The following is a 286,738-nucleotide window of genomic DNA, read 5'->3' on the forward strand; positions in this document are numbered from 1 at the left end:
TTCATCTAAAAAAAAGCTAAAGTTCCGGGGTGTAGAATTAGACTAACAGCAACCAATACCATATTATATTGCAAGGACAATCCGATTTTTCTAGAGCAGGAGAGGAAGTGAAGCGTTGATCAGCGGACAGCCAATGGAACGCAAGTGCGATCTATATGAAAGTGAAAGTATTTGTATTTATTTTTAGGACTATTATGGGTGTGTCGTGTGTTTGTTCATGCTCACATCCAATGTAGTCAACCACGATTACCTTCTTACGGTTTGAAGTCATCCGAGGTCAAGGAAATGATTAAAATGCGGAGATGTTGCTGATGAGGAGGATGATGATTATTATTATGAATACCGGTGTGATAACTCGATCTGGCAGAATACGAGATACGAGCGCTTATTAAGCTACGCCCCAGTGGGCAGAGCTAGGCATGTTGGACCGGGACATGTTTTAATACAGTAAAAAGCCTCTCATTTCACTGTGGGTCCGCCATGGTTCTGTGTAGCCTAGTTATACTAATATGTTTGAGATCAGTGTATTGCAGTTCATTTCGTCTTTGACTTAATAAGCAAAATATCTTTGAGAAGTAAACAGGGAAACAACAACGATCAAGTCCCAGACATTTCGCCATAGAACATACAGTCATTTACTACCTTAATTATTGGGGTCATCTGGTTACCTGGTTATATGATGAGCTCGTTGACAAAACAGACCATGGGAGATTTATTTTGAGAAAGGTTCCCGGTGGGGTTGTGTAAACTATGCGGTTATATTGGAGAAAGGTTTATAGCAGTGAATGTCATCTATTTATGTACAGATATGGTATTTCTAAGTAGCAGCCATATCAGCCAGGGAAACTAATTGTACTCACTTTATGATAGAACATGTAGATTTTTCTGCCTGTGGCGTTCTTGGCCTGAATTATTAGGATTTCCTTGTGATCACAACAACTACTTATTTTGCTCAAATAGATATAGAATGAAATGGTGTTTTCTTTGAAGAGATGGGTCTGGCCAGAACATTCCGTTCTCTGCCTTCTAGGCATTCACTCTGCATTGCTTTATTTGAGTGGTTTTAGGAAAGGTACAGTATCTTGAAGATATTTTGTGACAACTGCTGATGTAAAAAGTATTTTTAAAACATACATTTGAATAGAAAGGATTGACTTAGCGATTTGGCCTCCATATCCACCAGAGACATTTCCACCTGTACATTAAATGCTGTGTGTTTTTATCACCCTGTTAAAAAGCCAATGTTGTTTTAATAAGGAAAGAGCAATAGCAGTTGTCATGGCCAGCAGGCTCTGACAAGATCCAGAAAGTATTAACACTTCAAGACCCTATGGTCAGGTGGCTTTTCATAAACACATCATGGTAAATAATGGTACCCAATCATCTGGTATCTGGGTTTGTGGGGAGGGGTTAGTAACTTGAGGAGAAGACAAAATCAGTTCAGGCAGGTAGCAGTTAGAGGGGGCCAGGGTGTCCGCAGTCACGGTCCTAGAGCCTCAGGCCCTCCGGAAGGGAAGACAAAGCAAAAAGATGAGGGTTAGTGAGAGCATGGCTAAAACCATAGTACACCACATGCACTGGGGGTAGAGAATACTCAGTAGTGTTGCTGTGGACACTGGATACTCTGACTAACACACACACCTGTTTGACCTTGCTGTGATACCGTAGGCCTACTTATGTTACTTTTCTGAGTCAATTCAGGTAGCATTCAATATCTTGCCTGCATTTTTGTTAAACCATGGCAACCAGCATTGCACATAAAGAGATGTGCAGAAATATAATCATCTGTTTCTGTAGATCCTTTCCCCTTAATGTATTTGTCATGTCAGCCAGGCCAAACTTTTCAAAGTAACAATATCTAGTTGAGTAAAATAAGGAGTCTATGGCTTCATTCCTTGTTTCGTTTTTACTTGTTGTTACCTGGTAAATAACCAACAACCATCTTGAGAAAACCGTCCATGTAAGGTGAGGAAACAGTCCATGTCAGCCGAGCGCATCTTTTTAAAGAAAAACCATTTATTTCAATGAGTAAAAAAGAAGAAAATTGCAGTAAACAGCGCCACACTCAGGCAGAAAACTAAACATTCTATAATGGCCAGTCCCATCTTTCCAAAGAAAACACAATTTCATTCTATATCTATTTGAGCAAAATAAATAGTTTTGTTGTGATCAGCAGGGAATTGTAATAATTCAGCTAGAGAGCGCCACAGTGAGACAGATACATCTGAATGTTCTATCAAAGTGAGTAGTATAGTTTCCCTAGTTGTTATATGGCTGCTACTTAGAAATACTATAACAATAAATCATTTGATGACATTCACTGCTATAAACCTTTCTCCAATATAACCTCATAGTTTACACAAACCCACCTCTGGCCTTTGACAAATACATCTCCATGTAAAAAGGGCTCCCATGGTCTGTTTTGCCAACGAGCTCATCATATAACCAGGTAACCAGATGACCCCAATAATTAAGGTAGTAAATGATTGTATGTTCTATTGCGAACTGTCTGGGACTTGATCGTTGTTTCCCTGTTTACTACTCAAAAATGTTTTAAAAATGCCTTCCTCACCATCTTAAATAAGCATGCCCCTTTCAAGAAATTTAGAACCAGGAACAGATATAGCCCTTGGTTCTCCCCAGACCTGACTGCCCTTAACCAACACAAAAATATCCTGTGGCGTTCTGCATTAGCATCGAACTGCCCCCGCGATATGCAACTTTTCAGGGAAGTTAGAAACCAATACACACAGGCAGTTAGAAACGCCAAGGCAAGCTTTTTCAAACAGAAATTTGCTTCCTGCAACTCAAACTCTAAAAAGTTCTGGGACATTGTAAAGTCCATGGAGAATAAGAACACCTCCTCCCAACTGCCCACTGCACTGAGGATAGGAAACTCTGTCACCACCGATAAGCCCACTATAATTGAGAATTTCAATAAGCATTTTTCTACCACCTAACTACCCCTACTGCATTCAACAGCACTGCACCCCCCACAGCTACTCGCCCAAGCCTCCCCCATTTTTCCTTCTCCCAAATCCATTCAGCTGATGTTCTGAAAGAGCTGCAAAATCTGGACCCCTACAAATCAGCTGGGCTTGACAATCTGGACCCTTTCTTTCTAAAATTATCTGCCGAAATTATTGCAAGCCCTATTACTAGCCTGTTCAACCTCTCTTTCGTGTCGTCTGAGATTCCCATAGATTGGAAAGCAGCTGCTGTCATCCCCCTCTTCAAAGGAGGTGACACTCTTGACCCAAATTGCTACAGACCTATATGCATCCTACCCTGCCTTTCTAAGGTCTTCGAAAGCCAAGTCAACAAACAGATTACCGACCATTTCGAATCCCACCGCACCCTCTCCGCTATGCAATCTGGTTTCAGAGCTGGTCATGGGTGCACCTCAGCCACGCTCAAGGTCCTAAACGACATCGTAACCGCCATCGATAAGAAACAATACTGTGCTGCCGTATTCATTGACCTGGCCAAAGCTTTTGACTCTGTTAATCACCACATCCTCATCGGCAGACTCAGTAGCCTTGGTTTCTCAAACGATTGTGTCGCTTGGTTCACCAACTACTTCTCTGATAGAGTTCAGTGTGTCAAATCGGAGGGCCTGCTGTCCGGACCTCTGGCAGTCTCTATGGGGGTACCACAGGGTTCAATTCTTGGGCCGACTCTTTTCTCTGTATACATCAATGATGTCGCTCTTGCTGCTGGTGAATCTCTGATCCACCTCTACGCAGACGACACAATTCTGTATACTTCTGGCCCTTCTTTGGACACTGTGTTAATAACCCTCCAGACGAGCTTCAATGCCATACAACTCTCCTTCCGTGGTCTCCAACTGCTCCTAAATACAAGTAAAACTAAATGCATGCTCTTCAACCGATCGCTGCCTGCACCTGCCCGCCTGTCCAGCATCACTTCTCTGGACGGTTCTGACTTAGAATTTGTGGACAACTACAAATACCTAGGTGTCTGGTTAGACTGTAAACTCTCCTTCCAGACTCACATCAATCATCTCCAATCCAAAGTTAAATCTAGAATTGGCTTCCTATTTTGCAACAAAGCATCCTTCACTCATGCTGCCAAACATACCCTCGTAAAACTGACCATCCTACCAATCCTCGACTTCGGCGATGTCATTTACAAAATAGCCTCAACAAGCTGGATGCAGTCTATCACAGTGCCATCCGTTTTGTCACAAAAGCCCCATATACTACCCACCACTGCGACCTGTACACTCTCGTTGGCTGGCCTTCGCTTCATAATCGTCGCCAAACACATTGGCTCCAGGTCATCTACAAGACCCTGCTAGGTAAAGTCCCCCCTTATCTCTGCTCACTGGTCACCATAGCAGCACCCACCTGTAGCACGCGCTCCAGCAGGTATATCTCTCTGGTCACCCCTAAAGCCAACTCCTCATTTGGTCGTCTCTCCTTCCAGTTCTCTGCTGCCAATGACTGGAACGAACTACAAAAATCTCTGAAACTGGAAACACTTATCTCCCTCACTAGCTTTGAGCACCAGCTATCAGAGCAGCTCCCAGATCACTGCACCTGTACATAGCCCATCTATAATTTAGCCCAAACTACTACCTCTTCCCCTACTGTATTTATTTATTTTATTTATTTTGCTCCTTTGCACCATATTATTTATATTTTAACTTTGAACTTTCTTCAAATAACAAATCTACCATTCCAGTGTTTTACTTGCTATACTTTATTTACTTTGCCACCATGGCCTTTTTTGCCTTTACCTCCCTTATCTCACATCATTTGCTCACATTGTATAAAGTCTTATTTTTTTCTACTGTATCATTGATTGTATGTTGTTTTACTCCATGTGTAACTCTGTGTTTTTGTATGTTGTCGAACTGCTTTGCTTTATCTTGGCCAGGTCGCAATTGTAAATGAGAACTTGTTCTCAACTTGCCTACCTGGTTAACAATGTGGTTAGATTAAGGAGATGTTTATCTTTTAAATGGTGTAAAATAGTTGATTGTTTGAGAAATTGAAATTATTAGATTTTTGATGTTTTGAATTTCCAGCCTTGCTAGCAATCCCGTCTCAGGGTTCATTGCTAACCCGTGGCTTCAACAGGTTAAATAAAGGTGAAATAAATAAATAAAGTACAATTTTTACTTAAGTCAAGAACGAAATGAACTGCAATATACTGGTCTCAAATATATTAGCTACACAGAACCATGTAAAATGAGAGGCTTTTTAAAAATGAAAATGTTTCCAGTCCAACATGCCTGACTCTGCCCACTGGGGGCGTGGTTTACGAGCGCTCGCTGAAATATGCGCTCGTATTGTATAACACCGTCACACCAGCAAGGTGTATACTGTATACTGACTGTTTCAAGTTGACAAAAGGCTATTTGAATTTCAAAAGTGCAGGTGATGCAAGTAACACTAGATGTCAGCATAGCTCTACAATGCATGAAAACTGTAGTTCACTGGCTTGGCCTATTCCAATTCAAGCCCAGTCACCTACACCTGGGTACTTCTGGTAGACAGAGGAAAGGAAAGTTATCAACACATTCTGCCATATTGCTTTCCTTTGTCTAATCCTTTCAGATGTGCTCTCCAGTAGTTATATAGGGCTCAGTTTGGAATTGGTAAGTGATTACAGTGTATGAGCTTGCCACTCCTAAGTACAGACCCAGGGTCAGTTTTGAACGATGACCTAGGGTTAGGTTGAGATAGGAAAAGCTGATCTGAAACCAGCATCATAAGTCAACGTTTTATGACTAATGTAAATAAAAAAAGAAGAAGGAAAGGAAGTACATTTGTTGACATCGTCATCATTTATGAGAATGTCCTAATATGGAGTTTTGTGGCATTAAATGCCACACAATGAATGTAGCCTAGATGTCTTTTTTGGCATGAATTTAAAAATACGTTTTGTTAAAAAAGGTTGTGTTTAGGACGTGCCTGAGAAAATGCCTGAGTTGATACTGATGAGAAGATGAAGAGTTTGTTTGAAGCTTATTTTAAGATATGACATTTCTGCACTGCTGAGGGAGTAGATACATACAGGGCCTTCTGGTTGGATCATTTCCTCTTCTGACACACACACACACTCACACACACACACACACACACACACACACACACACACACACACACACACACACACACACACACACACACACACACACACACACACACAGAGAGAGACCCAGGAAAGGGTCTGACTACTAAACTGAAACCTGTACATTTTTCTCACAGTACATGTAGTAACAACACAATGGCCTGTACATTGTCACTGGCATTCCTTGTCCTTCATGGATTTATCTCTCTTTCAGCAGCAGCAGGTAAGACACTCTCCCTCTAACACCCCCCCCCCCGGATTGTTTTTTGAAGATGTTTTGTTTAGTCCAGGCTTTTTTTATACAGTAAAAAAGATGATTAGTTGTTGGATCAGTTATTTGAGAAGAGGATGTCTATTGATTTGAAATGTTTTTCATTTTAATGATCATCAAATAGGGTCAATCTGGTAAATAAGAAACTCTTACCTATTGATGGTCACATTCATGGATTGCTATTGAACCTTCACATTTGATCACAATTGATTTGAGCAACATTAGGGAGAAAATGAACAACGACGTGGGCATGAAAAATGACATCGAAAATGTCTCTTCTGTGGTGCCTCTATTACGTGTTATCTTGTAAATGTAACAATGTCATTTATTTTATTTTACCTTTATAGGCAAGTCAGTTAAGAACAAATTCTTATTTACAATGACGGCCTAGGAACAGTGGGTTAACTGCCTTGTTCAGGGGCAGAACAACAGATTTTTACCTTGTCAGCTCGGGGATTCGATCTTTGATATCGCAATTTTATCTCATTATTAGAATGATTTGTATGGATGTTGTAAATGCTATTTAAATATTTTAAGATCATTATGGGGTACAATACTTATTTCTTTACTTAAGTGTTTTTTTTCTATGCCAATGTAATTTATTTTATGTCAATTACCATTGATATATAAATGTATAAAATATCGGTCTTTTGACCAAGATTAACATCCTATTTACTCAAGGAGAAGGTTTAATCTGACCATCTGTGTCTATGATATTGTCCCCAGATAGGCCATTTGATTTGAAGAGGTCCTGTTGTTTTAGTATCTGTGGCCTTTCAGAAAGTTGTTTTAGACATGTTCTGTTTCAAACACCCAGTACACAAGAACAGGAAGATGTAAAATAATTATCTGGGTTACTGTGGCTAACCCAACCAGTTGAACACATCTTTTCATGATCCAAGTTAGAAACACTTGGTTTAAGTTGTGACACTTTATTTTACAGGCCTGTTTTAGAGCATATACTCCTGGTAGCCTAACTGACAAATCATTTTACATTTCAGTCATTTAGCAGACACTCTTATGCAGAGCGACTTACAGTAGTGAATGCATACATTTCATGCATTTTCTTTTTTGTACTGGCCCCCCATGGGAATCAAACCCACAACCCTGGCGTTGCACACACCATGCTGGCGTTGCAAACACCATGCTCTACCAACTGAGCCACAGGGAAGACTGAGAACAGAGAATAATGAGGAACTAACAATGGACTTACGTTACTTTGAAATGTAGAATACATAATTGGTCATTTATACTGTAGATAAATGCTTGACCAAACATGACAATAATAAGAACTGAATTAGATCACATTTTCAAATTCTTTATTGACCCCAAAATGTAATAAAAGTATGCTACCGTCAGCAACAACAGAGAATTATTCTGATCTCTTCTCTTCTATCACAGATTCATGCCAGTATTATATCCCACGTGGAGATCCCTTCTCCATCCCTCTGAAATACCCTGACTTGAGTTCGAAAGAATTAACCTGGAAACACAATGAAAAACTTATATTTAAAAGAAAGAATGGAAAGTTCAAACCAGGCAAGTCTGAGGACATCTCCAATGATGGGTCTCTTCAGCTCAAAGACCTGAAGTTGGCAGATGAAGGTACTTATAAAGCAGTGGTGTTCAACAACGATGGGATAATTAGCACTGAGAAGTCCTTCATACTGTGTGTGATGGGTAGGTCTCTTTCTCTCTTTCTTTCCAGCCATACAAGAACTATCCTCTCCTTTAGAGACACTGACAGTGGCCATTTTGTTTCTCTCCAGAAAAGGTCTCCAAGCCCTCAGTGAATATAACCTGTTCTGATAAGGACATCATCTTTACCTGTACCTTGACCAACATTGAGGGAGTGACTTTCCAGTGGAACCAGAACGGAAATCCCATAGATAAGAAAACAGAGCCACATTTGACCATCCCTCTGAAACCACAGAAAAAGACAGACACCTTCACCTGCTCTGCAGTCAACAAGGTCAGCACGGAGACAAGTGACACCATCAAGCCAATATGCAACGGTACAGTATGTTTTAAAGGGCTCAATCGCAATTCTCTTTGTGAATCTCTCTTTCTCTTTCCTCTGTTTTTTTCTGTCTCTCTGTTTTTCTTCTTCTGTTTCTAAAGAAAAAAGGAACTAATATCTAAGATTGGCGGCGCACCCCATAAAAAGAAAGACAAAAATAAAGACAAATTCTCTCCTCTGCTCCACCCCTAATCCCCCACCCTCCTCTCAGCTGTCTCAGACTCGGGAGGTCATGGTTTACTGTTTGGTTTTGATTTCTTGCCCATGGTGTGCATCCTGGCCGGGGGAGGGGGCTTGGTACTCCTCCTCATCATCATCACCTTGGTGTGCTGCTTCCGCAGCCGACGCAAGAGCCAGATGCGCTTTGAAGGTAATCGCTTCAGACCAAAGGTCAAACGTCTACGGCTATAGTGTTGGTGTTGTGTGAACAGAAACATTTACGGTATCTACAGTATCTGTCTTTCTTTTGTTCCCTCCCTCATTTAATCTGTTCATTCTCCTTCACAGAGGAAAGAGAGTTGAGACTAGACCCCCTGACCAAGCCCCAGCATCCTTACCACCAAGCAGGCCAGACAAAGCATCCTTCAGACCCAGAGGACCAGAAGCAAAGGCAGAGACCCCCCGGTGGGGCCCCACCTGGTTCCACGGGCCCCAGGCCCAATGCCAGAGCCTCCAGCCAGGCCGCACCTCAACCCAGAGCCCAGGCTCGAGGGAGGCCTCCACAGACACCAATGGATGACGATGAGGAGCAGCCCCCACCGCTACCCCAGCCCAGGAAGAAAGGCCCTCACCCCCCCAGGCAATGAGCCTGGAAACAGGTTTAGCCTATATACGTTTTGATCCAAGGAAAGAAGTTCCAGCAGTCTACATGTTGAAAATTATGTTATCTAAAGGATAGAAAAGGAAGGAAAAAATACCCAGTGTTCTATTTTACAAATGAATGTAGATTATTTTTACACTCGTTTTTATATAAATTATGTTTCTTTGCTTTTATGTGTTGAGTGTTTAGCGAAATCATCCATAGTGTTTAGCGAAATCATCCATCATCCATGGCTTCCCTGTGGCTCAGTTGGTAGAGCATGGTGTGTGCAATGCCAGGGTTGTGGGTTTGATTCCCACGGGGGGCCAGTACAAAAAAATTATACTGCTCAAAAAAATAAAGGGAACACATAAACAACACAATGTAACTCCAAGTCAATCACACTTCTGTGAAATCAAACTGTCCACTTAGGAAGCAACACTGATTGACAATAAATTTCACATGCTGTTGTGCAAATGGAATAGACAACAGGTGGAAATTATAGGCAATAAGCAAGACAACCCCAATAAAGGAGTGGTTCAGCAGGTGGTGACCACTTCTCAGTTCCTATGCTTCCTGGCTGATGTTTTGGTCACTTTTGAATGCTGGCGGTGCTTTCACTCTAGTGGTAGCATGAGACGGAGTCTACAACCCACACAAGTGGCTCAGGTAGTGCAGCTCATCCAGGATGGCACATCAATGCGAGCTGTGGCAAGAAGGTTTGCTGTGTCTGTCAGCGTAGTGTCCAGAGCATGGAGGCGCTACCAGGAGACAGGCCAGTACATCAGGAGACGTGGAGGAGGCCGTAGGAGGGCAACAACCCAGCAGCAGGAGGGCAACAACCCGCCTTTGTGCAAGGAGGAGCAGGAGAAGCACTGCCAGAGCCCTGCAAAATGACCTCCAGCAGGCCACAAATGTGCATGTGTCTGCTCAAACGGTCAGAAACAGACTCCACGAGGGTGGTATGAGGGCCCAACGTCCACAGGTGGGGGTTGTGCTTACAGCCCAACACCGTGCAGGACGTTTGGCATTTGCCAGAGAACACCAAGATTGGCAAATTCGCCACTGGCGCCCTGTGCTCTTCACAGATGAAAGCAGGTTCACACTGAGCACGTGACAGAGGTGACAGTCTGGAGATGCCGTGGAGAACGTTCTGCTGCCTGCAACATCTTCCAGCATGACCGGTTTGGCGGTGGGTCAGTCATGGTGTAGGGTGGCATTTCTTTGGGGGGCCGCACAGCCCTCCATGTGCTCGCCAGAGGTAGCCTGACTGCCATTAGGTACCGAGATGAGATCCTCAGACCCCTTGTGAGACCATATGCTGGGTGCGGTTGGCCCTAGGTTCCTCCTAATGCAAGACAATGCTAGACCTCATGTGGCTGGAGTGTGTCAGCAGTTCCTGCAAGAGGAAGGCATTGATGCTATGGACTGGCCCGCCCGTTCCCCAGACCTGAATCCAATTGAGCACATCTGGGACATCATGTCTCGCTCCATCCACCAACGCCACATTGCACCACAGACTGTCCAGGAGATGGCGGATGCTTTAGTCCAGGTCTGGGAGGAGATCCCTCAGGAGACCATCCGCCACCTCATCAGGAGCATGCCCAGGCGTTGTAGGGAGGTCATACAGGCACGTGGAGGCCACACACACTACTGAGCCTCATTTTGACTTGTTTTAAGGACATTACATCAAAGTTGGATCAGCCTGTAGTGTGGTTTTCCACTTTCATTTTGAGTGTGACTCCAAATCCAGACCTCCATGGGTTGATAAATTGGATTTCCATTGATTATTTTTGTGTGATTTTGTTGTCAGCACATTCAACTATGTAAAGAAAGAAGTATTTAATAAGATTATTTCTTTCATTCAGATCTAGGATGTGTTGTTTAAGTGTTCCCTTTATTTTTTTGAGCAGTGTATATTAAAAAAAATCATGAAATGTATGTATTTACTACTGTAAGTTGCTCTGGATAAGAATGTCTGCTAAATGACTAAAATGTAGTTTGTAGCATACCTATCTATCCACCTCCTATTGAAGTAGTGACCTTAACTTGATGTCTGTGTGGTTGTTAATAAAAATGAAAGAATTACAGGCACATAGTCATTGACTGAATTATGTGATCGCTGACCACAAAGTTAATGATGAAGCTGTGCTTTGAGGCAATGTATGGCATCTTTTGATTATTAATAGCTGACAGACCTGGGTCCACTTCAAATACTATTTTGAGTATTTCAATTACTTTCAAAAACATTGAAGTTAGTATATGGATATTTTTCTTTGAAAGTACAAGTACACGAAACAAAAATAGAAACGCAACATGTAAAGTGTTGGTCCCGTGTTTCATGAGCTGAAAAAAATATCCCAGAAATCCCACCTGACAGATGTAGCTTATCAATAAGATGATTAAACAGCATGATCTTTACAAAGGTGCACCTTGTGCTGGGGACAATAAAAGGCCACTCTAAAATGTGGTTTGTCACACAACACAAAGCCACAGCTGTCTCAAGTTTTGAGGGAGCGTGCAATTGGCATGCTGACTGCAGGAATGTCCACCAGAGCTGTTGCCAGAGAATTGAATGTTAAATTCTCTACCATAAGTCGCCTCCAACGTAGTTTTAAAGAATTTGGCAGTATGTAAAACTGTCCTCACAACAGCAGACCACGAGTATGGTGTTGTGTGGGCTAGCAGTTTGTTGATGTCAATGTTGTGAACAGAGTACCCCATGGTGGCGGAAGGGGTTATGGTATGGGCATGCATAAGCTACAGATAATGAACACAACTGCATTTTATCGATGGCAATTTGAATGCACAGAGATACCGAGATGAGATCCTGAGGCCCATTGTCATGCCTTTCATCCCCTTGTATCACCTCATGTTTCAGCATGATAATGCACAGAGATACCGAGATGAGATCCTGAGGCCCATTGTCGTGCCTTTCATCCCCTTCCATCACCTCATCTTTCAGCATGATAATGCACAGAGATACCGAGATGAGATCCTGAGGCCCATTGTCGTGCCATTCATCCCCTTGTATCACCTCATCTTTCAGCATGATAATGCACAGCCCCATGTTGTAAAAATTTGTACACAATTCCTGGAAGCTGAAAATGTCCCAGTTCTTCCATGACCTGCATACTCACCAGACACGTCACCCATGGAACATGTTTGGGATGCTCTGGATTGACATGTACGACAGCGTGTATTTGAAAATAGTTTCAAATAGTATTACATTTATAGAAATACTTTCAAATAATAAAGTATTTGATTCGGGCAACATTATTTGAAAATACTCATACACAGGAAATACATATTTAAAATACAAATAATTAAAATGCACATGTATTTGAACCCAGGTCTGATAGCTAACAATTGCAAGATGATAACAATAGTTCTGAAAATGTTTCCATTCACATCATTGTGTATTTGAGTCATTCTCTGTATTCACACCTCTGAGTAAAGCTCTCATGTAATCTCTTGTTTTCCTGTTACATCGCTGAGGCCTCTTGGCTGTGGTTTTGGCACAGCACCAACCCATAGCATGCAGGGAGCAAAGATGCTGAAAGAAACACTTATCTGAAGCCCTCGCTTCCACACATCTTACCTCCATTTCTGTGTGTGTGGGAGGGATGTGACGCTGTGTGTGTGTGTATGTGTGTGTGTGTGTGTGTGTGTGTGTGTGTGTGTGTGTGTGCGCGCGCAGTTTTGTTTGCAGAACTGCACATGACTGTTAACACAGGTTTTTGCACCCATTTTTTTTACAAGCATTTCGCTACACTCGCATTAACATCTGCAACCATGTGTATGTGACCAATAACATTTTATTTGAAAAAACCTCTCCATCACACGCCTGTTCACAATATTAACTCTAGATGGCGCTTTGCTTCCATGTTCATTTAATCTGCTTGCATGACTATTCAACAGTAATAGTGGAAGTGGGTGGGCCAGGGACCTACTTGTGGGCTATTAACGTTTTCCTTTGGGTCACATTTAAACTAGTTAGTTGACAGAAATCTGAATATGTTCCTGAAAGACTTTGGCTGGGTCACGGACAGCAAGTAAACGTTTGGGAACCAGTTTGATGACAGACCGGCAGGAGTCACAATAAAGTTAACCGAACGTAGCAGGCGTAAGAGAAACGCATGAACGGAGTTCCCACATCCAGATTTTCAGCAGAAAAGGAAGCTAGGTTGAAAATAGCTGTATCCCTGATACACGCTGAGGCTACAGTAAACTCAGGTTTATCACTCAGAGCCATGTTCGACAGTCTGAACTCTGACCCCTAAACTAATCACTTCCCGTCTCTGGGTTAAATCATTGTGCCCTTAGGCACAGATCTAAGATCAACCTACTGCCTAAAACAAAGTGAGAAGGCTGTGGTTTGACCTTCAGTTTCCTGTCTGGGTTGTTAATATTGTACAGTCAGTCACTTTCAGTTAATCACACTGAGGTACTAAGGCTTCAGCCTTCAGACAGAGACGTTATTCACATGCATTCCATGTTAAAGATAGGTAAGGAGAAAATGGGTCAGAAAGACAAGATCCGTGTGTGTGTGTGTGTGTGTGTGTGTGTGTGTGTGGTCAGTCCCTCTGTTGTGTGGCCCAGTATAAATAGAGGTCTGGGTGACTGTGTGTGTGATGTGACCGTGAGCCGATACATCCACCGTTTGGCTTTGGGCACCTGCCAGCCGTGCGCCTGTCCCCAACACACACACACCTGTTGCATACACTTAGACCCACAAACACACACACACCAACGCTCAAATCAAATGTTCTCATCACATGCTTCGTAAACAACAGGTGTAGACTAACATTGAAATGCTTTGTTACACACACATGCACATATAGACACACACAGTCTTGTACAGCTAACCAAAAATGCAGTCCCATTCAAAATCCTATTTTCCCCAACCCTAAGCCTAACCCGTACTCTTACCAGTAATTGTAACCTTAACCCTAAACCCCCTAGAAATAGCATTTGACCTTGTGGGGACCAACAAAATGTGCCCAGTTGGTCAAATTTTTGTTTGTTTACTATTTTTGTGATCTTATTTCACATGTTTTTGGTATACCTTATGTTATTTGTAATACTAAATTGATATTGATTACTGCATTTTGTGGTTTAGAGCTTGCAAGAAAGGCATTTCACTGTACTTGTGCATATGACATTAAAGGGAAATTTCAGTCAAAAATTATCTTTTGGTATTTTTTTCATTAGTCCACTGTTGATACAGTCCCAAAATGTATTGCATGTCAGCAGTCAACTTTTCAAGATATTGATTTAAGAAGAAAAGTGTCTCCAGCCACATCATCATCCAACTTCTGATACATGTTTTGGGGCGGCAGGTAGCCTAGTGGTTAGAGCGTTAAGCCAGTACCGAAAAGGTTGCTGGATCAAATCCCCTAGCTGACAAGGTAAAAATCTGTTGTTCTACCCCTGAACAAGGCAGTTAAACCACTGTTCCCCGGTAGGCCGTCATTGTAAATAAGAATTTGTTCTTAACTTGTTATGGATAGGGGGCAGTATTTTCACGGCCGGATAAAACACGTACCCGATTTAATCTGGTTATTACTCCTGCCCAGAAACTAGAATATGCATATAATTAGTGGCTTTGGATAGAAAACACTCCAAAGTTTCTAAAACTGTTTGAATGGTGTCTGTGAGTATAACAGAACTCAAATGGCAGGCCAAAACCTGAGAAGATTCTGTACAGGAAGTACCGTCTGAACATTTCTTGGCCTTCTTTGTCATCTCTATCCAAAACAAAGGATCTCTGCTGTAACGTGACATTTTCTAAGGCTCCCATAGGCTCTCAGAAGGCGCCAGAACGTTGAATGATGACTTTGCAGCCCATGGCTGAAAAACAGTAGCGCATTTGGTAAGTGGTCGATCTGAGAACAATGAGACGGGTGTGCACATGCAAGTGAAGAGTCCATTTTAGATTATCAGTCTTTGAACGAAAACAACGACTCCCGGTCGGAATATTATCGCTATTATACGAGAAAAATCGCATTAAAATTGATTTTAAACAGCGTTTGACATGCTTCGAAGTACGGTAATGGAATATTTTGAATTTTTTTGTCAAGAAACGAGCCGGCGCGTCACCCTTCGTTACCCTTCGGATAGTGTCTTGAACGCACGAACAAAACGCCGCTATTTGGATATAACTATGGATTATTTGGAACCAAACCAACATTTGTTGTTGAAGTAGAAGTCCTGGGAGTGCATTCTGACGAAGAACAGTAAAGGTAATCCAATTTTTCTTATAGTAAATCTGAGTTTGGTGAGTACCAAACTTGGTGGGTGTCAAAATAGCTAGCCCGTGATGGCGAGCTATCTACTCAGAATATTGCAAAATGTGCTTTCACCGAAAAGCTATTTTAAAATCGGACACCGCGATTGCATAAAGGAGTTCTGTATCTATAATTCTTAAAATAATTGTTATGTTTTTTGTGAACGTTTATCGTGAGTAATTTAGTAAATTCACCGGAAGTGTTTGGTGGGAATGCTAGTCACATGCTAGTCACATGCTAATGTAAAAAGCTGTTTTTTGATATAAATATGAACTTGATTGAACAAAACATGCATGTATTGTATAACATAATGTCCTAGGAGTGTCATCTGATGAAGATCATCAAAGGTTAGTGCTGCATTTAGCTGTGGTTTTGTTTTTTGTGACATTATATGCTAGCTTGAAAAATGGGTGTCTGATTATTTCTGGCTGGGTACTCTCCTGACATAATCTAATGTTTTGCTTTCGTTGTAAAGCCTTTTTGAAATCGGACAGTGTGGTTAGATAAAGGAGAGTCTTGTCTTTAAAATGTTGTAAAATAGTCATATGTTTGAAAAATTTAAGTTTTCGGATTTTCGAGGAGTTTGTATTTCGCGCCACGCCCAATCATTGGATATTGGAGCGGTGTTCCGCTAGCGGAACGTCTAGATGTAAGACAAATAAAGCTAAAAACAAAAAATCATGAGGCATGCCAATATATCTTCCAAACTCCAGCTTCGAGGGCATTATCACTTTTATACAACGGATTAACAAAATATTCAAATAATAATTTACATATTTTAATTTTAAAAAAATATTTAGATTAATTTATTCATACTATTTCATCCTTCCGTCCACAAGATATAGTCCCGACATAAATTCGGGGTTGCTACTCAAGCCGGCTGGTCGTTCGTTTTATTGGTTTGGTTTCCAGAGACGTGACCCAGTAGTTAAGTCTTTCTGTTGTGTATCTATGGATGTGACATATCTAGATGCTTTTTATAGTGGAGGTCATGTTTATAAATTGCCTGGCTGGGCGGATGAGACAGTGGATTGCGCAGTCTGATGGAACAGAGTAAATAGGCACTATAACATCATAGATGTAGCTTGTGGTAACTTGTGGAATAGACACCGGCTGGAATGTGGTTTTACCCAATCAGCATTTAGGATTAGACCCACCCTTGTATAATATCTTGACAACTTGACTGCTGACATTTTAGGACTGTATCAACAGTGGACTAATGAAAATATCGCTTTTCAGTTAAATTCCCCTTTAAAACTTGAAACTACACACTTCTTATTGGCCCCTTGTAGATGTGAAAAGATCTGACAGCAACATTTCAATAGGCTAACGTTACACATGCTTTATCGATGATGATGATATTCTGTAGGCCTATTATTCAGCTCTAAATAGCCACCAGTGAGACCACATGAGATGAGACTTGGGACAGAGCTACCTGTGACAATCCCGCCGCTACTCCCTTCTTGCAAAATGACTTCCGGACACGGCAACGTTGTTCCCGCCCTCTCCAGTTCCAAACACTGATTAACGACACTCAGTATGAATTATGCGAGCGTACACGGTCGCTACCAGTGGACTTTCACTGTACGCACGTCCATTTAACGGACATCCGAACGTCTGCTCGCCAGTGTCGGTTCTCGTGGACAGAGCATTTTGGGGATTTCTGAGAGGTCGCCGGTGGTTGGGATTTTGAACTGAAGGTCCGAGAGGACTCCTTTCACCCGGTGGCGGATTTGAATGACAAAGGAACGAACTGGGAGTTAAAAAGACGCGATTTTGCAGGATGGAATATCTATCTCTTCTACTCATGTTTTTATCGATGGGTAAGTTATATTTGAAAAAGGGTTGTCAAACGGTCTGATAATGTCGTCATAACGCGTGTGCTGTCGTTTAGTGGGAAATATTAGATTGACATGCACACGCGGGCACGTTTTCACTTAAAACCTGATTATCTCCATTGACAAAGCAATTGGTCAAATTCATTTAAAGGCAACGCTATCAACGTATTTTTACTGATCGTGCTGTTTCTCCTAAATGAATTACACATGACAGTGAGTTTTTCCCAAAACGAGCCTTTTTAATGTGAATAGGTTTTCCCACGCCCAACTTCGTTACATATAGGCTACCGTGGTTGGTCACAGGTGAGGGTGTGTGGCAATTTTCCATTTCAGCTCTGAGAGCCTCAAATCCCAGTCGAAACTTTAAATCGTTCAATCAAAGGAGAACGAGGGAGATAGTTGATGTCATTGACTTGACAATGGTCCAGTTACATGGAGGCACCATAGCACGCGATGGGTAGCCGTCCAATTCGCATAGATCCCCTTGGTCAGTTGACAATTTAACTGATGGACTTCTCTGTTATTAGTCATTGGTTATCATATCTCAGTGATCAAGGCAGGAATATCCTTTTCGTTTAGTTGACCGGACCCATTTTATTTCACAACGGTGTCAGATTGTGTAGGATGGAGAGTGTGTGTGTCTGTCAACGTATACTCTGCGTCGCAGAGGGCTTCCCTGCGCCAGTGTGTTTGTGTGAGCGTCTGAGTTTAAATTAGTGTGGTACTTTGAGATGATCAAATGTCTCCAGTTTACATGTCTCCAGCCGTCCTGGAGCAGGGGTGTGTGCCCGTCCGCCCTTCGCTATGGCTTTAAATGCGTCCGCATGGTTCCCGGCCCAAACCGTTCGGGAAGAGTTCGTGCCTATATTATAACGATTATTATTCTTTTTTTTTTCGTTTGTTTTTTTTTCGGTTGTTCGGGCACACATTATTTTCTTGAGGCAAGCCGGAGTCTACGCCATTTCGTCGGTGACTGGTCAACAGTATGGATTCTGCAGGAAAGTCTGTCATTCAAAGTGTATTCATGCACTTTATTTTAACTGAAATACTGCACCAAACAGCTTAGTTAGATGTCTCGTTTACATTTTTGTTCAGTGTACATGTAAAGTGTTGGACCCATGTTTCATGAGCAAAAATAAAAGATCCCAGAAATGTTCCATTTGCACAAAAAGCCTATTTCTCTCAAATTTGGTGCACAAATTTGTTTACATCCCTGTTAGGGATAGTTTTTCCTTTGCCGATAATCTATCCACCTGACTGATGTGGTATATTAAGACGCTGATTAAACGGCATGATCATTACACAGGTGCACCTTGTGCAGGTAACAATAAAATGCCACTTTAAAATGTGCCGTTTTGTCACACAACACAGGGCCACATATGTTTTGAGGGAGAGTGCAATTGGCATGCTGACTGCAGGAATGTCCACCAGAGCTGTTGACAGAGATCTGAATGTTAATGTCTCTACCATAAGAGCCAATTTCTGCTGTGATGCAATTACGTAGGCACACAGAGGCCAAATTGAGCTCGTACCGGCTTGCCGTGCGCCACTGCGCTGTTCGGCGAACCGCAAGAAGTATGAATGCCCTGACTTCTGTAGGCCATATCACTGTAAATACTGCACAGCCAATGCAGATGGCAGATTGTCCATGCATCGCCATTAAGCCCCTCCATTGTCCTCCATCCGGCCTCACCGCAGACCACGCGTATGGCATCGTGTGGGTGAGTGGTTTGCTGATGTCAATGTTGTGAAGAATGCCTCGTGGTGGTGAGTTATGGTATGGGCAGGCATAAGCTACGAACAACGAACACAATTGCATTTTATCGATGGCAATTTGAATGCACAGAGATACCGTGATGAGATCCTGAGGCCCATTATTGTGCCATTCATCTGCTGCCATCACCTCATGTTTCAGCATTATAATGCACAACCTCATGCCACAAGGATCTGTACACAATTCCTGGAAGCTGAAAATGTCCAAATTCTTCCATGTCCTGCATACTCACCAGACATGTCACCCATTGAGCATGTTTGGGATGTTCTGGATCGACGTGCACGATAGCGTGCTCCAGTTCCCGCCAATATCCAGCAACTTTGCACAGCCATTTGAGGAGTGGGACAACATTCCACAGGCCACAATCAACAGCCTGATCAACTCTATGTGAAGGAGATGTTGCACTGTGTGGTAAATGGTGGTCGCACCAGATACTGACTGGTTTGCTGATCCCTGACAACCGATGCATATCTGTATTCCCAGTCATGTGAAATCCATAGATTAGGGTCTAAGTCATTTATTTAAATTGACTGATTTTCCTTATGAACTGTAACTCAGTAAATCAATTTAAATGTTTGCATTCATATTTTTCTTTTAGTATAAAATTTCGCGACTAAGATCTCCATGGCAAAAACGTCAATTAATGACAGTTTTTCAAGTGAAGGTCTTTTTAAGGGAGTATAGGAGCACACACATTTGATTTTCCTAACAGTTTGGCTAGGCGCCAGTCGATATGAAGCATGCTGATGATTTTTAGATCTAGAGCCTGAACCAGGGGTGTCAAATATACTGCACATGGGTGGTTTGAGTACATTTATTAATATACAAACTTAAAATACTTTTTTTATTACTAAAACCAAATCGAAACTGTAGAAATGATAATGGGCCTACATTAATTTATTGGCTGTCCAGCTCGCAGAAAATCACAAATGATTTTCAGAGCAACAAATTCCAAAAAACAATGGATACAGGAATATTTTTTGCAAATTTTGACCGCGAGGAAATATAACCCCTTTTCAGTGCGGCCCACCGGACCTTGTTGAAGACCAAATGCGGCCCCGGGGCAAAATGAGTTTTGACAACCCTGGCCTAAACAATAAATGCATACACACTTCCCCAAAAATGGTTGATGACGTACAACTGCCCTAGCGCTCCAAAACCCTTCTCTGTATGTATGGCTTTCAGCAGTTACATTTGCCCATTGTTGCCTCCATGTGAACTACAATTCCAACGCTGTGTTTTAACAATTTTTGCAACATATGCTCCTTATCTTTCATATTGGCAAGAAAGAATCTTCCAAATTAAAAAAAGATGCACTTCATGTAGCTGTTTTGCACAGATCAACAAGCTGTGTGTGCCTCCAGTTGACGAACGACACTTCCTCAGATTACAAACAGGTGTTCGGGGACGCTAGACTGCTAATTAGCACAGGTGGCCACTTCTTCCGTGTGTGAGCTAGCTTCCGATAGCCTGCATTATTCGGGTTTGTAGAATGAACACAGCAGGAAGACTGATTGTTCCGGTGCTGTATGATTCAGTTGGCTGTTCTGATGCGGTAAATCCATGATCTACTAGACTACTCATAGACCACCTGACCAGTTATGTCTCTCCACTTTCCTCTCCTAAACTGGGCTGTCTCATATTGCCTGTTTACTCTGTGGCCCTACGACTCCGACTGTTTGTTTGGATAAGAGTTGCATGGTAATATTAGTCACACTCCTAAGTGGTGTCCGACCAGTATAATATCCCTTCTCTGATGACGTGGGGTAAATCAAAGCGTTGACATCCCCAGAACCAGACTGTTCCAGCAATGTTTTATGGACCACCTTCCCTCAAACGTCTATTTCTCCAGTTCCTTGAGTGTCCCAAAATGCCAGGACAGGAAAAAGGGTTAAGAATACTGTATGTCAACAAGGCGTTTTGAAGTGAAATGTTTATCACTAAGGAGCCAAACAAACGTCCAACTAAGGCAGTGGTGTAGAATCATGTTGGAATGCTGCCAACGTTACCATTAGAAGTAGAGCGTTATGGAAATGTTACCAGAAGGCTTTGCTCTTTGGTTGTTCCAGTTGGGATTTAACAGGGACTATTTCTGTGCTGGGGGGTTGTTCTTTTGGAAACTGCTGGTGCATCGTCACTTTGTTCTTGCCAAATGAGCTGACCTCTATTTAATTTTTCCTGACACTGTTCTTTGGTTTGTGGTGGGTGGGGGAGCATGTGTTGCGCCATGCTGGCCATGGCATGTGCACGCTCTTCCCCTCGGCCTGTTCAGACAAGCCTGGTGTGTGTGCATGTTTGTTGCTCTTTCCCCTATGCCCATCCAAACAAGCCTGTACTTTATATAGGTGTTCTCTCTCTAGCTAGAGTAAGTGGTCTAGGCTGTTCCTTTCTCTAGCAAGACTCTCTCTGTATGGGTGCATCTAAATAGTCTGTAGTGGCTTCCTTTCCTCAACTCCTTTCCTTCTTCTACTCCAGTCTAAAAAGGTTACCATAGGGTTTGCTTTCACCTGTTACTATATGTCAGTGTGAATAAAGGAAAGGAGACAAGGAGAGGAACCACTTCAGATGATTGATTCACCCGTTGAGTGCAGCGACGCTAGGGTTCAGGTGTCAATATGTGGGCGTTTTTATAGAACACACACCTACCCACACACACTGTGGGTTTGGAATCACAGAGGAATCAAACCAAAGGTAGTATCTAAGTGTATATTTAGCCTGCCCTGTGCTAAATATATCCATGTATCTCTCAACTGTAGGTATATTGTTAAGCAGAGAGGCTTTCAAGAGGTTAGCTAAGGAAGTCTGATGTGGTAGGAACGCTGTCATTGTGTGGTGGATTCTGCAGATTTTATGTATCTGTCAATGACGTGTGTGTGTGTGTTCTCTCTAGGTGTATCCCATGCCAGGGTGGTGTCTGTGTCCCCTGGCCCTCTGCTCCGTGTGGAGGGCCAACCTGTCTCACTGCGCTGTGATGTCACTGACTACGAGGGGCCCAGGGAGCAGGATTTTGATTGGACCATGCAGCAGGGGGGGGCGGGGCCTATCCAAGTCATCTCCACCTTCGACCCAAAGTACTCGGACGTGTCGCTAAGCGACCGGGTGGCCAGTGGTGACCTGAGCGTGGTGCGGCTGGGGGACAGCGTGGTGGAGCTGAGGATACAGGAAGTAAGGTCTTCAGACAGCGCCACGTACCTCTGCAGTACACCCAGTACGGACTCTTTGTTCAGCGGGAACTACAAAGCAGGGGTGACGCTCAAAGGTGGGTCAGACACGAGTATGAGAGAGACTTAGAGAGTGTGCACTCACCATATATCCGTTTTGGAGAACTGTTTTAACTTCAAACTAGATTAGTCAGACCTCCATTATGATTTCTCGTTTACATACTGAGGTGGGCTGGGTTGGAAGACCCATACAGCGCATGTGTGTTCATGTTCTCTTGTGGTTCGTGTGGTCTATTGAACACGACTCATATCTCTTGCTTACACATGACTCGCTCTCTTAAGCTGGTATGTTTGTCAGACCACACGCACACACTTGTGTGCTTATATACTGTATACACTACAGTACACTTACATGGACACAGCTGCACTTTCCTTAGATGGACTGGTTCAGGATCAGCTATGTAACTTTTAACCCCAATTATGCTAATCTGCTTTTGGGAGGGAAAACCGGTTCCTAGATCTGCTGCTTTGGGGAAACACTAGTGAGAGGTGATCAAGTGGTGATTTCACTCATGTTCAGTCTTCTAACACACACACACTTGGAGAGCAGATGCCAGATGGGTGTATTTATCTCATGTCAAATGGGGGTTGTTATTTCTGTTGAGCTGACTGTTGCCCTGTTCTGAACAGTCTGTCTGAATGAGCTGAGGGAGAGAAAACGAGAGGCTTATTGGGGACTTGAGCTGATGAGAGCTAGAACAGGTAGAGGGGTGAGATTATGTTGTGAAATCTAAGTGCTCTTGAACTAGGTGATTTTTAGTGCTGCTTTTAGCCGTGCTGTAAAACATTTCATGGTGGTGTAGTTGAACTAGTAGAGGGTTTGTATACACGGTACAGTGAGATCCATTGATGTAACACCGTGTAGTGTAAATTAGTTTACTCTGGTATGAAGAGTCACCAGTGTAGGTGAGGCCAGTCTACTGACCTCTCCTATGGGTGTGTCGACGCAAACAACATTATTCACCAACACTTTCAGTTTTGTGTTTGTTTGGCTCACTTGTCTAATACATTTTTTTTCTTCTGACTAAAGTATCCATGACACGTATACGGCGCATTCGAAAAGTTATCAGAACCCTTGACTTCTTCCACATTTTGTTACGTTACAGCCTTATTCTAAAATTGCTTAAATATATTTTCCTCAATTTACACACTACCCCATAATGACAAAGCAAAAACAGGGTTTTCACATTTTTACGTGTGTGTGTACAGTTGATGTCGGAAGTTTACATACACCTTAGCCAAATACATTTAAACTCAGTTTTTCACAATTCCTGACATTTAATCCTAGTAAAGATTCCCTGTCTTAGGTTAGTTAGGATCACCACTTTATTTTAAGAATGTGAAATGTCAGAATAATAGTAGAATGATTTATTTCAGCTTTTATTTCTTTCATCACATTCCCAGTGGGTCAGAAGTTTACATACTAATTGAGTGTATTTGGTAACATTGCCTTTAAATTGTTTAACTTGGGTCAAATGTTTCAGGTAGCCTTCCACAAGCTTCCCACAATAAGTTGGGTGAATTTTGGCCCATTCCTCCTGACAAAGCTGGTGTAACTGAGTCAGGTTTGTAGGCCTCCTTGCTCACACACGCTTTTTCAGTTCTGCCCACAAATTTTCTATAGGGTTGAGGTCAGGGCTTTGTGATGGCCACTCCAATACCTTGACTTTGTTGGCCTTAAGCCATTTTGCCACAACTTTGGAACTATGCTTGGGGTCATTGTCCATTTGGAAGACCCATTTGCAACCAAGCTTTAACTTCCTGACTGATGTCTTGAGATGTTGCTTCAATATATCCACATAATTATCCTACCTCCATGATGCCATCTATTTTGTGAAGTGCACCAGTCCCTCCTGCAGCAAAGCACCCCCACAACATGATGCTGCCACCCCCGTGCTTCACGGTTGGGATGGTGTTTTTCGGCTTGCAAGCCTCCCCCTTTTCCCCCCAAACATAACGATGGTCATTATGACCAAACAGTTCTATTTTTGTTTCATCAGACCAGAGACATTTCTCCAAAAAGTATGATCTTTGTCCCCATGTGCAGTTGCAAACCTTATTCTGGCTTTTTTTATGGCGGTTTTGGAGCAGTGGCTTCTTCCTTGCTGAGCGGCCTTTCAGGTTATGTCAATATAGGACTCGTTTTACTGTGGATATAGATACTTTGGTACCTGTTTCCTCCAGCATCTTCACAAGGTCCTTTGCTGCTGTTCTGGGATTGATTTGCACATTTCGCACCAAAGTGCATTCATCTCTAGGAGACAGAACACATCTCCTTCCTGAGGGGTATGATGGCTGCATGGTCCCATGGTGTTTATACCTACGTACTATTGTTTGTACAGATGAACGTGGTACTTTCAGGCGTTTGGAAATTGCTCCCAAGTATTAACCAGACTTGTGGAGGTCTACAATTCTTTTCTGAGGTCTTGGCTGATTTCTTTTGATTTTCCCATGATGTCACGCAAATAGGCACTGAGTTTGAAGGTAGTCCTTGAAATACATCCACAGGTACACCTTCAATTGACTCAAATTGTCAATTAGCCTATCAGAAGCTTCTAAAGCCATGACGTGATTTTCTGGAATTGTCCAAGCTGTTTAAAGGCACAGTCAACTTGGTGTATGTAAACTTCTGACCCACTGGAATTGTGATACAGTAAAATAATCTCTGTAAACAATTCTTGGAAAAATTACTTGTCATGCACAAAGTAGATGTCCTAACCGACTAGCCAAAACTATAGTTTGTTTGTGGAGTGGTTGAAATACGAATTTTAATGACTCCAACCTAAGTGTTTGTAAACTTCCGACTTCAACTGTGTGTGTGTGTGTGTGGATGTATATCTCTATTTCTCACTCTGAAATACCTTATTTACATAAGTAGTTACACCCTTTGTTATGAGACTTGAAATTGAGCTCAGGTGCATCCTGTTTCCATTGATCATCCTTGATGTTTCTACAACTTGATTGGATTCCACCTGTGGTAAATTAAATTGATTGGACATGTCTGTATAAGGTCCTACAGTTGACGTGCATGTCAGGGCAAAACCAAGCCATAAGTTCGATGGAATTGTCTGTAGAGCTCCGAGACCGGATTGTGTCGGCACAGATCTGGGGAAGGGTACCAATACATTTCTGCAGCACTGAAGGTCCCCAAGGACACATGGAAGAATTTCTTTTTGTTATTTAATTTTTTTAAAGTTAAAACATTTTTGGAACCACCAAGACTCTTCCTAGAGCTGGCCGCCCGGCCAATCGGGGAGAAGGGCCTTGGTCAGGGAGGTGAACAAGAACCTGATGGTCACTCTGACAGAACTCCAGATTTCCTCTGTGGAGATGGAGTGCTACAGAGAAGGTTCTTCCAACAATCAGGTCTTTATGGTAGTGGCCAGACGGAAGCCACTCCTCAGTAAAAGGCACATGACCGCCTGCATGCAGTTTGCCAAAAGGCACCTAAAGACACTCAGATCATGAGAAACAAGTTTCTCTGGTCTGATGAAACCAAGATTGAACTCATTGGCCTGAATGCCAAGCGTCACATCTGGAGGACACTTGGCACCATCCCTACGGTGAACCGTGGTGGCAGCAGCATGCTGTGGGGCTGTTTATCAGCTGCAGGGACTGGGAGACTAGTCAGGATTGAGGGAGAGATGAACGGAGCATAGTACAGAGATCCTTGACAACTAGCTCCAGAGCGCTCAGGACCTCAGACTGGGGGCGAAGGTTCACCTTCCATCAGGACAATGACCCTAAGCACACAGCCAAGATGACACAGGAGTGGTTTCGGGACAAGTCTCAATGTCCCTGAGTGGCTCAGCAAGAGCCCGGATTGAACCCGATCGAACATCTCTGGAGAGACGTGAAATAGCTGTGCAGCAATGCTCCCCATCCAACCTGACAGAGCTTGAGAGGATCTGCATGGGAGAATGGGACAAACTCCCCAAATACAGGTGTCCGAGCTTGTAGCGTCATAGCCTCAAGTCTTCTAGGGTATGTCATTATGTGGTGTTGTGTGTAGATTGAGGGGAAACAAACAATTTAATACATTTTAGAATAAGACTCTAACGTAACAATGTGGAAAACTAAAGTGTTCTGAATACTTCCGAATGCACTGTACGTACACACACCTCTGACATTTTTTTGCTCCCGCCCTGAACAGACTGAATGCTGCTTCTGCTATGACAACTATTCATGATCCACTGAATGGCTTTCAGCACGTTCAAGATTAATAATGGCTTTCTGTTGTGCGATGTTCACTTTCTCCATACCCGAACACATAGACAGGAATATGTTTAGCTAGTTGGGGGAAAGGGAGATTTTTAACTGATGAGTGTGACAGTGATTTGGCAGCTCCAGGACACTAAGTCTAAATTCAAAGACTTGGTAGAATGGCAGCTTACTGAGCTTAGAGTAAGAAGGTTCATCAGAATATGAACACTTCAAAGCACAGTGTATCGTTCTTGTTTAGAGGCTGAGGGTGAGAGGGAGTGGGGGAGAGAGATGAACAGACACTGAGAGAGTGACAGACATGCATTGCCTCTCTCGCTCTCTTTCTCGCTCTCCCCCCTCTTATTTCTCTTCTGTTTTTTCAGCTGTGACGGTCAGAGTAAACAGGGCTTCTCTCTCTGATTATCAAATCTAAACCCCCCCCTTACACATACTGTTGACAACAGCACCCCCCATTACACCCCTCACTGACAGCCTAAACCTTATGTTTTTTTTGTGTGTGTGTTTGGGGGGGTAGGAAAGGGGCAGATAAGGAAGATGCGCATATGTAAGCTTGACATCGGTATTAAGAGTTTTCATGGATTATAAAAGCAGTATTGACTCTTGGCGATGAAGAAGAACGAACACGATGACATTTTGAGATGTTGTGTTGGCTTACGGCAACATCTGTTAGCGTTCTCTATCATTATGACATTTAACATGCAGTAAAGAACCACATCGCTCTAGTGAAGCAGCAAATGAACGACGCTAGCCGTGTGTAACTGTCTGTCCTTTCCCTACAGTCATTGCTAACACCCTGAAGGTGGCCCCGGAGGCCCCAGAGCCCGTGGTCCCCGAGGGTGGCGACATCACCCTCTCCTGCAACGTCACCCGCCACTTCACTGATCCCACCTACCTGTCCGTTACCTGGTCGCTACGGAGACCAGGTATCCCATTGGTGGACATCCTGACCGTTGGCCCAGATGGGGATGTGGTCACAGGGAGTGGCTCCGCCCAGCGCTATGCTGACGGAGGGCTCCGATTGGCTAATCGCAGAGATGGGGCGTTTGGATTGGTTGTTGCCGGGGTGACGCAGGCTGATGCAGGGATGTACGTGTGCACGGGGAGGGAATGGATTCACGAGGAAGGGGGTCAGTGGAAGAACATCATGGAGAAGACTGTGGAGATGGGAGCTGTGGCAGTCACACCTACAGGTAAAGGGGATGGGGTGTGTCTTGTATGTACTTTAGTGTGTGAAACATTCAGCTGATCCTAAATCACTCCCCTTTGACCCTAACCTCCATATTTGCAGATCTGTACGGTCTGGATTGGTATAAGCAGTGCGATGGAGCTTCCACAATATGGCTTCCACCTTATAAATATGGAAGGGTTAGGACCAGCTGAGAGAGAGGGATCTAGGGGATGGTAGAGTCGTTTCTATGGCCCCTACTTTATTTTAGCCTAGCAGCATTTCTTTGTGTTGGAGAGGCTCTTGACCTAGAGATCTATCTCAGCCCCTCCCCCTGTCAGGCCTTTATCCCTGGGTGTGTGAGGAACCCCTGACACACACACACACACACACAGTGGTTGCCTGGGACACCATATCCCCCGAACCCTCTCCTGCATGGTGAGCGATTTTTAAATGGGGTGAGAGACAGAGGGACTAGCTCAGCAGGAAGACAACATGGAGGGAACGGGCCTTCCTTTACATGCTGTATCTAAGTACAGACTAGTGTAGCCAAGCAGCCACTATTGACTGTCTACTGAGATGCTAAAGTAAAGAGGATTGGAGAAGTCTAACGGCACTTTGTCCGGGCACTCTTGTCTAAACATGCATAGTGAAGTCATCTCACCTACCAGATATCCCAGTCTCCTATAGTAGCAGTATCCAGGATTTAATTTGAGAAATATAAACTCCCTCAAAAGGGTTTAGCTTTACTTCAGTCTCTGGAGTCATGAGTCGTATCATGTTTTAATGTGATTTTCCTTGACTTTTCTTTCCATAGCTTTGAAACTCTTAACATTTAGCCTAAATCGTTTTTGGCGTATATTCACTTTTAATTGTTACCCATTTATACTTGACATTTTGTGGGTTCTAGAGCTTTTGAAATTGGTTTTTTAATAAATAGTAATCCTTGATCTTCTATATGTGGGTCTTTCAGATTCTCACTGTTGGTTCTTTTGATCTGGATGGTTTTAATCAAGTTTTACATTTTGAATCCCTTCTACTCCGTCTTCTCTTGATGTGTAGAGTACTTGTATCTCCATATTCAACTGTGCTAGAATGTTCTATATTTCCACCATTTTTGCTTCTACTTATCCAACCGGTCCAGTTGTCCAGGTGTCTAGCAGTTAGGACCTAGGGGTTGTTTCCTTGTTTATTGGTTCTAACGGCAGCCATTTTGTCTTCTCCCTCCGCCTTCCAGCTCGTTCCCTGTCTGTCGTGGCCAAGTCCAACACCACGCTCAACATAGACGACACCCTGACCCTCACCTGCCTGGTCTCCGCCGGAAACTTGGCCTCGCTGGCCCTGGAGGTGACCTGGCTTGTGGACGGACGCACAGCGGTCAGCTTGGGCCGTGACGGGGTGGTCTCAAACGGGTCCCCCTCGGTGGGGCTGGAGCGGTTGGGGCCAGGGGAGTTTAGGCTGGTGGTGTGGGGGGTAAGGGGGTCTGACAAAGGGATGTACTCCTGTAGGGTCCGGGCCTGGGTCGGAGGAGGAGGAAGATGGTACCAGGCTGCAGAGAAGACCTCCAACCCAGTACAAGTTCTAGTCACACAGATCAGTGAGTGAAAGTGCTGTTAAAATCTACTGTATGTTTTTCAGGTCTTGAAATGCAGTCCAACCAAGATTACCATATCTAACATACTATTAATAGCGTTGGCCTCTTACTAGGCTTACTTTGAACACACATGCTTCACCATGGCAGTACATCAGTGATGCCTTGTACCACACAGGAACGAACACACAGGAACGAACACACACATCACACACAGGCACCCGCAGAGTGAGCCTATCCATTAGTCAAGCCTTTTTTCTGACATACTTGCCCCCACAGTGAAACATATTGGTTATTCATGCCTGTTAAGGCCTAGCTAACTCCTTTCTCTGGTTTTACATCCTGTTTCGCTCGCTCTCTCCCTCCCTCTATTTAACCAGGCAAGTCAGTTAAGTACAAATTCTTATTTACAATGACAGCATGGTCGCTCTGGGACCTAAGCGGTGGTGTAGGGTGTAACTGTATATGACCTGACAGGTTCAAGGTGCCGTGGTGTCGCTCATGCCATCCTTCAGAGTGTGTGGGTGGTCGTGTAGGGATTCATTAGTGACCACCGTAGCAAAACATTTTGCAATGGATAAGTTCGTCGTCCCTCCCAGTTTGGTATAGATTTTCATGACCTTTTAGGCCAGTGGTTCTCAGCTGGTTTTTCCTCGGGACCCAAATTGAACCAGGTTGTCTCAGTCCCGACCCAATATTGTCATCGCGAAAAGAATCGACACAATACAATCTGGATTTTTTTTAAATGTTATATAGATAGTAAATGTAGCAATTATATGACAAGGGAACAACATTCCAACCTCCTTTCATTGTCATTAATTAAATCGTGCCCATATTCTTGATGAAGAATGTTAATGATAGGTTTGGATTTCTGAACTTTAAATGTTATTAATCATTAGTTGTAATAGAGACCTGAGGGGTGTCATAGCTGAGGGGCTACACCAGAAGTTGGTGGTTAACCTTGGAATGTACTGAGTGTAGGGGAAATTATCACGTGGGGGAAATTATCACGTGGCAGGCATTGATAAGGGGAGAGAGCCATGGATTAGTCAAAGGGGTCCAGGTCACGTTAAGGGAGAAAGAAAAGTTTATGGCTCGCATCACTTAGTTTCCTGCCTAGCAAGAAAGATGTTTGTTCAGATGTATAGGGGAGAGGGTTAAATATCAGTGCTTGTGTGAAATGTCTTTGTCTAATGCAGCTGTATTGACCCTCTGGGAAGAATAAACTTGGTTTGAGCTTTCATAGGTTCTAATTTTCAGTCCAAAAACTCACACTAACAGTAATAAACTCACTGGTTTGAGATTCCAAAATAGCATTGCTAATAGTGTTTTATATTGAAAACGCTCTGAAGAAACCTCCTGTGATGCAAATTTGCGTCGCGATCTAGCAGTTGAGAATCGCTGCTTTAGGCTACGTTGTATTTCTGTGTGAGGAAGTGCCATGAAGTCCATTGGGTTAGCATTAGCATGATAATAAGCAACCCCACCGCTCCTAGTGTATGAAACCATCTTAGAATTCAGATCTTGAATGCTCCACAAAGTAGCCATTTGTGCTGCAGTAGCTGTGGGGTTAAATCTGCTCTGGAACTAGGTCTGCCTGGTGCTGGTTCTCTAGAGTCCCAAACATGACGCTCCTCTGACACACACACACACACAACCAAACGCTGTGCAGTGAAAACGGTCATGGAGGAAAGGAATGCATAGCCAGAGTGAAAGAGTTCCCCTCTAGTACCATAGAGCCCTACACCAACACACTCAAAAAAACTATCAATCTTAACATTATCACTAGTTAACTACACATGGTTGATGATATTACTAGTTTATCTAATGTGTCCTGCGTTGCATATAATCGATGCGGGGCCTGTTAATTTCTCATCGAATCACAGCCTACTTCACCAAACGGGGGATGATTTAACAAGCGCATTTGCGAAAAAAGCAGTGTCGTTGCACCAATGTACCTAACCATAAACATCAATGTCTTTCTTTAAAATCAATACACAAGTATATATATTTAAACCTGCATATTTAGTTAATATTGCCTGCTAACATGAATTTCTTATAACTAGGGAAGTTGTCACTTCTCTTGTGTTCCGTGCAAGCTGTCAGGGTATGTGCAGCAGTTTGGGCTGCCTGGCTCACTGCAAACTGTGTGAAGTCCATTTATTCCTAACAAAGGCTGTAATTAATTTGCCAGAATTGTACGTAATTATGACATAACATTGAAGGTTGTGCAATGTAACAGGAATATTTAAACTTAGGGATGCCACCCGTTAGATAAAATACGGAACGGTTCTGTATTTCACTGAAATAATAAACGTTTCGTTTTCGAAATGATAGTTTCTGGATTCAACCATATTAATGACCTAATGCTCGTATTTCTGTGTATTATGTTATAATTAAGTCTATGATTTGATAGAACAGTCTGACTGAGCGGTGGTAGGCAGCAGCAGGCTCTTAAGCATTCATTCAAACAGCACCTTCGTGCGTTTGCCAGCAGCTCTTCGCAATTCTTCAAGCATTGAGCTGTTTATGACTTCAAGCCTATCAACTCCCGAGATTATGCTGGTGTAACTGATGTGAAATGGCTAGCTAGTTAGCGGGTGCACGCTAATAGCGTTTCAAACGTCACTCGCTCTGAGACTTGGGAGTGGTTGTTCCCCTTGCTCTACATGGGTAACGCTGCTTCGAGGGTGGCTGTTGTCAATGTGTTCCTGGTTCGAGCCGAGGTACGAGCGAGGAGAGGGATGGAAGCTATACTGTTACACTGGCAATACTAAAGTGCCTATAAGAACATCCAATAGTCAAAGGTATATGAAATACAAATGGTATAGAGAGAAATAGTCCTATAATAACTACAACCCAAAACTTCTTACCTGGGAATATTGAAGACTCATGTTAAAAGGAACCACCAGCTTTCATATGTTCTCATGTTCTGAGCAAGGAACTTAAACGTTATCTTTTTTACATGGCACATATTGCACTTTTACTTCTCCAACACTTTGTTTTTACATTATTTAAATCAAATTGAACATGTTTCTTTATTTGAGGCTAAATTGATAGTATTTATGTATTATATTAAGTTAAAATAAGTGTTCATTCAGTATTGTTGTAATTGTCATTATTATAAATAAAAAAATTGGCTGATTTAATCGGTACCGGCTTTTTTTGGCCTCCAATAATCGGTATCGGCGTTGAAAAATCATCGGTCAACCCCCTAGTTACTAGATGTCTGTTTTCTGTCTGCCATTGTGCATGTTGAGAGAAGTGCCCTGGGTTAACCCTAGTGGGAGAGGGTCGTAGGCAAGGCCAGACATCAATGGAAGAGGAACTGTGCCTATGTCTGGAAGACACACACACACACACACACATTCACACTCGCACCCAAATCCCATGAAATTCAGACCTACTACGCTGAGGAAATGGTAGTATACAGTGCCTTCAGAAAGTATTCAGACCCCTTGACCTTTTCCACATTTTGTTACGCAACAGCCTTATTCTAAAATTGAGTCAATAAAAAGAAATCCTCAGCAATCTTCACACAATACCCATGACAAAACGAAAACATGTTTTTAGAAATGTTTGCACATGTAAATAATGTATTTTTAATGTTTAATAAATAACTATTCAGACCTTTTGCTGTGAGACAAATTGAGCTCAGTTGCATCTTGTTTCCATTGATCATCCTTGAGATGTTTCTACAACTTGATTGACCAAGAACCCAATGGTCACTCTGACAGAGTTCCTTTGTGGAGATGGGAGAACCTTCCAGAAGGACAACTATCTCTGCAGCACTCCACCATTCAGGCCTTTATGGTTGAGTGGCCAGACAGAAGCCACTCCTCAGCAAAAGGAACCTGACAGCCCGCTTGGAGTTTGCCAAAAGGCACCTAAAGACACTCAGACCATGAGAAAAAAGATTCTCTGTTCTGTTGAAACCAAGATTGGTCTGAATGCCAAGCGTCATGTCTGGAGGAAACCTGGCACATTCCTACAGTGAAGCATGGTGGTGGCAGAATCATGCTGTGGGGCTGTTTTTCAGCGGCAGGGACTGGGAGACTAGTCAGGATCGAGGCAAAGATGAATGGAGCAAAGTTCAGAGAGATCCTTGATGAAAACCTGCTCCAGAGCTCTCATTACCTCTAGACCTAGGTTGAAGGTTCACCTTCCATCTGGACAATGACCCTAAGCACACAGCCAAGACAACACAGGACAAACCAGGAGTGGCTTAAGTCTCAATGTCCTTGAGTGGCCCAGCCAGAGCCCAGACTTAAACCTGATCGAATATCAATGGAGAGACCTGAAAATAGCTGTGCATCAACGCTCCCCATCCAACCTGACAGAGCTTGAAAGGATCTTCAGAGAAGAATGGGAGAAACTCCCAAATTACAGGTGTGCCAAGCTTGTAGCGTCATACCCAAGAAGACTCAAGGCTGTAATCGCTGCCAAAGGTGCTTCAACAAAGTACTGAGTAAAGGGTCTGAATACTTATGTAAATGTGATATTTGTTTTTTGCTAATTTATACAAATAAATCTAAATAGCAAAATGCCCCATAATGCTTTGTCGTTATGTGGTATTGTCTAGATGGAGGGGGGGACTATTTAATACATTTTAGAGTAAGGCTGTAACCCAACAAAATGTGGGAAAAGTCAAGGGGTCTGAATGCACTGTATGGAGTAACGTGTGTGTGTGTGTGTACACACTATCCAGGATACCTCCAACCACCATAAACCTCTCTGTCCAACAGTAGAGGTGTAGTATAAAGAGTTGGAAGTCACTGTGTCCTAATCCCCTATGGAGCTACAGATTGGGCTACCCTGGTGAGTCTTTCCTTGACTGATTGGTACTATTCTTTGACTCTACATCTGCAGTCCATCACAACAATAGGTACTGTATGTCGCAATGATGACGGAAGCATGACAACACACACACACCACAGGTGGCACCTTAGTTGTGGAGGATGGCTCATAGTAATCATTGGAATGGAATCAATGGAATGGTAACATAAACATGGTTTCCAAGTGCTTATCATTCCGTTTACTCCATTCCAGCCATTATTATGAGCCATCCTCCCCTCAGCAGCCTCCTGTGGTTACACACACACACACACACACACACACACACACACACACTTAATGAGCCATGCAGAAATCCTGTTTGCTAATATTCTAATAGTTCGCCTAATTTCAGTTTGTGACAAAACAAGCAGTCATTCTGTAAATAATCACACGGTACCATCTAAACTGCTGTGAAATACCTTTCAACGAGGATGACAGATCTATAACTCACATTTCTATGTGAATTTGGACGGGTTGCCCAAAAAGTGACATGTTACAACTAAGTTGCTATTATTCTTCCTCCATCCTACAAACCCCACTGTGGTGTTAGTGCTGTGTCACCTCTCCCATACAATCACCCAGAGTCACCATAGAGTTCAATGGGTTCTCCAGTGGAGGCTCCACAGGAGGGGGAGGACCATCCTCAGTGAATTTCATAAAAATAAACCATTAAACATGAATGTTAAACTTTTAGGATAAAACAATACAAAATGTATTCACCAAATCATTATCATTGATTTAAACATCGTTTTGCAATGGTCTACAGTAGCCTCGGCAGCACTCTGTAGGGTAGCACCATGATGTACTAATGATTACACCCTAGATCAGCTAGATGCAGGCAAGGGTGTGGAAGGTGGTATTGAATGTGTCACTGTCTGTCACCTTGATTACAAAAAATGACCTCGACCTGTGCACCCATGTTGATAACATTCAGTCATAGGCTAGGTTGTAACAACCTCATGATGGGTATAGGGACAATTAGCGTATCATGTAGTAGCCTAAACCTAACGATGTTACACTGAGCTGGGTGAATCCAATATGCTATAACAGGAAATAAGGCGCTATGATCATAAAATAAATGATAATTCTCCCTCATCATAAACGGCACCGACCACCACTGGTTCTCTCTCCATATCACCTTCATGTCTGAGTCAGGCTTCAGGATGCTCAGTGGCTGCTTTCAGCTGAGGGAATTGATGGAGGGTGTTGACAGGGTGGAGACTGGGTGGAGGAATGCACTCTGGGTCATATCTGGTTCAACACAGACACACACCACATGCTCAAACACCCCTGTGAAACCAGAGACCCTCCGATGAAGGCCGGAGCTTCTTGGCAGTGGAGAGGGTCCTCTGAGAACATTCCTTAGTCTCCTTTTCTTTCTCGCTCTCCTTTTCTCTCGCCTTGCTCATCCATCTGTCTCTGTCTTCACTCCAGATAGAACACCTGCTTGCTCTGTCCTAATAATTAAATCCCATGGCGTTTTAGTTTGTTGCACAGCGTATGTGTGAGACACACTAACTATATTAGTGTGTTTATTATTTATCGGCACCACTGTTTAACTATTTTCATGAAATATACAGAATTTCATTTGCTACGTCTGGTTTGTGTGGTAGTCAGTATGAACAGGTGAACTCTAGTGCGTTAGTAAACGTCTCTGGAGTTGGTCCGATAGTTCCTGTCTGTTTATAAATGGATGTTATCTCTATGGTAACACACCAAAACATTTAAAAACGGAGCAGAACTCCACACTCAAACGCCACACACTGTGTCGCACTCTTAGCTCCCAGGGAAACATGGTGGCTGAAGTATATTGTTCCCTTACTGCACGAGGTCAAAGTACAACACATTTTATGTTCTTACCTGAACTTCGTTCTGACGTAAGATTGGATGACCTATTTCAAACACAGGCCAGGCTGTGTTTACTGTTGAAACTCCAGACCTGTATTAACAGTGAGTCACACACACACACACACATCCCCCCCAGAGATATCTGGCAGTTAAGTGGGTCAGCTTGCCCCTGCTGACACAACCCTAAGACAGGTCTGATCCAAATCAATTGAAACACAAACTGGTTTTCAGAGCTTTTAATCAACTGAAATGTCCTCCGAAGTGTCTTGTCTGTTTAGCGTGTGTGTGTGTGTGTGCTTGTAGTTTTTTATAGGTCACACACTCTTAAGGCAAGCAAGCACATAATCCTGAATGTGGTTAGTTTGTAGATCAGTGGTTGTCAACCCCTATGCTGTGCTAGGCTATACCCAAACCATGTTTCAATACAACCTTTCAAGTAAACAGAACTGTGGTTCTAGCTAGTGCATAGCACCCCAGTCTTTAGCCACAATCACAACCCAGCAGTAGGTCCATATAATTACATGCATATATGTATGAAGAGCATCTCTGTGGTCCATACCAACCAGTTGGGAACCACAGCCAGGCATATGGAAACCTAGTTGTTCTGTTTCAAAATGTGCATTAGTCTTTGTTTTTGTTGAGGGCCATTACCTTCTTTATCAGAGCTGAGTAGTGTTCTTCACTGCCTGCTATCAGCTCTCTACTATCAGCTCTCTACTGGGTGGACTAGATATCAGCTTTCTGTTCTCTTAACAAATGGCCCTGGAACAGCTCTTGTCCTGTGTATAATGCCTCAGTTTATCCGGTCTTGGGTAAGTAGGGGTGGGTGGGTGATTGTGCACCTGTGTACTTGTGTGGGCACGTGAGTTTGTTATATTGTATGTTTCGTTCCATTTGTAGGCCATTAGCAGGAAATGTGTTTGAGTCGTTCTGCAGTGTGAGTCTTCCTTTGGTCTATTAATGGATCTACTGTGTGTGTGTGTGTGTGTGTGTGTGTGTGTGTGTGTGTGTGTGAGAAGGAGGGATGAGAGCGGAGGAATGGGCACATGGGTAATTGGCGGGGATTCTCTCCTCACAAAGGAAGGAGGATTTTCGCAGATGAGCTTGTGATGATCCTCACAGCAGTGTAGCAGATGGTGACAGTGCATGATTCAGCCCCTGTGACGTCCAAATGACACAACGCGGAAAACCCACGACCACACACACACACACACACACACACACACACACACACACACACACACACACACACACACACACACACACACACACACACACACACACACTAATCGAGAGCAAGGAATATGTGTGTTCCCTGTTCATTGGAGCATAAAGGGACAATCTGTGGACTAGAGGTCTGACTGAGATACCAGCCCCATCACCTACTGAGACCCCACACACACTCTGACACTTAACATTGATACACTGTGTGTGTGTGTGTGTGTGTAAGCCTCGGTTGTTTCACACTGATACACTGTGTGTGAGTGTTTGAGAAGCCTGACTGCCCCATTTGCGCCCGCACACACAATAGGAATGGGGTTTAGAAATAATTTCACTATTCGAATAGTATCATAAATTTTTGTCAGATATCCAGATATTCGTAATACAAAAAGTATGTTATTTATTTATTGCTTAAGTTTTTAACCTGAGCACTGCTGTGGGAAGGAGAGAGGCTGTTGCTCTGCTGAGGGGCCAGTGAGATGGGAGCTAGCGAGACAAGTAACCAAGGCAACGTGACTACAGCCAAGACAAGCTAACTTGTAGAAGCAATTTATCATCCCATATATCAATACCTTTCTTGATTGCAGGAGCCTAGACGCTAGCTAGCCAGCTATAGCTAGCTAGGCTAATTGAGGCCATATGCTGTGCTTTCTCCCCAACCCCATTCAGATAAAACAGCCTACCTGTTGGTTATTTTTGTTCTATCTTGCACTGCATTAGTGAACTCTCCTTCCACTTGCTACACATTGAGCCTCTTTGCCGCTTTGATTGGCCAACATAAACAACAAGCTACACACGTGAAGGCTACCGGTTGGCTACCAGTCTTTTATGGGGTGCATGTCATGAATTACATTATTTGTTTTTATTAAATTCATAATTTGAAAGGTCATGGAATAACAACGTCACATGGATATTTTACCTTGGAAAAATACTTTAAAAACACTATTTTTCTCTCTCAAAAAAATTAGTACTCACAATTATTTGAATACTAACGCCCGTTCAGATATTCAAATAACCGTATACACACACACACACACACCACCCATTGGATTCATGGCTCCAGACAGGGAAGAGCTCTGCTCACCACTACCTTAGTGGATGTGAAGTGGCTTCCAGATGATTCATTTATAACTAAGTGATCTGGTTCTGTATACAGCAGGAGTCAACATGTTACACTACCCTGAATGCCCTTAGGTGGATGTTATTTCACCATGTCCCTTTACTGACATTTAGAGTCTGTTTTATTCATGTTTCTCGCTCTCTTCTCCCCCCCATCTTTCTGTCCCTCCCTCCAGAGCCTAATTTTGCAGTGACCCTTACCCCCTCGTCGACCCCGCAGGTCACAGGTGACCCCACAGAGCTGGCATGTCATGTGACCAACATCACACACTTCCTTGCAGGGGGCCGACTGGGCGTGGCCTGGGAGTACACACCACTTCCTGGTCCACCCGGCGACCGCCTGACAACCACGCAGACCACCCTCCCTATTGGTTCCCTGGATGCCCACGGCAACCTGAAGTCTGGGACGCTGTACCGTGATAGGTTGGAGTCTGGTGCCATCCTTCTGACCCGAGTAGAGCCAGATACATTCAAGCTCCGCTTCCTACGCACACAGGTAGGGGTGTGTGTGTGTGTGTGTGTGTGTGTGTGTGTGTACCTCAAGCACAATCATTTGTTAGACACACAAGTTTGTATTAAAGCAAGAGCCGCTAACAAGGTGTGTGTGTGTGTGTGTGTGTGTGTGTGTGTACCATCAGGAGGTGGACATGGGGGCGTATGCATGCAGTGTGACAGCGTGGACTCCCTCTAGGCAGGGTGGAATGGAGAAGGTAGCAGAGTTCCTCACCCCCCCTCTGACCGTCCAATGGGAAGCCAAACGTAAGTAGTGATGACGCTCTCATATCTTCTCGCTCCTCCCTCCATCCTTTTTTATTTCTCTTTTGATGAAACCACCTGAATATAACAATGTTGCTATTTAATACATTAGTCATTCTGCTATGTTCATTTGTTTTCTATGTGATGTGTTTGAGGTAATAAGGGACGTATGTTCTGTATGGCAGTCCAAGCTAGAGGATGTGGAACATTACCATGTAACCTTGGCTTGTTTCATGTTGGCTGCTCAACAAACATGGCAGAGGATGTAGAGGCGCCAATGTGTGTCTGACAACAGGAAAGCCTGTACCATGGCACACCACAAGCCTAAGACACACACACACACACACACACATGGACAGATGCATCAGTCTCTAACATACCAGAGATGGTGTCAGTCAGTTTGGCGTGGGAGTATTTGTATTTATTATGGATCCCCATTAGTTCCTGCCAAGGCAGCAGCCCCTCTTCCTGGGGTCTGTCAAAATGAAGGCAGCTATACAATTTTAAAAACATTACAATACATTCACAGATTTCACAACACACTGTGTGCCCTCAGGCCCCTACTCCACCACTACCACATCTACATTACAAAATCCGTGTGTGTGTGTGTGTGTGTGTGTGTGTGTGTGTATGCGTGTGTCTCTGCCTATGTTTGTGTTGCTTCACAGTCCCCCCTGTTCCATAAGGTGAATTTTTGTTTTTTTAAATCTAATTTTACTGCTTGCATGGGTTTGGTATTTTATTAGGCTCCCCATTAGCTGTTGCAAAAGCAGCAGATACTCATCCTGGGGTCCACACAAAACATGAAACATGACATAAAACAGGACAAGAATGGCTCAAGGACAGAACTATATACAATAGGGAGGGTGGTCTACTTGATGTGGAATAGAGTTCCATGTAGTCATGGCTCTATGTAGTACTGTGAGCCTCCCGTTGTCTGTTCTGGACTAGGGGACTGTGAAGAGACCTCTGGTGGCATGTCTTGTGGGGTATGCATGGGTGTCTGAGCTGTGTGCTAGTAGTTTTAACAGACAGCTCAGTGCATTCAGCTCAGTGCATTCACAAAAACAAGTAGTAATGAAGTCAATCTCTCCTCCACTTTCAGCTGGGAGAGATTGACTTACATATTATTAATGTTAGCTCTCTGTGTACATCCAAAGGCCAGCTGTGCTTCCCTGTTCTGAGCCAATTGCAGAAGTCCCTTTTGGTGGCACCTGACCACACTACTGAACAGTAGTCTAGTTGCGACAAAACTAGGGCCTGTAGGACTTGCCTTGTTGATAGTGTTGTTAAGAAGGCAGAGCAGTGCTTTGTTATGGACAGACTTCTCCCCATCGTAGCTACTGTTGTATCAATATGTTTTGACCATGACAGTTTACAACCCAGGGTTACTCCAAGCAGTTTAGTCACCTCAACTTGCTCAATTTCCACATTATTTCTTACAAGATTTAGTTGAGGTTTTAGGGTTTAGTGAATGATTTGTCCCAAAATACAATGCTTTTAGTTTTAGAAATATTTAGGACTAACTTATTCCTTGCCACCCACTCTGAAACTAACTGCAGCTTTTTGTTGAGCGTTGCAGTCATTTCAGTCGCTGTAGTAGCTGCTGACGTGTGTTGAGTCATTTAGTCAAAGCGGGCGGCATGACATTAGTAAAGATTGAATACAGTAAAGGACCTAGACAGCTGCCCTGAGTGACAGCTATGAGTCCTAGTTTCCACGGTTGATTTGAGTCTAAATAGTTCTCAACAGTTGCCCTTCGGCTTCCACATTCTCTCACACACACACACACACACACACACACACACACACACACACAAACTGAACTCTGTGAACCCCGTGAGGCTGGTTAGATGATGGCGATCTAGTGTAATAGCTACTGAATAGCGATGAGATGTGATGAGGATATTCAGTAGGGAGTTTTTATTTCTCCTTCTAGTTCTGACTGTCTTCCTCTGTTTCCTCCCAGCAACTCTGGGATTCCCCTTCTCACTCTGTCTGTTAATCCCTCCCTCTTTGTCTCACTCTCTCTGTCCATCTCGCTCTGCAGAGCTCTGCAGAGCTCAGTCAGTGTCTTTGTCCATTCATGAAGTCCGGACTTTCCTACTGATGGTCTGTCCACTCAGTCCCTGTGGTTACTACTGACAGCTGGTTGTTAGGTTAGAGTAGCAGTGGTTGCAGAGCGTCTGACTGTTTACTGTCTGTCTGTAGTCCTGGTTACTCCCTACCACTCTACTAGCCTCAGGCTCTAGCTTGATTGATTGCACTGCTTCCCTTGCCGTTACCTCGGTACCCGGCCCACACTATCGCACACATCCCAGTTGCTCTCATGGTCCTTGATTTAGGTTGCGCTCCAGGCAGCTTTCTAAGTCATAAGGATGAACATTTTGGTGATTGATTGACTCACTGATTGATGTATTAATTGATTGATTGATTGATTGATCTGTCTCCCTCCAGGTCCGTCTCTAACCGCCGTGGCGCAGCGTGTGCGCGAGGCGGTGGCGGGCGGAGCCACCTTTGAGATGAGCTGTACCATATCCCATGTGCACTTGCAGGACCCGGGCTACTCTGTGCTGGTGCAGACTCAGGAGAGCTTGGACTCTGCCACCAGAACCGTCCTCTCTCTCAGTCCTGACTCTGTACTACAACATGGAGGGGCTACTGACCCTAACCGCAGGTAAACACACACAGTACTGAGCAGTATGTATCATAAGATGAATGAAGTTGTGGTGTTATTACTAGTGAGCTATGTTGAAACTAAACTGGGTTCTGGCTCCCAGGGACAGCCTGGTTCTGACTAAGACGGGTCCGGCTGAGTTCCGCTTCCGTCTGGCCGGAGTGCAGCAGGCTGACAGGGGCTTCTACTGGTGTGACATCACCGCCTGGACCAAACAACCTGGCCAGGCCTGGACCAAAGCTGTCAGCGCCAAGTCCAACAAGGTCCAGATCAACTTCCAGGAGACTGGTACGAGGATGGAACACACACCCTGACCACCACTGAGTTACATAGTAATATCTACTTTGTCCTACTGAGTCTATACCCACTAGACTTTTACTGAAGCTCACACATGAACCCTAAATATACTCTCACACATGAACCCTAAATATACTCTCACACATGAACTCTAAATATACTCTCACACATGAACCCTAAATATACTCTCACACATGAACTCTAAATATACTCTCACACATGAACCCTAAATATACTCTCACACATGAACTCTAAATATACTCTCTCACATGAACCCTAAATATACTCTCTCACATGAACCCTAAATATACTCTCACACATGAACTCTAAATATACTCTCTCACATGAACTCTAAATATACTCTCTCACATGAACTCTAAATATACTCTCTCACATGAACTCTAAATATACTCTCTCACATGAACCCTAAATATACTCTCACACATGAACTCTAAATATACTCTCTCACATGAACTCTAAATATACTCTCTCACATGAACTCTAAATATACTCTCTCACATGAACTCTAAATATACTCTCACACATGAACTCTAAATATACTCTCACACATGAACTCTAAATATACTCTCACACATGAACTCTAAATATACTCTCACACATGAACTCTAAATATACTCTCACACATGAACTCTAAATATACTCTCACACATGAACTCTAAATATACTCTCTCACATGAACTCTAAATATACTCTCTCACATGAACTCTAAATATACTCTCTCACATGAACTCTAAATATACTCTCACACATGAACTCTAAATATACTCTCACACATGAACTCTAAATATACTCTCTCACATGAACCCTAAATATACTCTCACACATGAACTCTAAATACACTCTCTCAACCATGAACTGTAAATACACTCTCACACATGAACTCTAAATACACTCTCTCAACCATGAACTGTAAATACACTCTCAACCATGAACTGTAAATACACTCTCACACATGAACTCTAAATATACTCTCACACATGAACTCTAAATATACTCTCTCACATGAACCCTAAATATACTCTCTCACATGAACTCTAAATATACTCTCACACATGAACTCTAAATACACTCTCACACATTCCCCGCGTCGGCCTAGTTTGCTGTGTTTGATGTTCGTGGGAGAGAGGTGTAACTAGTTACTGTAACCTCTACTACTGTCTCTGGGGAGGTAGACCCCTTGAGCGCTCTCTCTACATCTCTCTCACTGTGGAAAGACACACGCTCTCTCTACATCTCTCTCACTGTGGAAAGACACACGCTCTCTTAAATTTGAGTCATTTAGCAGACGCTCTAATACAGAGCGTCTTAGAGGAGCAAATATAGTGAAGTGCCTTGCTCAAGGGCACATCAGCAGATGTTTCACCTAGTCGGCTCGGGGATTCGAACCAGCAACCATTCGGTTACAGGTCCAACGCTCCTAACCGCTAGGCTACCTGCAGCCCTTCTTCCTCTCTGTGGGGTGGAAGCTTCAAAGCGGCACCCCCATAACCAACCTCTCCTGGACAAATCAGTTAGAAGCCGCAATGATCCGTATCACTGGCTCTCTTTCTCATGTAGGTTGAACATGTGTTAGAGGAGACACCATACTGAGTCCCTCTGTAGGTGCTTACACACACACACACACACACACACACACACACACACACACACACACACTCTGACTGGCTCAGTGAGCTGAGAGGAGCTGTTTGGATGAGCACCTTTGAAAGACCTGGCGAAGGACCAGTGTTAGGGGTGTAAACACAGTGAATGTAACCCCTGACCTCTAACCTCTGTGTGTTCCTTCCTGTAGGCCCCACGTTCGCCGTGGCCATCCGCTCTGACACCACCACTCTGTATCCCTGGGAGACCGCCAAGATGGTGTGTGCCCTCAGTGTCTCTGGAGCATCCCCCAAGTCAGGTAGGAGACGACACACACACACACACACACACACACACACACACACACACACACACACACACACTCACTCTCATCAGGTGATAGCTGTATCCATAAGACACAACCTTCCAGTGTTGAGACAGACTGAGTTAATTAGTTTCTTATCAGCTCTCCTGTTCACATCTCTCCATCCTCCCTTCCTCCTGTCCTCCTCCTGCCTCTCTTATCACTGTTCTCCCAGCTCCGGGAGGAGGGCAGTGTGATCTCTTATTGGAAGTAATTCTGTCTCATTCTCTCCTATCAACTCTCTCTGTCTTCCTGTCCCTCCCTCAGCCATTAGATTACATAACTCTGTCTCTGTGTCTGTCTGTCGGTCTCTGTCTCCTTTCTCCTCCTCCTCTCTGTCTCTTTCATATTGTTATCTTTCTATATTCTTCAGTCCAGTCTAACACGAGACCGGTCAGATCAGAACAGAGAGTTCTGCTGATAGCAGCTGTGTGTTTGTCTGAATGTGATTGTGTAATTATGCAAGGGGGGGTGTCATTTTTCCGAACCCCAGCTGTCGGTGTCTGTGTGTATTCGCATGCATACACACACATAAGCCTTCCTGTTATTCACATGCATATCAGAGAACGTAATGGAATGTCATGGTAATCTTATGGGCAGTTGCAGCTTCTTTTCCTGATGGTGGAGCATAGCAGTTAGTTACCTACAGGGAGACAGCTGGAAGGCTGCAGGGGAATGGTATGACTGAACTACACTGTTAGAATCTGTTAGTTAGTTAGTTACCTACAGGGAGACAGCTGGAAGGCTGCAGGGGAATGGTATGACTGAACTACACTGTTAGAATCTGTTAGTTAGTTAGTTAGTTAGTTACCTACAGGGAGACAGCTGGAAGGCTACAGGGGAATGGTATGACTGAACTACACTGTTAGAATCTGTTAGTTAGTTACCTACAGGGAGACAGCTGGAAGGCTGCAGGGGAATGGTATGACTGAACTACACTGTTAGAATCTGTTAGTTAGTTAGTTACCTACAGGGAGACAGCTGGAAGGCTGCAGGGGAATGGTATGACTGAACTACACTGTTAGAATCTGTTAGTTAGTTAGTTAGTTAGTTAGTTACCTACAGGGAGACAGCTGGAAGGCTACAGGGGAATGGTATGACTGAACTACACTGTTAGAATCTGTTAGTTAGTTAGTTAGTTAGTTACCTACAGGGAGACAGCTGGAAGGCTACAGGGGAATGGTATGACTGAACTACACTGTTAGAATCTGTTAGTTAGTTACCTACAGGGAGACAGCTGGAAGGCTACAGGGGAATGGTATGACTGAACTACACTTAGAATCTGTTAGTTATTTAGTTACCTACAGGGAGACAGCTGGAAGGCTACAGGGGAATGGTATGACTGAACTACACTGTTAGAATCTGTTAGTTAGTTAGTTAGTTAGTTAGTTAGTTACCTACCTACAGGGAGACAGCTGGAAGGCTACAGGGGAATGGTATGACTGAACTACACTGTTAGAATCTGTTAGTTAGTTAGTTAGTTAGTTACCTACAGGGAGACAGCTGGAAGGCTACAGGGGAATGGTATGACTGAACTACACTGTTAGAATCTGTTAGTTAGTTAGTTAGTTACCTACAGGGAGACAGCTGGAAAGCTGCAGGGGAATGGTATGACTGAACTACACTGTTAGAATCTGTAAGTTAGTTACCTACAGGGAGACAGCTGGAAGGCTACAGGGGAATGGTATGACTGAACTACACTTAGAATCTGTTAGTTAGTTAGTTAGTTACCTACAGGGAGACAGCTGGAAGGCTACAGGGGAATGGTATGACTGAACTACACTGTTAGAATATGTTAGTTAGTTACCTACAGGGAGACAGCTGGAAGGCTACAGGGGAATGGTATGACTGAACTACACTGTTAGTTAGTTACCTACAGGGAGACAGCTGGAAGGCTGCAGGGGAATGGTATGACTGAACTACACTGTTAGAATCTGTTAGTTAGTTAGTTAGTTACCTACAGGGAGACAGCTGGAAGGCTGCAGGGGAATGGTATGACTGAACTACACTGTTAGAATCTGTTAGTTAGTTAGTTACCTACAGGGAGACAGCTGGAAGGCTGCAGGGGAATGGTATGACTGAACTACACTGTTAGAATCTGTTAGTTAGTTAGTTACCTACAGGGAGACAGCTGGAAGGCTGCAGGGGAATGGTATGACTGAACTACACTGTTAGAATCAGTTAGTTAGTTAGTTAGTTAGTTAGTTAGTTAGTTAGTTAGTTACCTACAGGGAAACAGCTGGAAGGCTACAGGGGAATGGTATGACTGAACTACACTGTTAGAATCTGTTAGTTAGTTACCTACAGGGAGACAGCTGGAAGGCTACAGGGGAATGGTATGACTGAACTACACTGTTAGAATCTGTTAGTTAGTTAGTTAGTTAGTTACCTACAGGGAGACAGCTGGAAAGCTGCAGGGGAATGGTATGACTGAACTACACTGTTAGAATCTGTTAGTTAGTTACCTACAGGGAGACAGCTGGAAGGCTACAGGGGAATGGTATGACTGAACTACACTTAGAATCTGTTAGTTAGTTAGTTAGTTAGTTAGTTAGTTAGTTACCTACAGGGAGACAGCTGGAAGGCTACAGGGGAATGGTATGACTGAACTACACTGTTAGAATCTGTTAGTTAGTTACCTACAGGGAGACAGCTGGAAGGCTGCAGGGGAATGGTATGACTGAACTACACTGTTAGTTAGTTACCTACAGGGAGACAGCTGGAAGGCTACAGGGGAATGGTATTACTGAACTACACTGTTAGAATCTGTTAGTTAGTTAGTTAGTTAGTTACCTACAGGGAGACAGCTGGAAATCTGCAGGGGAATGGTATGACTGAACTACACTGTTAGAATCTGTTAGTTAGTTACCTACAGGGAGACAGCTGGAAGGCTGCAGGGGAATGGTATGACTGAACTACACTGTTAGAATCTAGTTAGTTACCTACAGGGAGACAGCTGGAAGGCTGCAGGGGAATGGTATGACTGAACTACACTGTTAGAATCTGTTAGTTAGTTACCTACAGGGAGACAGCTGGAAGGCTACAGGGGAATGGTATGACTGAACTACACTGTTAGAATCTGTTAGTTAGTTAGTTAGTTAGTTAGTTACCTACAGGGAGACAGCTGGAAGGCTACAGGGGAATGGTATGACTGAACTACACTGTTAGAATCTGTTAGTTAGTTAGTTAGTTAGTTACCTACAGGGAGACAGCTGGAAGGCTGCAGGGGAATGGTATGACTGAACTACACTGTTAGAATCTGTTAGTTAGTTAGTTAGTTAGTTAGTTAGTTACCTACAGGGAGACAGCTGGAAGGCTACAGGGGAATGGTATGACTGAACTACACTGTTAGAATCTGTTAGTTAGTTAGTTAGTTACCTACAGGGAGACAGCTGGAAGGCTACAGGGGAATGGTATGACTGAACTACACTGTTAGAATCTGTTAGTTAGTTAGTTAGTTAGTTACCTACAGGGAGACAGCTGGAAAGCTGCAGGGGAATGGTATGACTGAACTACACTGATAGAATCTGTTAGTTAGTTACCTACAGGGAGACAGCTGGAAGGCTACAGGGGAATGGTATGACTGAACTACACTGTTAGAATCTGTTAGTTAGTTACCTACAGGGAGACAGCTGGAAGGCTACAGGGGAATGGTATGACTGAACTACACTTAGAATCTGTTAGTTAGTTAGTTAGTTAGTTAGTTAGTTAGTTAGTTACCTACAGGGAGACAGCTGGAAGGCTACAGGGGAATGGTATGACTGAACTACACTGTTAGAATCTGTTAGTTAGTTACCTACAGGGAGACAGCTGGAAGGCTGCAGGGGAATGGTATGACTGAACTACACTGTTAGAATCTGTTAGTTAGTTAGTTACCTACAGGGAGACAGCTGGAAGGCTACAGGGGAATGGTATTACTGAACTACACTGTTAGAATCTGTTAGTTAGTTAGTTAGTTACCTACAGGGAGACAGCTGGAAATCTGCAGGGGAATGGTATGACTGAACTACACTGTTAGAATCTGTTAGTTAGTTACCTACAGGGAGACAGCTGGAAGGCTGCAGGGGAATGGTATGACTGAACTACACTGTTAGAATCTGTTAGTTAGTTAGTTACCTACAGGGAGACAGCTGGAAGGCTACAGGGGAATGGTATGACTGAACTACACTGTTAGAATCTGTTAGTTAGTTACCTACAGGGAGACAGCTGGAAGGCTGCAGGGGAATGGTATGACTGAACTACACTGTTAGAATCTGTTAGTTAGTTACCTACAGGGAGACAGCTGGAAGGATGCAGGGGAATGGTATGACTGAACTACACTGTTAGTTAGTTACCTACAGGGAGACAGCTGGAAGGCTGCAGGGGAATGGTATGACTGAACTACACTGTTAGAATCTGTTAGTTAGTTAGTTAGTTACCTACAGGGAGACAGCTGGAAATCTGCAGGGGAATGGTATGACTGAACTACACTGTTAGTTAGTTACCTACAGGGAGACAGCTGGAAGGCTACAGGGGAATGGTATGACTGAACTACACTGTTAGTTAGTTACCTACAGGGAGACAGCTGGAAGGCTACAGGGGAATGGTATGACTGAACTACACTGTTAGTCTGTTCATTAGCTCATGGCTTTTTTGGGTTAGAATGGCATTTTGTCTTCTCAATCGACGGCAGAATTTTCTCCAACAGTGGTGAGAGCTTTTGGGTGTAGCCTAGGCTTTTGTTCCATCCCAGCACTGACATACCCAATTCAACCAATCAGCTGATTATCAAGACCTTTTATTTAGTTGAATCGGGTGTTAATTAATTAGAGCTAGGCTGGAGTAAAAGCCTGCAGACCCTGTAGCTTTAAGAATGCCATGTCTCATCTGTGAGCCAGACTTACCTTCTTATTGTCTTGGTCGTGATGCCTCACAATAGGTTTTGTGACGCACTATTCAAGACAAATTGTTCCAACAAATCCTACTGATACTAAAACAGAGACATCTCGTTTCCTTCAGGTGTGGCAGTGGTTTGTTTCGTTTAGTCATGTGCCGACTGATACGGTATTGCCCAAACGTGCCGTCTGCGGTGTCCTAAACTCACGTGGGTAGGTGTGTGTGTGCTGTCATTTAGTCATGCACCGGATGGTGTTACCCAACCTTTGTTGTCTTAGTGCGCGCACACACACTATTTATTCCTTCTTCTATTACAGAGGTGGGGCATATCTAATCCCCATATTAATCCTGTTGATGTAGGATGTGTGAGGTGCTGTAAAACTGTCAACAATACCACATGAAGCCAAATGGCAGAGAGACTTGGTAACAGATGTCTAGGAGAGGACCTGGATAGTGTCTGACGTGACTGATGGTTTGGTGTAAATGTTCAGTAATCCACAGTGATACTCTATATAGAAAGGAGAGGAACTGGATAGTAGCTGATGTGACTGATGGTTTGGTGTAAATGTTCAGTAATCCACAGTGATACTCTATATAGAAAGGAGAGGAACTGGATAGTAGCTGACGTGACTGATGGTTTGGTGTAAATGTTCAGTAATCCACAGTGATCCTCTATATAGAAAGGAGAGGAACTTGATAGTGTCTGACGTGACTGATGGTTTGGTGTTAATGTTCAGTAATCCACAGTGATACTCTATATAGAAAGGAGAGGAACTGGATAGTAGCTGATGTGACTGATGGTTTGGTGTAAATGTTCAGTAATCCACAGTGATACTCTATATAGAAAGGAGAGGAACTGGATAGTAGCTGATGTGACTGATGGTTTGGTGTAAATGTTCAGTAATCCACAGTGATACTCTATATAGAAAGGAGAGGAACTGGATAGTAGCTGATGTGACTGATGGTTTGGTGTAAATGTTCAGTAATCCACAGTGATACTCTATATAGAAAGGAGAGGAACTGGATAGTAGCTGACGTGACTGATGGTTTGGTGTAAATGTTCAGTAATCCACAGTGATCCTCTATATAGAAAGGAGAGGAACTTGATAGTGTCTGACGTGACTGATGGTTTGGTGTTAATGTTCAGTAATCCACAGTGATACTCTATATAGAAAGGAGAGGAACTGGATAGTAGCTGATGTGACTGATGGTTTGGTGTAAATGTTGAGTAATCCACAGTGATCCTCTATATAGAAAGGAGAGGAACTGGATAGTAGCTGACGTGACTGATGGTTTGGTGTAAATGTTCAGTAATCCACAGTGATCCTCTAGATAGAAAGGAGAGGAACTGGACAGTAGCTGACGTGACTGATGGTTTGGTGTAAATGTTGAGTAATCCACAGTGATACTCTATATAGAAAGGAGAGGACCTGGATAGTAGCTGACGTGACTGATGGTTTGGTGTAAATGTTGAGTAATCCACAGTGAAACTCTATATAGAAAGGAGAGGAACTGGATAGTAGCTGACGTGACTGATGGTTTGGTGTAAATGTTGAGTAATCCACAGTGATACTCTATATAGAAAGGAGAGGAACTGGATAGTAGCTGACGTGACTGATGGTTTGGTGTAAATGTTGAGTAATCCACAGTGATCCTCTATATAGAAAGGAGAGGAAATGGATAGTAGCTGACGTGACTGATGGTTTGGTGTAAATGTTGAGTAATCCACAGTGATCCTCTATATAGAAAGGAGAGGACCTGGATAGTGTCTGACGTGACTGATGGTTTGGTGTAAATGTTGAGTAATCCACAGTGATCCTCTATATAGAAAGGAGAGGAACTGGATAGTAGCTGACGTGACTGATGGTTTGGTGTAAATGTTGAGTAATCCACAGTGATACTCTATATAGAAAGGAGAGGAACTGGATAGTAGCTGATGTGACTGATGGTTTGGTGTAAATGTTGAGTAATCCACAGTGATCCTCTATATAGAAAGGAGAGGACCTGGATAGTAGCTGACGTGACTGATGGTTTGGTGTAAATGTTGAGTTATCCACAGTGATCCTCTATATAGAAAGGAGAGGAACTGGATAGTAGCTGACGTGACTGATGGTTTGGTGTAAATGTTGAGTAATCCACAGTGATCCTCTATATAGAAAGGAGAGGAACTGGATAGTAGTTGACGTGCCTGATGGTTTGGTGTAAATGTTGAGTAATCCACAGTGATCCTCTATATAGAAAGGAGAGGAACTGGATAGTAGCCGACGTGACTGATGGTTTGGTGTAAATGTTGAGTAATCCACAGTGATCCTCTATATAGAAAGGAGAGGAACTGGATAGTAGCCGACGTGACTGATGGTTTGGTGTAAATGTTGAGTAATCCACAGTGATCCTCTATATAGAAAGGAGAGGAACTGGATAGTAGCTGACGTGACTGATGGTTTGGTGTAAATGTTGAGTAATCCACAGTGATCCTCTATATAGAAAGGAGAGGAACTGGATAGTAGCTGACGTGACTGATGGTTTGGTGTAAATGTTCAGTGATACTCTATATAGAAAGGAGAGGAACTGGATAGTAGCTGACGTGACTGATGGTTTGGTGTAAATGTTCAGTAATCCACAGTGATACTCTATATAGAAAGGAGAGGAACTGGATAGTAGCTGACGTGACTGATGGTTTGGTGTAAATGTTCAGTGATACTCTATATAGAAAGGAGAGGAACTGGATAGTAGCTGACGTGACTGATGGTTTGGTGTAAATGTTCAGTGATACTCTATATAGAAAGGAGAGGAACTGGATAGTAGCTGACGTGACTGATGGTTTGGTGTAAATGTTGAGTAATCCACAGTGATCCTCTATATAGAAAGGAGAGGAACTGGATAGTAGCTGACGTGACTGATGGTTTGGTGTAAATGTTCAGTAATCCACAGTGATCCTCTATATAGAAAGGAGAGGAACTGGATAGTAGTTGACGTGCCTGATGGTTTGGTGTAAATGTTGAGTAATCCACAGTGATCCTCTATATAGAAAGGAGAGGAACTGGATAGTAGCCGACGTGACTGATGGTTTGGTGTAAATGTTGAGTAATCCACAGTGATCCTCTATATAGAAAGGAGAGGAACTGGATAGTAGCCGACGTGACTGATGGTTTGGTGTAAATGTTGAGTAATCCACAGTGATCCTCTATATAGAAAGGAGAGGAACTGGATAGTAGCTGACGTGACTGATGGTTTGGTGTAAATGTTCAGTAATCCACAGTGATCCTCTATATAGAAAGGAGAGGAACTGGATAGTAGCTGACGTGACTGATGGTTTGGTGTAAATGTTCAGTAATCCACAGTGATCCTCTATATAGAAAGGAGAGGAACTGGATAGTAGCTGACGTGACTGATGGTTTGGTGTAAATGTTCAGTAATCCACAGTGATCCTCTATATAGAAAGGAGAGGAACTGGATAGTGTCTGACGTGACTGATGGTTTGGTGTTAATGTTCAGTAATCCACAGTGATACTCTATATAGAAAGGAGAGGAACTGGATAGTAGCTGATGTGACTGATGGTTTGGTGTAAATGTTGAGTAATCCACAGTGATCCTCTATATAGAAAGGAGAGGAACTGGATAGTAGCTGACGTGACTGATGGTTTGGTGTAAATGTTCAGTAATCCACAGTGATCCTCTATATAGAAAGGAGAGGAACTGGATAGTAGCTGACGTGACTGATGGTTTGGTGTAAATGTTGAGTAATCCACAGTGATACTCTATATAGAAAGGAGAGGACCTGGATAGTAGCTGACGTGACTGATGGTTTGGTGTAAATGTTGAGTAATCCACAGTGATACTCTATATAGAAAGGAGAGGAACTGGATAGTAGCTGACGTGACTGATGGTTTTGTGTAAATGTTGAGTAATCCACAGTGATCCTCTATATAGAAAGGAGAGGAACTGGATAGTAGCTGACGTGACTGATGGTTTGGTGTAAATGTTGAGTAATCCACAGTGATCCTCTATATAGAAAGGAGAGGAACTGGATAGTAGCTGACGTGACTGATGGTTTGGTGTAAATGTTGAGTAATCCACAGTGATCCTCTATATAGAAAGGAGAGGAACTGGATAGTAGCCGACGTGACTGATGGTTTGGTGTAAATGTTGAGTAATCCACAGTGATCCTCTATATAGAAAGGAGAGGAACTGGATAGTAGCTGACGTGACTGATGGTTTGGTGTAAATGTTCAGTAATCCACAGTGATCCTCTATATAGAAAGGAGAGGAACTGGATAGTAGCTGACGTGACTGATGGTTTGGTGTAAATGTTCAGTAATCCACAGTGATCCTCTATATAGAAAGGAGAGGAACTGGATAGTAGCTGATGTGACTGATGGTTTGGTGTAAATGTTCAGTAATCCACAGTGATCCTCTATATAGAAAGGAGAGGAACTGGATAGTAGCTGACGTGACTGATGGTTTGGTGTAAATGTTCAGTAATCCACAGTGATCCTCTATATAGAAAGGAGAGGAACTGGACAGTAGCTGACGTGACTGATGGTTTGGTGTAAATGTTGAGTAATCCACAGTGATACTCTATAGAAAGGAGAGGACCTGGATAGTAGCTGACGTGACTGATGGTTTGGTGTAAATGTTGAGTAATCCACAGTGATCCTCTATATAGAAAGGAGAGGAACTGGATAGTGTCTGACGTGACTGATGGTTTGGTGTAAATGTTGAGTAATCCACAGTGATCCTCTATATAGAAAGGAGAGGAACTGGATAGTAGCTGACGTGACTGATGGTTTGGTGTAAATGTTGAGTAATCCACATTGATCCTCTATATAGAAAGGAGAGGAACTGGATAGTAGCTGACGTGACTGATGGTTTGGTGTAAATGTTGAGTAATCCACAGTGATCCTCTATATAGAAAGGAGAGGAACTGGATAGTAGCTGACGTGACTGATGGTTTGGTGTAAATGTTGAGTAATCCACAGTGATACTCTATATAGAAAGGAGAGGAACTGGATAGTAGCTGACGTGACTGATGGTTTGGTGTAAATGTTGAGTAATCCACAGTGATCCTCTATATAGAAAGGAGAGGAACTGGATAGTAGCTGACGTGACTGATGGTTTGGTGTAAATGTTGAGTAATCCACAGTGATCCTCTATATAGAAAGGAGAGGAACTGGATAGTAGCTGACGTGACTGATGGTTTGGTGTAAATGTTGAGTAATCCACAGTGATCCTCTATATAGAAAGGAGAGGAACTGGATAGTAGCTGACGTGACTGATGGTTTGGTGTAAATGTTCAGTAATCCACAGTGATCCTCTATATAGAAAGGAGAAGAACTGGATAGTAGCTGACGTGACTGATGGTTTGGTGTAAATGTTCAGTAATCCACAGTGATCCTCTATATAGAAAGGAGAGGAACTGGATAGTGTCTGACGTGACTGATGGTTTGGTGTTAATGTTCAGTAATCCACAGTGATACTCTATATAGAAAGGAGAGGAACTGGATAGTAGCTGATGTGACTGATGGTTTGGTGTAAATGTTGAGTAATCCACAGTGATACTCTATATAGAAAGGAGAGGAACTGGATAGTAGCTGACGTGACTGATGGTTTGGTGTAAATGTTGAGTAATCCACAGTGTTCCTCTATATAGAAAGGAGAGGAACTGGATAGTAGCTGACGTGACTGATGGTTTGGTGTAAATGTTGAGTAATCCACAGTGATCCTCTATATAGAAAGGAGAGGAACTGGATAGTAGCTGACGTGACTGATGGTTTGGTGTAAATGTTGAGTAATCCACAGTGATCCTCTATATAGAAAAGAGAGGAACTGGATAGTAGCCGACGTGACTGATGGTTTGGTGTAAATGTTGAGTAATCCACAGTGATCCTCTATATAGAAAGGAGAGGAACTGGATAGTAGCTGACGTGACTGATGGTTTGGTGTAAATGTTCAGTAATCCACAGTGATCCTCTATATAGAAAGGAGAGGAACTGGATAGTAGCTGACGTGACTGATGGTTTGGTGTAAATGTTGAGTAATCCACAGTGATCCTCTATATAGAAAGGAGAGGAACTGGATAGTAGCTGATGTGACTGATGGTTTGGTGTAAATGTTGAGTAATCCACAGTGATCCTCTATATAGAAAGGAGAGGAACTGGATAGTAGCCGACGTGACTGATGGTTTGGTGTAAATGTTCAGTGATACTCTATATAGAAAGGAGAGGAACTGGATAGTAGCTGACGTGACTGATGGTTTGGTGTAAATGTTGAGTAATCCACAGTGATCCTCTATATAGAAAGGAGAGGACCTGGATAGTGTCTGACGTGACTGATGGTTTGGTGTAAATGTTGAGTAATCCACAGTGATCCTCTATATAGAAAGGAGAGGAACTGGATAGTAGCTGACGTGACTGATGGTTTGGTGTAAATGTTGAGTAATCCACAGTGATCCTCTATATAGAAAGGAGAGGAACTGGATAGTAGCTGACGTGACTGATGGTTTGGTGTAAATGTTCAGTAATCCACAGTGATCCTCTATATAGAAAGGAGAGGAACTGGATAGTAGCTGACGTGACTGATGGTTTGGTGTAAATGTTGAGTAATCCACAGTGATCCTCTATATAGAAAGGAGAGGAACTGGATAGTGTCTGACGTGACTGATGGTTTGGTGTTAATGTTCAGTAATCCACAGTGATACTCTATATAGAAAGGAGAGGAACTGGATAGTAGCTGATGTGACTGATGGTTTGGTGTAAATGTTGAGTAATCCACAGTGATCCTCTATATAGAAAGGAGAGGAACTGGATAGTAGCCGACGTGACTGATGGTTTGGTGTAAATGTTCAGTGATACTCTATATAGAAAGGAGAGGAACTGGATAGTAGCTGACGTGACTGATGGTTTGGTGTAAATGTTCAGTAATCCACAGTGATCCTCTATATAGAAAGGAGAGGAACTGGATAGTAGTTGACGTGCCTGATGGTTTGGTGTAAATGTTGAGTAATCCACAGTGATCCTCTATATAGAAAGGAGAGGAACTGGATAGTAGCCGACGTGACTGATGGTTTGGTGTAAATGTTGAGTAATCCACAGTGATCCTCTATATAGAAAGGAGAGGAACTGGATAGTAGCCGACGTGACTGATGGTTTGGTGTAAATGTTGAGTAATCCACAGTGATCCTCTATATAGAAAGGAGAGGAACTGGATAGTAGCTGACGTGACTGATGGTTTGGTGTAAATGTTCAGTAATCCACAGTGATCCTCTATATAGAAAGGAGAGGAACTGGATAGTAGCTGACGTGACTGATGGTTTGGTGTAAATGTTGAGTAATCCACAGTGATCCTCTATATAGAAAGGAGAGGAACTGGATAGTAGCTGACGTGACTGATGGTTTGGTGTAAATGTTCAGTAATCCACAGTGATCCTCTATATAGAAAGGAGAGGAACTGGATAGTGTCTGACGTGACTGATGGTTTGGTGTTAATGTTCAGTAATCCACAGTGATCCTCTATATAGAAAGGAGAGGAACTGGATAGTAGCTGATGTGACTGATGGTTTGGTGTAAATGTTGAGTAATCCACAGTGATCCTCTATATAGAAAGGAGAGGAACTGGATAGTAGCTGACGTGACTGATGGTTTGGTGTAAATGTTCAGTAATCCACAGTGATCCTCTATATAGAAAGGAGAGGAACTGGATAGTAGCTGACGTGACTGATGGTTTGGTGTAAATGTTGAGTAATCCACAGTGATACTCTATATAGAAAGGAGAGGACCTGGATAGTAGCTGACGTGACTGATGGTTTGGTGTAAATGTTGAGTAATCCACAGTGATACTCTATATAGAAAGGAGAGGAACTGGATAGTAGCTGATGTGACTGATGGTTTGGTGTAAATGTTGAGTAATCCACAGTGATCCTCTATATAGAAAGGAGAGGAACTGGATAGTAGCCGACGTGACTGATGGTTTGGTGTAAATGTTCAGTAATCCACAGTGATCCTCTATATAGAAAGGAGAGGAACTGGATAGTGTCTGACGTGACTGATGGTTTGGTGTTAATGTTCAGTAATCCACAGTGATACTCTATATAGAAAGGAGAGGAACTGGATAGTAGCTGATGTGACTGATGGTTTGGTGTAAATGTTGAGTAATCCACAGTGATCCTCTATATAGAAAGGAGAGGAACTGGATAGTAGCTGACGTGACTGATGGTTTGGTGTAAATGTTCAGTAATCCACAGTGATCCTCTATATAGAAAGGAGAGGAACTGGATAGTAGCTGACGTGACTGATGGTTTGGTGTAAATGTTGAGTAATCCACAGTGATACTCTATATAGAAAGGAGAGGACCTGGATAGTAGCTGACGTGACTGATGGTTTGGTGTAAATGTTGAGTAATCCACAGTGATACTCTATATAGAAAGGAGAGGAACTGGATAGTAGCTGACGTGACTGATGGTTTTGTGTAAATGTTGAGTAATCCACAGTGATCCTCTATATAGAAAGGAGAGGAACTGGATAGTAGCTGACGTGACTGATGGTTTGGTGTAAATGTTGAGTAATCCACAGTGATCCTCTATATAGAAAGGAGAGGAACTGGATAGTAGCTGACGTGACTGATGGTTTGGTGTAAATGTTGAGTAATCCACAGTGATCCTCTATATAGAAAGGAGAGGAACTGGATAGTAGCCGACGTGACTGATGGTTTGGTGTAAATGTTGAGTAATCCACAGTGATCCTCTATATAGAAAGGAGAGGAACTGGATAGTAGCCGACGTGACTGATGGTTTGGTGTAAATGTTGAGTAATCCACAGTGATCCTCTATATAGAAAGGAGAGGAACTGGATAGTAGCTGACGTGACTGATGGTTTGGTGTAAATGTTCAGTAATCCACAGTGATCCTCTATATAGAAAGGAGAGGAACTGGATAGTAGCTGACGTGACTGATGGTTTGGTGTAAATGTTCAGTAATCCACAGTGATCCTCTATATAGAAAGGAGAGGAACTGGATAGTAGCTGATGTGACTGATGGTTTGGTGTAAATGTTCAGTAATCCACAGTGATCCTCTATATAGAAAGGAGAGGAACTGGATAGTAGCTGACGTGACTGATGGTTTGGTGTAAATGTTCAGTAATCCACAGTGATCCTCTATATAGAAAGGAGAGGAACTGGACAGTAGCTGACGTGACTGATGGTTTGGTGTAAATGTTGAGTAATCCACAGTGATACTCTATATAGAAAGGAGAGGACCTGGATAGTAGCTGACGTGACTGATGGTTTGGTGTAAATGTTGAGTAATCCACAGTGATCCTCTATATAGAAAGGAGAGGAACTGGATAGTGTCTGACGTGACTGATGGTTTGGTGTAAATGTTGAGTAATCCACAGTGATCCTCTATATAGAAAGGAGAGGAACTGGATAGTAGCTGACGTGACTGATGGTTTGGTGTAAATGTTGAGTAATCCACATTGATCCTCTATATAGAAAGGAGAGGAACTGGATAGTAGCTGACGTGACTGATGGTTTGGTGTAAATGTTGAGTAATCCACAGTGATCCTCTATATAGAAAGGAGAGGAACTGGATAGTAGCTGACGTGACTGATGGTTTGGTGTAAATGTTGAGTAATCCACAGTGATACTCTATATAGAAAGGAGAGGAACTGGATAGTAGCTGACGTGACTGATGGTTTGGTGTAAATGTTGAGTAATCCACAGTGATCCTCTATATAGAAAGGAGAGGAACTGGATAGTAGCTGACGTGACTGATGGTTTGGTGTAAATGTTGAGTAATCCACAGTGATCCTCTATATAGAAAGGAGAGGAACTGGATAGTAGCCGACGTGACTGATGGTTTTGTGTAAATGTTCAGTGATACTCTATATAGAAAGGAGAGGAACTGGATAGTAGCTGACGTGACTGATGGTTTGGTGTAAATGTTCAGTAATCCACAGTGATCCTCTATATAGAAAGGAGAGGAACTGGATAGTAGTTGACGTGCCTGATGGTTTGGTGTAAATGTTGAGTAATCCACAGTGATCCTCTATATAGAAAGGAGAGGAACTGGATAGTAGCCGACGTGACTGATGGTTTGGTGTAAATGTTGAGTAATCCACAGTGATCCTCTATATAGAAAGGAGAGGAACTGGATAGTAGCCGACGTGACTGATGGTTTGGTGTAAATGTTGAGTAATCCACAGTGATCCTCTATATAGAAAGGAGAGGAACTGGATAGTAGCTGACGTGACTGATGGTTTGGTGTAAATGTTCAGTAATCCACAGTGATCCTCTATATAGAAAGGAGAGGAACTGGATAGTAGCTGACGTGACTGATGGTTTGGTGTAAATGTTCAGTAATCCACAGTGATCCTCTATATAGAAAGGAGAGGAACTGGATAGTAGCTGACGTGACTGATGGTTTGGTGTAAATGTTCAGTAATCCACAGTGATCCTCTATATAGAAAGGAGAGGAACTGGATAGTGTCTGACGTGACTGATGGTTTGGTGTTAATGTTCAGTAATCCACAGTGATACTCTATATAGAAAGGAGAGGAACTGGATAGTAGCTGATGTGACTGATGGTTTGGTGTAAATGTTGAGTAATCCACAGTGATACTCTATATAGAAAGGAGAGGAACTGGATAGTAGCTGACGTGACTGATGGTTTGGTGTAAATGTTGAGTAATCCACAGTGTTCCTCTATATAGAAAGGAGAGGAACTGGATAGTAGCTGACGTGACTGATGGTTTGGTGTAAATGTTGAGTAATCCACAGTGATCCTCTATATAGAAAGGAGAGGAACTGGATAGTAGCTGACGTGACTGATGGTTTGGTGTAAATGTTGAGTAATCCACAGTGATCCTCTATATAGAAAGGAGAGGAACTGGATAGTAGCCGACGTGACTGATGGTTTGGTGTAAATGTTGAGTAATCCACAGTGATCCTCTATATAGAAAGGAGAGGAACTGGATAGTAGCTGACGTGACTGATGGTTTGGTGTAAATGTTGCAGTAATCCACAGTGATCCTCTATATAGAAAGGAGAGGAACTGGATAGTAGCTGACGTGACTGATGGTTTGGTGTAAATGTTGAGTAATCCACAGTGATCCTCTATATAGAAAGGAGAGGAACTGGATAGTAGCTGATGTGACTGATGGTTTGGTGTAAATGTTCAGTAATCCACAGTGATACTCTATATAGAAAGGAGAGGAACTGGATAGTAGCTGACGTGACTGATGGTTTGGTGTAAATGTTGAGTAATCCACAGTGATCCTCTATATAGAAAGGAGAGGAACTGGATAGTGTCTGACGTGACTGATGGTTTGGTGTTAATGTTCAGTAATCCACAGTGATACTCTATATAGAAAGGAGAGGAACTGGATAGTAGCTGATGTGACTGATGGTTTGGTGTAAATGTTGAGTAATCCACAGTGATCCTCTATATAGAAAGGAGAGGAACTGGATAGTAGCTGACGTGACTGATGGTTTGGTGTAAATGTTCAGTAATCCACAGTGATCCTCTATATAGAAAGGAGAGGAACTGGACAGTAGCTGACGTGACTGATGGTTTGGTGTAAATGTTGAGTAATCCACAGTGATACTCTATATAGAAAGGAGAGGACCTGGATAGTAGGTGACTGATGGTTTGGTGTAAATGTTGAGTAATCCACAGTGATCCTCTATATAGAAAGGAGAGGAACTGGATAGTGTCTGACGTGACTGATGGTTTGGTGTAAATGTTGAGTAATCCACAGTGATCCTCTATATAGAAAGGAGAGGAACTGGATAGTAGCTGACGTGACTGATGGTTTGGTGTAAATGTTGAGTAATCCACATTGATCCTCTATATAGAAAGGAGAGGAACTGGATAGTAGCTGACGTGACTGATGGTTTGGTGTAAATGTTGAGTAATCCACAGTGATCCTCTATATAGAAAGGAGAGGAACTGGATAGTAGCTGACGTGACTGATGGTTTGGTGTAAATGTTGAGTAATCCACAGTGATACTCTATATAGAAAGGAGAGGAACTGGATAGTAGCTGACGTGACTGATGGTTTGGTGTAAATGTTCAGTAATCCACAGTGATCCTCTATATAGAAAGGAGAGGAACTGGATAGTAGCTGACGTGACTGATGGTTTGGTGTAAATGTTGAGTAATCCACAGTGATCCTCTATATAGAAAGGAGAGGAACTGGATAGTAGCTGACGTGACTGATGGTTTGGTGTAAATGTTGAGTAATCCACAGTGATACTCTATATAGAAAGGAGAGGAACTGGATAGTAGCTGACGTGACTGATGGTTTGGTGTAAATGTTGAGTAATCCACAGTGATACCTCTATATAGAAAGGAGAGGAACTGGATAGTAGCTGACGTGACTGATGGTTTGGTGTAAATGTTGAGTAATCCACAGTGATCCTCTATATAGAAAGGAGAGGAACTGGATAGTAGCTGACGTGACTGATGGTTTGGTGTAAATGTTGAGTAATCCACAGTGATCCTATATAGAAGGAGAGGAACTGGATAGTAGCTGACGTGACTGATGGTTTGGTGTAAATGTGAGTAATCCACAGTGATCCTCTATATAGAAAGGAGAGGAACTGGATAGTAGCCGACGTGACTGATGGTTTGGTGTAAATGTTGAGTAATCCACAGTGATCCTCTATATAGAAAGGAGAGGAACTGGATAGTAGCCGACGTGACTGATGGTTTGGTGTAAATGTTCAGTAATCCACAGTGATCCTCTATATAGAAAGGAGAGGAACTGGATAGTAGCTGACGTGACTGATGGTTTGGTGTAAATGTTCAGTAATCCACAGTGATCCTCTATATAGAAAGGAGAGGAACTGGATAGTAGCTGATGTGACTGATGGTTTGGTGTAAATGTTCAGTAATCCACAGTGATACTCTATATAGAAAGGAGAGGAACTGGATAGTAGCTGACGTGACTGATGGTTTGGTGTAAATGTTCAGTAATCCACAGTGATCCTCTATATAGAAAGGAGAGGAACTGGATTGTGTCTGACGTGACTGATGGTTTGGTGTTAATGTTCAGTAATCCACAGTGATGCTCTATATAGAAAGGAGAGGAACTGGATAGTAGCTGATGTGACTGATGGTTTGGTGTAAATGTTGAGTAATCCACAGTGATCCTCTATATAGAAAGGAGAGGAACTGGATAGTAGCTGACGTGACTGATGGTTTGATGTAAATGTTCAGTAATCCACAGTGATCCTCTATATAGAAAGGAGAGGAACTGGACAGTAGCTGACGTGACTGATGGTTTGGTGTAAATGTTGAGTAATCCACAGTGATACTCTATATAGAAAGGAGAGGACCTGGATAGTAGCTGACGTGACTGATGGTTTGGTGTAAATGTTGAGTAATCCACAGTGAAACTCTATATAGAAAGGAGAGGAACTGGATAGTAGCTGACGTGACTGATGGTTTGGTGTAAATGTTGAGTAATCCACAGTGATACTCTATATAGAAAGGAGAGGAACTGGATAGTAGCTGACGTGACTGATGGTTTGGTGTAAATGTTGAGTAATCCACAGTGATCCTCTATATAGAAAGGAGAGGAACTGGATAGTAGCTGACGTGACTGATGGTTTGGTGTAAATGTTGAGTAATCCACAGTGATCCTCTATATAGAAAGGAGAGGACCTGGATAGTGTCTGACGTGACTGATGGTTTGGTGTAAATGTTGAGTAATCCACAGTGATCCTCTATATAGAAAGGAGAGGAACTGGATAGTAGCTGACGTGACTGATGGTTTGGTGTAAATGTTGAGTAATCCACAGTGATACTCTATATAGAAAGGAGAGGAACTGGATAGTAGCTGATGTGACTGATGGTTTGGTGTAAATGTTGAGTAATCCACAGTGATCCTCTATATAGAAAGGAGAGGAACTGGATAGTAGCTGATGTGACTGATGGTTTGGTGTAAATGTTGAGTAATCCACAGTGATCCTCTATATAGAAAGGAGAGGAACTGGATAGTAGCCGACGTGACTGATGGTTTGGTGTAAATGTTCAGTGATACTCTATATAGAAAGGAGAGGAACTGGATAGTAGCTGACGTGACTGATGGTTTGGTGTAAATGTTGAGTAATCCACAGTGATCCTCTATATAGAAAGGAGAGGAACTGGATAGTAGTTGACGTGCCTGATGGTTTGGTGTAAATGTTGAGTAATCCACAGTGATCCTCTATATAGAAAGGAGAGGAACTGGATAGTAGCCGACGTGACTGATGGTTTGGTGTAAATGTTGAGTAATCCACAGTGATCCTCTATATAGAAAGGAGAGGAACTGGATAGTAGCCGACGTGACTGATGGTTTGGTGTAAATGTTGAGTAATCCACAGTGATCCTCTATATAGAAAGGAGAGGAACTGGATAGTAGCTGACGTGACTGATGGTTTGGTGTAAATGTTCAGTAATCCACAGTGATCCTCTATATAGAAAGGAGAGGAACTGGATAGTAGCTGACGTGACTGATGGTTTGGTGTAAATGTTCAGTAATCCACAGTGATCCTCTATATAGAAAGGAGAGGAACTGGATAGTAGCTGATGTGACTGATGGTTTGGTGTAAATGTTCAGTAATCCACAGTGATACTCTATATAGAAAGGAGAGGAACTGGATAGTAGCTGACGTGACTGATGGTTTGGTGTAAATGTTCAGTAATCCACAGTGATCCTCTATATAGAAAGGAGAGGAACTGGATAGTGTCTGACGTGACTGATGGTTTGGTGTTAATGTTCAGTAATCCACAGTGATACTCTATATAGAAAGGAGAGGAACTGGGTAGTAGCTGATGTGACTGATGGTTTGGTGTAAATGTTGAGTAATCCACAGTGATCCTCTATATAGAAAGGAGAGGAACTGGATAGTAGCTGACGTGACTGATGGTTTGGTGTAAATGTTCAGTAATCCACAGTGATCCTCTATATAGAAAGGAGAGGAACTGGACAGTAGCTGACGTGACTGATGGTTTGGTGTAAATGTTGAGTAATCCACAGTGATACTCTATATAGAAAGGAGAGGACCTGGATAGTAGCTGACGTGACTGATGGTTTGGTGTAAATGTTGAGTAATCCACAGTGATACTCTATATAGAAAGGAGAGGAACTGGATAGTAGCTGACGTGACTGATGGTTTGGTGTAAATGTTGAGTAATCCACAGTGATACTCTATATAGAAAGGAGAGGACCTGGATAGTAGCTGACGTGACTGATGGTTTGGTGTAAATGTTGAGTAATCCACAGTGAAACTCTATATAGAAAGGAGAGGAACTGGATAGTAGCTGACGTGACTGATGGTTTGGTGTAAATGTTGAGTAATCCACAGTGATACTCTATATAGAAAGGAGAGGAACTGGATAGTAGCTGACGTGACTGATGGTTTGGTGTAAATGTTGAGTAATCCACAGTGATCCTCTATATAGAAAGGAGAGGAACTGGATAGTAGCTGACGTGACTGATGGTTTGGTGTAAATGTTGAGTAATCCACAGTGATCCTCTATATAGAAAGGAGAGGACCTGGATAGTGTCTGACGTGACTGATGGTTTGGTGTAAATGTTGAGTAATCCACAGTGATCCTCTATATAGAAAGGAGAGGAACTGGATAGTAGCTGACGTGACTGATGGTTTGGTGTAAATGTTGAGTAATCCACAGTGATACTCTATATAGAAAGGAGAGGAACTGGATAGTAGCTGATGTGACTGATGGTTTGGTGTAAATGTTGAGTAATCCACAGTGATCCTCTATATAGAAAGGAGAGGACCTGGATAGTGTCTGACGTGACTGATGGTTTGGTGTAAATGTTGAGTAATCCACAGTGATCCTCTATATAGAAAGGAGAGGAACTGGATAGTAGCTGACGTGACTGATGGTTTGGTGTAAATGTTGAGTTATCCACAGTGATCCTCTATATAGAAAGGAGAGGAACTGGATAGTAGCTGACGTGACTGATGGTTTGGTGTAAATGTTGAGTAATCCACAGTGATCCTCTATATAGAAAGGAGAGGAACTGGATAGTAGCTGACGTGACTGATGGTTTGGTGTAAATGTTGAGTAATCCACAGTGATCCTCTATATAGAAAGGAGAGGAACTGGATAGTAGCTGACGTGACTGATGGTTTGGTGTAAATGTTGAGTAATCCACAGTGATACTCTATATAGAAAGGAGAGGAACTGGATAGTAGCTGATGTGACTGATGGTTTGGTGTAAATGTTGAGTAATCCACAGTGATCCTCTATATAGAAAGGAGAGGACCTGGATAGTGTCTGACGTGACTGATGGTTTGGTGTAAATGTTGAGTAATCCACAGTGATCCTCTATATAGAAAGGAGAGGAACTGGATAGTAGCTGACGTGACTGATGGTTTGGTGTAAATGTTGAGTTATCCACAGTGATCCTCTATATAGAAAGGAGAGGAACTGGATAGTAGCTGACGTGACTGATGGTTTGGTGTAAATGTTGAGTAATCCACAGTGATCCTCTATATAGAAAGGAGAGGAACTGGATAGTAGCTGACGTGACTGATGGTTTGGTGTAAATGTTGAGTAATCCACAGTGATCCTCTATATAGAAAGGAGAGGAACTGGATAGTAGCTGATGTGACTGATGGTTTGGTGTAAATGTTGAGTAATCCACAGTGATCCTCTATATAGAAAGGAGAGGAACTGGATAGTAGCCGACGTGACTGATGGTTTGGTGTAAATGTTCAGTGATACTCTATATAGAAAGGAGAGGAACTGGATAGTAGCTGACGTGACTGATGGTTTGGTGTAAATGTTGAGTAATCCACAGTGATCCTCTATATAGAAAGGAGAGGAACTGGATAGTAGTTGACGTGCCTGATGGTTTGGTGTAAATGTTGAGTAATCCACAGTGATCCTCTATATAGAAAGGAGAGGAACTGGATAGTAGCCGACGTGACTGATGGTTTGGTGTAAATGTTGAGTAATCCACAGTGATCCTCTATATAGAAAGGAGAGGAACTGGATAGTAGCCGACGTGACTGATGGTTTGGTGTAAATGTTGAGTAATCCACAGTGATCCTCTATATAGAAAGGAGAGGAACTGGATAGTAGCTGACGTGACTGATGGTTTGGTGTAAATGTTCAGTAATCCACAGTGATCCTCTATATAGAAAGGAGAGGAACTGGATAGTAGCTGACGTGACTGATGGTTTGGTGTAAATGTTCAGTAATCCACAGTGATCCTCTATATAGAAAGGAGAGGAACTGGATAGTAGCTGACGTGACTGATGGTTTGGTGTAAATGTTCAGTAATCCACAGTGATCCTCTATATAGAAAGGAGAGGAACTGGATAGTAGCTGACGTGACTGATGGTTTGGTGTAAATGTTCAGTAATCCACAGTGATACTCTATATAGAAAGGAGAGGAACTGGATAGTAGCTGACGTGACTGATGGTTTGGTGTAAATGTTCAGTAATCCACAGTGATCCTCTATATAGAAAGGAGAGGAACTGGATAGTGTCTGACGTGACTGATGGTTTGGTGTTAATGTTCAGTAATCCACAGTGATACTCTATATAGAAAGGAGAGGAACTGGGTAGTAGCTGATGTGACTGATGGTTTGGTGTAAATGTTGAGTAATCCACAGTGATCCTCTATATAGAAAGGAGAGGAACTGGATAGTAGCTGACGTGACTGATGGTTTGGTGTAAATGTTCAGTAATCCACAGTGATCCTCTATATAGAAAGGAGAGGAACTGGACAGTAGCTGACGTGACTGATGGTTTGGTGTAAATGTTGAGTAATCCACAGTGATACTCTATATAGAAAGGAGAGGACCTGGATAGTAGCTGACGTGACTGATGGTTTGGTGTAAATGTTGAGTAATCCACAGTGATACTCTATATAGAAAGGAGAGGAACTGGATAGTAGCTGACGTGACTGATGGTTTGGTGTAAATGTTGAGTAATCCACAGTGATACTCTATATAGAAAGGAGAGGACCTGGATAGTAGCTGACGTGACTGATGGTTTGGTGTAAATGTTGAGTAATCCACAGTGATACTCTATATAGAAAGGAGAGGAACTGGATAGTAGCTGACGTGACTGATGGTTTGGTGTAAATGTTGAGTAATCCACAGTGATACTCTATATAGAAAGGAGAGGAACTGGATAGTAGCTGACGTGACTGATGGTTTGGTGTAAATGTTGAGTAATCCACAGTGATCCTCTATATAGAAAGGAGAGGAACTGGATAGTAGCTGACGTGACTGATGGTTTGGTGTAAATGTTGAGTAATCCACAGTGATCCTCTATATAGAAAGGAGAGGACCTGGATAGTGTCTGACGTGACTGATGGTTTGGTGTAAATGTTGAGTAATCCACAGTGATCCTCTATATAGAAAGGAGAGGAACTGGATAGTAGCTGACGTGACTGATGGTTTGGTGTAAATGTTGAGTAATCCACAGTGATACTCTATATAGAAAGGAGAGGAACTGGATAGTAGCTGATGTGACTGATGGTTTGGTGTAAATGTTGAGTAATCCACAGTGATCCTCTATATAGAAAGGAGAGGACCTGGATAGTGTCTGACGTGACTGATGGTTTGGTGTAAATGTTGAGTAATCCACAGTGATCCTCTATATAGAAAGGAGAGGAACTGGATAGTAGCTGACGTGACTGATGGTTTGGTGTAAATGTTGAGTTATCCACAGTGATCCTCTATATAGAAAGGAGAGGAACTGGATAGTGTCTGACGTGACTGATGGTTTGGTGTAAATGTTCAGTGATACTCTATATAGAAAGGAGAGGAACTGGATAGTAGCTGACGTGACTGATGGTTTGGTGTAAATGTTCAGTAATCCACAGTGATCCTCTATATAGAAAGGAGAGGAACTGGATAGTGTCTGACGTGACTGATGGTTTGGTGTTAATGTTCAGTAATCCACAGTGATACTCTATATAGAAAGGAGAGGAACTGGGTAGTAGCTGATGTGACTGATGGTTTGGTGTAAATGTTGAGTAATCCACAGTGATCCTCTATATAGAAAGGAGAGGAACTGGATAGTAGCTGACGTGACTGATGGTTTGGTGTAAATGTTCAGTAATCCACAGTGATCCTCTATATAGAAAGGAGAGGAACTGGACAGTAGCTGACGTGACTGATGGTTTGGTGTAAATGTTGAGTAATCCACAGTGATACTCTATATAGAAAGGAGAGGACCTGGATAGTAGCTGACGTGACTGATGGTTTGGTGTAAATGTTGAGTAATCCACAGTGAAACTCTATATAGAAAGGAGAGGCACTGGATAGTAGCTGACGTGACTGATGGTTTGGTGTAAATGTTGAGTAATCCACAGTGATACTCTATATAGAAAGGAGAGGAACTGGATAGTAGCTGACGTGACTGATGGTTTGGTGTAAATGTTGAGTAATCCACAGTGATCCTCTATATAGAAAGGAGAGGACCTGGATAGTGTCTGACGTGACTGATGGTTTGGTGTAAATGTTCAGTGATACTCTATATAGAAAGGAGAGGAACTGGATAGTAGCTGACGTGACTGATGGTTTGGTGTAAATGTTCAGTAATCCACAGTGATCCTCTATATAGAAAGGAGAGGAACTGGATAGTAGCTGACGTGACTGATGGTTTGGTGTAAATGTTGAGTAATCCACAGTGTTCCTCTATATAGAAAGGAGAGGAACTGGATAGTAGCTGATGTGACTGATGGTTTGGTGTAAATGTTCAGTAATCCACAGTGATACTCTATATAGAAAGGAGAGGAACTGGATAGTAGCTGACGTGACTGATGGTTTGGTGTAAATGTTGAGTAATCCACAGTGATCCTCTATATAGAAAGGAGAGGAACTGGATAGTGTCTGACGTGACTGATGGTTTGGTGTTAATGTTCAGTAATCCACAGTGATACTCTATATAGAAAGGAGAGGAACTGGATAGTAGCTGATGTGACTGATGGTTTGGTGTAAATGTTGAGTAATCCACAGTGATCCTCTATATAGAAAGGAGAGGAACTGGATAGTAGCTGACGTGACTGATGGTTTGGTGTAAATGTTCAGTAATCCACAGTGATCCTCTATATAGAAAGGAGAGGAACTGGACAGTAGCTGACGTGACTGATGGTTTGGTGTAAATGTTGAGTAATGCACAGTGATCCTCTATATAGAAAGGAGAGGAACTGGATAGTAGCTGACGTGACTGATGGTTTGGTGTAAATGTTGAGTAATCCACAGTGATCCTCTATATAGAAAGGAGAGGAACTGGATAGTAGCTGACGTGACTGATGGTTTGGTGTAAATGTTGAGTAATCCACAGTGATCCTCTATATAGAAAGGAGAGGAACTGGATAGTAGCTGATGTGACTGATGGTTTGGTGTAAATGTTGAGTAATCCACAGTGATCCTCTATATAGAAAGGAGAGGAACTGGATAGTAGCTGATGTGACTGATGGTTTGGTGTAAATGTTGAGTAATCCACAGTGATCCTCTATATAGAAAGGAGAGGAACTGGATAGTAGCCGACGTGACTGATGGTTTGGTGTAAATGTTCAGTGATACTCTATATAGAAAGGAGAGGAACTGGATAGTAGCTGACGTGACTGATGGTTTGGTGTAAATGTTGAGTAATCCACAGTGATCCTCTATATAGAAAGGAGAGGAACTGGATAGTAGTTGACGTGCCTGATGGTTTGGTGTAAATGTTGAGTAATCCACAGTGATCCTCTATATAGAAAGGAGAGGAACTGGATAGTAGCCGACGTGACTGATGGTTTGGTGTAAATGTTGAGTAATCCACAGTGATCCTCTATATAGAAAGGAGAGGAACTGGATAGTAGCCGACGTGACTGATGGTTTGGTGTAAATGTTGAGTAATCCACAGTGATCCTCTATATAGAAAGGAGAGGAACTGGATAGTAGCTGACGTGACTGATGGTTTGGTGTAAATGTTCAGTAATCCACAGTGATCCTCTATATAGAAAGGAGAGGAACTGGATAGTAGCTGACGTGACTGATGGTTTGGTGTAAATGTTCAGTAATCCACAGTGATCCTCTATATAGAAAGGAGAGGAACTGGATAGTAGCTGATGTGACTGATGGTTTGGTGTAAATGTTCAGTAATCCACAGTGATACTCTATATAGAAAGGAGAGGAACTGGATAGTAGCTGACGTGACTGATGGTTTGGTGTAAATGTTGAGTAATCCACAGTGATCCTCTATATAGAAAGGAGAGGAACTGGATAGTGTCTGACGTGACTGATGGTTTGGTGTTAATGTTCAGTAATCCACAGTGATACTCTATATAGAAAGGAGAGGAACTGGGTAGTAGCTGATGTGACTGATGGTTTGGTGTAAATGTTGAGTAATCCACAGTGATCCTCTATATAGAAAGGAGAGGAACTGGATAGTAGCTGACGTGACTGATGGTTTGGTGTAAATGTTCAGTAATCCACAGTGATCCTCTATATAGAAAGGAGAGGAACTGGACAGTAGCTGACGTGACTGATGGTTTGGTGTAAATGTTGAGTAATCCACAGTGATACTCTATATAGAAAGGAGAGGACCTGGATAGTAGCTGACGTGACTGATGGTTTGGTGTAAATGTTGAGTAATCCACAGTGAAACTCTATATAGAAAGGAGAGGAACTGGATAGTAGCTGACGTGACTGATGGTTTGGTGTAAATGTTGAGTAATCCACAGTGATACTCTATATAGAAAGGAGAGGAACTGGATAGTAGCTGACGTGACTGATGGTTTGGTGTAAATGTTGAGTAATCCACAGTGATCCTCTATATAGAAAGGAGAGGACCTGGATAGTGTCTGACGTGACTGATGGTTTGGTGTAAATGTTCAGTGATACTCTATATAGAAAGGAGAGGAACTGGATAGTAGCTGACGTGACTGATGGTTTGGTGTAAATGTTCAGTAATCCACAGTGATCCTCTATATAGAAAGGAGAGGAACTGGATAGTAGCTGACGTGACTGATGGTTTGGTGTAAATGTTGAGTAATCCACAGTGTTCCTCTATATAGAAAGGAGAGGAACTGGATAGTAGCTGATGTGACTGATGGTTTGGTGTAAATGTTCAGTAATCCACAGTGATACTCTATATAGAAAGGAGAGGAACTGGATAGTAGCTGACGTGACTGATGGTTTGGTGTAAATGTTGAGTAATCCACAGTGATCCTCTATATAGAAAGGAGAGGAACTGGATAGTAGCTGACGTGACTGATGGTTTGGTGTAAATGTTGAGTAATGCACAGTGATCCTCTATATAGAAAGGAGAGGAACTGGATAGTAGCTGACGTGACTGATGGTTTGGTGTAAATGTTGAGTAATCCACAGTGATCCTCTATATAGAAAGGAGAGGAACTGGATAGTAGCTGACGTGACTGATGGTTTGGTGTAAATGTTGAGTAATCCACAGTGATCCTCTATATAGAAAGGAGAGGAACTGGATAGTGTCTGACGTGACTGATGGTTTGGTGTAAATGTTGAGTAATCCACAGTGATCCTCTATATAGAAAGGAGAGGAACTGGATAGTAGCTGACGTGACTGATGGTTTGGTGTAAATGTTGAGTAATCCACAGTGATCCTCTATATAGAAAGGAGAGGAACTGGATAGTAGCTGACGTGACTGATGGTTTGGTGTAAATGTTGAGTAATCCACAGTGATCCTCTATATAGAAAGGAGAGGAACTGGATAGTAGCTGACGTGACTGATGGTTTGGTGTAAATGTTGAGTAATCCACATTGATCCTCTATATAGAAAGGAGAGGAACTGGATAGTAGCTGACGTGACTGATGGTTTGGTGTAAATGTTGAGTAATCCACAGTGATCCTCTATATAGAAAGGAGAGGAACTGGATAGTGTCTGACGTGACTGATGGTTTGGTGTAAATGTTCAGTAATCCACAGTGATACTCTATATAGCAGGTATTCCCAAACATAATTCCCACATGTCGTCGGGGTATGTATGATAAAAACGTGATTAACATTTAAAACAAATATATACACTACCGTTCAAAAGTTTGGGGTCACTTAGAAATGTCCTTGTTTTTGAAAGAAAAAAAAATAAATAATAATATATAATAACATCAAATTGATTAGAATGTCCAGCTACAATAGTCATTTACAACATTAACAATGTCTACACTGTATTTCTAATCAATTTGATGTTTTTATATATTTACTTATTACCGGTCAAAAGTTTCAGAACCTCTATTTGTTCTAGAATTTTTCTTTATTTTTACTATTTTCTACATTGTAGAATAATAGTGAAGACATCAACTATGAAATAATACATATCGAATCATGTAGTAACCAAAAAAGGTTTAAACAAATCAAAATATATATAGATTCTTCAAATAGCCACCCTTTGTTTTGATGACAGCTTTGCACACTCTTGGCATTGTCTCAACCAGCTTCACCTGGAATGTTTTTCCAACAGTCTTGAAGGAGTTCCCACATATGCTGAGCACTTGTTGGCTGCTTTTCCTTCACTCTTTGGTCTGACTCATCCCAAACCATCTCAATTAGGTTGAAGTCTAGGGATTGTGGAGGCCAGGTCATCTGATGCAGCACTCCATCACTCTCCTCCTTGGTAAAATAGCCCTTACACAGCTTGGATGTGTGTTGGGTCATTGTCCTGTTGAAAAACAAATGATAGTCTCACTAAGCCCAAACCAGATGGGATGGCGTATTGCTGCAGAATGCTGTGGTAACTGTGCTAGTTAAGTGCGCCTTGAATTCTAAATAAATCACAGACATTGTCACCAGCAAAGCACCCCACACCATCACACCTCCTCCATAGATTATGGTGGGAAATACACATGCAGAGATCATCGGTTCACCCACACAGTGTCTCACAAAGACACGGCGGTTGGAGCCAAAAATCTCCAATTTGGACTCCAGACCAAATGACAAATTTCCACTGGTCTAATGTCCATTGCTCATGTTTCTTTGCCCAACCAAGTCTCTCCTTATTGGTGTCCTTTAGTAGTGTTTTCTTTGCAGCAATTCAACCAAGAAGGCCTTATTCTCTAAACAGTTGATGTTGAGATGTGTCTGTTACTTGAACTCTGAAACATATATTTGGGCTGCAATGTCTGAGGCTGTTAACTCTAATGAACTTCTCCTCTGCAGCAGAGGTAACTCTGGGTCTTCCTTTCCTGTGGCGGTCCTCATGAGAGACAGTTTCATCATAGCGCTTGATGGTTTTTCTGACTGCACTTGAAGAAACTTTCAAAGTTCTTGAAATGTTTTGCATTGACTGACCTTCATGTCTTAAAGTAATGATGGACTGTAATTTTTATTTGCTTATTTGAGCTCTCAGGTCTTTCCATCATTGTATCATATTTTTTTTTGGTGTACAAATGAACTCAAGCTTATGGACAATGTCAAATGTGATATAGCGAAGCACCTGAGTGAGTTTGGTGCGCAATTACGCAGGTACTTTCCCAAAACGGATTAAACAAACTGGATTCGTTATCCCTTTCGTGCCCTGCCTCCAGTCTACTTACCAATATCTGAGCAAGAGAGCCTCATCGAAATTGCAACAAGTGGTTCTGTGAAAATGTAATTTAATCATAAGTCACTGCCAGATTTCTGGATTGGGCTGCACTCAGAGTATCCTGCCTTGGCAAATCGCGCTGTTAAGACAATGATGCCCTTTGCAACCACGTACCTATGTGGGAGTGGATTCTCGGCCCTCACAAGCATGAAAACTAAATACAGGCACAGACTGTGTGGAAAATGATTTAAGACTGAGACTCTCTCCAATACAACCCAACAGTTATGTGCATCCTTTCAAGCACACCCTTCGCATTAAATCTGTGGTGAGTTATTCACAATTTTCTATGACAAATAAGGTTTTATATGTAAGATGGTTAAATAAAGAGCAAAATTGTTGATTATTATTATTTGTGCCATGGTCCTATATGAGCTCTTTGTCACTTCCCACGAGCCGGGTTTTGACAAACTCACACATTCTTATGTTTAATAAATGTATTGTGTGTGTGTGTGTGTGTGTGTGTGTGTGTGTGTGTGTGTGTGTGTGTGTGTGTGTGTGGCAGGCTTCCAATGATGGCAAAAAACAGTGCGCTGACCCTGGTGCTAGAGGGGGTACGCAGCTGGAGGTTGAATGTTTGAAGGGGTGCGGGACTATAAAAAGTTTGGAACCACTGCTATATAGAAAGGAGAGGGACTGGGTAGTACCTGACAGGACTGATGGTTTGGTGTAAGTGTTGAGTAATCGACATTGATCCTCTATATACAACATTTACAGTGCAGGAACAAGCCTGAGCAGGAGAATTACATTCCTATGCAGCACTGGAATGAGCCTACCCACAAGACCTAGCGTCACAGAGAGACTGCAAGATGACACAAACAGCCACCTTTCCTTATTTCATTTCCTAGCTGATATAACTGGACAGATGGATAAAAAATATATATATTGGTCTATCATCATGTCCTGTCAGATTAGTAGACGTCAAGGAAATACATGTATATTAGACCATTAGGACGCAGCCAGTGTGGCGATTGTGTGAGACCGACAGACTGCACGTGTGTTGGTGGGAATGTTGCACTTGTGAACTGATGCTGTTGAGAAAGCTAGCTAGCTGTTGGCCTGGCGTGTTGATGCCTGCGGACCAAGACTAACGGGAGACGTCAGATGTTCACAACGTAAGGAATGCACAGCAAAGGTATAGAGTGTGTGAGTGGTTGGGACACGAGGATGCTGTCATCAAAGAGCAGAGTTGTGTTTGTTTGTTTGGCAGCAGTTGGAGCTGACAAGCAACAGCTATTCTTCTCAGATGCTGTCGTGTCTCTGTATCCTGTCTCTGTACTCTGTACCCAGACTATGGAGTCTGTTTCCTTAGGGGAGAAACTGAAGACTTTGTCCCTGCTTGTGCCAGTTGCTGCCATGAAAGGACATAACATAAAAAGGACAACAGGAGGTTAAATTAAGATCAAGAAAAAGATGGAACATTAAATAGTTTATTGGTTTTAATTTTCTTTGAATGGAGTGGAATGTGGACTCGGCCCAGTAGCGCATCACATCCGGCCGTGATTGGTAGTCCCATAGAGCGGCTCACAATTGCCCCAGCGTCGTCCAGGTTTGGCCGGGGTAGGCCGTCATTGTAAATAAGAATTTGTTCTTAACTGACTTGCCAAGTAAAATATAAAAAATGTAAACCCACTAAAGAAGCATGTAAACGTCTGACTAGGATTCAACCATCCTTTACGACTAGAGTAGTTCACTGAGTCTGTCTAGTCTCCTCTCCTAGTCTGCCCCACAGAATCAAACTAGCCTGCTAACCCTGTTCTCTCCTAGTCTGCCCCACATAATCAAACTAGCCTGCTAACCCTGTTCTCTCCTAGCCTGCTAACCCTGTTCTCTCCTAGCCTGCTAACCCTGTTCTCTCCTAGTCTGCCCCACATAATCAAACTAGCCTGCTAACCCTGTTCTCTCCTAGCCTGCTAACCCTGTTCTCTCCTAGTCTGCCCCACATAATCAAACTAGCCTGCTAACCCTGTTCTCTCCTAGCCTGCTAACCCTGTTCTCTCCTAGCCTGCCCCACAGAATCAAACTAGCCTGCTAACCCTGTTCTCTCCTAGCCTGCTAACCCTGTTCTCTCCTAGCCTGCCCCACAGAATAAAACTAGCCTGCTAACCCTGTTCTCTCCTAGCCTGCCCCACAGAATCAAACTAGCCTGCTAACCCTGTTCTTTCCTAGCCTGCTAACCCTGTTCTCTCCTAGCCTGCTAACCCTGTTCTCTCCTAGTCTGCCCCACATAATCAAACTAGCCTGCTAACCCTGTTCTCTCCTAGCCTGCTAACCCTGTTCTCTCCTAGTCTGCCCCACATAATCAAACTAGCCTGCTAACCCTGTTCTCTCCTAGCCTGCTAACCCTGTTCTCTCCTAGCCTGCCCCACAGAATCAAACTAGCCTGCTAACCCTGTTCTCTCCTAGCCTGCTAACCCTGTTCTCTCCTAGCCTGCCCCACAGAATAAAACTAGCCTGCTAACCCTGTTCTCTCCTAGCCTGCCCCACAGAATCAAACTAGCCTGCTAACCCTGTTCTCTCCTAGCCTGCTAACCCTGTTCTCTCCTAGCCTGCCCCACAGAATAAAACTAGCCTGCTAACCCTGTTCTCTCCTAGTCTGCCCCACAGAATCAAACTAGCCTGCTAACCCTGTTCTCTCCTAGTCTGCCCCACAGAATCAAACTAGCCTGCTAACCCTGTTCTCTCCTAGCCTGCTAACCCTGTTCTCTCCTAGCCTGCCCCACAGAATCAAACTAGCCTGCTAACCCTGTTCTCTCATAGCCTGCCCCACAGAATCAAACTAGCCTGCTAACCCTGTTCTCTCCTAGCCTGCTAACCCTGTTCTCTCCTAGCCTGCTAACCCTGTTCTCTCCTAGCCTGCTAACCCTGTTCTCTTCTCCTCTCCTCTCCTCTACAGCCAGTAATTAATAGTTATATTCCATGGTCCATTACCCCCACAGGCAGAAGAGGAGACTGGAGAGATCTCCTAAAAGGAGTGGTAAAGAGAGAACAGTCTAACTCACTGCTGTGGGGAAAGAGAGACTCACTCAGGCCATTAAGTCCTTCTGGTAATAAAGGGCAGGATGGCTTGAGCATAGAAATAGAAGGCGTAACACAACAGAACAGACATGCGTGTGTGTCAAATGGCACCCTACTGCACAATGTCTCTTTAGATCAGCTCGTAACTCTAAGAAATACAACATTTTTCACATTCCACCCAAATATTGGCGTCACAATAGAATTTGCGCGACGTCGTGACTTGTTAGCGTCAATTCCAAATGAGACAGCCAAAATGGCCGCTGCCCGTCGGTCATGGCCCGTTGCTCGTAATTGGAATGGCCGTTCTGCTCATTGTGATTCTACGAGGTCCATGCAGTGTTTAGTATTCCTGTGTGCTGTGTTGTAGCAGCGCTTTATGGCCCACATGTAATAGACTTTGTTCTATCAGACATCAGTGGCAGTATCCCTGTTGAGTTCGGTGTTCTGGATGCCTGTAGTGTCTCTACCACTATTGGTCTTTACCTTCTGCTGTTGCTGGTAAAACTAACTCCCCCTCTGGGGATCAATACATGGAATGAACCAATCAAATGTATTTTATTCAGTTCATTTCGATGTGAAGACAATCTAGTTTTATTTCTCCTTAGCGGATCCTGGTGTTGATGAGATGGAGGATAGAGGTGGAGGGGAGGATAGAGGTGGAGGGGAGGATAGAGGAGGGGGAGGATAGAAGGTCCAGTGGGAGGAATCTTACAGCATACTGTTGTGTTGTGGTGGGGATCAAGCTTGTTAATGGGAACACTGGTGATGATAATGTATTTGTTTTGCCGTCTTGGTTATTGTTGCTACGCGTGTGGTTCAAAGAGCAGTATATTCAAGGAATTACAGTCCACTGAAACAGCTGGGACCAATCTGAGGCAACGTGACGATGTGTGTGTGCTCGCAGGCATGTGTGCATGTGCGTGAGAGAATGTTATCTGCAGTGCCTGGTACAGGGGGTCTTGGCAGGTACCTCTTCTTTTTGTTTCTCTAAGGTGTGGTGGTTCACCTTAATTCCTCTTTAGATATCTTCTATTTGGATAGTGTAATGGGTGTTCATACAACTCCAGGGATGTGTTGTTATTTCGTTATCTTCATGTTCTCTCTTCCTGTCCTTTTGTGTTATAATTGTATTCACTGTCAAAGGAGGCAAACGGTGGCTTTATGAAGCTTTATAACTTAGGAGATCCTTTCAGATAGGAACTGAGTGGCTTCATAGAAACACTCTGCTTACTATTCAATATAAATGGCCCAGCTACCAAACTATTAACCCTTTACACTCACAGCCCCTGTCATCCCATATACTGGTTGAAAATGGCAGATTTGGTCATTAATGAGCACCTCAATTGGAATGCAGGGGCTGTACAGTAACATGTTGTATATGACGTCAGAGCTCAAGCTGTCTGCTTTACAGAGCTGTATGAGTTTCAACTGGCAGACGTTCTAAGCGTGTTTATACAGCGGGGGGTTTAGAGTTCCCATTGTTAGAGCCTCTCCTGCCCGTGATATGAGACAACATACACATGGTCCCGTTCATATAAAGTGGCATTGTTTACATTGTTACCTAGCAACGTACTACCACTACTACTTTTACAACTACTAGTCTCAGCACCTGTAACTCGTCGCGGATGATTTTGGCTACTTCAGTAATCTGAGTGAGGGGAATGCTGTAAATCTAGAAGAGTCCATGTGTTCTGAAAGATGAGACGATGAGGATTATAATACCGGTGTGATGTCATGTGTACTTCACATTTCCATATTTTAAAATGTATTTATTTACAGTATCAACGTTTATATTAGCTATTTTTGGTGTAAAATTACAAGATTACATGTCATACCCTGGATTGTTCTGAACAGAATGAGCCTATATTTCTTGTATTGTGAAGAAAATTTGCAGCAGAACACGCACTGAAGTGCCTTGTGGAAACCTACGACTGTAAGATGGTATTTAATAACTAGTAATTTTGGCAATAGAACAGGCTTTCAAACGATGCACACCTGAACCACGTTGAGATTTATAATGGGCCGTTTTTGGATTGACATGCATGTTACTGACACTTTCCCTCGACTGAGATGTCAAGAAGGCAGAGCAACGCCTTATCATGGACCTCTTCCCATTTAAGCAACCATTTTCTATGTTACTGAATGTATCCAGAGTATTTTTAGATTTTCGTTATGAGAAATGTTGCAAAAAGTACTGTAAATGTAAAATGCACATAAAATGATGTGTACAGTCGTGGCCAAAGGTTTTGAGAATGACACAAATATTAATTTTCACAAAGTCTGCTGCCTCAGTTTGTATGATGCCAGTTTGCATATACTCCAGAATGTTATGAAGTGATCAGATGAATTGCAATTAATTGCAAAGTCCCTCTTTGCCATGCAAATGAACTGAATCCCCCCCAAAAAAACATTTCCACTGCATTTCAGCCCTGCCACAAAAGGACCAGCTGACATGTCAGTGATTCTCTCGTTAACAAAGGTGTGAGTGTTGACGAGGACAAGGCTGGAGATCACTCTGTCATGCTGATTGAGTTTGAATAACAGACTGGAAGCTTCAAAAGGAGGGTGGTGCTTGGAATCATTGTTCTTCCTCTGTCAAACACGTGCCGTCATCATTGCTTTGCACAAAAAGGGCTTCACAGGCAAGGATATTGCTGCCAGTAAGATTGCACCTAAATCAACCATTTATCGGATCATCAAGAACTTCAAGGAGAGCGGTTCAATTGTTGTGAAGAAGGCTTCAGGGTGCACAAAGTCCAGCAAGCGCCAGGACCGTCTCCTAAAGTATTCAGCTGCGGGATCGGGGCACCACCAGTAGAGAGCTTGCTCAGGAATGGCAGCAGGCAGGTGTGAGTGAGTGCATCTGCACGCACAGTGAGGCAAAGACGTTTGGAGGATGGCCTGGTGTCAAGAAGGGCAGCAAAGAAGCCACTTCTCTCCAGGAAAAACATCAGGGACAGACTGATATTCTGCAAAAGGTACAGGGATTGGACTGCTGAGGACTGGGGTAAAGTCATTTTCTCTGATGAATCCCCTTTCCGATTGTTTGGGGCATCTGGGGAAAAAGCTTGTCCGGAGAAGACAAGGTGAGCGCTACCATCAGTCCTGTGTCATGCCAACAGTAAAGCATCCTGAGACCATTCATGTGTGGGGTTGCTTCTCAGCCAAGGGAGTGGGCTCACTCACAATTTTGCCTAAGAACACAGCCATGAATAAAGAATGGTACCAACACATCCTCCGAGAGCAACTTCTCCCAACCACCCAGGAACAGTTTGGTGATGAACAATGCCTTTTCCAGCATGATGGAGCACCTTGCCATAAGGCAAAAGTGATAACTAAGTGGCTCGGGGAACAAAACATTGATATTTTGGGTCCATGGCCAGGAAACTCCGCAGACCTTAATCCCATTGAGAACTTGTGGTCAATCCTCAAGAAGCGGGTGGACAAACAAAAACCCACAAATTCTGACAAACTCCAAGCATTGATTATGCAAGAATGGGCTGCCATCAGTCAGGATGTGGCCCAGAAGTTAATTGACAGCATGCCAGGGAGGATTACAGAGCTCTTGAAAAAGAAGGGTCAACACTGCAGATATTGACTCTTTGCATCAACTTCATGTAATTGTCAATAAAAGCCTTTGACGCTTATGAAATGCTTGTAATTATACTTCAGTATTCCATAGTAACATCTGATAAAAATATCTAAAGACACTACACTGAAGCAGCAAACTTTGTGGAAATTAATATTTGTCATTCTCAAAACTTTTGGCCACGACTGTATAATGTTTGGATTCAGTCTTGTCAGGTGAACTGTTGTGTTCTAACCTTTGGTCAGATAATTTCCCCTTAATCTCCAAACTGTTCCCTTATCATTGGTTATGCATATTATTTTTCATATTTCTTCTGTTAAAAACATTTCAATTTGGCCCTATCCATACAGTCCAAATTCTAGGAGTGAAACGGGTTAAGACTGACAACAGCCCAGCTACCAAACGATCCCTGTAAGACTAACGTCCACTGACCAGTCCTCAATAAGGTCTGGAGGAATCGGCCTGATTGGTCCGTTAGTCCAGCGGTCCACTACGTTTAGTCTCGTGTCACATCCAGTCACCTCTTGAATCCGGACACCGAGGTTGTGGAAATGAGTGGTCGCTGTGCCCTCCGTTCCATCTCTATAAATATAGATGTGTCCCTTCCTGCCTTTCCCCATCTTATTCATCATCATTACCATCAGCATCTTCATATTCTTCACTAAGTAGGCCTTGTATTAGCGTTCTTAATGGACACATCTTCAGTTAGTCACACATTGATGTCAATGGGATACGAAGTGAAAATGTTACTTAAAGTTAGGATTCACCCCATAGTACCTATTTATTTATTTATTTATTTATTTATTTATTTATTTTTACTTCCATCTCTCCAGTGGAGAGAACTCTGTATTGGTGGTTAAGATGTCCAGTAATTAGAGGCTGCTGGACAGGATATCAAATCTGACTGAAGTAGTCATACCACATTCTGGGTCACTGGCACTGCCCTCGCTCTCATTTCTTGCTCTCTCGTTGCTCTCACGCTCTCGTTGCGCTTGTTGCCCTCTCTCCCTCGCTGCCGTCTCTCGCTCCCTCGCTGCCGTCTCTCGCTCCCTCGCTGCCGTCTCTCGCTCCCTCGCTGCCGTCTCTCGCTCCCTCGCTGCCGTCTCTCGCTCCCTCGCTGCCGTCTCTCGCTCCCTCGCTGCCGTCTCTCGCTCCCTCGCTGCCGTCTCTCGCTCCCTCGCTGCCGTCTCTCGCTCCCTCGCTGCCGTCTCTCGCTCCCTCGCTGCCGTCTCTCGCTCCCTCGCTGCCGTCTCTCGCTCCCTCGCTGCCCTCTCTCGCTCCCTCGCTGCCCTCTCTCGCTCCCTCGCTGCCCTCTCTCGCTCCCTCGCTGCCCTCTCTCGCTCCCTCGCTGCCCTCTCTCGCTCCCTCGCTGCCCTCTCTCGCTCCCTCGCTGCCGTCTCTCGCTGCCCTCTCTCGCTCCCTCGCTGCCGTCTCTCGCTCCCTCGCTGCCGTCTCTCGCTCCCTCGCTGCCGTCTCTCGCTCTCTCTCTCGCTCCCTCGCTGCCGTTGCTCGCTCGCTGCTCCCTCTCTCTCTCTCGCTCGCTGCTCCCTCTCTCTCTCTCGCTCGCTGCTCCCTCTCTCTCTCTCGCTCGCTGCTCCCTCTCTCTCTCTCGCTCGCTGCTCCCTCTCTCTCTCTCGCTCGCTCCTCCCTCTCTCTCTCTCGCTCCTCCCTCTCTCTCTCTCGCTGCTCCCTCTCTCTCTCTCGCTCGCTGCTCCCTCTCTCTCTCTCGCTCGCTGCTCCCTCTCTCTCTCTCGCTCGCTGCTCCCTCTCTCTCTCTCGCTCGCTGCTCCCTCTCTCTCTCTCGCTCGCTGCTCCCTCTCTCTCTCTCGCTCGCTGCTCTCTCTCTCTCTCTCGCTCGCTGCTCCCTCTCTCTCTCTCGCTCGCTGCTCCCTCTCTCTCTCTCGCTCGCTGCTCCCTCTCTCTCTCTCGCTCGCTGCTCCCTCTCTCTCTCTCGCTCGCTGCTCCCTCTCTCTCTCTCGCTCGCTGCTCCCTCTCTCTCTCTCGCTCGCTCCCTCTCTCTCTCTCGCTCGCTGCTCCCTCTCTCTCTCTCGCTCGCTGCTCCCTCTCTCTCTCTCGCTCGCTGCTCCCTCTCTCTCTCTCGCTCGCTGCTCCCTCTCTCGCTCGCTGCTCGCTTCTCTCTCTCTCGCTCGCTGCTCGCTTCTCTCTCTCTCGCTCGCTGCTCCCTCTCTCTCTCGCTCGCTGCTCCCTCTCTCTCTCGCTCGCTGCTCCCCCTCTCTCTCTCTCTCTGCTCCCTCTCTCTCTCTCTCTCTCGCTGCTCTCTCTCGCTCGCTGCTCTCTCTCTCTCTCTCTCGCTGCTCCCTCTCTCTCTCTCTCGCTGCTCCCTCTCTCTCAATTCAATTCGCTTTATTGGCATGACGTAACAATGTACATATTGCCAAATCTGCTCCCTCTCTCTCTCTCTCTCGTTGCTCCCTCTCTTTTTTTCTTCATCTTCTCTAGAACATCTTATTCCTTCCCTCTGTCTCTTTCTGTGAGATGTTATCTAAGGGTGGCTGTAGACACACACATAGTATTGAAGTGTAATCTGTGTGTGGGTGGGACAGTAATGATAGTCCCGTTTAGACACATTAATGACCAGTTAAAGCTGCTCCTCTCTCTGCTAAGAGCCCCTAGCACACAAACACCGATATATGAATACATGGATAGAGAAATAGATGTATCCATATGGAAGATGTATACTGTGTTTTATGTTCTCTCAGTGATAGCATGTCTATTCATATGAAGAGTTTTCTTCAGATCCATGAATTCCCATCACAGATCAACATTGAGACGGTGGCAACACCAGACACTAACTGTAGGTTCAGTGATAGACTGATAAAACCTTTGGCCTCAACCACATGGAAAGGATTTCTATAAAATACTTTACATTTTCTCCACCCCCTTCCACTTCTGTGTTTCTATCCAGTCCCCTCCCCCTCTCTTCTGTCTCTCCGTCCCATTCCCTTCCCCCTCTTCTCTCTATCCAGTCTCCCCTCCATGTCTCTTCCTGTTGCTCTATCCAGTCTCCCCTCCATGTCTCTTCCTGTTGCTCTATCCAGTCTCCCCTCCATGTCTCTTCCTGTTGCTCTATCCAGTCTCCCCTCCATGTCTCTTCCTGTTGCTCTATCCAGTCTCCCCTCCATGTCTCTCCCTGTCGCTCTATCCAGTCTCCCCTCCATGTCTCTTCCTGTTGCTCCCCTCCATGTCTCTCCCTGTCGCTCTATCCAGTCTCCCCTCCATGTCTCTCCCTGTTGCTCTATCCAGTCTCCCCTCCATGTCTCTCCCTGTTGCTCTATCCAGTCTCCCCTCCATGTCTCTCCCTGTTGCTCTATCCAGTCTCCCCTCCATGTCTCTCCCTGTTGCTCTATCCAGTCTCCCCTCCATGTCTCTCCCTGTTGCTCTATCCAGTCTCCCCTCCATGTCTCTTCCTGTCGCTCTATCCAGTCTCCCCTCCATGTCTCTCCCTGTTGCTCTATCCAGTCTCCCCTCCATGTCTCTCCCTGTTGCTCTATCCAGTCTCCCCTCCATGTCTCTCCCTGTCGCTCTATCCAGTCTCCCCTCCATGTCTCTCCATGTCGCTCTATCCAGTCTCCCCTCCATGTCTCTTCCTGTTGCTCTAGCCAGTCTCCCCTCCATGTCGCTCTAGCCAGTCTCCCCTCCATGTCTCTCCCTGTCGCTCTATCCAGTCTCCCCTCCATGTCTCTTCCTGTTGCTCCCCTCCATGTCTCTCCCTGTTGCTCTATCCAGTCTCCCCTCCATGTCTCTTCCTGTTGCTCTATCCAGTCTCCCCTCCATGTCTCTTCCTGTCGCTCTATCCAGTCTCCCCTCCATGTCTCTTCCTGTTGCTCTATCCAGTCTCCCCTCCATGTCTCTCCCTGTCGCTCTATCCAGTCTCCCCTCCATGTCTCTCCCTGTCGCTCTATCCAGTCTCCCCTCCATGTCTCTCCCTGTCGCTCTATCCAGTCTCCCCTCCATGTCTCTCCCTGTCGCTCTATCCAGTCTCCCCTCCATGTCTCTTCTCTCTCTATCCAGTCTCCCCTCCATGTCTCTCCCTGTCGCACTATCCAGTCTCCCCTCCATGTCTCTCCCTGTCGCTCTATCCAGTCTCCCCTCCATGTCTCTTCCTGTCGCTCTATCCAGTCTCCCCTCCATGTCTCTCCCTGTCGCTCTATCCAGTCTCCCCTCCATGTCTCTTCCTGTTGCTCTAGCCAGTCTCCCCTCCATGTCGCTCTAGCCAGTCTCCCCTCCATGTCTCTCCCTGTTGCTCTAGTCAGTCTCCCCTCCATGTCTCTTCCTGTCGCTCTATCCAGTCTCCCCTCCATGTCTCTCCCTGTTGCTCTATCCAGTCTCCCCTCCATGTCTCTTCTCTCTATCCAGTCTCCCCTCCATGTCTCTCCCTGTTGCTCTATCCAGTCTCCCCTCCATGTCTCTCCCTGTTGCTCTAGCCAGTCTCCCCTCCATGTCTCTTCCTGTTGCTCTATCCAGTCTCCCCTCCATGTCTCTCCCTGTCGCTCTATCCAGTCTCCCCTCCATGTCTCTCCCTGTTGCTCTATCCAGTCTCCCCTCCATGTCTCTCCCTGTCGCTCTGTCTCCCCTCTTCCTGTCCCTACATCCAGTTTCAATCTGCTAATGTTAGCTCTATTACATAAATCCAATGAAGTGGTTTTAATAGAATTCTCTCCTCTTCCTCTCTCTGCTCAGATGACCTGGCCTACGAGGTGCGTTGGTACCTCACGCGGCTGAGAGGGGGGAACAAAGGCACCCTACTGGCCAGCGTGGACCGCTTCGGTCTGGTCAAGAAGGAGGCGCGCAACGCCAGCAGTGACGTGTCCCTGGAGCGCACAGACACACACACCTACGCCCTGAACATCCACGCCACCCAGGACAGCGACAGCGGGGAGTACCACTGCCAGGCCACGCCCTGGTACCTGTCTGCCTCCACAGGGGCCTGGACACACGGGGCAGAACTCACCTCTACCAAGGTGTTCCTCACTGTACGATTCCCCAGTGAGTAAGGATGGGGGGGGTACTGTGTGTGTGTGTGTGTGTGTGTGTGTACAGTAACTAACACTTTCTCTCTCTCTCGGTCTGTCTGTCTCCCTCCAGTGTGGGACTCTCTGAAGCTGCCTCTGCTGTACGGTTCTGTAGCCTCTGTGTCCGTGGGGCTCTTCTCTCTCCTCCTGGGTTTCATCTGTGCCCACTGCTGCTGCCGCAACACCACACACACCCCTCGCTCACGCAACAAACTCATGGACCTGGAGATGGATTGACTAGCACAGGCCCGCTGGAGCGACCACCGCTTCTCCAGCTGATGAACTACGAGCACGCGCACGTTACCGCGCCGGCACATTACCATGGCAACGGCAGACAATTGACCAATCACAGCCCTTCGGGTGCACTCCGTGGAGCTTTTAAGCGCACCAATGGGAGAGGAGGAGGAGAGACAATAGGACATTTACTGTGGATCTGTAGAGGGGGAAAAAACACTGAATAAACTGCTAAAGGAGAGCAGGATATCTAGTCTGCCTATGTGAACATATTGATGTTAGGTATTGCACAAAACAGCCCTGGAGTATTCCTACCTTAGTGGACTTTGTCTACGTTTGTCCTCAACATTAGTTTTTGAAATGAGACTGCTTTTAAATGGAGGTGTGTGTGTGTGTGTGTGTGTGTGTGTGTGTGTGTGTGTGTGTGTGTACTATGTTTGTGTGGTTTGCCACACCGGAGGCTGGGAAAGAGAGCCGCTTTGCCCGTTTTGCCCTGCCCTGTTCCTGGTGTGATGTCATATCCTGGTGTGATGTCATTTCAGTGACTCAACAGCAACTAGCCAGGTTCCCTGGGGCACGTTGATGACCTCAGAGGCTCTCCTCTAGAGCGAGTGAAAGACACTATGGACCCAGACTTCACCTGCTGTAACCCCCTACACTGACCCTGGTGCTACCCCCACTGTGAATGACATTGATGTAATGTTGGGCCTAGGGTTTATATGGGGCAGGTTGAAGAGCAAGGTGGCCACTAAGGGAGAATGGACTAATGGTTGTGACTGAGAGGAGTGGTATGATATGGACTGACACAGAGGGAGAGATCGTTTATATAGGTAGCATACTGGATTAATGTGTGGAACCAGCTGGAACCTGCAGTCCTCCACACACTATCCCAGCCAATGCCTGGCTCTAGCTGAAGGAGTCCCAAAGTGGCTTCCTCGTCTCCTCTCCTTCATCTGCACTGATCAATAAACACAGGATGGATCTAAGCAATATAATGGTTGAAGCCTACCCGTTTCATTCACATCAGTGCAGATGAAGCGAAGAAGACGGGACGAGGAAGCCAGAGCATGGAGATACACCCCTGGAATGCAATGGAGAAGGATTAGAGAGAACTGTTAACAAACCCATTCCTGAAAGGAACCTCCATGTCACCTCCCAGTTTAGTAGGGCCCAGTCCCTTAGGGAGTCTTCTTCCCCTGTCTCTGGTGCAGTACAATAGCTGTGTGTCCAGAGAGAGGAAGTGTGTTGTGTTTGTATGTATGGCTCTCAGGGCTGTTGTGTGTTCCTGGGGTTAGTGATTGGCCCAGCAGTATTCTCCCCAGCGACAAAGATTATAATTACCCCAACCTAGACCCAGAAGGCCTTTTTAGAATGGTCCTGTACCTGATGTCAACTACCACCCCTGAAATGCTACCCTGTCTATACACACACACACACACACACACACACACACTCCATATGCTGTCAACACTCAACATACTGGCATGCACAACAACAGTTAAACACACACTCCTCTTACCCAATGCCATGTACCCCAACTTCTACAAATAAAATCACACTCCGTGTGCACACACACATACAACCGTACACACACACTGTCCTGTATACACACTGCCAATGCAACCCTGTGTGAATGCACATCTTGTGAGAGGCACCAGCTGTATCTAGGTTCTGGCCAGGTACCAACTGGGGCTTTGGCTCTGGGATCTGACCTGGTTTAACTCACTAGCGCCACCGACGGGAGAAGAGCTGCTGTGTGCCAATCAATAAACCAGGGCCCTGTTAAAATACTTAGAAATTGCATCCTTCCTAATCTGACATGACTGGAATGGTGAAAGATGTGTAGTGGAACTCTGGTTTACAGCTGCCATACATCTGTATGAGGTCAGACATGTACTTGAAGGAAAGAGATGCATTTTATAGTATTGGTATCAGGCCTCGAGCTGTCCCACTGTGTGGGTGAAAGGTGTCCCCAAGCACTGACCCAAGGTCTGTTCTGTGTGCAACCTCGTAATTATTTAGTTCAGGTTTGGACTTGGGGAAGCTGATCTGAGATCTATTCGAAGAACCTCCCTAAAGTCTAGAACCACAGACGGATAGGACAACCGCCAACACAAAACACTGCAAGTTATTTTTAAAGATCCTTACTGTCATTTTATTTTTTGTAATTTGAAATAGATTCCTAAGTCTTTTTGTAAATGATTGTAAAGCCCAATATGGATTTTTATCTGACATGAATATCTTATTCTGTGCCGATGTTTCTCTGGGTAACGATCAATCAGGGTTTTTTATGATTCGCCTCTGCTTCCAGGCCTCTGAAAAACTTCAAATAATTCTGCCAGAATAAATGTTTTATAACAGTACCAAGACTGAAGCTGGTTTGTTGTATCCCTCCTTCCTCCCTTCCATCTCTTGTCGTTCTTCAGGGAATAGCTTCTGTGTCCTCTCTCTCACTCTCACTCACTCTCACAAATGCAGATGAGTGTTTTGTTTAGAACTGTCAGCCTCCAGTGAGTTATTTTTCCCACCTTCTCTATCACGTTCTCTCTCTTCTTCCCCTCTATCTTGTTCACACCTGTTTTTCTTAATCCCTCGCTCTCCTTTGCTCTCTTCTCCCCTCTTTCTCTCCCTCCATCTTCCTCTCGCTTTCAAAAAATTGACCCAGATTTTGGTGCTGGATCCTCCATTCCCCTTCTGGTGATGAGTGTGTGTGTTTCATCTGGACACAGATTGTTTAAGGCCTTGTTTGATCCTCAGTGGTGGTTCCTGTATTAGACATATCATCTCTGGGATCTGTTGGTTGGGCCTGATGGCTCAGAACAACAGTTTATAACAACTCTAGACCTGGGTGGCCTTTTCACATCTGTCCTCCAAATGGACTCCTAGCCACTCGGCTAACTCAGTACCACTCCTGTAGGTCTGTATGCAATTGGCTAGAATGAAGCAATGTGGTCAATTTTGTGATATGCTTAAGCCTAATCAAATCCTGCTTCTTAAACCATGTACATCCCTTGTCAAACTCATTCCAATGAGGGGCTGAGTGTCTGCGGGTTTTTGCTCCTCCCATGTACTTGATTGATGAAAATAAGGTCACTAATTAGTAAGGAACTCCCCTCACCTTGTCTGGCTTAATTAAAAGGAACAAAATTAAACCTGCAGACACTAGGCCCTCTATGGAATGAGTTTGATACCCGTGACGTACAGGTTAATGATTCCGGTATGTTGGTTGTTCTAGCGCCGCAGCAGGAGGTTACTGTAGGGAGGGGACTGCATGAGTACACACAACAGTACACACAACAGTACACACAACAGTACACCGCATAGAGTCAATGTTAAACTTGAGAGGAGGAGAGTGTCCGGGGGGGAGAGCCATGCCCCGGAATGTGGCGATGACTCGTCAACGCCTCGCCATGGCAACTGTCTACAGACGGAGGGTGTGTGGTTGGGGGGGAGATGGAGGAGAGAGATGAAAGAACAAGTTGGGGGTGTGATATCTGCCTCCACCACCTCCAAACGCTCTTTCTCACACACACACACATACACACGTAACCTACATCTATGTTTAGTTTCCCCCTATCCACAGATATATTCTGTCAATACTATACACACAGAATACTTGCGCACACACAACTCCAGTACTGTCATACTCTGGGAGTTGGTTGGAGCATGCCTTGTCCTTGTAAGGCTGTGTGTGTTCTCCATGGCGACCGTCCCACTGTGCCAACTTCCTCTGTGTCCTCACCCATCACTGTCACAGCACTCAGGAGGCCCTGGCTCAGAGAAATTACATCAGTAAAACAAACACCACCCATGGATGTGAAATTTTATTGGATTTCAGTCACATAGCCATTTGGTTCAATATCTCCCTCCCATAATCCATATACTTCTTCACTGATTAATGTTATCTTGCAGTTATTTAACCTCTGCCACCACGGCTGCTGGTGTGCTTCTAAGGCTGTTTATAGATCCGTTCATATGGCTGTCATAACCTGTTATGTATGCTCTATGAATGCTCACAGCCTGCGGGAAGCTACATTGAAGCCCTTTAGTTATTCTGTCTGTTGTATCATTCTAGAGGGGACTGAAACCTGACCCTTTCTAACCACCAATATGCTTCTAATCACTAAGTAGCCCTGACCCCTGACCTTTAATAAAAAACACATATCCCATCAGCTCTGACTGCATCACCATGTTTGTCCATCCATGCTGGCACGGCCATCTTTCTGAGTGACTAACATTGTAATGCCTATTAGCTTTGCTCATGTTGATTTAGCACAGCCATACAGACACTATAATAAACACAGGACAGAGCCGCAGAGACTTCTGCCAACGCGGAGCAGGCTTTATTAGCCTTCAATCAGCCTACATTAAGATACATATCAGTGTGGATGACGGATCACCATCTCAAGCTGAACCTCAGCAAGACGGAGCTGCTCTTCCTCCCGGGGAAGGACTGCCCGTTCCGTGATCTCGCCATCACGGTTGACAACTCCATTGTGTCCTCCTCCCAGAGTGCTAAGAACCTTGGTGTGATCCTGGACAACACCCTGTCGTTCTCCACTAACATCAAGGCGGTGATCCGATCCTGTAGGTTCATGCTCTACAACATTCGCAGAGTACGACCCTGCCTCACACAGGAAGCGACGCAGGTCCTAATCCAGGCACTTGTCATCTCCCGTCTGGATTACTGCAACTCGCTGTTGGCTGGGCTCCCTGCCTGTGCCATTAAACCCCTACAACTCATCCAGAACGCCGCAGCCCGTCTGGTGTTCAACCTTCCCAAGTTCTCTCACGTCACCCCGCTCCTCCGCTCTCTCCACTGGCTTCCAGTTGAAGCTCGCATCCGCTACAAGACCATGGTGCTTGCCTACGGAGCTGTGAGGGGAACGGCACCTCCATACCTTCAGGCTCTGATCAGGCCCTACACCCAAACAAGGGCACTGCGTTCATCCACCTCTGGCCTGCTGGCCCCCCTACCTCTGAGGAAGCACGGTTCCCGCTCAGCCCAGTCCAAACTGTTCGCTGCTCTGGCACCCCAATGGTGGAACAAGCTCCCTCACGACGCCAGGACAGCGGAGTCAATCCCCACCTTCCGGAGACACCTGAAACCCCACCTCTTTAAGGAATACCTGGGATAGGATAAAGTAATCCTTCTAACGCCCCCCCCCTTAAAAGATTTAGATGCACTATTGTAAAGTGGTTGTTCCACTGGATATCATAAGGTGAATGCACCAATGTGTAAGTCGCTCTGGATAAGAGCGTCTGCTAAATGACTTAAATGTAAATGTAAATTAAGGCCCTGCCTGCGGTCATCTAATCTAGGGATTCCAAAACTCGGTCCTGGGGCCTCCCAGCTTGATGAGTTGGTTGTTTGAATCAGCTGTGTAGTGCTACGTCAAAAAACTAAACGTGTACCGAGGGGGGGCCCCAGAACCGAGTTTGGGTAACCCTGATCTAGTCCATTGTTATGCATGCTAGCCCCATGGGGCTATTTAGGTCAGGTCCCCTCGCATTGCCATACAGCTGCTGGCATTGTGGTGTTGCATCTCCTAGATGCTCAGGATGGCTCAGTGAAGAAAGGCCGAATATTGAATTAACCCCATACACACGCAGCAGGGCCTCTGTGGTCGAATTCCATTCCACTGTCATAGATACCTCTGCTTTTCTCCTTTCCTCAACAACCACTGATCTGACAGGGTGTGACAGACGAGAGCCTAAAGGCTGCATCTCAATAGCCTAAAGTGGCTTCCTCTCGTCTCCTCTGCTCTCCTTCGTGTTCTGGTCTGAAAACACAGGGTGATTGAAAGCAATATGGTGGATGGATGCCTAACAGGAATTTGCTTTCAATAATTCAGTGCTGCAATCTAATGGCTGTTTTTGTTTGTTGACTTAAAGGGTAAAGAACTTCTGTCGGGATATATATATAACTCATGTAATCTCTTTCTCCCTCCCTCTTTGTCCCATTCTCTCTCTTTCTCTCTCTCTCTCTCCATCCCTTGATCTCTCTCTGGTTACAGCAGTCTCTCTCTCTGTTGAAACAGCTGAGTCTAAGCTTTATGTTCCTTAGGTCAGTGAACAGATCAGATGTCTCCAGACAATAAGACGCCCTCAGTCCTGCCTCTGTTACACACACACACAGCTACTCTGCCTGACTCAATCCCCCAACCATTTTTAGAACTTCTCTGCCTGGCTTAAGGGACAGAATGAGGGAGGACATAGTTCTTTCCAACCTCATCAGTCTCCTGTTTCACCACATGCATGCATTAGGAATGCTTATCCTGGAGAATCTTAGCGCTGCCATTGTGAAGAGGGATTTAGGATGTTAGTATTGAGTAGGGGTTTCAGGCTCCTTATTTAAATAAACGTATGTTAAGTCCCTCTGGATAACACAAGTCAAGTGAATGGCTAAAATGCCCAGCTAATTGTACATTTTAGAACTTTGTCCTTAAGAATACAGTACTGTACTGTATGCGCTGTAGGCTATGTGTCTTTTAAAAATCAATCAGTTATCAGAATCAACTATTCTGTCACACAAACGAGGCTAAAGAAGGTTCCTAACGGTGTAGGAAATTACTTCTGGGCTGGCTTCATTCAGGTCAAAAGCCTTTGTCTCTTCCTCTATCATCCCTTTCTCATACACCACTCTCCCAGACTGAGAATCAATATAGCCCATGTTGAATCAACTTTCTGTTCTTCCTTTCCTTCTTCTCTTCCTTCACTTTTCCCATAGGCCTCCTCGTACCTCTTCCTGTCATTGACGGCAAAGGTCGGGGTAGAATGTAAATATTCTTATCTCCGTGGTTACAATTGGGCACTTTAGAGCTCTGTGACCTTTTGGTTGATATTTTTCTTTGCCTGTCAGAGTTTGGAAAACATATGTAGCAATTAGAATCATTCTATTCTAGCTATAATTGTCTACCATTCTAGAAGATCATAGGTATTCTATTTCTATTGTCTGCAGTGGAGACGTGACCTGTTACCTTGACAATAGCCTTGAAATGAACAGCTCTGATCTGGAATCAGTCGTTAGGGCTGGAGAGGTACTGGAGCATAGGGATCCTATTCAATTACTAGAGGGGCTATGTCACAAAAGTTTCAGAATGTGGTTAAAATTGCAGCCATATTGGTCAGGGAGAAAAACAAACCAGTCTAATTGGAATGAATGGCAACCTAAATTATTGTTATATAATTAGAAATACATTTTATAGGAGTTTTATACACATTTTCTGTATAAATAGCCTCTAAAATATTTCTAAACAGGTGTGTTTTTTTGGAAAGCTGTGAGTTCTATTATATGATGCAATATCAGTGCTTGTTGCATTAACAAGTCCAATCATCAAATGATTTCAGACAGCGTTTGGCTGTGGATTGACTGCATTGTTTGAATGGAATGTTGGCATATTGGCAGTTCATTTTAAGAATTTATGGAATCATTCCTCTAAAATTGGCTGGCTAGCTAGCTAATAAACCTACAGTGCAGATAAATTATTCAAATTCATTATTTTACACAAACTCCCTGACCAACATGGCTGACCTTTGGACCATCATAAGAAGGTTGATATACATTCTAGTATTCTAACATTCTAGTATTCTAATTCTATGGACTGGAGCACCTTTAACACCTGGCTCCTATTCTCCACCTTAGAGACAGATCTCTATCGATTCTACAGACATTTAGCTTCCTTAACCGAATAACCATGTTAAGTTAAAAATAGTATCTTCCTGTTTGTGCTTCCTGTCTGCCCCATTCAAAGTGTTCTCATTTCATAGTGACTTACCAGTATATGCATACAGTGACATTCAAGATTTGACATCGGTATTTTATACTGTTAGAAATGCAACATTGCCACCTAGTGTCTAAACACTACATCAGACCTTCATTACATAGCAACCCTAACCCTGGTTATGAGTTAATCTATCTGCAATTTAGAATAGAATGTTGCAAAATCCCCATCTGACAGATCACAACTGACAAAAATCACCATCAAGACTGATGAGAAAACTGTAAGATAAAGCAAATACAATGCTTGACGGACAGAAAACTCAAAGAAAGAAGATTTCCTAAGAGATCATCAGGGTTTTATTTGTCAATGCATTTGCAGATTATAATGCCCTTGGGTGCAATTATAATGTCTTTACACAGTACAACTGTAGCAATTGAGAGCGAAGAGCCAGAGTGGGATTTGATTGAACCAGCGACCCTGCAGGTAGCCCACAGGACTCTGCCTCCAGTGCAATAAAGGTCCAGACCACTTGACAGAGGATACACAACAAAATTGGCTCGTACTTTGTCGCTGCTATTAATATCGAAGCAAAAGTGCATTATTTTGATGAGGTACACACATCAATTCCGTGAATGAGTGAATGAGTTTGATCAAATTCAGTTTATTGCATGGATCTCTGCAATGCACACACACAGCTCCATGGGAAAATGGCTGTCTTGGTCAAAGCCAGCAATGGGGTCCGTGCTATCGGGATCCATGGAACGGCCCTACCCAATTGAAGTTAACATTTTAAATGGTTAAGGGTTATGGTAAGGGTAGGGGTTAAGGTTAGGGTTTAGCATCTCAAGGATCCCAGATAGCAGAGAGGAAAAGTACCAAATTGTCATACTTGAGTAAAAGTAAAGATACCTTAATAGAAAATGACTCAAGTGAAAGTCACCCAGTATCTGGTTATAAGTATCTGTCAGGTAGGGGTAGCCTAGTGGTTAAGAGTGTTGGACCAGTAACTGAAAGGTTACTGGTTCGAATCCCTGAGATGACTAGGTGACAAATCTGTTGATGTGCCCTTGAGCAAGGCACTTAACTGTAATTGCTCTGAATAAGAGCTTCTGCTATAACGTAAAATAAATGTAGCCTACTTAAGTGCAGTGGTGGAAAAAGTAGTCAATTGTCAAACTTGAGTGAAAGCAAATGCTATACTTCAAAGTATGTTTTAATTAAGTAGCCTTCTTTATACCACTAGCAGTGATTTAAGGGATGAAAAATGCACATTCATGGTGTCTTTGCAGAAAACGACTGCCATATCCCTGGTCCACATCAGGGTAATGGGCAGCCTAATAAGATATTTACATGCCTGTCACTCAGGGAGTGAGTGCTTCTGGGGGTTTCATAGGTGACAGTCCACGTGTGTGTTATGTGTCCACGCCATTATGACAGTGTCCAGTCCTCAGTGTGTTATTCAGACAATTTGAGCTGCATGTAGCCTAATGGATAAGAGCGTTGGGCCAGCAACTGAAAGGTCACGGTTCAAAATCCTGAGCCAACTAGGTGAAGAATCTGTTGATGTGCCCTTGAGCAAGGCACTTAACCCTAATTGGTCCTATAAGTCGTTCTGGATAAGAGCGTCTGCTAAAAGACTAAAAGGTAATTAAAAGGATGTTTGGTTTAGTGATTAAACCCTTCTTTGAGGGAATGAGGGTGTTCCACGGGAACGTTTAACTAATAGAGGAACATGGGCTGGTTTGTCATCGCTGGCTGCAGGTAGGGCTATTATGAAACATCAAGTAGGATGTAATGTGCAGGACTAACTGAAGAATGATGTAGCCTACCCCTGAAAGTGTTTTCATTTCATGCATCTTTGGAACTATTGTGGGGTTATTTTTCGGTTTTATGCTTCTGCAGATATTGAATGTGCAACTATAATTATGGTTATAATATATCAGAACTTAAACAGGACAGCATAATGGGTAGACAAAGAGAACATTGTGTAACAAGGTGTAGGCAGCTGACTTAGTGATAGGAGGTTGTGAAACCAATCAAGGGGAGCATGTGAGGAACAGATAGAATGGAGAAACAACTGAATAGGTCAATCACTGGAAATTGAGTGGTTGCTGACTCTTGAGTATACACTAAGAAGATAAGATCCAACGCCTGGCAACATGTGATGAGCCAGGAGGCTGGGACCAGCCTGCACGCCAACGATAGGCTGGAGTAAGTTTAAACCACACCCAGCCTCTACTCTGACAGGCCCAGCAAGGAGCGGGAACTATCTCTGTCAGAGTATTAAATAAGAAATTTATGGTTGAATAGTTAGTTCTCTGTCTGCCCTGCGTGGTGTTTCAGTGAGCAAACATCATATTTACCATTCAAGAGTTTGCATTAATTAAAGTACAAAGAAATGAGTAGTTACTCTGTACTGACTATTTTATTCCAATACCAGATTCGAATTGACGCAACCCTAACACTATCGATTGCCAAAGGTGTTGCACCCCTGGAGTGTGCACATGACCTCCAGAGCACAAACACACTTCCAAGTCATAGACATATAAGAAAGTGTTTCCGACTTTTTCATCATATCAACGTTAAATCAAGTTGACGGTTTAGAATATGTTATAGCGGGTGCAGCGAAATGCTTACGTTAACTCCTAACGAGTACACAGATATATACCTGAAAAGGAATCAAGAAAAATCGGATTGAGATAATGGCTAGCTCGCAAGTCCCAATACCAGTGGGCACATTCGCTACATAATGCAAAATTTCTAGTTTCAAAACCATCAGTAGAGTTGAAAATGCAATGGAAACCTACTTCACTTTTTTTTATTCCGGAAATGGGAATTTAACTGCGAAAGTTATTTGCGTGCACGTCACGCACAGACTTTACAGAAACAAGTACATTTGGTGGAAACATCTGACGGGGAAATGCCAATTGGATGGAAACCGACTAATAATTCCGTCACCAATTATGCAAAAAATTTGAGGCTAGATCGTGCATCTCCGCCATAGGCAAAGATGGGGGGCGGGTTCATAGAAATGGTACTATGCTGTCAAACCAAAATAGGAATGCAACCTGTGAAAAAAGTTTCACCTAATCTACCTGCCTAGGAAGGAGCGTGACTGATGCCGCGAGTCCGGTGTTGGAGAGATTAGTCAGAGAAGGGCTGCTGGAAATGGTAAGTACAAGCGCTACAAACAATGTCATAATTAAATGTATGGAGTCAGGCTGTAGAAAAATCCTAAACCGTGGTGCGTTTGTCACGTGGGAAGTGACAGGTTCTAGGTCTTAGTTGAGCAGGCAGCGTGAAGCAAGAGGCAGACAAAAGTGACTTACAATTATTTTGTGACTAACAATTATCAGTTTCAGCAAATTCTCAGTTCCGGCGTATTCTCAATTTGGTTTCACTATAGAACCCCACAGTGGAGGTGTCATAATACCTATAAAACCTAGCGGTCAAACAGGAAAATGGTTCCAATTGTTTTTCCACCATTCATTTTTCTCATTAGGACGTTTTTAGGAACACTTAAAATAAAGGCTGTGTTTCGTTGGAAAAATGAATGGAACCACTTCCTTGTTTGACCGCTAGGTTTTATGGGTATTATGACTCACTGTGGTACTCTATTCAGTTAAATTGTAAATGTAAAATGTAATATGGAAATGAACATTCTTTCTCGTTAACTTTTCTTTAAAAACCATGCTACTTAAAATCAGACACACCCAAGCCAAACAAAAAGGGGCACAGGAAGCGACGCAGCCCAGCAGACAGGTGTCCATCTTCAGCGCTAAGACAGGTCAAGTTTGTGCTGTAATTGACTAAGGGTGCGTTCCTCTGTCCAGGCTTTGCTGATGCATACCAGATCTTACAACGCCTGGACAGGGATTTTATGTATCAGCTAACCACATATGTTATAGCAATCTTTCAGTCGATCATGTGACACGCAACCATTGGTTGGTGGATGCACCGTCTGAGCAGGGGAACACAACCATGTGGTTAGCTGATACTTTAAAAAAATCTATCCAAGCATTACAAGATCTGGCATGCGTCAGCAACGCCTGGGCAGAGGAACGCGCCCTTAGTCAATTACAGCACAAACTCTGTTTACCACCTCCAATCGTATCAGCCTGCCATAATAAGCTTTCAGCAAACAGTGATCCAACATGCCTCTGGACTGGATCACTTCCTGTGGGTGGCTGCACACAGGGCTTGTTAAACATTGCAGGCGACTGCCGGCTGACTGATCGATAAAAATAACTACTCATAAATAGCTACTTCATATTATTTGTAGATCAGTCAGTCCCAATTTATCCATGATACAGTGGCTTGCGAAAGTATTCACCCCCTTGGCATTTTTCCTATTTTGTTGCCTTACAACCTGGAATTAAAATGTATAATTTTTTAGGGTTTGTATCATTTGATTTACATAACATGCATACCACTTTGAAGATGCAAAATATTTTTTTGTGGTGAAATAAAACAAAACAAACGGAGAACTTGAGTGTGCATAGCTATTCACGCCCCCAAAGTCAATACTTTGTAGAGCTACCTTTTGCAGCAATTATAGCTGCAAGTCTCTTGGGGTATGTCTCTATAAGCTTGGCACATCAAGCCACTGGGATTTTTGCCCATTCTTCAAGGCAAAACTGCTCCAGCTCCATCAAGTTGGATGGGTTCCGCTGGTGGTCAGCAATCTTTAAGTCATACCACAGATTCTCAATTCGATTGAGGTCTGGGCTTTGACTAGGCCATTCCAAGACATTTAAATGTTTACCCTTAAACCACTCGAGTGTTGCTTTAGCAGTATGCTTAGGGTCATTGTCCTGCTGGAAGGTGATCCTCCGTCCCAGTCTCAAATCTCTGGAAGACTGAAACAGGTTTCCCCTCAAGAATTTCCTTGTATTTAGTGCCTTCCTTCAATTCTGACCAGTTTCCCAGTCCCTGCCAATGAAAAACATCCCCACAGCATGATGGGGGACTTTATTTAACTAATTATGTGACTTCTGAAGGTAATTGATTGCACCAGATCTTATGTAGGGGCTTCATAGCAAAGGGGGTGAATACATATGCACGCACCACTTTTCCGTTTTGTATTTTTTAGAATTCTTTAAAACATGTTATTTTTTTTCATTTCACTTCACCAATTTGGACTAATTTGTGTATGTCCGTTAGAGGTCGACCGATTTATGATTTTTCAACGCCAATACCGATTATCGAAGGACCAATAAAGCCAATACCGATTAATCGGCCTAATTTATTATTTTTCTTTTTGTAATAATGACAATTACAACAATACTGAATGAACACTTATTTTAACTTAATATAATACATAAATACTGTCAATTTAGCCTCAAATAAATAATGAAACATGTTCAATTTGGTTTAAATAATGCAAAAACAAAGTGTTGGAGAAGAAAGTAAAAGTGCAATATGTGCCATGTAAAAAAGCTAACGTTTAAGTTCCTTGCTCAGAACATGAGAACATATGAAAGCTGGTGGTTCCTTTTAACATGAGTCTTCAATATTCCCAGGTAACAAGTTTTAGGTTGTAGTTATTATAGGACTATTTCTCTCTATACGATTTGTATTTCATATACCTTTTGACTATTGGATGTTCTTATAGGCACTTTAGTATTGCCAGTGTAACAGTATAGCTTCCGTCCCTCTCCTCGCTCCTACCTGGGCTCGAACCAGGAACACATTGACAACAGCCACCCTCGAAGCAGCGTTACCCATGTAGAGCAAGGGGAACAACCACTCCCAAGTCTCAGAGCGAGTGACGTTTGAAACGCTATTAGCGCGCACCCGCTAACTAGCTAGCCATTTCACATCGGTTACACCAGCCTAATCTCGGGGGTTGATAGGATTGAAGTCATAAACAGCGCAATGCTTGAAGAATTGCAAAGAGCTGCTGGTAAACGCACGAAGGTGCTGTTTGAATGAATGCTTAAGAGCCTGCTGCTGCCTACCACCGCTCAGTCAGACTGCTCTATCAAATATCAAATCATAGACTTAATTATAACATAATAACACACAGAAATCCGAGCCTTTGGTCATTAATGTGGTCGAATCTGGAAACTATCATTTCGAAAACGAAACGTTTATTATTTCAGTGAAATACAGAACCGTTCCTTATTTTATCTAACGGGTGGCATCCATAAGTCTAAATATTCCTGTTACATTGCACAACCTTCAATGTTATGTCATAATTATGTACAATTCTGGTAAATTAATTACGGCCTTTGTTAGGAATAAATGGACTTCACACAGTTCGCAACGAGCCAGGTGGCCCATACTGCTGTATATACCCTGACTGCTTGCACGGAACGCAAGAGAAGTGACACAAATTCATGTTACCAGGCAATATTAACTAAATATGCAGGTTTAAAAATATATAATTGTGTATTGATTTTAAAGAAGGGCATTGATGTTTATGGTTAGGTACATTGGTGCAACGACAGTGCTTTTTTCGCAAATGCGCTTGTTAAATCATCACCCGTTTGTCAAAGTAGGCTGTGATTCGATGAGAAATTAACAGGCACCGCATCGATTATATGCAACGCAGGACACGTTAGATAACTACACATGGTTGATGATATTACTAGTTGAACTGGTGATTATGTTTAAGATTGATCGTTTTTTATAAGTTTAATGCTAGCTAGCAACTTACCTTGGCTTCTTGCTGCCCTCGCGTAACAGGTAGTCAGCCTGCCACGCAGGCTCCTCGTGGAGTGCAATGTAAGGCAGGAGTGCAATGTATCTGGCAGGCGTCAACAACGTCTGGGCAGAGGAACGCGTCCATAAACAACGGGGTTTAAATATTTCACACAAAATTGCACTCAAAAAGATAAACTCCCAGAAACTCTAAATATACAACAAAGTCCCCTTGAAAATAAAGGCCTCCGATACCTGCTAGCATCTCTCCCACACAGTGTCCTGAAGCAGCCACTGAGTTCCAGTGTCTAGGGGACTTGGCGCACTTCTAATCAAAAGTGTTGGGGAAGCTTCTCTGACAATATAGTTTACCAAGCTAACAGTTACTTCACACTCAAAGAAGTTATGCTATACTAGAGACCCTTAAGAAAAATAGTTTTCTTAACTAAAGTTGCTTTGAAAAAGTAGTTCACTACATCCAAACGACTTTGAAAAATTCTCATATCTAAATCTGAAACGTCATAGACTACAAATTGCAAGAACAGATCATTCTGGAGTCCGATGTTTACAGAATGTGTAATTTAGCCTATTGTTAGGTTCTAAATGAACCTAGTAAAACTCACGGACGATTAGTAAAGCTTAAACCAAGTTTATTCACCCACTGGGTCTTACAGCTGCGTAAGACAAAGACATGGTTCCACCAGTGGTAGTATATATATATACCCCAATTTGGGTGACGTCCTCCTTCTCTCTAAACATTACATCTTTATTGCTAGGCAGGAAATTAAGTGATGCCGCCATAAACTGTTCCTTCTCCCTTAATGTGACCTGACATAACCTCAGCCTTCTTCCCCACTAATCCACATCGCACCACCCTTATCAGTGCCTGCCACATGTGATTGCCCTTCCCTGCACTCAGTACATTGAAAGCTTAATTGCCTCCACCATATACATTCCTCCTACAGATACTGTAACCACTAACTTGTGGTGTTGACCCTAGACTATAGCACTCAATATTCCAATAGGATACCTGATAATTAACACTATTCCAAGTTTAGGAGTCAGAACCCAGAATCGATTACATAAACTATGTTTCAAGTGAGAATTAGGCAGTTCTGATGCAGAAAAAGGAAATTCTTGCCTACTTCACTCATTAAAAAGTAGTGTAGTTTCAGTAGTTAGCTACACCGTTACATGGCACAAAAGTAATTAACTACTGAAAACCCTACCAACATTTGAATTAAGTTCAACTACCACTACCCTCCTGCAAAATGTAGTTAACTACATTTACTATGTAGTAATTTAAATGACTATATAGTGAATGTAGTTAAATTACTAGTGGAACTACGTGTTGTTCACTACTCCTCAACACTGCTAATCAATCATATATTCTGTCTATCATAATTCTGGAATCCCCAGATAAAGCCAGAGAGAAAGATGAACCTTAATGACACTTTTGTAAAGTTTGGAGTCTTTCGCTTATCTTCCAATTTCATGTGGTGTGGTAGCCCTGCGAGGCTTTGCCTGGACACATTTGAATGAATATAAGTAACAGACACATCCCTATGTCCATTCCACTGTAAGGCTTTGACTGTCCCACAAACACACCAGAGCTATTGATTCTAGAAGGAGCACACATTTGGGTATACAATAACTCAGACACATCCTTCCCTTTGTGACATGTATCTCTTCAAAATAACCCAGATGAACAAATGATACCCTATGGAACTATTTGACATAAATCTGAGTCAAACCTGAAGACCACAAGTATGTACACCCATCTGGCACAAGAAGATCCAGCTACTGCATGTTAAAATTGGATGAATGTTTACACAGCTATAAGGGGCGTAGTCGTCAGTTAAACTGAGAAATGAAGCTTGAGGGTGGGACTCGTAGGGGTTAGTATACATGCACCCATTGAACTGTGCAAAAGTCATACAAGACTAGTACTACAATACTGTTAGCTATGTGTTATAGATCAGTGGTTCCCAAATGCCTTTTTCACTGTGACCCTTTTATAGCTTTTGAGGTTTTTTAGTGGCCAACCAAGTCAGCGAAACCAATGTTCCTGGCCAGGACCCAGCCACGACTTAATTAAAAGACTTTTGCCACAACTCAAAACCAGTTTATCTTGACCCGCTGTTTCTTTGGGGAAACACAGTTTTAGATGTACTGTAGATCTTCTTATTTATTCAACCTCCATTTATTTAAAAAAGGTTTTTCCATCCCTGGTCTGTTGTGTTTTTTTATGCTCTATTGTAGGAGTGTCGATACAGATGAGCGGCTACCTCCAACTTACAGTATTCCCCGTCAACCCTTAGGCTGCCTTTCTGTGGGAATACCTCACCAAGACCTGAACTGGACCCGACTCGCTTGCAGCATCCAAGCATTCAGTGTCTTAGAATCTCTCATAATCAACTGAAAGACTGGTACTTAAATTGAAAGGGTACTGATCACTAAAGCAACCATATCACGTAACTCCTCAATAACTGTCTTTAGAAGTATTATCCAAGATGGCTCCCACCACCATGGAGGCGGCGGACATTGTTGTTGTGGTGCTGTACTTCATCCTGGTCCTTGCCATTGGCTTCTTCGCCATGATGAAAGCCAATCGGAGCACTGTGAGCGGTTACTTCCTGGCCGGCCGATCAATGAACTGGGCTATGATTGGTGCCTCTCTGTTCGTCAGCAACATTGGCAGTGAGCATTTCATTGGCCTTGCAGGGTCCGGGGCGGCCAGCGGGTTTGGAGTCGCCGCATGGGAGTTCAATGCCCTCCTGCTCCTCCAGCTCCTGGGCTGGGTGTTCATCCCTGTTTACATCCACTCTGGGGTCTACACAATGCCTGAGTACCTGGCCAAGCGCTTCGGCGGCCGACGGCTCAAGGTCTACTTCGCTGCTCTGTCTCTGCTGCTCTACATCTTCACCAAGCTCTCTGTGGACCTCTACTCCGGAGCGCTCTTCATCCAGGAGTCACTGGGCTGGAACCTCTATCTGTCCATCATCCTCCTCATCACCGTGACCGCGCTGCTGACCGTCACAGGGGGCCTGGTTGCAGTCATCTACACCGACACCCTCCAGGCATTCCTGATGATTGGCGGCGCGCTATGCCTAACCGCCATTAGCCTGGTGAAAGTGGGTGGCCTGGAAGGGGTGCGGACCAAGTACATGGAAGCCAGACCAAACATCACAGCGATATTAGCATCCTCCAACTTCACCTACATCCCCTCCTGCCACGTGGAGCCCAAGCCCGACTCCCTGCGCATCCTAAGGGGCCCGCTGGACAAGGACCTCCCCTGGCCGGGCTTCCTCCTGGGCCAGACCCCGGCCTCCATCTGGTACTGGTGTGCCGACCAGGTCATCGTCCAGCGGGTGCTAGCCGCACGGAGCATCTCCCACGCTAAAGGCTCCACACTGATGGCCGGCTTCCTCAAGATCCTGCCCATGTTCATCATCGTCATTCCCGGGATGATCTCCCGCATCCTGTTTGCAGATGAGCTGGCGTGTATCAGCCCAGAACACTGCATGGAGGTGTGTGGATCCAGGGCTGGGTGTTCTAACATAGCCTACCCCCGCCTGGTGATGTCCATCATGCCGGTGGGTCTGCGTGGCCTGATGATGGCGGTGATGATCGCAGCGCTCATGAGCGACCTGGACTCCATCTTCAACTCCGCCAGCACCATCTTCACCTTGGACATTTACAAAATGGCGCGGGAGCGGGCGTCGTCGAGGGAGCTGATGGTGGTTGGGCGTGTGTTCGTGGTATTCATGGTGGTTATCAGCATCGCCTGGGTTCCTGTCATCATCGAGATGCAGGAAGGCCAGATGTTCTACTACATCCAGGAAGTGTCTGACTACCTGACCCCGCCCATCGCTGCCCTATTCCTGCTGGGCGTCCTATGGCGGCGCTGCAACGAGATTGGTGCATTCTGGGGTGGCATAGTGGGGTTCGCGTTGGGCGCCACGAGACTGGTGCTTGCGTTCGTCTACAGAGAGCCCCACTGCGACGAACCGGACGAGCGGCCATCTTTTGTCAAGGACGTTCATTTCATGTACGTGGCAGCCGGGCTGTTCTGGATCTCAGGACTGGTGGCTGTGGTGGTTAGCCTCTGCACCCCTCCACCGAGCATAGAGCAGGTCCGCACCACTACCTTCTGGGGGCTACGCCAAAGAAACGCAACTCCAAACATGGAGGGAGACGAGGAGATGAGCAAGCTAAACCCCCAAACTAAGACCCATGTCAATGGGAACGGCTGCATGGACAAGGAGACGCCCAAAGACCTCCATAATGGTGTCAATGGGGTGGAGGCTTTATCCTATATGGAGGCTCCATCTGATCTCCAAAATGGCGGCCACCCGACCTTTTCAAGCACCGGAATGGCGGTAGACCAAGAAAAGCCTTGGGTGGTCTGCTGTGGAGTAGGAGGGGAGAAGGGGAGGTGTGTGAGGGTTCTAGAGTGGTTCTGTGGGTTTAAGGAGGAGCCGGCTAAGACCCGGCCCAGATCAGCCGAGGAGGAAGAGAGGCTTTTGCAGGAGATGCTCCAGGAGACCCCCAGAACCAGGCTAATCCTCAACATGGGCCTGGTGCTGGTCTGCTCTGTGGGGGTGTTCCTCTTCATCTACTTCTCTCTGTAGGAGGGGATCTCAACCTGTGACATACACAATATAGTTTATATGTAATATATCTACATGTGACATCTAAAGAAGTGTTTCTTAACTTGTGTTTCCTACGCCACCCCAGAAGTTCAAGCCCAGTGAATCAGGTGTGCTTGAGCTGGGCTAGAACAAAAATGTCCAACCTTGGTGGTACTCCAACATGGACTCAGGGGTAGACGTAACATAGGAAATGTAAATCTAGTATGATATGTTACATTTCGTATGGTACAGTGCCTTAAAGTATTCACACCGCTTGACTTTTTCAAAATGTTGTTGTTACAAAGTGGGATTAAAATAGATGTAATTGTCATTTTTTTTGTCAACAATTTACACTAAATACTCATGTCAAAGTGGAAAAAAATTCCCAACAAATTAAATGGAAAATAAAACCCTAATGTATCTTCATTAGATAAGTACTCAACCCCCTGAGTCAATACATGTTAGAATCACCTTTGGAAGCAATTACAGCTTTCTGGGTAAGTCTCGAAGAGCTTTGCAAACCTGGATTGTATAATATTTGCCCACTATTCTTTAAATAATTATTCAAGCTCTGTCAAGTTGATTGTTAATCATTGCTAAACAGCCATTTTCAAGTCGATTTTAAGTCAAAACTGTAACTAGGCCACTCAAACATTCAATATCGTCTTGGTAAGTAACTCCAGTGTATATTTGGCCTTGTGTTTTAGGTTATTGTCCTGCTGAAAGGTGGATTTGTCTCTGTGTCTGTTGGAAAGCAGACTGAACCAGGTTTTCCTCTAGGACTATGCCTGTGCTTAGCTCTATTCCCTTTCTTTTAATCCCAAATAAAACTCCCAAGTCCTTGCCGACAAACACATTCATTAATTCATTTAGCAGACAATTTTCTCACACCATAGTGCTGACTTCTGATACCAATGCAGGGTGAAAGAGGGGCACAAAATGTGAACCGCTATCAAAAATGGTATAGAAAAGTATTTTGTATTTTGACAATCCAAATTACAGTATTTTGAAAATACAAAATACATTGGATTGTAGTTCAGCCCAGTGTAAGTCAAATTACAAAATACTCTGAATTCAAATACGTCTAACAGAAACTGTCCATCTTTGGCTGTGGTTTCAGGCTGCCAGCTACGCTACTCTACCTGACCTAGATATAGAATACATAGAAACCCCCTGATCTAAAGGAACACTATTAAAAGAAGTCCCCCCAGTAATGGAATAGTACTGCCTGAATTGGTACTGCTTTCTGTGGTAGAGTCAAAAAAGGTGCAAATGAATGTTACAGTATTAGCCCAAGCACGTTCCTGTTGTCAGACTATTTGCATAATACAAGAAAGGGAGTTAATGGTGGTATTGCAGGAAAATAAGTCCTGTGTGTATTCATCCCCCTCAGCCCACAGTGTCCTGGTGTGCCTGAGGTCAGAAATAGCCCAGTAGGTAACCAGTGTCCTGAAAAGACCCAAGATGGACGCCATGGTCTGGTCTGTAGGGAGCCACTGATGTGTGTAAACCAGCACAAGAGCACCTGGTTAAACAGCAGTATGGCACTGGTGTGGGACTGAGCACTACTTTGCTGCTGGCCTAGTCCTCATTGTCACTAATCACCCACCATTCTCAAATAGTTTTAATTCATCTAAGGTTCAAATTCATCTAAGGTTCAGTGCCATATAGGCTGCGTTTACACAGGCAGCCCAATTCTGATATTTTTTCCCCCCATTAATTGGTCTTTTGACCAATCACATCCGATCTTTTCACATCAGATCTTTTTCAGAGCAGATCTGATTGGTCAAAAGATAGATTAGTGGAAAAAATAGAATTGGGCTGCCTGTGTAAACACAGCCATCATAGTTCATGGTATGTTCTTGATCTTTTGAAGGTAAAATGATTGAAAGAAGAGCATCCAGAAAACAAGGATTATAACCAGCTAACTGACAGTGACTCTGAAACCACCAAACAAGAAAACAGGCCAACAGGCAGGTAGTGGAGAAACATCAGTAACACGACTCTTCCCCTTTTGACTGTTTAGGAGTCTGGGGTTAGTTTAACCACATTCCACGACATGTTTCCACATCTTTGACTGTTGTGTAGGCTACGAGTTATATTGGCCTATTTAGTGTCACATACTGGAATTCATAGCAGACGGACTGAAACCAATGACCAACCAAAGATGATTATCTATCTGCAAGCCACTACCCAAATAAAGTGAGACTAACTCGGCTTAGCTCTGATGTTAGTGTTTGATATTAGATCCGTTTGAGGAAGTGGAGAGCGGAAAACTGTTTGTGTACTCAAGGTGGAGCGTCGTGGTGGCATTTCATGGTTTGTCCTTCCAGAATTATCATGTGTTTGATTGTTGAATGAGAATGCAGGCAGTTTGAGCAAAGACACTGGTAACACTGGTAGCTACTGTAACAGATCAAGAGAACTGCTGCCCCCTGCAGACATTTTCTTGTATTGCATCAGCATCTGATAAAGACTTATTTTACAAAAGTATACAGTAATGAATTTAAACAGCCTTAATAGGAACATTACACAGTCACTGCTCTGTTGACCATCCCCCCCACCCCCCCCCCCCCAATATCTCCGCATAACTTAACTATCAGACTGGTTATGTATGTAAATGTGAAACCCATCTTTTCATAGACAAACACAGGTACCTTCTCTACTAGCAAAGTGATTGTCTTCTCAGGCACTTGTGACGATTGAGAAAGAAAATAAAGCTGCATTTAAACATTACACATGTCTAGCTCCAATGTCAGACAAAACAATACCAAGCGTTCATATTCAAGTATGATTCAATAATTACACAAACAATAATAGTAATACGATTCTCACACATGCAACTAGCTGCAGTGTTGGAGTGCTGGGGATGATGCAAAGATTCCATGTGATTTCTGTAATAGCTTCAGCACACCCTAAACCTGAACCTCGCAGAAGGAACGATCAATTGACGACAATAGAATGAAACAGCAGTAAAACAGTGTGAAGCAACTCTGTTAAAAAAAACGACCCAACTTTCTATTTCTGACAGAGTTAAGATCCGACTATATTATTGGTTTGAGATTTACCACACTAAACATGGATCCATATCTCTATGGATCAACGGTAAACAAATGTATTTCAGTCCGCGCCTGGATATCTTTATCGGCAATGAATAAGACTTAACAGGGAATTTGACAATCAGTAACCTTTCATTGTAATCTATTATAAACCTACTAAACATTTTGGGAGTCTTATACTCTGTCTGAAAATGAAAAAGAGACATCAAATCCAGCCCAAGTTTGACATTCAAAATAAAACAGTAAACCACAATTTCACACATACATACTACAATTGAAAATAAGACTAACATACAGGTAACTGCCAAAATAAAGGAAACACCAACATAAAGTGTCTTAATAGGGCGTTGTGCCACGAGCCAGAACAGCTTCAATGCACCTTGGCATAGATTCTGGAACTCTATTGGAGGGATGCGACGTCATTCTTCCATGAGAAATTCCATAATTTGATGTTTTGTTGATGGTGGAAAACACCGTCCCCAGTTGAGATCTGGTGACAGAGACGGCCATATGGTTTACATCATTTTCATGCTCATCAAACCATTCAGTGACCCTTGCCCTGTGGATGGGGGCATAATCATCCTGTAGGGCCACAGCCATGGCAGACAGAATTTTTATACATGACCCTAAGCATGATGGGATGTGAATTGCTTAACCCAGGAACCACACCTGTGTGGAAGCACCTGCTTTTAAGTGTTTCCATTATTTTGGCAGTTACCCGTGTCCACATCTGTTGTATACTAACAAATGAGTCTCATTTACATACATACTTTATGTGCGCTTAAACCCAGGTCTCACTCATCCTGTTTGGAAGGGTATTAAATAGGTGTGCTATCCAGCTACATGAGCAGGCCATCATTCCTCTTCTATATTTGTGGGTGAACTTTGTACTTCTTCTCTTCATCCCACCCTCCTCTCTTTCCTCACCCGTCTGCGAGTGGAAGTATTGTCCCTTTAACTGCAGGTGTGAAAGTGTTCCCCCTGCGCGAGGGGTCAGTAGCGTCCCCGGCCCCCTCTGGACATGGTGAGGGGTAGTGAGACAGAGGAGAGAGAAGATACTTCCCAGTATAAGCTACGGGACAGGAAAAGCTGGTAGAGGATCACCACCGAGATCGCCTGGCATAGAATCACACCGATTGTCACAACCTAGAAACACAGACACACACAAACATCAACACCAAAAATCTTCTGAATGAGTCAGTACAATATAAACTGCTCAAAAAAATAAAGGGAACACTAAAATAACACATCCTAGATCTGAATGAATGAAATAATTCTTATTAAATACTTTTTTCTTTACATAGTTGAATGAGCTGACAACAAAATCACACAAAAATAATCAATGGAAATCCAATTTATCAACCCATGGAGGTCTGGATTTGGAGTCACACTCAAAATTGAAGTGAAAAACCACACTACAGGCTGATCCAACTTTGATGTAATGTTCTTAAAACAAGTCAAAATGAGGCTCAGTAGTGTGTGTGTGGCCTCCACGTGCCTGTATGACCTCCCTACAACGCCTGGGCATGCTCCTGATGAGGTGGTGGATGGTCTCCTGAGGGATCTCCTCCCAGACCTGGACTAAAGCATCCGCCAACTCCTGGACAGTCTGTGGTGCAATGTGGTGTTGGTGGATGGAGCGAGACATGATGTCCCACATGTGCTCAATTGCATTCAGGTCTGGGGAACGGGCGGGCCAGTCCATAGCATCAATGCCTTCCTCTTGCAGGAACTGCTGACACACTCCATCCACATGAGGTCTAGCATTGTCTTGCATTAGGAGGAACCCAGGGCCAACCGCACCAGCATATGGTCTCACAAGGGGTCTGAGGATCTCATCTCGGTACCTAATGGCAGTCTGGCGAGCACATGGAGGGCTGTGCGGCCCCCCAAAGAAATGCCACCCCACACCATGACTGACCCACCGCCAAACCGGTCATGCTGGAGGATGTTGCAGGCAGCAGAACGTTCTCCACGGCGTCTCCAGACTCTGTCACGTCTGTCACGTGCTCAGTGTGAACCTGCTCTCATCTGTGAAGAGCACAGGGCGCCAGTGGCGGATTTTCCAATCTTGGTGTTCTCTGGCAAATGCCAAACGTCCTGCACGGTGTTGGGCTGTAAGCACAACCCCCACCTGTGGACGTCGGGCCCTCATACCACCCTCATGAAGTCTGTTTCTGACCGTTTGAGCAGACACATGCACATTTGTGGCCTGCTGGAGGTCATTTTGCAGGGCTCTGGCAGTGCTCCTCCTGCTCCTCCTTGCACAAAGGCGGAGGTAGCGGTCCTGCTGCTGGGTTGTTGCCCTCCTACGGCCTCCTCCACGTCTCCTGATGTACTGGCCTGTCTCCTGGTAGCGCCTCCATGCTCTGGACACTACGCTGACAGACACAGCAAACCTTCTTGCCACAGCTCGCATTGATGTGCCATCCTGGATGAGCTGCACTACCTGAGCCACTTGTGTGGGTTGTAGACTCCGTCTCATGCTACCACTAGAGTGAAAGCACCACCAGCATTCAAAAGTGACCAAAACATCAGCCAGGAAGCATAGGAACTGAGAAGTGGTCTGTGGTCACCACCTGCAGAACCACTCCTTTATTGGGAGTGTCTTGCTAATTGCCTATAATTTCCATCTGTTGTCTATTCCATTTGCACAACAGCATGTGAAATTTATTGTCAATCAGTGTTGCTTCCTAAGTGGACAGTTTGATTTCACAGAAGTGTGATTGACTTGGAGTTACATTGTGTTGTTTAAGTGTTCCCTTTATTTTTTTGAGCAGTATATCTATCTATCTATCTATAGAGTGTCATCCTCTCACCTTTTCTCTCTGATGCTCGTTGAAGACCACAGAGAGTAGGACCAGCACAGGGTGGCACAGGAACCAGATAAAACAACCCTGAGAAACAAACTAGTGAGACTGGAATAACCAATCTTATAATGCACTGTAGATGGCACTATAAACGCATGGAAAGGGTTACCAGCTATTCTGTGTTGTATTTCTACGCCTACCTTGGCGAAGCTGAGGTAGAAGTCTCTCTTGAGGGCGCTCCTCTCTGTGCTGATGATGGTGTAGAGCACAGAGGCCAGCAACAAGGCCAGGATGATACGTAGAGATATGAGTAACAGACCCGCTATGCTGCGCTGGGCGTGGTAGCTGTGGTGCTCCGTCTCCTCATACTGCTCCCACAGCAGTAGCGCCCCCTAGTGGCCCGGCAGCGACACAGACAGAGTCAGTGGAAAGGTATTTAGGTCATTTGTATTGAATGTGTTTTTATTGACTGATCCCAAAGGGGAAATTGAGAGTTAATAGGGGGTTACAGTATTGGTCAGGATAGGGCATGGTGTTTAGCAAAGTAGAGGTTAGTGCGAGTAGTAGGGACTACTGTATCCAGTGAGATGGACGTTAGTTTGAGGGTCAGGGCTTAGTAATTTGGGGTAAGGGATTAAAGGCCATGGATAGGCTGATGAGGCTCTGACCTGTGTGGCGACCCCTCCCATAGCGAGGGCTTTGGAGGCGGGGGAGGAGTCCCACTGGAGAGGTCTGCTCTGGGGCTTCCTGTTCTTGCTCAGGGTCCAGCCCACACACAGACTCAGCAGCATGTACAGCATGGACACCTGGGATACCATGTCACAGACTGCAGCATGGGAGAACAACAACAGGCAACAGTCAGCACAGTCACAAAGGAAGAACGAAAGACAATACGAAGAAAGAAGCAAGAGCGACAGAGTGAGAATAAAACACTCACATTCTGCCAAGCTGCCCATGATAGGAATGCCCACTCCGTCCCTGGCATACCTGTGGAACGAGAGCGACAGGTGTGTGTTTTTATACAACAAGACTGATATTCACTCATCCAAATATCCTGAAATACAGGACAATCCTGTAATACAGTAACTGATGTAAACCTGAACAGGGCTACTGAAAGGTGACTGTAACAATGACTGGGACGGAGTCTCACTCACCTGGCCAGGTGGATGTAGTTGAAGAGGGCAGAGATCCCCTGTAGGGCCAAGGCTGTGGAGAGCACCTTCAGCACCGTGTGCATAGGCCCACCCTTTCTCAGGGCCATCCACAGAGGCTGAATGTAGATACAGGACGCCACAAAGTAGGCCAGGATCAGCAGGCAGTAGAAACTATGCAGGCCTGGTAGGAGGGTGGGTCGGGGGGTAAGGAGGAGGGTGGGTCGGGGGGTAGGGAGGAGGGTGGGTGGGTAGGGAGGAGGGTGGGTGGGTGGGTAGGGAGGAGGGTGGGTGGGTAGGGAGGACGGTGGGTCGGGGGGGGTAGGGAGGAGGGTGGGTCGGTAGGGAGGAGGGTGGGTCGGGGGTAAAGGGGGGCAGTGGTAGGGAGGAGGGTGGGTCGGGGGTAAAGGGGGGCAGTGGTAGGGAGGAGGGTGGGTCAGGGGGGAAAGGAGGGTGGGTCAAGGGGACAGGGGGGGAAAGGAGGGTGGGTCAAGGGGACAGGGGTAGGAAGGAGGGAGAGGGGGGCAGGGGTAGGAAGAAAGGAGGGTGGGGTAGGCAGGGGGGTAGGCAGGGGGCAGGGGTAGGAAGAAAGGAGGGTGGGGTAGGGTGCCAGGGGTGAGGAGGACACAATCTGTCAAGCATTCAGCGCAGTCCTGTCTGGAGCCCTAGTCATATCTTAAATTCAGAAGTATAAAATTGTGTGTTATGACTAGCAGACACTTTCATCCAAAGCGATTTACAGTGCACCAAATGCATATATTAAAGTATGTGCATGTACTGACCTGCCTCCTCAGCGCTGAAGTGTTCCAGGGGGTTGCCTGCTGAGTCAGGGTTGAACAGCAGGATGGTGAAGGTCAGGTCCCCGTGGGCAGGGATGATGCCCCCCTCCCCACAGGTGTAGCGGTCTGCATACAGCGCCATCCAGGCCGTGGGAGAGTGAAGGTGGGGGATGCTCTGGTTGTGCTCCTCCTCTCTCAGACGGACTGAGCAGAGAAAGGGAAACAACGTTAGGAGGGAGACAAGCCCTAGGCTTTCGCTCCGAGGGCTAATGTGGCCTTAAGTCATGCAGACGACCAAGGTTTGATAACCAGTCGGTTACATATGCAGATGCAACATACTGCAAGTACATTCAGAATATGTCCTGTAAATGATGGTACTTATGCCACTTTCCCAAATGCCTCTTGTTTATGAATGTATTTTTACTACAAGCCAGCAGGACATGAATGCAAACAACAATACACGTGACAGTCACAGAGACACACTCACTGGAGAGCTGTGCCTTGGAGAGGCGGTCGTGGCAGCTGAGGTTGTCGATGTCAAAGCCGTCCTCCGTCTCCGGGAAGAGCAGCAGTCTGGACTCCTTCTCCATGGCCAGGGTAGCATTCTCCAGCCTGCACACCACCAGACCACGACCCACTGGGGAAGAGAGAGACAGAGGGAGGGACAGACAAAAGAGGGTGTGAGAGAGAAAGAGGGAAGAGATCTGACAGGACACTAAATCCACCTTTCAGAGGATTTGGTTTCATTTGAACCTACAGAATATGCAGACCGTCTGTGATAAAGGAAGGAGCTCTATTGATTCTAATGTACTGCCTGGCTATCACATTTGGCAACATGTTGTACCCGGGAACAGAATGACATTGCCGATGCTCATGGGTCTGGACTAATTTAAGACTGAACCAACCTATTATTAAGACACTGCATAGACCTATGTGATTTGATCTTTGAACCCAATAACACCATGCAAGAGATTAGCACTTTCCAGACTAAGAACACATGTTCTGTTGCTTCCTTATGTACATTAGCATTGCAACTATAGCCTATATAAAACATCCAATAATAAAACGCATCACGTCATCTTGGTGCATGTGTATCCATCCACACAAGCCTCCCTCCAGAATTTGTCGCTAGCTTCAGACTGCTACACCTACCGTTGTACATGAATTTTGTGATGTACTGTCCATTCTGCTCTCTGGCTGCATCGCTCTTGAAAACTCCCGACACAGTTTTTCCAAATGTAGCTGGAATGCATAGTAAGAAGGCTGTAAGTGTGAACATTAACGGATTCATTGTCTCCTAAAAGAGACGTGTATATATAAAGAAGATGATTGTACGACAACAATGAATGGTCTAGTCAAAAAGGGTGAGTTCCATCTGCACTGAACGTTTGATTGATTTAGGTTTTACCTAATCATAATAGGACCTCTACCTACGTCAAAGCTGTAAGCCAATCAGAGAGCGATAAAAGGGTGGGCACCAAAATGGACCAACTCAACGCACGCCTCTGATACGTGTCAACATTGCCATAAAGTGACAAAAGACTGTCGCAAAAGTTGCACATTACATTTTGCTGATGTGGTTTGTACAGTATCAGCTGCTTCTGACATGAACTGGTGACAACGCAAACATCTGAGTAACGTTATCTAACTGTTCGTTAACGTGTTGTCGATGTGCTTCGCTTTAGAATGGCCTCAATCACTTAAAATCAGTTCCCGCATATAGTTTATGCGATGATCTCTTGCTTACTCAATAAGACACTCTCCAGCACAGGTAAGCTAGTTAGCTAGCTAAGGTAGGCATAACTTATGTCGCTAGGAGAGTGCCTTTGGGCTTCAATGAAAACTGAAGATCCAGGAGAAGAGTTGTGAGGAGACATCAACAGGTTGTGCGGGGATGGACTTTGTCAAAACGGTCCTGGTGACTGGAGGGGCAGGTTTCATGTAAGTTAGCAAATCATCATCATAATGACAATCAGTAGTGTTCTGATAAAGACTTAAACTACAGAAAACAAGCAAGTTGAATCTACAATGTATGTCAAATATGAGATTTCATTGCATACTATACGTTTCATCTGTAACTCTTTCCCAATACAGTGGGTCCCATTTTGTCTGCTCCCTAGTCAACAGGCATCCAGATTGGCGTATCATCAACTTTGACAATGTAAGTAGGAGCTAAGTGTGCTTTCCTGTAACGACAGATTCAAGCCTTGTTCAAGCTGGGCCCTCTCATTCCCTTTGCAGCCAAGGTACAACATAGACATTTGACACTGGTCACTTTAATAATGTTTATATACTGTTTTACCCATTTCATATGTATATACAGTATTCTAGTCAAGGTCTATCCTATTCTACTATTGCTGTACCAAAACTATTCTATCCTACGTATTCTTCAGATATACTACATATTGTATCCTTAAACTGTCCATAATTACAGTAGTCCAGATGTCCATATATATTTATACTCCGGACTCCGACATTGCTCGTCCTAATATTTCTATATTTCTTAAAACCATTCTTTTACTTTTTTAGACTTGTGTGTATTGTTAGATATTACTGCACTGTTGGAGCTAGGAACACACGCATTTTGCTACACCTGCAATAACATCTTCTAAATATGTGTATGTGACCAATAAAATTTGATTTGATTTGACAACCCGTTTCACTGCACATATCCGGTGTATGTGACAACAAAATAAAAAATGTAAATAAAAAAACGAAGTGAAGCTTATTTCCTGTACACCCTAACTACTACATTATGTGACTGCAGAATGCCAAGTTGTCATAATTTCCTGGGAGTGACTGTGTAACCTTTCCTGGTCCCATACAGCTGGACTACTGTTCCAATCTCAGGAACCTGGAGTCTGTAGAGGAGAATGAGAACTACACCTTTATCAGGGTGAGAGAACTGCCAAGTCCTGGTGTTATGTAACATCACTGTATATGGAGTGCCAGTGGTACGAGACAGGGATGTCCTCTCTCCCCTCCTGTTTGCACTGGCAATTGAACCTCTTGCAGAAATAATTAGACAGGACTCAAATGTAACAGGTATCCGTATTAATAAACATGAATAGGAACTAATTTGCCGACAATCTTCTGATATACCTGACTAATATTTTAAACTCAATGTCCCCCTTGTTCAAAATATTTTCGGAATACTCAAAAATCTAAGGATATGAAATTAACATTGAAAAAAACTGAAATAATGACAATTAGAAAAATAATAACTCATGAACTACAGCAATCCTTTGTGGACCACAAAAAATATGAAATACTTAGGATGCTTAATAAGTGACAACAAACATAAAGTTAACTTTATTCCATTACTCAACAACATGAAAGCAGATCTAATTAAATGGAACAATCTCCCCATAAATCTTACAGGTAGAATAAACCTCTTTAGAATGGCATGGCTCCCAACGTTTTTATATTTTACTCTACAAAAATATGAACGCAACATGCAACAATTTCAGAGATTTTGCTGAGTTAGAGTTCATATAAGGAAATCAGTCAATTGAAATGAATTCATTAGACCCGAATCTATGGATTTCACATGACTGGGAGTACAGATATGCATCTGTTGGTCACAGATGCCTTAAGAAAAGGTAGGGGCATTGATCAGAAACCAGTCAGTATCTGGTGTGACCACCATTTGCCTCATGCAGCATGACACATCGTCTTCACATAGAGTTGATCAGACTGTTGATTGTGACCTGTGGAATGTTGTCCCACTCCTCTTCAATGGCTGTGCAAAGTTGCTGGATATTGGCGAGAACTGGAACATGCTGCCGTACACGTCGATCCAGAGTACCCAAACATGCTCAATGGGTGACACGTCTGGTGAGTGTGCAGGCCATGGAAGAACTTGGAAATGTTTTGCTTCTGGGAATTTTGTACAGATGCTTGCGACATGGGGCTGTGCATTGGACTCCAGAGTGGCGCAGTGGTCTAAGGCACTGCATCTCAGTGCAAGAGACGTCACTACAGTCCCTGGTTCGAATCCAGGCTTTATCACATCTTGCCGTGATTGGGAGTCCCATAGGACGGAGCACAATTGGCCCAGCGTTGCCCGGGTTTGGCCGTGGTGGCCGTTATTGTAAATAAGAATTTGATCTTAACTGACTTGCCTAGTTAAATAAAGGTACAAATAAAATCAAAATGATCATACTGAAATATGAGGTGATGGCGGCGGATGAATGGCACGACAATGGGCCTCAAGATCTTGTCATGGTATCGCTGTGCATTCAAATTGCCATTAATAAAATGCTATTGTGTTCGTTGTTCGTAGCTTATGCCTGCCCATACCATAACCCATACCACCGCCACCCATGGGGCACTCTGTTCACAATGTTGACATCATCAAACCACTCACCCACACAACTCCATACACGTGGTCTGCAGTTGAGGCCAGTTGGACGTACTGACAAATTCTCTAAAACAACACAACTTACGGTAGAGAAATGAACATTCAATTATCTGGCAACAGCTCTGGTGGACAGTCCTGCAGTCTGCCTGCCAATTGCACGCTCCCTCAACATCTGTGGCATTGTGTTGTGTGACAAAACTGCACAATTTAGAGTGGCCTTTAATTGTCTCCAGCACAAGGTGCACCTGTGTAATGACCATGCTGTTTAATCAGCTTCTTTAAATGTCACACATGTCAGGTGGATTATCTTGGCAAAGGAGAAATGCTCTCTAATAGGGAGGTAAACAAATGTGTGCACAACATTTGAGAGAAAAAGCTTTTTGTGGGTATGGAAAATTTCTCTGATCTTTTATTTCAGCTCATGAAACATGGGACCAACATTTTACATACATATATTTTAGTTCTGTGTATTTTCAGTTATATACCAATTACCCCACTGAAGACATTATTTACAAATGTATACTCGGCCCGTAACAGATTTCATGTGAGAAAATACCACTGAATTGAAAGGATAGTTTAACATCTTCCTAAGTCTGAGGGTGTTTTTTAACTTTCCAGATTTGGAATTGTATCAACTCGCAACCCAAGGCTTTTACTTGCAACATGTTGTTAAATACACTAAAGAGGAACAATGGGTACATATTGAAGATGCGCATGCTCATCCCAATAATCTTTTTATGTGTCTGTTTTCAAAGGATGGAGCTAAGAACATGAACAAATTCATAGTTAACAACACTGTAACAACATGGAAGAAAATGAAACGGATTCTACAATAACTAATTTCACTCCCTCTGGAACAATCTTTGGATAGCTTTTCAGAATTCACTGATAAATTGGCCCACATGGAAAACTGAAGGCATAGAAACCATAAATTACATGGTAATAGGAAATACAATTATTTCCATGACAGAATTAAAAATACATTTAGGACTGACCAATGTAGACAACTTTAAATAAATGCAACTTAAAAGTTTTATATTTGAACTTCTACTTCTAAAAACCCACCTTTCTAGAAACAAGTCTCTCACCGTTGCCGCCTGCTATAGACCACCCTCTGCCCCCAGCTGTGCCCTGGACACCATATGTGAACTGATTGCCCCCCATCTATCTTCAGAGCTCGTGCTGCTAGGTGACCTAAACTGGGACATGCTTAACACCCCGAACCATCCTACAATCTAAGCTTGATGCCCTCAATCTCACACAAATTATCAATGAACCTACCAGGTACAACCCCAAAGCCGTAAACACGGGCACCCTCATAGATATCATCCTAACCAACTTGCCCTCTAAATACACCTCTGCTGTTTTCAACCAAGATCTCAGCGATCACTGCCTCATTGCCTGCATCCGTAATGGGTCTGCGGTCAAACGACCTCCCCTCATCACTGTCAAACGCTCCCTGAAACACTTCAGCGAGCAGGCCTTTCTAATCGACCTGGCCTGGGTATCCTGGAAGGATATTGACCTCATCCCGTCAGTAGAGGATGCCTGGTTGTTATTTAAAAGTGCCTTCCTCACCATCTTAAATAAGCATGCCCCATTCAAGAAATTTAGAACCAGGAACAGATATAGCTCATGGTTCTCTCCAGACCTGACTGCCCTTGACCAGCACAAAAACATCCCGTGGCGTTCTGCATTAGCATTGAACAGTCCCCGTGATATGCAACTTTTCAGGGAAGTTAGGAACCAATATACACAGGCAGTAAGGAAAGCCAAGGCTAGCTTTTTCAAGCAGAAATTTGCTTCCTGCACACAAACTCAAAACATTTCTGGGACACTGTAAAGTCCATGGAGAATAAGAGCACCTCCTCCCAGCTGCCCACTGCACTGAGGATAGGAAACTCTGTCACCACCGATAAATCCACTATAATTGAGAGCATTTTTCTACGGCTGGCCATGCTTTCCACCTGGCTACCCCTACCCCGGTCAACAGCCCTGTACCCCCCACAGCAACTTGCCCAAGCCTCCCCCATTTCTCCTTCTCCCAAATCCAGTTAGCTGATGTTCTGAAAGAGCTGCAAAATCTGGACCCCTACAAATCAGCCGGGCTAGACAATCTGGACCCTTTCTTTTTAAAATGATCTGCCGAAATTGTTGCAACCCCTATTACTAGCCTGTTCAACCTCTCTTTCGTGTCGTCTGAGATTCCCCAAGATAGGTAAAGCAGCTGTGGCGACCCAAACTGCTACAGACCTATATCTATCCTACCCTGCCTTTCTAAGGTCTTCCAAAGCCAAGTTAACAAACAGATTACCAACCATTTTGAATCCCACCGTACCTTCTCCGCTATGCAATCTGGTTTCAGAGCTGGTCATAGGTGCACCTCAGCCACGCTCAAGGTCCTAAATGATATCATAACCGCCATCGATAAGAAACAATACTGTGCAGCCGTTTTCATCGACCTGGCTAAGGCTTTCGACTCTGTCAATCACCACATCCTTATCGGCAGACTCAACAGCCTTGGTTTCTCAAATGATTGCCTCGCCTGGTTCACCAACTACTTCTCCGATAGAGTTTAGTGTGTCAAATCGGAGGGCCTGTTGTCCGGGCCTCTGGCAGTCTCTATGGGGGTGCCACAGGGTTCAATTCTTGGGCCGACTCTCTTCTCTGTATACATCAATGATGTCGCTCTTGCTGCTGGTGAGTCTCTGATCCACCTCTACGCAGACGACACCATTCTGTATACTTCTGGCCCTTCTTTGGACACTGTGTTAACTACCCTCCAGACGAGCTTCAATGCCATACAACTCTCCTTCCGTGGCCTCCAACTGCTCTTAAATACAAGTTAAACTAAATGCATGCCCCTCAACCGATCGCTGCCCGCACCTACCCGCCCATCCAGCATCACTACTCTGGACGGTTCTGACTTAGAATATGTGGACAACTACAAATACCTTGGTGTCTGGTTAGACTGTAAACTCTCCTTCCAGACTCACATCAAACATCTCCAATCCAAAATTAAATCTAGAATTGGCTTCCTATTTCGCAACAAAGCATCCTTCACTCATGCTGCCAAACATACCCTCGGAAAACTGACCATCCTACCGATCCTCGACTTCGGCGATGTCATTTACAAAATACTCTCCAACACTCTACTCAACAAATTGGATGCAGTCTTTCACAGCGCCATCCGTTTTGTCACCAAAGCCCCATATACTACCCACCACTGCGTCCTGTACGCTCGTGTTGGCTGGCCCTCGCTTCATACTCGTCGCCAAACCCACTGGCTCCAGGTCATCTACAAGACCCTGCTAGGTAAAGCCCCACCTTATCTCAGTTCGCTGATCACCATAGCAGCACCCACCCGTAGCACACGCTCCAGCAGTTATATCTCACTGGTCACCCCCAAAGCCAATTCTTCCTTTGGCCGCCTCTCCTTCCAGTTCTCTGCTGCCAATGACTGGAACGAATTACAAAAATCACTGAAACTGGAGACACTTATCTCCCTCACTAGCTTTAAGCATCAGCTGTCAGAGCAGCTCACAGATCACTGCACCTATACACATAGCCCATCTGTAAATAACCCAAACAACTACCTCATCCCCTACTGTATTTATTTATTTATCTTGCTCCTTTGCACCCCAGTATTTCTAATTTGCACATTCATCTACTGCACATCTACCATTCCAGTGTTTAATTGCTATATTGTATTTACTTTGCCACCATGGCCTATTTATTGCCTTAGCTCCCTTATCTCACCTCATTTGCACACATTGTATACAGACTTGTTTATTGTTTATTGTTTATTATTGACTGTATGTTTGTTTACTCCATGTGTAACTCTGTGTTGTTGTATGTGTCGAACTGCTTTGCTTTATCTTGGCCAGGTCGCAGTTGTAAATAATATCTCAAAATTTTGACCTGAAAGCTTTTGGACATCAGAGCAATATTGAGGGAATCCTATTTGAGTCAAGAAAAGATACTCATATGAAAGGTAATATATACAAAACCTTGCACAAAAAAAAGCCTATTGAACTAACAATCTCTTAGAAAAAAAGGTATAAACTATTGTAACCAAGACTTAAAAATAACTGATATTGACACAAGATGGAGGGAGTGTTGGAACATAACGAACAAAATTAGTTATTGACAATATACGCTTAATCCAGTATAAACTAATGTATACAATGTGTTATACAAGAGACAAAATTCACAAATTCTACAGAGTAATGTCTTAAGTGTAAAACTAACAATGACTCAATAATTCATGCCTTCTGGGAGTGCTATGGTCCAACAGTTAGAAAGCTAGTTGTCAGAAGTTGTACAATGGAAGTTTATTTTTAATCCGTCTTTCTGCATATTTCAAGACATGGCATATAGGGGTGCGGTGAGATACCGAATGGGTTGGACAATTATATTGAATAAACTATTACTTAAATACTGGCAGTCAAATGATACTCCAACTTTAAGAGAATGGAAGAATCAAATGCTTTATTATTTAAATATTGTAAAAAATCTGTAGGACAGAAACAAAATAACACAATGTGAAGTCATATGGGGCAGAGTCTTAAAGTGTTACAAACAACATATGGTGTGGTTACAGTGGGAAAATTTGGGTCTGAGTAAGTATGATGTGATTAATGTTCGGAAATGTATGAATGTTAAGTTGTTTATTGTTTTTGTCTATGTATGTTTTTGTTTATTGTAAAAAAAATCTAAAAAACAATCATAAAGACTGTTAGCTTGAATATGTGTCATGGTTTGTCCCTTTTCTTTAACAGGGGGATGTATGCAATCCATGCTTGTTAAAACACGTTTGCCACAGAAAACATCGACATCGTCTTTCACTTTGCGGCTCAAACACGTTGGTAAGAAATGACGTTTTACTGTTTAGATTGTGTTGTTACCATGCCAAAACAATCAAAGGCATCGTTGACAACACTCAGTGACCCATAGTGCAAGACATTCATCCATATGTTTCTGTGCCCCCTTTTCAGAGACGTCCTTCGTATGGCCGTCCAGATACCACATGGTGAACGTGGAGGGGACAAGGGTGCTACTGAAAGCAGCTTTTGAGGCCAAGGTGGAGAAGTTTATTTACATTAGTACAGATGAGGTGTATGGAGAGAGTCTGTATAAGGTCAGTCCACTTTCACTGATATCCTGACATAATTGTCATAACTTTTTGTAAGGTGTATGCCACATTTACATTTGAACTCCAAGTTTTTGAGTGCCACTTCTCAACTTTTTAAGGTTCTTTGTCTGCAGTACTGTCAGTCCCCGGTGTTAAAAGCGGTCTATTTTACCCCCATGTAGGAATTAGATGAAACCAGCCCAAGAAGACCCAGCAACCCATACTCTGTGTCTAAAGCAGCTACTGAGTGTCTTGTATTGTCCTACAGGGAGAGACACAAGGTAGTAAATACTGTCAACAGACATACCACAATTAGAACCAAGTTTTTCTGTGAGGCATGTATACATTTTTGTATTATTTTGTATTAATATTTGGCTTTTTCTTTCAGGTTCCTGTTATAATAACAAGGAGCAATAATGTATATGGACCCAGACAGTACTTGGAGAAGGTCAATATAGTATCTATATTCTATATCAGTGGTTCCCAACCTTTTTCGTTTACTGTACCACCAACTGAATTTTGCTCTGCCCGGAGTACCTCTGAAGTACCCCCTAATGTGCATTTTACCAGTAACCCTTTGGTTTCATGAGTCTTCAAGTACCCCTGGTTGTGAACCACAGGTCTATATATTTCTGTTGTGTCTGATCTTTTAAGCTGCCTCAACAAATGTTTTTTTTTTTTACCCCCAGGTCATTCCAAAATTTGTGTCCTTCCTTCAGCTAAACAAAAAATGGTAAATACTTTAAGAGAGCACTGACATCATCCCAGACTATGTGGACATGTTTTACTTCATATGTTATTGTTTGAAATAAAGCCTACGTATCCCATGCTCCTCTCTGCCACAGTACCATCCAAGGGACCAGCCCCCAATCTCACCACTTCCTGTACATGGATGATGCCATTGAAGCATTCCACACCATCCTGGAGAGGGGGATGGTGGGAGAAACCTACAACATCAGGACCGACTTCAAGATATCCATCATTCAACTAGCCAGAGAACTTATCAAGATGGTAGGATATGCATCATTCAACTAGCCAGAGAACTTATCAAGATGGTAGGTGAAGTGTGTGTCTGGTCACTCTGTAGTCGTCTATACAGAGCCACTGAAAGACATCTGCTAATAGTGTGTGTTACAGGTCAGGCATGTACCTGATGCAGAACTGGCTGGAGTTTGTGCCTGACCGGGGAGTGAAGTATAAAGGGATCACACTAAACACTTTTCAGAGCCTTTACTTCCTTTGAGCATGTCTTTGCCATGGAAACCAGTGTGAGAAAGGCAGGCTGTGTGATTGGCTCCTAAGACACTGACATTGTTGAACCTCTCACCCACCCAAGGCCAGTGGTTAACCTGAGGTACCCTGTGAACTGAGAAGCTGTGGAGGCTGGGCTGGAAGCCTGCAGTGTCATGGGCAGAGGGCATCAGAAGGACAGGTACAGTACATGAACACATTACTCTATGGATTCCTTAGATTTACTTTCATATATATTTTAGCACAAGGGGTGAATCTCTAAAGTGTCCTCTCCATTTGTTTTTCACAGTCAACTGGTACCAAGAGAATCCAGACTTCTGGCCAGATGTCAAACCACAAGACCAACCAAATACCTTTGAGCCTGATACCAGAGACCAATAAGCACATAGATCCTCTTCCTGTATTCATGGTCACCAACCCTGTTCCTGGAGAGCTACAGGGTGTGCTGGCTTTTGTTCCAGCCCTGTATTAACACAACTGGTTCAATTAATCACTCAGTCTTAATTAGGGTTGTTGACTTCCACTAGTCAAACCCTCTCAATCACTGTGGGTGTGCAAGGGAACACTTATTTTTGTAAATGTTTTACTAATGAAGGTGGAATGTAAAAGACAAAATACAATAGTTGGTTAAGTATTTGCAAGTCAAAACTTTTAATTTTGGTAAAATCATACAATAAATGCACAGGTTCTCGTGCAGTGCACAGCCTCTAAACTAGTACATAAAGCAAATACAAACTAGTGGGCGACTCGGTGGCGTTCAGGGGAGTGTCTGGCCAGCCGAAAGCTCTCCAACCTCTCCTCTCTGCAGCTTCACATTCATACGTTTCATCCAAACCTTTACAGACTCAGTCAGCTAATGTTACTGTAAGACTCATTGATCCGGCTAAGACTCACACTCCACAGAAAACACACGGAGGCCCAAATATGCAAATACAACAGAGCAGAACCACATGTTTTTTTTCCTTAAGATTGCCATGTGCCAGACATTCGCTGGGGGAGGAAACAAACCCTCAAAAACAAGGAAAAGCTAATTTAATTGGAGAGAATCTGGACACTTCTTGCACTGGAACAATATTTTTTAGAAAATGTTATCACTTTTATCCAAACCTTGGCATTGGTTGTTTGTTTCGAATTTTGTTCGCCAATTAAACGGTGTGGCCATGTGGCCAGTACTACTAGAAGTAACAGGTGTGGATTTTGATTTGAGTCCAATATGACTGACATTAAAAAGCTCACACTACCCCGAAAAATATAAATTTCCACGCATACCGGTGACATTCAACATTCAAGTGCCAGTGTTTTTGTACTGTCTTTTGGTCAAGTTTCTTAAACTATCACTTTAGGCTTATAAAAATAAATATTTCTCAAAAATGCTTAATAAATTACACAAACTAGCAGCAAAAGTAGAATCTAGTAATCTGTGTGCAAATAGCTCAATTCTCAGACTGCTACTGAACTAACCCCTGGTCCCAAATAAATCCTGGTTTAAATAGTGATAACCCTTCCCCTTTCGTAAACAAGCTGCGTTTTTCACAATCTCCTCACACACAAAATTCGGAAGCTTCAAGGACACACACTCAAGACATTTATATAAAACTCTAGATGTGCAATAAAATGTTTGTTTTTTTGAAAACTTGATGGCCGTTAAGTAACATCACAAAGGGGCCTAGACCTTAGGTAGCACCATTCAATCTTAAGTTAACACAATACTGTCAGTGCATCTGCTTCATAACCACCACCTCACTGTTATTGATTCAAAATGTCAAGGCACGACAGACACACTGAGAATATATACCTATTGCACTTAAAATGCCATTGTCTTGCCAACGTTGGGCCTCCCTCCTATATAAGGAGGAAGCCTGGATGCCAGCTGTAGTAGTAAACTGGCCAGTGGTTTTACATAATACATCATGGCGGCCCAACCCTACAAAGGGAAGAATAGCTGCATTGTTTCTGTCAGAAATGAAGGATAGATAAAGCACCCCCGTCTTTGGCCGGGTCGCATGGGCTAGATTCACCAGCCAGCATACAGGAAAACCTCATTGCCTCTTAAAATGTTGCACTGGTAAATAAACTGCACTTCCCATCACCCTTTGCTACGTGTAAAGCTCAGTTTGCTCGCCTGTACATTGATGACCCTTAACTTCTGACCTTCCTACGCTCTCCGAGGAAGAAGAGCTTGTGTCTTTAAACAGTTAACCCGAGAATGTCCTTCGGATTCGAACGCAGCTTGAAAAAGAGAACTAAATTAAAGGTGTAAGAGAACGACATTTTGTAATGAAATAAAAGCCTGCTGCAGAATTTCCTTTTGCATTTTTTTTTTTAAACTCCTTGACCAAAAAACAACAACACTTGCATGCGTATTTCATCCCAGGATGGCCTTGACAAAAAGCAAAGCCACCCAGGTTACTGTGTGGTCCTATGGCAACCATTCGAACTTCACTTTCTATATGGCAAGCGCTGTTTTAGAATTGACAATTTTAAGAAACATTCTCTCAGAAGGATGGATATTTGTCAATTGCCATCCTCCAAAATGTTTAAGTAAAAAAGCTCAATCAAAAACTAAATTCACCCACCAGGCAGCTAGAAGAAGTTGCTTCACTAGGTGCCACAATGCCAAGTCAATTTGTAAGTGGGGAACTGAACTTTTGAGCATCGACTTGCTCAAATAGCTTGTATGTATGGACATACCATTTAAATATTACATTTTAAAATTGTACAACTGGAATGGCTCGTTTAGTGAAGACTACCATATTCCTCTCCAGGATAGAGTGAGCGAAAAATATTTTGAACTCTTTTTTTCCCTTGAAGTGCACTTTTGTCACACAAGGGTTTGAAAACCTATAGTGGAATTCTCATAGGATGGCTGCAACATGCGGTTGGAGATAGTTTGAGCCATCAGATTACCCTGTGACAAATTTGAAGCTCAAATGGACAAATGACTCACTCAAAAGTCATGTCATCTCAGTATTTGCCAAGGTTTGATATTTAGTTCAAGCTTATTTTGTTTTCCTTCCGAATAAAATAACAAAACCACGTTTAAACCCCAAAACAAAAAATATATAATTTAGTTCTTGTTGGCCAGGTTTTAGCCAGTTATGACGATTAAAAGAAAATGACAATTAAAAGAAAATACAGATAAAACAATCTAATTGTTAAAGGCACAGTACATTTACAAACAAATGATCCTCAGTTTGTTTTGTTACAAAGAAAGAAAAAGCAGTTGTAGTGAAAAAAAGAAAAAAAAGAACTGCAAGTCCCAAGATCCTAAATACGCTATAGTCACTACGGGCGACCACACGATGATTCCAGAGCCTGGCGATGCCATATTTCTTTAGGAATCACTCAGTGGCTCCAGCTTTCCTCTTGGTCAGCTGTCCTCTCGGTCCCCCGTCTCTCAGCTCCATTTTTTGGAAAAGCGGTCAGAGAATCACAGCTGGTAATGTACTGCAGTCTGTTTGGAAGCTACACGGGTGTTTATATAGTCTGGCTTAGGTTACACATGTGGTTTCCTTATCAGTGAGTTTGGCGTGGCACGACCCACTGCAATGGTGGGGGGAGGAGGAAGGAGGTGTAGGTAGAGGGGGATAGGGTTGGAGGGATGTTTAGTTGCCCCACCAGTCCACTCCCCCCTGATGAGAGTAGTTTCCTCCATAGCCATCACTGCTGTAGAAGTTGCCTCCAAAGCCACCTGTGATTGGGGGGGAATCAGGACAGCGTTAGAAGGAGAGTAAGGACTGTGTTGGAGCATAGTTGGAATTAAACACTAACTCTTGGACATGTGTCCTAAGAATTGTGGGATAGACCAACAGTAATATTTACACCCAAATGTTGCTCCATTGTGAGGTTTTAATGGATATTTACCGCCACCACCAAATCCACGGTTTCCTCCATGTCCACCGGGCTGGCGTCCACCACGACCCCCGAACCCTCCAGTGCTGCCGCCGCCACTGGTCTGACGGTAGTCCCTGGCTCCGAAGCCACCAGAGGTGAACCTAAACAGAGAGGATGAGTCAGTGATTAAGAGAGTGAAACGTCTCTAAACCCTTGTTACTTCTGCTCCTTTATGTAGGAGTGTGTGTACCTCTTGGAGCGTCCGCGGGTGTTGCTTTTGTGCTGGTGTTCATAGGCCAGGCTCTCAAGCCAGGAGGGTACTTCCTGTTTGGCCTCCACTAGGATGTCCAGAAGGTCCTTGGTGATGTTGCCGTTCTTATCGTTGAAGAACGACGTGGCCAGACCTGGGAGAGGGTTCACCATGTTACAGTCAAATAGTTATCTAAATAAAAAAAATTGCATTACGTGTCACTGAGTGGTGAGTTGAGTTCTTGAATATTGTAGAGGCTTACCCAGGTTGCCCACACGTCCAGTACGGCCAATACGGTGGACGTACTCCTCTATATCGCTGGGCAGGTCAAAGTTGATGACGTGCTTGACATTGGAGATGTCCAGGCCACGGGCAGCCACCTGGTACAAGAGACCGAATACAACTATTGGCCTTCTTGTTTGAACAGAAGCATGTTAGCTCCCTTTTTAAATGTCCCCAACATGCAACCATATTGCAAAACAAACACCAGGCCTTGAACAGTATGAGGCCAAAGACCTAGTGTGTTTGGCTTTATTGTTTGTCAACCAATATATTTTACCTGTCACAGAGCTGTAGAATTCAAACTAAAATGTCAGCTTGCAGACTCACCGCCGTGGCGACCAGGATGGGGCAGCGTCCCGAGCGGAACTGGTGCAGAGCCTCCTCTCGGTCCCTCTGGGAGCGGTCGCCATGGATACTGGTGCAAGCGTAACCCTCGCGGTACAGGAAGTCCTCCAGGGCATCCGCTCCCTTCTTGGTTTCCACAAACACCAGCGTCAGAGAGTTCTTACCTGGGGAGGAGAAGGAAGACCGGTGAGTCACTGCTTAAAAATGTTCAGATAGATTCTGTATAACAGACATGGCCTCGGTTTCTGACATGGGAGGGTTAGCGTCAGGTCTATTCGTAGCATTTCTATCTGCAACGTTCAGCGCTTGCTCAGTACCTTCCTAAACGAGCCCCAGGGGAGACATTACAGGTATGGAAACAGCATCAACCCACTACCCCCTGTGGTTGTGGATCTGAGAGGGAAGGAGGGGGCTGAATCACCAGGGGTGTTTAGAGAGGAGAAACAGCCATAGTTGCTAAGAGATGGAGGCTCTGGCAAAGAAAAGCTGCATATCTAAAGCTGTGTTGGGCTACTCTACAGTGAGTCGTGATGCATGATGACCAGAGGGCTTCTTCAAAAGGTTTAAAATGTTACAGCACATTCAGATGGAGAGATGTTTGAACATGTTTCTCCATCTGGTAGAATAGTGGATCATGTTATTGATTTTTCTACCTGCAGTGAACGTTTTGCAAGCTGCCATGGCCATCATAACAAAAGCAAAAGTGTAGGAAATGGCATACGGTTGCAGTAGCAAGCAGGGTGTGGGCTAAACAAATCAACAGTCACAGATTCCCAAATCAACCCCCCCCCCCCCCCACAAAGGAGACAACACCCTTCAAAACAGTGAATGACCTCACAATGACAACCACACTAGATGGCTGATCAGAACCAACGGGACCTTCTCGTCTGGACACAAATGGATGACTAATATGGGTAACCAATACAGGCCAAGCAATAAATCAATAAACTGAAATATGAAATGAGATGCAAGCTTCTACATCCACTTTAGTAATAATAAATTCCTACTTACCAGGTTTCTCTATGTTTTCACCTGCATTGTCCTGAACTTCGCTCGGAATGACTTTGGATAAAACCAAACCCGATGATAAACTCATTGCAGTTTCAACAGTTCATAAGTGACATTAAAAAGGGGGAGGCTAGCCAACAGAGTTCAGAAAACCCAATGGCCGCCATTAATGGTACCAACGAGTTCCAATACGACCTCAATATTAGAATGTTATTGTTGTGGAACATTTGGTGCCAACATGGAGGACGGTTTCCTGAACTCTGTGTGTACATGGCTCTGCATAGGAGTAACGGGTTTGGGGATACTAGGCAGGGTCAGTTTATGATAGCCAACATACCTAAGCTAGAGTACAAGTCTTCACCTCACATCTGACCCTATGACACTACCAACACTGGGTCACGTTCAACACACAAAAACTGCCTACTGAACACAACCCAGGCTTATGACCATCTGAAACAACAGAATACCTCATGCAATCAAAACTAGACCATCACAGCTGAATGGTTACCCATCTTCTAAGATCTATAGCTTACATCTGACAAGCTTTAAAATCAGGAACTAGCCTAGTGTTAGGAGCAGGTGGAATCTGCTGGGAAGTTTGAATATTCAATCAATGAGTAGCTTCAAGATGTAGTTAGATTTGAATAAAGACAGCTGATGTTGGGAAATCCTGCCGTTGCAGATTCCACCTAACCCAACTGATCAAGTCAACATATTCATAAGACACCGAGGGGCTATTCAAACACACAGGGTTTCTCAACTCCAGTCCTCAAACACCCACTGTCCATGCAGGTTTTCATTTCAACCAATCAAAGCTTCCTTCAGATAACTGAATGCCCTTACCAACCACATATCAATGTATATAACATCCATAACACAGTGAGCGAGTCCCCAGGATGAGCTTTGAGAAACCCTGCACTACCAGTAAAAGTTCCAGTAAGTAACACACTAACAGACAGGGACAGGAGAGGGGGTTGAGCCAGTGACAGGTATAGTCCAGGTAGTTAGTTACCTGTAGCATTGAGCAGGTCCAGGAGGAAGGACCTCTTGTCACCGTCCTCGACCCACACCACCTTCTGGGTGATGTTCTCGGAGGTGGAGCCCACACGTCCCACCGCCAGGAAGATGTACTCCTCCAGGAAGTCACGCGCCAGGATCTGACCGGGGGGGTTTGTGTTATTGTTGTGGAGCCAACATGGAGGATAGTTTATTAAATGTGTGTGGAAAGGTGGGAGAGGACAAATAACACCGTCCTTCTTTCCTCATTAACCACAATACTTTTGACAAATACATAAGCCATTGTGGGGACTGGAGAGTAACAAATATTGTCCATGTACCATGATCTCTTTAGGAAAGGGAGTTGAACACCATGTGGGCGTGTACCTGGATCTCCTTGGGGAAGGTAGCGCTGAACATCATGGTCTGACGGATGCCTTTAGGGGGCATGGTGTCCTGCTCCACGATGCGTCTGATCTGGGGCTCAAAACCCATGTCCAACATCCTGTCAGCCTCATCCAGCACCAGGTAACTAACAGAGAGACAGGGTCAGGGATTGGCTGTAGACCTGTTTTCCCATCATAGAGACTCATGGGTATGTAGGATTCCTTTCCTGTCCAGCAGGCCAATTCAACTAATCAATAGTCTGTTAAAACCTGTTATGGATAGGGGGCAGTATTTTCACAGCCGGATAAAAAACGTACCCGATTTAATCTGATTATTACTCCTGCCCAGAAACTAGAATATGCATATAATTATTAGCTTTGGATAGAAAACACTCCAACGTTTCTAAAACTGTTTGAATGGTGTCTGTGTATAACAGAACTCATTTGGCAGGCCAAAACCTGAGAAGATTCCAAACAGGAAGCGCCCTCTCTGACCATTTGCCCTCCTTGATCATCTCTATCCAATACAGGGGATCTCTGCTGTTACGTGACACTTCCTACAGCTCCCATGGGCTCTCAGAAGACGGCAAAAAGCTGAATGACGTAATTCCAAGCCCTGGCTGAAAAGCTTTAGCACATTTGCTAAGTGGTCTATCAGCGGAAAATGGGACTCATGCTCGTGCACGAGACGACCCCATGTTTTTATTCTATCGTCTTTGAACGGATACAACGACTCCCGGTCGGAATATTATCGCTTTTTTACGAGAAGATTAGCATAAAAATTGATTTTAAACAGCGGTTGACATGCTTCGAAGTACGGTAATGGAATATTTAGAATTTTTTTGTCACGAAATGCGTCGTGCTCGTAACCCTTCTTTACCATTCGGATAGTGTCTTGAACGCACAAACAAAACGCTGCTGTTTGGATATAACAATGGATTATTTGGGACCAAACCAACATTTGTTATTGAAGTAGAAGTCCTGGGAGTGCATTCTGACGAAGAACACCAAAGGTAATCAAACTTTTCTAATAGTAAATCGGAGTTTGGTGAAGGCTAAAAACTTGCTGGGTGTCTAAATAGCCCAGCCATCACGGCTAGCTATCTACTGAGAATATTGCAAAATGTGCTTTCACCGAAAAGCTATTTTAAAATTGGACAGAGTGCATAGAGGAGTTCTGTATCTATAATTCTTAAAATAATTATGTTTTTTGTGAACGTTTATCGTGAGTAATTTAGTAAATTCACCGGAAGTTTGCGGGGGGTATGCTAGTTCTGAACGTCACATGCTAATGTAAAAAAGCTGTTTTTTGATATAAATATGAACTTGATTGAACAAAACATGCATGCATTGTATAACATAATGTCCTAGGGTTGTCATCTGATGAAGATCAAAGGTTAGTGCTGCATTTAGCTGTGGTTTTGTTTTTTGTGACATTATGTGCTAGCTTGAAAAATGGGTGTCTGATTATTTCTGGCTGGGTACTCTGCTGACATAATCTAATGTTTTGCTTTCGCTGTAAAGCCTTTTTGAAATCGGACAGTGTGGTTAGATAAAGGAGAGTCTTCTCTTTAAAATGGTGTAAAATAGTCATATTGTTGAAAAATTGAAGTTTTCGGATTTTAGAGGAGTTTTTGGCGCCGCGCCCATCATTGGATATTGGAGCAGGTGTTCCGCTAGCGGAACGTCTAGATGTAAGAGGATAAGCTGCATCAGGAGAGTTTGAGCTGGGCTACGCAATATGGTCTCAGCTCTTGCTTGCACTCTAATGGACTAGGTGGAATGAACCATATTGTACGCAATTAATCTAGAGCACTATTTGCACAGCACTAGTATTACTAGAGAACGTTGGTTATGTAATTATTACCCCAGAATGTCTTATTCCAGAGGACAATTCAGATGGGTTACGTATATTTCCCCAAACTGCCCCGTAGTTAATTATTTTCCTACTCAATAAATTGACAATGACGGAAGCCTGGAGGTTTTTAATTCTAGGTGTGAAGATATATTTCAACATGTCCAGGTGACAACAGGCTACACTGATATCTAGAGCTTAGCTCCCAAGTTTCTAAACCATACCAAGCCATCTTTGGATTGAGGAAGTACAATCATAAGGATATTTTAGCGGTCTGCAGTAGAAAACTTCCTAAAAAGGCACCCGGGTCTACAGATGCGAGCTAAATAGCAGACTTGCGATGCATTTTTCGGCTATGGATGAGAAAGGGAAGTTGTCATTTCCAAAAGTTTAGCTACTTTGCGATCTATTAACAGCAAGGGTTGGATTAACCTCTCTTGGGTAGGGGGCAGTATTTTCACGGCCGGACGAAAAACGTACCCAAATTAAAACGGCCTACTACTCGGGCCCAGGAACAAGAATATGCATATGAAGTTTTTAAACTGTTTGAATGATGTCTGAGTATAACAGAACTGATATGGCAGGCAAAAACCTGAGAAAAATCTAACCAGGAAGTGGGAAATCTGGTGCTTCTAGTCCTTTCAAGTCATTGCCTATCGAACACAGTGACTTAGGGTTCATTTTGCACTTCCTAAGGCTTCCACTAGATGTCAACAGTCTTTAGAAAGTTGTTTGAGGCGTGTATGGTGAACAGAGAGCCAACAAAGGAAGTTGGAAGTTGTTGACTCAGGAAAGCACATGAGTTCATTGGCACGCATTCACGTGAGGGGTAGCTGTGTTCCAAAACGTTTTTCAAGACATTGCAATCGTCCGGTTGGAATATTATTGAAGTTCTAAGTTAAAAGGCACTAAAGATTGATGCTATACAACATTTGGCATGTTTGAACGAACGTAAATCTAACTTTTTTTTTAGACTTTTCGTTGTGACATTTTGGCCGCGCTTCCTATACTTGGAGTAGCTTACTGAACGCGCAAACAACAAGGAGCTATATGGACATAAATTATGGACTTTATCGAACAAAACAACATTTGTGGACCTGGGATTCCTGGAAGTGCCTTCTGATGAAGATCAAAAGGTAAGTGAATTTCTAATGCTATTTATGATTTTAGATGACTCCAAAATGGCGGGTATCTGTATTGCTTGATGTCTTTTTCTGAGCGCAGTACTCAGATTATTGCAAAGTGTGCTTTCCCCGTGAAGCTTTTTTGAAATCTGTCACAGCGGTTGCATAAAGGAGATGTTCATCTATAATTCTTTGAATAACAGTTTAATATTTTATCAACGTTTATGATGAGTATTTTTGTAAATTGTAGTGCTGATTCACCGGGAGTATTGGAGGCAAAATATTTTCTGAACATCACGCGCCAATGTAAAAGGCTGTTTTTGGATATAAATATCAACTTGATCGAATAAAAAATGCATGTACTGTGTAACATGATGTCCTAGGAGTGTCATCTGATGAAGATCGTCAAAGGTTAGTGCATAATTTTAGCTGGTTTTCTGGTTTTTGTGACGCCTGTCCTTGCTAGGAAAATGGCTGTGTGGTTTTTCTTGTGTTTGAACTGTCCTAACATAATCTAACTTTATGCTTTCGCCGTAAAGCCTTTTTGAAATCGGACAATGTGGTTACATTAAGGAGACGTGCATCTTTAAAATGGTGTAAAATAGTCGTATGTTTGAGAACTTTGAATTATGACATTTTGTGGTTTTGAATTTGGCGCTCTGATTTTTCATTGGCTGTTGAATAGTGTGAACCGTGGCTAGCGTCCCACCTCCCCAAGAGAGGTTAAATAGGCACAAAAAAAAACAATATTCAATTAATTGCCACAAAACCTATAAACAAAAGCATTCACTGAAAGTTGGTACATGATAGATAGATAGATTTGTGTTTAACCTCTATGGGACCCCTTCCCGTTCTCATCCCGTTAACGGGATTGAATTTGACAACAGCCAGCAGAAAATCAAAGCGCCAAATTTAAAACAGCTAAAATCTCATTATTCCATTTTCTCAAACAATCAACTATTTTACACCATTTTAAGGATAAACTTCTCGTTAATCTAACCACATTGTCCGATTTCAAAAAGGCTTTTCGGCAAAAGCATAAAATTAGATTATGTTAGGACACAAACTTCACAAGAAACACCACAGCCATTTTCCAAGCAACTAGATGCATCACAAAAACCCAAAACACAGCTAAATGAAGCACTAACCTTTGACGATCATCATCAGATGACACTCCTAGGACATTATATTACACAATACATGTTTTGCTCGATAATGTTCATATTTATATCCAAAAACAGCATTTTACATTGGCGCGTAATATTGAGAAATGTTTTCCCTCCAAACTTGACGGTGAATCAGCACAATGAGCACACACAGTACGTAAATTCTCATCGTAAACATTGATCAATATAGAAGTGTTATGCACTGAATTATAGATACACTTCTAAATGCAATCGCTTTGTCAGATTTCAAAAAAGGTTCACGGCGAAAGCACAATTTGTAATCTGAGTACAGCCCAGATGACACTAACAACTAGCAAACAGAAACCCGCCATCTTGGAGTCAATAAAACTAAGAAATTACATTATAAATATTCACTTACCTTTGATTATCTTCATCAGAAGGCACTCCCAGGAATCCCAGTTCCACAATAAATGTTCGATAAAGTTCCGATTTATTTAAAAATAATCAATTTTGTTCGCGCGTTAGGTTCACTATCCAAATCCAATACGCGCGTGCTTACTTAGTCCAGACGAAAAGTCAAAAAAGTTATACTACAGTTTGTAGAAACATGTCAAACGATGTATAGAATCAATCTTTAGGTTGTTTTTATCATATACCTTGAATAAAATTCCAACCGGACCTATCCGTTCTCTTTAGGAGTGAATATGAACTCAGCTCGCTCCCAAGTCATTGCGCATGACTTGAACCCATGCCTTATAATGGGACACCAGTTTACCACATCTGGTATTCCCTTCAAATTCACCATAGAATCTTCAAACACCGTTCTAAAGACTGCTGACATCTAGTGAAAGCTTTAGACTGTATACAGTCAAGGCAATCACTTGAAAGGACTACAAGCACCAGACTTCCCACTTCCTGCTTGGATTGTCTCAGGTTTTTACCTGCCATATGAGTTCTGTTATACTCACAGACACCATTCAAACAGTTTTAGAAACTTCAGAGTGTTTTCTATCCAAATCTACTACTAATATGCATATTCTAGTTTCTGGGACAGAGTAGTAACCTGTTTAAATTTGGTACGTTTTTCATCCGGCCGTGAAAATACTACCCCCTAGCCCTAAGAGGTTAACCTGTTAGGGTATAGGGGGCAGTATTTTCACGGCTGGATAAAAAAATGTACCCGATTTAATCTGGTTACTAATCCTACCCAGTAACTACAATATGCATATACTTATTATATATGGATAGAAAACACCCTAAAGTTTCTAAAACTGTTTGAATGGTGTCTGTGAGTATAACAGAACTCATTTGGCAGGCAAAACCCTGAGACAGATTCTGACAGGAAGTGGATACCTGATGTGTTGAATTGACTTTAAGCCTATACCATTGAAAAACAAAGGGGCTGAGGAATGTTTTGGCACTTCCTATTGCTTCCACAAGATGTCCCCAGCCTTTACAAAGTGTTTTGAGTCTTCTACAGTGAGATCTGACCGAAGAAGAGCCTTGGAACGGTGATGGCCCATTAGACACCTGGCGCGCGAGTTCATGTTGGGTACTCTCATTCCGAAACGTTTTAAAAGAGAACCCAATGGTCCGCCTTGAATTTTATGTTCTGGTTAAAAAAGGCCCTAATGATTTATGCGATACAACGTTTGACATGTTTGAACGAACGTAAATATATTTTTTCCGTTCGTGAAGTGAAGTCCGGCTGGCTTAGATCATGTGCTAACAACACGGAGGTTTTTGGACATAAATGATGAGCTTTTTTGAACAAAACTACATTCGTTATGGACCTGGGATTCTTTGGAAGTGACATCTGATGAAGAGAATCAAAGGTAATGGATTATTTACATAGTATTTTCGATTTTAGATCTCTCCAACATGGCGGTTAGTCTATCGCAATGCGTATTTTTCTGGGCGCAGTGCTCAGATTATTGCAAAGTGTGATTTCCCAGTAAGGTTAATATTAAATCTGGCAAGTCGATTGCGTTCAAGAGATGTAAATCTATAATTCTTTGAATGACAATATAATATTTTACCAATGTTTTCTAATATTAATTCATTATTTTGTTGTCATGACTTGACTGCCGGTATTGGAGGGAAACGATTTCCTGAACATCAACGCCATAGTAAAACGCTGTTTTTAGATATAAATATGAACTTGATAGAACTAAAAATGCATGCATTGTCTAACAATGTCCTAGGAGTGTCATCTGATGGAGATTGTAAAAGGTTAGTGCATAATTTTAGCTGATTTTATGGTTTTGGTGACGCCTGTCTTTGAATCGACAATACATTACACACAGCTATTGTCAATGTACTCTCCTAACATAACCTAACTTTATGCTTTCCCCGTAAAACCTTTTTGAAATCGGACAACGTGGTTAGATTAAGGAGATGTTTATCTTTCAAAGGGTGTAAGTTAGTTGTATGTTTGAGAAATTTGAATTTTGACATTTATTTGGTTTCAAATTTGCCGCTCTTGAAATGCACCTGCTGTTGATAGGGTGCGCCACGGGTGGCACGCTAACGTCCCACATAGCCCCAAGAAGTTAAAACCCATCTAATCAGTTATTGTTTCTTGCTCAAACCACGAGCAATGCCTGTCAAACTCTGACAAGACAGGGATCGAGTCGCACAGGACTAATATTATCAGAGGACTTTGGAGATAGTCGAAAAATGCTAGGTTTTTCCACCTGGATTTATTACTCTCCTGCTATTTAAAAATGACTGACATGGAAGATTTGAACAGGACTTAAATTACAGATGTGGTGATTTGTTCACATAACTCCCATCTCTCCCAGTAAAACTAATCCCATCTCTCCCAGTAAAACTAATCCAATGCGAATAGGGCTTAGGTTATTCATCTAGGTAAAGTGCCTAGTGACTGGGCCTTTGTAACTTGTCTGCACCTTTCAAAAACAATGAAGTCAAAAACCAGACGCTATGTCTGGGACAGCTCAGTCTGCCAGCAGTCCAGACTGTTGGAAGTCTACTCACTTGCAGTAGTCGAGGCCAATCTTGCCCCTCTCCATCATGTCCACCAGGCGTCCAGGTGTAGCCACCAGCAAGTGACAGCCTCGCTCCAGGTCTCTGATCTGCTGGCCAATGTCAGCCCCTCCGTACACCACACAAGGACGCACACGGGACCGGTATGCAAACTACAGCAGGAGAGAGGGGTGGAAGAGGGTGAATACAGGGTACAGAGAGCGAGAAGGGTAAATACGGGGTACAGAGAGCGAGAGAGAAGGGAGAGGGGGAATACGGGGTACAGAGAGAGAAAGGAGAACACAAACAATGATTGTGTGTTACACTGCAGTTCCCTAATACCAACCTTGGCTGGTTGGCCGTCAACACAAAAACAGAGACAAAGAGATAGAGGCCCACTGGCAGACCGCTACCGACCTAGCTGGTATTGGTGCTGATGGGATGTCTGTCCTCTCTGTGTGTGTGGTCACATTGCGTGGGTGTGTCAAGCATTTTGCTACACCCGCAATAACATCCCAGGTGAGAGGGGGGCAGTTGCTTACCTTTCTGGCCTCTTCGTAGATCTGCAGGGCCAGTTCTCTGGTGGGGGCCAGGACCAGAGCGAGGGGGTACTGCTTACGGCGACCATACTTTCCATTGTCCTGTCCTCCAGACTTCTGAGCAGCGAGGGCTTCTCCTGGGCCTTCAGTGTAAATCTGACTCAGTACAGGCAACAGGAAAGCGGCAGTCTTACCGGAACCTGAGAGACCAGTTTATATTAGTCATATACCTATACTTAAATCAACTACAGTACAATACAGTTGTTGTAAGTCATATCTGCATATAGCTCTCCAGACCAATCCAATTTGGAGTGGTTCTAGTTCACTCTGGTTCTAACCTGTCTGGGCGCAGGCCATCAGGTCCCTCTTGTTCTTGATGATTGGAATGGCGTACTTCTGGACCGGAGTGGGCCGAGTGTAGCGGGTCAGGGCGATGTTACTCATAATGATCTCTCCCATCTCTACGTCTTGGAACTGAAATACAAAGACAAACAAGTCACTCAAATGAACACCAAACAGCTTTAACCAGTCACTCAAATGAACATCAAACAGCTTTCACACAACTCTGTTTCAGGGGGAAGGGGGGGGGGGGGGGGGGGATATGTGCAGGGAGATCAACAGCACCACACAAGCTGCTCAGTAGATCCTATGGGAAACACTTCTGGTTTTGAAAAATACTAACAAAATGCTGACTAATAGGACATGAGGGCTACTGGATCTAAGACAGGGTTATTTGGCTAGAATACTTGGGGACTCACGCTGTCAATGTGATGGGGGCAGTTTTGGCCAGTGGCCTCAACGGGAATGTCGTCGTAATTGTCAAAGTTAATCCCTGTGTTGCCACCAGCGAACAGCTCCCTGGGGAGAAGCAGAAACACAGAAGGTCAGGAAAGTGACAGAGAAAGGTCTACTTGACCATTTTAACAAGAGGGATATTGATGAAGGACAGGGATAGCGGATAGTGATGTATTGTAAAATGACAATGGTAAGTCCTCATTATTGAAATATCATTAGTATGCAGAAAGCGGGGGGGGGGGGGTTAGGTTACTACTCACTGTTCCAGGCGCTCATTGGCCTGAGTGGGTTTGGACCAGTCCTCGTCATCCCTGGACTCCTCCACCCAGCGGCTGTTTCCACTGCCTCCAAACCCTCCACGCGGGTAACTGTCAAGCAGAACATAACCACAGGGGTCAGGAAAGCTAGCTTGCTAACGAGTTGCCTCATGGTACAGCACTGAACTCTGAGGAACCTGAGAGCTGTTGGCTGAGGGCTTGGGGGTGAAATCTCTAGTCTTCTCACCTTCCTCGGGGCGCACTCCCGCCGTTGTTGAAAAAAGCAGACTTCCCCCTGTCGGGACGCGCGCCGAAGCTGGTGTAGGCATCTTTAGTTGTGTTCCACCCGCCGCCATCTTTGTTGTCGTAGACGCCAAACATGCCAGCGTTCTGCATAGGCTGTACTGGGTTGTAGGACCCGCCCCTGCGGAAACCTCCACCCCCCCTGCCCCTCTCCATGCGAGGCGGGCCACTGTTGTACCGGTTACCCCCATTCATGCGGTTGTCGTGGTAACCATTCTGCACGAAGCCGTTGTTGCGTCCACCGTCCCAACCGCCAGGCGTATCTTGGGTAAAAACAGAAAGGAAATAGAGGGGAGACATGGTGACTCCCATAGTACAAGAGGGTTTCCTCCTCATACGCTGTCAATACAATACTTTGTCTATTGGTCCATTTGCACAGATATTCTTTAGTTGTTGCTGTCACAGTACCCAATCTGACAGACACCACAGGCTGGGAGCAACACGGGGCAGCGGGCAGAGCAGCACTCCTAGAGCACCTAGAGGTAAAGTGCCTTGCTCAAGGGCACAACGGCGGTAGGCAGTAACGGACCCTGTAGGAAGAGAGATTTGGACCAAGTAGGCCTAGTTCCATTTCAGCCTCTAGCTACTTCCCCTTAGCCTTTCTATGTTCACAGATTAGAACAAACTGGATGGCTGTAAGAAATGTGTTGAGGTCCTTTAGAGCTAGTAGGGGTTAGGGGCACAATGGAACCACGCCCTTCTTGGTTCATTTGACTTTCACATCCCAGACACCCACCACTTGTTACGTATGGATGCCTCTGAAAAGGGAAATATTTCATTTAAAAATGACCCGGCTTATTTTCCCAGTAAACAATACACAATCCATACAATAAAACAGTCTACACAAGTCAATAATTTGGCCCATTAACTAGGGTCCCGATTAAGGAACATTTGTTATGCAAGCAGCATTAATTTGCTAATACCTACCACTTTCAATTCCACACACAAATAAATGGAAGCCTTGCAATTAAGCAGTATGTTGGAATGACATAACTAATGGAGGCTGATTGTTGTTTGAACAAAATGTAAGCATGTGAGCAGATGCCAACACCCTTAATGCAGGAAAAAGCCAGTCATGTCTTCGTTTCACCCATGAGAATGTGGTTTTAAAGATGTAATTTGAGAGCCTCCAGTCCCCTTGTCGAAATGCACGTGTCCTTGTTTTCTAATTGAGTGAGACCACTGTTCTGGTAGGCAATTTAATTAAAACATGCAGAATAAAATAAAGATAACGTTTAAAATTAAAAAACGCCAGAGCTTCCCTCAGCCAAAGAGCGGACTGTGAAGGGACTTACAGCTTCCTGGTGCCATTGACAAAGCGCTCGGTCTAGAGAAAGCATCTGCTGCAAAAAAAAACAAAAAAAAACAACGTCATGGGGGGAGGGGCTTCATGATGAAAACATGCTGCCGATGTACTGCGAATGTTGGCCAGTAAGAGCACGGAAATGGAGTGGTTGATGGTTTGTCAAAGCAGTTCGCAGATGCTGTCACAAAATGGACTCCAGGACATTGGATATGCACGGTTGTGTGTCTGTCTTCCTGTAGTGTCTTTTGGGATGAGATAAAAACAAGCGGCTGGCTATATAAGATGGGGATTCTAACGCAACCTTTACGCCACTGTTTCAAACAAGTGGAGAAAATCAATACACCCGGGTCACCCTCTAGCTGACCTTGTCCCAGCCCAGCAAGAATTTATTGTCAAGATAAAACTAAAGCTAATTGTCTGCTTTTTAGTTGAGGGAATTTCACAGCATTGTTGCTAGCTCAATCAATTTAGTAAATGTTTATTATGGGCCACTACAATGCATTATGGCATTCTTGACCACTAGGGGGCCAGGGCATTTTTACGGTGTCCAACTGGCATACCTCAGAGGTGGTAGTGTTGATGGGGGGGACGACACTTACCAATTTTGGAAGCCTCTTGGTTCCGTAAATGAGGTGGAATGTAACAGGTCCCTAGAGAGACAGACTTGTGAACACAAGGGCAGTACTGTATACAAAACGGACAAACAGGTCTAATGGGTTCCTAGTCTTATTCTAGGGATGTCTCAATCCCTTTAATTTAATAGGGATTAAGTAGCCTATCTGGCCTGTTTGATTAAACAAAAAACTACTGAAAACTGTCTTGTACCCCAAATGAGGAAAATTAACTTAAATGGCGTTTACGCAATCTCATAAATGATAAGAGCATGAATTGGCTAAAAATAAATAAGTGAAATTAAAATGACTTGATGGCATCTTATACCTAAATGAACCTAGTAATACAGTGATGGAAATGTGAGTCACTCCCAATAGTTTAAAGCTCCCTACTCTAGTCTCTCTCCCACAAAGGCCAATGATGTCAGGACTGGGATGTTCCGTGGGCCTGTGATTGGACAGTAACAATAATTTATCTGCAGATTCCTGCAGAACACCAACTCAGCTCGACTTCAGACCACTTCTAAGGTCTTAAAACATCTGACAAGTTTTTGACTTTTGGGTATGAACTATCCATTAAAAAGGCCACCTGGGGGGGGGTTAGATTCAGTCCTTGAACCACCCAATGGCCCTGAAGGAAAGGATAAGAGTGAAGGCTGCTTCAGACCAAGTGATCATAAAAGAAAAGGATCACCATAACACAACCTAGATGTCCTTTGGCTCAAAGAGTAGAGATCACTTACTGCCAGTGCCTCCGCCCTGCCCGTCAGCATTGTTCAAGCCTAGGACAGCAAGCTGAAATAGAAAATGAAACGTACAGTTAGGTACTACAGTAAACACTGTTACGGATAAATGTAATTCGAAACATGCATATAGGACAGTAAGCTGCAAGACAAAGGGTGACAAACTGGGTAACACTCCATCTATAGATGCTCTACAGTAACATTTCAACTAACAATCTACTAACCCTAACCCTTTCCCTAACCTACACCAGCAGTTGCTTATCAACAGATGGTCACACTATCCAAATAAAGTGTCAAACTGTTGATCTCCAGAAAGACATGAATATCCCTTATACTACAGTGCTTCCCCATTACACATATGTGAAGCAGGGAACTCCCCTGTCTAGTTGTTGCCCCCCACCACCACAATCCAATTACAGTAAGTTTCAATTGTACATTTTGCAGAGCAGTCTACCGTGGGTGTACCTTTGCAAGCAACCAAATATAGTTTCTTACAAGGCAGACACTCAAAACTGCCAATAGGCTAGAACAGGGCTGCACAACCGTCTTCCTGGAGATCTACCGTCCAACCCTAATTTAACACCCGTTTCTACCATTTAGCTGCTCAACAAGACCTTAACTAGCTGAATCAGATATGCTAAATTTGGGTTGGACTGAAAACCTACAGGACAGTAGATGTCCAGGAAGAAAGTTGGGCAGCCCTGGGCTACAGGAATACAGACCCAAAACTAGGGTGTTTGGTGAGGGAGAAATAATGGACCAAGGAAAATAGTTTTAAAAAAACACAGTAATCAAATCTGTTTTCACTAAAAGAAAAACATAGCATTTTTAAACAAAGTATCAGCGGTTACCCAATGTCCAAAAATCCCAATACTGTATTTTATGAAACACTAACACAAAAGTATGTGGACACCCCTTCAAATTAGTGGATTTCAGCCACACCCGTTGCTGACAGGTGTATAAAATTGAAAACACCGCCATGCAATCTCCATAGACAAACACTGACAGTAGAATGGCCTCACTGAAGAGACCAATGACTTTCAACGTGGCACTGCCATAAGAGGCCACCTTTCCAGCAAGTCAGTTCGTTACATTTCTGGCCTGCAAGAGTTGCCCCAGTCAACTTTAAGTGCTGTTATTGTGAAGTGGAAACGTCAAGAAGCAAGTGGTAGGCCACACAAGCTCACAGAACGGGACTGCTGAAGCAAGTACAAATCTGTCCTCGGTTGCAACACTCACTACCGAGTTCCAAACTGCCTCTGGAAGCATCAGCACAAGAACTGGCCTGCTGGCCCCCCTACCTCTGAGGAAGCACAGTTCCCGCTCAGCCCAGTCAAAACTGTTTGCTGCTCTGGCACCCCTATGGTGGAACAAGCTCCCTCACGACGCCAGGACAGCGGAGTCAATCACCACCTTCCGGAGACACCTGAAACCCCACCTCTTTAAGGAATACCTGGGATAGGATAAAGTAATCCTTCTAACCCCCCCCCCCTAAAAATATTTAAATGCACTATTGTAAAGTGGTTGTTCCACTGGATATCATAAGGTGAATGCACCAATTTGTAAGTCGCTCTGGATAAGAGCGTCTGCTAAATGACTTAAATGTAAATGTAACCGTTAGTCAGGAGCTTCATGAAAAGGGTTTCCATGGGCCTAAGATCCCCACGCGCAACGCATCGGCTGGAGTGGTGTAGAGCTTGCCTCCTTTGGACTCTGGAGCAGTGGAAACACGTGATTTGGTTTGATGAATCATGTTTCACCATCTGGCAGTCCGATGGACAAATCTGGGTTTGGTAGATTATTGGAGGACCAAAAAAAGCCGATAACGATTAATCGGCAGATTTTTTTTAACATTTATTTGTAATAATGACAATTACAACAATACTGAATGAACGCTTATTTGAACTTAATATAATACATAAATACTATCAATTTAGCCTCAAATAAATAATGAAACATGTTCAATTTGGTTTAAATAATGCAAAAACAAAGTGTTGGAGAAGAAAGTAAAAGTGCAATATGTGCCATGTAAAAAAGCTAATGTTTAAGTTCCTTGCTCAGAACATGAGAACATATGAAAGCTGGTGGTTCCTTTTAACATGAGTCTTCAATATTCCCAGGTAAGAAGCTTTAGGTTGTAGTTATTATAGGAATTATAGGACTATTTCTCTCTATACCATTTGTATTTCATATACCTTTGACTATTGGATGTTCTTATAGACACTTTAGTATTGCCAGTGTAACAAGCACAGCTTACGTCCCTCTCCTCGCCCCTACCTGGGCTCGAACCAGGAACACATCGAAAACAGCCACCCTCGAAACATCGTTACCCATCGCACCACAAAACCTGCGGCCCTTGCAGAGCAAGGAGAATAACTACTCCAAGTCTCAGAGCAAGTGACGTTTTAAACGCTATTAGCGCGCACCCCGCTAACTAGCTAGCCATTTCACATCGGTTACACCAGCCTAATCTCGGGAGTTGATAGGCTTGAAGTCATAAACAGCTCAATGCTTGAAGCACAGCGAAAAGCTGCTGGCAAACGCACAAAAGCGCTGTTTGAAAACTTACGAGCATGCTGCTGCCTACCATCGCTCAGTCAGACTGCTCTATAAAATATCTAATTATAACATAACACAGAAATACGAGCCTTTGGTCATTAATATGGTCGAATCCGGAAACTATAATTTCGAAAACAAAACGTTTATTCTTTCAGTGAAATACGGAACCATTCCGTATTTTATCTAACGGATGGCATCCCCAAGTCTAAATATTGCTGTTACATTGTACAACCTTATGTCATAATTATGTACAATTCTGGCAAATTAATTACGGTCTTTGTTAGGAATAAATGGTCTTCACACAGTTCGCAACGAGCCAGGCGGCCCAACTGCTGCACATACCCTGACTGCTTGCACAGATTTCCCTAGTTATAAGAAATTCATGTTAGCAGGCAATATTAACTAAATATGCAGGTTTAAAAATATATACTTGTGTATTGATTTTAAAGAAAGGCATTGATGTTTATGGTTAGGTACACATTGGTGCAACGACAGTGTTTTTTCGCGAATGCGCTTGTTAAACATCACCCGTTTGTCGAAGTACCGTAATTTCCGGACTATTAAGTGCACCTGAATATAAGCCACACCCACTGAATTTAAAAATATATATTATTTTGAACATAAATAAGCCGCAGGTGCCTACTGGTACATTGAAACAAATGAACTTTACACAGGCTTTAACGAAACACAGCTTGTAACAAAAAATAAAAAATTAGCAGTGAGCTTTAGTTGTCTTTTTGCACCGAGTCAATTCCTCACGCTGCTGTTTCCAACGTCTTATCATCGGCTCATTAAGACCAAGCTCCCGTGCAGCAGCTCTATTTCCTTTTCCAACAGCCAGATCAATCGCCTTCAACTTGAAAGCTGCATCATATGCATTTCTCCGTGTCTTTGCCATGACGAGGGTGACAAAATGACTACCGTAATCAGAATGATGGGAAGTTTGAGAGCGCTCGATTTAATCTAAACAGTAAACAAAAAAGTTGTTTGACCTTAGACCAATGATATTGCCGAACGGGTTAACGAAAGCTTCATGCCGCCAAAAAACGGAGCACGTCACAGAATGTGTTTAAAAAAATAATAATAATAATTGAAAGCGGGAAAAATCCATATATTAGCCGCGTCATTGTTTAAGCCGCGAGGTTCAAAGCCTGGGAAATAAGTTGCGGCTTATAGTCCGGAATTTACGGTAGGCTGTGATTCGATGAGAAATTAACAGGCACCGCATCGATTATATGCAACGCAGGACACGCTAGATGAACTAGTAATATCACCAACCATGTGTAGTTAACTAGTGATTATGTTAAGATTGATAGTTTTTTATAAGATAAGTTTAATGCTAGCTAGCAACTTACCTTGGCTTCTTGCTGCCCTCGCGTAACAGGTAGTCAGCCTGCCACGCAGGCTCCTCATGGAGTGCAATGTAAGGCAGGTGGTTAGAGCGTTGGACTAGTAACCGGAAGGTTGCAAAAACGAATCCCCGAGCTGACAAGGTAAAAATCTGTCATTCTGCCCCTGAACAAGGCGGTTAACCCACCGTTCCTAGGCCGTCATTGAAAATAAGAATGTGTTCTTAACTGACTAGCCTAGTTAAATAAAGGTGTAAAAAACAATAAAATCGGCCACAATCGGTGTCCAAAAATACCGATTACCAATTGTTATGAATACTTGAAATCGGACCTAATTAAATCGGTCAACCTCTAGCCCTGACCTCAACTCCATCGAACACCTTTGGGATGAATTGGAACGCCGACTGCGATCCAGGCCTAATCACACAACATCATTGCCCGACCTCACTAATGCTTGTGGCTGAATGTAAGCAAGTCCCTGCAGCTATGTTTAACATCTAGTGGAAAGCCTTCCCAGAAGAGTGGAGGCTGTTGTAGCAGCAAAGGAGGGACCAACTCCATATTAATGCCTATGATTTTGAAATGAGATGTTCGACGAGCAGGTGTCCACATACTTTTGGCCATGTAGTGTACGTTATTAGACTAGTAGCTTTCCATGTTACAGTTCAGACTTAGTGAGAAGTGTGTGTGTTGGGTAAGTGTGTGGGGATGCTGAGAAGTGTGTCTTAAGCCTTCCGCATGCGTCGGCAAGTCAAACGAGTGTGCTCGTATACTCCCTTAAAAAAGACCTTCGCTTGAAAAACTAGAAAAGAGATGCAATAGTACTTTTTGTCCATCTTGAGACACCGTAGCCAGTATACACTTGGTCAAAATAGACAACAAGAAATCTGTAAATCGTCGAGGTTGTTGTTTTATTTATTTTTTTTACATCTAACAAAGAGTTTTGGTGCATTATTTCTAAAGTGAAAAATATTACTCTCATTGGAATGTCACACTTCATTGAAGAATCCATACTGCTGACCATTCACAGACAAAGGGGCGTGAACAGCTGGGGGGAAAAAATAGCCGAAAACCAAAATGAACAAAATCGTAACACTGTTGTTAAAATAAATGCACGAACTGTTCCAAATGATTGCAGATGGGAAGCATGCAGACGCCATTAGGCTGTGTGTGAGTGAGTGTAGGAGTGTATTAAGTATGTAATTTGCATAAAGTCGTGTAAAAAGTCACAAGCTAATTTCATAAATTGTTTCAAATTTTTGCAAACTCAGTTTGGTATAAAGCATTTAGATCTGTTAATATGACCACCCTACTTTCAATTGGGCTAAAATTACAGTAATGATGTATTCTGTACTGCCTGGTTTGCATATTAAGTGCCTAATTTGCATAACATAGCATTTTCAGTTAATAATTTATTATTTTTATTTGAATAATCTCTGTTCTACATCAGCCCTGAAAATGTCCTAACAGTATGAAATACTGGACAATGTGTTTAATTTAAGAAATCAGAAAATGTATTTGATGCCATTATTGACAATGACCTGTCTCAACCTTTTTAGATCACTTGAACGTTTGATATCAGCAATGGTAAATCCTATCATCAGAAAATAAAGTATTGTGTGTTCATGAGAAGCTTCTCTATAACATGCAATACAATGTGTAACACCAGAACCATAGCGTGATTTCGTTCCCTAACACCCTACCAAAACACTCCAATTACAGAGTTGGACTGGATTCTTCTCTGCTCAAATGTATATACTGCTACCGAAGTTCTTCCCCTCGAGTCCTTTGCTTTAACAGACAAATACAGGTTATCATGGAGCGTGACCAACATGGCTCAATGGGGGGTCTTATTTCCTGTGTCAAAATAAGTTGGCCCCCACCAACCCAACATCCTTTCACACTGCCAAGCACATGTCAAATATGCATCTGCTGACTATCAGACAATGTCATGACAGCTTACGAATTATGTTAGGTTTCATTTTCCATGTTTGACCATATTTAACATTGACAAATGCATTTACAGCAAGACTCATTTTTATAATGCTTCCATACCAAATTAATGGGTGTTTTCCTGGATACTGTAGGCTGGACTAACGTTACAGGTGACAAAAACAACTGGATGACTTAACAATGACAGGTTCTTTAACATGGCAACAAAAACCAAACAATGCAGTCGTTGCTAGCCAGCAACTGTGCAAAGCATAAACACGTTTTGTTCTTTCGGGATTAAAACAATGTGACAGTGACGCAGAAGAAAATGTAGCCAGCTAGCTTTCATGTTAGCGTACGTACCTAACGCTAACTAGAGGCCAAACTAGCAAGCAGGCTAACAATCATCAACTCAAGTGAATAAATGAAAGATACAAAAACATTTGAATGTCGCCAACATTGAACATAAGGTTTAGATTGCATGTTTTAGAGGTATAGTGAAGGAACAACCCAATCGTGAGAAATACTGCATTGTTGAACGTTCACCGCCATCGTCACCAACCATATTCACCCACCGGCCTCCATTTTACCCAGAGATTAGACAACACACGCAGTTACAGCTAACGTAGCTAGCGAGCAAAGCTAACCAGCTAGCTTGGTATCCACGACTGCATTTTCAGACTCGTTCTACTCATTTTTACGTGTTATAGATATCAACACAAATTTTTAAAACTCACCTGCTGTTCTAGACCGTGTAAATTTTCGACGGCCACATGACTCATAACTAAAGAATATTGAGGAAAAATGTTGTCGTCGAGAAGGGATCTCTTTGTTTGCCGGTTTGTCGACGTCCCTTAGGTTCGCTCGTCTTTTCTTCTTTTGTCAATTTCCGAATGAATGAAGCTTAAAGACACAGTTGCTATATTATATTACTGTAAATTATTTTTTGCTTATTTTCATGACACTATAGTTCGGTGGTCTAAAGCCTTTATACCGACACCGCTTACTAACTGGTGAAGGTGCGTGTCGTGGTGTAATGGAAGCTAGAAGCAGGAACCCAAAGCGAGATTTTATTGGTTGAGACAACCACAAAGAGCAGAGGACATTGCGCATATCGCGACATTTTATCACCCTTTCCAAAAAGTTTTTAAAAGTCTGGCTACATTTGTATAATTTGCTTGACTATTTCATATTCAATTGTGATGTTGTAAAAATCGACAGCGTCATAGTTGAATTAAAGATATTCAGTAGTATATGACAGTCAATACCTCATTCACTATCAGTCAAAAGTTTGGACATACCTAACATACTCATTCATTCAAGTCCTTTATTTTTTTCCTATTTTGTCCATTGAGAAAAATACTGGAATCATGTAGAAAAGTGTTAAACAACTCAAAATATATTTTAGATTTTTCAAAGTAGATTTTTTTTTTTTTAAAACATGAGCTGGCGCACACCCAGAATAATAGTTTGTGTGGAGGTGCTGACTAACTGCGAATAAACGATAAACTATCAAAATAAAGAGTCGCACACTCCATGTATAATCTCCCAGCAATTTAACGGGTATTTACCAACGTTTCGGCATCACTGCCTTCCTCAAGGTAATGTCATGAATTATTGAACCAGGTTATGTAGACACACTGCAATTAGTGTAACCAATGACAGTAGTGAGATTTTTCAAAGTAGCCACCCTTTGCCTTGATAACAGCTTTGCACACGCTTGGCATTGTCTCAACCAGCTTCACCTGGAATGCTTTCCCAGTCTTGAAGGAGTTCCCACATATGCTGAGCACTTGTTGGCCGCTTTTCCTTCACTCTGCGGTCCAACTCATCCTAAACCATCTCAATTGGGTTAAGGTCAGGTGATTGTGGAGGCCAGGTCATCTGATGCAGCACTCCATCACTCTCCTTCTTGGTCAAATAGCTCTTACACAGCCTAGAGGTGTGTTGGGTCATTGTCCTGTTGAAAAACAAATGATAGTCCCACGAAGCGCAAACCAGATGGGATGTCGTATCGCTGCAGAATGCTGTGGTAGCCATGCTGGTTAAGTGTGCCTTGAATTCTAAATCACTGACAGTGTCACCAGCAAAGCACCCCCACACCTCCTCCTTCATGCTTCACGGTGGGAACTACACATGCGGACCAAAGGACAGATTTCCACCGGTCTAATGTCCTTTGCTCATGTTTCTTGGCCCAAGCAAGTCTCTTCTTCTTATTGGTGTCCTTTAGTAGTAGTTTCTTGGCAGCAATTAGACCATGAAGGCCTGATTCACGCAGTCTCCTCTGAACAGTTGATGTTGAGATGTGTCTGTTACTTGAACTCTGTGAAGCATTTATTTGGACTGCAATTTCTGAGGCTGGTAACTCTATTGAACTTATCCTCTGCAGCAGAGGTAACTCTGGGTCTTCCTTTCCTGTGGCGTTCCTCATGAGAGACAGTTTCATCATAGTGCTTGAAGCATCATAGTGCTTCATCATAGTGCACTTGAAGAAACTTTAAAAGTTCTTGAAATGTTCCGTATTGACTGACTTTCATGTCTTAAAGTAATGATGGACTGTCATTTCTCTTCGCTAATTTGAGCTGTTCTTGCCATAATATGGACTTGGTCATTTACCAAATAGGGCTATCTTCTGTATACCCCCCTACCTTGTCACAACACAACTGATTGGCTCAAACGGATTAAGAAGGAAAGAAATTCCACAAATGAATTTAAAAGTTTATGTTCAGGCTGTATCACATCCGGCCGTGATTGGGAGTCCCATAGGGCGGCACACAATTGGTCCAGCGTCGTCCGGGTTTGGTCGTCATTGTAACTAAGAATTTGTTCATAATCGACTTGCCTAGTTAAATAAAGGTTAAATATATTTTTAAACACTAGTTAATTTAAATGCATTCCAGGTGACTACCTCGTGAAGCTGGTTGAGAGAAAGAGCGTGCAAAGCTGTCATCAAGGCAAAGGGTGGCTATTTGAAGAATCTCAAATATAAAATGTATTCTGATTTGTTTAACACTTTTACTACATGATTCCATGTGTTATTTCATAGTTTTGATGTCTTCATTATTATTCTAAAATGTAGAAAATAGTCAAAATAAAAACCCTGAAAGGAGTAGGTGTGTTATATTTGTTAATCCATTTTTAAAGTAAGCCTTTTAATCAATCACCAACCTACTCTTTTTGTAGTATTCCCCTGTTGTTAATCCAGGTGTTTCACATTGTGACATAACAGGTAGCTGAAGGCTACTGTACTGACACTCCTTGTTATGTGAATGCATGGTCCCAAAATCTAGGTGTCCTGAAGTCTCTGCCAGGAGTTCTGGACTTCTATGGCACAGGAGGTAGTGTGCATGGTGGATGCATCGAAAACATTAAGGTCACTGGCTCGAGGTTTTCCTGGCTGCATTGGTTTTAGTCAGATAGGCCTGAACACTGGTGCTGATAATTCTATAGTCACGACTTTGACTGGGCAAGGAACAAACTGTGTCATATTAGGTAGAGATCAAGGAATGGACGACAGCTGTAAAGTCTCATTATGTCAACACCACATCCCTTTTGCCTTTCTAACAGTCCTTGGGAGAATCTCAATTGCAACTCCTCGCCTCCTCAAAAACCATTGGAGGAGAAGGACATCTGGCTTTCTCGTCCAATGACTTTAGAGGAGGCGGTGAGGAGAAAGGAAGCGAGGTGTACGCAATTGAGAATCTCCCCTTGACATTCCTCCTGCGGGTGAGAATGAGCTAGAATAAACAGTGCCTGCTGAGAGAATAGATGCCAGATATTGTTGCTTCAAAAGCAGATCTCGTGTCAGTTTTCACCTACTGAAGGAGGATAGGGCTGGGGTAAAGTTGGCTGACTGTGGATCAGTGGCTGGAAGCCTACTGTGGCAGACCGGATCTTCCCTTCAGAGCGTCTGCTCAAAGTGGGGTTTATAAGCTGTGTTGTAAAGCTTGTCTGTTCGGTTTGTTAGATTAACTTTGTACTTGTCAAAGGGGGCAAAAGAAAGGTTACTCAATAATATATAGTAATTTCCTCTCCCTTGACTCCTCCCCTTTATCCATGCCAATCTAAAAAAAACAAAAAAAGACAGGTGAAAGAAGAAAAAAATTGTAGGTTCCTCCTTACATACAGGGCATAATAATTCAAAAGACCATTTATTTGTCCTTTTCTTAAAGTATAATTTTACAGTGTGTTGTGTTTGTAGAGTGCTCCAAGGCAGATGGGGGGGTAACAACCATCCATGCATGTTTCACAAAAAAAATAAAAACTTTGAATAATTCTAAACAAAATAAGAAGGCAGATCTGATCCTGAAATAACACTTTACACAAATAAAATGCCAAAAGAAACCAAAAAAACTATCTGTAAGACCTTGCAGTCTAAAAAGATAATGGAAGAAGTGAGAGGAGAGATGACCTGTAGTGCTTTAGGGCAGGGCCTGGAAGGATGACATCAGTCCATACAGCATTCTAACCACACCCCCTCATTAGGTTCTAATCTAGAACCATCCACAGTCTTGTCTCAGGAGGTTCCTGGGTTGCTCCTTTTTCTCCCCAGTATGCTTTTTGTTTGGGGGAGGGGGGGACCGGTTCCCTCCTCACTTTGCTCTTCCACAGCTTGTCTGTATAGGCCACAGTTTTAGCAGACATTTTGTTTCTAATCCATTGCAGTTTCAACCCAGTCCTTTGGGGCAATACAATTTACTGTTGGCAAATACACTCAACGAGATATTGTTTCGTCACTGTCACGTTGTATGTCTTGATGATTTTTTGTTGTTGTTGTTGTTGCGTGCATTAGGTATTTACAATGTACCATAGATGAAACATGAAGCCGCTACAATGTAAAGATTGCATTTTCCACGTATTCTTGGTAGTGGGCACACTGCTGTACAAACAAAAACAACAACTTCGAAGTGTGAACTGGAGCTCCGGAATTCAAAATCACACCATGGCCAAAACTACTGTTAGCAAAAACAGTTCGGTGCAGTTAATAAAGTACTTAAAAAAATAAAAATAAAAAAAAAGAATTGGACCAAAAAGTTCCTCTTCAATTACTTTCTACTTCCTTTCAAATCAGCAAAAACATCAAGGAAATTCTAATAAAATAGCCTACGATTCTTCATATCAAGGACTTCTTTTTTTGCAGGGATTTTGCTCATTTCAGACAATTCTCCCAGTAAAACAAAAAAGAATTTACAACAAACCACACATTCATGTTACCAACTGAAACACAGCCATCTACTTTCGTTGCAGATAGAATCCTAAAAGAACAATCAGAAACGCTGGGCGAGTCAGTTAGCTTGTTTACCAGCAGTTACTGTAGATCATGACCCTGCTTTAGAATGCTTCATCTGTCATTCTCAACAGGCAGACATTTGTAAGACTGTAGCTGTGTTCAAGTAGGACGAAAAGTGGAAGGGAAAAAAGTAAGAAAACCAAGAAGCAGAGTTCTTTTCACTTCAAGTGAGCAGAGATTTAACAAGCCTTCACCCACCCTGCCATTGTCAACTGGTGCACACAGGGTGATACTGGTTTTAATTCTTTATTCAACATGTCCTCACTGCGAGAGATACGTTTGAAACCTACTATAGTATAGTGGTGGAACAGATGACCGCATCAACCAAGACCCGGTCAGCCAATGAAAGGCCAAACCTCACCTCCATGCATTGACTACAAAGCAGAGAAAATGAGAGAAACGCTCATTCTTTTCCCCATTTGATTTGACATTGGTCTTCCTTTTCAGTTTTGAAGTCACATACTAGCGGCCAATCCAGGACAGCCTTGCTGCATCATTGCTGTAGGTTGGGAGGGAGGTCGAGGGAAGGAAGGTTTAAACGATTCCAAAACATTAACATACTATGTACCCCTTCCCGTCACCATTTTGTTTCACTTCCTGTACACACATCATTGTCTTTCATCTCAAAGTCTCTCAAAAACACTGTACACACAACCCTGCAGACGGGTGTTTTTTTCCTCTGTCAGCAGTGACGTGTCTCTATGGGGCAGAGAGAAAGAGAAGGTCGAGACTCTTCCCGCTCAAAGTTCTAGAAATCATAGAAATCCAATTCTACGATAGAAACAGAGACACTTGAAAAGCTTAATTGGCCCGATCCAGAGGGCAGGAGTCAAGGATCAGAGGTGACAAAGAGGACACTGTTACTCCTGGAGAAAAGAGAGCGCTCCGGCCTGGGTCTAGTCTTAAATCGACTGTTTGATCAACCAATCAATGAACTGGATGTCTTGAAGGTATTGAGTGATATTAGTGTGCAAAGAGATTTGGTGAGGTGAGTTGCAGGTTAAGGGGGTTGGTTGCCCTCGTGTCATGTTGTTACTCTTTTGCCGTCTGGACAGCGGGCGGGGGTGCCACGGGCCCCACCTCCTCTGTGGTGCTCTCCCAGCTCTCCTGTGCTCTCTGTGGGGGCCGCTGGGGCGTGTTCATGTGTTGGGCAGCCGGACCCGTATAGGGCTGGGCATGGGGGTGGTTGTTCTGCTGCAGAGAGACATGGAAACAGGGAGAAAAACGTGTCAGCATTCAATATGAGCATTGTGTAAATTCTGGAGCAGTGCCATACAGTGTGTGTTACCTGCTGAAACTGTGTGGCAGGAGCAGGGTTATGGGGGTACAGCGCTGTGTCCTCGGGAGGGGAGGAGTCATGATCTTCTGTTGCCTCCTGATCATCTGGCTCCTGAAAGAAATACAGACAATGGAATCAGCCAAGGAGAGCTCTGTTACATTACCACACACACACACCGAAAAAACATGCAAACACCCTTCCCACGTGCACACACCTTCCGTACCTCCTCGGGGCAAAGTTCGCAGGCCTTGGCCAGGGTCATGCGTGCGGAATGCGAGCGCTCCAGGAAGTACCCGTTGGAGGTCTCGTTGCTCTGGACGGGTGGAGACCAGTTGTTGTAGGTGTACTGGGGGTTCCCTGTGTAGGGCCTCCTCTCCAGCTCGTCCCCCAGCCACTCCACCGCCCACGTCCACTTACGCTTCAGGTCCCCGTTACTCTGGGAGCACAACAGAGAGAGAGACAGTTCTAATGTTAACACAGTTCTATTCCTGATACACACCATTCAAGATATCCAGACACAAACATACTGTACATATCTGAAACACCATTGTAAAATGACTGATCTGGTAGGCAGAGAGAGGTGACTACCATATCGTATCTAGTCTACTACTGTCATGTTTACCTGTAGTATCTGGTAGGCCACAGTACAGTTGCTGAACAGGGCCACCATGCACTTGATACACTGGTAGGCCCGTTTCTGGTAGTGGTTCTTAGAGCGCTGAATGGTGTCAAACAGGCCGTCCCTGTCGTCTGGTATACCCTTCAGCACGTTGTGGATCCTGTGGGTCTGCCAGGAGTCCTCTATCAGCAGTATCTGCAGCAGCAGGTCCAGGTAAGGCCTCAGCTCGTATGTGTAAGAGTACGCTACCTAGGGGTCGAGACAGGTAGACGGGTGAGGGAAACGAAAACGCTGTGCGAGAGTGAGAGTCATCAGTGTTAACCCCTTACCTGCCAGAGCAGCTCAGACAGCACGGTAGAGGAGAACTGGGGGTTTTCCCAGCAGCTGAAGCGCAGCAGCTTGACCGTCTCCTCAGAGTTGCTGCAGTCCTCGATGATCTTCTTCACGTAGCTGGTCCTAACGAAGAGGATCTCTGACACCAGCTGTTGCAGGGGCATGATGGGGGTGGTCAGGTTGGCGTCTCCGTACGGGTTGGCCAGGGCCGGGTTACCTAGAGGACAGTGAGATACATTTATATCTATTCGCTTTATTCTAAGAATGCAAATAAGAGTAAAGAAACAGGAGAGAGAGAGAGAGAATGACAGACACTGAACCCAAGAGAGAGAATGGAACCATTAGAGAACGAATGAAACAGAGAGAGAAGGAGAGAGAAAGAAAGGAGAGCAGAAGAGACAGCAACCACAAGGCGGTGACAGAGAGTGAAACATACCATTGATGGAGGACTGCATGCGTGTGGAGACGTCACAGCAGCGCAGTAGCTGGGAGACCACAGCGTAGAGCTTGGTCAGTTCTGCATACTGGTACTTTATGGGAGGGCCAGGCCCCTCGTCTAGAGCCACCAGCATGAAGGTAGCAGGGACACTCAGCTTCAACAACTGGGTCTTCTCTGCCAGACCTGGGGAGAGAGGGAGGGAGGAAGAGCAACCATGTTTTATTCCAGCAAGAAAGAAACCAACAGCGTTTCTCCTGCACACGCACGTCGTCTTACCCAGGTTGGCGTACATGACGAAGAGGTTGAAGTACTGCTGCAGGTGTCGGCCGTGCTCTGACACCTCTCTCCTGAGCAGGTTCAACACAGCCCTCAACAGGTGATCACTCAGACTCAGGTTATCACAGCCCTGATGCAGGAGGTCAAAGGTTACAGGTCTTTTTTTATTTTTATTTACCCATGCACCTCCCCGTCAGACAAATATATTTAAAACATTTTTGCAGCTTTTCTGCTACATATATGTACATACATTTAGCATCCATGGGACTTTTATATAAAGCAGTCACATAACAATACATTACCAACCATAAACTCTTTAATCCCGCCCCTCAGCCACTCTCAGCCCACCCCACCTATCACCATAGACCATCCTCATTTGGTTTTAATATGCCATATATTTTTGAATTGTGCTGTGATGTTTTACATAATTTTTTAACCTTTCTAAAACGTATAGTATCCACAGATTGTGAGCTAAAGATGAAAACCTTTCCTACGAGTATTATATTATTTAGTGACTACGGCTTTCCAAATCGCCCAACACTGCTATTTGTAAGGTTCATTCTAATTGCACGTTATGATTTTTTAACCATTCCTTGAACCTGTGACCAGAAACAAGCTACATTGGGGCAATACCAGAATAAATTATCTATTGACTCTGTCTCTTCGCAGCAAAATCTACAGAGCTGAGATTGTTGTATGCCCCATATATATAGCATTCTGTTGGTGGCAAGAATTTTATATAATTTAAATTGAAAAACCGTAAGTGTTGAATCAAGTGTCGTTTTTTGTACCATGGAATCGGTACATCAAAAATCTCTTTCCATTTATTTACATCCTGTATGGCGCAGCTGTCAACATTTTTGTCCTCAAATGAAACTGGTATATTTTTCTATTTATGCCAGTTCCTTTCAGTCAATTTGTATCTTTAATATATGGCATGCAAACAAGTTCCCTACCTTCTCCCTTTTCCACTCGCCTCCTCCATTTTTGTGGTAGTGCTGCAATCAGTTGGTTGTAAATTTGGATTGAGCAGATATTCTCATATATTTTCGATAGCCGCATATGTGACATAACTCTTCCAATTCGAATCATAATATCATTAATAAATATAATACAATTTTGAAACATTTTTTCCATAAATAATGTTTTTAAATAATCAGTATATTTGAGTTTAACCATAACATTTGTTCTATCTTTTCTCCAGGATAAAGCTGAAATTGTAACCAGCTTTGTATGCCTTGTTTAACAAAGGGCAATACTTTAAACAAAATTTCATTTTCAATTCATAAAAAAAAAAAGAGAATTTGTAATCTGAATAAAGGCAAAAAGTCAATTTTTTAACAAAGGATGAGCCTTAATCAACTGGAGAACCATTTTGGGTTTAAGTATAACTTATACATAAGTGAAGCTTTTACTGAGAGGTTTAAAGCGTTAATATTTAATCATTTTAGCCCCCAAAAGTGATATTCATTATATAAATAGGTACGTTTCATTTTGTCTGGCTTAGCATTCCAAATAAAATTAAATATTTTTTTGCTCATATGATTTTTAAAAACGAGTCATCTGGAGTAGGCAGTGCCATTAGTAAGTAAGTAAACCGTGATAGGACCAAAGAGTTAATCAATGTGATTTTTCCATAAATAGACAAGTATTTACCTCTACGTGGTTGCAGAATCTTATCTATTTTTGCTAACTTTCTATTGAAATTGATTGTGGTAAGTCCATTTATATTTTTTCAGATGTGAATACCAAGTATGGTCATTAGTATTACATCACACCACACACCTTCTCTACTCTTTCCCTCCATCTCTCACTCCCCCTTTATCTCCCTCCCTCCCCCCTTTTCTCCCTCCGTACCTGTGTGGACCCCTCAGGGGAGCTGGCGGGGGCGGGGCATGGCCCGTCCGCCAGGGAGAAGTGGGCGATGAAGACGATGAGTTTGGCGAAGGCCCCCCGGACCTCGGCACTGGGACACTCCAGCAGGTACTCAGAGAAGCGCGTGGGGTACGCAAACAGAACATTGTGGGCAAACCAGCAGCGGACGTTCTTACTGTGGCGTAGCAGGATGCACAGGGCGTCATACCTGAGAGAGAGGGAGAGAAGGTGGGGGAGGAGAGTAGACCGAAAGAGGGAAAAAGAGAGAGACGAGGGAAAGAGAGTTACAAGGCTGTCATGCAATATAAAGAAGCACATATTTTCTCCCTCTCACAGACAACCCACTCACCAGTCACCAGCGGGCCCCCGGACTACTTTCTTGGTGTGGAACCCGGTGCTGAAGAGGAACCTAGCTGCTAGCTGGATGCTGATCATGGCTATCTCCTCTGCCTCTGGCAGCAGGTGGTCCTGACCTGGGGGAGGGTTGAGGTAGACGCTGTTGCAGGTCAGCAGCTTCTTGACGAACTGGAAGTACTCCAAGCTGTACTGCATGCGGCTGTGCATGAACTGGACGTTCTGCTTCCTCACACTGCATTCAATGGCCCCCGGCATCGTCACCTGGGAGAGGAGGGGGAATTCATTAGTACGGTTATGAGCATTACATCATTATACACAGACTCATTCACACCCACAGGTTCTCGCCTCTGCACTTTATCACACACAGAGTCCTGATCCCCACCTGTCGTGGTGTAGTGGGAGACACAGTCAGCTCTGAGATGCACCTGGCCAACTCTCCGTCTGCCTCCACTGCGGCCCCTCCCCCTGCCGCATCCATCCTCTCATAGAACAGGATGTAGGCATTCCACCATCTCTTCTGCCTCCTGTAGGACATCTTCTTCATCATGTGGTCAAACACCTCTCCCATGTACTCCCCCCCGAAGCACTGGCTCTTCATCTCCTCGTCGTCGTCCATCTTGCACTCCGTCACGTCACCGTCGTCAAACTTGTACCAGCGCTCCTTCTGCCCGCTGTTGGCGCTACCGCCGGCACCGCCGTCTCGCTGGCTGATATAGGAGTAGTAGTGGCCGCCGCTGGCCTGGCCCGAATGCACCAGCACCCCCACCAGGCGGTACTTAGAACTGCAGCCTGGTGGGTCGGGTTCCGATGGTTCATTCTGCATGATCATCTGAGAGGGAAAGGAGGAGGGAGTAGAGACAATGTTTGGACTAATGATGAATCGACTAATGATGAGTTTCCTTGCCAATGCTGCTTCTGTTTACTCTTTCGGGCTTCAGGCCATGGTTTCTGTTTAGAACTTTGTGAAACATTTATAGAGCTCTAATACACAAATCAAATTTGATATAGAAGTCATCTACCTGGCTCTCCGGGTTTCCGTCGTCTCCCTCCAGCTTGGCCACCCCGGCCACAGTGTAGGGCTCCATGTCCAGCTCCCTGGGGAACTCAAAGTAGTCGTTGAACTTGATGGCACACTCCCTCTCCCAGTCGTAGTCAAACCTCTTCAGCTGGATGGCCAGCACTGGAGGAAGCTTCTTTATCAGCAGACGCTTCACCGTGTCCACCTGTAGTGGATAAAACAAACAGTAAGAAATGTCATCCTAAAGTATCTATCCATACCGACACTGCTATTTTGCAATGGAATGAAAACAAAGGACTGAGTAGTCAACAGGAATGATGAAGGACAGGAGAAGAGACCTTCTTGTTGCACTTCTCACAGTGGTATGCGTTGGCTCCCTCCAGCAGGTCTCCTTTGACATACTGCTCCATAGAGTCCAGCAGGTTCTGGTGGTTCCTGATGTCCACGTTCAACGTGGTGAATGACTCCTCACACTCATACCTGGGAGCAAGATGGTGGAACAGTTTCCCTTATTATATTTCATGCCTGTGATAGTTCAGTTACCCTATGTGGTGCCATTTTGTGTCACTAACCACGTTTCTATCCACATTTCTGAGATTAGTCATACCGTATATATATATATACACACACACATAAAAATGTAAAAAATTATCACGACAGCTAGTTTCAGTACAATTTTATAAATGGCGACAGATGATTTGTTCGCTCAACGTGGTGGGATCTTTGTTAAAAATGGATTATGCGAGAAATGGCGGTGGAAATGCTTTTATGCGCAAAGATTTCTATAATAATCCATCATACGGAAGTAAACTTGGAGTCATGCGATGACACGGTGTGGGTCCTCCCACTACGGTTCAGGAAACCATGCAGTTTATTAGGCTAGAGATTAAAGGTGATGAGCTGGACGCTCCTTTCCAATAAATAACATGGGTCTTATTCTGGTGACATGATGATCAATACATGACCGCTGTTTGACAAATAAATAAAACGTTCTCTCTCTTATCCAGAATAATGTCATCATGTAGACTAGCCTACCCACACTGACTCAGAGCTCTCAGCTAGAGCGCACATGTCAAGACCAGAGTAGGCACATTGTCTACTTAACACAACAGTATTTGTGACAAAACTATCAGTAGTTTAAAAAGCGATGGAAACATATTGAACTTTAGATTTGTATTCGATACATGACAAGTTATGCGAAAAAGTACATTGTGTGCGCACTACGTCATCACACACTGATTTTATCCAAAACAAGTCCATTTGGTAGAAATACACCACTGGTGGGAAAATGCACATATTTTCTTTATGCGGGTTTTAGAATATTCGCATTAAAAAAATCTGGAGGATGAGTGGTCGTTCATTTGGTTCCTCCAGTGTTAGTAAATGGATGAAAATCACTCACCTGTGTGGGCAGTCACGGCAGATTTTCTGGTCGGCAAAGGAGCCTCCAAGCACCTTGCTGAGCATGGAGGGGTGGCCCATGGCCTTCAGAGCCTCGTCCAGACTGTCCACTAAAGAGTTGAAGAACTCCAGGGCATCATGCTGCTCTCGCAGATTCACCGGCTCACCCCATAACCTACAGGAGAGAGATCGATAGAGATAGCTCTTAGTCTCCCAAGACTGTTTGTGTTAAAATTAGTTTAAAAATAAACAGCTTGTAATTTGTATTTAACTACATTCCTTGACATTTCATTGTTTTACCTCAGCCTGCTATCGCTAGCTCACCTGAACTGTTTCCAGAAGCCTCGGGGTACGTAGTACTGCAGTCGGGAGGAGGCCAGGTGACCAAAGATGACCTGTAGGTGGCGTAGCACCCCGATGTTGTACTCCTTCCTGTCCTCCGACTTACTCAGCGAGGGCTTGTCGTCAAACTGGTGTTGGTAGGCGAACACCTCGTCCCGCGCCGTTCCGTCGGCATTAGTCTGAGGAGGGAAAGTAACAATCCCCCGGACGGATTATTTAAGTTCAAAATGTACATCTTGGTTCCTCTACACAACATCCGTAAACACTCGGTAATATGAGGGATTTCATTTCCCTAGTCCCTTAGCTCTATACCAAGGGATGGGGCTGCCATAAAAAGCATCTCAGATTGTAGCTTTAAGCAAGTCATTTTGCAATTATTCAATTTGAAGAGTGAATACAGTTTCGATTGATTCCCAGTCAGTCCAGTCACCTCGTTCTCCTGCTTCTCGTCCCCGGACAGTTCGTCGTCCACGTCGGTGCCGGTGCCCTCCACGGCCAGGACGCCGTTACGGATGGGCGGGATCATGTAGAGCTGCTGGATGACAGAGTTCATGTAGCAGGTGGCCCCCGCGTTCTTCAGCCCCACAAAGCCTTTGGTGGGCCGCGGCCCCACTGGGGGGAGGTATTCCCACTCTGTCAGAGCCTCACAACCTGAGAGACAGGGAGGTGTTCAACGTTTATCCATTCCACATATATGACCAACACAACAATAAATATCAGAAAAACATTTATAATTCATTGAGGAGAGGTACAATTTACCAGTATAGATAGAGGAATATGTGAGAAAAATAATAATTAGGAATTTCAGATTAAGTGACTATATAGTTGGTGTACCTAGGTAGTACATATCTATGAGTGTATAGTTGGTGTACCTAGGTAGTACATATCAGTGAGTGTATAGTTGGTGTACCTAGGTAGTACATATCAGTGAGTGTATAGTTGGTGTAACTAGGTAGTACATGTCAGTGAGTGTATAGTTGGTGTACCTAGGTAGTACATGTCAGTGAGTGTATAGTTGGTGTACCTAGGTAGTACATGTCAGTGAGTGTATAGTTGGTGTACCTAGGTAGTACATGTCAGTGAGTGTATAGTTGGTGTACCTAGGTAGTACATGTCAGTGAGTGTATAGTTGGTGTACCTAGGTAGTACATGTCAGTGAGTGTATAGTTGGTGTACCTAGGTAGTACATATCTATGAGTGTATAGTTGGTGTACCTAGGTAGTACATATCAGTGAGTGTATCAACGATCTGCTTGAGGTTCCGGACACAGCCGACCGGCAGAGCCACCAGCAACTCGAAGCCGGCATTGATGGAGGCGGGGCTGCTACAGACAGGGATGGCCTGCTCCGTAGGGAACTCCCCACTCTTCATGTACTGCAGGTACACGTTAGACGCCGGGAAGATGAAGTCATCTATCAACTCCTGGAGAAAGAGTGGGGTGAATTAGCAGAATGGACATTCCCATTCAAATCATCATCCTATGGTGGTTTGTCCTGTGACTATATTGAGGGGACTATTTGGCAAACATACTGGATTTCATAAACATCATAATGACCCACCTTTATGAGGTTGGCCCCGCCCTTCTCACAGCCAATGTAGTACTTCTTCTCTGGTGTCTGGAAGGCCAGCAGCTCCTTGGTGACCCCCAGGTGACCTTCTAGAATGGTCTCCTCCACCCCCGTCTCTCCTGTCCGCTTCACCTCATCCTAATGGTAAAAACACCAAACTGCCATTTAGCGGTAATATTTATGAGAGATATGAAAGCCCATATTAGGTCTTCTCTACAACTACACCATATTAAAGTGCATTTCATTTTATAACAATGAAAAGACTTCTCTAGTCCAATACCCTGATCTTCTTGAGCCAGTCGATCTCGTTGTTGAGCAGCGCCTCAGCGTTGGGCAGGTTGATGTTGCTGTTGTAGGCGTAGTTCAGCAGGTGCCTCAGCAGCGTAAAGTAGTCCCCTGCGTGCTTCGCCCTCTCCTTTGCCGTGCTCTGGAGGAGAGAGGAAGGATACGTGTTACAACAACAAAGGGTCCCAATGGAGTGGGGTGAAGAGTTTCAGTGTGTTACATTTCCTCCTCTAATGATGAATGCTGGGATTGAAAGATGGTAAACTGATCCTAGGTCTGTCCTTCAGGGCAACTTCTACCCAGAGCTGAAGAATGACTATTGTGTCAGTAAGGGAGAGCGAAGAGATGGGAGATGGAAGGATACTCACCCCTAAGACGGTGAAGAGGAGAGTGATGAAGAAGAGGAGGGGTCTGTGTCCCATACAGCACCTAGTGGCCATGAGGAAGAACTGCTCCTGAGCCATCTGACGAACTGACCTGGGGACAGACAGGAAGATGACAACAGGTTCATTTCGCTGTCAAAAGGTGCTTTTGACGTCGTCTGATGACAGTTTTATATTGGCTTGTTTTTGTGAGATTAAGTTCGAACACCAAGAGGCGGTTTCCCAGACACAGATTAAGCCTAGTCCTATACTAAACTCAATGGAGAATCCATTGAAAATGCTTTTCAGTCCAGGATTAGTCTGTGTCCGGGAAATGCCCTGAATGAACGGATCCACAACACAGACATAGATTAACAGCCAGATGCAGACATACTTGCTGTGGCAGTGCAGTAGCAGGTCTATGATGTAAGTCTGCCAGGCCTTCTCCTTACTGAGCGTGTCCAGAGCGGTGGGCAGCAGGGCAAAACACAGGGTCATGATCTCCAGCGCCTCACAGCACACCATCTCATCCTCCCCGTCCGGCTCCTTACCCGCGTTCGTCTGTAGAGGTGAACACACACCGCTGTGAGTTTTTAGAAGACACAGAAACTCTCCATACAAACCCCGAGAACTCTGCAATACACACCTAAAAAACCAAGCACACACCATCTTAGTTTAAAAAGGGTTTTACCTTCTCATAGATCTGACTGATCTCTTCATTAGAGCTGAAGACCAGCTGTACCGTGCCACAGCCTGAAGCCCACACAATCTTCTGCACCGCCCGGATCACACAGAGGTCTGGGATGTACTTGGATGCTTGGAAGAAGTTCTGGGAGTTCGGGGGCAGAGACTGCCAAAACATTGAGCAGACGTTTACGGTCTTACTCTTTTTGACTAGCCGTTGTTACCTGGTTGAACGCATGTGTAAGCAGCCGTCTCACCTCGTCAGAGATCTGTTGGGCCAGTCGTATGGCCACGTTGCGGAGCATGCACTCAGAGGCGGGGTTGGGGATATTCTGTAGAGCACTCTGGAGGACCAGGGCCTGGTCGTGGGTCGCCTGGTTGATCTGGAGAGGAACAAAAACAGAAGACTGTGGATTAAGAACACCAGTCATATTCAAGCTCATTCAAATGCACAGTGAAGGTATGTTTGGGGTGATCATGGTCTGTCCATTCGGGGTCTGGTTAACAAGGGTCCTGCTACTCTCATTGTTCTGCACTCATCTAAGCTGTAGTAATACAAGGTTTTCCCCGTATTTACAGAGGTAATATAACGGCAATACAATAGCGTTATTTACCGGTGATGCGGGGCTGGTCCCCTCCACTACGGGCTGGCAGGCCTCGGCCACAGCTTTGACGTGTCCGAACCCCACGGCGGTCAGCAGCAGCTTGGCGATCTTCAGGGCATTGAGGTACGCCCCCCGTCGCGTCTCCATGTCGGCCGACGGCAGGAAGTTGTTCCTGGTGAGCATGCTCAGTACGAGCGGGAGGCCGCCGCTCTTCAGGAAGTTGTACTGGAAGTCGCTGGCGTCCTCGCCGAGGGTGCCGCTGGCCGGCATCAGCAACGCATACACCACCTGGGGAATCAATCCAATCAATCGTGGCAGGAGGATGTGAAGAGCGTAAGGGGTAATGAATCGATCACGTAAACCAACACACAGTGGTGTGTGTTACCAACCTCAGTGAGGTAGAGGACTTGTGAGGGCGAGGGGCCAAAGAAGCGGGAGTCCAGTGTGGGGCTCAGGCTGTTCTCTCCCAGCTTGGCATGATCCAGACAGATAGCACGCAGGTTCTCCACGGTACTGTTGTCTACACATAGCTCAACCAGAACATTAGTCAGGACAAATCATTTCAAACCACAGTAAGAGAGAGAGAGACGCAGAGGAAGGATGAGAGATGCTGTTTCGGAGCCACAGAAGGACAGCAAGCTATAATGAGAAAGAGAGCGTGAGAGAGAAAGACAGTGTACCTGGAGGCATAAGCTTCATGAGGAGCCTGGCTCCGTCTCGCAGCAGAGGCATGTTGAGGGTACAGCCCAGGTCTGCGACCTGCCACAGGAACGAGATGTAGCGCAGGTGGAGAGACATGATCTACAGAGAGGAAGACGTTACTCAGGAGAAGACGACACATTTTACATTTCTCACGTGAGGAAAGGTGTGTGTGTGTGTGTGACTTACCACTCCAGGCAGGCAGCCCTCCACCTCTGGGTTGGGCCCTTCGCTGAAGTGGTTGCCGTGGTTACTGGGCGAGCCGGTGGAGGAGTCCGAGGAGCTGTCAGGACTGGAGGGCACGGTGGCACTCACCTGGGTCAGCTTGGCTGTGATCAACTACACACACACACACAAAATATACCGATTTGAACCAAACGCTAACAGATACACTGTGCTTTCATCATCTAATCCTAGTAGATTAGTGATTCCAGGAGGGAGTAAAATTGTATTTAAACACATCGGAACTAAGGCCCAATTCAAAACCAGTGTATGGGCCATTGATTACGAAATGACTAGCTCACTGCTTTATCCTTGAGGTTGAGCTGTCCAATCAACTTCCTGTCATCCGCCGGGTCGACGACCTCCCCGCCAATGAAGAGCTCTATCTTGGTGTGCGTGGCGTTGGCCTTGATGCGTGTGAGGATGCCGCGGCGCACCGAGCCGATGGTGTCATTGGTGTGAGACCAGATGTCCAGGTCATCCACCTGACGACCCTGGTTAGGGAAACGCACAATCAACGTGATGTGCTTCCCCCGGAACGCCCTGAGAGAGAGAAAGGAAGAGAGGGATTGGTCAGTCAAAATGTTGGCGCTGAGACTCTGACAAACTAAGTTGGACCTCGCTTTCACAAGTGTGTGTTGGTGTGAGTCCGTGTGTGAGCGTGCGCCTCTCTCCTACCTGGACATGGGCAGTATGGACCTCTCCTCGTGGTAGTCGCTGTCACACTCGTTGATGTACTCCTTGAGCACAGTGAGCACGCGAACCATGCGAATGGCCTCCTGCCGGGCACAGTTGATGCTGTCCTTGTCCCCGTCCAGGACACACAGCGTGTCGTACGACGCCTTCAGACGGTCAAAACACAACTGGATGAAGTCCTCGTGGATCTCCACCTGGTTGACCTGCAGCTTGGGCCCCAGGTTGGTGTAGATCTCCTTCAGCAGGTCGATGGCTCGGCTGGCGATGTCATCAGTACCCTGGATCACCACCTGGTAGAACAACGCAAAGCTGTTTTGTGCACTCTCCCCCTCTAGGATTAATCCAGGAACCAGATTGTTGTCTATAAAAGCTTATAACAGCGATAAGAGGAGTTTTAACTCAAATGCCTCCCAAGGTAGTCCAGTCCTTTGAACTCCAGGTTTTACAGTATGTTCAGAAAGCTTTATAACATTGATAAGCTTTTTAACACTCACCCTCCAGAGGTAGTCCAGTCCTATGAGTTCCAGGTCATCCATCATGTAGGCCCTGCGTTTGGCCACCAGTTTGCCCTCGCGGCAGTTGACGGCCTTGAAGAACCTCTCGAAGCACTTCATGCCGTTCTCCGTGAGCAGGGACGGGTCCAGCTGCAGAACATTGTTCTCAAAGAAGTCCTTGTTGATGTCCGGGTCCAGGTCTGGCTCATCTCCCATTAGCTTAGAGTACCTAGAGTTGGAAAAGACAGTATGAAGACATTATAAAGGCTCATACTTGCTTGTAACAAATTATAAAGTATGATCCCAGCAGGCTTTAAGTGAAGTGCTACCAATAACATTTGAGTTGAACTAACCTGGAATAATTAAAAAGGGAAATCATATTTAATATACATCAAAGACTGGTCGAAACAAATGTGAACGTACCATTTGAAGCACGCCTCCCGGTCACACAGGAAGACAGCGCTCTCAGCCAGACACCTCCAGATCTGCTTGGCCTGAGGAGCACATAGCCACAACTGTCCGTCCTTCAACAGGAACCTGGAGAACAAGATGGTTCAAAGCAGTTAGACACTAACAGAGGACTCAGAATGCCACTTTCATTCCCACAGACTGAGAAATGTCTTGCTGCCCAGAAAAGCAGTCAAGGTTCATTGATTTCATCCCGAGATGCCTGGAGGCAGCCGCCTGCCTTACCTCAGGAAGTTGAGCCTCTCCTGGACCTCCTGAACATGACTATAGCGACTTCCCACTCTGACCGTCTGAGGGTCAAAGTCTGCATGTTCAGCTTTGGAGAACGGTCTCATGGTCTCCATGTAGGCAGACAGGTTCTCAGCCACGAGAGTGACCAGGGCATGGTTGTGCTGCAGCTGGTTGATCAGGTCATGACGATAGAACACATGAGGACTCCTCTGGGTCTGACTGTATGGGGAGGAGAGAGGGAGAGGAAAGGGAAGGAGAGAAATGTAATATTTCATCACAAGCTTTGACTCAACGGGAAAAAGAGATGAGACGAGAGCGAGAGAGAAAGGGAGAGAGATAGGGAGGTGGAGAGTCTTTCGTTACCTGAGGTTCTGAGGAGCTTCCCCAAACAGGCTGCAGATCTCTCTGATCTGCTTCAGGGCTGGTATGACCCACTTGTCGTTGGTGCGCAGCTCCTCGATGAAGCGGTCTATCCACTGGATCTTCTGGGTGTCTCTGTCCTGTTGGAACACACAGAAGCACAGAGCAGGTTCCTAGTCATTAGGGACCATTGTAGCAAAACATTTTGCAACAGAAAACAAGAGATTCTCATTTGACAAGTTCAGGTAGAACATCCCAGTTTCAGTTTGTTTTCTTCCGTTTGGTACCTAATGAATAGAACCCAGTAGCAGTAACTGTAGTTTTACCTGAGAGCAGCTGTAGTCCAGTATCTTGATGTGTGCACTGAGGGCCTGGTCCATGATGTCCACGGGGACGTCGTCACTGTGAGCCAGGTTCCACAGCAGGTTGAGCACCTTGTGGGCCATCACTCCATCCTTATCGTCCTCCGCCAGACGACGGATCAGCTCCAGCAGCTTCTCACGCTGCTTCTTACTCGCATTCGTCCAACTCTCCTTGAAGCAATCAAAGAGATGGTCGAGCTGCTCTGGAGAGAAGTCCCAGGCCAGTTTGGCCAGAAGGTCATGGACGTTCTTCACTATAGCTTCGTGCTTACCAGCCTGACATAGAAACAGACACAGAAGACACTTCGGCATTGTTCTAAAAACAACCCCTTCCCCTACTCATTCCTTTTTATAAAGGAAATGGTCTCTCTTGTAAAATATATATTTTTCACAAATGAGAATAACCTGTATAGGTTCAATGAACAGGAAGTACATTAAAATTCAAGATGGAGCCATCCCCATATTGCTGAGACCCATTTTCCCATGACACGTTTAATTCAGTACCTGCGCTGCCCAGATGTTGTCCAGGTCCTGCATGGTGAGGGCTTTCTCCTTGATGACGAAGCGGAGTATCTTCTCTAGTTTCTCTACGTACTGAGGCTGGTGGAGGCTGTCCCTCAGCACGATGGACAGGATGTGGTTCTGCTGGATCCACTCCTGAGAGAAAGGGAGAGAAAGTCAAACGTCAGGCATAGCAGCAGTTGTAAATGAGAACTTGTTCTCAACTTGCCTACCTGGTTAAATAAAGGTGAAATAAATAAAAAGACATTTGCATTCCTGTGGAGAAATTCCATGTCCAATTCCACTGACAGGAATTGAACTGGAATTGACTATTAAACTCTGATGAGCAATTTAAAAGCTTTATGCAAATCCAGTCCATTATCATTCATAAGGAGTAACTGTGGTGACTCACCGCCATGCGTTCTGCCGTCAGCCACTCCTCCTCCTCGGGGTTGCCATGCCGATGCGTGTAGTAGGACACGCTGGAGATGACCTTGTTGACCTCATTCAGAGCGTTCATCTTGCCGTTGAACGAGGAAATCTGCAATAACCTGGGGACCAATCAACAAATTAAAAGCATAACCATCTTATCGAAAAGGAAAATTCCACCCAAAACCTATCTTTTGGTATTTATTTCATTAGTCCATTGTTGACATAGTCCCAAAATGTTTTGCATGTCAGAAATATACCAGCTGTACTTTGAAAGTTATACATCTTGAAAAATGTTTTGCATGTCAGCAATCAAGTTTGGGACTGTGTCAACAAGGGACTAATGAAAGAAATACCAAAGCGTAGTTTTTGGGTGGAGTTTTCCCTTAATAATAAAACAGCAGTTGACTGGCCAAAACACTCATCATACGTGGTGCTCAAACCCCAATGTGAAAATGTTAATTCTATACAATAACAACCTAAAAAGAAAAGAACTGAAGGAATCTCACCTTAGGATCATTTTCAACCTAAATATCTCCAAGTTCTTGACGGTCTCCTCCTGACCGGGCACCCTGGAGGACAGGTTCTTCAGGGACTTGATGATCATGGACAGGGCATCGTTCTTGGCCTCGTTCTTGGCCTCCTTCTTCAGCTCCTCGTCCGTCAGGTTCTCCAGGAACTGAGGAACCATCTCGATCACTGGCAGGAAGTACTTCTTCACTGTGTGCAAGGTCAGGAACTCGTAGCACTGGCCGAACGGCCTGGAGGGAAGACATACACGGGTTAGGACACGCACACGTCCCTTACATTGGTCCATCTGCATTAACATACTTGATGAGGGCAGCGATGATCTGTACGTTGAGTGCCTGTCCGCTCATGAAGCGGTCGTGTAGAGTCTGAAACCCGTTCAGCGTGCCAAACTTATTAATCAGGTCCACCAACCAGCCCTGAGAGAGAGAGATAGAGAACAATGAATGACCAATCACTGACGACAGCTTTATTCATGTTGAAAACTTGGATGTACTGTATCAAGCGAGGAATCCTGAGTGAGCGAGGGTGAGTTGGGGCCTACCTTGGGTGAGCGAGGGTCGGGTGAGCGGGCGAAGAGCTCGTCATCGGCCAGCGTGGCCCCGGCGGGGATGGTCTCAGAGGGCCGCGTGCCGTTGTAGATGTGGAACTTGCAGTGGGGGTTGGTGGCTGTGGCCAGTAGCTCCAGTAAGGGGAACCAGTCCTGAGGGAGCTTGGTCACACACAGCTCCACCAGCCGGTGTGTGTTGGTGATGATACACCTCTGTGGAGGGAAGGACAATCAGCTGTAGTTCAAACAGGAAGTGTTAGTGTGCGCACACACACACACACACACACACACACACACACACACACACACACACGAGGCCCTTACATGGATCTCAAACTTCCACCCGCTGACAGCCTCGTCTGTGAGGATCTTAGTGAAGGAGATGGTCAGGCCGTCCCTGAAAAACCTCTGGCACGCCTCACACTTCACATCAAGCCCTGCAGAAAGAGGCAACGATTAAAGGCAGAAAACAAAGAGAGATCAATATAAGACAAATGAAAAACATGTTGTCCTATATGGATGTATATTGTATATGATGATGGACACACCTTTTTTACATAAGTCTATAGCAGCTTCAAGTAAAACTTCTAATTCCCCCTTTGGCAGGACTGGGACTACCCATCGGGGCCTGTTGATCATGTCGTCCAGCTTGGCCAGGTCAGTGTGAGGGAAGGCAGGCTCCTCCTCCTCCTCCAGAGCAGGGGCAGAGTCTCCTTGGCCCTGCTCCTCCTCCGCCGCCAGTGGGCTCACAGGAGACGGCTCTGTGGACGACGGGTTGGGGGAAACCATCTGCAACGCGCACACACATTAATACCAAACATACTACAGACGCTGATTAAAAGAGATGAACGCTAGTCGGGAACACACACAGTGGGGAAGGTAGGTAATTAGCCTTGGAACTTCACAGGAAGCCCAAAGTCAAACAAACAATTCATAGAGCATGAGGGACTAAATTCATTTAAAAAAACATCAGATTATAAATAAAGCTTATTCAATTATGTGACAGTAATTAGACTTACATCAGTGATCCTGTCCACAGCTCAGAAACACTTAAATTACAAAGAGCTTCTCTCATTGGAGAGCAGCCAGCTGTGGCCTCGACATGACTCATGCCGTTTCATACTAAAGATGAACTCCTACTACTGTCCTATGCTCCTCATGGGGCGATGGGCCTAAGTAAGTAAGTACTATAGCATATGGCATTGCAGATCGCACCATATTAGTCAGTGAACTTCACGCAGACATACAGTTGATATGCGGGTAACCTTGTTCACTGATAATTGGGGAACTATCCACAGAGACACACGTCACCCCCTCACTCACCTGGGCCTGTGTGGGTGGGGGCTGGCTCTGAGAATCAGCGGGTGCCTGGCCCTGGCTATCATTGCCCCCCACGGGGGAGCCACGGGTGGTGACCGTCATGATTGACACGGGGCAGATCTTGGCAGTCTTGTCCGCTTTAGGAGGCCCTGGCCTGGGGGGGAATTACTGCCTGCGCCTGGGTAGGGAAGGAGAACCAGAGGCCGGCTGAGAGGGAACGCTCCGGCTGCTGAGGCTCAGGGAGGGTTGCAGAGACCATCGCAGAACCTGTGGGGCAGAGACGGGGGAGAGAGATTTAGAATGGTTGATGTCCCATTTTCCACATGCATTTTGTACTGAGGCATGTGCATTTCAGCTAATCTGTGTACAATCTAGTGAACATCACATGGTCAACTTCAGACCACTGTTGAGGTGTAAAGATAGCTGAGAAACAACACAGGTGCATCCAAAGGCCATGATTCCACAGTATGTTTGCAAGACAGGAGTCTTCAACTAAGCAAGACCAATTCAAATGACTCTCGCTCTGCCACTATCTGGGTCTAGACATTAAAATGCTAATACGCATGCTTGACAACGGGGTGGAATTATTACATACAGACACACACACACTCTAGCCCCAAGACAGACAGACAGACAGACAGACAGACAGACAGACAGACAGAACCCACCCCCACGCCCCCCCCCCCCCATCATCTCTCCTATTTCCAGTTTAGCTGCAGACAGCACAGGACTATCAACCATACGCCACACTGTCCTATTAATAGTCTCTGTCGAACTGGTTCAGAGATATCTAGACTGTGCAAGACAGTATACAGCTACTGACAAACTGTTGATTGGTCACACAGAGCATGACCCTACCCTAACCCTACCCCAACAAACTGCAGCTCCTAGGTTACTCACGTCAGCAAGACATGCATGGGATATTGAGGTTTCAAGATATCACCTGTCTATATTAGCCAAGCCTAATACAATAACTAAACAAGAACAAGCCATTGTGCGCTTACTGACAAACAATGTATTCTTAATAATTGCCCAAAATGATTAATAATAGCATATTGGATTGAAATCAGGCCATCTATGCTTGGCTGTCAGTGCCACTGACATAAAGTTGTGGTAGTCCAACAACGTGTCCCAGTACTGTAACAGTGTTTCCCAACTCCCATCCTCCAGTACCACACATTTTTGTTGGAGCCCCAGACAAGCACATCTGATTCAACTTGTCAACTAATCATCAAGCCCTCAATAAGTTGAATCAGGGGTTTTTGTCCAGGGCTACAAGATAAATGTGTGATGTTGGGGGGTACTGGAGGACTGGAGTTGGGAAACACTGCACTATAACATAAGTGAGTCTGTGTAGAATATTGACCTTACACAACAGCAGAGTGCCAAAGCAAAACATCTTAAATCAGTATGAGTCAGGATGGAAGAGATAGCCTAACAACAGGTTTAGGGCCTGAGGCTCCTTCAATCCACTCAAGTGCCTATGAGGTAACATTAAGATTAGGGGCTAGGGTTTCTGGGTAGGAAAGGTCTGTGTGTCTAGCTGTGAGACACTGGAAGTCTTGAGACACATTAAGACAGTCTCCAGCGTTACGATCCTCTGGGCTCAGTTTACAGGTTTATTATTGGCGGTCTTCAGTTTCCCGTCTTCAGATGTATCTGCTTCCATCTAATGGAAGAGGTTAGAATTAGGGAAGGGGAATCTGATCCTAGATCTGCGGTTTGGGCCGACTTCTACCTCAAGCATCATCAGGCAAGCAGGCAGGAGTAGCCTACAGCTGACAGCTACAGTGTGAATGGAAGTTAACAAGCCAATCAGAATCAATGACCCAAGGAGCAAGAATGGTTGAGGAACCAATCAGATGAAAAGAAACCTTGAGTCTTGAGAAAGCACCTGACCGGGCCATAAACCAGGGTTTCTCCAACCCTCTCCTCAGCACCCAGGACGTTCCACATTTGTGTTCTAACCATAAACTGGCACACCGGATTTAATTAGTCAAAGGCTTGATGATTAGTTGAATAACTTAATCAGTGGTGCAAGTTTAGGGTTAAAACTAAAATGTGAAAACTTCTGGGGGGGGGGGTTGAGAAACACTGCTGAAAATATAGTAATTCCAGCTGGCACAGCTGCCATGGCAGTGTGTATACACAGCTAGTATGCGACAAGTATTCAGGTCATCATGGTCAAGGCTTTGTTCTGCTGACTGGAACAAAACTTGAAGTGAGCATAGCTAGGTCAAGACTGAGGAAACACAGAACTTTCAGGTGGAATGAAGTCATTTGTATCCGGAAATGCACAGAGTAAGCATATTACCAGGCCTAAAAATCGGCAACAATGACTTATATTTACAATGCCTTGCTTGCAAATAACTTCAATCTAATCTTTGTCAATAGATCCAATGCCAGCCCCCACCTTGGCTAGTCTCAAAAACCGACACTATGCAGAGGCAACTAGGGTCGGGTTTTCAAGACTACCCTTGGCTACACCTTCAGTTTCGGGAGACAGTCTGATGCAGACAGACATGTCAAGACATTCGGACATTTCTTGTGACAGCCGTTGGTTTACAAGGAGCTTGGCACAAAGGAAAACATTATGCAACGACAAATGACAAGGTTGCTTGCATGATGTGTGTGAATAAAAATGTACATGGTCCTCGGCTTGCTAATCATTCTTGTCACGATCCGCTATCCTCACCAGAACCTCTTTCTGTGAGGACACGTCATTGAGTAACATTGTGCAGCTAACTAATTAAATCAAGTTATTTGGGTAATGGAGTATAAGGAAAACTTGATTTAGTTACAGCAAACAACTCAATCTCAATAAGTGTCACTGTATGATGTATTCTAGATATGTGAGACCGCTAACTAGCCAGCATCAGCCAACAACTATCTAACGTAGCTAACTACACTTGCTATATTGCGTAGCATTAGCCAAATATTTCAAACAATGCGCAAATAACCAGCCTGCAAACACTGCCTGGAAACGGTTAATTAATGTGAAAAATAACTTATTTATTACAACAGGAGTCTGGACGATAACTAACGCATAACGTTAGACAAGGCCCGTAACGTTAGCTAGCTACTGACAAGCATTGTAAGGGCCTTCTCCTTACTCAACATCGGTAGTAGCGCTAACGTGCTAGCTGGTTAACGTTAGCTAATGGCGCTGCCTCCACCGCCGCCGGGGCCACAACTATCAACGGTCTGTGTGCATTGGTAGGTTGTTGATCAAACACCAGCCCATATCTGTCAACACCACTAGTCCAAGAAGTTAGCCAACATCTTGTCTGGTTGAGACTGACCTTGAACTAGTTATGTGGAAACCGTTATATTTCAAAATCCAAACAATTAACAGGTTGGTATGGGAAACGTCAGCCATTTTGCCACAGACAAAAATAATAGCTAACTTAACTAGCCAACGTTACATACAGAAACAAACCGGCATTTCAGCATTCATTCTGTCGATGTCAGGCACCTTGCTTGCTATTACTCTCTCCTCTTTATCCAATGAAAAGCATATGTGTAACGTTACACCTTGTAGCTAGACAGCTATAACGTTTCATTGTTAATGATTACTCAGAAATGTTATATAGCTATACTAGCCAGTTAGCACCATTGTTGCTAGCTACCCAATGTTACTTACCCCAAAATTTGATGCAACTTCCTTGAGTTGACTTATCCTGTCTATAAATCTTTCTATTCTGGGTTTCGCTAAGTGTTAACGTGTGTTACATAATATTTTCATGCATGCATCCAGATCTGCTAATATGATCTCTCTTCCTTGCTTATTTTTTTTGTCTGCACTTGGGTGTTTTTCCTGCGTCACCATCAACCCCCCCTGGACTGTAGTCTAGCACAGTTTTTCCAGCCAGTCCGTGGTAAGGCGCAGCTGACGGAGGGCGTGTTCGAGAGGATCAAAACCGTCATGTATCATGGGTTAAATTGTGACTTGCTGACTGATCTACAAATTATAATGAGCAGTTATTTACGATGTAATGTTCCTTGTAGATCAGTCAGTCGGTAGTCGCCTGCACTGTCAGCGCCAATGTCGAACAAGCCCATTAAGGTAACGTTTTACAATTAAAGTGATAGTTCACTTCACATTTAGTTTGTCAAAAAGGTGCCTTCAGAAAGTATTCACACCCCTTGACTTTTCCCAAATGTTGTTGTGTTACAGCCTGATTTTAAAATGTATTAAATTGAGATGTTGTGTCACTGGCATACACACAATACCCAATAATGTCCACGTGGAATTATGTTTTTAGAAATTTCTACAAATTAATACAATTTAAAAGCTGAAATGTCTTGAGTCAATAAGTATTCAACAACTTTGTTATGGCAAGCCTAAATCATTTCAGGAGTAAAAATGTGCTTAACAAGTCACATAATAACTTGGATGGACTGTAATAATATTGTTTAACATGATTTTTAAGACACTGCATCTCAGTGCTAGAGGTGTCACTACAGACACCGGTGTAGGCCATCATTGTAAATAAGAATTTGTTCTTAACTGACTTGCCTAGTTAAATAAAACATACAATTATCTGTTAGGTCCCTCAGTCAAGCATTGAATTTTAAACACAGATTCAACCACAAAGACCAGGGAAGTTTTCCTATGCCTCGCAAAGAAGGGCACCTGGCCACTCTTCATCTATCAGCGAAGATCTGTGGACCGACCAAGGTCCACTGTCAGCCAGGAGCCTGTGTCCATGACATCAAGTCCCTCCTGCCCACGGTTCTGGCCAACTACTCCAATGTTGACACCTTCGTCACTCACGTAGGTTTTTAACGACCTTTGTTTTAAGCGATCTGAGGAACTGAGTGAGGGCTACAAAATGTTTAAACACCCTCGCTAGAACAGGGAAGAGATTAATTATCTCTGGCCCCCTCCCGTGCTACTAAAGGGTTTCGGAACGTTTCAGTTTACTCTTTGCCCTGAATGAGTACATGAAGAAACTTTGCAACGACAGGAATGTCTCTTTTTTTCCCACTAACATCGCAAACTGTTTTGGTAGTGCTCCAGTTCTCCCTGTCAGAATAAGCAACAGAGGACTTGGAAATCATATCAACTCCTGCAGATAAGGCACTATGGTTATTGTGAGTAACCTAATTGATGTTCCTTTAACTCCACCTTCTAATGAATTTATACAAACTGTTATCTCCTACCATTCTGATACAACGTGGTTGTAATGTTAATAATTTGGTTTTTATTTCATTGGTCACCTCGGGGCAGATGGCATTGAATATGGCGCTTTTAATTGTTAGAGCAATCACAAGTAAAACCTTTCCTGTGAATGACCTAATTACTGAGCGTAAAGTTGATTGCATGTTACTCACTGAAACATGGCTGTCATCAGACTGTAGTGCTGCTCTTATTGAAGTCTCCCCCCGGACTACAGCTTTTCATGCTCTATCAGAAAAGGGAAAAGTGGAGGGGGGACAGACTCTATTTTCAGTAATGCTCTCGGCTGTAAGGACTTTTCGTTTTGCGACTTTGTTTTTTTTGAGCATCATGCTATACTGTTTAAATGTCAGCCACCAGTGCTGGCCATAAGACTCAATAGGCCACCAAAGCACTGCCCCACTTTCTTTACTGATTTATCTGAACTATTGTCTCTTGGTCTTGAGAACTATGATAAAATCATTGTGTTGGGCGATTTTAATATTCATGTTGACAGAGAGACTGACTCCAAGGCCATTCAATTTATTCATCTTTTAAGCTCTATGGACTTTATCCAACATGTTACTGGGCCCACCCATAACCACGGCCATTCTCTGGACCTGGTTATTACCAAGGGGCTTTCTATTGACATATCCTGCATTGCTTTATCTGATCACCACTTTCTATTTCTTGCTACCTTGTTGCCCATAGCACAGGTTAATACTGAACGCATTATTAAGAAATGCTATCTTACCTTGCTGCAGTGTATGAACAATACTCCACCACCTATTCTGCCTTCCTCTTGTTATTATTTTGTTTAATAGCAAATTAAGGGCAACCATTGACTCCATAGCTCCAGTGGAGCGGAAGTGGAGAAACTCAAAGTGGCAGGTCCATTATGATATTCTGAGAGAACAACTTGGTATATATTACAAGGCAATTAGAAATGCCAACCGGGGGCATTTTTCGAACTTCATCACTATTAATCAGAATAATTTGAGTGCACTCTTCTCGACCAATGATGGCCTGATGAATCCTACCCGCAAACCTATTTGAACTTTCCTCCACATCTAAATGTAATGAGTTTGCAGCGTATTTCAGAGATAAGATTAGATAACATTAGGCTGGGTCAAGCAAGACCTGAGTCAAGCAAGACCTGATTAGAAGTTTGATGATATGTGCCCTAGCCTACCACGCAAAGGCACTATGGATTTATTTTCCCTGGTTGACACAGACATGCTTAGGAAAGTGATATCACAACTTAAGCCTTCTACCTGCCTTCTCGATCCTATCCCCGCCATCTTCTTCACAACCGTTTTCAATTGCATATCTGAAGAAGTGCAAGCTATAGTTAATCACTCTCTGTTCACAGGCACTTTCCCCACTGCACTAAAAACTGCTATGGTGAAACCCCTCCTGAAGAAAAGTAATCTATTATTCAGCTCTTAGCAATTTTTGGGCAAATCTCCATCTTTCCATTCTTAAGCGAAATTCTGGAGAAATTAGTGTTCGAACAGCTAATTGATTTTTTGAAGTGCCAACTGTATTTTTGAAAAATTCTAATCAGTTTTTTATGCCCACCACAGCACAGAGACAGTCTTAGTTAAAGTGGTAAATGATCTTAGAGCCAACACAGGTGCCAAACAGCTCTCTGTCCTTGTACTCTTAGATTAAGTTGCTGCATTTGACACTGTTGACCATGATGTCCTTCTGGAAAGACTGGAGAGGTGGGTTGGCTTCTCCGGTCCAGTTCTAAATTGTTTTAGGACCTATTTAACCAGTCAAGTGTTTTTTGTAACATAACTCAGAGAAAATACATATCACATGTGCGTTCCACATGGTTCGATTTTGGGTCAGGGGATGTTCAGTTTATATATCTTACCCCTTGGCAGCATTATCAGAAAGCACAGTATTGATTTCCACTGCTACGCAGACGATACACAACTTTGCATTTGTGTGTCACCAAAGGATTTTAGCTCCAAGGATAAATTATTAGACTGTATTAGTGATTTAAATACTTGGATGACTCACAACTTCCTCCAGCTAAATCATCATAAGATCAAGGTACTTATTGTTGGAGCCAAAACACAAAGAGAGAGTCTAGCCGCACATTTTAATTCATGGGCAATAAAGATAAAACACCAGGTAAAAAACCTAGGTGTTATTTTAGATTCCGAACTAAATTTCTAATCACACATTTGGAATGTGATGACCAAAATTCATTTTTACCATCTGAGGAGCATTGCCAAGTTAGGTCCATTTCTCTCTGATATAGAGAGATTCATCCATGCTTTTATTACAAGCAGACTTGACTACTGTAATGCTCTCCTGTCTGGTCTACCCAAAAAAGCCATTGGTCAACTGCAAAACATACAGAATGCTACAGCATGGGTACTGACAAAGACCAGATGGCGAGAACACATTACACCGGTTTTAAGGTCTCTGCACTGGCTGCCTGTGAGTTTTAGAATACATTTTTAGATTCTTCCATTGGTTTTTAAATCAATCCACGGTTGTGCACCCCAATACATGTCAGACATACTTTTAAGTTATTTACCCAGTAGGTCGCTCAGGTCCTCTGGCACTGGCCTTTCAACTATCCCAAATCCTAGGACTAAGACGCATGGAGAGACATCCTTTAGTTATTATGCCCCCAGCCTCTGGAATAGCCTGCCAGAGAACCTGAGGAGGGCAAAACTGTGGACATATTTAAAAAATATATTTTTAACTTTGCTTTTCCTTAGGGTTGTTCAGTTGGGTGTCATTATTTTTTCCCTGTAAAGCACTTTGTGTTGCATTCCATGTCTGAAATGTGCTGTATAAATAAAGCTTGATTTGATTTCATTTGACATATTGGTAGATGGGTAAAAATATTAAAAAAGCAGACATTGAATATCCCTTTGAGCATGATGAAGTTATTAATTACACTTTAGATGCTGTATCAATACACCCAGTCACTGCAAATATACAGGCCTCCTTTCTAACTCAGTTGCCAGAGAGGAAAGAAATCTCTCAGGGATCTAACCATGAGGCTAATGGTGACATTAAAATAGTTACAGAGTTTAATGGCTGTGATAGGAGAAATCTGAGAATGGATCAACAACATTGTAGTTACTCTACACTACTAACCTAAATGACAGAGTGAAAAGATGGAAGCCATTACAGAATAAAAATATTCCAAAACATGCATCCTGTTTGCAATAAGGTAAAAAAGTACAACTGCAAAAAATGTGGCAAATACATTAACTTTATGTCTTGAATACAAAGCGTTATGTTTGGGCAAATCCAACACAACGCATCACTTTCTATTATCTTCATATTTTCAAGCATGGTTTTATGGGTATGCTTGTCATCGGCAAGGACTAGGGAGTTTTTTAGGATAAAAAGAAACGGAATAGAGCTAAGCACAAGCAAAATCCTAGAGGAAAACCTGGTTCAGTCTGCTTTCCAACAGACACTGGGAGACAAATTCACCTTTCAGCAGGACAATAACCTAAAACACAAGGCCAAATATACGCTGGAGTTGCTTACCAAGATGACATTGAATGTTCCTAAGTGGCCTAATTACAGTTTTGACTTAAAATCGGCTTGGAAATCTATGGCAAGACATGAAAATGGCTGTCTAACAATGATCAACAACCAACTTGACAGAGCTTGAAGAATTTCAAAAAGAATAATAGGAAAATGTTGCACAATCCAGGTGTGTAAAGCTATTAGACACTTACCCAGAAAGACTCACAGCTGTAATCACTGCCAAAGGTGACTCAAGGTTGTGAATACTTACGTAAATTAGATATTTCTGTACTTAAGTTTCAACACATTTGCAAGAATTTCTAAAAACATGCTTTCACTTTGTCATTATGGGGTATTGTGTGTAGATGAGTAAGGATTTAAAAAAAAAATTAATCAATTTTGAATTGAGGCTGTAATTGACAACAGACTTTCAGCACGCTTATAGGAAAGGACACTCAACAAGCACTGCACTTACACAGATGACTGATGATTGGCTGAGAAATATTGATGATAAAATGATTGTGGGGGCTGTCTTGTTAGACTTCAGTGCAGCTTTTGAGTCTGCTGCTGCAAAGGTGTATGTGTTATAGCTTTACACCCCCTGCTATAATGTGGATAAAGAGTTACTTGTCTAACAGAACACAGAGGGTGTTCTTTAATGGAAGCCTCTCAAGCATAATCCAGGTAGAATCAGGAATTCTAGCTGTTTAGGCCCTGTCAGAATGCTCAAGGAAGCAGGAGGGTTGAAGTCATCCGCAGGAGACACAAGTCCGTGAACACTCGTTTCTTTTTAATAAATAATCCACGCTTGCCAAAAACAGGTAGGGCAGGGCAAGGTAAAACAAATACCCATAAACAGCCCGAACACAGCGTAGGGACGCAGCCCAAAACACACTGCCACAAAACCTACAGGCAGAAGGGAAAAAACACCTGTTCCCAAGACGCACAACCTGAGGAAAATTATCACGCACAAACACAGACATACCTTGCTAGACTAAATAACCCCCCCTACTAATAACTAACCAAAACAGGTGCGTGCCTACCTAGACCTAACCAACAGAAAGTGAAACAAAAAGGATCGATGGCAGCTAGTAGGCCGGCGACGACGACCGCCGAGCGCCGCCCGGTCGAGGAGGGGCGCCACCATCCGTCGGTGTCGTGACAGGCCCCTTGCTTTTTTCAATCTTTACTAACGACATGCCACTGGCTTTGAGTAAGGCCAGTGTGTCTATGTATGCGGATGACTCAACACTATACACGTCAGCTACTACAGCGACTGAAATGACTGCAACACTTAACAAAGAGCTGCAGTTAATTTCGGAATAGGTAGCAAGGAATAAGCTAGTCCTAAATATTTGTAAAACTAAAAGCATTGTATTTGGGACAAATCATTCACTAAACCTCAACTGCGTCTTGTAAAGAATAATGTGGAAATTGAGCAAGTTGAGGTGACTAAACTGCTTGGAGTAACCCTGGGTTGTAAACTGTCATGGTCAAAACATATTGATACAACAGTAGCTACGATGGGGAGAAGTCTGTCCATAATAAAGCACTGCTCTGCCTTCTTAACAACACTATCAACAAGGCAAGTCCTACAGGCCCTAGTTTTGTCGCAACTAGACTACTGTTCAGTAGTGTGGCCAGGTGCCACAAAGAGGGACTTGGGAAAATGACAGTTGGCTCAAAACAGGGCAGCACGGCTGGCCCTTTAAAGTACAGCAGCTAATGGGGATCCCTAATAAATAGAAATACAACAAAATGTGGAATAAGTCAAGGGCTATGAATAGTTTCTGAAGGCTCTGTATGCTGTGCCCATATTAATGGTATTAATCATTGAATAGTCTAGACTTGCGTTCTGGTGGAGTGACAGCAGCTACTTTCAAATGAAATAAAACAGAGAACATTTTTGCAAAATATGGTGTTCTGTTTCTAAGAAAAATGACTGAACATAAATGTACAACTAAATTTTACTCTCGTAAGTGCTTCCTGGATCTGAGGGCAGTTATGGTAACTAACATCTATAGTATTTTCATAGACCTAGATAGATAATTCATGGACCTAAATATCTATATTCACTATCTGGAATGGACCTAGATTGAATGGAAAGGAATAATGATAAGAAACAAGTGCAAGCCTATTCTAGCCCTATTTGTTAATAACATCAACACAGAATAGAGTACAGGATTCATTCCACGCGATCCTGTTACAGTGTTCCAGTGATGGTGAATGTTAAGTCTGGCTTCGTCTCCATCAATAATACATAGTTGAAAGAACAATGTATAAACACTGCACATTTAGTCATCCTTCAATCAAACAAATGCAATAAGCAATAGGCCTATAGGGCTATTTAATTCACAGGAAGGGTTGAACAGGATATCAAGCACAGGTCATTATCATTTTTTGTTTGTACTTTTTACCCCTTTTTCTCCACAATTTCGTGATATCCAATTGGTAGTTACAGTCTTGTCTCATCTCTGTAACTCCCGTACCGACTACGGAGAGGCGAAGGTCGAGAGTCATGCGTCCTCCGAAACACGACCCTGCCAGGCCACACTGATACTTGACACACTGCTCGCCGAAAACCAGCAACACCAATGTGTCGGAGGAAACACCGTACAACTGGCACCCGTGTCAGCGAAAAAGCACAGGTTATGAAGGATAGTGAAATGACATACAAAATAAATAACATTGTTCCATAAGCCACTGTTAAATATGTCCATGGAGAATGAACAGGCGGGCTTTACACCACATAGTTTTTAGCGCGACTCTGCGAGAGGCTTGGAGATGACGTCTGACACGGTACCAGTGTCCGTCCGGCTCCTGATGACTTCCCTCTCCCTGTTGGTCCAAACCGCTCTGTAGAATGGGGTGATGCCATATTCCTCACTACTTGGTTTCCTGGGACCAGTCCCTTTTCTTGATGAGCCGATCTTTGTTTCACCGCCTCTTTCCTTGTATGGTTTTCCATATTTTCCCTGCCATCCTCGATGTTGGCGCATTTGGAGAGATGCGGGTAGAAACTACCCCGGTCTCTGTTGTTTTCTGATGATGGCTCTGATAGAGAGGCGTGAGGAAGAGTGAGTTCTCTCACCAAGTCTTCATGGTGACCCATGCCCCAGAGTGCGCTTTCACACAACATCCCTGTGTAGAACAAGACAGTAAATATAGTATGAGTTTAAACTGTATGTTCCGCTGTTGTTGAAGTGTGACTCGTATTACAACTGAAAAGCCTACATGCTCTAAACTGTATTTTCGCTGTTTTAGTATCTCTACCTTATCAGTTACACCATTGTCATTTCATTGGCCTCCATGTGAAATGACTCACGCTGATTACAAAACCCACATAACACAAAAAGCGTTGAGAATGGCTGTGATTGGTTGCCGATCGTAAAAACTCAGTATTTAAATAAATAAACGTTCAAGGTCTTACGTGCTCCTCCTTTGGCAATACTGCACTTGATTCAGCTGTAGGCTATTGATTCTCCTCCTCCTGAAGTTACACCAGAGATGGTCTGGGAATGAGTTCTCTACTGTCTGGTTACACACCGCATATAAGCACTTTACTGTTGGAGGGGTTTTCTTTTGGAAAAGTACATTGAATTAAAGATTAACAGAAAATACTGCCAACTGTTATGACTATTGTAAAATAAAAATTGCTGTGACGTAGTGTCAGTGGCAATTTTAAGTTCGTTTAAAAAAAAGTAGTTCACGTGATAGTTCACGCCAAATCAATGTTTGTTTGATTCCAAATCGTCTTGACATTTGACCCTCCTTGAGGGGTCTGGAAATTTCCGACAAACTGAACATGAACGTCACTTTGATCCTGAGCAAATCCACCTTTTACAGCAATGATCAAAGTAACTTTGCGTCAGTTCACACTCTATTTTAGGGAGCCATGTGTTTTTTGGAAAGCATACCAGGAAGTATCAGTTTTTACAATTTAGTGTATTGTCTTGTGTTACACGTGATGTGTTGTGACACTTGTAACATTTTATTGGGGGAACAACAGAATTTATAGCTCGTGGGAAAGCATAGGCAGCGCAATCATAATTGTTTATTTGAAAGCGCTGGGATTCAAAACACAACAGTGTAGGTTATATTACCACTACAAAATGCAGGGCCTAGTTTGTGTTCCTTCATGAAAACGCTCTGAAAAGACAGACATTTAAACTTTACAACTGTTTATGGTTTTTGCAGACTATGTCAAGTAATTATATATTAGAAAAATAAAATAGCTTCCTTTTGCATCCAAAGACTGAAATGCGTTATTTACTTAAAATAGACCAAATTCCTATGAGGCTGTTAACCCTTAATCTCACATGCAGCCTGCAACATTGACCTGGACACTATTTCAGGACCATGCACAAGGAATCCCAACCAATACAAGTTCAGGCAACTGTGTGTTCTATACTACTGATATACAGACCTACAAAACATTAGGAACACATTCCTACTATTGAGTTGTAGCCCCTTTTGCCTTCAGAACAGCCTCAATTTGTCGGGGTACGGACTCTACAAGGTGTCGAAAGTGTTCTACATGGATCTTTGCTCATGTTGACTCCATACTTTCCACAGTTGGGTTAAATTGGCTGGATGTTCTTCTGGTAGTGGACCATTTTTGATACAGATGGTAAACTGTTGAGTGTGAAAAACCCAGCAGCGTTGCAGTTCTTGACACAAACCGGTGTGCCTGGCACCTACTACCATTTCCCGTTCAAAGGCACTTAAATCTTTTGTCTGGCCCATTCACCCTCTGAATGGCACACATGCACAATCAGTCTCAATTATCTCAAGGCTTAAAAGCCCTTCTTTAACCTGTCTCCTCCCCTTCATCTACACTGATTGAAGTGGATTTAACAGATGACATCAATAAAAGAACATGGCTTTCACCTGGATTCACTTTATCATTTTATGTAATGTTTTGTACACTCAGTATATATTGTAACCACAGGAGATTGGTGGCACCTTAATTGGGAAAGACAGACTCGTGGTAATTGCTGGAGCGGAATAGGCAGAATGGCATCAAATACATCAAACGTGTGGTTTCCATGTGTTTGATGTCATTCCATTCACTCCGTTCAAGACATTATTATGAGCCGTCCTCCCCTCAGCAGCCTCCACTGATTTGATCATCAACCAAGAGAAAGAATACACATTGAGAATAATAAAATAATTGGAAGAATTGAAGACAGGATTCATGCAACAAGAAGATGGGACTGGATGCCCTGCAATGTCTTATTCTCACCATATGGTGGCAGAGTAATTCCATCGTGTGTGTGTGTGTGTGTGTGTGTGTGAGAGAGAGAGAGAGGAGTTAGGGGTTCTGTACATAGAGAGTACAAACCAGTAGGACGAGGACAGAGAGATGGTGAGTACCAAGATGTCTGTTTGTAGATTTTAACATCAAGTCCTTCTAGTTTTGCTTTTGACAACTATGATATCTCATATCGCTCTCTTCTTCTTCGCTGTTTGTGTTCGCAGTACGGATTCATAAACACCTGTCTGAAATCTCTGGTCATTGAGAAATTTGGTGAAGAAACATGGGAGAAACTGAGGTCTGGTGTTTTGTGTACTAAGCAACTGTTGATGTAAATTTGAAACGATTCAGGACATGAGTATGCCAATTCTCTCTATCTCTTCAGGACCCTGGCAGAGGTCCAGGACACGTTCATGACTTACGAGATATACGATGATGTCATAACTCTGCGTCTGGTGCAGGAGGCATGTACTATGCTGGGTAAGTACCAGTCTCTACGTTCTTTACAATTCTATAACGGTGTTTTATCTTGAACCAGAAACAGAGGTCAGTGTTTTTGATACCCTTATATCAGTGGTTAGGAGTATCTACCTCGGGGGAGGGGGTGTGTAAGGCCAGGTGTTAACAACATCCCTGCTGAGGCCCTCCAGGTGAGGTCAGGTGTTAACAACGTCCCTACTGAGGCCCTCCAGGTGTGGCCCAGGTGTCCTGTACCCAAAGGGTCACCCTAGAGCCTGTGGACATGACACCGTGTCAGGGTTAGAATTACGGGACAGTCCACAGTCCCAAACTAAGGGGAGAGATAGGCACCATTTAGTTTGACAGTTGGTGATGATGTAGTGATGACAATGATGATGATGTGGTGGTGTTGTGGCCACAGACATGCCTTCTGAGGTGGTGCTGAAGCTTTTCGGGGAGTACTTCTTCAGCTTCTGTAAGATGGCGGGGTACGACACCATGCTGCGTACGCTAGGGGGGAACCTGGTGGAATTCATTGAGAACCTGGATGCTCTTCACAGCTACCTGGCTCTCTCCTACCAGGTGACCTTCTCTTTACGGCCTCTACAATGGATCATCTACTACGTATTTCAATCCATTAGAGCCCAGATTTGAAAAAAGATTATGTATGCAATAAATATCCTTCTTCCAGGAGATGAACGCTCCCTCGTTCCGTGTGGAGAAGAATGAGGATGGGAGGATGTTGCTTCATTACTACTCAGACAGGAAAGGCCTATATCACATTGTGCCAGGTACGTTAATCATCCATACCTAAAATGTACCTTTAATCTAAGGAGGTTATCTCTTTTCTCTCTGTCCAGGCATCATTGAGGCGGTGGCCAAAGACTTCTTTGACAGCGAAGTGAGCATGACCATCCTTAACCAATCAGAGGAAGATGAGCGCACAGGGAAGAAAGAGCATGTGGTCTTCCTGGTCTCTCAGAGGAGCAGAGGGTCAAAGAGGGATTTCCGGCCCCAAAGAGAGAACAAGGAGGTAACCAAGGAGGATGAGGAGATTGATAGGAGGGTGAGAAGTTCATTTTTTAATTTAAATTTGTCATGATTCAAAACAAGAGTCAAGTAGCAGTGTTTAAGTATTACATGTTTTATAACGGAATGAAAGTAGAATGAGGTCTAGAGGGTTAAAAAATAAGAGCAAAGTAGACTACACCCAGCAGACACTGTGGCCTCCAGGGGTTGAGTGTGAGATCCCTGGTGTATTCCTCTGGTCTGGTAACAGCATCAGGCAGAGGCATTGGAGAGGATGAGAGCCAGGTGTGCCAGTCTGCCCCACTGCCCTGCTGGGAAAAGATCACGCTGGGACATGGTTAGGAGCATTGTCATGTTTGGAAAAGGTTGGGCTCTTTCTTTACTTGAAGTGTTCACTCCAAAAGCAAAGTTTGTTGGACGCTTTCATGTTGATATGAGAACATCTAATGAGAACGATTCTTCTGTGTGTGTATGTGTGTGTGTGTGTGTTTGTCCCCACAGACAACCTTCTGAAGTCGTTCACACCCTGCTACCCAGATAAGCTGTGGATGGAGGAACAAGCATTCTGCAATGCCTTCCCTTTCCACATTGTCTTTGATAAACAGGTAAGGCAACTTGTATCTTTCTAGGTTTATGCAAAACGATAATTAAGCAGCTTTTAGTCCTATTGGTACATTGTTACCAGTACTCTTCTCTATGTTTGCCCAGCTCAAGGTGAAGCAGACTGGGGTTAACATCCAGAAGTTTGTCCCTGGGCTGCAGACGATGGACATCCGTCTGGATGAGTACTTCAGCATTGTCCATCCGCAGGTGACCTTCAACATCGAGAGCATCAGGAAGTTCATCAACAGCCAATTTGTCCTGAAGACCAGACGGGAGATGGTGCCGCTGGCCTCTCAGCATCAGTCCATGCTCAAACTCAGAGGTTCAGTCAAACTCCCCTTCTCTGATCCGATGTCTGATTGTGCAGGTTGACTCTGCATTGTGTCCATGGTATGACTGAATAACTCCCCTGTACCCAGGTCAGATGGTGTGGATGGAGTCTCTGGGCTGTATGGTGTACCTGTGCTCCCCGAAGCTGCGCAGTCTGCAGGAGTTGGAGGAGAGGGGTCTGCACATCTCCGACATCGCCCAGCACGACACCACCCGAGACCTCATCCTGCTTAACCAACAGCGTCTGGCCGAAATGGAGCTGTCCAATCAGCTGGAGCGCAAAAAGGCACATACACCTCTCCTTCTTTGTCCGTTTCTCATCCCACTGTTTTCTCATCCTCTTTGTCTATCATGTTGTAATTTCATAGGAGGAGCTGAGGATCCTCTCACGCCACCTCGAGACGGAGAAGAAGAAGACGGAGACTCTGCTCTACGCCATGTTGCCTCGCCACGTAGCCAACCAGCTGAAGGAGGGCAAGAGGGTGGAAGCAGGTACGATGGCAATGTCTGCCTAATTCCATATCTACCTGGTCCTCCAGACAGGGCCAGCATATCTGCTGCTTTTTATTTTGTTCTACTCTTCAAATGAGCTAGAAGACCTGTGTAATGAAAAGTGTGGCCGTTACAAACATCTCTGCTTCACCTTTCTCCCTCTATTTCAGGTGAGTTCCAGGTGTGCACCATCCTGTTCAGTGATGTGGTCACCTTCACCAATATCTGTGCTGCCTGCGAGCCCATCCAGATCGTCAACATGCTCAACTCCATGTACTCCAAGTTCGACCGCCTTACCAGCGTCCATGACGTGTACAAGGTATACAGAGAGAAAGAGAGAGGTACATGAAGGGGTAAATGAAAGATTGAATGAAGGAGAGGAGATAAGGGAAGGAAAATACTTTAGACTATTGAGATGCAGCCAACCTTTCAAGGAGTGCTCTGAACGCCTCGGCTCTTCCAGGTGGAGACTATTGGAGACGCCTACATGGTGGTGGGTGGGGTTCCCATTCCAGCTGACAGCCATGCAGAGCGGGTGGCCAACTTTGCCCTGGGTATGCGTATCGCTGCCCGGGAGGTGACCAACCCTATCACTGGGCAACCTATCCAGGTGACTTTATAGTCCAAAATGAGCTGTTCTTTAATTAAGCTATGGAATTGTGATTTGAAGTGGCGGTGTGCGTGTGTCTGTGTGTGTCTGTCTGTGTGTGTGTGTGTGTGTGGCGTGCGTGCGTGCGTGTACCAGATTCGGGTGGGTCTGCACACAGGTCCAGTGCTGGCTGGTGTGGTAGGGGACAAGATGCCTCGATACTGCCTGTTTGGAGATACAGTCAACACTGCCTCCCGCATGGAGAGTCACGGAGTGCCTGACCACATACACCTCAGCCCCTTCACATACAGGTAGTGCCAACATGGCTCCCATTCAGATTTGCCAATAAAGTTGGCCAAAGAACTTAGTTCTTATGGTTCTGATTCTCTCTAACTATACCTATTTGCAGTGCGCTGGAAGATAAGGGCTTTGACATCCTGGAAAGAGGAGAGATCCAGGTGAAGGGGAAAGGCCTGATGACCACCTACTTCCTGCTGCAGAACCTGTGTGTGTCTGAGGACACCATCATGGCCAGAGGGACAGGAGAGCCCTGCGTGTACAGAGACAACCAGCAGGGGACGGGAGAGAGCGTGAGAGGTGAGGCAATTTGGGTTTGTTTGAATTGCTAGCTAGTAGGGAGAAAAAAAAGGTTATTAAACAACAAAATGTGTTTACTATTGGACAAGTTATACAGCCTTCATTACATATCAGAAGATATGAAAGATGCAGTTTCATATGATACAGCCAGATAAAGGAGTCTTTCTTGTCCCATTTAGACACAGAAGAACCAGACAGTGTGAGAAAGGAGGAAACGAATGGCCAAACCACGGCATCTGCTTCTTCTTCCAGTGACCTCACCAACGAAGACACACCTTTTCTGGGAGACACTACACCTTTTCAAAAGGGCCACCTCAACGACGTGAACTCACGACTCTGCCGACTGCTCTAAGTATGTGGAGTTGGACTCCATTTGGAAGCACATCGTTTGAAAATCTGAGACCATTTAGGAAATGAAATGTTGAACTCCACAAAGGCATGCTAGTTCTGACAGTTTACAAAGAATCAACAATGTTTCTACATATGCTTGCTAACCCACTGGGCACAGATGTCAATTCAATGTCTATTCAATGCTGGTTCAACGTCATTGGAAACAATGTTGATTAAACCACTGTGTGCCCAGTGGGAAGTTTTATAAATACGGTAGACAAAAAGTGATAAATCGGTATCTCAAATTTTTGTTGATGATCCAATGGTCTCCACGTTGATGCAACTTTGTAACCACATTGACAAAATGATGTTTAGATATTATAAACAGGTTGATTCACTCTGTGGGAGACTCCTGGGTGAGCTCTGTGTTGTTGTCGTGACCGCCGCCTGCTGGGGGACACCTGGGGAGTCCCATAGGGCGGTGCACAGTTGGCCCAGCGCCGTTCGGGTTTGGCCGGGGTAGGCCGTCATTGTAAATAAGAATTTGTTCTTAACTGGCTTGCCTTGTTAAATAAAGGTTACGTTTATTTTTTATTTTTTTATAGTTTGGGGTCTGCTAGACAACAGCAAGGAAAGTCTCCTTTCTCTCCTCTCAGCCTTTCCAGATGCTAATCATGAGTACACAGTAACTGTAATCTGCACAAGGATGTGTTGATGTGTGATCTTATATAGTCTAAACCTTGTACATGTTCTTAGACGTGTTTACTTTAGGTCTGGTTCCTCATTTTCCAACTCCCTGTGGCCCTTTTCGCTAACTAAAGTAAACAGAAAACAGTTGAGAAAAATGGTAATGTGGTGTGTGTGTCAATGTATGTGTGTGTATGTTGGGAAAGTGGCTGTCATTAACATTTAATTACCACAAATACCAGCGATAGCACAACAATTGACGCGTGAGTGGGAGAGGTGGAGACTCTTGTGACTTAAGCGCACCTAGGTGCAATCGCGCTACAGGCAGCGACACAGAGAGAGGCCCAAATGGAGACAGTAACGTTGCAGTACAGTCCCTTGGAACACCAAACAGAAGCACTGAACTTGCTACAGAATGTGTGCTCTCACCAAACAGCGATTAGTAGGCCCAGTAAACTTGGACTAGAAAAACAAGTGACAACCATCCAAGACTCGTCAGCAGCGGCCCGCACAATAGCAGAAAAGGCGCGTGAAAGTGTCATTACGCAGTTAATCGATATTCTAACCCAAATACTCACAGTCGAGGAAGAAATCAGTCATAGTTCGTTTCAGGATCTGAGGATATTTCTGCGTCCTATAGTGAGTGTTTTATCCCTTATATGAAATTCTAATTTCTTGGTGAGTAATGGTGTGCATCTGCTGGTTTGCATAATTTGACAAACATGTTTGATATCTTTCTTTTTGGTTGATAGGCTAGAGATTAGAATACAATTATCATGAATGAGAAAACATTTTATGGTATGGATATCAAAATATTTTGTATTTGTTAAAAATAAACAGTGCATTTGTTATTACTGACTCACGTTGGCTAGACCTAAAAGCTTACCATACGCTTCCCAGTCGAAACGGTTCACGGATATATTATGACGACGTTTTTGTGACGTTTTGGTCATTTTTTTCGTGAAGGGTATAATTGCAGACCACAATTAGGGGCGTTTTCTGATATAGGTGTTTCTTGATATCAAGTTACACCAATTGATGCTAACCATTGGTCTGTGGCCGTTTCTTTTATGTCGGGACAACAGTTGTTGACAACAGTAGCATTGTAGCTAAGACTAACCCTTTTCCTAACTTTAACCGTTAATTATCCTAACCTGACACGTAAGTTATGTTAACCTTTATTTTTTGTATTGTAAAGCAATTCAAAATGTCAAATATAGAAAGAACAAACAACCTTCCTTGGCCGACGTTTGCAGAACGTCGGCCAAAATCAATCTCGCTCCATCTTCTCCCACTGCCGGCCACTGGGCTTCCTCTCATCACCATATTTGGTAGTGAGTGGAAACGCCAACCTGATACTTCACATTTATACATCCGGTAAAATATCTGGCTCATTGTTCTATCTGTGCCTCTACTCTCTCCACCTAGGAAAGCATAGAGCTGAGGAACATCTGTGTGCGCATGGCAATGAGGGACTCTGACTGTCAGAAGGACCGGGACCTTCGAGATCTGCAGGACTGTTTAAAAGCCATGGTGGACAGTCTGGTGTCTTCTCTCATCAACATGAACCATCCCGTGGCCATTCAGACATCACGCACGCTTGAAGAGATATATCTTCCCTGAAATCTGAATAGCTAATATCTCACTTTACCTAGTCTCAGGGTTGATAGCCTATTGTTTACTTGAATGTACTTTTTAAAGAATTTATTTTATTTCAAATTATTGGAGGTGCAACTATGTAGGCCTACTTTGTAGAAAGGAATGTCAGAAGAAATGATACTGGGACAAAAATGTGTGTTATGCAAAGTGTTTTATACAAATCCTCCTTAAAGGCCTGAAGTTTCTGTCAGTTTGTTGACGAAACCTACCAGGAATTCCAGTTCCCTACAGTTGTGTACTGTAGACCTGCTAATGGTGGGTTGGCCTTTCCAAAGTATAATTATGTTTAATTGGGTAATAAACATTGATTAAATCGTTGTATGAAGTTCTTACTTCACATTTTCGTGGATATATGTTTAGATCTGACCTTTTATACAAGGCGTGACTAAAACGGCTATGTGGATGGATGAGAAGCATGGGCATGCCAGCACACTACAGGGTGGATCCAAGTTGTTGTCACCAGATGGCGCTATTTATCAAGGAAGTTGTTCAAATCCATTATCTCAGTATTTTGTGCTAGCCCAGCACTAAAGCACCTGATTCAACTAATTTACTATACATCAAGCCCTATAGCCCTTGCTTAGACTTTGTGGATCCCAGGACCAGGATTGAAGATCACTGCTCTTAAGAAATAGTGGTTCTTAAAAGGCTACAAGTTGTAAAAATGTTTTATAGTTAGACAGGTTTTTTATAGTACTACATACTCCTACTGTAGATAGATACTGCATTAAAGTAAGGTAGTCGGCAGCCCTATCAAATATAGTTGTGAACGCGAGTTTTAATACCGGGTAGGCCGTTCACGGATGGACTCCATTACACAGGCACATACAGAACTCTAAGCTTGTGACACATCCTGTTCTCAGGGTCTCAGACGGTCCTAGACGGCTGAGTCAGGAATCAGGGCTCGGGTCAGGGCCCACCATGTGGTGCGTATGTGTCTGGAGCAGTCTGCAGTCTGGCTTTAGAGGTTGTCCCAGGATGTATGGACCCCCATCCCACTCGTTCCACTCTAGCATGTCTCCATTGTTTCCTAGGAATTCTAGATAAAGTGCAAGACGATTCATTCAATACTTAATTCATCCATTGAGTCATTGTCTGTAATCTGAATTTCATTTATTACCAGTTGTGGCTAATTGAAGACAATGTAGCCTGGCAGGTAGCCTAGTGGTTAAGAGCGTTGTGCCAGTAACCAAAAGATTGCTGGTTTGAATCCCTGAACAATGTGCCCTTGAGCAAGGCACTTAACCCTAATTGCTCCTGTAAATCGCTCTGGTTATTAAGAGTGTCTGCTAAATGACGTTAATGTTCTGTGTACATGTGTTGTCTTTATGTACACTATGTATTTGACTAATAGGTAATGACAGCCTTCTGAACTCTGATCCAATCTTTACTGCAACTCTGGAAGTATTAAAAAAAGTATCCTTTCTTTTCAAATGATATTCTCTAAACCCTGTATGGAGTGATGTGATGTGTGTATACTGTGTCTATGTCCATTTGAATGGTTCCAGACAGCACCTGCGTGATAGCGGTAGAGCCATGCAGTGACTCACCATTGTGGGAAAACTGTAGGACTGTGGAGGTGCTAGACAGTGGGCGGTAGGTGGTGGTCAGAGGGAATTTCCCCCCTTGGTCTGATATGGGTCTAGGTAGGCCTTGACAACTGATTGGACCTGTAACATGGTCTGTTTTGGTAGTTTAGTGTTAGCACTGGAAACCACATAGAGGGTTGTTGAAACGTCCTGGCAGTTTCGGTACCGTTATCGAGTTTCTACGTCTAGCTGAATGAAATCCCCGGGAAGAGAGTCACCGACTGACGGACAAGTTCACCTTCTTCTCTCCTGGGGTGGGAAGGGTGATGTCATGGCTTAGATGTTGGTTGCCATGGTTGCTGCAAGTGTGTGTGTGTGTGTGTGTGTGTGTGTGTGTGTGTGTGTGTGTGTGTGTGTGTGTGTGTGTGTGTGTGTGTGTGTGTGTGTGTGTGTGTGTGTGTGTGTGTGTGTGTGTGTGTAAATGTATGCGTGGGTGGGGGACTGAATTGACTAGTGGGTTTTCGTCCATGATGTCATTCTTGCAGGGTGACTTTGGCATGTGTGAATATGTGACTGATTGGGATCTGCTCTTTACCCCAAGGAAGCAGTCCAAGAAATGACGTGCCTGCTTCTTGTGTACCCTCCAGAGAGACTTAATAATTATTTGATTTATAACCCAGAGATGGTCATTTGATCAGCCGTACACCCCAAACCCTCAGGCCTCTCTCCCCTTCCTCCATCACTCCTCTAAGGCGCCGTTCACAAAGGTACCCAATTCAGATTTTTTTTCTCACTAATTGGTCTTTTGACTAATCAGATCAGCTCTGAAAAAGAGCTAATGTGAAAATATCTGGTTTGATTGGTCAAAAGACCAATTATTGCAAAAAATATCAGAATTGGGCTGTCTCTCTGTCTCTCTCAATTCAATTCAAAGGGCTCCATCTCTTCATCTCTCTCTCTCTCCCTCCATCTCTTTCCATCTCTCTCTCTTCTCATCTCTCTCACTCGCTCTCTCTCCCTCTCTCTCTTCCTCCATCTCTCTCTCGCCATCTCTCTCTTTCCATCTCTCTCTCTCATCTAGCTCTCTCTTTCCATCTCTCTCTCTCATCTCTCTCCCTATCTCTAGCTGGAGGGTAGTAAGGCTAGTACAGAGTCAGTGTACGCTTTTAGGAAGGAATCACATTCATTCTCATTAGATATTGATCATGTCAGAAGGAAGGAATGACATTCATTCTCATTAGATATTGATCATGTCAGAAGGAAGGAATCACATTCATTCTCATTAGATATTGATCATGTCATATGGAAGGAATCACATTCATTCTCATTAGATCTGGATTATGTCAAATGGAAGGAATCACATTCATTCTCATTAGGTCTTGATCATGTCATATGGAAGGAATCACATTCATTCTCATTAGGTCTGGATTATGTCAGATGGAAGGAATCACATTCATTCTCATTAGATCTGGATCATGTCAGATGGAAGGAATCACATTCATTCTCATTAGATCTGGATTATGTCAAATGGAAGGAATCACATTCATTCTCATTAGGTCTTGATCATGGCATATGGAAGGAATCACATTCATTCTCATTAGATCTTGATCATGTCAGATGGAAGTGGAGGGAGCATGACAGGGCAGAAATCCATAAAACCCAAACCGCCTCCAGGCTTCATGATGACCTCATACAGATACAGAACACCCTGACGCCATCAGTCTGTCAGTCTCACCTTCACTTATTGAGGGGCAAGGCCGGCTCTAGCCTTTTGCGGGCACTAAGCGAGATTTGGTAAATTTTAGATTTAAATCCTTGCAATTGTACACATTTTGCCATGGGTGTAGAGAAAATGTTGCAGTTTTATAACAGATTACATGCAATTCTACCCATTTGCCATGGGAAGGAGAGAAAACATAGCATTTTTATGACAAATTTCATGCAATTCTACCCATTTGCATGGGATGTTGAGAAAATGTAGCATCTTTATAACACATTTCATGCAATTCTACCCATTTGCCATGGAGTGGAAAGAAATGGTTGCAGTTTTAAAGCAAATTTCCTGCAATTCCACAATTTTTTTAATGACTTAAGCCATGCTAACATGATATGACTAACAAAATGAATGGGGACTCCTGGAGGTCAGGGCCAATGGGCACGTGCCCTTTGTCCCCGGTCGGTATTTGGCCATGACTTACTACAAGTTTAGATACCATTCAAATCATTGTTAGCTGACATGGCTAATGGAGTGACTGACATACAGTAGCAAGAGAAAAACTGCTGATGCACAACTACATTTCAAAATTGCACCTGCTGTATTCTAGTATATTCAATAGTAAGTGGAGACCCGGGGGCCCTAAGCAACCGCTCATGCTTATATTGCTTAGGACTTTGGCTCTGTTGAGGGGAAACATCTAATGGGCATGAAACAGCTAGAGACGGTTCATTTAGATGAGGATTTAGAATAGACTACAAGGGAATCAGTGAGTCAAGTTTCACTGAGTGGGTTTTCCGTTTGTTGTAGTGTATTAATAGTAGTAGTTCCTTATTTTTAGTCGAGTATACTACCATTGCTAGCCAAGCAAAACTTTAGAACTCTTATAGCACTGTGTTTTCCCAAAGCAACTGCAAGATCAGATCCCTGCCTTGAACTGAACTCCCAGCCCAGGTCTCTAGGGACTCACTGGTCTCAGTCTTTGTTTAGTCTACTACTGCACAACAGACAAAACACACCAATGGGGACGAGATGATGAGACGATCACTCGTCACTTCACTTCTGACCTCTCAGCTCTCTCAACACTATCTTTACCAACCGATACTGAGCCTAGTATCTGTGTTGTCATGACAACGTTATACGCTTACAAGAGATTTCCATGTCAACGGATGAATACGTGACAAGAAGCCTCAATGTGTGTCTCTGTGTTTAAGAATCCAGCAACGGTCGCTTAAGGTCGCTGCAATCATGAACCTTTGTTGCAATCATGATTTTTTTTATGACCTTACAACATAATTGGTTTCTATGCTGACCCCAAAGACATCTGTGACACAGGAGACCAGACCCGGTCCACCAGTAGACCCAGACCCAGTCCACCAGTCGGAAAACTCACTCTGCACTACAATGCCTGTCACACAATCCAATTTTCCAATCATAGTGATTGATAACCTTGTCTATACCAATCACCCCGAGGGACTCATTGTCTCATTCAGCAGATTAACAAAAGTCAGCAAGATGATACATTTTCTAATCACTCAGTCAGTCTGCAAAGCGGTGATATCATCCTATAGAATGAGTAGAATAAATGCTATGTCCATATAGGTCCAGTATTCATCCCATTAGTTCTATAATATGACACTCATGGCTCATCTTCTGTTTTGATAAGCATTGAATTGCTTCAGAACACCCATATTGATTTGAAAACCATGTTGAACTGTTGTAAAAGGAACCAATGAAATGTATGACTGGGGAATAAAAGAGCAGCCATCCAGGGAGATAATCAATGTCAGTTCTCTCAGTCTGAGACGTGATGATGTCACCCTGTTCTGTAGAGTGCAGTGGGAAGGATAAACTGAGGCAGACTGATACACGGTATTTATCTCATTAGCTGTTTTTAGACTCATGAATCATTTCAGACTCTGGGGATCAGGGGGAATTACATGGGCATTCCCATTAAAACCTCAGACCTCAAAAGAACCTTCAATGCACACACACACACACACACACACACACACACACACACACACACACACACACACATGGTTTTTAGGTTAAACTGAGTCAATGTGTATGAAGCCCGGCTTGAGAAATCATACCAACACTACCACCCTATATTAGCAGATAAACATTCTCCCTTCTCTTTGTCTGCCACAGACTGAATGTAATTTCTCTCCCAGTGTGTTTGTCACAAAGGATGCTCATTCAGACATTCACAGTATATACACCAGGGAGGGGTGAGTTAAACTAATTTAGACAACAGTGCTAACTAACCACTCTTAATTGTACCATATATATACTGAACAAAAATATAAACGCAGCATGTAAAATGTTGGTCCCGTGTTTCATGAGCTGAAATAAAAGATCCCAGAAATGTTCCATATGCACAAAAAGCTTATTTCTCTCAAACTTTGCCAAGAGAATCCATCCACCTGACAGGTGTGGCATATCAAGAAGCTGATTAAACAGCATGATCATTACACAGGTGCCTCTAGTCACCAGATCCTGAGGACCATTTATTTAAGGTATCTGTGACCAACAGGATCTGTATTCCCAGTCAAGTGAAATCCATAGATGAAGGCCCCCCAAAATGTTTCTCAATTGACTGATTTCCTCATATGAACTGTAACTCAGTAAAAATCTTTGAAATTGTTATATGTTGCGTTTACATTTTTGTTCAGTATATTTGGGCGAGGACATTCCTGGGATACTTTGTGGCTCTGTGTCATCACACCAGGAGCAGTTAATTGTTGGGAATGACCTCATCAGAATGCTGAGGTGATTGTATTCCTGTTTGACTGTCTTACGTTCTTGCGGTCAGGAACGTAAGACAGTCAGTAATGAATTCCGAGGTTGAGGAATGAATGGAGACAGTCGGAATGAACGGCAGGATGTGTGGGTCATGTATCATTAGACATTGCAGGTTAGTGTGACTCACTGAGACCCTAATAACCACTTATACACACATGCGCACACACACACACACACACACACAACACAACACACATACCACTGATATACAGACAGGGTATTGTGACCTGTTGCTCTTAGGTGACGTGAGACTTAACCGGTAACATGTCTTCCAAGAGCCCAGAAGACTAACTGATTTTATTTTATATGTGGCTGTTTGCTAACAGTGTCGTATTTTAGGTTTCTAATTTCTCCCTGCCGCTCTCCTCAGAGGCTTTTTGGATATGTTTGTTGCAAGTCGTAATTGCGGTTGAGAACAGTTTATGTAAGAAGAGACATGGAAGAGTTTGTTGAAAACAATAATTACCGAGGCAGTTTGTAAAATGTAGCGTGAGATAGTTAATCTAACATGGCCCATCTTTGATGATGTTCTCTCCTTAAAGTAACTGTTCAGTGTTTCCAGATTTCTATGCAATATGACCTAAAATGAACTACAATATGAGTGAAATCGTTTTCCTTTCAAACAATTGTAATGAAGTATGTTAAAAGATGTTATGTGTTTGAATGGTGTGGGCGTACCCCAACAACAGAATGGTGTGGGCGTATACCGGTCATTAAAAATATTTACGTGAGTAAACCACTGATTGGCCGGCTCAGCCAATGAGCTAACATGACATCATGTTCTATGAGGAAATAGCAAGCATTTTTTAAATGTTCTGTTTGAGATACAAAGTTTGAGGTGGAGTTTTTGAAGTGTTTTTTCTCCAATTTATGCTTTGGCCACAAATACGAGTATAGGAAAAGTCAACAACATTATTTGGGTATGAGTTAACAGAATATGAACTTTTATAAGTTTGATTTTCACTCCACAGTTACTTTAAATGCTAAGGAAACATGGAAACCTTCATGTACTGTAACTCACCAAGCCTTTGGAAACGTGCTGAGGGCTTATGTCAGCATTCATTTAGTTTTTTGGTTGTAAGTCACAAATTGACGCTGGCCTGTTTTTCCAAAGGAAATATCAAAGGAAATGTGTTCTGTTCTTTCAAAATAAGGATGTTGTTCAGTACTACAAGTCACAGGTTACATACCTTTGATTCATCATGAAACAAAATAAAAAGAATGGAAATAGTTCCACAAACGACAGCCAGTTCTACAAAACATTTACTGTAAAGGTTGGGGGTCAGAAAAACAGGCCAGTCTTTAGGTATGAGAGAGAAAATACCTCTGTGATGATTTAGAGAATACCAGACATTCCATTCACGCTTTCCATTCATCCCTTGGCAGAATGTTGAGGAGACGTTAGACACGGGCCCATCGTTATGAATGCACACACACACACACACACACACATACACCCACACACACACACACACACACACACACACTGGATCCCCCTGCATTCTTTCCTAAAACTACAGTAGGCCATTCTTCCTGCCTATATTTGGTAGAGTGAAGAAGGGAATACCCTGTGATGACATCATGACATTCTCCTGCCAAAGGGGAGCTTACAATCCGGAGGAGGACTTTGTAAAGTAAACTACATCTTTGTGTTTTTCCACCTGACATTCATTTGAATGGTTATCAATTCAAAGTTGCTTTTCCACTTAAATAAACCATATTGATCTGTTAGTCAGAATGAAGCATGAAACAGTGTATACTGCAGTATTATAGATTCGCCATGCATCTCAAGAAGACAGGTCATCAACCGTGCAGGGATGTTTTGGTGGGTTATTCTTTTAGCTCTGTCTTGGTCTTGGCAGGCATTTTCCACACTTCAGAGCTCCTAATGTAAACCTTGGTGGGTTTGAAAACAAACAAACAGCAAAGCCAGAGATTATAATCAGGGTGAATGTGGAGTTTAACAGCACTCAGATTCAACTGTTGTTTTTCCCTTTTCTGGACACGCCCATTCCCAGAGGAATATGGTGATGCTGGCTCTTTTGTTGCGGGGTGGGCGGTGGGGAGGGTTGGAAAGCGGGGCTGTCTAGTGAAGTTTGTGGCCTGTCTGCCACTTTTTTGGGCACCGACCAATGGAGCCGACCAAGGGCTGCCTGCCTTTTAATGCCAAAGAATTTCCCCCTCCACTCTGCTCTCTGCCCTTGCTCACTTCTCGTCACAGATCTGGCTAAACCAAATAGGTGAATTGCAATATTGCCTCAGCTAGGTGGATCTATCGCTAACTCACTTGAAGGGAAGTGACGGAGGATAGAGGGCATAGGAGGAAAGGGAGCGACTTTCGGGATTGAGACGAGGCTCTGGGCTCTGAAAGCAGTGAAGAGAGAGAGAGGCCTGTTATTTCCCTGGCGCCCACGGGACTGAGCGGTGTGAGGGAAGGAGGGAGGGAATGACGCCTGTCCTTTAATTAACTTCTACTACTACTCCATCATCCACTAGAAAGCAGCAGCAGCAGCAGGCTGGCTGGGTGCACAGATCAACAGACTGTTGTATTGTGGAAATGGTTCGTTTTCTAGTTGAGCTGTAGGCCATATGGCTATAATAATATTTCAATGAATTTGGTTTATTTGCTATTTAAAAAAGTACTTTAAACACTTAAATGAACAATCATGTGGATTTTAGAAATGTGTACACTTCTATTGGTTCTATTTCTATATTTTGAATTCCCAGCCTCTCTAACCGACTCTCAGGATAAAGACTCCCTTTGTTGTCTCGCAGACATATAGAGAGAGCGAGAAAAAATATGATTTTTTTTAGGAGAATATAAAAAGGAAGGCCTCCCATAGTTCCTCTCAGACAGCTACTGTCACGGCGCACTACTAGCTTTCCCTGAAGATGAAGACATCGGGCCAGCGTCAAAGCTGCCCTGATCACATGGTTGCCTTTCCCTAGCCTTGGGGTAAACAAGCTAATTAGCTAACACCAAGTTAATAGGCCATGCCATTGAAACCATTTAGATTAGTGGGCTTTACACACGGTGTTGGGCAATGGAGACATGTGGTAGTACAATAATGTTGGTGGTTAAGAGACAGACACTTTGGGCTGTGGTGCACCTAAAGTGGTGCACAAGGGGGGCGATCATGACAATGCTTGGTGAGGTCATTAAACATGACATCATTGTCTGGACAGCAGCCAGGAGAGATGGTAGGCTTTCATCTCTCTCTTTCTCTCTTTCTCTCTCTCTCTCTCTTTCTCCTCTCTCTGCGCCCATTTCTCTTAAGACAACACAGACTACCTCTGTCAATCAGTCTCTCTTTTCTGTCTCTCTTTCTATTTCTTCGTTATCTCTCTCTTTCTTTCTTTTTAAGTGTCTATATTCGGTGTAGCCATTTACCTAGCCAGGCTGCCTGACTGCTTCTACATTCAACAACGAGTTAGCCCAAACAGAAACGGAAAAGACTCTCAGGAAACCAGGCAAGCCACTATTCATACTTCTCCTCAATTCATACAAATTGGGGTTCACCCCTGATGGCAGATTGTGACTGTTGGGCCTCTCTGGACTGTGTTCAGAGTCACGCGATGGTGGCAATGGTCCCCTCCAGAGGCCAGTGGCCCCCCTCTATTTATACAGAGCCCTGTTCTGGTGTGACGGCTGCTGTTGTCCGTGGCCTGGCTCTCTGAATAACCAGCTTTCTCCTCTGTAGGACCACCATGCTAATAGGGAGCATGGGTTATAGGGGGACAGAGGGGCACTGTGGACTGGGCGCTAATGGAACACGCTAACAGAATGTTAGACTGACTGTCTCTTTCTGTCTCTTACACTCTCAATAAAGCTTTTTCTTTCTCTTATTATTCTCAACCACTCTCTCCCTGTCTTTCTTTTGCTTTCTGTCTCTTTCTCTCTCACTCTTTCTTTCTCTCTCTCTCTCTCTCTCTCTCTCTCTCTCTCACATACTCTCTCTCTCTCTGGCATGTTATCCTTCTTGGATGTCTGCCGACATACAGTATGGTTGCATAGGTTTTGATGTACTAACACACACACACACACATACACACACACACACACACACACACACACACACACACGACTAATGCCACTAACGCGTGCCCAAACTTGCGCCATGCTTCAGATTACTTCGACTGGGTGGAGTGTTGGCTGAACGTGGGAATATTCCAGAAGTCAGAATTTCAGGCATTTGCTGTCGTTTGCTCCGGCACCTTGGTTATGCTGGCAGGGAGCAGCTGCTGTCATTACAGACACTGTACTGTGTGTGTGTGTGTGTGTGTGTGTGTGTGTGTGTGTGTGTGTGTGTGTGTGTGTGTGTGTGTGTGTGTGTGTGTGTGTGTGTGTGTGTGTGTGTGTGTGTGTGTGTGTGTTTCTTTCCCTACCAACGGCTTGGGAGAAACACTCTTGCTGCATCAACCAGCCACTCCCACACAGGGAGGAATGGGAATAGGATGATGTTGACCCCAAGCCACTGATCTTTGTGTTTTATATAGAGCTTTTATTTACGTACATTTCCACATGAAGTAACAGAAAACTAGTACTAAAAAAACGAACCTAATTGGTCCATAAAAATGTACTCATAACAGAATACCTGAGAGACTAACTACAGGTTTATAACCATAATTAAAACTAAGGTTTGGTTTGGACTACAGATATGAGACTACTTTTAAAACCTGACAATGTTCTCAGTATCAACACACAGACACACGTTATTCCCCATATCGCCTCTCACAGCCCCACACTGCACTTGCTGGGCATTCCCCAAACTTTAAGAGTTACGACCTGGTGACAACTTGTTCTGGCTTTATTTCTGTACATCGCGTTTGTCGGCCATATTTGTTTATGCTGTGGTGTCTGGTGATCACAACCCTGGATCTGGATTCTGTGTCCTGTTTTGTGTTGCATTGACGGGTTGGGCTACTGCTACTGCATGGATACTGTTAGGCCCAATCCTAAAAGAATCTCTAGAACCTTCTCTCCCTACAGATGTAGGATCTTAAATTGATCAGCCTGTTGCAAGAGAACTTTCCTGCAATGCAGGGGGGAATTTAAAACGTGTGGTGTATTTGAGGTTTAAAAGGTCTTCTGAAGTTTGTAATTTCCACTGTTAAATTTCGGTCTTGATTTTCCCTTCCAAAAAATGTATCAACCCCTACAAAAATATCTATTAATTATAATCCACATAATAATCCACATCTGGCTCAAATTAAGATCCTACATCTGTAGTTCCACCCTATGGTGTTTGTAGATCTAAGGGAAGTGGATAGTTGTAAGCAACATGGTGGAAGTTACCTAAGTCCATTTGGAAGACTGTAATAAAATCCTTACCATATTGCTTAACCCTATCCAGCCAATTCATATCTGAAATCACTAAATGGGAAGGAGCCTATGACTAGAGGATAGGTCTCAGTATGGAAAGGGATGGGGACTAGTGTAATTGAAGAGGGTAGCAACTAGTCCTTTATAAATAGTCAGGAAGCAAGCACACGTGGAATGATTGCTCAGAAATGCAGACAAACATTTAACCTGATGGGACATGAAGAAAGATAAAGATAGACAGAGAGAGATAAAGATAGACAGAGAGAGATAAAGATAGACAGAGAGAGGGGTTGAGAGGTGCACAGGGGATATAGGACACCTTTTGCTCCTGTGTTGTCTTGTCTCCATGGACTTCAGTCCGCCATTTTTACCTCATCAGTTGATTATATAGAAATGAGCTTCATTATCTTCTTTAGTTTTCATGAACTAATCTATACTGAACAAAAATATAAACAAAACATGTAAAGTGTTGGTCCCATTTTTCACGAGCTGAAATAAAAGATCCCTGGATACCACGAAATTGGGGAGAAAAAAAAAGAACAAAAAAGTGTTTTTACATCCCTATTAGTGAGCATTTCTCCTTTACTAAAGATAATCCATTAACCTGACAGGTGTGGCATATCAATAAGATGATTAAACAGCATGATCATTACACAGGTGCACCTTGTGCTGGGGATAATAAAAGGCAACTCTAAAATGTGCGGTCTTGTCACTCAACACAATGCCACAGATGTCTCAGGATTTAAGGGAGTGTGCAATTGGCATGCTGACTGCAGGAATGTCCACCAGTGCTGTAGCTAGAGAATTTAATGTTCATTTCTCGACCAATGTTGTTTTAGAGAATTTGGCAGTATATCCAACCAGCCTCACAACCGTTGACCACATGTAACCACGCCAGCCCAGGACCTCAACATCCGGCTTCTTCACTTGCGGGATTGTCTGAGGAGGGGGATGGGGGTGCTGAGTAGTATTTCTGTCTGTTTGTGGGGAAAAACTAATTCTGATTGGCTGGACCTGGCTCCCCAGTGGGTGGACCTGGCTCCCAAGTGGGTGGGCCTCTGCCCTCCAAGGCCCATGGCTGCGTCCCTGCCCAGTCATGTGAAATCCATAGATTAGGGCCTAATGAATTTAATTCAATTTACTGATTTCCTTCTATGAACTGTAACTCAGTAAAATCTTTGAAATTGTTGCTTGTTGCGTTTATATTTTTGTTTAGTATATACTTTATTCATACAGGGGATCCCCCCTCTACCACTTCCACTGAAACATGGGCTTTCAGTTGTCCCTGTAAACTGGTTACATTTCAACACCATTAAATGTAGGCCATGTTTGTTGATAGGATCAACTGTCATGTTTTGTTTCACTTATGGGACATCAACTGTTTCTGAGGTTGGCCATTTGCAGATACTGTGGGTCTTCTGTTGCAATAGCAGACATGTCTGTCATCTCTGATGCCTTTTGTCGATACAGACACATCAGAGAAAGTGATGCAACAGTTTGGCTTTATGCCATTCTGTTACTGTACTTTGGTAAGAATGTAGCCCAATTACTCAGCTGTAGTTGCAAGTAAAGTTTAAGACAATGACTGAATTGTAAGAAAACTGGACGAATTTATGTTTCAAACTCGTTCCATGTAGAGTAAATAAAGTATTAAACATGAATACAATCTTCGGGTCGCACGCGGACGGCAGGTGTCACAGATTAATGCGGGATTTAGTAATTGGCATGATATTTTACAGTATTTTATCCATAGGCCTATAATGAAGATTTGGATAAATGAAAAACACCTTTGTAAGACCAATGTTCCATTACATAGGCCTCCGATACATTACATACATTATTTCAAGGATTTAAAGGGTTCATAGACTATAACCTATACAATGCATTCCAAATATTAGCTCATTGCTATTTAAATGAAGACGACAAATTCAGAGTTTTGTTTTCCAACACATTTTTCTTTTCGATAATCAGACTGGGCTCATTTATTTCAGTGAGCACGCGAAAATACTCTTCCAAGCAGAGTTGACGATCGTATGTTGAGTAGCCTTACTATGTCTGACTGCAAATATTTTCGAAAACGAATTGTTTCTATTTCGTGTATATTCCTTTCAGATAGACTTTCAGCCTATAGCTATAGCGTGTACATTAATTGAACTGTAATGAAACAAATTATGTTTTAATTTAACAACTACCTAGAAATGTACTACATTTCATGTAGCCTAAGTAGTGTGACATCAAAATGTAACATTAAAATACATTATTTCAAATAAATTAATGAACTAAGCGTGAAACTAAGCGTGAAAATGTATATCATTTACGACTAAACACACGCACTTTCAAAATACGAAATTTTGCTCTTACAATTTTGATCACAGAAAACGAGAAACAAAGTGATGATATTGAAAATGTGTGCTACATGGAACGAGAAGGATGTGGACAACAATGTAAAAATGTTAAAGATTAAGGCAATTCCACCAACAACACTTTCAACTGCTATTTCATTGTATGAAGCAACTTTAAAACGACATTATCAACGAACGGAATATTTTCATCATCATTACAATGCAGTGCAGCCAGTGTTAGTTGGCGTTGACGCGCGAGATACAATTCCCCACTGTAGGGCCTCGGCCTATCAAACCACGCCAAATTACCCGCCAAATAGTTCCTAACACAGAGTTAAAGAAAAGGCCTGACAGCTCCTGACGACCAGCGGTGGAAAAGGTATTCAATTATATACCTTAATGGAAAATGACTCAAGTAAAAGTGAAAGTCACCCAGTAAAATACTACTTGAGTAAAAGTCGAAAAGTATTTGGTGTTAAATATACTTAAGTATCAAAATTAAATGGAATTGCTCAAAGGTACTTAAGTATCAAAAGTAAAAGTATAAATAATTTGGACTTCCTTATATTAAGCAAACCAGACGGCACAATCTTCCTTTTTTATTGGATAGCCAGGGTCACACTCCAACGCTCAGACATCATTTACAAGCAACGCATTTGTGTTTAGTGAGTCCGCCAGATCAGAGGCAGTAGGGATGACCAGGGATGTTCTCTTGGTAATTATGTGAATTTGACCATTCTTGTCAAAATGTAACGAATACTTTTGGATGTCAGGGAAAATGTATGGAGTTAAAAGTACATTATTATCTTAAGGAATGTAAAAGTAAAAGTTTCCATAAATACAAAAAGTAAAGTACAGATACCGAAAAAAGCGATTTAAGTAGTACTTTCAAGTATTTTTACTTAAGTACTTTAAACCACTTCTGAAGACTATAGACATCACTTAACCGAACTTCGAAAGGCGACTTCTTCTCTCCCCGAGGCGCAGGTCTTTGGAAGAGTGCTCGCCGATGATGGTTTTATAGAGATGGGGGGTGGTCGCGCTCTGCCTATATATAAAGGCGATGGAGGATGCGTTGATCTATTGGTTCGTGTGTATTATCTCTTGTGTCGGCTGAGGTCAAGTCATCTCCCTTTTTTCTTCAAATGCCTTCGCCCCGCCTCCCTCGCAAAACTAGCGCTATAGGGTAGCTTATAAATAGGCTACTACAGCAGTAACAAAAGAATAGAACTTCCTTGAAGCGTGATGACCGGCTGGTTAAACTCACTGGAATATTATGTTTCAATCCGCAGCTTCCTGTGCACATTGGGAAGAGTCTAAACGGGATCATTGGCTATAGGCTACCGTCTCCAGGTGTCATACGCGCAGGTAAGTAGCACGATGTCTACTCATTTATTCTCACTCAGTCGGCCTGTAACATTTTTTTCGTCAAGTCGGTGTGACAGCTGTTGTGACCGTTATTCTCACTCAGTCGGTCTGTAACATTTTGTTCATCAAGTCGGTGTGTGCAGTTGTTGTTATGATCGCCGTGTGTGTTCCTCAATAAATACATTGCTTGAAATAGCCTACCTTAAAATATTATTACATTTCATAAATGACAATTATACTATAGCCTGTACACTTCCTTATTTGTATTTGATTAACAGATACATACTAATGCTTGATGTGGAGGGTCGACTGTTTACAATAACAATGACCTCGTGTAACAGACAGTAGACTCAGCCGCTGGAGAAAAACAACTTTTGAGGCATCAACAACTTGATCAATTTAGAAACGGGTTACATCATCAACTGTAACTAATAAGAGGCGGGACTTCCGTTTAAAAGTTCGGGAGTTCTCCACATCAACTGCTGTTTTATCACTGCCAGAGCCTAAGAAAAGATGTAATAAGTGAGAGAAATGAATATCAATTATTTAAAAATATATACATTATATTATATAATGCAACAATGCATGGGCTTGTCAATCTCAACTGTTAATTTCTGTATTATCAATAGTGGTGCTTAGGGTAGACCGAGGCTAAATTAACACTTTTTGCCTTTTACTTATTTCTGATAAGATTGTTTGAATTAGATTAATCATATTTTTATACAAACAACACACATGTCCCAGCTACCATTATACACTGTAACTAAGTTTCTAGGACATACGGCCGTTTACAGTTCAACGAGAATGGCAGAAGTGAAATGTTACAATTGATCCCGTCAGCAGGGTTAAATGTAACACTCTCTTCAATTGTAAAAAATAAGTGGTAATTGAAAAATGTAATGATTTGAAACTGATATTTAGATAGAAATATACAAAGTTAAGAAAAAAATATTTTGATAGAATTTTTTGGGCATGTCATATTGGCCAAAATCTAATTATCCAAAATGAATATAAGCATTTAAAAGTATGAACTGTACTTTATAAAAAAAGGTATTATCTTAGTTGTACTGGGAAACTTGATGTAAAGAAGTGAAATGTTATATCATTATGTGAATGTGTCTAAATACCATATAAAATACAAAATTATAAAATGTGTTTCATTTGACCCCCAATTACTAATTTTCATCTAATCTGAGTCTTTTGAAAGAAATACTAGAATAATTATTGTCATCAACTAATCAAAATATCTATTCTTACGGATAAATTATATATGATTAGATACATGGGGAATGTTCCACTGGTCATAAAAAAATGGAGGCATCAAGAATATTCACGTTAGGCCTCATAACACTTTTTGGTCAATAAAATAAAAAATTATTGACTGGTACTCCTAAAACATCTCAGCTATGTAGAGACATTAACCAAGTATTAGCACATTGAATAACAGCTTTCAAAGTGGTTTCTAATTTGAATTATGTAGCTGTTCACAACTGACCCTGTGCATACTACCGCTTGTGCAATAAAGGCCCATACCTCATGGCAGAGGACGCAGCATGCTGTTATTGTTCCATGACCATACTATCCCAACCTCATTGGCTTTTCTTGTCTTGTTTCAGATAGAGGCGAACTCTAGCCATCCTTCATACCCAGCTGATGGGTATGTGTGAATGTGTTAGTGTAGATGTGTCAGGCCTTGCAGTGCTGAAGCAGCACAGAATGGTTTGTGGGTAATACAGGGATACAGGCTGTACTGTGCTGTTGCAGTAACGCCTGGAGAAACATGGAAAAAAGGATTGGAAGAGTGAAAGCAATACACAAATAGTTCCACCTGCTAGGCTAAGTCCTGGAGGGCCACGGTGTATGCAGGCTTTTGTTACAACCCAGCTCTAACACACCTGATTCAACTAATTGTGGTTTAAGACCACAATCAATTAAATCAGGTGTGCCGGAGCAAAAGCCTGCATACACCGTGGCCCTCCAGGACCAGAGTTGCCCAACCTGTGCTTACACCCATCCTATCCTCTCAGACCTATGATAAGTGTCTAAGGCAAGGGCTTGAGAGTTCAGACTGGGTACAAGAGAGGATGGCTGTGGTGTTATGTGCATGTCTGTGACAACGTGAGCGAAGCCTGAACATCCGAGGCTTGTGACCGCCATTCTGTGACTGGCTGCCTTGCTGTAGCAGCACGTAAATATTGGAGTTCACCACTGCTGAAGCCTCCAGTATTGACGGTGCTGTTGAAGCAAAGCATTGCCGTTCGACATCAGTCTATGGGCTACCTGGTTGAATTAAACAAAAAGTTATATTTTTTATGTTTTATTTGTGTTCTTGATCAAATACATTCTCAATTCTATTTCAATTTAGAGAATTGTACTTTTGGAAATATACTTTAGGACACAGGAAATTGATGTCAAATAAAATCTACTGTATAAATTGAGACTAATGGTGAGGTGAAGCATATTGACATTATGGCCCTCAACATTATTATCCTTTGTCGCCATCTGCTGGTCAATCCAGTCTGACTCTCAGAGAATGGGTCCATCTCAATAGTCTGAAGTCCACTGATATTACAGAACTGGACATGGAAAGGGAACCACTTTAGGCTTTTGAGATGCACCCTGACACTGAGTTCACTTTTTCTTTCCTTCACCAAGCTGGTTCTGTGTGTCCTCTCTTCTGAGATGTTCTGCCCTGGGGGTTTCACTCAGTACAACAATCTGGGTATTCCTGCTCCTTTCAAACATGTAGCAATCAATCTTCTCCTCTTGGGAAACTGTCCTTGTGCCGATCAGGCGGAACCCATCCTTCAGAAGGGTGTCTACCAGCAGGCCCAGGACGTTGGTGCTGTTGAGAAGCTTTCTGTCGTCCGGCTCAATAGTTACAAACCTGTAAGAGTAAAACAATGCAGGTTTGGTCTTTAACAACTATGCATAATATAGTGCTTTGAATAAACATACAAGAGTTATTACAGATCCAGTGTTTCCCCTAACATTACACAGGCGAGTGTCTATACACTAGGAAGCAACCTGCTCCCCCTGTCCCCCTCCTGCCCCCTGGACTTCTCACTTCCCCCCTGCTGCTCCCCCAATGGACAATCCCTCAGGGGCATTCTACCTGCCCCAATGGACATTCACCCTGCCCCCAACCCCCAATGGACATGTATTAGTGTTACAGTTGTAAATATGTGTATATTTTAATTATTATTTGTATTGATTCATTCACTTCTCTTTTGACCTGCACTGTTGGAGCTCGGAGCTTAAGAATTTCACTGTACCCTGCAATTACATCTGCAACTCTGTGCATGTGACTAATAAACTCATCATACAGTATGGAGCCCTTGAGGAATTGGCCAATGGGAGACACTGAGATGTGTATAATAGCCTACAGGTGAGTGTAACTTCCCCTCACCTGGCAGAGAGGTCGTCCCTGGCTAGTTGGTCAGTCCCACATTGGAACACCATGTCGTGGTGAGAGGGTCTCTGGACCGGTACAGGATGAGGTGTGCTGGAGTTCTGAGGCAGGTGTGGGAAATTCAGATTTGGATGTTCCACGAAAATGGATATCCTTGTCGCCAAAGCCTCCAGAGTTTTGTTATTGGAGCAGAATATTCGGAAGAATCCATGAGTTTCCTGGACAGAGAAGCGCAATTCTAGAACCTCAACTCTGGATCGATGGATGTTCCTCTCAACCCAAAGTGCCAATGGATACAAACCATAGAACTGTGCTTCTTGAGCCAAGCCATTGTAGTCAGAGAATTCTGCTGGCAAGGTGATTTGACCTGTCCTCATATAATCCAGGATGTATTTAAAGAAAGTCCAATCTCTATCTACAAAAACTTGTCCACTGATAACTTTAAAGTCTGTGTCTTTGCCATCCAGGATCCTAGCTATTCTTGAGTCTTGGTGTCTTCTGAGAGTTGACAGAGTAGTGGTGAATTTTTGACCTCCAATATTAAATGTTATTAAGTCCTGGGCACTCATGTTTAGATAACTGACAGTTTAAATCATTGCAGACAAGAATGGGTCTAAGGAGGGGAGTGGTATTCAGTGAACATATCCTGGCAACACCAACCGTAAACAAAACAAATCTCATGCTAGGCGAGTGCAGTCACATAACTTCAGTTGGAGAGGCTAGTGACAGTACAGAATGTTACCACCAGGGGCTAATATGAGCCACAAATTGAGATTGATCATTGAGCCCCAATGGAGTAAATTGAGTAATAAAACACAGGAGGTTGGAGGCATCTTAATTGGGGAGGACGTGCTGGTGGTAATGGCTGGAGTGGAATAGTATGAAATACATCAAACACATGGTTACTAATGCATACAAATGTAGCTACAAATGTAGAAGTGATTGGTTTGGCTCCTGACAGTAGACATTGGTCTAAAATTACATCTACATTCATTCAACATGGGATTAGCGTTATCCTTTTTTGGTTGCATTGTTTATGTTTTAGCTTTGTGTCTTATTCAGACTACCCTCCTGTCTGTTTAGTTCAGTAAATGACAGTGAGTGGCACTTAATCTGCACTAATCTGAAAAAAACAGGAGGGGTAATATGTGAGAATATGTTTCTGTAGTTTCCCCAAATGCAATATGATAATGTTTATTTAGTTGTAGGTAATACATTAAAGCAATGCTAAACAAGAAAATGTAGTAGTGATTTGATTGTTTTTTTTGTTCAAATATTAGTGTAACTACATTTGTGTGGATTAACAGTAAAGTCAATTCATTTTTTGTTTAATTTGTGAAGCATTGATCTTCAGTGATTCTTCATAATGAAGTCCTCCCTTTGGGCTCAAATCCAACCTATCGGTCAACAACAGCAAGCAATCAGTGTAAAGTAGCCAGCCATAGCATAGTTGATTAGCAAGTCGTTTGGTAATAATGTACAGTATCTTCATTGGAGACTAAAAAACAACTGGATATATTGCAGCAATTTAAGGGAATCGACTAGTTACATTGCGCAACAATGTTGCAAGGAAGTCGGTTACACCAGGGGATGCACACACACTAGCCATAGGTCCTCCTCCCCCAATTGACAGGATTCCGTGGCTCCTCCTTGACGAGATTATCCCATCGCGGTGTATCACGCCTGGCCAGCCACCCTTCGGCAAACCAGCAGTACGTTCTCTTTTCCCACCGGAGCTTCAAGCGCAGGACTAGCTAAACACCCCGAACACAGACGGCCATGGCAGAAAACGCCGACTTGGATAACCACCGAATTAAGAGCTTCAAAAACAAGGGGCGCGATGTCGAGGTGAGAATCTAGCTAGGCTAACGTTAGCTGGCTGGCTAACTAGCCGTTAGCAACGAGTGCTAGCGAACACTCGGTTACCTAGCTCTCAATTCGGTTTGGTTGCTGCAGTATTCATTGTCCGTCCTTGTTGAAGTTTTCTTGTTCTATAATGTGTCGCGGATTATGATATCATCCACATACACTAACTAGTTAAAGTTTATCATGCGGAGCGGGCGCGGCTTTCGCAAGAAGGCCTGCTAGCTAGCCAGGAAAGTTGCTAACTCTGTGCTTGCTAGTAGCTAGCTAGGTTGTGAGAAACATATTTTTGCAAATTAACTATTTTGGCATCAACTAAATGAAAGTAATAGTTATAATTGGTAAAAGGCACCAGACAACTAACTATCTTGATGTTGGTCATGGGTATGGCATTTGATATTTCGAGTTGGCAAGTCAGTCACTGTAACTTAACTGAGCTAGATACGCTTACCAGCTAACAAAACCAGCTAATTATAGCTAATTTGACACATATCACTGTGTCAAAATGGGCGGATGATGCACATTAACTGTTAGAAAACGACTAGCACAAATCAACTTCCACGGCTGCAACAGTTGAGATTCGGCGTTATTAATCAGTTTATAATAATAATATACCCAGCTAACTAACTCATACGTGAATGAACATCTTGCAATTCAATATCCCAGTGACCGCAGGGTGGGTGTTTAACAAACAGTGTGTTAGAGCAGTTGCACCATAAACACATCGATCTAAAGCTAATGATGCTACTGTCACCATGCTGATTCAATAAACCTCCCGAGTGGCGCAGCGGTCTAAGGCACTGCATCTCAGTGCTAGAGGCGTCACGACAGACCCTGATTCGAATCCAGGCTGTATCACAACCTGCCGTGTTTGGAGTTACATAGGGCGGTGTACGACTGGCCCAGCGTCGTCCGGGTTTGGCCGGGGTAGGCAGTCTTTGTAAATAAGAATTTGTAACTGACTTGCCTACTTAAATAAAGGTAAAAATAAAACCCCATACTCGATGATTAGGACCCCACATTTAATTCAAAGGGACATGCCATTTCCCTTGTATCTGTATTGATCACACGTCCTTAACATAAATATTCCACTTTTGGGACTACATAACATGTTGACTATCCCATATTCTTATGTATTAGAAACACAGTAATCTCGGACGGAGGGCATGATGGATTAATGTCCATCTGGTATGTGCTATATTGAGCGGAGAGGAAACAGAAGTGCGACATGGTTGTTTTGGGGCCAGTGTGACTTGCACATGTCTGACGACCCACCAGCCCTGCTGACAAGCTTGCAGCAGCTAAGCCAAGAATACGAGATGGATCACTTGTTGTCAGAGACGAGAGGCCTTGTCCAGATACAGCCCCTATCTGATCTATAGAAGTGCCCCAGGCCAGGGCAACACACACTCACCCTGCTCCTATGGTGCTGAATTCTACTGCATCAGAGAGGAGACACACAGCATATTCAATGAGATTTAGGCTATGTTTAGACTTCAAGGAATGTTAATAGCTGTAGGTTACAGAAAATGTATCCCTTTCACAAGTTCTGACCTACGCCACCACAGAGGGCCACAGTGACTGCCGTGTATGACGTTGTTACAATACAATAATAATCCCAACATATAACAGGATACTCCACAATCAACATTGGCTATGCAGAATTTGTAGTATTCAAATGTAAAGAAAGGTTGAAGACCTCTGGTGTGTTGTCCAGGGGCTTGAGGCAGTCTTCCCTCTCACAGGAAGTCGCCCTCTTGTCCCAGCACGGAATGAGTGTCCCAGAGAAATGCCTGGAATTCTGTAGATTTGATCGACTGTTGTTGTTTCAGAGGTCTCTGACTTCCTCCTCCCAGCTGAGCCACTCTCAGGTGTTCTCTCATGGCTGATTCACTATCCTCCCTTAACACAGTTCCCACAAAAGGCAGTGTTGACAAAACATTGTGTTCCGTCTTCAATAGATGGAGCGTTTCAAATATATACGGAACCACATCAGATTTTTACTGCGACCTTGAGTTAGGGTGTCAGATCAGGGGCAGGGTTTTGCCAGCAGCAGCGGGTCACACCTTTGAGTTGGTGGATAAAAGTAAACAGAATCATTGCTTGCATGAGGGAGGTTACACAGCGTTAGTAATATGAACCAGGATGCCCTGACTGGCAATCAAGTTAACATGATCCTCTGTTGCCAACATGCAGCAGTACACTTGTATTCTAAAGCCCAGTCTGTAAACAAAATGGAGCCAGTTCCAATTGACTAACATTGCATGTGGTTTGTTTGAGTGTATGGGCTGTCTTTTAAATGCTCCAGTAGTTAGGCTCATCTTTGACTGTTCTCCTCTCTCTTACAGACTATGCGAAGACATCGCAATGAAGTGACAGTGGAGCTGAGAAAGGTGAGCCGAGCATCTCAATTGACTGTTTATAGTTCAGTCACATCCAATGGACTAACCCATTAGCCTATTTCTGCTCCTCCCCACACTGAAATTAGAAAGGCTAAATCTCCACAATATCCTCTTGAGTTTCACCCTTCACCTCTCCCACCCTACCACACCTCTCTGGTCTCTGTTTGTGTCCTGGCCCACTCTACAGATGCCATTCCAGCGCTGCTGTGTCTGTCATGTACCTCTTATTTCGGTATGCGTGACACAACAGACACACTGTCATTTTAATTGATACATGCAGGCCCTTTTTCCATCCTGTTAAGTCTCTGGGTGGAAGCAGGGTTATAGAATTAATTCATCTTTATTTTGACGGGAAATGTTGCAGTCTCTGTTTATCAAATTGGCCGAGACAGAGCAGCCTGGTCCACCCCCTGCCCCTTATGGGCTGCTCTGTCTGCTGAGTCATTTTGTTTCTAAATGTGTGTGTGTGTGTTAGGAAACTACCCCCCTCTTATGCTCAGGTTGTTGTTGAAGAGTCAGGATGCCTTGGCTGTATTTAGGTCATCCCTCTCTCGCTCTCCCACCCTGTCAGAGAGGCCAGACTGGTCTTACCCCTCAGCCTTGGGGAGGGTTTCCCTCTCCTGGCCTGCGGAAGCGCAGAGCTCTGGCCAGGGGCCATTAAGTAGGTTCATCAGACACACAGGCTTGTCTTGGACGTATGACTCTATAGCAGCTGCTCTGGGTAGAACCATGACCATTTCTCTGGATGTATGACTCTATAGCAGCTTCTCTGGGTAGAACCATGACCATTCCTCTGGATGTATGACTCTATAGCAGCTTCTCTGGGTAGAACCATGACCATTCCTCTGGATGTATGACTCTATAGCAGCTTCTCTGGGTAGAACCATGACCATTTCTCTGGATGTATGACTCTATAGCAGCTTCTCTGGGTAGAACCATGACTATTAGATGGGATGGTGCCAAACTGAACTTAGATCAGCATCTGGGGGGGAATTCATTCCACTGGAATATGACTCTGAGCTAGAGCTGAGATGATACAATAAATGATTGACACCGACTATACCGGTCACTTATTGCAGGCATTTACCTGATATCGTTAATTATGATAAGAAGCCTATATTAGAGATAAGAGAAGTTTGAAATCAAATACATTTGCTAAAATGGGTGATTTGAGCAAATGTACAAGCATCATACTAGTAGTTAAAAGGATCATTTTAAACTGTGGTGCACATAAATGTTCTAAACTTATCGTTATTGCATAAATTCAGACAATTTATCGCGGTATGGATTTTTGTCCATATCGCCCAGCTCTACTCTGAGCCCTTGGTTTTTGCACGAAAGCCCCAACGTGTCCTCTGAATGCGGCTTGCAGAAGTGTTTCAGGAAGTCTGAGCTGACCAGCAGTTTTGTAGAAACATATACAGTTAGAGGTCGACCGATTCATCGGAATGGCCGATTTTCAAGTTTTCATAACAATCGGAAATCGGGTATTTTTGGACCCCGATTTTTAGATTTACATTTTTTTTTACACATTTATTTAACTAGGCAAGTCAGTTAAGAACACATTCTTATTTTCAATGACGTCCTAGGAACGGTGGGTTAACCGCCTTGTTCAGGGGCAGAACGACAGATTTTTACCTTGTCAGCTCGTGGATTCAATCTTGCAACCTTACGGTTAACTAGTCCAACGCTCTAACCACCTGCTTTACATTGCACTCCACGAGGAGCCTGCCTGTTACGCGAATGCAATAAGAAGCCAAGGTAAGTTGCTAGCTAGCATCAAACATATTTTATAAAAAACAATCAATCAATCAATCATAATCACTAGTTAACCACACATGGTTGATATTACTAGTTTAGCCTGTCCTGCATTGCATATAATCGATGTGGTGTGCATTCGCGAAAAATGACTGTCGTTGCTCCAACGTACCTAACCATAAACATCAATGTCTTTCTTAAAATCAATACACAAGTATATATTTTTAAACCTGCATATTTAGTTAATATTGCCTGCTAACATTAATTTCTTTTAACTAGGGAAAATGTGTCACCTCTTGCAACAGAGTCAGGGTATATGCAGCAGTTTGGGCCGCCTGGCTCGTTGCGAACCGTGTGAAGTCCATTTATTCCTAACAAAGACCGTAATTAATTTTACAGCCAACTTCGCCAAATGGGGAATGATTTAACAAAAGCGCATTTGGAAAAAGCACCATTGTTGCACGACTGCACCTAACCATAAACATCAATGCCTTTCTTAAAATCAATACACAGAAGTATATATTTTTAAACCTGCATATTTAGCTAAGTGAAATCCAGGTTAGCAGGCAATATTAACCAGGTGAAATTGTGTCACTTCTCTTGTGTTCATTGCACGCAGAGTCAGGTTATGGGCAACAGTTTGGGCCGCCTGGCTCGTTGCGAACTAATTTGCCAGAATTTTACGTAATTATGACATAACATAAGGTTGTGCAATGTAACAGGAATATTTAGATTTAGGGATGCCACCCGTTAGATAAAATACGGAACGTTTCCGTATTTCACTGAAATAATAAACGTTTTGTTTTCGAGATGATAGTTTCCGGATTCGACCATATTGATGACCTAAGGCTCGTATTTCTGTGTGTTATGTTATAATTAAGTCTATGATTTGATAGAGCAGTCTGACTGAGCGGTGGTAGGCACCAGCAGGCTCGTAAGCATTCATTCAAACAGCACTTTCGTGCGTTTTGCCAGCAGCTCTTCGCAATGCTTCAAGCATTGCGCTGTTTATGACTTCAAGCCTATCAACACCCGAGATTAGGCTGGTGTAACCGATGTGAAATGGCTAGCTAGTTAGCGGGGTGCGCGCTAATAGCGTTTCAAATGTCACTCGCTCTGAGACTTGGAGTAGTTGTTCCCCTTGCTCTGCATGGGTAACGCTGCTTCGAGGGTGGCTGTTGTCAATGTGTTCCTGGTTCGAGCCGAGGTACGAGCGAGGAGAGGGATGGAAGCTATACTGTTACACTGGCAATGCTAAAGTGCCTATGAGAACATCCAATAGTCAAAGGTATATGAAATACAAATCGTATAGAGAGAGAGTCCTATAATTCCTACGACCTAAGACTTCGTACCTGAGAATATTGAAGACTCATGTTAAAAAGAACCACCAGCTTTCATATGTTCTGAGCAAGGAACTTAAACGTTTTTTACATGGCACATATTGCACTTTAACTTCCTTCTCCAACACTTTGTTTTTGCATTATTTAAACCAAATTGAACATGTTTCATTATTTATTTGAGGCTAAATTGATTTTATTGATGTATTAAGTTAGTGTTCATTCAGTATTGTTGTAATTGTCATTATTACAAATTAAAAAATAATCCGATTAATCCGTATCTGCTTTTTTTGGTCCTCCAATAATCGGTATCGGCGCTGAAAAATCATAATCGGTCGACCTCTATATACAGTAGGCCTGTATGATTTGACGACAAGTGTGAGAGAACTTGTTTTTTTCTGCTAAAATGCCATGTCCTACCCTTACAGAAGAGCAAACCACTAATGTAGGATGAGTGACACAGCAGTTCTCTCACATAGCAGTATGTGTGCTGCAGAAGGGAACCGTCTGTGCAGAGATGGATGCATTCCTCCCTCGTGCTATCTGCCACTAACGTCACTGGGAGGTTATGGGACCAGTCTTAGCCTGTTGGAGTCAAGCAGGGACTCTATTCCCTCACTGTGTGGGTGAATGTTTCCAATAGCATTCACTCCTGTATTCCTTCTAGGATTCAACACTTAAAATATATATATTTTCTTTCTTCCCCAGAATAAACGAGATGAGCACCTTCTGAAGAAGAGGAACGTTCCACAGGAGGAGAGCCTGGAAGACTCAGACATAGACTCTGACTTCAAAGGGGTGAGCCGGTCCTCATTCTCTCTCACACTACAACTTCAAGTTCAGGAATATGTTTCCTAGCTCTAACCTTGCAACATGTAAATGCGTAGCTACAGCAAATCTCACAACTCTTGTTTTTTTGTTTTGCAGCAAAATGTAACACTGGAAGCCATCTTACAGGTAAGCCTGCATTCTGTCAGTGTGGTTGAGATCCATCCCGTACATACATCTTGAGCTGTTGGAGCTAACCTCGTGTTCTCGCTCTCCTTCCTGTCAGAATGCTGTCAGTGACAATGGACTCATCCAGCTCAGTGCTGTGCAGGCAGCCAGAAAACTCCTGTCCAGTGACAGAAACCCCCCCATCGACGACTTGATTAAGTCCGGCATCCTACCCATCCTGGTCAAATGCCTGGAGAGGGACGACAAGTAAGTCTGCTTTATGGGGGGAGGAAGAGACTGTATGGGCCATGGGGCACCTTTGCACTGGAAGAGTAATTGAATGATGAGGGTGGTAAATTGCCCCTGTGGTAATTCTGTGTGATGCCCCCGTTCAAAAGTCAGAGAAGTGCGAAAGGAGAGAAGGCTGAAAACCAGAGCGTGAATGAGTGGGTAGACTAGCCCTGTATGTGTCAGATTGCTCTCTCTCTGTTCTGTCATGCTCTGGGGCTACTGGTGTGCCCTCCCTCTCCTCCGCATGGCTGGGCTGATGTGAACACTGTAGCAGGCTGCAGACACACACAAGCGGATAGGATAGAAAGTGTGTGTTCTGCTCTGCTGCATTAACGCTGCCCCACAGCTGACAGCTCTGTCTCTTCAGTGATGGGGAGCGATTGGGGGGGGGGGGGGGGGGGACTCCCCTGGACAGGGACTGGTGAATGGGGGCGGGATGAGGGTGGTGGAGACGGGGGGGCAGGGGCTAAATGTGCAGGGTGGGGTGTCAGGCTTGGACAGGCGCAGGGCTGCTGGAGACGTGGGGGGATTTATGTGTTGTGTAGACTTATGTGTTGTGTAGACAGAGAAGGGTGGAGGAGGTTGGGTGGAGGAGGCAGGAGCGTGAGGCGACGCCAGTTAGATATAGACACACACTACCGTTCAGAAGTTTGGGGTCACTTAGAAATGTCCTTGTTTTGAAAGAAAGCAAATTTTTTGTCCCTTAAAATAACATCAAATTGATCAGAAATACTGTGTAGACATTGTTAGTGTTGTAAATGACTTTTGTAGCTGGAAATGGCTGATGTTTAATAGAATATCTACATAGGCGTACAGAGGCCCATTATCAGCAACCATCACTTCTGTGTTCCAATGGCACGTTGTGTTAGCTAATCCAAGTTTATAATTTTAAAAGGCGAATTGATCATTAGAAAACCCTTTTGCAATTATGTTAGCACAGCTGAAAACTGTTGTTCTGATTTAAAGAAGCAATAAAACTGGTTGAGTATCTGGAGCATCAGCATTTGTAGGTTTGATTTACAGGCTTAAAATGACCAGAAACAAATTACTTTCTTCTGAAACTCGTCAGTCTGTTCTTGTTCTGAGAAATGAAGGCTATTTCATGCGAGAAATTGCCAAGAAACTGAAGATCTCGTATAACGCTGTGTACTACTCCCTTCACAGAACAGTGCAAACTGGCTTTAACCAGAATAAATAGTACCCACAAAACACCAGTCTCAACATCAACAGTGAAGAGGCGACTCCAGGATGCTGGTCTTCTAAGCAGAGTTGCAAAGAAAAAGCCATATCTCAGACTTAAAGAAAATATTAAGATGGGGGGGAAAAGAACACAGACACTGGACAGAGGAACTCTGCCTAGAAGGCCAGCATCCCGGAGTCGCCTCTTCACTGTTGACGTTGAGACTGGTGTTTTGCGGGTACTATTTAATGAAGCTGCCAGTTGAGGACTTGTGAGGCATCTGTTTCTCAAACTAGACACTCTAATGTACTTGTCCTCTTGCTCAGTTGTGCACTGGGGCCTCCCACTCCTTTCTATTCTGGTTAGAGGGAGTTTGCGCTAACACAACGTGCCATTGGAACACAGGAGTGATGGTTGCTGATAATGGGCCTCTGTACGCCTATGTAGATATTCCATTAAACATCAGCCATTTCCAGCTACAAAAGTCCTTTACAACATTAATGTCTACACTGTACTTCAGATCAATTTGATGTTATTTTAATGGACAAAAAATAGAGGTGGGGGTTAGTGGTGATGCAGGTTGAAATGAATTTTTGATCAGTAGCCATGTGCTGTTGATGGGCTTATTGGTTGTGTTTTGTTGTCTGGGGACAGCTTCTGTTTGTCTCTTCATATAGCTAGCCTCATTTACTCTCTCCTCTTCCTCAGTCCCTCTCTCCAGTTTGAGGCTGCCTGGGCGTTGACCAACATAGCATCAGGGACGTCACAACAGACTCAAGCTGTGGTCAAATCTAGTAAGTAGTTTCTAGTTCTTCTGTGGCCCAGTTTCAAACTGAACCATCAGGCATACATGATGGACCTGTCTATATGAGCCAATCTATCCATCTGGTTCCTGGTATAGAAACACCTGCTCTCAACTGTCTTCCATCTTTCTGTCTCTTGTCTGCCATATCCTCACTCTACCTCTGTCTAACTAATCTCACTCACACACACACACACACGTCTGCAACGTTGTCTAACATATGGGTCTGCCTTTCTCTCTACATGTCCAGATGCTGTGCCTCTATTCCTGCGGCTGCTACAATCTCCTCACCAGAACGTATGTGAACAGGCCGTGTGGGCGCTAGGCAACATCATCGGTGAGTGATGGCTCACATACATGCATACACACTGGCTAATGCCAGTCAATGACACCTGTGTTCTTCCCGTGCAGGCGACGGGCCGCAGTGCAGGGATTACGTAATCTCCCTGGGCGTGGTCAAGCCCCTGTTGTCGTTTATTAACCCCTCCATCCCCATCACCTTCCTCCGCAACGTCACCTGGGTCATCGTCAACCTCTGCCGCAACAAGGACCCACCACCCCCCATGGAGACAGTACAGGAGGTAAGACAGACAGTGTGTGAGACCCACCACCCCCCATGGAGACAGTACAGGAGGTAAGACAGAGGTGTGTGAGACCCAGCACAGTCATTCAATCTAACTGAATTTCGTTGATATCCAATTACCATCTTGTCTCATTGCTGCAACGGGCTCGGGAGAGGCGAAGGTCGAGTCATGCGTCCTCCAAAACATGACCCGCAAAACCACGCTTCTTAACACCTGCCCACTTAACCTGGAAGCCAGCTGCACCAATATGTTGGAGGAAACACCGTCCAACTGACTACCGAAGTCAGCCTGCAGGTGCCCAGCCCGCCACGAGTCGCTTTAGAGCGATGATCCAAGTAAAGCCCCCCCCGGCCAAACCCTCCCCTAACCCAGACGACACTGGGCCAATTGTGCGCCGCCCTATGGGACTCCTGGTCACGGCCGGTTGTGACACAGCCTGGAATCGAACCCAGGTCTGTAGTGACGCCTCAAGCTGTAGCGACGCCTCAAGCGATGCATTGCCTTAGACTGCTGCACCACTCGGGAGGCCAATCTGACTGAATTATGGTCTTCACATAGATGTTTGTGTTGTCAATATTAGCTGAACCCTTTGTCAAACAGCTCTGGCTGTGTTCCATGTGTTTTGCTCTGAGGACAATCAGACGATGGGGGGTTTGATTAGGGAAAGTGGTCTGGGACTTTGTGGGTGCTGCCTAGCATTCTGCTTCCCTGGGTCCTGTCTGTTGATCTGCTCAATAGAGTCGCCTCATTGTATGCCCACTCATTATGCCTGACACTCTCTCTCTCCTCTCCACCTCTTCCAGATTCTACCTGCTCTCTGTGTATTGATATACCACACTGATATAAATGTAAGTATCACCCTACTATCACAACAGCAAAGCTAGTTGCTTTGCCATTTCCTATGGAAATTCCCTGGTTCTAACACCATCCTCTCTCTCGGTGGTCAGATCCTAGTGGATACAGTGTGGGCCTTGTCCTATCTCACAGACGGAGGGAACGAACAGATCCAGATGGTCATCGACTCGGGGGTCGTCCCCTTCCTCGTCCCCCTGCTCAGCCACCAAGAGGTCAAAGTTCAGGTATGTCTGCTTACTTTCCCCTGATTGGAAGTAGGATTAGGGCTGTTAGGTGACCGTATTACTGCCACATCAATGGTCATGAGTCATGTCCGCAGTCAAATGCCACATGACCGTTTAGTCAGGGTAACTAGGCTTCTCAAGCTCTGATGCTGCTGATGGTAATTAATAGCCTACCAAACTCGCTAACTGCTTGGTACTCAACACTCTATTGTCCCTCGAATCACTCTGAAATCAATGCAAATGTGATTGAAAATCTAATCAACATTTCACGAGAGCTCATGTTGCACAACATTTCTATAGGCTATGCAATTGCTTGAGAAAACAGAGTGATGGCTTCTATTAAAAAGAGGAGGATCCCATCAGCTTTCTATTGGCTAGGCCTATATTTATTTCTCAACTTTCCTAATATTAAGCACATTGCTTCTCTTTACAACAGGAGTATAGCCCACCTGGCTGGCATGAAAATAAACCACGGGAAAAGCGTCCTCCATTCGCTATATAAGTGCAGATTGCATAATCTTTTCCCCTCCTACACCTGTTCCGAGACAGCATTAAATTAAGAATAGTCTGATGGCTGACAAATAATTTTGTGAGTGATGTATTATCACCCAGTGTGTGCAGTAAGACAAACAGCGCATGCTTTTTTTGCCTGACTTTTTCCAATCACTTCATGTAGCCTAACCCATAGGCCTATATGTTTTGATAAGATTTGTATCAAAACTAAAGTGGCCAAATAACTTCTTAAAATGAAGCACATTAATCCGCTTTATAACCGGTGTAGTGCCTAGCTGGCATACATAGGTGCCGCTTGAGTTTCAAGTTTGAGGAATTACATTTTCACCATCGAAATGCACCTTTTAATATTAAAGCATTACATGCAGAATTGCATTTACATTCTCTTTGACAACAGTTTTCCTGCTAATTGATTGCATTTTGGAACATTCATGCTTATAGCCTACTGCCGTGTGCGCGTTGCTGCACTTATGTGATGAAATAGCCTAATAGTTTATCAACATTTTAACCTGTTGAGGACAGACGTTCCGCTAGCGGAACCCCGTTCCGCCAGCGGAACCCCTAGCCAACAGCCAATGGCATCGCACGGCGCGAAATACAAAACCAACTAAAATACCACAATTCAATTTTCTCAAACAATCAACTATTTTACACCATTTTAAAGATAAGACTCTCGTTAATCTAACCACATTGTCCGGTTTCAAAAAGGCTTTACAGCGAAAGCAAAACATTAGATAATGTTAGGAGAGTACATAGACACAAATAATCACACAGCCATTTTCCAAGCAAGCATATATGTCACATAAACCCAAACCACAGCTTAATGCAGCACTAACCTTTGATCTTCATCAGATGACACTCCTACGACATTATGTTATACAATACATGCATGTTTTGTTCAATCAAGTTCATATTTATTTCAAAAAACAGCTTTTTACATTAGCATGTGACGTTCAGAACTAGCATACCCACCGAAAACTTCCGGTGAATTTACTAAATTACTCATGATAAACGTTGACAAAATACATAGCAATTATTTTAAGAATTATAGATACAGAACTCCTTTATGCAATCGCTATGTCCGATTTTAAAATAGCTTTTCTGCAAAAGCACATTTTGCAATATTCTGAGTACATAGCTCGGCCATCACAGGCTAGCTAATTTGACACCCACCAAGTTTGGGGCTCACTAAACTCAGAATTACTATTAGAAAAATTGGATTTCCTTTGCTGTTCTTAGTCAGAATGCACTCCCAGGCCTTCTACTTTAACAACAAATGTTGTTTTGGTTCCAAATAATCCATAGTTATATTCAAATAGCTCCGTTTTGTTCGTGCGTTCAGGTCACTATCCGAAGGGTGACGCGCGAGCGCATTTCGTGACAAAAAAAATCAAAATATTCCATTACCGTACTTAGAAGCATGTCAAACGCTGTTTAAAATCAATTTTTATGCTATTTTTCTCGTAAAAATAGCATATTCCAACCGGGCAATGTTGTATTCATTCAAAGAGAGAAAGAAAAACATGGCGAGTTCTCGTGACCGCGCATCTCCAGTCTCACTGTCCCCAGGCTGACCACTCACAAACAGAGCTGCTGTACTTTGCCCAGAGACAGCAGACACCCCATTCTACTTTCTGGCGGCTTTAGAGAGCCAATGGAAGCCTTAGAAAGTGTCACGTTACAGCACAGATGCTGTATTTTCGATAGAGATGCAACAGAAGGACAACAAATTGTCAGACAGGGCACTACCTGTATGGAATCTTCTCAGGTTTTGGCCTGCCATATGAGTTCTGTTATACTCAGACACCATTCAAACAGTTTTAGAAACTTTAGAGTGTTTTCTATCCAAATCTACTAATTATATGCATATTCTTGTTTCTGGGCAGGAGAAGTAACCAGATTAAATCGAGTACGTTTTTTTATCCGGCCGTGAAAATACGGCCCCTTATCCCAAAGAAGTTAAGCTAAACGTTCTGATCTGTTGCATCAGCCTCATTGCGTTTAAATTTTTTTTTATTTTTTTTTATGCGAGTGGTTGTATTAATTTGGGCTTTATCGCATTCCACAACGGTTCCAGAGTATGTTTAGAATAATTAGTTATTTCACAGAAAGACAAGCTGACCAACAGAATAGGTACATTTTTGTACTATGGGGGATAGTAGATTGACAGCGGCTAGTGCTTTTGCTGTTCGTTAGGCCTACTCATCTTGTTGGCTGATGAAAAGTAGGCTAAATGTGGACAGTTCTAACATAAGAGCGACGCGCGCAGTTGTGTCACGATGTGTCTGTCTTCACTTGTAGCCTTCTTCTTAGCTGAGATGCCTGTGAGAAGGACCTGATCACATGACAGGCATTGGCTAATTAATAAGAATTGAAATGTGAGAGGTGCTTTGGAGCAGGGCAGCCGAGAGAATGGAATTATAATTATTATATTCAGCCCAAGGGCACAACGGCCACTTTGGCGGCAAAAGGCATAGATTTTTTTAGGGGATTAAGGCCACACAAGGGGATGCCGCTGGGAAATTCGAGGCCTGTTGAGAATATTATCAAGTACTTGTCAAATTGTGAATGAGAGACTGATGGTATGCAGCCTGCACCAGAAACAGAGCTCATGCCAATCATGCGACTTTTTTCAAATCATCATTAGTCGCATCATGCATCCTTAGAATGTATTAAAAATGAAAACATATCTCCCAACGTTGGTGTATCAACTAAAGTTGCATAAATAACTCAAACATATAGGTGTACCTGTTTAACTGCTCAACACAGAATAGCTGCATTTGCAAACTTCTTAAATTGTTTGGAGAAAATATCCTTTATTTAATTTAGCGATGTTCAATTGTATTCTTCATACTATAAAATAATGCCATGGAATTCTAAGCAAATCTTTTCTGCTAAACTCGTGTAGCCCACAGCCATATGGCATAGCCAGGTCAGGACCTAACATAGGGACAACTCAGAGTATGCTATTCTGTTCTTCTGAAATGGACTACATTTTCTTTAGAGCTGTCTAAAATAAATAGTGGATTTATTGTGAAGGTGTAGGCTATATTACATGGATTTATTAGATGTTCCAAAGGTCTGCATCAGTGGCTTGTAGGCTATGCGTGGAAGACAGGAGATGCTAAACGTGTTTATGTTAAGTAACAGTGAATTACAGTTTATTTGCTTGACAATCACCAGCTGACTAAATTTCATGACCCGCCACAGCCCTAAGTAGAATGAAGTCGCCCCTACTCTGATCTAAGGTCAGTTTCCAGTTTTCCCTCTAATGGTTGAGGTTAGGCTTGTGGGAAGGGTAATATACCTGAAACTTACTGTACGGAATGTGTGACTTCCTGTGACGTCATTAATTAACCACCTAGGATGTCATATCCTGTAGACTGCAGCTCTGAGGGCAGTGGGGAACATTGTGACGGGGACAGACGAGCAGACGCAGGTGGTGCTCAACTGTGACGTCCTCTCGCACTTCCCCAACCTGCTCACACACCCCAAGGAGAAGATCAACAAGGTAACAGGCACACGTTTAGATGCTATTGGTGGCATATGTCTGTTTTGCTGTAACTAAGTCCTGTAGCGTTGAAATGGGATGGACCCCTGTGCCGTTTATTTCCAACAGTATCTATACCTCTGTGTAACGGTCTCAGTAGTACTCATGTGGTCCATGGTGTGCGTGTCTGTGGGTTTCTCTCAGCTGAATGGCTTCTGTGTGTGTGTGTGTATCCCTCCCGCCCACTAGGAGGCGGTGTGGTTCCTGTCCAACATCACAGCAGGCAACCAGCAGCAGGTGCAGGCCGTCATCGACGCTGGCCTGCTGCCCATGATCATCCACCAGCTGGCTAAGGTGAGTCACTGAGCCCTTATGTAGCCCTACGAAGCATTATGTAGCCCCTATGTCCTTGTGGAGATCTGTAAGGAACACTATCCTAACCACTGACAACCTCTGTTTGCCTGCAGGGAGACTTTGGCACACAGAAGGAGGCAGCCTGGGCCATCAGCAACTTGACAATAAGTGGAAGAAAAGATCAGGTATGTTCTACCAGGGCTGTTTCCATCAACACCCAAACCATACAGCGTTGCGTTTTGTATGGTCCTGATTGGCTGGTTAGGCAAAGCAAGGCCCTGGTAGGCTGATCTGCTATGTTCTACCCGACCCTATAGGTGGAGTACCTGGTGCAGCAGAATGTGGTTCCTCCGTTCTGCAGCCTGCTGTCTGTGAAGGACTCCCAGGTGGTTCAGGTGGTCCTAGACGGCCTCAAGAACGTCCTCATCATGGCCGGGGATGAGGCCAGCACCATCGCTGAGATCATAGAGGAGTGTGGAGGTCAGTGTGTGTGTTAGAGGGGGGAGTGCTTGTGTGTCAGTTCACCATGTTGCCATTGTATGACAGTGAAGTGTTGCTACTGTGAAGCACACATTCTAGATTGATTCACTGTGATGGACTTTCATGCTAATTTCTCTCTGCCCATCAGGTCTAGAGAAGATCGAGAACCTTCAGCAGCATGAAAACGAGGACATCTACAAACTAGCCTTCGAGATCATCGACCAGTACTTCTCAGGAGACGATGTGAGTACCTCTGCTCTGACAGAAGTCCTACAGTTTGCACACCGTTAGAACCCAGCGCTGTCCTGACAGTGCTGTGCTGGGTGTAGGATGTGTGCTACAGAAACGCAGGGCCTTTTTCCTCCACTTCCTCTGTCAATGGGGTAAGATGGAGGAATCGGCTATAGGCCTTGCTACATAATTCTATATAAAATCGAATGAAAAATTGACCTGTTTTCTGTAGTGACAATAAATCTAGTCTCCACTCTGTGTGTTTGTTCATCTATGGCACCACCCTGATCCATTTCTTTTCCTTCTCTCTTTTTAGATTGACGAGGATCCCAGCTTGATCCCCAAAGCCACTCAGGGCGGAACCTTCAACTTTGACCCCGCCACCAACCTGCAAGCAAAGGAGTTCAAGTTTTAAAGGCAAACGTCCACCTAGTAGGTCTAACTCTCTAGCTGCTCTGAACCCTCCAGTCACCTCCTTCCCAACATCAATCACTGACTCACTAACAACAACAGCTCAAGCACTGAAGGATCATTGTTATCCATCTCTTTTCAAGCATCTCACAGCGATGCTTATAAATGTTCCAGAAAGAGAGAACGCCTCGTCCGTCATTCCTGCAGTTGCCAAAAAGTTGCTATTATCCTCTCTTACTCAGACACGTTCACACACACTGAAGAGACTGAAGACATCTGTGTGCATGGACCAATGATCTTGTTCTACCAATCATATCAGCAAAGAGGAGGAATGGTCTCATTTAAAGGCGTACTCTTCTCTGGAGTCTGGTCTCATGGTCTGGGATCAGAGCACGTTGGACACAGCGACTGAAGACACTCAACCTCTGAGTTAATTGACTCTTTTGAGGAGTACGGACAGCATCTAGGCCGTCCTTTGTTAAACATTCTAATTGATGACCTCATCAAAGGGCTGTTAATTATTCAGTCCTCATTGAACTACAGTTTTTTTTTGGAACAGAACACTGAGAATGAATGCTCTCAAAACCCTTCTCAAAGGGTACAGAAGTGAGCAGTCGACATATACCCAAGTGGACTGAACAGAATTCAACAACCACCCACCACTATAATATTATTCCTTTTAGTTGTGAAATCATCATGAAAAACAATGGATTTAAAGTACAAAAAATATATATTTACAATTATGCAACAGGGAAATTCTGAAATTAATAACAAGGAAGACTTTGTAGCATTGATCTATGGATGGCTTGCTGGTGGAAGGGTTTTTGGGTTGAGAGGAAGGGGAATGGAGTTGAGCTGGAACCAAACGCACCTCTCCTCAGAACCTCTAAACTGGGTTTTGGATCAGTCCCTCTTACCAGGTTCTATCCTCTGAACGAGAAACCCCTCAACAAGAAATAAGCCTTAAAAACCAGGCTTCAACTGGGCTTTTCCAAAAGACACATCTCCTCTTGCAGGGGAGACATATCGTCAGACATTGAATTAAATGACTCGAGAATTTTAGGAAATATTTTGGAAAGATATCGGTAGAGGGACAGAGAAAGACAATGTAACACTGATTTCATCTGTGTAGATTCCACATCTGCAGTTTCTATTCAGTCTTATGCACACTTCAGAGTCACCCCTCCCTCTGCTTACTGTGTGTGGAAAGCAATGTTTGCTTCAATAAGTCAAAGCTATGGTTGCATTGCAATGGCCCATTGACCATACAGTTGTTACATATTTCTCGTTCTATATGCTACATTAATTATACAATTTAAGAGTATTTCCAACTGTCTGAAGTCTGTACAAAGCAGCTGCATTTTGCCAGTCATCCATCGATTGGTTCACTTTGCGAGGCTGTAATGTTTTCACTGTTAAAAGATTAACAGGGAAGTTTGTTTTTAAACGTGTAACGTGATCGATGGCTTGATTGAAAGTTATTTTGTGAACTGGACTTTTGTCTTGATTTCCCTCAAGCATTTATTTGTGAAGGGACCGGAAAAAAACAAATTACATTTGGACTAATGTAGTTATGTTTTGGTTGCTAACTACTGAGAAGGAATGGGGATTTTTTTCAGGGGAGCGGCCCATGCCTTTTTGGACTAGCCATTCACAACTGATGAACAAAGTCTAGCTGGTGTACAGTCATTGATCTAGATTCTAGAGACATAGAATGAGAGCCACTTTAAAGAATGGAATTTTTGTCTTGTATCAAACTGATACAAGCTTATGCTTTTGGGCAAGATTTTTACTTGCTAACGAAACATGTACTAAAGAAGAAAAAGCAACAGATAGCATTTTGGCCTCTGTCTTACTTTTTATACATTTTAGAATCCATATCTCTTTAAGGTGGCTCACAATGTTTCTTTCAACTATTGTGCATATTAAAGAAAATGAGTTGAAATCCATTATGCCTTTTGTTTTTTAATTTTTGGTAACTTATGTTTATTTCACTAGGTAAACTGAGAACCATGGCAAATGCACACAGTTTATTTGGATCCCCATTTCGTTTTTGCAGAAGCAGCAGCTACTCTTTCTGGGGTCGACAGAACTGATAGACAAGGACAGTCGCACAAATGTAAAATACCAGTGGTGGAAGAAGTACCCAATTGTCATACTTTAGTAAAAGTAAAGATACCTTAATAGAAAATGACTCAAGTGAAGGTCACCTAGTAAAATAATACTTGAGTAAAAGTCTAAAAGTATGGGTTTTAAATGTACTTAAGTATAAATCATTTCAAATTCCTTATTAAGCAAACCAGACAGCACCATTTTGTTTAAAAAAAATAAAAATAATTACAGATAGCCAGGGGCACACTCCAATACTCAGACAATTTAGAAATGAAGCATTTGTTTAGTAAGTCGGTCAGATCATAGGCATTAGGGGAGACTAGAGTTGTTCTCTAAGTGTGGAAAAATGACAATTCTGTCCTGCTAAGCATTCAAAATGTAACGGGTACTTTTGGGTGTCAGGATAAATGTATGGAGTAAAAAGTACATTTTCTTTAGGAGTGCAGTGAAGTAAAAGTAGTCAATATGAATAGTGAAGTACAGATACCCAAAACTACTTAAGTACTTTACACCACTGTAAAATACGATATACAAACAACATAAAGTTTGACTAGTCAAATATACTAAGTATAAATAAAGCAATTGTCAATCGCTGTCCGAGGTCCTGATTCCTGACCCTCTCCTGGCTTAATCTACAATTGGCGTGGCAAAATGGTCGACTGACCACTCTAACAATCGAGATCAGGTGGGAACATTCTAGCCAATGACAGTGCAGAGACCCGTGTGAACTGGCACAACCGATAAAAATAAATAATCGTCGCAATGTCACGTGCAGGACACATCAGTACACTCTTAATAACTTAAGTATTATGAAACGTATATTTGATCAAATAAGCCTCACCTATCAAAATAGCAATTCACTTGTATCTTCACTAGATTCTACGCTCATTGCTTCCCCCCATACAAAACTCCTCACTTTGTCTGCTTTAACGCTTATTTTCACGTACATATTTTGGGCGCAGTCGAAACTCGCTTCGCCTCTGGTTCACCAACTTCTGCTCCCCCGTTTTCTCTTAGGAGGGCCCACAAGTGTAGAGAATTATCCGACAGCCAATCATGTACTTCTCACTGTGGGGCATTGGGAAGACCAAAGACAATGATAGAGGCCTCTAAGTGGCCCAAAATATATATGCCATTGAGGGCTTCCACCATTGAAATGAAGTCAACTGGGTGGGACTTCCAACTTAATTGAATGATCCCGCCTGATGACTCTGTTAGCCTCATGCCCAACCGGATCATCAGGACGGATCAGCCAATCATGAAGAAAATGTACTACTTCAAAATTGAGATTGACAGCATCGGCAGGGCAGGCAGACGCTATAATGGCACAGATACAAAAATGAGTCCTATCTAGCTTTATGGGCGAGACAATAGTTGCAAATTCAAAGAGTAATTTGCATGGTTTGAGTCGAGTTTTCTGTGAAAATAGTATAGGCGGCGTTTAAACAAGCCCAATCCCTCTTTACTCCCGTGACGTTTCATTCTCTGCTGGCCTGCGCCGCTCAATTCGCCGGTAGTGGGATACCTCCTTGCGCAGATCTGGGGAAGAAAATGCTCTGGAACTGGTAGATGGGTGCTCGTCTGGCTTTTCTACGACGCAATTGTTCACATTACCTTGGTGAGTGTGTGATGTGAGTGAGAAGGCGTTGTCAATATAGGAAGTTAATTTGCAGCTCTTATTTGACTCTTTCTACTGTTTGTTCATACAGGAAGGACCCTTTGTTTACATGTCACTTGTTGGAACCTTGGCAACTTCAGACAATGTTTTTGAACTTTAACCTGTGCAACGTAAAAATAAAAAAAAATGTATTAAACAAAATAATTTATAGTACTGTATTGAACTTTTTTTAATTCAAAATATAAATTAAATTAACAATGGTGCCTGTGTTTGAGATGTGCTTTGGAGCCTGGTTGTGGGGAGACATCCAGTGGACATAGTATTAAAATGCTCACATTAAACTGAATAATATACAGGAATGGAATATCAATCACTGTTAGTGCTGGAGTAGAACAAAAACGCCCACCCTCTGGCCCTGGGGTCTCCCAGGAATCTATTGAGATACTGCTCTAACAGATATCCTGTCCATGTAGGGAAGGAGTATGGAAAGGCAGATGAGTGCTGGCTCCACTCTGACCCCACCATCGTCTCCCTGGAGCTGCTGACGGTGGTCCTGGACGGCATCCTGGTGCTGGTCTATGCCATCGTCAAGGACAAACACTCAGGTAGGAACACTGGTACTAAATATGCTTCATTGTCAAGCTTTTCTCATGCTTTATGCCATTCATTTCTGTATTGGTACAATATTTCTTTATAGAGAACACATTCAGAATTGTCCCATTACACAAACAAGTGCTTACATTCCCTTAGCAAGTCACAATTTACATTTTTATAGTGTCTGTCTTCAGCATGTGATGTGCTGAATGACCTATTACCATATACATAGGTGTAATGTTCATTTGGAAAGTATTCAGACCCCTTTTGTTACAGCCTTATTCTAAAATGGATTAAATACGGTTTCCCCCTCAATCTACAAACAATACCCATAATGACAAAGCGAAAACAGGACAAACATTTTTTAAACATTTAATAAATATTAAAAGATACCTTACTTGCGTATGGATTTTTTGCTATGAGACTCGAAATTGAGCTCCGGGGGCATCCTGCTTCCATTGATCATCCTTGATGTTTCTAGAACTTGATTGGAGTCCACTTGTGGTAAATTCAATAGATTGGACATGATTTGGAAAGGCACACACCTGTCTATGTCCCACAGCTGGCAGTGCATGTCAGAGCAAAAACCAAGCCATGAGGTCGAAGGAATTGTCCAAAGAGCTCCGAGACAGGATTGTGTCAAGGGACAGATCTGGGGAAGGGTACCAAACATTTTCTGCAGTGTTTAAGGTTGCCAAGAACACAGTGGCCTCCATCATTCTTAAATGGAAGAAGTTTGGAACCACCAAGACTCTTCCTAGAGCTGGCCCGCCCGTCCAAACTGAGCAATCAGGGAGAATGGCCTTGGCCGTGGAGGTGACCAAGAACCCGATGGTCACTCTGACAGAGCTCCAGAGTTCCTCTGTGGAGATGGGAGAACCTTCCAGAAGGACAACCATCTCTGCAGCACTCCTCCAATCAGGCTTTTATGGTAGATTGGCCAGACAGAAGCCACTCCTCAGTAAATGGCAGCCCGCTTGGAGTATGCCAAAAGGCACCTAAAGACGATCAGACCATGAGAAAGAAGATTCTCTGGTCTGATGAAATCAAGATTGAACTCTTTTGCCTGAATGCCAAGCGTCTGAATACTTTCCTAATGCACTGTACATGGAAAATATAGCCTGGGCGCAAGTTGGTTATCAGCCTAAGTAAACTTGTCATTGTTTGTTTTGAATCAACGGTCAACCTGTGTTTTTAGCTTGTCTTGTTGTTGCACAGTCTGGCCCCCCGGGTGAATAGTTCTCCATGTTTGTTTTCAGGCACTTTGTCTAGATCACGTTGTGTGTGTGTGTGTGAGTTGTACGGAGGCTGGATGATCTTCTGCCCAGACTGGCTGGCAGGCAGCCCCAACCTCAACAGACCACTGGCTCTACTTATGGATCTACCTGGTCTTCTTCAGTGGGGTGTGGGTGGTGGTGCCTAGACTGCTGCTGTGGCAATCATGGCTGTCACTCAAATGACTTCACCCCTTCTACCAAGCCCCGAAGAAGCAGAAATAGACATTATTTTGTATGTACATAATAGGCATTAGCATGCCCACTACACAGAAAAGCCTGGCTACACACAAATAATAATGCCATTTACATTAGGTTTAGCATGTTTTATTAGTTTATCATTAATATAAATAAAGTTATGTATCTGCAAACAAAATATTATTTTCCCTAGCTAGCTTTCCCCACATCTCCACAGTGTAACAATACTCTCCATTCTCCCTTAGCAGGCACATTTAACTGCTGTGATAAGTGTTAAATCTAAACCATGTTGATATGAAAATACCCAAATATGTATCCTGCGCTTAGTTCATCATTGGATTGAGAATCCTGGCTCTTCCACAATCATTGTTCCGTTATAATCTGCATTTCAAATGGCACCCTATTCCCTTCATAGTGCACTACTTTTGAGGTACTTTCATATTGTTCTGGTTTAAGGTAGTGCACTATATAGTCAGTATCTCCGACTTGTCAAGTGTCTCTCACACAGTGATATCTCTACTGACGTGTCTCCTCTCAGCTCTTCTTGATGAGTTTGGCCACAGAGAGGAAGGCTTGCTGGAGCCCCATTCCCTTCAGGCCGCTGCATGCCTGGATCTGCCAGGCTCGGTCTTTGTAGCTGGGCAGCTCCAGCTGGTTGGACACCTCTCTGATGTTCATGGTGTTGGGGAGGTCCTTCTTGTTAGCCAGCACCATCAGAGGTATTCCCTTCATGTTGTCGTCGGACAGGACATTCTTCAGAGCCTTCTGAGCGTCCCCTATACTGGCCCGGTCACTACTGTCCACCACGAACACCATAGCCTTACAGCCCTCCAGGTAGTACCTGCCAATTATAGAACTAGGGTAGTGTCTAGCTAATGATATTGCAATTTTAGCAAGTCATTAGTTGAGGATAAAAGGTTATTCTATTCCAGTACTCTACCAACCTGATCATGGGACCGGAGACAGAATGTGCATTTATTTGTTCTAGACTTGAACTGTCACACCTGATTAAACTACACTGAACAAAAATATAAAATTAACATGTAGTCTTGGTCCCATGTTTCATGAGCTGAAATATAAGATCCCATACATTTTCCATATGCACAAAAAGCCTGATCTGTTAGTGAGCATTTCTTCTTTGCCAAGATAATCCATCCAGCTGACAGGTGTGGAATATCAAGAAGCTGATTAAACAGCATGATCATTACACAGGTGCACCTTGTGCTGGGGACAATAAGGCCACTAAAATGTGCAGTTGTCACAAAATTCCACAGATGTCAAGTTGAGGGAGCATGAAATTGGCATGCTAACTGCATAAATGTCCACCAGAGCTGTTGACAGAGTATTGAATGTTCATTTCTCTACCATAAGCTGCCTCCAACGTCATTTTAGAGAAATTACGTCCAACTGGCCTCACAACCGCAGACCACATATAACCCCGCCAGCCCAGGACCTCCACATCCGGCTTCACCTACGGGATCGTCTGAGACCAGCCACCCATACAGTAGATGAAACTGTCTGTAATAAAGCCCTTTTGTGCAGGGAAAAACATTATTCTGATTGGCTGGGCCTGGCTCCACAGTGGATGGGCCTATGCCCTCGCAGGCCCACACCACTGCCTAGTCATGTGAAATGCATAGATTAGGGCCTATTTAATTAAATTGACTGATTTACTGTGACTCAGTAAAATTGTTAATTGTTGTTTATATTTTTTGTTCAGTCTAATAGCAGGCATTATGATTAGTGGAATGAGATGTGTTCTTAGTACTGGGCTAAAACAGAAATAGAATAGCACAGAACCAACAACTCACCTCCAGTTGGCCCTCATCTCCCCCTGTCCGCCCACATCCCACACGGTCAAGGCCGTTTTCTTGTTCAGATCCAGGGTCACCACGTTGAAGCCCACGGTGGGGGAAGTATCCATCACCAACCCTGTCTTGAGCCTGAAGAGCAGGGTGGACTTCCCAGATGAGCCCAGGCCCATCAGAATAACCGTGGGAGTCCTCTTGATGTACCTCTTGGATAGAAGCAGCCCCATGACAGCCACACTTGGCTAGGCAAAGCAGGGTCTGAGGTAGAAGGTAACGAGGAAGTACGGCAGTCCCACCTCTGCTTCTGAACAATGTTAGTTTGTTGGGTCTTCCTCGGTAGTCTCTGATTTGCATCAACAAAAGGAGATTCGGTGATATGTGCAACCAGTGGCTCTTCTCGATTGAAATAGTTTTTGTATTTTTTGTCTGGGAGTAGGCGTGAAAGCGTCAGGTGTGCTCACTTGCTGCTGCCCACCGGTGACTCACTCAACGTGAATAAAACTGAGTTTGAGTTTCAGAATAGAACCATGGCGGTCACATGAGAACCAGTCTTTTCACATTCTTCTTTTAAAGGCTGTACCAACAGGCTTTCTCAGTTTCTCTATACTGTAAATGCATCCTCCCTCATTGCGCAGATCTAGGGTTTGATTGGTGAAAGCAGTGGGGTGATTATTACCGCAAGGGAGGAAAGTATGTTTTTATTATTTTAATTGGGCCCATGTTTAAAAAAGAATAATAATTAAACACCAGAGAGCTGAAAACGTATTCTTAATTCCCATTTCTTGCGTTAGGAGTTGGCAAGAGAACAATAGACTGGCACCCAGGCTAGGCGCATGTGTCCTAAAATCTTCTGAACCGTGGACTCTGTCCACCGTGTCCGCCGATGACCTAAACCAAGCGCACCTCTCTTAGCCCATGACGTCAGCGTGTCCATCTGGACCAACGATCTGGACTGGGGCTCGAGCGCAAACCTATCGCTTAACTCAAAGCTGCTGCCTGGTACATTTGGCATCCTTACATCAGCGACGACAACAACAACGAAGTGACAGCTTTATTCTGGTAATCGTGCTTTCAAAACATATTTACTTGAGGTAGGTTTATTAATAGTCGAGCGGTTAAATGTGTCTTTCTTGTTTCTCTCCTCAGTTTTCTTGATGATATGGAGCGATGCTTTAGGTACAGTAACGTTACAGCTTGCTAGCTATTAGTCAGCGCTGAATCTATCCAGCTAGGTGCTGGGCTAGCTTGCTTTGTAGACAGCCAGCGAACGGTAAACAGCCATGGGGGCAGCTTTCAACGTAGTGCATCCCTAGCTTGGCCAGTCACTGTTAGGTGAACGTTACCATGTCGCAAGCTAGTTCTGCTACCTGGCAGAAGGTAAGCTAACTACTGTTAGCCAGCTAGGAGGCTAATGGATGCCGCATCTGTTGTTGCTGAGATTCACGATTGTAATCCCAATGGTCAACAGAGTGCCTGGCCAGAGATGCGTTGGCTCTGCAGTACTTACGTAGTTAGCTAACGTTACCTAGCTAGTCATCCAATTATTGAACCAACTGTATGGGACAGTTAAAAGATCTGGATGGGAACGTTTTGCCAAATAAAGAAGCCATTCCATCTCCATCTGCATGTTGTCTGAATGGCCCAATACTATTTAAACCCATGTCGGTATCATCGTGAGCATCCAGAGATGGCATTATAAAGTCCTGAAGTCATGTCTAACTTACTGCACAAGACTTTGAGCAATTATTAACATATTTATGAATACCGTCATTGAAACCAGGGTGCCTCACCACTGAGGTTTAGACTAAGACACAGTGTTTTGTACGTGTCTGTCTTTGATGGTTGTCTTGTAACAGTGTTAGCGGGGACAGTGGTGGCCTCACAGCCCCTGCTTCTCCCTCCCCTGTGCCCCCCGTCCTCACCCCGACCCCCCCACCGCGGAGAGCCAGAGTGAGGTACCCAGCCATGGTGGACGTGGGGAAGTGGCCCCTCTTCACCCTGCTGGGGGCTCAGGAGGTCTCCCGCATCAGGCAGGCCTGTGTCTTCGGAACCTCAGCCAACGAAGCCATCTACATCACCCAGGACGACGAGGTGAGACTGGGGGTGTCTCGATTGTATAGAATAACTTTATAGTTTTTATGTAGTGCAGAAGTCTCTGGAAAGCAGTGGAAATGGTTACGGAGTGGAGTTTCTTGGTTAAATAAATATAATCACATGTAATGGCATCCTCTCCCTGCCTTCTCCTCTTCATCTTTGTCGCTGATCTCCCTGTAGGTGTTTGTGTTTGGGCTGAACTGCAGTAACTGTCTGGGGACAGGAGACAGTCAGAGCACCATGGTCCCTAAGAAACTAGACTTCCTCCGAGGCAAGAAGGTGGTCAGTCTCAGCTATGGCAGTGGACCACACGTCTTACTGGCCACAGAAGGTATGCTGCCCACTTGCCTTACCTGTTTTTACCACCACCAAATGGCTACGTTGACACGTTACTAGAACTTTACCAAAAGCCAGTATAATTGTCATAGTGCAGCTTACTTAAATAGGTCTGTGTTACTTTGGTGTGTTTGTCTCTCAGGGGGAGAGTTGTTTGCCTGGGGGCACAATGGATACAGCCAGCTGGGCAACGGGACCACCAATCAGGGGGTGTCACCCATCCTGGTTTCAACCAACCTGCAGAACAAGAAAATAACACAAGTGGCCTGTGGGTCCCATCACTCTCTGGCCCTGACACACGATGGAGAGGTGAGGGGATAGAAGGGGGGAAATGCTTGTTTAAGTCCTTTTACATGCACTTGTAACCCTGAAATAAGCCCGTTTCAAGATGTTAGCATCTTAATGCTACTGCTACAGTGCTACTGCTAGGTACATAATGTTCAAGAGAATAAAAACACTGTTGGTGAACATGAGTGGAGTATTGGTGGAGGTCGTGTGTAGCCTGTCAGTGTGTGGAGTGGACTATGGAACCCTGTCAGGTTCAAGTTTTCTAACCAGGGCTGATCAGTAGTCACTTGTCTTGGCTGTCTGTCTCTTTAAGTGGTTTATGTTTGTCCCAGCAGCAGGTTAGGAAGGTATTATCTCAGTTCACTGTGTCCAGGCGGGCTGCATCTAACCCAGGCCCACTGGCATGGTCTCACACACGATCTGTTCACTGTGTCCAGGAGGGCTGCATCTAACCCAGGCCCACTGGCCTGGTCTCACACACAATCTGTTCACTGTGTCCAGGAGGGCTGCATCTAACCCAGGAACACTGGCCTGGTCTCACACATGATTGAAGAGTTGATGTAGAAATGACTAATGATTTCCAAAAGTAGCCCTAAATATCTGTCTTGGATGTGTTGAAATATATGTTACTCAGCACTGTAAAGGGATACTTACAACATGACCTAATATCACGGTTACCTAGGATCACTGGTCACGAGGTGTGATTGTGTGTACAGGGTTGACAGTCGGTGTGTATATGATTGTATCTGCTAGGTGTTTGCATGGGGTTACAACAACTGTGGCCAGGTGGGTTCAGGTGCCACAGCCAACCAGCCAACCCCCCGCAGGGTGACCAACTGCCTGCAGGGTAAAGTGGTGATGGGCATCGCCTGTGGACAGACCTCCTCTATGGCCGTGCTCGACAACGGGGAGGTGAGAGACCAAGCCCATGGGAAGGATGGGTTTATATTGGATAGTTCCCTCCGGTCCAGTGAAAGTCAAAGCAAAATGTTGTATAGCACCATATACATAAAGGAAGATATTGCTGACTACCGTGGCCTGTGTGTGTTGCAGGTGTTTGGCTGGGGCTACAACGGGAATGGCCAGCTGGGAGTGGGCAACAACGGTAACCAGCTGACCCCCTGTCGCCTGGCAGCCCTCCAGGGTCTCTGTGTACTACAGGTAAGACTGGACACTAGTGTACACTACTACCACCTGTATGTCTCTGTCTGAATCGTCTACTCATGTCTACTTCAACTAATACGAAACAGAATTGAGCCCAGAGCCTTGTTGCTGTCCACTCCCACTGTGTAAAACCCTTAAGGACTTGTCTTCCAGATCACGTCAGGCTACGCCCACTCCCTGGCTCTAACAGACGAGGGTCTGCTGTATGCCTGGGGGGCTAACACCTACGGACAGCTGGGTACTGGCAACAAGAGCAACCAGCTCAGTCCTGTACACATCATGGCTGAGAAGGAGAGGTAAGGGAGAGAACACACTCACAGGATTGAGATGTAGCTCTGGTGGCTGCTACCGCCCACTAAAAGCCCCAGTTGATACTGTCATCTTTCAGAGACCCACGGTTAGTTCTCTTTTCTCTTCGTCTTCTCTGTTGTATTCCATCCAGTGTGGGTCCATACGGTGACACTGCATAGTCCAAACATTGGCTCACACACCAGATCTGGAATAATCGGTCTCTCTGAGTTTACATTGTCCCTGTCACAATGAAGCAAAACTGGAGAGAGGGGGCCATTATGTTGTGGGCTGGGGTACAAATGGTTTTGACACTTGACAAGCATGAACTTTTCACTGAAAAGATGCAAACCAGTTATTGGGATTTAATTCGGAATAGATCGTGGACATTTGTCATGTTCATTTCTATCTATGAACATTGTGTAACATGTCATAACACTCTTGAATGAACCTCAGGTTGGCCTTGAGATCAAGCTACAAGACAGAGGCCACAATAAAATCAGCAACCTTCTGTGTCAATGGAATACGGTCATGGCTAGACGGGATACAGTTTGTTAAATTGACATCAAAAGTATAATATTTTTGCATTTTAGCTAATCCTAACCTAATACTCCTAACCTGCTACGTTAATTCTCCTAACCTGCTACGAAAAATAAATTCTGGCATAAACTTCACAGTTGGCACTATCCATTGGGTAAGGTAGCTTTCTCCTGGCATCCGCCAAACCCAGATCCGTCCACCTGACTGCCAGATGGTGAAGCGTGATTCATCACTATAGAGAATGCGTTTCCACTGCTCCAGAGTCTAATGACGCTCCAGCTGACGCTTGGCATTGCGCATGGTGATCTTAGGCTTGTGTGTGGCTGTTCGGCCATGGAAACCCATTTCATGAAGCTCCTGATGAACCGTTATTGTGCTGATGTTGCGTCCAGGGGCAGTTTGGAACTCGGTAGTGAGTGTTGCAACCGAGGACAGATGATTTTTACGCACTACACGCTTCAGCACTCGGCAGTCCCATTCTGTGAGCTTGTGTGGCCTACCACTTTGCAGCTGAGCCGTTGTTGCTCCTAGACGTTTCCACTTCACAATAATAACAGCACTTACAGTTGACTTGGGCAGCTCTAGCAGTGCAGAAATTTGACGAATTGACTTGGAAAGGTGGCGTCCTATGACAGTGCCAAGGTTGAAAGTCATGGAGCTCTTCAGTAAGGCCATTCTACTGCCAATGTTTGTCTATGGAGTTTGCGTGGCTGTGTGCTCGATTTTATACACCTGTCAGCAACAGGTGTGGCTGAAATGGCCAAATCCACTAATTCGAAGGGGTGTCCACATACTTTAGTACATGTAGTGTATATCCTATCTAGTTAAATTCATGGAACACCAGCGACTTCAGCAGTGTCCTGTCATTCTTCCTTCTCTTTTTGTGTTTCCTGTCTTCGTCTTAAAGGGGAGAGGGAGAGTGGCCCGCCGTAGGCAGCAAAAGAACAAGGGAATACACTGAAGAGGCGTGGCACAGAGAGACAGAGTAGGGAGACGTGTAAAGAAACAATGCACTCGAGAATCACAGAATTTCCTATAGCGGTCAAAAGTCACAGGAGAGTACTGTTACTTGGTAGTGTGTGTGTGTGTAACACACTCCTCCCCTTCCCCCAGCAGGATAGTGGAGATCGCGGCGTGCCACTCCACACACACGTCTGCCTGTAAGACCCAGAGCGGCCAGGTGTACATGTGGGGCCAGTGTAGGGGTCAGTCCATCGTGCTGCCACACCTCACACACTTCTCCTGCACTGACGACGTCTTCGCCTGCTTCGCTACGCCGTCTGTCATGTGGAGGCTACTCTCCATGGGTGAGTTAATGTGATCATTTATTAAATGGTATTTAAAGGTACAGTATGTAACTTGGTTATGTTTTTTTTCCTTCTTTTTCTGACCTCTAAGTAGAAGGTTCCCCTAACCAATGGTCTAGGATAACCCTCTCTCTCACGCACGCACGCACACACACACACACACACACACACACACACACACACACACACACCATGATTCCCAGCTAAGGCGTTGTGTTCTGTCGTAGAGTATGATGACTTCCTGACTGTGGCCCAGTCTCTGAGGAAAGAGTTCGACAGCCCTGAGACGGCCGACCTCAAGTTCAGCGTGGACGGGAAATACATCCACGTACATAAGGCCGTGCTCAAAATCCGGTATGTGAATTTTAATTAAAAAAAATATATTTTTAAACTGCTAAATTCACAAAAGCTCTGACGAAGGCCGTGAGGCCGATACGTAAGCTTATTAAATATCAGTGATACTATCAAGAACAGTGTGCGGTTTCCTTTTTTCCTTCATCCTGTTTCAACTGTTGCCATGCACCTGCAACAAGATTGCTCAGATGTGCGAGTGCCTTTCTCAATTTTGTAATACTGTTTTTCACTCTGCACTCTGAAAACTTGTAGTATACACAAAAAGAAAAAGACGTACCAAATATACAATGGATTCACTACGAGAGATCAACTTACTTACTGAGCATTGTGCGAATACCCTTTCATTCACACAAGAAGACGCCGATAGGATTCTTTTTCCTACCTCCAACATGGACAACCCAGTTCAGCACTCGACTGTCGAACTCAAAATCCAACTCCAGAGACTTCGAGAGAAAGAAACTCGTTTGTTCCTACATGGCACCACTCTTAGCGAGTATTGGCGCAACAAGCGCATTCCAAGAGGACTGAGAATACAGAAGGAGCCTACAATAGGGAAAAACGACTTAACTTTCGTTCATCAATGGGGTGAGATACTCAATAAATGTTCACTAGATTTAATGTTATTAATCGTTGAGCATGTGTCGAAGGAAGCAAAAGAAGTTGAAGTTAAGATTAGCGAACATGAGATTGTTATGAAGGAGATTCTAGGCCTTAATTTTACAGCCATAGACGACGCGATCAACCAGACCATTGGGAAATACAGAGACTCCCTACGAGCAACAAAGATCAAGAAATATCAGCGTGACACAGAGGATTACCAGCTTAACCAGGTGTATGCATGGGAAGGCCCAAGGACAGGAGCACGGAGAGGCCGACGTAGGGACGCACCACAGATTGAGGGACGCAGATACGCAGCAGCAGGAAGACATGGAAATGGGGACACAGAGGCATCCACCGAGAGCGAATTCCCTACAGACAGTGACTCCAGCTACCATGGCACACAGCCGGTTTTTCTAGCCCGGAAGCAACACAAGGCTCTAGGAAAGAAAAGAAACGACGTAGGAGAGGCAAGCGGTCGAAGAGGAGACCAGGATCACAGGCCGTGGACACGGAGCTACAGCAGGACGCGGTAATGAACCTCTCCAACAAAGACCTTACTGACGCTCAAGTCTCAGTCTTATCTAGGGGTCTCTCTTTTGTACCTACATGTACAGATAAACCATTCGATACGAAAGTAGATCTGTTCAAATTCTTCCGTAAGATTAAACTTAAGCATGTGTTTTCACAAAACACTGCTTCGGGCCAAGAAACACATCAACGAACTGGCACACATTTCAAGCCCAAAAGCAAATTCTGTCCCATAGTCAACAACTCTTCGATTAATACCTATTGTAGGTTAGTCGAACAAGAAGCCATGTCAGTATATACGAGACAAACAAACCACATTCAGAAAAATCTCACTAGAACAGAAGAACAGGCACTGAATGAATTAATGAAAGATTCTTCGTTGGTTATTAAACCTGCAGATAAGGGGGGTGCTGTGGTTGTTTTAGACTATGAAAAATATAAAGAAGAAATTCAGAGAACTCAGTAATGAACGTTTCTATAGAAAACTAAGTGTTGATCCCACACAGGTGTTCCTAAGGGTTATATGCTCTAATCTGGAGCCCTATTAAACCACCTTATCTCAAAACCTGAATATGAATATCTTTGCTGTAAATGTGCTATACGTCCATGCCTTTACATTTTACCGAAATTACACCAACCTAAAACACAACAAGGCAATTATCCAGGCAGACCAGTGGTTGCAGGAATAGGCTCAATGCTAGAGCCATTGTCGAACTTTATAGACGCTTTTATTAAAACTCATGTGCAAACATTGCCATCTTATGTAAAAGACTCTATAGACTTCATAAACAAGATCTCACCAATAACAGGTTTAACAGAAGACTGTATTCTGGTCACATTAGATGTGGAGAGTCTATATACCAGCATTCCCCATGCGGGGGGGCTGGCAGCACTAGCTCACTATTTGGGAGACAGAGATACTAATGAATATCCACCAACAAACTTCATTTTAGAGCTGGCAGAATATGTTTTGAAGTATAACTATTTTAGGTTTGATGATGAATACTACCTCCAAACGAATGGAACGGCGATGGGTTCCACATTCGCTCTGAGCTATGCTAACCTTTATGTGGGTCTATTTGAAGAACGTTTTGTCAATAACAAAAACGAAAATCCATTTTTGAATAAAATCCTGAAGTGGTATCGATATATTGACGACATTTTTTGCATATGGGAAGGAACTGAACAAGAGCTGTCAGGTTTTATGTCACTACTCAATGACATTGACCCCAATCTCAAATTCACTATTGAAAGTGACACTCAACGCGTTCATTACCTCGATATGTGGATTGAGAAATCAAATGGAACCCTGTTTACAACTCTGTATCGAAAAGAAACAGACAGAAATACTCTATTACAGGGGGACAGCTTCCATCCTGAGCCATTAAAAAGAGGACTTCCAAGAAGCCAGTTTTTCAGACTGCGCCGTATATGCTACTCCAATGATGATTATCTAGAAAAAGCAGCGGAGATGCGCATTAGGTTTCTAAGAAGAGGCTATTCGCCACAATGTGTGGATGAAGCTCTTCATTTGGCATTGGGAAAAACATGAGATGAATTGTTACAAAAAAGACCTGCTAAAGCAAAATAACACTCCGTTATGTTCACAACCACATATACTTTGAATTTGCGTAAAGTGGGAGGTGTGGTTAAGAAACACTGGCATATTCTATCATCGGATCCAGCTTTGCCGGCTGAATTTAAAAATCCACCACTCATTGTGTTTAGGAGAGGTCGCAATTTACGGGATAAATTGGTTCATGCCAACTGCCAGCCACGAAAGAAAATCAGCCAGGCTCTTTTACGCCCTCTACCAAATGGTAGCTATAAATGCAGAGGATGCGCACAGTGCAACAATATGATTAAGTGTGAATATTTCTGCCACCCACATACAGGAAACGGTTTCAAATTAACGATATCATCACGTGTACCACCACCCATGTTATTTACATTATTAAATGTCCATGTGGGCTCTGCTATGTCGGTAAAACCTCCCGCTCTCTCAAACAGAGAATTAGTGAACACAAAAGTTCAATCAGGAGAAACGACAGGGATTATCCAGTCGCAGTACACTTTAATGACCTAAAGCATGACATTTCTACCTTTAGATTTTGTGGTATAGAGAAAGTCAAGATATCAGACAGGGGAGGTGATATTAATAATACTCTCAGCAAAAGAGAATGTTTTTGGATTTTCACCCTCCAGACATTATTTCCTAAAGGACTTAATGATGAAATGCCTATGTTTGTTATGTTGTGAATTTAAAATATGTTCCTATTTAAGATTACTTTGTTTTTTCGCATGATGTACCCAATAATTAATGAAAACTTGCTATGTCCTTGTTGTGATTTTATGGACGTGTTCGGTGCGTCTTGTCTATACACTTTTGTTATATTTGTGAAATACATATTATGTTTGGTAGCACTTATTTATTTTTCCTTTGCCTCCAACTCCTTTCCATACGTGGAACGGATGTGGGTGGGGCTAGGTCTACATAGAGGTGCTGTCTTAGAAAATTCACAAAAGCTCTGACGAAGGCCGTGAGGCCGATACGTAAGCTTATTAAATATCAGTGATACTATCAAGAACAGTGTGCGGTTTCCTTTTTTCCTTCATCCTGTTTCAACTGTTGCCATGCACCTGCAACAAGATTGCTCAGATGTGCGAGTGCCTTTCTCAATTTTGTAAACTGCTAAAGCAAGCACACATTTTCTTTAAGAAATGTAGCTTTTCTAGTTTTAGCCTTTCCAATAGGACCAAGCAGGTACAATAAAACCTGTCTATAGACATAACACGACAACATAAGTGTCCATCATTGTTTCTGTCAGGTGTGAACACTTCCGCTCCATGTTCCAGTCCCACTGGACAGAGGACATGAAGGAGGTGATTGAGATCGACCAGTTCTCCTATCCCGTCTACCGCTCCTTCTTGGAGTTCCTCTACACTGACAACGTAGACCTGCCCCCAGAGGACGCCATCGGTGAGTTGGACTGAACCAGGAATCCTGTTTAGGATCCATACGGGGCCCCAGACTCAAAACAAATGACTTTATTGAGTTAAAGTCCATCCATAGGAAAGCCGCTGTGTGTACGAACTGTGTCTCTGTTTCAGGCCTGTTGGACCTGGCCACATCCTACTGTGAGAACCGTCTGAAACGTCTGTGTCAACACATCATCAAGAGAGGCATCACCGTGGAGAACGCCTTCTCTCTGCTCTCTGCCGCCGTGCGATACGACGCTGAGGTGAGACACACTGTGACAGTGCCACTACTAAGGGTTAACCACTCAGATGCTTACTGGTTACCACAAGCTTCTTGAGGCTGCCTTATACGAGAGACGTTAGCCGTGTCATTATGGACATATTAGTCAGATGACCTCGTATACCATCTTATACCTATTTAGGTACTGTATACCAGGGGTAGGCAACGAGATTCAGCCGCGGGCTGATTTTTGATGCGTAGCAGATGGTCGGGGTGCTGGAACATAATAATAATAAGTTGTACTCTACAAATTGCATACAACTAAGCCCCAAAATAGATTTTATTTGAAAATAACAAAGATACCTTGATTACCTTACGTTAAACAGTTTTTTTTCTGAATTCCTGGTGACTTTACAGTCTTTTCTGACCCAAAACTAAGGGGGCCCCAAAAAAATCACTCGGTGGCCGGTTTTGGGCCGCTTGTTGCTGACCTGCTGTATACTGTACCCGTGTTCATACTGTGACTGGATGTGATCGCTCCCCTGTAGGACCTGGAGGAGTTCTGCTTCAAGTTCTGTGTGAACCACCTGACAGAGGTGACCCAGACTGCAGCCTTCTGGCAGATCGATGGCAACATGCTCAAAGAGTTCATCTGCAGAGCCAGCCGCTGTGGGGCCTTCAAAAACTGACTGACCACTAACCAGCCCCGAAGGAAGGAAGGACGAGGAAAGGGCTAGCATGAACTGGTTTGGCTTGACACTACTTGGCCATGGTAGAAAGGACAAAGAAAGAAATGGTATGAACATGGAAATGGCTAGCTTGAACCGGATCTCTAAATTGCCATATTATTAATCCATTGAGACAATATCTGGTGAGGTCATCTGGTGACTATGGCTCACCTCCAGTTACACAGCCAAAGAAGCCAAATCCAATCCCTGCCTATGCACCTAATATTCCACACGGACAGGTGGCACTGTGGGGAGGAAGTTCCTTTACCAGTCAAAACAGTGACATCAGAGTTCATTGTCTGTCACTGCATGTTTACAAACCTGCTAAATGGCATCACACTGCTCAGTTAGCGTCAGTTTAATTGGAGGACAATAGATCTAGCTTAAGATGGGGACACTGTTACATGCCAGACAATGTCTGGTGACGGCTGAGGCAGGCGATGGCAGTCAAACCCCCCCCCCCCGATTTGCAGACTTTTTTTTGTTGCATCAACGTTGTGTACTTTGCTCTACTGTTGAAGTGTTGGATGTAGCTGGTCAGAAATATATTTTACAGGGTTTATGATTCAGAGCCTGTGGATGTTTTGAGGAAATGACAGTTTCAATATGAATTGTTAATATGCTGTGTACTGACAAAGTAGAGCGGAGATTGTCATTTATTCAGGCACGTTATTTCTCAAGACTTGAGATGAACATGGTGATGCAATGCAACAATGAGCAGGAAGTTGGTTTTCAACTCTTCAGTTCTTTTACCAGACAGAAAACAAAACATTTGGACCATACACAACTTGTTACTCTGTGTGAACTTTTTTATTCTTACAAAAATAGATATCTACATTTTTTACTATTACTTATTGCATTCCTTTGGTTGAGATTTCCCCCCCCCCCCCCACCCAAGCATTTCCAATCATTCTGCTGCTTTGAATATTGTTTTAATGGTTTAATGTTCATTACTACATTCTAATTTACTTTGAAGCGAGTGTTTGTACTGAAATTTAAATTCAACGCATTGTATTCTTAGATTATTTTTTCAGAAATAATTTGTTGCTCATGTTTATTTTTGCAATTACATTTATTTTGAAATATTTACAATTATTTAGGATGTACACAGTTACTATTGGTGCCACAATTCTCAACATGTTTATTGACTTGCAAGTCATGAGAAGCAACCACTTTGAAATAAACAACTACATTCTTGTACACAATGCTGGATGATGCATTAGAAATGACTTTATATGTCTTTGTTTTGAACATAAATTCATATGAGCAATGACAGTTATAAACATGTCCTTATACTGCCATCTAGAGGCCATCACATATATTCTCTAATCCTAGAGACACTAGCCTAATGAATACCATTATTATAAACTGGGTGGGTCGAGCCCTGAATGCTGATTTTTATTATAAAATATATATATATTTCACCTTTATTTAACCAGGTAAGCCAGTTGAGAACAAGTTCTCATTTACAACTGCGACCTGGCCAAGATAAAGCAAAGCAGTGCGTCAATAAACAACAGTTACACATGGAATAAACAAAAGTACAGTCAATAACACAATACAAAAATCTAGATGCAGTGTGTGCAAATGGAGTAAGGAGGTAATGCAATAAATAGGCCATAGAAGCGAAGTAATTACAATTTAGCAAATTAACACGAGTGATATAATGTGCAAGTAGAAATACTGGTGTGCAAAAGAGCAACAAAAAAAAGTAAATAAGAACAATATGGGGATGAGGTAGGTAGATTGGATGGGCTATTTACAGATGGGCTGTGTACAGCTGCAGCAATCTGTTAGCTGCTCAGATAGCTGATGTTTAAAGTTAGTGAAGGAGATAAGTCTCCAACTTTAGCGATGTTTGCAATTCGTTCCTGTCATTGGCAGCAGAGAACTGGAAGGAAAGGCGGCCAAAGGGGGTGTTGGCTTTGGGGATGACCAGTGAAATATGCCTGCTGGAGCTCGTGCTAAGGGTGGGTATTGTTATCTTGACCAGTGAGCTGAGATAAGGTGGGTCTTTACCTAGCATAGACTTATAGATGACCTGGAGCCAGTGGGTCTGGCGACGAATATGAAGCGAGGGCCAGTCAACGAGAGCATACAGGTCGCAGTGGTGGGTGGTATATGGGGCTTTGGTGACAAAACGGATGGCACTGTGATGGACTGCATCCAGTTTGCTGAGTAGAGTGTTGGAGTGATTGGCTGACAGCAGTGATATATCAGGCCCCATACCACAGGTGTGACAAAATAAAAATGTTTTACTGCGTTTGAATTACGTTGGTAACAAGTTTATAATAGTAATAAGGCACCTTAGGGGTTTGATGTATGGCCAATATACCACGGCTAAGGGCTGTGTTCATGCACTCCGCAATAGAACAGCACTTAGCCAAGGCCTCCTCGGGCCTTATTGCTTAAGTTTATAACGTCATGAATTAAATGACATTCTAATAATGGAATGCAGATGTAATCTGACAATTGTTTTTTAATTGCAACCAAGAATGCAAAACATTTACAACAAACACACTGCGTTGACAGTTCTGGGGGTTTGGGTGCAAGACAAGCTCCGCCTATTTGTTCCACGTCAGAAGATATAGGAAGAAGCCTAGCTTAGCTGTTCAGAAACCAACAACATAATACGTATTTGCCTTGTCTGGTGACGATCGCTACATTTTACATTCGTTTGATTGAATGGCAACGACGGATACTGTACAGTCGAACCAATATTTGAAACCAACCTGTGCCGCTTCATGCAACTGTAAAGGATATCGCGATGTAAGGGAAGCCAGTACACAAACCGACACCAAAGTACAAGGTGAGACTACTGCGCTGTCAGTTACAGGCGAGTTGACCGCTTGACAGAGAATGCTGCGAAGGTTTTTACTGTTCGGTATAAAATTGCTACTCACACGGAATAATGAGCTTTGAGACATATTAAAAATAAAGACGTCATTGTGTCACCGTCTAGGCTTTTATTAGTTTCAACCCACACGTCTGTAGCCTTCCTAGTGACTGTCTAGAAACGTCCAAACGGGATCCTTGGGACGTCCCAGCTCTGACGTCACCCCATTGAAAACTTAAATGGTTTCGGGTAGTGACGTTCCAAGGATAACGTGACTGGTTCTGCAAAGAGGTCTTGAGCTTTTTGGCACCGGACAGGTAAGCTGGGCTTGCTCTGTAATAGTAGGGATGCTGGATCAAGCATCCGTTTGGTTGTTCTCCCCTATGAATGCCAGAGTCACATACATGTTTTGAAGAGAAATGTACTGGCCAACAGTTTCACATTCTATGTCAGTGCTCCAGAGTTGCAGTGGGAAGAGGAAGCAAATGTCTGCCCAATGTTTGCTTTATCCAAATAGTTTTTTTGAGCTCAATGTGTTATCACTTGGGAGCAGCAAAGATCTAGTGGACAAAAAACTCACTTGCCTTCCCTGTTTGTAATCCTGTTTTTCTATGGTGTGTTATTAGGTCATGGACCCAGGCTGTCCAAGGTTAACCTCTTCACCCTGCTGAGTTTATGGATGGAACTTTTCCCCAAGGAGGAACCAGAAGACATAAACCAGGATGACTTTGTAAGTTTGACCTACAGTGCATTCAGAATGTATTTAGAATGTACCCTTCCCCCTTTTCCACATTGTATGTTACAGCCTTTTCCCCTCATCAATCTACACACAATACCCCATAATAACAAAGTGAAAACAGGCTAAGAATTTTTGCAAATGTATTAAAAATAAAAAACAGATACCTTATTTACATAAGTATTCAGATCCTTTGCTATGAGACTTGAAATTGAGCTCAGGTGCATCCTGTTTCCATCGATCATCCATGAGATGTTTCTACAACTTGATTGGAATCTACCTGTGGTAAATTCAATTGATTGGACATGATTTGGGAAAGCACACACCTGTCAATATAAGGTCCCACAGTTGACCGTGCATGTCAGAGCAAAAACCAAGCCATGAGGTCGAAGGAATTGTCTCTGAGCTCTATGGACAGGATTGTGTCGAGGCGCAGATCTGGGGAAGGGTACCAAAACATTTCTGCAGCATTGAAGGTCCCCAAGAACACAGTGGTCTCCATCATTCTTAAAAAATATATCTATATATTTTACCTTTATTTAACTAGGCAAGTCAGTTAAGAACAAATTCTTATTCTCAATGATGGCCTAGGAACAGTGGGTTAACTGCCTTGTTCAGGGGCCGAATGACATTTTTTACCTTGTCAGCTGGATTCGATCTTGTGACCTTTCGGTTACTAGTCCAACGCTCTAACCTGCCGCCCCATTCTTAAATGGAAGAAGTTTGGAATCACCAAGACTCTTCCTAGAGCTGGCCACTCGGACAAACTGAGCAATTGGGGGATAAGGGCCTTGGCCAGGGAGGTGACCAAGAACCCGATGGTCACTCTGACAGAGCTCCAGAGTTCCTCTGTGGAGATGGGAGAACCTTCCAGAAGGACAACCATCTCATCAGCACTCCATCAATCAGGCCTTTATGGTAGAGTGGCCAGGCGGAAGCCACTCCTCAGTAAAAGGCACATGACAGCCCACTTGGAGTTTGCCAAAAGGCACCTAAAGGACTCTGACCATGAGAAACAAGATTTTCTGGTCTGATAAAACCAAGACTGAATTCTTTGGCCTGAATGCAAAGCATCACGTCTGGATGAAACCTGGCACCATCCCTACGGTGAAGAGTGGATCTGCAGAGAAGAATGTGAGAAACTCCCCGAATACAGGTGTGCCAAGCTTGTAGCGTCATACCCAAGAAGACCTGAGGCTGTAATTGCTGTCTAAGGTGTTTCTACAAAGGTCTAAATACTTATGTAAATGTGATATTTCAGTTTATTTTTAATAAATTTGCAAACATTTCTAAAAACCTGCTTTTGCTTTGTCATCATGGGGTATTGTGTGTAGATTGATGAAGAACATTTATTTAAAAATCAATTTTAGAATAAGGCTGTGATGTGGAAAAGGTCAAGTGGTCTTAATACTTTCTGAATGCACTGTATAGCGGCCATTACATATTGTTGTTAGAACGTTGGGCCAGTAACCGAAAGGTCGCTAGTTTGAATACTCGAGCCAACAAGGTGAGTAATCTGTTGATGTGCCCTTGAGTAAGGCACTTAACCCTAATTTGCTCCAGGGGTGCTGTACTACTATGGCTGACCCTGTAAAACAACACATTTCACTGCACCTATCTGGTGTATGTGTCAAAACATATATTTTTTTTATAGATAACATGCAATAAATTACCATATTGAGCATCATCAATTATATGATATGCATCACTTTTCTCCCTTATCTCCTGTGTGTTTCTCTGTGTCAGACGCGCGGTACAGGCCTGGTGGTGGTTCGGGACCACAGGGTGGTGGGTCTCCACTGCTCCGGTCCAGAGCTCCACGTGGGGCAGGTAGCTGTGATCAGACACGGGCCCAGGCTGGCTGCCTCAGACCTCTACTTCTCTAGGAGACCCTGCGCTACCTGCCTCAAGATGCTTATCAATGGTGAGGATATATATATTACACACACACACACACACACAGAGAGAGAGATCACTTGTCTCTTGTCTGTCATCTCCAGCTGGGGTGAGCCGCATCTCCTTCTGGCCTGGTGACCCTGAGATGAGTCTGCTAGCGGTCAGTCCTAATGGGACAGACTCCATTTCCCAGGAGGCCATGCTGGACGCCATTGCGTCCGAGAAGCTGAAGTCCAACAGCCGGCCCCACATCAGTGTGGTGGTGCAGCCCGTGGACCCCGGCCTGCAACAGTTTGTGGAGGAGACCTCCAGGGGGTGTGACTTCATGGAGAGGGTGTCGGGGGACGACCCCGAATTGGACGCTGGGGACTTCTACTGGAAGCAGAGGAGACGGAACCTGGACACTTTCTCCGAAGAGTTCCTAATCCCGCACGAACAGTGCCACCGTGACATTCTCACCAAAATAGGTCCGTAATACAATCATTCAACCGTACTTGTTAGCTAGCTTGTGTTCACCGGCTAGCTGTATTTGGGCTATGTTGGCTAACTCAAGATGGGTAGGTTTGAGGATCTCCTTTGCTCAGGAGGCCATGTGCCACGCCATCTGTTGTGTAGATCCTGTTAAATGAATGGTAAACATACTGTTTATAGATGAGGATTTGACACTGTCTTGCTACAGGTCTGGAGAACTTCTGCATGGAGCCATACTTCTCCAACCTGCGTCAGAACATGAGGGAGCTGGTCGGGATTCTGGCCTCAGTAGCTGCTAGTGTGCCTCTACTCCAGCATGGCTTCTACAGGACGGACTCCCAGCCTGCAACCTCGGAGCAGCCCCAGCCTCAGGGGGTGTCCCAGGAGATTGCCAGACACTGCATCGTACAGGCCAGACTGTTGGCCTACAGAACAGGTACCTGAAATATCTGTTTAGTAGTGTGTATATACTAGCCAGATTACTCATTCAAACTAGGAAGTAATTTTGTAAATGTGACATGTCACCACATTTTGTGGGGAATCGCATAAAGGAGTTCCAAGCAATTCAAAATCAAAATTGCAGGAGAGAGAAGACTATTGATATGATGAGACTATTGATATGATGAGACTATTGATATGATGAGACTATTGTTATGACGTAACATCCCATGGTTGACGGAGAGATAAGTTGCCTTGGGGGGGTATCGGGTGTCCGATGAACAGAAAGTATCCCAAAATACATTCTAGTTTCATTAGTGGTTAGCGACAGCTGCTATGAAAAGGAGTTCTCTGATTGGTTGGTCAGCCGATCACTCAAGAAATTAACTTTTTTTTTTTTTTTTTTGAAAGGGTTATTTATATGTTTATGTTTTAAGGCTAACAGGACAAGCTGAAATAGGTTGAACCACCCATTGAAGGTTTAAACAGATGGAACATGTCTGAGTGTTACTTGTTTGTTGCTATTCCAGAGGACCCTAAGGTTGGGGTTGGTGCTGTCATTTGGGCAGAAGGGAAATCGGTGAGTAAACCATTATTGTATTTTCTAAACTCATAACTATACATGAATATTATGTATTTTGCCTCTGTAATATAATGACAAAAATAAAGTGGAAAGGCTGGTAACAAATATTTCAATGTGAAAAATGAATAAGGTCAAACTGGCATTCACTGTGTTCTGTGCTCACCTGTTTTAGGGTGGTTGTGATGGCACGGGGCGGCTGTACCTGGTGGGTTGTGGGTACAACGCCTACCCAGTGGGCTCAGAGTACGGAGAGTACCCCCAGATGGACAACAAACAGCAGGACCGCCAGAGGAGGAAGTACCGCTACATCATCCACGCTGAGCAGAACGCACTCACCTTCAGGTCAGGAGGAGAGAAACGACATGGGCTCCATCTCAATACTCCTAAGTGACTTCCTCCCCTTATATCCACCCTTTATCTCCATTGATATGAGAGGACAGGATGCAGATGTAGGAGCTTAATTGCAGCAACAGGAAATGTGAATTATGTGTATTATAATTAATGGACATTTCTGTAGGTCTTGATAAATTTTACATAAGGTATTGACATTTTTTAAAGTGGAATTAGCAAACTTCAGAAGCCTTTTTAATCCTCAAATACACTACACATTTTACATTTCTGGCATTGCAGGAAAATGTTTCTGTAACAGGGTGATCAAATTAAGATCCTACATCTGTAGATGAAGGAAATACAGGGAATGTGTACATGGGTATATTTGCTCTTGACCTGTCCAGTCCTTACAGGTCAACGGAGATGGCAGAGAGGATGCAAGGAGAGGAAGCAAGGAGGTACATCCGAGAAGTCGGACCAGGGGGCAGGAATTAGTAGCTGGGCATGAGGATTTATGATGTAAATAAGTGATTGACTGTCGTTTCTAGGAGTGACGAGATCCGCGAGGAGGAGAACACCATGCTGTTTGTGACTAAGTGTCCGTGTGATGAGTGTGTCCCTCTGATCCGAGGAGCTGGGATCAAGCAGATCTACACCACTGACCTGGACAGCGGCAAAGACAAGGGAGACATCTCCTACCTCAGATTCCACGGCCTCCAAGGAGTCCTGAAGTTCATTGTGAGTACCTACATCGATTGACGGATAAATAGTTTTTCTATGGGTGTAGCAGCATCTCAATAGTCTATTCCTCTCATATTTTCTTCATCTGTACTGATGAGGGGGAAAAAACTGAATGGGTTCCTCAGATGTTTTCCATTCAGCTTTTACCTATCCTTGTTTCCTTGTTAGGCTATTGAGTTATACTTATAATAGTGCTTTCTATAGATGCAATTTTCTTAGTGTGTTTACATGTTTTCGTCACAGTGGCAGAAGTCCCCTCTGGCCAGGAGAGCCTCTGAACATGCTGGTCTTCATCTAACCAGTGAGTTGTCCTTCTCTGTACCATTAGTTAGCATGACATTTGTCACTTTGTAGAGAGTGATGTCACATCTCCTCCTTCTCTAATAAACTCAGCAAAAAAAGTAACGTCCCTTTTTCAGGACCCTGTCTTGCAAAGATAATTCGTAAAAATCCAGATCTTCATTGTAAAGGGTTTAAAGACTTTCCCATTCTTGTTCAATTAATGGACATGCACCTGTGGAACGGTCATTAAGACACTAACAGCTTACAGACGGTAGGTAGGCAATTAAGGTCAGTTATGAAAACTTAGGACACTAAAGAGGCCTTTCTACTGACTCTGAAAAACACTGTGCCAAAGGCATGCTGCAAGGAGGCATGGGGACTGCAGATGCGGTCAGGGCAATAAATTGCAATGTCTGTACTGTAAGACGCCTAAGACAGCGCTACAGGGTGACAGGATGGACAGCTGATTGTCCTCGAAGTGGCAGACCACATGTAACAACACCTGCACAGGATCGGTACATCCGAACATCACACCTGCGGGACAGATACAGGATGGCAACAACGACTGCCCGAGTTACACCAGGAACGCACAATCCCTCCATTGGTGCTCAGACTGTCCGCAATAGGCTGAGGGAGGCTGGACTGAGGGCTTGTAGATCTGTTGTAAGGCAGGTTCTCACCAGACATCACAGGCAACAATGTCGCCTATGGGCACAAACCCACCGTTGCTGGACAGGACTGGCAAAAAGTGCTCTTCACTGATGAGTCGTGGTTTTGTCTCACCAGGGGTGATGGTCGGATTCGCATCTATCGTCGAAGGAATGAGCGTTACGCCGAGGCCTGTACTCTGGAGCGGGTTCGATTTGGAGGTGGAGGGTCTGTCATGGTCTGGGGCGGTGTGTCACAGCATCATCGGACTGAGCTTGTTGTCATTGCAGGCAATCTCAACGCTGTGCGTTACAGGGAAGACATCCTCCTCCCTCATGTGGTACCCTTCTTGCAGGCTCATTCTTACATGACCCTCCAGCATGACACTGCCACCAGCCATACTGCTCGTTCTGTGCGTGATTTCCTACAAAACAGGAATGTCAGTGTTCTGCCAGGGCCAGCGAACAGCACGGATCTTTATCCTATTGAGCACGTCTGGGACCTGTTGAATCGGAGGGTGAGGGCTAGGGCCATTCCCGCCAGAAATGTCCGGGAACTTGCAGGTGCCTTGGTGGAGGAGTGGGGTAACATCTCACAGCAAATCTGGTGCAGTCCATGAGGAGGAGATGCACTGCAGTACTTAATGCAGCTGGTGGCCACACCAGATACTGACTTACTTCTGATTTTGATTCCCCCCCTTTGTTCAGGGACACATTATTCCATTTGTTAGTCACGTCTGTGGAACTTGTTCAGTCTGTCTCAGTTGTTGAATCTTATGTTCATACAAATATTTACACGTCAAGTTTGCTGAAAATAAACGCAGTTGACAGTCGCACAAATGTAATGTGCATGCCGCCACCTAATCACCACAATACTGATGACGGATCAGCCCTTCTAACCGTCTCTGATTTGACTCTGCGATGTGTCCCACCTCTGACCATGTCTTGTTATGATTACAGATGGCTGTGTGGGGAAGCATGGGAGACAGCCTGAACAGGCCCTTCAATCCAATAAGAGGTTACGGTCAGCAACAAATCCAGACCTTTCTCCTGTTTGTTGAACAATGGTACCTGTAGCTTTCAGTCTGGTTTCACCAGGCTACGGTCCCCAGGCTCTTGTTGGCATTGGAAACGTTTCATTTATCCAATCGCATATTGATCAGTGATTCAAGTAAGGAAGGATGCATTTTAACAATGTTGGAAATTCAAAGGCCTCTTCATACTCCCCTGTAATGGACAGTTTCAAGGAGTAAACTCAAGGTGATTTTTAAAGGACTGACTGTATATTCAAAGGAAATGGTACTACGTAGATATTTTTAAAAAAAAACAGTAATTGCAAGGCTTGTATGTATAAGTGAACTGTAAATGCGTGTTTCCTAATTGTTTGTCTGAAGAGTTTACAATGAAAGTTGTATGAAGGCTACTGTTGATTGTAGCTTACTATAGTTCTTCCAGACGTGAAGAATCCAAGTCACATCCCAGCCAGTGCAGGCTACCGCCACTATATTGCACTTTGCCTCACAGGATACTAACCTCTAGACCCATGCAACTGTGCTTTGTCTGTTCTTTTGTTTCGTAGGTGGCTCCTACATCCTTGAATTGTTTCATCCTGTTTTGCCAAACTGCTTTTAACTGATAACAATAAGCATCTAACAGCAAAAAAAACTATAAAATAGACAAACCAGGAAAACAATGTATGCATTTATTTTACCGGTATTGTGGTACAGTAGTATCATTGTGATTTTATTTTTATGAAATCCCATGGTTGAAAAGGGTCAATATTACTTTAGTACAGTATGTTAAATCTGTTTTGGCTCAGGTGTAAGTTCCTACTGATACAGCCTGAATCTTTTAAGTTTCTTGTTTATCATTTTAATCCAACAAAGTCACAGTTTGCCATTCGAAGCCCCGTTTATACCTGATGTTAACATGGGTCCTGTGTCTTGATCGTGACCATTTCTAGACCTGTGTAGAATATTAAAATTGATGGTGATTCTTCCTGACTACCTCCAGAGGTCATCGAGGACTAATTGTATCTTGATATCTTACAAGTGTAAACAGATCTGGATTGTCAAACCCTTTTAAATAGTCCCTCTAAAATCATTGATTCAAGGGATCAATATGTCTTAACATTGGGAATCTCATAATTTGAATACAGGGAGGGACTAGGGTTCAAAATATAACTTGAGAAAGGTCATTGGCATGGCAAGACTTGAACCTGTGACCTTGTGGTCCCGGTCCACAGCACCAGCAGGAGGGAGGGCACCATTATTGTTTTTGTGCATTTTATAAAGCTGTTCATTCCTTTAGTCGTTTTAGAATGTCAGCAGATATGTACTAAAACATTTAAGTAGGTTGGAAAACAAAAGCCGCATTGGGATTCAAACTGGCAACACCATCTGTCGCAACCTGTTTAACACCCTCCCACAAGCACTCCCCCTCCCTGAAACACTTAAACTCCACCCACTGACATGTCTAAGCTCTGCCCACTGAACGTTCATCCAACCAATCAATTTGTCCCCAGCTACCTCGGTGGTCAGGAAGATCTGTTCACAATTAATTGTCTACACTGGTCAAGATCAAATGTTAGTACCAGATATAGAACAGGGCTAGAATGACTGAGTTTCACAAACAAAGTATTTGGCAATTTAAAGAACAATCACTTGTCTGTGGCATGGTGCCCATCACATTTATTATTCAATATTACATTGAAGAGCCATATTAATTAGCTCATTTTCAATTTAGATGTGATCGTAACTTACAAGCTCAACCACCACGATTACAATATGCATTGGCTCAATTTATCTGAGGTTATTTCATTTAGATTTCCCCCAAAACAAGCTACATGTACAAAATAAAAATTCAGAGCAAGATGCTTCTACCTTATCCAGTTTACTGGTATGTTAACTTTCCTGGACAATCACAGTCCTGAGTTTTGGCCTCCTGGTTCCTAGTTTTATGATGCGATCAATGAACTGCAACAAGTTTTTTCAAAGTAAAATATTCCTTAACTGCATAACTCAAATATAGTGAGTTCAAGGTTCATTGCTTAATCACGACTAATATGTTCAACTAGACCATATTTTTCTAAGAATTAAGCTTCGCCTAGAAAAGTATTTAAAATACAAAAAAAGGGAAAACAAAGGCACCTCTGTATGTACCCCTACTGTTAATGTGTTCCACCAACCATCCCCCTCCACCATCCAAATAAGAAAAGTTAAAGAAATCACTTTCGTACAGAAAAAAAATGAGGATTTTTCTATCACCTGCAATGGCACTCACTTATGGGTCAAAACCAGCTTTTATACACACGACAAAAAAAACATGTTTTTTTATCATCATGATAGAATCCTGTTGAACAGGAAACTACTTCATCAGCTTAAAATAAAAGGAATAGATCCTTTAGCGTTGAATGATACAGAAAGTGCTACCAGCCATCTGTGGAGAATCAATTATCAAAACTATTGATAACCTTCGTATAGAATATGACTTAGCAGTAAAAGAATGGCCCCGCTGATCACCAGACATCTAATATGTTCCTTGTAAGATCAAATTCAGAGTTGTCATGTCAGAGGACCTACTACAACGTTGAAGCATAACTTAAGTGTAAATTGTGGAAGTACAACCGCAGGAGTAAGACTAGGAGGGAATGTGAGTCTGAAGAGGAGTTCTACAGAACATTTGAGAATACCATTTAGATCCTCTAATAGAGAAATAGCAATTCCTTCTATGATTCTGGATACTTCGGTTGTACTGTGGTTAGATTAGGAGAGTATTAGAAAGAAGTCAGAAATATCTAGCTGGCTCGTGCCTGCAAGTGGCAATGAAAAGAGAACATTTGCAAAAAAATATTTGCGCAATTAAAGTGATGACCTGTGGTCTCCACAGCTCACTCAGCCAATCACCTAGAGGTCTCTAACTATTGGTTCCCCCCAAGAGAGGAAATCCCCTTCCCATTGTGGAACACTACACACTAATAATAAGGGTTCATTTAAAAGTAAAAACAATGAAAACAAATGTGATTAAGAACTATTCTCCGCAAAGTTTAAGGAACCAAGAAAAAGACAATAATGTCTTTGATATTAAGAAATTGAATCATTATTGTCAATGTATTTTTGTCGACAATAAAAAGTAAAGGTCACAGCTAAGGGGAAGGGGTTTTAAGAGGCGGGTTTCTTTAGGTCTCGGATCTGTTTGATTAGGTAGGTCTTCTCGTCGTTGAATTGCTCGTCGTCCATGCGGTCCTTCTGGAAGTTGCTAAGGAAGTCGATGAGTTTGGGCTGGTTCTTCAGCAGGATGTCTACGATGGGCTGCGTCTTGTTGGGGTTCGCCACAAACACCTGGGTGGAGGGGTCAGCCTGTCAGCTCTGTACATTACATTGATATCGGCAGTTACATTCTAGTAAGAACCCAATGGTAATGCCATGGAATGTTTGGGGCCAACATGGAGGCCAATTTGCCAGACTTTGTATATGAACGGCTTTTGTGTCGTACCTTGAAGACGTGGAAGGCCTCAAATTGTATGTTAGGGCTCTTGTCCCTCAGTAGGTTCATCATCAGCTTCAGGTTCTCAGGCTTGCTGATGTACCGGGTCATCACTGTGAAGTTATGCCTGTCCAACAGAAGCTCTCCCAACAACTACACAAACACACAAAGACCAGGGTATGCAAATGTTTACTATGAAGCAAGATAATCAACACCATAATAGCAAGCAAAGTTTTAGTCTAAGTAATCCATGTAAAATGTGAATAATAGAACACACCTTTAATGACTGTCTCTTTGTCACATAGTTATCAGAGTGTAATAACTTCTCATACTGGTCAAAGATCTGCAAAGATATAAAGGAACAGGCTGAGGGGTGGCTGCATCAACAGTCAAAAGTGGCTCAAAATAAATTCACAATAAAAATGTAAAATAAAAATTCATAGAATTAAATAGGTGTTTCAGATAGTTAAATGGAATGTCTATTGAAGTTGATAGATATATATATATATATATATATATAGATAGATAGATAGATAGATAGATAGATAGATAGATAGATATATCTAAAACTCAGTCAGGGGTGCGGTTTGGGCCAGTGTGTGAGAGAGAGAGATAAGCCTCCAGCGGCCTTTGGCATGAAGCAGCCTTCTGTAACCTAGTGCGGCCCAGTGTATAGTAGTGTCTGGCCAGTAACCCGAGCAGCCTCCAGCCTGGCCTGTCTGCTCTCCCCTGGGGTCTTCCCTGAGCCCCACACTACAACCAACAGACAAGGTGGTCTTATGCAAGCAGGGAAAGCCAGTGACCACAGATGCCTGGAGTGTATGTGGCTCGTCTATTAAGGGTGGTATAAATGCACTCATTCATTGTAGAGTATGGCTCATCAATCAACGTGTTTTGTTTATCGGCACACACTTCAGTGTATTCATCTGGTAAATGGCAATGAGAGTACGAGTGTGGGATGTCGTAAATGCATTCACCCATTCCTTCATGAATTCTGTCAAGAGGGCAGATGGTGTAACAACAAAAAAAACATTTTCTTTCCATGAAGTCCATCTGATAAAGGTTAAATGCTCCCAGGGCAGCAGAATGTTGAACATGTCACTTACTGCGTCATAATTCTGCTCTAGATATTCAGCTACCAGGACCTTGTGTCTTGTGAGCAGGTCCTGTGAATGGGGGAGGAAACGTGCTCACTTTAATTCACACAAAAACAAACATTGTATATTGCATATCATCTGCTGCATCGAGTCATTTCTTATCTATTCATTTTGTCAACTCTCAAACAAATGGGCATGACAGATACAACAGTAATGTAAAGATTAGCATATCATCTCAGACCCATCCTAGTCTTATTAATATGGGTTTAATACAAGGTTTTTCCAGGACCCAAAGATGCTTTCAAATCTTGTGTAATCTGACCTTGAAGGTGGCGAAAGCGTCTGAGGCGATGTCGAAGGTCTCCATCTCTACGTAATTGAAGAAGTCCTGGAAGTGTTCTGAGTGGAGAACCAGCTTGGCCAGTGGCTCGTGTCTGATACACTCCCTCAGCATGATGCCACAGTTCAGCGCCGACCCAGGGGTCTCATACCTGCAGGAAGAGGGACACGCAGACGTCACTGAGTATCATACCAACGGCTGTGGTACATGAGAGAGTGTGTGTGTGTGTGTGTGTGTATGTGTGTGAGAGAAATTCACCCTTTTTGCAGCACAAACAGCACCTCTTGGTGAGAGCAGAAGTACTCAACGGTGGGGCTGCGGGTGCCGATCTGCCTCCGCAGGATGTTGTTGAAGATCTGACACACGTCCTTCTTCCCCTGGGGACGTGCAATGGAAAACGTTTAAAAACTAAAGCCTCCTTGTTTCAGACCGTTTTCTTCTGTTTGGTGCCTAATGAACACGACCCTGATGTTCCGGCTTTGGCTCAGTCTCACCTCAAAGTCGATGACCTGCAGGTTTTCCACCAGCGAGATGAGCAGGCCGCTGTTGTAGAGCTCCTGGGCCAACTGGGCCACAGTCTCTGTGTGAGGCTCCTTGTCACCGGTCCCATATAGTATCTCCTTCATGGCCACAAGACACTTAGACACCTCCTCTGATGCCTGGGACAGGGACACCAGTTACAAGTACATATTGTGCCTGTGTGTCTAACAGTACTGCTGCTAATAATGTTATGCTGTTTATAAAAAATTTAAAAACGCCATGGTATTATACTTGAGTTGACCACAAGAGGGAGACAATTGACTACCTATGGAGGTACAGCTCTGTAGACACTTATGTCCCAGCCTCAGGCCCAATCATAAGACACATTACTATTGACTTTCTCTGGATATCAGCATTGCATACAACAGGAGTGGACTGTACTGAGATCACTATAGCCTGGCTGTGTGTGGAAGCAGCCTGGTTAGAGCTGAAGCAGTTCCAGCCCAGAGCCAGGTTACTGGGAGTTCTGTCTGGACAGCCCCTCTCTAACAGTCCCGTGGTGGAAAGGGCCTTTACAGCTGGGTGTCAATGAAGGAACGGCCAGGCAGCGATGCTACTTTCACAGCCCAGTGTCAGCTAGAGGCGCACCGTAATAATAACCACACCAACTGACTGATCAGATAGAAGAGGTACACCGAGGCCCCAACAGCAATGTTACACAACACCTGCTTGTGGGCCTTTTCTATGGGGAGTACTGGTTTGTGTGGTGAGGACTATTATAAGGACTTGTGTTGTAAGGATTTGTTTAGTGAGGATTCGTGGTGTAAGGACTCGTGTTATGAAGATGAGTCACACCTTATCTGTTTTCTTGTCTTGTTTGACCAAGATGGCCATGTTCTCCTTCAGAGTCCGGACGATGTCGGCGGGATTCTTGTGGGATTTACCGAACAGCGGCATGGTGGCGGGGCCTCTCCTCGAGTCTCTCCTGACAGCCTTAAAAACACACACATTATACCCCATCTATCAATAACATATAAATTACACAACTGGGTGGTTCGAGCCTTGAATGTTGATTGGCTGACAGCCATGGTATATCAGACCATATACCACAGGTATGACAAAACATTTATTTTTACTGCTCTACTTACGTTGGTAACCAGTTTATAATAGCAATAAGGCACCTCAGGGATTGGCCATATACCACACCCCCTCGGGCCTTATTGCTTATTTATACCGTCCGTCCAATTGAAACTCAGTTTTTTCATGCTAAAAAAAAAACTATCAGTGGCAGATAATTTATTTAAAAGTCCCAATTCAGAAAAAATGACTTGGAAGATGTGATGCTTCTCATTTCCTCAGATAGGATAGGATAGGACACGGTTTTAATCCTTCGGGATAATAAATACACACACTACCGTTCAAAAGTTTGGCGTCACTTAGAAATGTCCTTGTTTTTGAAAGAAAATCAAAATTTTTTGTCCATTAAAATAACATCAAATTGATCAGAAATACAGTGTAGACATTGTTAATGTTGTAAATGACTATTGTAGCTGGAAACGGCTGATATTTAATGGAATATCTACATAGGCGTACAGAGGCCCATTATCAGCAACCATCACTCCTGTGTTCCAATGGCACGTTGTGTTTGCTAATCCAAGTTTATAATTTGAATAGGGTAATTGATCATTAGAAAACCATTTTGCAATTATGTTAGCACAGCTTAAAACTGCTGAGCTGATTAAAGAAGCAATAAAACTAGCCTTCTTTAGGCTAGTTGAGTATCTGGAGCATCAGCATTTGTGGGTTCGGGCTCAAAATGGCTAGAATCAAATAACTTTCTTCTGAAGCTCATCAGTCTATTCTTGTTCTGAAAAACGAAGGCTATTCCATGTTTACAAACACTACAGGAACAAGTATCCGTACCCATTGAATGCAGTGATCACAATATCACTATATCCAGGAAAGCCAAAGTTCCAACAGCTGAGCCTAAAACAGTGTATAAGAGATTTAGCTGTGACTTATGTGAATGATGTTAAAAATATTTTTTGGTCTGATGTGATTAATGAGAAGCATCCAGACACTGCACTTGATGAATTTATGAAATTACTTCTTACAATTCTTAATAAACTGACTTAAGGCACCATGGATTGATGAGGAATTGAAAAACCCTATGGTTGAAAGAGATGGGGCAAAAGGAGTGGCTAATAAGTCTGGCTGCACATCTGATTGGCTGACTTACTGCAAATTGAGAAATGTGACTAAACTCAACAAAAAGAAGAAGAAACTGTATTATAAAGTCAAGATCAAAAATATAAAGAATGATGGAAAAATATTTAAATAAATTTATGGGCAGAAAGACAAATTCAACTCCATCTTTCATCGAATCAGATGGCTTATTCGTCACAAAACCATTTAATTTAGCCAATTATTATTAACTTAGGCAGGAAATGCCAACAACGAACAGTGAGCCATCATATTCATGCATAAAAAAAACAAATAATGAAAGAAAAGCATTGCAAGTTTGAGTTTTGTAAAGTTAGTGTGGGAGAGGTGGGAAAAAAATTAATGTTTTCGATCAATAATGACAAACCTCGTGGCATTAACAACTTAGATGGAAAGCTACTGAGGATGGTAGTGGACTCTATAGCCACTCCTATCTGTCATATCTTTAATCTGAGCCTAGAGGAAAGTCTTCGTTCTCAGGCCTGGAGGGCCTATAAGCTTGCTGCCAGCTCATAGCAAACTGTTGGAAAAAATTGTGTTTGACCAAATACATTGCCATTTCTCTGTAAACAAACTAACAGACTTTCAGCATGCTTATAGAGAAAGAAACTCAACATGTTCTGCACTGACAAATGATAATATGAAGATTGTGGGGAGCTGTACTGTTAGATTTCAGTGCTGCCTTTGATATTATTGATCATAAACTGTTTTTGAACCTCAGCTCAGCTATCAACCTCCGCTCTAAATCCACGATATGGCATTTTTTAATGGAAGCTTCTCTAATGTCAAACATGTAAAGTGTGGTGTACCGCAGGGCAGCTCTCTAGGCCCTCTACTCTTTTTTTTAAATCCCAAATTGTTTGCATAGTCAATTTACACAAGCTCTGACATACACTTAACCCACCAGACATGCCAACAGCGGTCTTTTCACTGTCCCCAAATCCAGAACAAATTCAAGAAAACGTACAGTATTATATAGAGCCATTATTGCATGGAACTCCATTTCATCTCATATTGCTCAAATAAACAGCAAACACGCTTTCAAAAAAATAGACAAAGCAACACCTCACAGCACAACGCCTCTCCCCTATTTGACCTAGATAGTTTGTGTATGCATTGATATGTAGGCTACTTGTGCCTTTAACATTTTTTTTATGTAGTTCTGTCCTTGAGCTGTTCCTGTCTATTAATGTTCTGTATTATGTCATGTTTCAAGTTGTATGGCCCCCAGGAAGAGTAGCTGCTGCTTTTGCAACAGCTAATGGGGATGCTAATGAAATCCCAAAATACTACTGCGGTCCAACTCATCCCAAACCATCTCAATTGGGTTGAGGTCAGGTGATTATGGAGGCCAGGTCCTCTAATGCAGCACTCCATCACTCTCCTTCTTGGTCAAATATCCCTTACAGAGTCTGGAGGTGTGTTGGGTCATTGTCCTGTTGAAAACCAATGAGAGTCCCACTAAGTGCAAACCAGATGGGATGGCATATCGCTGCAGAATGCTGTGGTAGCCATGCTGGTTAAGTGTCACCAGAAAAGCACCCCCACACCATCACACCTCCTCCTCCATGCATCATGGTGGGACACATGCGGAGATCATCCGTTCACCTACTCCGCGGCTCACAGAGAGCGGTTGGAACCAAAAATCTCAAATTTGGACTCCGACCAAAGGACATATTTCCACTGGTCTAATTTCCATTGCTCGTGTTTCTTGGCCCAAGCAAGTCTCTTATTGGTTTCATTTAGTAATGGTTTCTTTGCAGAAATTCAACCATAAAAGCCTGATTCACGCAGTCTCCTCTGAACAGTTGATGTTGAGATGTGTCTGCTACTTGAACTCTGAAGCATTTATTTGGGCTGCAATCTGAGTTGCAGTTAACTCTAATGAACTTGTCCTCTGCAGCAGAGGTAACTCTGGGTCTTCCTTTCTTGTGGTGGTTCTCATGAAAGCCAGTTTCATCATAGTGCTTGGTTTTGCGACTGCACTTGAAGAAACTTTCAAAGTTCTTGAAATGTTCCGTATTGACTGACCTTCACGTCTTAAAGTAACGATGGACTGTCATTTCTCTTTGCTTATTTGAGCTGTTCTTGACATAACTTGGTCTTTTACCAAATAGGGCCATCTTCTGTATACCACCCCTACCTTGTCACAACACAACTGATTGGCTCAAATGCATTAAGGAAAGAAATTCCACAAATTAGCTTTTAACAAGGCACATGTGTTAATTGAAATGCATTCCAGGTGACTACCTCATGAAGCTGGTTGAGAGAATGCTAAGAGTGCGTAAGCTATGATCCCTTATTGATGTCACTTGTTAAATCCACTACAAATCAATATAGATGAAGGGGAGGAGACAGGTTAAAGAATGATTTTTAAGCCTTGGGACAATTGAGACGGATTGTCTATGTTTGCCATTCAGAGGGTGAATGGGCAAGACAAAAGATTGAAGTGCCTTTGAACGGGGTATGTTAGTAGGTGCCAGGCACAGTGGTTTGTGTCAAGAACTGCAACGCTGCTGGGTTTTTCACACAACAGTTTCCTGTGTGTTTCAAGAATATTCCACCACACAAAGGACATCCAGCCAACTTGACACAACTGTGGGAAGCATTGGAGTCAACATGGTCCAGCATCCCTGTGGAATGCTTTCGACACCTTGTAGAGTCCATGCCCTGTAGAATTGAGGCGCAAGCCAATATAAGCAAGGTGTTCTTAAAGTTTTGTACACTCAGTGTATGTCACACATTATAAACTGGGTGGTTCGAGCCCTGAATGCTGAAAACGGTCACACATTATAAACTGGGTGGTTCGAGCCCTGAATGCTGAAAACGGTCACACATTATAAACTGGGTGGTTCGAGCCCTGAATGCTGAAAACGGTCACACATTATAAACTGGGTGGTTCGAGCCCTGAATGCTGAAAACGGTCACACATTATAAACTGGGTGGTTCGAGCCCTGAATGCTGAAAACGGTCACACATTATAAACTGGGTGGTTCGAGCCCTGAATGCTGAAAACGGTCACACATTATAAACTGGGTGGTTCGAGCCCTGAATGCTGAAAACGGTCACACATTATAAACTGGGTGGTTCGAGCCCTGAATGCTGAAAACGGTCACACATTATAAACTGGGTGGTTCGAGCCCTGAATGCTGAAAACGGTGGTATAATCACGGGTATGACAAAACATGTTCTAATTACGTTGGTAACCAGATAATAGCAATAAGGCACCTCGGGGGTTTGGGGTATAGGATCGATAAACCACGGCTAAGGGTTGTATCCAGGCACTCCACATTGCGTTTTGCATAAGAACAGCTCTTAGCCGTGGTATACACCACACCCCCCCGAGCCTTATTGCTTAATTATACCATATATCAGTATACCACAGGCATTTCTCCCCTTACTTGACATGGGGTGCATCTCAATAGTCTGAAGTATCTTCTAATCTCCTCTCGTTCATCTACATTGATGTGAAATAAACAAACAAAAGCCTGCATCCCCGTGGGTGTCCCAGACCAGGACTGAAGAACATTAGTAGTGATGGAGAGGAGACAAGGAGAGGAAGGCAAGTGTATTGAGATACACCCACAGAAAGAAGAGTGCAGTCTTCCCCCTGGGACCTAGCAGTGATTTATAAAAGGGCATAAGCAATACCCGCTTACGCTGAGTCAGACTACACTCTGCACACCTCACTGCATTCAGCATGGTTGTCATGACAACAAAACAAAGGCAGCCAGACGACAGATAATAGGCGTGTGCGTTTCATCACTCAAGAGGATGTCTCAACAATGTGCGTCCGAAATACTGAAATGGCCTAACTTTACACTGGCCATGAGTAAGCCAACTCAGGTTGAGATTTAGGATTCCAATGGTTCACCATGTTGGCACCTAGAGTTCTAACACAGTTTACATTCTAGCAAGAATCTTACAACATTATTGTCATGGAGTGTTTGATGCCAACATGAAGGATAACCTAGCTACTGAAACAAACTCTCAGAGAGAGAAAGTGAGCGAGAGTGTGTGAGGGAGGGGGTGAGTATAACTTGTGACTGTTAATCCTTAGTGCTGAGCGTGACGGTATTACCTCCATTCCTCCCAGAACAGACAGACTGATGCCAGGAGCTTGTCACTTTGATCACAGTCCACAGCAGGAGACTAGTCAGTGGACTGCATCGCTCACAGCCTTGCACATCATGTAGAGTAGATGGGATTCCCTATTCCTATTTTCTTCATGGAAGAGAATGTCTGTTCTACACTATCCATTTCTATCTGATGTTTGGTATGCTTGCAGTCACCCCTGAAAAAGCCCCAGCGCAAAACGCAGGACAGTGAACCCAAGAAAATCCTATTCCTATCCCACTCACTGACTACAAGCAAGAAAGGAGCCCCCTCTCTACCCAACCCCGCTCTCCCCACCCAGACCTGTTAAAAAAAACTGCATTTCCCATGAAGCTGTGAGGTAAACACAGTATAAGTAGTATCTTTGTCTCTGCATTGTTAGGAAAAGGACCCGTAACTAAGCATTTCACTGTTAGTCCTACACCTGTTGTTTACGAAGCATGTGATAAATAACATTTGATTATTGCAACTTTAATAACAACCCATCAATCAGAATTAAACAAGAATGAGGCTAATGTCTCTGGACAGGCAACTGCATGAGTCCATAATGGAAGGGATAATCCTGATTCAGACACGCCACAACATGCTCAACCAGGAAATAAAAGGCTGCTAGCCCACTTTATAAACATACCACGAAGTCTCGGATATGAGGAGCGATTGCATGAAACCAAGGCCCAGTTGGACACAATTCACAGACTTGGGTTCATTATCGGACCTCTAGTAACAGACCTCTAGTTACAGACCTCTAGTTACAGACCTCTAGTTACAGACCTCTAGTTACAGACCTCTAGTTACAGACCTCTAGTTACAGACCTCTAGTTACAGACCTCTAGTTACAGACCTCTAGTTACAGACCTCTAGTTACAGACCTCTAGTTACAGACCTCTAGTTACAGACTAGGGGCCTACAGCACGTCATATTTTACAAATAAACTGATTTCCCCTGGATTATCTGTAACCTTAACCTGGTCTAATGTAGCCTAGAAGGACAGAGTTAGGTAACAGAAATATCCTATGTATACAGTCTACAGTATATGTGATCCTTTTTAGAGTGTGGTGCTTGTGACGCTAGGGTACTGGGTTCGATTCCCGGGACCACCCATACGTAAAATATATGCACGCATGACTAAGTTGCTTTGGATAAAAGCATCTGTTAAATGGCATATATTTATATTGATTTCCCCCATGCTAGATTACGGAGAAGTAATTTATAGATCGGCAGGTAAGGGTGCTCTCGAGCAGCTAGATGTTCTTTACCATTCGGCCATCAGATTTGCCACCAATGCTCCTTATAGGACACATCACTGCACTATATACTCCTCTGTAAACTGGTCATCTCTGTATACCCGTCGCAAGACTCACTGGTTGATGCTTATTTATAAAACCCTCTTAGGCCTCACTCCCCCCTATCTGAGATATCTACTGCAGCCCTCATCCTCCACATACAACACCCGTTCTGCCAGTCACATTCTGTTAAAGGTCCCCAAAGCACACACATCCCTGGGTCGCTCCTCTTTTCAGTTCGCTGCAGCTAGCGACTGGAACGAGCTGCAACAAACACTCAAACTGGACAGTTTCATCTCAATCTCTTCATTCAAAGACTCAATCATGGACACTCTTACTGACAGTTGTGGCTGTTTAGCATGATGTATCGTTGTCTCTACCTTCTTGCCCTTTGTGCTGATGTCTGTGCCCAATAATGCTTGTACCATGTTTTGTGTTGCTACTGTGTTGTCATGTGTTGCTGCCATGCTATGTTGTTGTCTTAGGTCTGTCTTTATGTAGTGTTGTGTTGTCTCCCTTGTCGTGGTGTGTTTTGTCCTATACTTAGATTTATTTATTTTGAATCCCAGGCCCCCGTCCCCGCAGGAGGCCTCTAGGTAGGCCGTCATTGTAAATAAGAATTTGTTCTTAACTGACTTGCCTAGTTAAATGAAAGTTAAATAAATACATTTTTAAAAATAAGGAGGAATGTTTTTAGCCTTTCCTAAAGGGAGTGGTTGTATTTCTTGTCATGGGCCTAGAACAGCAAGGTTGTTATCCTATACTGACACTAGAGCTGGGACGATAAACTGATAATGATCGACACCGACCACTTATCGTGAACATTTTGCTGATATTGGTCATTACATAAATAACCTATAGGGTCCTACTAGAGAAATGGGAATTGTTAAATAAGTTTGCCAACATGGGTTATTGTTTATGGGACAAGTGATAGCTACAACATTCAAAGTAGTTGTAGTAGTTTTAAGGGTAATAGAAAAATAATAAGAACTGTAGTACACATTAAATGGTATAAACGTATCGTTAAATGTATTGTTATCGTGATAATACAATGAATTTAGCTTGGTATGGATTTCTGGCCATATCGCCCAGCGCTAACCGACACCCTGGTATTACAATTAAATAAACTAACCTCATCTAACAGACACCCTGGTATTACAATTAAATAAACTAACCTCATCTAACGAACACCCTGGTATTACAATTAAATAAACTAACCTCATCTAACAGACACCCTGGTATTACAATTAAATAAACTAACCTCATCACACACACTGGACTCTACCCACACACACACACACACACACACACACACACACACACACACTGGACTCTACCCACACACTGGACTCTACCCACACACACACACACACTGGACTCTACCCACACACACACACACACACACACAGGACTCTACCCACACAGACACTCCAACACACACACACTGGACTCTACCCACACACACACACACTGGACTCTACCCACACAGACACTCCTACACACACACACACACACACACACTGGACTCTACCCACACAGACACTCCTACACACACACACACACACACACACACACACACACTGGACTCTACCCACACAGACACTCCTACACATACACACTGGACTCTACCCACACAGACACTCCTACACACACACACACACACAGGACTCTACCCACACAGACACTCCAACACACACTGGACTCTACCCACACAGACACTCCCACACACACACACACAGGACTCTACCCACACAGACACTCCTACACACACACACACTGGACTCTACCTACACACACACACACTGGACTCTACCCACACAGACACTCACACACACACACACTGGACTCTACCTACACACACACACACTGGACTCTACCCACACACACACACACACACACACACACACACACACAGGACTCTACCCACACAGACACTCCAACACACACACACACACTGGACTCTACCCACACAGACACTCCAACACACACACACTGGACTCTACCCACACAGACACTCCAACACACACACACTGGCATCTACCCACACAGACACTCCTACACACACACACACAGTCGCCACACACACACACTCACATATCATCTATCCTGTTAACTAGTCACTTTACCCCTACCTATAAGTACATGTCTACCTCGATTACCTCGTACCCCTGCACATCGGCTCGGTACTGGTACCCCGTGTATATAGCCAAGCAATCATTGCTCACTGTGGATTTATTCCTTGTGTTACAATGTTTTCTATTTTATTATATTCTGCATTGTTGGGAAGGCCCCGTAAGCATTTCACTGTTAGTCTACACCTGTTTACTAAGCATGTGACAATAAAAATGTAAGAACAATGTAAGTTTACATGTCAACGATCCATTGATTCTAAGCCAACCCCGCCTGTTTTTCTCCATGGTTGCAAATGCATCGATTTTTTTTTGCTAAACAAGCTATAGGGAGTCATTTATGGAGCTATAGGGAGTCATTTATAAATCATGAGAATGGTTACGGTAGTAGGAGAAAGAGACTGAAGCAGGAGAGGGGAGAGGTACTGCCCTTCACAGGGTCTGACATGATTCCATCAGTCAAGATGGAGTCCAGTCCCAGAGCTCCATGAACAAACACACACAACCCCATCACAGAAAGAATACAGACGGAACAACTCAGAACTCTCAGACTGAATGCAAACGGAACCCAGACAAAACAAAGACTGATGGAACACTCCAATGGGTTGTTCTATTTCAGGGGATGTTCTGCAGCCATTTTGCCAGTTATCTTTATCATCAAACCACCATCATCATTCTGGCCTCTAATCACCCCTAACCACAGATAGAGGGTCAGATATTTTACAACCCCTAATGGTGAAGGCTATGATTGGGGGAAGGGTAATCTGGTCCTAGATCTGTGGTTAGAGCCAACACACAGTACATGGCGCTGCTGCTGAAATAAAACTCGTTACCTAAAGTGTCACTGAGCATCATGACAGTCCCTGCACTGACTACATCACTGATGACATGAGCCTATGCAGCTTGTCAGACATGTCATAGGGTACTCTTTTAAAAAATGGTGAGACACAATCTGTCCTAGGTGAGGTGCAGTCTGGGTGACAGTTGTTCATGCCTGGTCTAAGATTGGCTACCAACATTCACAATCTGACACTTTCAAAACATAAATTGACATCACACATCCTGTCGAATGACATGGACTGTCTGATTTTGAAATATGGAGCAATAAATAATTATACATTAAAACTGGAGAACACAAAACTAGTCTGGCTGGATAAATGCATAAATAAATGAATAATAACAAAACAGGGGGCCAAACTAAAAATGTAACATGGTAGGTCAAGGTCCAATGTCTTTAAATTAAGTAATTACTTATAAGACGAACATTTCGATGAAGTTGTTACTGTAGGCCTAATAGAGAATGACAGCCGGCTAGACAGAATAGCAGCCTATGCGACGGCCTCTCTCTGTCTTCACTGTTCATTGGTGTTCCGATCCTACTGCACGGGAAGCTCTGCTCGTGCTAAAGCAAAACAAACACTGTACAAACAAAGCCAGACTTGACACATTCGATGCGTGACATGACGCATACGCACCCTACTTGTCCTGTGTGTTAAAGGACCATCAAACATGTTTAGGGAAGAGCGTTCCCGGATGAAGGTTTCACGTGACATGCAGATTACTGTAGACACGCAGAAATAAAACATATAAGACATGTGCGAATATGTCAACTATGGGATACACCCGTTTGGGGTTTTAAACTCCCTTTAACAGAATGGATGTCACATGCATAAATCGGACCGTTTTAGCAGCGTTTTAGCAGGTTTTACAGAAAAGCAGCTAAACAGATTGGCAATGGCAGCATTTAATTAAAGTAGCAAAGATTGTTTCAAACTTGAATCGATTGAATACAATGTTAAGGGCAGCATCAATTTGAAACATATGAACAATAATCGTAGGGTAAAATTGCCTAACTTTACCTAGCTAGCTATCTCTTAAGGAATCGCATCTCTGCATGTCTGGCAGACATATCAGTGTGGATGACGGATCACCACCTCAAGCTGAACCTCAGCAAGACGGAGCTGCTCTTCCTCCCGGGGAAGGACTGCCCGTTCCATGATCTCGCCATCACGGTTGACAACTCCCTTGTGTCCTCCTCCCAGAGTGCTAAGAACCTTGGCGTGATCCTGGACAACACCCTGTCGTTCTCCACTAACATCAAGGCGGTGACCCGATCCTGTAGGTTCATGCTCTACAACATTCGCAGAGTACGACCCTGCCTCACACAGGAAGCGGCGCAGGTCCTAATCCAGGCACTTGTCATCTCCCGTCTGGATTACTGCAACTCGCTGTTGGCTGGGCTCCCTGCCTGTGCCATCAAACCCCTACAACTCATCCAGAACGCCGCAGCCCGTCTGGTGTTCAACCTTCCCAAGTTCTCTCACGTCACCCCCTCCTCCGCTCTCTCCACTGGCTTCCAGTTGAAGCTCGCATCCGCTACAAGACCATGGTGCTTGCCTACGGAGCTGTGAGGGGAACGGCACCTCCGTACCTTCAGGCTCTGATCAGGCCCTACACCCAAACAAGGGCACTGCGTTCATCCACCTCTGGCCTGCTCGCCTCCCTACCTCTGAGGAAGCACAGCTCCCGCTCAGCCCAGTCAAAACTGTTCGCTGCTCTGGCACCCCAATGGTGGAACAAGCTCCCTCACGACGCCAGGACAGCGGAGTCAATCACCACCTTCCGGAGACACCTGAAACCCCACCTCTTTAAGGAATACCTGGGATAGGATATAGTAATCCTTCTAACCCACCCCCTTTAAAAGATTTAGATGCACTATTGTAAAGTGGTTGTTCTACTGGATATCATAAGGTGAATGCACCAATTTGTAAGTCGCTCTGGATAAGAGCGTCTGCTAAATGACTTAAATGTAAATGTAAATCTAATAAATTACGAATACTTACGGTGCAAGAGTCTATTTTGTATTTTTTCTCTCGGATGTCTTTGCTGCTGTCTCGATTCTCAATGTAACCGAGAAGCTTTTTCTGGTCACGCCAGCGGTGTGTTGTATGCTGGGCAAAACGTCAGAGGAATATGTGTATGTGCGAATTAAAATGTAGGGAATCTTTTAAGAAGGCAGTGCAGAATTCCATTTGGTCTGATTCGATATGAGCCACAGCCCCGGATAGGAGGCGCACACTGAATAGTTATCTGCCAGCCCATTGGTTCTTTCCCCTGTGACGTTGAGGGATTTTCATATCCGGATTACAATTGTTTTTTAGATTTCATGGATAATAGCAGCTATGCTCTAGAAAAACATGCTCGAACAATGTTTTGATTATGGCTGGGTTTTTTTGTGTACAAATTATTTATAAATGTGAAAAAGTCTATTTCACCCTTAAACCGGTGAAACAAGATGGCCCTACTGTAGGTCTATCAGTTACAGCTCACAAAACAGGTATTCACCAAACCTCCGTGAACGCTGGAAATCACGCGTCTAGAGCTTAGCAACTGGGGTGAATCATAATCTTATCTAGCAAAATACACTCAATAAAATATTTCATCAAATATTTTTGGTAGAAGCCTAACTTCAGTTGTGCGTGCTGTTTTCTATTCATATACTGTACTGTTTTTATGTTGTATTATTGTCAAAATCACAAAAAGATTGAAAATATTAAACCATTTCAAATGTATCGATTTTAAAACATGTCTAGGCTGTGAGTGTGAAAATCGACATTAAAATAAGACAGTAGCTGCAACGTTAAATGATTTAAAACAAACTAAACGTCCACACAGTGAGCAATGATAGACTACATCATTTAATGATATCTGATGGTTTTATAATGAGAAAAACAGAGTCATTTGATTAAAGCAAAGAATGTTTGTCTTTATTCAACACCTCAGATACATATTTACACATATACACAGATATGAATGCATATCATTAATTATATAACATCTGTATCAATACTTGTTACCGTAGGAAAATAAAGAACAAAATAATGCTGCAATGTGCTGCATAACAATGTGACACACAGTAACGACATTGTAATCTCACTGGATGCAAATCGAAAAAGATATACAGTAGAACAATAAGTTATAAAAACAGTTATAACTAAAACGGTTATAACCAAAACAGTTTAAAACCTTTTATTGTGCGTGCTGAAATTTGAGACAACCATCATTCTGAGTTGAACTTTCAGCACAGGACGTACAGTTATATTCCATCTTCGGTTTTCAGTGTACAGACTGCATTCTCAAATGAGCAAAAGGATGATATTTCTATTAATATATGTCCTCTCAGGAGTTTTAAGAAATTACCATGGAAACATGCCCTGCCAACCAATTAATAAAATATCTTTGATATATTTAGACCCACGAAAACATATCCATGGTCTTCATACACAACATACACATATTCAATGAAAAATACGAGGTATAGGCTAATAATATCTGTACACATCTTTCTCAAATAAATGAACTTGTACACATTGATTAACGCATACAAATAATTCCTTTTAAGTTTATACTCTCTGGTACAGTACACAGCTATTTCAACATCAATCGACCTGACATGAATCTTTTTATGGGAATCTCAATCTTCAGGGGATTTCTGTGTAGTGTATAGGATTTCACTTTGAGCCAAGAGAAAATGATTCAGAAGAACACCCTGAGCACTGTTATTGTTGAAGTTTCTATGATATCTGACCGTCCTGTAATATTGCCCTTGCCTAAAGGAACACCTGGTAGTTTAAAGCCCAGCTCTCTCAGATCACTGGGAACAAAGCCAAGAGTTCACTAATAGCCCAGACAGTACAGGTGGAGGAAGGAGAAACAGGGAGGGAGAGGGACTGGAAATGTACTGGAGGGCCTCTGGACAAAGCCATAGATATACACAGTTGACCAAACTCAAAAAGTATTTCATGACAATTCCATTCTAATTTGCATTCTTGCTAGAATGTGATAGTCTCGACACTTTTACAGTTTAGTTTGTCTTGATGGATCCAGTAGAAACATATGAAATATAAATCCATCATCTATTTTTAAAGTCACTCAGGAGAGAGACTGAGGACATACTGAGGAGGTTGACTGCCTGACACAGAGAAACATTATGACACAACCGGTTACCAGAGTCCACAGGAGAGAGACTGAGGACATACTGAGGAGGTTGACTGCCTGACACAGAGAAACATTATGACACAACCGGTTACCAGAGTCCACAGGAGAGAGACTGAGGACATACTGAGGAGGTTGACTGCCTGACACAGAGAAACATTATGACACAACCGGTTACCAGAGTCCACAGGAGAGAGACTGAGGACATACTGAGGAGGTTGACTGCCTGACACAGAGAAACATTATGACACAACCAGTTACCAGAGTCCACAGGAGAGAGACTGAGGCATCTGTTTGTCTGTTGAAGTGTTGAGTTCTGTAGAGGAGCTCCTGGCTGCATATCACTGTCACCTTGTTGGAGTGGGAGGAGCGGTACCACGCTAGGCTAACAAAGCCTGCCTGTGTGTGTGAATGGAGCGGGTGTGTCCTTCCTTGTTCATCTCTGTCAAACAGGTAGGGGAGGCCTGAACTTCCTGTTCTCAATGTGTGCTAGCCCTCAATCACAGTAAAAGGCTAGGACACTACCTCTTATCCCTGAGAGTGGAGTATGTCCAGAGGAAAGCAGTCCTTCATTACCTTCCCTTCACATTGACAGATAAGCAGCTATTAGACTGCTTTCTGCTACAGTCCAGGCAGCCTCCACTTCAGTGTGAGAATGAAGTATCTATGGACTGTAATGAAAACTAACGCCTGCCAGCATTTCACTGTAAAGGCTACACCAGTAGGATTCGGCGCATGTGATAAATACAATTTGAACAGTAGTAGAGGGGAAAAGCGCACGTGTCATTTGAACAGCCAACCACTGGGTGGCGCCGTAGCTGTGTCTCAGGGCTTAGAGGGGGCAGGACTTTAGGGCTTGATGTCAGAGAAACTTGTGTAGGTTTCACTGCAGCTGGAGGAGGTGCTGAGGTTGCCAGTTACACTGCCCTCTGTAACACAACACAACAAAACACACACGTTAGTTTCCATTAGAGTCCACAGATACTTCTAAAACAAACTAAAATACAGACACACTCCTGTTACTTTTCAAAATAGCTGTTTGGGTTGCAAGATACAGTCCCCTCTTGCACAAACTGAGAGAGAGAGACTGAAGAGAAAGAGGCAGACAGACGGAGCCAGTGTACCTGAGCTGCAGAGAGACTGAAGAGAAAGAGGCAGACAGACGGAGCCAGTGTACCTGAGCTGCAGAGAGACTGAAGAGAAAGAGGCAGACAGACGGAGCCAGTGTACCTGAGCTGCAGAGAGACTGCGAGGACTTGGACTCTGTGATGAGGGTGAGAAGGTTGGCTGCTGCTACCCAGCCATCTTGGTTGCTCCCCAAGTTTCTAACAAACCACTGTCCGTCATCTCCCTCTTTAATGAGCTGCACCATGTCTCCACTCTTCACTGACAAGTCCTGAGGCCCTCCTTTCTCCTTCTCATAGTCCGCCACCACTGTGAACCTGTCACCGACAGCCTGGGTTCACAGGGTAAAGGGCAAAGTTCATATGTTTGCGTCCAGTGTGTCATGTTACCATGTATGTTGCTAGGGAATAACAAGTAACTTTCATAACATGTTGTAGACATGTTGGCGACCATGACTCACCAGCTTCCTGCCTCCCTCATCCTCAGGGTCAGAGTTCATGGGGTCCTCGGTGCTGGAGTACCCATCATGCACTTCTGGCACGTCCATGGAGAAAGAAGCCTTGTTCCAACCTAGGGGGAGGAGGGAAAGAGAGAAGGAGAGTAGGAAAGAGAGAAGGAGAGTAGGAAAGATAGAAGGAGAGTAGGAAAGATAGAAGGAGAGTAGGAAAGATAGAAGGAGAGTAGGAAAGATAGAAGGAGAGTAGGAAAGATAGAAGGAGAGTAGGAAAGATAGGAGAGTAGGAAAGATAGAAGGAGAGTAGGAAAGATAGAAGGAGAGTAGGAAAGATAGAAGGAGAGTAGGAAAGATAGAAGGAGAGTAGGAAAGATAGAAGGAGAGTAGGAAAGATAGAAGGAGAGTAGGAACGAGGAGAGTAGGAAAGATAGAAGGAGAGTAGGAAAGATAGAAGGAGAGTAGGAACGAGAGGAGAGTAGGAAAGATAGAAGGAGAGTAGGAACGAGAGGAGAGTAGGAAAGATAGAAGGAGAGTAGGAACGAGAGGAGAGTAGGAAAGAGAGAAGGAGAGTAGGAAAGAGAGGAGAGTAGGAAAGATAGAAGGAGAGTAGGAAAGAGAGAAGGAGAGTAGGAAAGATAGAAGGAGAGTAGGAAAGATAGAAGGAGAGTAGGAACGAGAGGAGAGTAGGAAAGATAGAAGGAGAGTAGGAACGAGAGGAGAGTAGGAAAGAGAGAAGGAGAGTAATAGAATTCAGCAAACTCGATTGATATCTAGATTAAGATTTAGCAGTGGCACCAAAAATTCCAAGGCACATCCAAGATAGATTGCAATTTAGAGAATGTTATTGTCATGGAATGTTTGATCCCAACATGAAGGATAGTTTGTCAAACTAGAGAAAGGGAGTGACACTCAAGAGGAAAGGAGGAGCGGACACTAACACAATCATACACAAGACAAGGTGATATGTACAGTGATAGGTGACGTGTGTGGTGAGAACTTGATGCAAACACATCCATTGACAGAGTACACTGCAAATCCTCAAACAGAACCACAAGAACCAGATTAGAACCCAAAGAACATGATTGAATAACCAAGAAGAACAGAGGTGGAGTCCTAGCATCCAGTGAGACCTAGATCAATGCATTGTGATCAGTCAGAAACACAGACACACAGCAACCAACACAGCAACACATGCTACAGAGAGAGACACAGTTTGCCTTACAGTAAACAAACAACCCAAATCAGTATTTTCCGGCTGTGAATATCACACAGATATTCAACAGCAAATCTCAGAGAAGATTTGTCTGTGATTGTGGAACAAGCTAGTGATTTGTGAGTATGTGTTGGTGGGGGGTATTCTGTGTGTGGAAGAAGCAGAGCAGGGTCCAGGCCAACCACACAGTGCAGCAGCGTGTTCCTCCCAGGCATGTTGTAACACTACCTCTCCTTTTGGCCTGTAAGAGACTAGAGGTGCTGAGCCACTTGGCCCTGCTCAGAGTGATGTGAGGAGTCTGACCAGGCTCTGAGGAGAAGAAGCAGTAGCAGTCAGCAACGTCGTCCAGATGAACGCTGTGTCTGCCACTCAGGTGGCTTTGAAGTACACAGGTGTAGGTCGACTCATCCATCAAACTGTCTGACTAAGGCCTTTGAGGCCAACAAGGCATGTCATTGATTTTTCCCTTGTTTAAAACAAGACATTGTTGTATGCATCTTCTGTAGTCAACGATCGTCAATTTTGAATTCTCTTATCTGGTTCATCTCCATGTTGCCGTCCCTCGTCAGTTCAGTGTCTTTACCTAGACAGTACCAAGGCACTCAGCGGGCCTGGTGGCTGAATGTCGATCATTGATCTACCACAATTCATTCCCTCTCCAGTTTACTCAAATAATACTTGCATGATGGTCACACAGAGATATATTTTGGGATGATGGGGAGTTGACATGGTGCTGAGACGACTACAGTGAGGGAGGGTCAGGATGGCTGGATGACTACAGTGAGGGAGGGTCAGGATGGATGGATGACTACAGTGACGGAGGGACAGGATGGATGGATGACTACAGTGACGGAGGGACAGGATAGGTGGATGACTACAGTGAGGGAGGGTCAGGATGGCTGGATGACTACAGTGAGGGAGGGTCAGGATGGATGGATGACTACAGTGAGGGAAGGTCAGGATGGATGCCTACAGTGAGGGAAGGTCAGGATGGATGCCTACAGTGAGGGAGGGTCAGGATGGATGCCTACAGTGAGGGAGGGTCAGGATGGATGACTACAGTGAGGGAGGGTCAGGATGGATGGATGACTACAGTGACCGAGGGTCAGGATAGGTGGATGACTACAGTGAGGGAGGGTCAGGATGGATGGATGACTACAGTGAGGGAGGGTCAGGATGGATGGATGACTACAGTGAGGGAGGGTCAGGATGGATGGATGACTACAGTGAGGGAGGGTCAGGATAGGTGGATGACTACAGTGAGGGAGGGTCAGGATGGCTGGATGACTACAGTGAGGGAGGGTCAGGATGGATGCCTACAGTGAGGGAGGGTCAGGATGGATGCCTACAGTGAGGGAAGGTCAGGATGGCTGGATGACTACAGTGAGGGAGGGTCAGGATGGATGGATGACTACAGTGAGGGAGGGTCAGGATGGATGCCTACAGTGAGGAAGGGTCAAGATGGATGACTACAGTGAGGGAGGGTAGGGATGGATGGATGACTACAGTGAGGGAGGGTCAGGATGGATGGATGACTACAGTGAGGGAGGGTCAGGATGGATGCCTACAGTGAGGGAGGGTAAGGATGGATGGATGACTACAGTGAGGGAGGGTCAGGATGGATGACTACAGTGACGGAGGATCAGGATGGATGGATGGAGGACTACAGTGACGGAGGGTCAGGATGGATGGATGGATGGAGGACTACAGTGACGGAGGGTCAGGATGGATGAATGACTACAGTGACGGAGGGTCAGGATAGGTGGATGACTACAGTGACGGAGGGTCAGGATAGGTGGATGACTACAGTGAGGGAGGGTCAGGATGGATGACTACAGTGAGGGAGGGTCAGGATGGATGACTACAGTGACGGAGGGTCAGGATGGATGGATGGAGGACTACAGTGACGGAGGGTCAGGATGGATGGATGGATGGAGGACTACAGTGACGGAGGGTCAGGATGGATGAATGACTACAGTGACGGAGGGACAGGATAGGTGGATGACTACAGTGACGGAGGGTCAGGATAGGTGGATGACTACAGTGAGGGAGGGTCAGGATGGATGACTACAGTGAGGGAGGGACAGGATAGGTGGATGACTACAGTGACGGAGGGACAGGATAGGTGGATGACTACAGTGACGGAGGGTCAGGATAGGTGGATGACTACAGTGACGGAGAGTCAGGATAGGTGGATGACTACAGTGACGGAGAGTCAGGATAGGTGGATGACTACAGTGATGGAGGGTCAGGATGGATGGATCACTACAGTGAGGGAGGGTCAGGATGGATGGATGATGACTACAGTGAGGGAGGGTCAGGATGGATGGATGATGACTACAGTGAGGGAGGGTCAGGATGGATGGATGACTACAGTGAGGGAAGGTCAGGATGGCTGGATGACTACAGTGAGGGAGGGCAGGATGGCTGGATGACTACAGTGAGGGAAGGTCAGGATGGCTGGATGACTACAGTGAGGGAGGGTCAGGATGGCTGGATGACTACAGTGAGGGAGGGTCAGGATAGGTGGATGACTACAGTGAGGCAGGATCAGGACTGGTGACTACTGTGAGGGAGGGTCAGGATGGCTGGATGACTACTGTGAGGGAGGGTCAGGATGGCTGGATGACTACTGTGAGGGAGGGTCAGGATGGATGGATGACTACAGTGAGGGAGGGTCAGGATGGATGGATGACTACAGTGAGGGAGGGTCAGGATGGATGGATGACTACACTACAGAGTCAAACACAGGTATGACATGGACTAGATAGAATACCTTTACACCCAAAGGGAGTTGGGTCACTCTTAATCTCGTGGCGTTTGGCTTTATGGTCAGGGCTAAGGGGGGATCCTGTCGCCGCAGAAGAGAGACAGAAGAGAAGGAAACAGAGAGAAATGATAAAGAGAGCAATAGAAAAACAGCTGTGAGAGAGGGAAGAACTTCCTGAAACTGACTAGAATAATTAGCTACTTGCTAATACTATTGGAGACATCTAAATAATGAGGCTGGGGGACAGGCCTACTAAAACAGACACTAATTCTAATATTTGATGTATTAACCGCAAACTATACTGTAGTATACCTGGTTGAGAGAATACCATTGGTAATGTTAGACTTTTACCAGCAGGGTGAAGAAATTCTGCAAAGGAAAGCATGCCAAAATATCAGTCTTCAAAAGCCCTGATGCAGTCGACTACTGGAAAGGATGTACCCTGTCTAAAATCATGTTGGGGGTAGGTTAAGAGAGCTTGGGGTTGACTTCAAAATGGAGAACATATCTTTGCCATATGTGATGACGATAACATGGGGGATGCCTCCAGGACACTAGTGTTACCTTTCTGACTCTTCAGGTTGCTGAAGCCTTGAAGGGTAAAACGCTTTTTAGCCACTGATGCCCTGTCAGTGGTGGGACTGGTGACTGTCTCCTCTACAAACATGGTAGCGAAAGAGGGACAGGAAGGAGAGACAGAGTAAAGTGGTTTGAAGAGGAAAAGAAGAGAAAGAAAGCTCAGATTAAAAGAGGAACAAGGAAGGAGGAAGTAGGAAAAGATTCAAGGACGGCTTGGGTACCTAACCAGACGAGGGGGGTCACTAAAACTGCAACAGAAGTTTGCTTTCTTGTCATGAGCATTTGATAGAAGTAAAAAATGTTTCTTTAATCAACAAAATAGGGCAACTCACCTTTGTGGGAGGAGGGGGAGTTGGGGTCAGAGTTGACAGCATCTGTCTTCTTCTCTTCTCCCTTCTTCACGCTCTTCTGACAGTTCCTAAATGGACTAAGAGGGAGAAACAAACAGGTGAAAAAGAGAAGAACCAACCATGTTGATTCCTTCTCTCTAACTGGCTCTAGCCATGGTTCTCTCTGTAAAGTCTGACCTGAGACAGATAGGTGGGCTGTTGCTGGTTGGACTGGGAGACATTGTGTCTGACGCCTTCTTTTGACTCGATTCTGGAACAAATCATCACAGTTACTAACACAACAACAGAGAATTTAGCATCCAGATGTGTATCAACTCTGGAATGTGTGTGTGTGTGTCTGTAATGCCGCAGATCCCCTATCTTACCCCTGCAGGCCTTCAGCTGGCCAGTCAGAACCTTCCTGATCTCGTTCAACCAAGATGTTTTGATCTCAGGTGTCGCAGCCTGGACGATAAACACCTCCTCTCTGGAATTACACCAGATCTCAAACTTCTTGTTGTCACCCTTGGCGCTCTCTGTGATGCCCACCGCACTCATCTGTTTGAGAGAACCGAAGAATATTACACTTCTAAATCACTGTTGAACTCATAACATACTATAGATCCAAGTAAAAATCCATGGAGAGCCAGCCAGACAGCCAGCCAGACAGACTGGCAGAAAGTCAGTCAGGACATTGAGGAAGTGTTTGAAGCTGTACGAGGGGGCTTTCTCGTAACCCTCCCCCAGACAGTGAGCCAGCCAGCCGGACATCAACAGACTCACGTTGAGGGAGTGTTTGAAGCTGTAGGACGGGGCTTTCTCGTAACCCTCCCCGTTCTCCTCCCGTCTCTTACAGAAGAGCAAGGCTTTTTCATGCAGGAACAGGTGTCTCTGCATGGGCTTGAAGCGGGCCAGGTCCTTGACCTTAGCGTGACCTTTCTTGTGTTCCGTCCACACGCTGAACGACCCCTGCATCAGCAGCCTGCCCAGCTCCGTCAGGCTCCCCTGGGGATCAATAAATTAACACAATCAATCAATCACAAGTAGGAAAGATAACTGAGCGTTGTCTGTGGTACAGAAGATGTTACACTGTTGGGTAACTTCTTCCTCTCCACCCTAAAGCACGAGGAGAATAGGGGGGTCGTGGTTAGCTGACCTCATATCCTGTGATGGCGATGAGGTGCATGGAGTCGTTGACAGCCTTCAGGATCCCCAGGATGGAGGACAGCGCCTCCTGCAGGTCCTCTGAACCCTCACAGCCCTTACTGTACTTCAGTAACTCCTTCAGTATCAGCTGGTATTTGGTTATCCTCTGGACTGGCTTGAGGAGGTACGAGTCCAACCCCAGTTTGTGTTCCAACTTTCTCTGGCACTCCTTCGTAAAAACAATCACACATCAATACATTTTTTGTTTTTACAAGCTTACAGTATACTGATCTTGAGGATCCTCTCCAAGATACACTGAGGGCCCTGAAAGAAAGGTGAAAGGTTACCTGGAAGAAGGCGCAGTCGGAGCACTGTCTCCACAAGCTCTCGGAGCGAGGTTTGTTCTGACAGTACTTCTCATAGATCTGCAGGTCGCCCATCCTCTCCAGGAAACAGCGTCCCACCAGCTCAGGGACGTCTGTGTAGGTCTCCAGCTCCCTGAGGAATGTCCTGATGAGAGACACAGACAGACAACAGGACGCAGGTCAGTACTACCGAGGTTGGGAAGCAGTGGGTCGGTATGGTTGAATGAATGTGCCTCTTCTGTAACAGCTGTTCACAATGACAGGACATTGCTCAGTAAACATTATGTAACATGGGTGTTGCAGTGGAGTAAAAGTCACCTCTTGTGGAACTGGTAGATCTCCGGCATGTTGCCAAACAGGACATCCTTCCTGTTGAGCAGAGCACTGGGGAGGAGCTGGGCCATGGCTGGGTTGTCCATCTCTGCAGCATAACCCTGGAATAACAACACATACTAAAATGTTAACACAGGACAATCTGAAAATGCACATCTATGACAAGTCAATTTTCAACAATAACACACACACACACACACACACACACACACACACACACACACACACACACACACACACACACACACACACACACACACACACACACACACACAGTGAAGTAGTGGCGACCTCTAGTGGTCAGAAGTGACACACCTGCAGTACACAGAGTAGCTCCTCTACATACGCCCTCTCAGTCTCCAACAGCTCGTTCATTACATGTCTGTAGGAACAAAACAACATTCTATTTAACATCAACATATTGTATTATTATTTTGATAAACTATACCAAGTATGAAATATCTAACTATCTTTCTAACCATCTCTTTTCAACTGTGCTTCACAAGAGGATTAATTCATATTGATCTTTTTAAATATATTTTTTTACCCCTTTTTTCTCCCCAATTTAGATCTTGTCCCATTGATGCAACTCCCCAACGGGCTCAGGAGAGGCGAAGGTCGAGTCATGCGTCTTCCCGAAACATGACCCGCCAAACCTGCCCTCTTAACATGGAAGCCAGCTGCACCAATGTGTTGGAGGAAACACCGTCCAACTGACTACCGAAGTCAGCCTGCAGGTGCCAGGCCCACCACAAGGAGTCACTAGAGCGCGATGAGCCAAGTAAAGCCCCGGCCAAACCCTCCCCTAACCCAGACGACACTGGGCAAATTGTGCGCCACCCTATGGGACTCCTGGTCACGGCCGGTTGTGACACAGCCTGGGATCGATCCCGGGTCTGTAGTGACGCTTCAAGCACTGCGACACAGTGCATTAGACCGCTGCGCCACTCGGGAGGCCGTTCATTGATTTATTTTAAGGCATTTCAGGCTATAGTATGACATCATTGACCTTTGACCCCTGACCCTACCGTCGGAGCACAGCCAGGTTCTCCTCCTCCTCAGACAGAGAGCTGTGTCTGCTGCCGCCGTTCTGCACCTGGACCTCCACTATTCTGCAGTTTTCTACGTTCAAGATGTTGTCCTCTGCATTCCTTGTCTCTTGACTCCTGTGAGCTACAAGAAACAGAAAGACGAGATGAGAACTACTCATCTGAACTTCAAACAACCAATAAAAACGTCATTTCAATCAATCAATGATATATTGTCGGGGAATGAGATATTGTTTAAGGCACAATTGCAGT

At 43.7% G+C, this 286,738-nt stretch overlaps 14 protein-coding genes, 3 long non-coding RNA genes and 1 pseudogene across 33 annotated transcripts in view; 10 read left to right on the plus strand and 8 right to left on the minus strand.

Moving 5' to 3' along the window:
- Positions 1-6,166: 6,166 nt before the first annotated feature.
- LOC115179609 (T-cell surface antigen CD2-like) lies at positions 6,167-9,295 on the plus strand. Of its 2 annotated transcripts, none has more exons than XM_029741233.1 (5): positions 6,167-6,325; positions 7,775-8,053; positions 8,143-8,388; positions 8,605-8,763; positions 8,901-9,295. In XM_029741233.1, the coding sequence occupies exons 1-5, from the start codon at positions 6,259-6,261 to the stop codon at positions 9,197-9,199; spliced, it is 1,050 nt and encodes a 349-aa protein (XP_029597093.1). In that variant the 5' UTR covers positions 6,167-6,258; the 3' UTR covers positions 9,200-9,295. The 2 variants fall into 2 exon arrangements, with proteins under 2 accessions (XP_029597093.1, XP_029597094.1); XM_029741234.1 differs by having other exon boundaries at positions 7,775-7,978.
- Positions 9,296-16,981: 7,686 nt separating this feature from the next.
- LOC115179873 (prostaglandin F2 receptor negative regulator) lies at positions 16,982-87,700 on the plus strand. The gene is made up of 11 exons (XM_029741759.1): positions 16,982-17,305; positions 21,985-22,353; positions 27,319-27,729; positions 28,942-29,301; positions 38,496-38,815; positions 38,958-39,078; positions 41,533-41,752; positions 41,856-42,040; positions 43,863-43,970; positions 84,772-85,077; positions 85,177-87,700. The coding sequence occupies exons 1-11, from the start codon at positions 17,266-17,268 to the stop codon at positions 85,338-85,340; spliced, it is 2,604 nt and encodes an 867-aa protein (XP_029597619.1). The 5' UTR covers positions 16,982-17,265; the 3' UTR covers positions 85,341-87,700.
- A 7,851-nt stretch (positions 87,701-95,551) lies between these two features.
- On the plus strand, positions 95,552-104,852 carry LOC115179137 (sodium/myo-inositol cotransporter). 2 transcript variants are annotated; one of them, XM_029740422.1, is made up of 2 exons: positions 95,552-96,232; positions 101,969-104,852. In XM_029740422.1, the coding sequence occupies exon 2, from the start codon at positions 102,220-102,222 to the stop codon at positions 104,338-104,340; it is 2,121 nt and encodes a 706-aa protein (XP_029596282.1). In that variant the 5' UTR covers positions 95,552-96,232; positions 101,969-102,219; the 3' UTR covers positions 104,341-104,852. The 2 variants fall into 2 exon arrangements, with proteins under 2 accessions (XP_029596282.1, XP_029596283.1); XM_029740423.1 differs by having other exon boundaries at positions 102,028-104,852.
- Positions 104,853-108,270: 3,418 nt separating this feature from the next.
- LOC115179139 (integral membrane protein GPR180) lies at positions 108,271-113,680 on the minus strand. Its single transcript, XM_029740433.1, has 9 exons — positions 113,292-113,680; positions 112,627-112,776; positions 112,143-112,343; positions 111,364-111,544; positions 111,147-111,196; positions 110,878-111,035; positions 110,410-110,601; positions 110,219-110,296; positions 108,271-108,545 (listed from the first exon to the last, which is right to left on the minus strand). The coding sequence occupies exons 1-9, from the start codon at positions 113,428-113,430 to the stop codon at positions 108,393-108,395; spliced, it is 1,302 nt and encodes a 433-aa protein (XP_029596293.1). The 5' UTR covers positions 113,431-113,680; the 3' UTR covers positions 108,271-108,392.
- Positions 113,681-113,711: 31 nt separating this feature from the next.
- LOC115179140 (dTDP-D-glucose 4,6-dehydratase-like) lies at positions 113,712-124,290 on the plus strand (annotated as a pseudogene).
- LOC115179138 (ATP-dependent RNA helicase DDX3X) lies at positions 123,522-148,568 on the minus strand. 8 transcript variants are annotated; one of them, XM_029740425.1, is made up of 18 exons: positions 148,214-148,568; positions 141,637-141,688; positions 140,882-140,932; positions 140,272-140,316; positions 138,921-139,239; positions 138,677-138,784; positions 138,380-138,479; positions 137,960-138,095; positions 137,625-137,821; positions 137,095-137,255; positions 129,990-130,134; positions 129,619-129,763; positions 128,610-128,660; positions 127,581-127,762; positions 127,234-127,351; positions 126,972-127,125; positions 126,752-126,882; positions 123,522-126,578 (listed from the first exon to the last, which is right to left on the minus strand). In XM_029740425.1, the coding sequence occupies exons 1-18, from the start codon at positions 148,256-148,258 to the stop codon at positions 126,493-126,495; spliced, it is 2,226 nt and encodes a 741-aa protein (XP_029596285.1). In that variant the 5' UTR covers positions 148,259-148,568; the 3' UTR covers positions 123,522-126,492. The 8 variants fall into 8 exon arrangements, with proteins under 8 accessions (XP_029596285.1, XP_029596284.1, XP_029596288.1 ...); XM_029740424.1 differs by having other exon boundaries at positions 140,272-140,319; XM_029740428.1 differs by lacking the exon at positions 140,882-140,932 and having other exon boundaries at positions 140,272-140,319.
- LOC115179141 (uncharacterized) lies at positions 133,631-135,255 on the minus strand. The gene is made up of 2 exons (XR_003872858.1): positions 135,225-135,255; positions 133,631-133,798 (listed from the first exon to the last, which is right to left on the minus strand). It is a non-coding gene; the product is annotated as an uncharacterized LOC115179141 (long non-coding RNA).
- Positions 148,569-151,601: 3,033 nt separating the features above from the next.
- Positions 151,602-174,967, minus strand: LOC115179695 (probable ubiquitin carboxyl-terminal hydrolase FAF-X). Of its 2 annotated transcripts, none has more exons than XM_029741379.1 (42): positions 174,713-174,967; positions 171,073-171,336; positions 170,298-170,538; positions 170,074-170,186; positions 169,744-169,962; positions 169,503-169,618; positions 169,181-169,432; positions 168,655-168,793; positions 168,246-168,398; positions 167,706-168,017; positions 167,383-167,519; positions 167,014-167,238; positions 166,744-166,857; positions 166,321-166,549; positions 165,809-166,116; positions 165,433-165,673; positions 165,098-165,247; positions 164,890-165,010; positions 164,599-164,729; positions 164,219-164,497; positions 163,862-163,987; positions 163,612-163,770; positions 163,315-163,481; positions 162,927-163,035; positions 162,554-162,700; positions 162,265-162,411; positions 161,920-162,127; positions 161,136-161,356; positions 160,688-160,884; positions 160,365-160,538; positions 159,301-159,442; positions 158,964-159,167; positions 158,327-158,773; positions 157,937-158,205; positions 157,570-157,795; positions 155,713-155,842; positions 155,434-155,619; positions 154,994-155,214; positions 154,668-154,913; positions 154,269-154,481; positions 154,055-154,156; positions 151,602-153,960 (listed from the first exon to the last, which is right to left on the minus strand). In XM_029741379.1, exons 2-42 carry the CDS (start codon positions 171,169-171,171, stop codon positions 153,799-153,801), a joined length of 7,782 nt encoding a protein of 2,593 aa, XP_029597239.1. In that variant the 5' UTR covers positions 171,172-171,336; positions 174,713-174,967; the 3' UTR covers positions 151,602-153,798. The 2 variants fall into 2 exon arrangements, with proteins under 2 accessions (XP_029597239.1, XP_029597238.1); XM_029741378.1 differs by having other exon boundaries at positions 154,260-154,481.
- Positions 173,188-173,722, plus strand: LOC115179697 (uncharacterized). Its single transcript, XR_003872984.1, has 2 exons — positions 173,188-173,370; positions 173,464-173,722. It is a non-coding gene; the product is annotated as an uncharacterized LOC115179697 (long non-coding RNA).
- Positions 174,968-184,818: 9,851 nt separating the features above from the next.
- Positions 184,819-192,094, plus strand: gucy1b2 (guanylate cyclase 1, soluble, beta 2). The gene is made up of 17 exons (XM_029741310.1): positions 184,819-185,111; positions 185,225-185,298; positions 185,386-185,480; positions 185,881-186,041; positions 186,151-186,250; positions 186,320-186,525; positions 186,739-186,853; positions 186,990-187,093; positions 187,197-187,413; positions 187,511-187,707; positions 187,790-187,913; positions 188,084-188,232; positions 188,377-188,523; positions 188,659-188,813; positions 188,912-189,099; positions 189,279-189,451; positions 191,545-192,094. The coding sequence occupies exons 1-16, from the start codon at positions 185,109-185,111 to the stop codon at positions 189,449-189,451; spliced, it is 2,208 nt and encodes a 735-aa protein (XP_029597170.1). The 5' UTR covers positions 184,819-185,108; the 3' UTR covers positions 191,545-192,094.
- Positions 192,095-206,471: 14,377 nt separating this feature from the next.
- On the plus strand, positions 206,472-208,670 carry LOC115179854 (uncharacterized). Its single transcript, XR_003873005.1, has 2 exons — positions 206,472-206,859; positions 208,476-208,670. It is a non-coding gene; the product is annotated as an uncharacterized LOC115179854 (long non-coding RNA).
- A 502-nt stretch (positions 208,671-209,172) lies between these two features.
- LOC115179853 (putative potassium channel regulatory protein) lies at positions 209,173-211,201 on the minus strand. The gene is made up of 2 exons (XM_029741707.1): positions 210,269-211,201; positions 209,173-209,746 (listed from the first exon to the last, which is right to left on the minus strand). The coding sequence occupies exons 1-2, from the start codon at positions 210,838-210,840 to the stop codon at positions 209,491-209,493; spliced, it is 828 nt and encodes a 275-aa protein (XP_029597567.1). The 5' UTR covers positions 210,841-211,201; the 3' UTR covers positions 209,173-209,490.
- A 662-nt stretch (positions 211,202-211,863) lies between these two features.
- Positions 211,864-229,931, plus strand: LOC115179852 (importin subunit alpha-4-like). 2 transcript variants are annotated; one of them, XM_029741705.1, is made up of 16 exons: positions 211,864-212,119; positions 214,483-214,527; positions 218,340-218,429; positions 218,559-218,588; positions 218,686-218,834; positions 220,747-220,832; positions 221,085-221,177; positions 221,252-221,421; positions 222,228-222,272; positions 222,372-222,503; positions 226,399-226,527; positions 226,756-226,860; positions 226,974-227,045; positions 227,178-227,340; positions 227,489-227,583; positions 227,888-229,931. In XM_029741705.1, the coding sequence occupies exons 1-16, from the start codon at positions 212,051-212,053 to the stop codon at positions 227,984-227,986; spliced, it is 1,572 nt and encodes a 523-aa protein (XP_029597565.1). In that variant the 5' UTR covers positions 211,864-212,050; the 3' UTR covers positions 227,987-229,931. The 2 variants fall into 2 exon arrangements, with proteins under 2 accessions (XP_029597565.1, XP_029597566.1); XM_029741706.1 differs by having other exon boundaries at positions 221,091-221,177.
- A 3,960-nt stretch (positions 229,932-233,891) lies between these two features.
- LOC115179834 (ADP-ribosylation factor-like protein 11) lies at positions 233,892-236,141 on the minus strand. Its single transcript, XM_029741660.1, has 2 exons — positions 235,590-236,141; positions 233,892-234,619 (listed from the first exon to the last, which is right to left on the minus strand). Exons 1-2 carry the CDS (start codon positions 235,814-235,816, stop codon positions 234,313-234,315), a joined length of 534 nt encoding a protein of 177 aa, XP_029597520.1. The 5' UTR covers positions 235,817-236,141; the 3' UTR covers positions 233,892-234,312.
- LOC115179833 (RCC1 and BTB domain-containing protein 1) lies at positions 235,883-248,220 on the plus strand. Of its 4 annotated transcripts, none has more exons than XM_029741655.1 (12): positions 235,883-236,680; positions 237,446-237,680; positions 237,864-238,014; positions 238,162-238,328; positions 239,061-239,219; positions 239,361-239,468; positions 239,625-239,767; positions 241,413-241,606; positions 241,834-241,960; positions 245,917-246,068; positions 246,200-246,330; positions 246,836-248,220. In XM_029741655.1, exons 1-12 carry the CDS (start codon positions 236,505-236,507, stop codon positions 246,974-246,976), a joined length of 1,884 nt encoding a protein of 627 aa, XP_029597515.1. In that variant the 5' UTR covers positions 235,883-236,504; the 3' UTR covers positions 246,977-248,220. The 4 variants fall into 4 exon arrangements, with proteins under 4 accessions (XP_029597515.1, XP_029597516.1, XP_029597517.1 ...); XM_029741656.1 differs by having other exon boundaries at positions 236,374-236,680; positions 241,416-241,606; XM_029741657.1 differs by having other exon boundaries at positions 236,560-236,765.
- Positions 248,221-249,572: 1,352 nt separating this feature from the next.
- Positions 249,573-257,971, plus strand: LOC115179760 (cytidine and dCMP deaminase domain-containing protein 1). Of its 3 annotated transcripts, none has more exons than XM_029741490.1 (11): positions 249,573-249,824; positions 250,478-250,581; positions 252,334-252,511; positions 252,588-252,950; positions 253,163-253,390; positions 253,923-253,972; positions 254,148-254,317; positions 254,719-254,763; positions 254,854-255,043; positions 255,290-255,347; positions 256,936-257,971. In XM_029741490.1, exons 1-11 carry the CDS (start codon positions 249,701-249,703, stop codon positions 257,034-257,036), a joined length of 1,611 nt encoding a protein of 536 aa, XP_029597350.1. In that variant the 5' UTR covers positions 249,573-249,700; the 3' UTR covers positions 257,037-257,971. The 3 variants fall into 3 exon arrangements, with proteins under 3 accessions (XP_029597350.1, XP_029597351.1, XP_029597352.1); XM_029741492.1 differs by lacking the exon at positions 249,573-249,824 and adding an exon at positions 249,850-250,168; XM_029741491.1 differs by lacking the exon at positions 254,719-254,763.
- A 667-nt stretch (positions 257,972-258,638) lies between these two features.
- On the minus strand, positions 258,639-275,193 carry LOC115179761 (calcium-binding protein 39-like). The gene is made up of 9 exons (XM_029741493.1): positions 274,972-275,193; positions 263,233-263,370; positions 262,392-262,556; positions 262,156-262,274; positions 261,880-262,048; positions 261,567-261,626; positions 260,738-260,803; positions 260,470-260,613; positions 258,639-260,315 (listed from the first exon to the last, which is right to left on the minus strand). The coding sequence occupies exons 2-9, from the start codon at positions 263,332-263,334 to the stop codon at positions 260,136-260,138; spliced, it is 1,005 nt and encodes a 334-aa protein (XP_029597353.1). The 5' UTR covers positions 263,335-263,370; positions 274,972-275,193; the 3' UTR covers positions 258,639-260,135.
- Positions 275,194-275,873: 680 nt separating this feature from the next.
- LOC115179231 (guanine nucleotide exchange factor DBS-like) overlaps positions 275,874-286,738 on the minus strand; it is a 65,572-nt gene continuing 54,707 nt past the window's right edge. Inside the window, exons 9-24 of the mRNA XM_029740623.1 lie at positions 286,466-286,610; positions 285,753-285,819; positions 285,423-285,538; positions 285,087-285,249; positions 284,750-284,968; positions 284,377-284,598; positions 283,980-284,151; positions 283,792-283,864; positions 283,597-283,691; positions 283,250-283,342; positions 282,998-283,054; positions 282,692-282,766; positions 280,144-280,224; positions 278,709-278,818; positions 278,354-278,579; positions 275,874-278,052 (exon numbers count right to left, since the gene is read on the minus strand). Of these exons, the coding sequence (XP_029596483.1) occupies positions 277,973-278,052; positions 278,354-278,579; positions 278,709-278,818; positions 280,144-280,224; positions 282,692-282,766; positions 282,998-283,054; positions 283,250-283,342; positions 283,597-283,691; positions 283,792-283,864; positions 283,980-284,151; positions 284,377-284,598; positions 284,750-284,968; positions 285,087-285,249; positions 285,423-285,538; positions 285,753-285,819; positions 286,466-286,610 (1,994 nt within the window). The 3' untranslated portion in view covers positions 275,874-277,972. The remainder of the gene's footprint in view (positions 278,053-278,353; positions 278,580-278,708; positions 278,819-280,143; positions 280,225-282,691; positions 282,767-282,997; positions 283,055-283,249; positions 283,343-283,596; positions 283,692-283,791; positions 283,865-283,979; positions 284,152-284,376; positions 284,599-284,749; positions 284,969-285,086; positions 285,250-285,422; positions 285,539-285,752; positions 285,820-286,465; positions 286,611-286,738) is intronic.

The sequence above is a fragment of the Salmo trutta genome, chromosome 39 (assembly GCF_901001165.1).
Source record: "Salmo trutta chromosome 39, fSalTru1.1, whole genome shotgun sequence".
Taxonomy (NCBI): Eukaryota; Metazoa; Chordata; class Actinopteri; order Salmoniformes; family Salmonidae; genus Salmo; species Salmo trutta.

Excerpts from the sequence above, each read along its gene's own strand:
- LOC115179761 (XM_029741493.1), bottom strand. The coding sequence starts at position 263,334 with ATGCCGCTGTTCGGTAAATCCCACAAGAATCCCGCCGACATCGTCCGG. Across the intron at positions 262,275-262,391 it reads TGCAGGTCATCGACTTTGAG|GGGAAGAAGGACGTGTGTCA; the intron begins GTGAGACTGAGC and ends GCACGTCCCCAG. Across the intron at positions 261,627-261,879 it reads ACGCTTTCGCCACCTTCAAG|GACCTGCTCACAAGACACAA; the intron begins GTCAGATTACAC and ends CCCCATTCACAG.
- LOC115179833 (XM_029741655.1), top strand. The coding sequence starts at position 236,505 with ATGACGTCAGCGTGTCCATCTGGACCAACGATCTGGACTGGGGCTCGA. Across the intron at positions 238,329-239,060 it reads CCCTGACACACGATGGAGAG|GTGTTTGCATGGGGTTACAA; the intron begins GTGAGGGGATAG and ends TGTATCTGCTAG. Across the intron at positions 246,069-246,199 it reads GCCCCCAGAGGACGCCATCG|GCCTGTTGGACCTGGCCACA; the intron begins GTGAGTTGGACT and ends TCTCTGTTTCAG.
- LOC115179695 (XM_029741378.1), bottom strand. The coding sequence starts at position 171,171 with ATGACGGTCACCACCCGTGGCTCCCCCGTGGGGGGCAATGATAGCCAG. Across the intron at positions 168,794-169,180 it reads AGGTTGAAAATGATCCTAAG|GTTATTGCAGATTTCCTCGT; the intron begins GTGAGATTCCTT and ends ATTGGTCCCCAG. Across the intron at positions 160,885-161,135 it reads ACGAGAAGCAGGAGAACGAG|ACTAATGCCGACGGAACGGC; the intron begins GTGACTGGACTG and ends TTCCCTCCTCAG.
- LOC115179834 (XM_029741660.1), bottom strand. The coding sequence starts at position 235,816 with ATGGGGCTGCTTCTATCCAAGAGGTACATCAAGAGGACTCCCACGGTT. Across the intron at positions 234,620-235,589 it reads GAGATGAGGGCCAACTGGAG|GTACTACCTGGAGGGCTGTA; the intron begins GTGAGTTGTTGG and ends TATAATTGGCAG.
- LOC115179138 (XM_029740424.1), bottom strand. The coding sequence starts at position 148,258 with ATGAGTCATGTGGCCGTCGAAAATTTACACGGTCTAGAACAGCAG. Across the intron at positions 130,135-137,094 it reads ATTGGCCTCGACTACTGCAA|TTACCTGGTGCTGGATGAGG; the intron begins GTGAGTAGACTT and ends TCTCTCTGTTAG. Across the intron at positions 128,661-129,618 it reads GGACCTGCTCAATGCTACAG|TCATTCCGAGCGAAGTTCAG; the intron begins GTAACTAACTAC and ends TTTTATCCAAAG.
- gucy1b2 (XM_029741310.1), top strand. Across the intron at positions 186,526-186,738 it reads ATGAGGAGATTGATAGGAGG|CATCAGGCAGAGGCATTGGA; the intron begins GTGAGAAGTTCA and ends GTCTGGTAACAG. Across the intron at positions 187,414-187,510 it reads GTCCATGCTCAAACTCAGAG|GTCAGATGGTGTGGATGGAG; the intron begins GTTCAGTCAAAC and ends CCCTGTACCCAG.
- LOC115179760 (XM_029741490.1), top strand. The coding sequence starts at position 249,701 with ATGGCAACGACGGATACTGTACAGTCGAACCAATATTTGAAACCAACC. Across the intron at positions 254,318-254,718 it reads CAGAACGCACTCACCTTCAG|GTCAACGGAGATGGCAGAGA; the intron begins GTCAGGAGGAGA and ends CAGTCCTTACAG. Across the intron at positions 254,764-254,853 it reads CAAGGAGAGGAAGCAAGGAG|GAGTGACGAGATCCGCGAGG; the intron begins GTACATCCGAGA and ends TGTCGTTTCTAG.
- LOC115179139 (XM_029740433.1), bottom strand. The coding sequence starts at position 113,430 with ATGAATCCGTTAATGTTCACACTTACAGCCTTCTTACTATGCATTCCA. Across the intron at positions 111,036-111,146 it reads CATGGGCAGCTTGGCAGAAT|TCTGTGACATGGTATCCCAG; the intron begins GTGAGTGTTTTA and ends CCCATGCTGCAG. Across the intron at positions 110,297-110,409 it reads TCTACCTCAGCTTCGCCAAG|GGTTGTTTTATCTGGTTCCT; the intron begins GTAGGCGTAGAA and ends TTTGTTTCTCAG.
- LOC115179609 (XM_029741233.1), top strand. The coding sequence starts at position 6,259 with ATGGCCTGTACATTGTCACTGGCATTCCTTGTCCTTCATGGATTTATC. Across the intron at positions 6,326-7,774 it reads CTCTCTTTCAGCAGCAGCAG|ATTCATGCCAGTATTATATC; the intron begins GTAAGACACTCT and ends CTTCTATCACAG. Across the intron at positions 8,389-8,604 it reads CATCAAGCCAATATGCAACG|CTGTCTCAGACTCGGGAGGT; the intron begins GTACAGTATGTT and ends CCCTCCTCTCAG.
- LOC115179873 (XM_029741759.1), top strand. The coding sequence starts at position 17,266 with ATGGAATATCTATCTCTTCTACTCATGTTTTTATCGATGG. Across the intron at positions 38,816-38,957 it reads TCCGCTTCCTACGCACACAG|GAGGTGGACATGGGGGCGTA; the intron begins GTAGGGGTGTGT and ends GTGTACCATCAG. Across the intron at positions 41,753-41,855 it reads GCTACTGACCCTAACCGCAG|GGACAGCCTGGTTCTGACTA; the intron begins GTAAACACACAC and ends TCTGGCTCCCAG.
- LOC115179137 (XM_029740422.1), top strand. The coding sequence starts at position 102,220 with ATGGCTCCCACCACCATGGAGGCGGCGGACATTGTTGTTGTGGTGCTG.
- LOC115179853 (XM_029741707.1), bottom strand. The coding sequence starts at position 210,840 with ATGAGTGCCCAGGACTTAATAACATTTAATATTGGAGGTCAAAAATTC. Across the intron at positions 209,747-210,268 it reads AGGGACGACCTCTCTGCCAG|GTTTGTAACTATTGAGCCGG; the intron begins GTGAGGGGAAGT and ends TTACTCTTACAG.
- LOC115179852 (XM_029741705.1), top strand. The coding sequence starts at position 212,051 with ATGGCAGAAAACGCCGACTTGGATAACCACCGAATTAAGAGCTTCAAA. Across the intron at positions 218,589-218,685 it reads CACTGGAAGCCATCTTACAG|AATGCTGTCAGTGACAATGG; the intron begins GTAAGCCTGCAT and ends CCTTCCTGTCAG. Across the intron at positions 222,273-222,371 it reads TATACCACACTGATATAAAT|ATCCTAGTGGATACAGTGTG; the intron begins GTAAGTATCACC and ends CTCGGTGGTCAG.